This window comes from Misgurnus anguillicaudatus, chromosome 18, assembly GCF_027580225.2.
Source record: "Misgurnus anguillicaudatus chromosome 18, ASM2758022v2, whole genome shotgun sequence".
Lineage (NCBI taxonomy): Eukaryota > Metazoa > Chordata > Actinopteri > Cypriniformes > Cobitidae > Misgurnus > Misgurnus anguillicaudatus.
Window position 1 is genome coordinate 31417042 of NC_073354.2, and position 288358 is coordinate 31705399.

Below are 288358 nucleotides of genomic sequence, written 5' to 3' on the forward strand. Positions count from 1 at the left end.
TTTAAATATAAACCTCAGCTCTCTGGGTTTGAGCACAGCATCCTGGTCTTAAGAAGAGCTGTGTCTGTCAGAGCCGTGTCTGATCATTCTCTCACCATGCATGAAGCTGCTGTCTTCTGTTCATCAATCTTGTTGGCAGAATACTTAAAAAACAATGCTATAATGCCAGGACTTTGGAAAACAAAGGCAATGTTGAATTATTAAAGTCCTGAGTTTTGTTTATTTTGCAATCATGTTTCCGGAAATCCTTGGCCAGGAAAACTGGTTTTGCTTTATATGTATAGTTTATATTCAGCTTATATTCTGTAATAAGAAGATGTAACTATGGCAACATATGTTTTTACATTCCTTTAACTCGTCTAAGTTATGCAATTTCAACTTTATTATAAGTTAAGTTACAGCAACTCATAGCCAAGATTTAAAAAAGTAAGTTGACCTGTAACTAGTCAATTTGATTATACTTTATACTTCATTATTTAGTAAAGCATAAATAAAAGCACAATAAAATGTATTTTCATTAAAGTTAAATAGTCACTTTGTTGTTTAAAAATCTATGCCAAATTAAAAGTACAAAAGGGTTCATTAATAATTGCAGTTTGACAACCGTCTACCTTATACAAGTATTCTCATAATAACTGTTTTAACTACATCCTTACCTATTCATATGGATTCTTATGTCATATGATCCTCGTTAAATGAACAATGACAGTTTGAACAAGAGATTACCCCTCTGTACTTTAAGTCCGGAAGACACGCCCACAACCAACTAGCGCATGGCGGCGCAACGCGGTTGGCCAAGGCGCGCTGTCAATCACACATCTCCGCCATTCCTTCCGCTCCATAATCCGTCCACCAGCGAGACTTTACACAGATGTGTGCGAGGCGTGCACAGTTGAAACGTTGGGACATCGTGCGCGTAGTGGGATCAACTTCTTTCAAGGGATCTGTAGTGTCCTATTCACACAGCTTGAGTTCGATGTATGCCTTATTGTAAGGAATAGAGATCAAGGTTTTCGGAGACTTACTTTAGTTTAGTATTTAACGCGTATTGAGGGGGTTTAAAACGAAAGAAAATGCCTGTACCGTCTCTTCTGCCTTTCACGACTACCCCGAATAGGAAGTCTGTCAGCCCGACCTCCTTCAGGCTTACGGAGAAATTCATTTTGCTTTTAGTTTTCAGCGGTTTCATCACCCTGTGTTTCGGAGCTATTTTCTTTTTACCGGATTCCTCTAAGCTCCTCAGCGGAGTTTTCTTCCGCTCGTCCTCGGTGGAGGCTGAGACGCGCACAGGTACGGTCAGTGACACGAGCACCGGGACGGGCAAGGATGAGAAGATACTGGCCAAGATTAGGAAAGATCACGAAAAGGCGTTGATCGAGGCCAAGGACACTCTACAGAAACTACCAGGCGAAATCAAGGAGGACATCGAGAGCGATAAAAAGAAAGTTGCCCTTAACGGACAGGTGAGGGGCGGAAAAGCTGACGGTTTGCCCCACGTTCAGTACGTTCGGCCGCCTGGAGCAACAGGGCACGAGCCGTCAGACCCTGATGCTAAAGAAAAAAGAGCCAAGATTAAAGAGGTATGTTTCTTATTTGTATTAATTTACTCCTCCTGCGTATCATTTTGCCGGATCCTCTGAGGTAATCGTGTTGTGAAAATAACTTTTTTAACGTAATGTTTTACGAACGTCAGGATTGTCACAAGTGTACAAAAAAGACATTGGTGTTATGTTGGCATGGTGTCGTTGTTTAAATGTACTGACTGAAGAATTGGTTCAGTTTCAAACGCATTTGTTCTACAAAGAAAATGTAAATAGGAGACGCAGACATGATGAGCAGTTGTGGAACCTGACAGGCCGGTTGATTGACACGTAACTCCTGTCAGTCAGAAATGAGCGCGTGCCAATTCATTCTTCCCCCGCCTGTAGCGAGCTGCAGTTTGTGCTGTCGTTGAGAGTAGCCTAGTGTGTCTTTATTTTAGTCAAAGTATTAAGTATAATCAATAATTTTCTAAGTGAGTAACTTACGTTACCCCTTTGCCTTGTTCAGTCAGTATTTCTGCTGTTTTAGTCAGTATTTTGTTATTTATCAGTATTTAATTTTCTGTCATGCTGCGTGTTCCCAGTTTTTACCAATAATAAATAGCAGTATGTGTATTCAGGTCAGTATTTGCTATAAGTCAGTACTATATTCAGTATTCAGTCAGTATTCCTGGTGTTTAAGTTAGTATGTTACCCTGTCTGTCTTGTTCAGTCTGTATTCTTGCTGTTTTAGTCAGTATTTCTTATTTTAAAAATATTTCATTTTATGTTAGGCATGCCACTGCGTCAGTAATTTAGTCATTACTTATCTGTCTTGTTCAGTCAATATTCCTTGTGTTTTTGTCAGTATTTCATGTTTTTAACAAAAAAACCAAAAATGTTTTTAATAGCGACATGTGTATTCAGGACAGTATCTCTTGTTTTTTACTCAATATTTCATTTTATTCTGGGCATGCCACTGCGTCAGTATTTTAGTCAGTGCTCATCTGTCTTGTTCAGTCAATATTCCTGGTGTTTGTGTCAGTATTTCCTGTTTTTAACCTTTTTTTGAATAGTGATATATATATTCAGGTCAGTATTTGCTAGTGTTGTAGTCAAGACCCCCTAAACCGAGTCCAAGTCATGACCAAGACAGGCCAAGACCGAGACAAGACCAAGACATTAAAGGGTCGAGACCAAGTCAAGACCAAGACAGGCCAAGACCAAGTCAAGACCAAAACCAGTGCAAGTCACTGCATTAAAACACTAAAATGTGTAAAACAATTAAAATGTGGAATATGCATATGATTAGGCACTTCTTGTCTGTGTGTGTGTGTGTTCGTGTGTGTGCGCGTGTGTATATGCCATCAGAGAAGTTGATAAAATAATCAAAGGCATTGCAGATATGTGGGAATTTATCTTTGTTTATAAGCAAATAAAAGTGAACAAAGACTAAAGAGCTGAAATCAACATTTATTCTGAACTGCCTTTCCATGGCTTGTCATCCACTTAACACAATGCAGGTGTTTTTAATAATAAGATTAGAAAAATTGTCAGTGGGAGAAACTTAAACAATGCTTAAACAATGCCAACATCATATGCCAAACCTGAATAAACTGCATAAAATTAATGATAAATAATACATTTGTGATGTGCCCATCAGTTGTGGTCTTAACATACAATTTCGAGTCCTCTTTGTCTGAGACCGAGACGAGACAAAGTAAAAATGCGGTCGATTCCAAGACGAGACCAAGACCTTTAAAAAGTGGTCTTGAGACCGGTCTCGAGAACTACAACACTAGTATTTGCTATCAGCCAATAATCAGTATTTAGTCTATTCTGAGTATGTTACCCCTTCCTTGTTCAGTCAGTATTTTTGCTTTTTAGTCAGTATTTCTTGTTTTTTTTACTCAATATTTCATTTTATTTTAGGCATGCCACTGCATCAGTATTTTAGTCAGCACACATCTGTCTTGTTCAGTCAATATTTCTGGTGTTTTTGTCAGTATTTCCTGTTTTTAACCAATATTAAATAGCGATATATGTATTCAGGTCAGTATTTGCTATATGACCCAATATTATAAACAGTATTTAGTCAGTATTCTAAGTATGTTACTCCTCTCTCTTGTTCAGTCAGTATTTCTGCTGTTTTAGTCAGTATTACTTGTCTTTTTATCAATATTTTATTTTATGTTAGGCATGCTTAAGTCAGTATTTCTGTTGAGTCAGTATTTTAGTCAGTACTTATCTGTCTTGTTCAGTCAATATTCAGTCAGTATTTCTGAATATATACCCTTCTGTCTTGTTCAGTCGTATTCCTGCTGTTTTAGTCCGTATTTCTTTATCAGTGTTTCATTTTATGTAGTCATGTTTACGTCAGTACTTTTCTCCCTTGTTCAGTCAATATTCCAGATACTTTTGTCAGTTTTTAAACTAATATTTATTTGGCATTACACATCTTTAAGTCAGTGTTTAAGTCATGATACCTGGTTGAGTTAGAGGTTTCTACATGAGGCCGCCATCTCGGTGTACATGCATCACGTTAATTTACTTTCCTGCTTTTCAATTTATCAGTTTTTAAATCAACTCTTCCTCATGCATGGCAAACTATTCATTTTCAGTCTCAGTTCAGTTTCTAACAAGATACAAATCAAGGTCCATCTCAAAGGCCCATTAGGCAATAATACCTGAGCCTGAACAATATTTTTTATACAGTTACGGCATTAGGGCGAAGCGGAGTGCCTGCAACCCCATCTGGCCACAACTAGGCTACATTCCCGAACTTGTGTTACAATATTGTGGAGCTTTTGCTCAGTTGTAGTGTTACTTAAAAAAAAATTGAATACAGCTTTGTTAAACAGATGACTAGCCGTATATGATTTTAACAGTCTGTCAAACAGGTTGTCCTGCTCCAGTGATTGAGTCAGTGTTGGTCCGGACTTTCTGGTCAGGATGCTTAAATAAACAGAGCATTCTTTCAAAGTTTTAAATGGACTTAAGACCCACAGTGTTTACACTTTTCAGGGAGTATTGAATTACACATTGCCTTTAGCTGTTGGCTTTTAAAAAAGCAAGCATTTCTGTCATTTCTTGTTTTTTTGGTTATGAAGTGTGTCAGGCCACAATAACCCCCAGTATGACTGTAATATGGGCTTGGCATTGGTTTGATTTAATTAAATATGCTATTGATTGAGACTCAGTATTACCTAATTTAAATCAATAATGTCCTTATTAAAGATGAAATGAAAACTGACAGCATAGCAATAGGTTACATTTTTATTGAAGTTGTAATGACCTTGCATCCTTGTTTTTCATATGACCAAATAGCGCCTGGCTTGTGTGTTTTTCTAAACCATGCGTTACTTACTATGTTGCAGCTACAGTTATTTGCATAAAGATCCGGTGTCTATGTCCCTGTGGTGTCCTTCAAATTTACATCATGCTTTTCATGCCCCTGTTTTATGCTTCTAGTCTTTCTTTTCACATGCCATAATGCAGATCAATAGTTAGACTCATCTTAAGTATGGATGCACCGATATGAAAATTTTGGGTGATACTGATAACCGATAACTCTTTATATTTGGAGGTCGATAACTGATATAGGCAGATAAATATTCATATTATTTTCACAATGAAAAACTCCCAGACTGCGGACATCTTGTCTTTGCGCTAGACTAGCATAGTCTTCTTAAGCTCGCAACACGTGTCATCTTCGTGCTATGTCACAGGAAGTACCAATCAAAACTCCACAAGGCCAGCAATGAGCAAGTGAGTGGTTCAACAAACCAAAATAATCCATCATTTATCGGCTTTCATTTATCGGCCTAATTTTGCTATCATACCGATAACCGATAAGATTTAAAATAAGCAGTTATCGGCTGATAACGATATGTCGGCCGATATATCGTGCATCCCTAATCTTAAGATCTCAGAAGCCACGGCACCCTTCGAACTCATCAGAAACATCAATCTCAGATTCCCAGTAGTTCACCAGAAGTGACAAAGTGCTAATGCCAGGATTAAAATGTTACAGAGTCAAGTAGACATTAGTCCATGTGGATGCCTCCGCATTCCCCTTTTAAGAGCATTGGTATGCTTGCCGGTCTAACAAGCCTCTCATATCTTAGGCTTAATTCAGCAGCTCAGCATGAGAGGAGTGATAATTTACCCTTGAGTGGCCGGGCTTCATCCATTGACCACTGGCATGAGGGAAATAAACAGTCACAGCTGGATCCTGTGGGGTCTCTTTTGTGAACATGGCAGTGAGCACTCTGTCTCAGTCTGTCAGACCATCTGACCTTTGAGCACTCGAGTTGCCTTAGAAAAGAAATTGATTTCAAGGCTGTGGTGTGACATTTTTTATGCTTTTATAACTGAAAGCTATAAACACCTGAAATGGATAGACCACACTGACATTTAAAATGTGGCTTTTGCCTCTTAACTGTTTTTTTAAAGCATAATCAAGGCTAGGTTGATGTAATTAAAGGGTTACTCTGCCCCCAAAATGAAAACTTACTCCACTTATTTACTCACTCCAATGTCATCAAAGATGTTTATGTCATTCATTGGTCAGCAAAACACAGAGTTATATTAAATAGCATCCTGACTCTTCCTTGCTTTATAACGGCATTGAGATCAACATTTCAGTGCATCTGTCCATCATTAAAGTAATCCATAGTCTAGTGGGTTAATAAATGTTGTATGAATAAATCGATTTGTGAGGGGAAAAAGCATATTTTGAGCTTTGAGGGATAGTTACAACACACGTAATGTAAACAGACAATAACAACTCTAGATATGGCGTCGTGTAAAATCGCATTGGTTCTCACTAGGGATGGGCATCTATGTCATTTTTTTTTCATTTCGATTAATCCATTGGTTTGAAAAACGAGTACTCTATGGGGCAATCAAAGGGGTGGGGCATACGGGTAAAATTTCATAAAATTAAGCAGCTTTAAGTCTTTTGCTATCATTTAAGCGATTAGCTGTGTCATGTACTCCTGTCGGTCAAGATGTTATGTTCCTATGGCTCTCTTTTATCTCTTGACATTTGATGTTTAAATATGAGATTATATGAGGGAACGTTTGACGGCGCTGTACATTTTGCACCTGACTGACTGTATTTTCGTCTTCCCAAAGTGAATCAGAAAAGTGAATGCATCCACCGCTAACCAGATATCCAAATGTCGCCATAACAACGAAAATAAATAAATAAACTCACACGGTCATCGTTTTCGTGATCGATCGTCGATGTCACGTTCGAGTACTCTGCCAATCGATTACTCGTGCCCATCCCTAGTTCTCACGATTGTGCATGCTGCCATATTTGCCATATTTTACTTTGAGTAGTTTTTGTCTGTTGTATAAATGCTAAAAAGGTATGGTTAACTTTTAGTTTATGTTAGCTAATGCTTTAGCCCAGTGGTTCTCAAACTCGGGGCCGCGAGATGGTTCCAGGGGTGCCCCAGTTTTATGACATTTTATAAAATGCATTAATTTATCATAAATTCTGTGTAATAAAACCTCAGAAAAATAAGGCTACTAACCAACAGCACTAAATTAATGTTTTGTTTAATTTAAATTATTAGTTTTCAGAATATTTTATGTCTTAATTTTTCTTTGGGGCCCACGTAGGGATGCACCATACACAAGGGGGGAGCATGACCGAAAAGTTTGAGGACCACTGCTTTAGCCAATATTAAAGTCACAATAAAATGGAAGTAGCAATTGTCTTATTTTCCCAATCGTGACGTATATCCGAGTAAAACGGCTTCTTAAATGAAAAATAAAGGTAGGGTTTTGATTTAAATTCGTCCATCGAGAATTGGTTGGAAGTTGGGTCATGTTGCTATTTGCTAATTGCTGTGATCTTTTCCTGGGCTCCTCGCTCACTTGCCATACCCAATTACTAGACGTAAAGAGAGGTCATTTTGACTTTTTGAAAAATAAAGAAGCTCACAGATAAGTCATTAAAAAAATATTAAAAGTTTTTGTTTTTAATTTCATTGTGACTTTAACAATCACAACCATATTGTAGAGTGTTGCCTTTTTACCAATACTCATCGTAGGCATAGTAGGGTGGAAAGTATCAAACATAATTTAAGCATCACAAATATCCCTTTCTTTCTGAAGCAGTCCACTGTTTCATTCCATGCATTGCATTTTTGCAGGGTGGCAATTTTAGGAAATTCTCAAAAGACACATTGCACACCTATCTGGGCTCTGAGCTTCTCTCATTCATTATAGATGACTGGGCTCTCCATTCACCCAGACCTCATTCCACTTATTATTAATTATGCACAACTCAAGCTAATAAGAATAATGACTTTTCATCAAGATGATCACAGGCTTTCACTGGGTGGGCAAAGTAGTAAAAACATTCAATTATGCAAATTAAACATCTATACGGTTAAAAAGAGTGCAGGGTATGATTGATTTTGTGGTCATTTGAAAGAATAGAAAGTCTTTAGTTTAGAGATTTCTACTTTCACAAAGTAAAACTATAATTCTCTGTAAAAATGTGGCACAAAATGTTTTTCTTCTTGCGTGGTTTTGTATTGTATAACTAATTTGATTTATGATTTTAGTTACCTATAAGAGTGTGGTACTCACAGTTCTGTTTAACAAATATTGCTTTATTTATATCTATTCTGCATATTATGAGTTAATAAATAAAAAAGAAAAAACTATTGGCTTCTGCTATAAGACCATCAAGCATTTTTTCAGCTTTCTTTGTGAAAAATATGCTTATTCATACAGCACGTCTCTTTTGCATGCAATTGTTTTCTCCCTTTGGTCATGGCTCTTATTTCAGGTTTGTTTTTTGGTATATCATTTAGTGACTTCTCGGGAAAGCCGAAGTGCTGGGATGCTAAATAATTCAGTGTTGTTTCTTTTATTTTCCTGCTTGTAAATAAGGCATGGTCTTGGTGGTAAAATCTAATGGAGAGGGGAGCGTTTGCTGCTTTACGTTCTCGCACGACACCACGGCTCCTTGACTTCCACCTTCACCCTTTTACAGCTACAGCTGTGATTCACAGTGGGTGTCTGGAGACCGAAGCCCGTCCTCAATTTTTTTGGGTCAATCTCGCTTTAGCCAGAAGCAGCTTGACTGACCTAAGGTACTGAAAAATGTAATGGATGCCTCCAGGCAATAGCACAGCTGCTGCAGGCATGGTTAGTCCCCAGCCAGTCTCGTCCTTTTCTCTGTAATTTTTCATTTCTGCTATTGTGATTGTTAGAATATGTTATTCAGTGGCCTGAATGTCCCCATTTAAGGGTGGATGGCCATTACATTAAGGTGTTTCTGACAACAGATGGAAACTTTAGAGAAGTGAAGAATATCAAATTAAGCGCAAGTATCACATTGTTAACCCCCGGTGGTGGGCACACACATTTCATTTTTGTTTTTCTCACACTAAAAACTGATTTAAGTTAACAGATTATATTGCATTTAGAATGGCTTGGATAATAACACATGGGAGTTTCAATCACTGCGCTTTCAGGGAAAATTAAGACACTTGTACTGTAGTTGTGATTGCTTAGTTTTCAAGTAATTGAATACTCGGTTTAGGAGTAATTGAATACTCTAAAAAAAAATAGTCCAGTGCTGATTAGATGAGCAATCAGCATCAGTCCTGACAGATGCATTGATCAGGAGATTTAAAGAACTTGTGTGTGTGTTTGTTGCCGGTAAAGACTGATGTGACAAAGGACGTCATTGCCTTATTTTTTGGTACATGAACTTGACTTTGTTAGAAGCATCTGCATTATCCTTGCCCCGCCCTGACCCAACCCACTCAGCTATAGTGTATTGTTGGCAGCATAAGGTGTATCTGAATGTACTCGGGAATGTAATATTTTAATCCTTTGATACTTACATTTTTCATCATGCTGTAATTGTGAATATATTTACAATTAAAAAATCAAGGTGAATAATCGGCAATTATGATTTTATATTAATTGTGCAGCCCTACTGCAGTCTGTAAAACACATAATGCATGATGCTGCCTCTTATTCTGTATTGGAAAGGAGGATCAAATCGATTAGACTTCCACAAGGTCTTCATTAGCGTGCCAGATGTCATTCTACTGTTTTCCTTCACTAATATAAAGTGCTGTGGTGGTTTTGAATTGCTCTAATACAAAAACTGTTGAGAATAGAAAAGGGAATGTCTTGTCCTGTATCTAGTACAGATGTTAAATCAGTGACAGCTGACAATGATGCATTTCATTGTAAAGGGACTGTGTTTGTTTCATACTGGTAAAACTATCATTAGATCTGCTGAGCACTGATGGGGTCTAAGGTTAAAAGCCTGTGGATTTTTATAAAACTTTCAGACTGCTTTCTGTTTTTCCTCCCTGAAGTCAAAGGGATAAAGCAAAAATATTGATTTTTCCCCTTCAGCGAGTCCGAAAGAGTTTTTGTTCTTTGTGGGTCAGAGATTCTTAAACTGGAGGTAAACCTTAAACATTGGGAATTTATGACAACATGCCAGGTTTGTCAGTGGTGTAAATGTCAGAATTGAAAACCTACCTTAGATATTTGTATATTTCTTTTTGCAAGTATTTGTTTTTTATTTGCACACATTGAGTGAGAGAATAACCGAGCTTCTGACTGTCCACATAGAGATTTATGATTGTTAGTAACGGGTGAATTGTGAAACATACAGTAGTAAACCCTTTTGACAAAGTTTAATAATGCGGGACATCATGAGCACAGTATGCAAAGGTTTTTTTCTTTTACAGTATATTAAAATAACAGCAAGCCTTAGGGCTGCACGATTCTGGGTAAAATGTGAATCATGATAGGAAAGGAGATCACGATTCTCCCTCTCTCTTTTTTACAAAAACATTTATTGCACTCAAGTAAAAAATGTGCTACACAGGAATTTAATTTATTATAAAGTGTCTTAAAAGTCTTTTTTCCTTATTTTAGATTAGTAACTTAAAATTTGCTAGCTGTTAAACATAAACTGGCCAACCTTAAAACTTTCAAAACACAAACCTTTAAAACACTAAACGATGATAAAGAGGCCAAGGAAATTCCTCTGGACATTTCTCAATCGTATGAAAGTCGAGAGAGGACATGCACTATTATTATTTTTGCTTGCTTGTTTTCTCGTGATAATCCAAATGTCATAATGTAATTTCTTGTCCATAATATTTAGTGTATTTTGAAGTGGACTGCTAATGCATAAGTTGGGGTCTTCGCCGTAACCATGTATCTAATGTGTAGCCGATAGACCTAATAAATAAATAAAGTTGGACGGTTCATGTTCGTGAATTTAGGGACCATCGCTAAAGTAATACTGTACATGTTTCTATCTTCCATAGTATTTAACAGTTTATTTAAATATAAAAAATATGTGTGCATTATAGCTGACAACCACATAAACACGTTGGTTTTGTGACTGTTTGTCCATTATATTTAAATGATGTTAAAATTAGAAACATGTATATTATTGAGTAACTTAAAGACGGTCCCTAAATTCACCACTGTAAAATTGTAAATATTGACAAATCTATTTCAGCTTGAGTGAATCTGATCCAAGTAAAATCTAATTTGTTTATCCATGCTATTAGCAAAATATGATTTTGCTCTTTACAAACAAAACAACATTTTCTATCGAGTACACGTAAGCTTTAATCACATCTCAATAATACAACTTTTGTTATGTCGAGATCACGAGAAAACAACTTTTGTTATGTCGAGATCACGAGAAAACAACTTTTGTTATGTCGAGATCACGAGAAAACAACTTTTATGATGTCGAGATCACGAGAAATCAAGCAAGCAAAAATAATAAAAGTGCATGGCCTCTCTCGGCTTCCGTACAATTGGAAGGCTGGGGTCGATTATGCAGACTGCTTACGTCATCAAGACTGGCTTATTTCAGAACATTATCAATTATAAAGTTGACTATTATTCTCAGTTAATCGTAATTTGATGTAATATGTTTATGACTTGCAAATGTAATGTTTAGTTAACGTCAATAAACCAGGGTTGATGATGTATGCAGCCTGCACAATCGACCCCTCAAAGGCTGCAGCCTTCGGATTGAGAAACGTCCAGAGGTACCCCCTTTTTCGGAACCAATGTTGTTGCATCATCACTCTCTATGTCGCCACCAGAATTTTACCCAATGACACTCGTTTTTTCACTCTTTTGTGTGAAAATTGCCGCTTCAAATCCACCAAGTAAACCGACTGTGTTTAGCTTCATGCAAGAGACAGAGTAACAACGCAAATAAGAAACGAGAGAGTAGAGAAATGATCAAGTCTGATTGGTGAATATATAGGCTTTGGTTTTACACAGTGTAAGGATGAGCAAGTTTGACTGATATAGCATCTTGGATTGTAGTAATGTAAATACGTGAACATGTGAATGCAGCATCTGAACAGTGAACACATGGAAATACTGTATGCAAGTGAATCGCTGTCATTTAGAAAGGTCGCATTTATGTATGAATTAAGATTCGTGGTTCTTTTTTCGATTTCATTATGCAGCCCTAGCAAGCCTCTAGTCTAGACTTTAGAGTTTATACCATAAAGGTTGGCATTGCCAGAGTCATGGGTTAAATTTCCTAGGAATGCATGGACTGATAAAATGAATACCTTGAATGCACTGTATCACTTTAGATAGTTTGATCGTTTGCAGGTCAGTGTGATCTTGCTGACAGCATACAAAGTTCACCTTTAATCAACAAAGCTGTCTGCAGTGCACAGTAAATAGCTTACTTGTGTCTAGTTGTGTTTTCTTGTTTCTTAAAGTGCACCTATTTCATTGCTAAAAAACAATGTCATTTTGTGTATTTGGTATAATTCAATGTGTTTGCGTGGTTAAAACACATTATTTTCCACATACTGTAAATTTTTGTAGCTCCAGATTTCACTCTCTTCCTGAAACGCACAGATTTGAAAAGGTCTGTGTCCCAATCTTGGCCAGCTAATCTGTATATTGTGATTGGCTTGAATACCTCTGAAATCAGCTGGAAACATGACGCTCCTTACCTTACTGATGTTTGACAGATTTAGTTGCTAAGTAAAGAATAATTGATGATGGGCTGTTTAATAATAAGAAAATAATGCACACCCTAGGTAGTTATGCCGTTAAACCGTGGGTGTGCATTATTTTCAAATAATTCAAAGGGCCGCAATCAATTATTCCTCTTATACCACAGTTACCAAAAATATTGCTCTGGTGCCTATTTTTAAGACATTTTACAGATTAGGTGTGCGGTTATTGAAAAATAATTAACAACCACAGAACATTTCTCAATTAGAATAAAGCATTCAACAGCCCTGTGGTATAACAGGAGTTAACTTACACACTGAAAGTCCAAAGCGGGAGAATTTATGATAATGTCAGTCTTGTCTGCTTCAACAATCCCAGGAAGTAAACTGTTGCATACAATCCGTGTTTGTGTTGTAGTCCAAGAAAAGAGATTTACATCGGAAACGATAACTCGCGTCATCGTTTACTTTGGGGTTTGTACCTTTTGAATATCGTTTACATGTACACACTTACACACCAAAGGAAATTAAAAAATGTGAATCAGACAATAGATACTCTTTAAAGAGTACGTGTACACCTGTGTATCTCTTAAGGGGGAGTATAGTTCAATTTTTTAAGTAACGCCAGCGTACACACAAACACACACACACACACACACACACACACACACACAAACACACAGCTTAATAGGGTTGCCGCGGTGACGTAATTTTCCCACCGGTTAATCAGCGCGTCACAAACCCGGTGAAACCGGTGTCACCGTGTGGGAGGGGCTTAAAAATGCGCATGCAGACGTGCACATTTTACTTTCACTTTTGAATTAGGCAACTGTTTAAATGCAGTGCTTGCGTACGCTGCGTTAAATTGCGTATGAATTTGCATGCAATGCGAGTGCAACAGCTGGTTTACTTAAGTGCTTGAGTCAATGTGCAGGTAATTCTCAAAGAGCCAGTCCCGAGCAGAGCAACCGGCTACTTCTCCATAAAGCGCTGCTTGAATGATGGGTTTCTTATTTTTCTTGATGATAAACACAACAACAAAACGATCTCGCTTATATTAAACATCATATATGTATATTATAACAAAAACGAGTAAGCACGCGGCTTCTGCCTTCGTCTGGTCAGTCAGCTCGCCTCGCAAACTCTGACAGGAATAAATGAAATCTGACACCTGCTGCTCTGTGACGTGACCCGCGTTCAGCTTCGCTGAATTCAGGCACCAGACACATTCAGTTTGCTCTCTCTAACGAAACTAAATGATTAAATTACACGAAAATATCAAAACGACGGTTAAAGACGGTGTCGCGGTGGGCAAGTGATCTAACCGGTGAGAGGCTAAAGCACCGGTTATCACCGTTTCACCGACTATCGCGGCAAGCCTACAGCTTAATTAATTTGACTCAAAAACACGTACTTAGGTGTTTAATGCATGCAATATTTGTCCTGGCCTACAGGGGTCCATAAGGAGCATGCAAGCAGTTAAGTAGGGCTGCGTCCGAAAACTCTAAATTGCTGCCTTCTGAGGCAGCTTTCCAAGGCAGCAACGCATCAAGGCATGTCCGAATTCAATGTTTGGTTTACTTCCTGTCTCCTGAGATACCTATGTGTGGACGTACATTAAGAATGTGATTGGTCGAGTCCGGTCGAGTTCGAAAAAATAAAATGGCGGCCAAGGACGCGACTGGACCACCAATTTAGTGTAAATAAAGGTAGGTTTTCAATTTTTACACCTTTTAATTGCATTTCTAGCGAGAAATTAGTATTGTAGTTTTCAAATATGTGATTAGTTATCACAAAGGCGCTCTCTGTTTAAATTTCAAACACGCTGCCTTTGAAGTGTGTCCGAAAGTCTTTCTCTGAGCTACCTTCATGCCTCCGAAGTCATTTCCTCATGAGGCAGCGAGGCAATGAGTCACTGCCTTAAGTTTTCGGACGCAGCATAGGTCTAACGCAGTGACGCCACAAGTCAGGGTACTTCCTGACCTCTTTGCACAATTTCTCATATATGGCCTACATTCACGATGTAGCTTGCATGTATTTCGCTTTGTTGCCACCTTGAGGATCAACTAATAACTGTAAGAAAATTAAATGTGCATGTGCTAACCTGCTTAAGGTTACAATAATCCGGCAGTTAGCATACTTCATGTGAAATTTGCGTCACAGGCACTTTACGCTGACCCTTGTGTACACATAAAATGTGAACTATACTGTGGCCTGTAGGTGGTGGTTATTTGGAGTTTAAAAAGTATAAAAGTTCTTCAAAGAAGAATTTAGCAAAATTTGTATTCCTTTTTTCTGGTTAGCTCTGCACAGCATGCTTTTTTCAGGCGTAAATCTATCTTTTATCTAACAATTTGAAAAATCGTATTGAAAGCTTGAGGAGGATGCACCTCGATGCGCGCCATTGGCCAGCCGCCACATTTCCAAACTCATTCAGAGTGCCAGGCAAATGGCTGTAACTTAACTCTGCCTCCCTGTTTTCAGCTGTGGGACTGGGTTGTCTCTGGAGAGTGAGTTTTGGCAGTTGATCAATAGGTCTGTGTGCCTGACAGAGAAACGGAGAGCATGTGTGGTAGCGTAAGTGAGGGTCCTGCCAGACTGGCCGCAGCTTCAGTGCCAGAGAGGCACATGCCCATCCACTTGATCTGCACCTGTTTTCTGGCATCTGCAGGTGCTTTTCGTGTGATCGGGATGGGCTGAGTTATGGTTTCACAGCATTTGTTTTAGTGTAATGTGTGGTGTCTTTTGCCTTCAGGGAATTTGCTTATGCACACACACAAAATACACACTGGGTCATTGCCTTTAGAGCTGTATTTGGCAGTCAGTGATTGGCTATCAGCATCATTTTGCTGATAAAGTGTAGCAGGAATGTGGTGCAAACTCCCAAATTTGCTCCAATAACCAGCACACAGGCCAGAAACTGTATCTTTATATGCTACCTTGGCAATGGAAGTTAAAGTAATACTCCACTTTTACAAAAAATCCTGATCATTTACTCACCCCCATGTCATCCAAGATCTTCATGTCTTTCTTTGTATAGTCGAGAAGAAATTACTTTTTTGAAGAAAACATTTTCTCCATATAGTGGACCTTGACAGTTTTCAGTTACATATTTTTTTTAACACAATCTTCAGACAGACCTATCTCAGTACATGAAAAAGCATCCAGTACATTACCTTTCAGAAATCTAGCCTGGACTGATCTTCAGGCTGGGAACTGAAAAAAATCCATCATACTCCCCTCTCTCATCTTTCTCTTCATTAATCCCATGGAGATACTTGCTTGGCTCCCTTTACAACCACACTGCTGTAATATAACCTCTAAAGGATCCTATTAAGGTGATCACCTTACCCATACTCCCCTGTCTCAAGTAATTGATTTTAGAAAAATGGCATCTAAATAATGCTCATCTCAGGTTTGTACTGAAGCACATGTGTTCTCCTTGCCATGTTACACGACCAATACATATCTTGGATGCTCGGGATCACAGATAAATTATAGTTAGTCAGATTAAATTCTGCAGTAAAATATCTCATGCAGTGGTTCTCAAACTTTTTGAACTGTGCCCCCCCCCTTTGTGTAGGGTGCATCCCTTTGCAACCCATCCAAAGATAATGCTAAATATTTAAAATAATCTCAAACTTAAAATTTGAATTAAACAAAACATATTAAATGATACAGTGTAGGGATGCATAACAATTAATCACGATTAATCTATAGCAGAATAAAAGTTTTTGTTTACATCATATATGTGTTAAACTGTGTATAATAATTATGAATATATAAATATGCACACATGCATGTACAATTTTAAGAAAAAATATATTTATATATTAAGTATTTATGTTTATATGTAATCTAAATTATACATAAATATACAAATGTATATACACATGTAAACATTTTTTAAATATATACATGCATGTGTGTGCATTTATTTATACAAAGTTATTATACACAGTTCACACACATATATGATGTAAACAAAACTTTTATTCTGTTATAGATTAATCGCGATTAATCGTTATGCATCCCTAATACAGTGTAATGCTGTTGGTTGGTAATAATGTATTTTATAAAATGTCCTAAAACTAGGTCCCCCTTGGCACCATCTCCCACCCCCCAAGGGGGACCTGCCCGCCAGTTTGGCACAACCACTGTCTTATTGTGACTTCTTTTGGTCCTCTCATATAACCTTTAATGCTTTAAAGCCCTCCCTCATTGCACTTTCCTTAAATGAGTACTGGTCCCCATTGACTTGATCATTTTAATTTTTATCCCTGCTATGAAAAGTCAATAGGCCCTATTTTTTGGGTGGACTGCTCTTTTAAGGATTTAACGTTGCATTGTCACCATTACAAAAAAGTTCAGCACTATTTTAAAAGTAATTGCCAAAGTGATCTTTTTTTAATGTTAGACCTAGAAAATAGTCCCTGAACTGCCAACAGATTCTTGATTATGCAAAAATGCTGCAAAAGCTTATGTGATCCTGTATAGCTCATTGGTAGAGCATTGCATTAACAGCACAACTGGTACTGGGTTTGAACATGGGAAACACACATACTAATAAAAAATGTATACTTTGCACTGTAAGTTGCTTTGGATAAAAGCATCTGACATGCGCTTGAATATAAAATAATATATGGTTATAGTTATCACCTGACATCAGCTACGTGTGTTTATGTTTTATATGAGCTGTATTACTGTTAAGTGAGACATTTACAACATAATTTTTTATGTGTTCTTATAATTGGACTTCTCGTACTGAGTGACAGCCAAAGAGCAATGTTTTCTCTTTAACTGCTGTAAATATAGACATCTAAATGGACTTCAGTCTGATCATTAGATGCCTGTTGACTGAATGGCGCAAGCGCTTTACTAGCTCAACCTCTACGCATGTCATATCATATGAGACAGCATTTCATTTTCCATATCAGTTCAACGTGGCACTTGCTTTAGAAACGGCCAGCATGTAAATTAAACATTTTCTCGCTGTCACCATGTCGGACAAGATGTTATCATAATTGTGCTTTCATATCTTTAAGGTCTGCTTTTTAAGTGCATTTACATCCAAACAACCTGCTATTTTCAGTATTATATTTTTTGGGCTTTAGAGAAGTGAAATTACAGGCGGGGCAGATTCATAACTGTTAATTATGCCATCATGCCTGTTCAAAGACCTTCAGCCTTAGATTCAGCTGCTAAAAACACCAAGCAGTTAAAGGAATATTCAACTTTTATAAAGTCTGATAATTTACTCACCCCCATGTCATCCGAGATGTTTATGTCTTTCTTTGTTCAGTCGAGAAGAAATTAAAGATTCCAGGATTTTTCTACATATAGTGGACCTTGACAGATTCAATGCAGTTTAAAATTGCAGTTTTAGTTCAGCTTCAAAGGGCTCTAAATGATCTCAACAGAGGCATAAGGGTCTTATCTAGCAAAACAATCATCGCTTTTGCAAAAAAAGTACTTTTAAACCACAACTGCTTGTCTTGCACTAGCCGTGTGATGCGCCAGCGTGACCTTACGCATTACTAGGGCTGGGTACCGAACGTCGATACTTTTATGGTATCGAACGAAAAACTCTGATACTTTGGGTATCGAAAAATGATTTATCTTTCGGTGCCAAATTTCGATTCCAAAAGCCAAGCGGCTGTGTGAGCCTGTACTTGCGTGTAAGGACCTAAAGCGCCGGCGATTGGCTGTCCACCACGTGACGGGGAGGATTTCTGAATATTTGCAGTCAAACTCGCAGTCACCCAACACAAGTGTAGAAAGGATGCAATATGAGAAATATACAGAAAGGCTTTGTGACAGTTGTCTTACCAATAGAGTTAGCGCAAGTATGGCCGTGTTGTCTCCGTGAAAGGCACGTCAACCAAAACGGCGCTTCTACTAAAGTGACGAGTGGTTTCTGTGTCTCTGCTTGTTTTACTCGCGCCTGGTTCCGCATGGCAATACTCCGCGCGCGCGTCTCCCACAACAGTCTCGACAAGGTGTTTAAACTTGACCCACGTGCGCAGCTTCGCGTCGTGCCTAACAACGCCTTTCAGCCGTTACTTATTCACGATACAGAACAGCCTCTCGTACCTTATTGCTTACTTAAAACATATGGTATCGGAAAAAGTATCGTAAGGAACCGGTATAGAAACCGATGTATCGAAATTGGCACCGGATCGAAAGATTTTAAACAATACCCAGCCCTACGCATTACATAAACACGTCGAAAGGTCACGCGTTACATGTGCGAAATGCACACTTGCGGACCATTTAAAAACAATAAACTGACATAGAAACATTCATTAGTATCGATCAACTTACCACGATGTCGGAACGGTAAACTTTCTTCAAACTTTAGGCATGATAAATAATACCTAAGGCCACGCTGGCGCATCACAATGCTAGAACAAGACGAGAAGTTGTGGTTAAAAAGTTTTTTTAATTTTTTAAAAAACTTTTCTTTTGCGAAAATGACGATCGTTTCGCTAGATAAGACCCTTATGCGTCAGTTGGACTCGTTTAGAGCCTCTATATGGAGAAAAATCCTCAAATGTTTTCTTTAAAAAACATAATTTCTTCTTGACTGAACAAAGAAAGACATAAACGTCTTGGATGACATGGGGGTGAGTAAATTATCAGATTTTATTATGATAGACATCTTTTTTTGTGATGCAACAAAGTCACATGTATAGTAAACCTTGAGTAAAAACAATGATTTGATTGTGCAGCCGACCCAGAGAGAAGTACTAGTACACCTTTGCCTGAGGTTGTAATTCGTAATGATGTCTCCTTGTTAAACAGGTATTACCAGACCATGAAGTTTTACAGCTGTCTGTGCTTTTTGCCTTTAGGTCAACTGGTATCATGCTAATTTGTGTCTTCCTTTTTTTCAGGAGGTCACGTACATGGCTTTCTGCGCGCTTGCTCACACATGCGTATCTTTGTCTTTCAATTTGTTTATAACTGAACATTTAGTCAACATTTACCTCATTTTCATTTCATCCTTTAACCTAACATAAGCCTCACCTGTAAAGGTCACCTGAGTATCGGGATACAATCCGATAAATCCTTTGTTAATTAAAATATGGCAAAAAGCTAGTACAGTATCCTTTATGAAATGACAGTTTCCTCAGGCTGTTGCTTAATCCCAATGTACTATTCTTTCCTAGGATTAAGGTGTGATTATCATAGTACTGTGAAAAAAGTATGCTAAAGGTGCCAGGATTACAAAGAAATAGTGGAATTTTATTGTTTGTATTTGTGTATGTTACTTGGGGGTCTAATACAGCCAACCTGCTGTATGGACGAGGGGCTCATTTATAAGTTGTATGGCATATTTCATAATACTTTCATATGGGCTTCCACAGCAGTTTTACAAACCTTACAATGACCCAGCTAACAATCACAACTACAAGCTACGTACTAAGATTACAATTACATGCAAACAATATGCAACAAATGTGGCTGTCATATCGGGATGCAATTTAATGGTATGCTTTTATGACCAATGGTATTCTCGTTTGGTGCACATTCAGAAGTATGTACTTCACGTGTTTTTAGTGTAGAACAGAAGTATGTTAAAGAATAGTTCACCCAAAAATGAAAATTCTGTTATCATTTTCTCATCCTCATGTTGTTCTAAATCTGTATGAATTTCTTTTTTTTCTGATGAACACAAAGTAAGATATTTTGATGGTAACCATTCAGGGTTTCCCGCAGAAAATGTGTTGGTTAAGGTGGTAGGGTTGGGCGGGTGATTAGGGCCGGGGGGCGTGGCAATCAAAGGGGCTGGGCGTACGCGGCATGATGAAATTATAATATTTTTATTTAAAACACTCAAATAAAACTTAATTTTGAAGAAACTATGACAGACAATGAACACATACTAGATTATTAATGAAATAAATGTTTTTGACAGATACCTCTAACTGGAATAGCTGCGTGATGAAGTGAAACTAAAGGGTTAATAAACACAAACTGAAGCAGATTTTGGCGAAGGATGATAGATACTGCAAAAATTGTTAAAACTGATTATTTCCCACTATTAATAACATTATCTTAAAGGAATGTAACTACTGTAGCATGTAAATAATGCACATAAATAATGTGAGCAAGAGCGCTCAACAATTATATCTAATAAACAGGCACATGAAACCTAAATAGCAGGTTGCTCAAACTACAAAATCACCAGCTAACTTAATTTAAATTTGCAAGAACTACTAATAAAATAACACGCTTCAATAAACCCAAAACATACAGTAAGTTCTCACGGACACGTGTTTTATTAACTGGCTATCCTCCAGACATGACGGACCACGTCTTTATCTCATTTCATCCTTGTGGCGGGCGTTCACGCTTGCGGTGTGAAGCGCGTCCGCGATATTCTCCGAGATGTTTTATCAACTGGCTAGTTATCCTCCAGACAGTGACGGTCCGTACCACGTGTTTCTCTTTTCGGATGTGTGAAGGCGTGCCCGCATGCCTTTTGTGCAGCGAAACCACCTAGTTAAGGCGGTAGGGTTTCCCAGCTTAGGTGGGCTGCCTGAACTGCAAAGTGCTGCGGGAAACCCTGCCATTGACTTCCATAGTAGGAGAAATAAATTTGATGGAATTCAATGGTTACCATCAACTGTGCGCTTACAATCATTTATCAAAATATCTTCTTTATCATTTATCACAATACTTCCATTATTTGTTTTCCTACTATGGAAGTCAATGGTAACAGCAGTTGTGTGCTTACCATCATTTATCAAAATATCTTCTTTTGTGTTCATCAAAATAATAAGTAATAATAATGACGGCGAGTAAATGTTGACAGAATTGTAATTTTTTGGTGAACTATCCCTTTAACTGGGATTTAGCTTGCGTATGTGGCAGATGAGAGTTTTGTTTATTTAAATCATCCTTGTTAGTGTGTTGTTTTACTGCAGAATTTTCCCAAAAGGTCTACCATACGTTATGCAAAAACAATGTCAACATGACATAATAAGGTTATCAGTTGCTCAAATATTTCTCTCAAGCAATTTCATCAAAGTAAACAGTTTAAAAGTTATAAGAGGAAGCTGGGTGTTTCCTGTTAAAAAATGCGTTCAACTTCCAAAAAAGCTTATCCCATCCTTCCTTCTGTGTGAACTCTGGTGCTGACTGTGCCGTTATAGACGGTCATTTCAAAATTGCCTTGTCATCTACTTATGAGTGCACTCACTTGAATACTAAACCTGAAGAGCACTGTACACACTCTGTCTTGTTCTCTGCATGCACTTCGATAAACTGCATCAGTTAAAGTGAATGTTTCATTCAGATAACCTCATGGCAAAGACTGCTTGATAAACACATAAACAGTGTATGGAATTAATGCCGTCTTTAAGTCATGTTGTATTTATGAGGGAACTCCACATAAACACCACAAAAATGTCTTATACAACTTGTATAACACATATTGATTGTACAATTTAAAATGTTAATGAAGGGCAGTTATAAGGTTTGCCAGAAAATAAAACTCATTTAGGTGATTTATGAGTTGAAGAGCTTGTTTAACTACGTGTAATATCACCACATGGCAAAACAAAAATGATAATCAATAACACAATTATTGCACTTTTTGTTCTTTTTGCTTTATTGCAACATTGCTGAACATTTTTCTGTCACTCTCCAATATATTTTTTTGTATTTTTGTAATTGCAAGACACATTTAGAAATGCACACTTCATTTATATTTTGGTCATTTTTAGCTGAATAGTTTAGGGATGCACCGAATGTTATTTGGCCAAAAATAGCCAAAATGTTCGGCCAAACAAGTTAAAAGACCGAGGGTGAGGTCTTTGATGACATCATTGAATAGCAACCAGCGCAGAATGAGAGGCGCGGAAATGCAGCAAAACATGTTGGTGAAAGCATTTTAAAGTGTTAGAAAAAAGACGCAAAAACATACAGTGCTACAAGTTTTATTTATCATTTAAAATCAAGACATACCGAACACCATGCAGCGTATGAGAAAGACACAGTGATGACGATCCTGGAACGAGAGACTTTAGCTCTTCATCTGATGCGGTATGTGTAGAAAACTTCCTAGATCCATTAAAGTTCTACAATGACAAACAATCCTTTATTAAACGAGAAATAAAACGTTTATTAACAAAAGCATTTTGTTAGACTGCTTTGTCATGCTCCAGTCAAACTTGCCGCCGTCTCCCTCTCTTCCTGTGCTTGTGCTTGACCGTGCATGCAGCCGCGCATCCGCTGCTCAACACACAGTGCTGCATAAGCGTCTTTTTTGCAAGTTTTTTAAGGCATGAATGAGTAATGAATAGGTTATTTGCTTTTAAAACCATGCAGAAAACATGATCGCGCCGCCTTCCTCCTCTTTAAAGCGCGTGGACGCTACAAAAAGTCTGTCGTTGCAAAGTAACCTAAGCATTGCTTGACGTTTTGACGAGCAGCCACCTGCGGAAAAGAATTTGCGCATATGAACACACATGTTTGTAAAAAAAAGAACGTATCTGATCCTCGTTTACATTTTTATTTAAAAATATATGTATGCATTAAATATAAGCCTATATGCATCAATGCACGCATTCACATACAAAAATTATTACTTGTACAGCAGCCTTTGCCGGATATATGACAAAACACTTCAGCTTATATAAATCTCAAATCATATGTTTGAGAACTACTCCTAACATTTTCACCTCACCAGGTAGGAGGACTACTTCAACAGGAATAAATTATATAATGACGAAAATAGTAAATCATTTTACATTTAAAATATTTTGACAGTGATTAATAAACACAAATGGAATTGTCTAAGTATTGTGCATTATTTTTTTATATGGAACCGGGAATCGTTAGAACTGGAACCGGAATCGGAACCGGACATTTTCTTATGATACCCAACCCTAATTGTTTGGTTGTTCGGTGTTCGGTATTCGGTATTCAGCTTCGGATATCCCTAGAATAGTTTCATAAAGAACCTTTAACATCTGAAAAAATATTTGTGAAATATAAAGGTATGAAAGAAATGGTTCTTCTAAGAACCTTTGGATGGTTCTTTTAGGAACCAACATTTTTTTCTTCTATGACATTGCTGTGAAGAACCTTTTAGGAACTTTTATTTTTAAGATTGTATTCACCCATGAAGAGGATCTGTTATCTTATGGGGGAAAGCAAAAATGAACCGTTACATGAGCTTCAATAAATGTTTCCTGTACAGTACACTACTCTGGTAGTTTTCAGTAGATTAGTCTCACAGCAGTACGCCGGGACCCTGAGGTCGAGAAAACCGTCAAATTTAAACAGGAAGTTCCTTCTCAGTTTGTATACCCAAAACAACTTAGGGAAAACACCTTTTTGTTGACTCAACTAGTTTCAGAATCAGATTGGTTTTTGTCTGCTTTTACTTTATCATTTATATTTCTTTTTTGTTTGAATCCATTTTTTGGGGGGGGGAATACCAGTGTTCTTTCTACCTCTCTACGGCTGCCAAGGCCACACGTGGAATGAGTAATATGGTTCATGAGCTGAGCGCTTTCAGAGTTTTGTTTGAAGGATGGAGGTACTACCGTATGCTACCCGTTGCGCATTGCTTCTCCCTGACCCATTATCCCTCAGTATGTCTTTCGTAGAGAGTGAATACTAATATCTCTCCTGGGCTATTGAGACCCCAGTGGATGCGTTTGATAAGTTACACCATGCAATGAATGGAGGTGCGTCGCCTTCATTGATTTCTGTCAGTTGATTTTAAACACGGCTCCAGTAGGGCAGTAAACAACCAATTGTAAATGAGAGTAAAGCTGAGTGCATGCTGGGAACAGATTGTGCGTGTTGAGAGAGGGGATGAAGATCTTACCATACGATAAGCTGCTAAAGAATCTGTGACTATGTAAGAATGTACAACCGGGCAGAGAAACAGAAAGACTCAAGTTTGTAATCCTAATTCTCTGAGTAGCAGGCGCACAATCCCTCTTATACTCTATTTTTTCACAGCGGTGGTTGTAATTAGGTAACAAAATCGTTCTGGATTTTAAAAGGAGAGATAATGTAAATGACCAAATAGTTTTTCTTGGATTAAGTGCATGTTGTTATGAAAATGCTTTGAATGAAGCAATGGATATGTGTACGACTCTGGCACCTGACACCGAATGGTTTTACTAGCTGTGACTTGCAAGTCAAATGAGTTGCTTTGAAATGTTACACTCAAGAACAGATGACATAGTGTAAGAGTTGCTTTGCTTAAGGTAATATGACAAAATCTGGCTTAATGCCATGATGAAGCTACTTAGATTTTTGTGATAAAACAATTTGGCAGTTTTGATCATGTGAGTGAATTCAATTTATAATTGCAGGTACATTTGGTGTCTAAATATTTTTTCCTGCTTTTTTCAAATGGTTATAATTTTAATATTTTGGTACTGATTGGATGGCATGGATCCCAAAATGTCACAGGCCTTAACAATATAATGTTTTTAAAAGTCTCTAATAGCTAAAAATCATGATTTTTTATGTTTGAATCATACTTGACACTGACTGTTAAAGCCTTGGGTGTGGTGTTTTTTATGCATATGCGAGCGTAGGCGCACAGTCAAGCGTACAGCCTTCCAAAGCAAACGTGCGCTTAAGTTCTATGCATGCATGTTCGACCTACGCATACAGTGTTGCTGGAGAGAGTAAGAGATTGAGGTGTGACAGAGTGAAAGATTGGGAGTGGGTGCGACAGAGTGAGAGATTGGGAGTGGGTGTGACAGAGTGAGAGAGGGTGTGAGAAAGTGTGACAGAGTGAGAGTGTGTGTGACAGAGTGAGAGTTGGTATGACAGAGTGAGAGTGGGTGTGAAAGATTGGGAGTGGGTGTGACAGAGTGAGAGAGGGTGTGAGAAAGTGTGACAGAGTGAGAGTGGGTGTGACAGAGTGAGAGTTGGTATGACAGAGTGAGAGTGGGTGTGACAGAGTGAAAGTGGGTGTGAAAGATTGGGAATGGGTGTGACAGAGATAGAGTGTGCGTAAGAAAATGAGAGATTGAAAGTGGGTGTGAAAGAGTGAGAGTGGGTGTGAAAGAGTGAGAGTGGGTGTGAAAGAGTGAGAGTGGGTGTGAAAGAGTGAGTGGGCGTGGGCGTGAGAGTGTGAAATGGGGTGTGAGAGATTGGGACTGGATGTGACAGAGTGAGAGATTGGGAGTGGGTGTGACAGAGTGAGAGAGAGTGTGAGAAAGTGAGAGATTAAGAGTGTGTGTGGGAGACTGGGTGTGAGAGATTGGGAGTGGGTGTGAGAGAGGGTGTGAAAAGTGAGAGATTGAGAGAGGGCGTGAGAAAGTGAGAGATTGGGAGTGGGTGCGACAGAGTGAGAGAGGGTGTGAGAAAGTGTGAGATTGAGAGTGGGTGTGACAGAGTGAGAGTGGGTGTGACAGAGTGAAAGTGGGTGTGAAAGATTGGGAATGGGTGTGACAGAGTGAGAGTGTGTGTGAGAAAATGAGAGATTGAGAGTGGGTGTGAAAGAGTGAGTGTGGGTGGGAAAGAGTGAGTGTGGGTGGGAAAGAGTGAGTGTGGGTGGGAAAGAGTGAGTGGGCGTGGGCGTGAGAGAGTGAAATAGGGTGTAAAAGATTGGGAATGGGTGTGACAGAGTGAGAGTGTGTGTGAGAAAATGAGAGATTGAGAGTGGGTGTGAAAGAGTGAGTGTGGGTGGGAAAGAGTGAGTGTGGGTGTGAAAGAGTGAGTGGGCGTGGGCGTGAGAGAGTGAAATAGGGTGTGAGAGATTGGGACTGGATGTGACAGAGTGAGAGAGGGTGTGAGAATTTGAGAGATTGGGTGTGGGTGTGAGAGAGTGAGAGTGTGTGAGAAAGTGAAATATTGAGAGTGGGTGTGAGAAAGTGAGAGATTGAGAGAGAGTGGGTGTGAGAGAGTGAAAGAGGATGTGAGAGATTGAGAATGGGTGTGAAAGAGTAAGAGTGGGTGTGAAAGAGTGAGTGGGCGTGGGCGTGAGAGAGTGAAATGGGGTGTGAGAGATTGGGAGTGGATGTGACAGAGTGAGAGGAGGGTGTGAGAAAGTGAGAGATTAAGAGTGTGTGTGGGAGAGTGGGTGTGAGAGATTGGGAGTGGGTGTGAGAGAGGGTGTGAAAAGTGAGAGATTGAGAGAGGATGTATAAGATTGGGAGTGGGTGTGACAGAGTGAGAAAGGTGTGAGAAAGTGAAATATTAAAGAGTGGGTGTGAGAAAGTGAGAGATTGAGAGAGAGTGGGTGTGGGAGAGTGAAAGAGGATGTGAGAGATTGGGAGTGGGTGTGACAGAGTGAGAAAGGGTGTGAGAAAGTGAAAGATTGAGAGTGGGTGTGACAGAGTGAGAGATTGGCAGTGGGTGTGACAGAGTGAGAGAGGGTGTGAGAAAGTGAGAGATTAAGAGTGTGTGTGGGACAGTGAGAGTGGGTGTGAGAGATTGGGAGTGGGTGTGAGAGAGGGTGTGAAAAGTGAGAGATTGAGAGAGGGCGTGAGAAAGTGAGAGATTGGGAGTGGGTGTGAGAGAGGTTGTGAAAAGTGAGAAATTGAGAGTGGGTGTGAGAGAGTCAAAGTGGGTGTAGAGATTGGGAGTGGGTGTGACAGAGTGAGAGTGGGTGTGAGAGAGTGAAAGATTGAGAGTGGGTGTGAGAAAGTGAGAAATTGAGAGTGTGTGAGAGAGAGTGAAAGATTGAGAGTGGGTGTGAGAAAGTGAGAGATTGAGAGTGTGTGAGAGAGAGTGAAAAGGGTGTGAGAGATTGGGTGTGACCGAGTGAAAGATTGAGAGAGTGTGTGAGAGTGGGTGTGAGAGAGCAAGAAAGTGTGAGAAAGTGAGAGATTGAAAGTGGATGTGACAGAGTAAAAGATTGAGAGAGTGTGTGAGAGAGTGTGAGAAAGTGATAGATTAATAGAGGGTGTGAGAAAGTGAGAGAGTGAGTGTGAGAGTGGGTATGAGAGAGTGAGAGTGAGGGAGGGTGTGAGAGAGTGAGAGATTGGGAGTGGATGTGACAGAGAGGTGTGAGAGAGTGAGAGAGGGTGTGAGAGTTGGTGTGAAAGAGTGAGAGTGGGTGTGAGAGAGTAAGTGTAAGAGAGTGAGAGAGTAAGTGTAAGAGGGTAAGAGATTGAGAGTGGGAGTGAGAGAGGGAGTGTAAAAGAGTGGGAGATTAAGAGTGGGTCTGAAGGGGATTGCACACCGGCCGCGCAGCTCAGCGCCGCGCAGCGCTGTGCAGCGCGGCGCCGTTCTAAAAAAATTGAACACATTGTTTTCTATGAGTATACGCACACCGGCGCCGCCATGTGGCGCCTGTCCACGCCGCCCAGCTGTGACTCAGGAAGTTGTTCAAATCCCTGTCGCGCCACACAGCGCCACTCACATAGTTTAACATTACATAACATCATATGTGTCCCAAATCATTAACAAGTAACATTGGCTGCTAACGTATATTTTGCATTTTGAAGTAGATGCTATCTGACGAAGCTCGCGCTATTTAATGTGCACTTCCGGTTTACAATACCTCCGAGTTCTCCTAGGCGTGACGCGACGCGGCGCTGAGCTGCGCGGCCGGTGTGCGATCCCCTTGAGAGTGGGTGTAAGAAAGTGAGATATTGAGAGAGAGAGAGAGAGAGAGAGAGAGAGAGAGTGATGGTGTTTCTCTGTGTATGACTGCCAGCATACTACATACTTTCAACACTATTACTGCCTTGGTTTGCAGCAACAAAAGTGACACAGTTTTAATTTGGACAACAGGAACTAATGATTTACAGCTATATAATACACTCTTTACAGATAATAATGATATTGTTATGGCCTTTAACATCATGTGATCCAAACAATGAGTACCAAATTATTAAAATAATAAAAAATATAAAAAAGTAGAAAACATAACAGACATCAAATGTACCTGCAATTATATAATCACCAATATGCACTTTTGAGAAAGCCGGTGTCTTATTTTTTTTAGGTTTCAGTGTTTTTTGCCTTCGGCAAATTAACATTAACAAGCTTCAATACCTGGTATTGATTTAAATTGTTTTAAAAACAAACTCGCAATGCATTCATGCATAGCAAAGCAAAGCAAAGCAAAGCAAAGCACTATTCCTGGGAAACTGCAGAGCTGTCAGTGTTAGTACTGAGAACCACCATAGTCCCATGACTTGTTGTTTTGAAGGCTTAAACTACTACTTTTCTGCTTCAGCAGGGGAACAAGCTCAGTCAGACTGCATTTCTCCCTCATGGTGTAAAGAAAAGTGAAGCGTTACAATGAGAATTGAAGAGTCTGGTAAGAGGGGCGCAGGGGTAATGCAGAAGGGCCTGGATTTTAAGAGTTTGGAGGCAGCTGTTTTATAAGAAACAGAAAGCACTTGAGCAGAAGAGCGTAGAATCAACATGTACAAGGAAAAAGTGAGACAGATTTGATCAATATCAGTGTAAAAGTTACGATGTAGAGAGATTTCTGGAAGGGTGTGAGTCTAGTGAATTTAACCAGGTGGTAATATGCAAAGACAGCTGTGGTTTCAGTTTTATCTTCTATGCATCTGCGCGCTTTCAGATTGCAGGATTCTGTCTTTCATTTCAACTTTTATAGGGTCCCAATTGCAAATGGCCTTTTTGCTGCCATTTTATTTTCCAAGATCACACAGTCCATTTCCCGTTTCTCGAGACCTTTCAGATCTCTTCTTGGATGCTATGCCAACCACATTTCCTTGTAATTTCCCTCTAGACAGAAACCCGAGTTAAAGTTCCCACAGGAAATGCCCAACACAATGCCCAAGCTCACATTTTTAGGAAAACATTTTAAGTTTCATTCATTATGCTATTTTAAAATACATGACTATTGTCTTAAAATGTTTTCCTTAACATTAATGTTTTGGAGATTGGGCTTACATTGGGCTTACACCAAAGAGAGCATAAAATGATGCCCCTCTCTGTTTTAGAAAAGTAAAGTTGTGCAGGCCCGTGTGAAAGGAAGACAGTATCTTGATAAACTTGCCTCTGCTTGCGTTTCAGCCTCTAAAGGTTGTCTGAGGTTCTGTGTACTGTTTGCTCTAACCTGACTGTTTGGGCACCGCCACTGCAGTAATCACGTGTGGGCCTTAACCTTGTTGCTCGTTGACGTCACCGGCGCCCGCTACCAACTCAGAGATGGAAAAAGGACTGCAGACAGATGGCAGGCACATTAACACATGATAGGATTATGCTAGACATATTAGAATTTGCAGGTATTAAAATCCTCTTTGAAAGCAATTTATGTAAAGCAGTGTTTGGCTAAAATAAATTCCTGTCGTTTTTAAGCCGGACAAGACCAAAGGCAAAAGCTTGCTGTATAGTGAGGGAGTTAGGAAAGACGCGATTGACTTTAGTGTGTTGCTGGTCCAACTAAAACCATTATCATGAGTTCACTCACATTTGTCAATTAAATAATTTTAAATGGACAGGGAAAATAAAGTGATGGAAACTACAGTGCAACATATTAACGTGACCATCGACAGTACTCTTTTCAATTCATGTATAAAGTGAGTAATCTAGTTGTTTGGGGGAGTTATTTATGCTACAGTTGTTAATGAGTTGTTGGTATTTACTTGTTGGTTACTTGTTTGAGATCAGTGGATTTAGAGCACATGCTTTCTGTGGTTAAAAAAGGATTGGTTTAGGATTGGCTTTACCACTGGCAACCCGTCAGTGGGAAAACCCTCAAATGTGAAATAAAAAAAAAGTGTTTACAAACTTAGTCTGTGTAGGGCCCTATGAAATGCATTTTATTTTTTACCAAATTCCGTTTTATTTATTTTCAATTCTGTTTTCAGCTTTCATTTTTCTGGATTCTGCTTTTAATGGTTAAATTAAATTTCAGTAATTAAAAAGCGTATCTTAAACGAATAGCGTATCTTAAACTGAAATATTAAACGAATACAATTTTACAACAATTAATTGAAAATATTATTTAAAGCAACACTATGTAGTTTTTTTACCTTTAAATAATCTCTCTAAAATTATTTCAGTGATAGAACAACTTTTAACTGGACAAATTGTACTGTTGCTGCAACCTGAGCAGCCTCCTAGCTGCTACAAGCACACTCTGAAAGTGGCAGTGGAGGGTAGAAAACACAGCCCCGCCCCTCCCCTCCCCCTGCCTGCAGAAGAGTGTCTGATACCAGACACTGTTGCGCGTTTCAACCACATGGGGGAGCTGTAAGTCAATTTTACATGGAAACTACATAGTGTTGCTTTAAAATTACTTGTACTGTAGGCCAATGTATTTTGGCTGTCATTGGTAACCGCAATGTACTACAGCCAAGCTTCTGATAATCAAACAAATGTTTAGTGTTTTGTTTATATCATAAGACTATAATTATCTTGTTTTAATTTTCAAGCATCTGTATTAAATGTAAGTTTAAAAGCACTGTTTTTAATATACCAATAAATATCCAGCTGTTTTTGTCCACTTAAACAAGAAAGAAAATGTAGTTCAGTGATCACATGTGTGTTGACTGCCTGTTCCAATGCTCCTGTGTGTTGTTTGAGGAACAGGGGCGCCGTTAGGGGGGGTTCAGAGTATGCCAGGCATATGGGCCCATGAGTACGCTAGGGGCCCCACCGTCAGCACTTTTCTATTTTTTTAATTGTACATGTTTAGTTATTAACACTGTAGTAAAATGTAAAGTAAATTAATATAAAACTACTGTAAATGACTTTGTGTTAAGTACAATTGAGACACTTTTAAAAAACAGCGTGCAAACATGACCAAGTAGATGCAATTACATATTTGGCGGTTCTGGTGGTTTTTAATTTGATTGTGCGGGTATGGATTTGGGTGGGTAGGCAACATTTTGGTTTGGGACAGTTTGGTGGGTTTGCTATGCAAAGTTACCACAAATAATCGACAGCCCTACAGTTTGCCATTTCAAGGTAAGATCTCACATGCCACTAAAAAGCGTTCATGCTGATCCTCAAACTTTATGTTTTATGAAAAATATTTGTGTTAATACAAAAGGACAGCAAGGGCTTATTTAAGGAAATATTAGCATAGCGACCGCTAACAACTATTGCATTTCTAAGACGGAAAATAACTTAAAGGAGCATTTCACCCGTAGAAACATTAATCTTTATTGGAAGTGTGTCATATTTGTAGTTAAAATGTAATATACATTTCGAATTTGGTGCCTATTTGACTGAGAAAAGGGGTGTTTGTAGTCTCACCCCCTCAACAAAGATATTGGACTTCCTTCTTTCAATGATGCAATATGATGATTTTTACATCATTGAAAGAATGAAGTGCAACACTGAAATCTGTATTTCTCCTGTCTCAGGGGAAACTGAGGGAATGATGCATGACCATTCAAAAACATGACTGGGGTTCTAACTATACAAAGCTTAATGCAAATGGGTGAAGTGTCCCTTTAATAGGCGTAGTTAAAAATATTATTTTCTAAATAAACAACCCCAAACATGAAATAGGAGAATTGTCTAAGCCATCATTGAGTTAAATTTTAAATCAGTAAGAGCTGAATTTAATGTGACAGCGCATCATTTTCAAAGTGAAAGTGATTTATTTTTATTCAGGTTTGCAACGGAGGTTTCGCCCAAAATAGTAAACTTAGTGCAGCTATTATAAAGGCTATATCAGATTGTTTTTAACATGTATCCTAATAGAGAATGTCTGTTTTATATTTATGTTTGAGTATTGTTGTGCTTAAATATTGTTATAATGTTCTTAATTGTTTCAATTTAATTAGATTAGACTGTAATTTTAAACGCCATATATTGTAATGGATTGAAGGCTAATATGACGGTACAAATGGAGTGAGTCATAAGACATAATTTTCGAGTTTAAATTAAGTTTTGTTGGCTTCAAATGTTTGCTTAAAATGAATTTCGTTTAATATAATTTGTCTCTTAATTTTAATCAATGTTTTTTTGATAAGTGTTGTGAATATTAAAGAAAAAGAACATTAAAAAAGAACACCGTGCATCTCATTACCTAACAAATATAAACTACTGCAATATGCTACCAAATGCCAAAACATGCAGTATTATCTTTGTAATGATATAGCTGCTGTTGGATGTGCAAAATCATGAATCATATTATGAAGTATATCACTTTAATCGCTTTTCAAAAAACAGCCTTCAGTGCACAGAAATTAAATTTGCATGTCCATGTTCATCAGCAGCACATTTGATTGCCGCATGCTTTTGACTTTTAAAAATCAACGTTATATTTAAAACTTTAGCCGATTGTGCTTTTTGCAATTTCTGTGTCACTGGTGAAGGGCGTGTGCGGGAGAAGCGCACACTAAAGATCAACGTAATATTAATTTTTTAATACTTTTGGAGGACGGAACACATACCACACACAGAGAGAACAGCGACATAAAGAGAGTGTTTTTCTGACGAATACAGTCAGTTCCTAACAAAAATTTTAAATGGACTATAAGATCATCAATATAAACCCTGAAAAATGAACTAGGCTAAACCTAATTGTACACATTCCGCTTCTAAAACTGCGCAGAAAACTCGACTGCCGCGACTTTCCAAGCGCCTTCCATAGATTTCCATAGGTTCAGAAATGCATCTCCATGCACTATTATTCTTTTAGTGATCTATTTAAAATCAGTTACGTGGATGTTTTCTGCCTTTCCAGATTAAAATGGTAGGCTATTCGTTTTTCGAATAAATTTATTTATTTTTTGCTTCATGGATTTACTTTTAGTTGCAAATGCGACCGGTAAAATTACATAAACGCACTCAACTGAGTAATTTTATAGCTACACATTATGGTTTGAAGATCAAACAATCATCTAAAGGAAGGGGCCCAAAACTCTGTCTTGCATACCCCCCTTGAAACTGTTCATTGCGCCCCTGTTGAGGAACATACTGTATACAAGCTATATGCGGCTTTCAAACAGTTTGCGGTGTGTGCTACGAAACACATTCATTTTAATGGCTTTTGCAGCGCGAGGACGGTTTGTTGTTGTTGTTGCTGCTGCTTCGACCAAAGCACGAGTGCAGTGGTCAAAGTTCGAATTAGTTTTTTTTGCGCAGTGGTCAAAGTTCAAAATACTTTTGTGCTGCGCTCGCCGCTGGGTGTCACAGATGGCATCACAAAAGTTGAACTTTGACTACTGCGCTCGTGTTTTGGTCGACGCAACAACAAATCGCCCTCTTGCGATGCAAGCCATTGAAACGAGTCGATTTCATACCGTCGGCTTTGTTTTCTTGTTGTTTATTCTAAACTTTGTTTGCAGTGGTGGATCCGCTATTTTTTTCATCTATCCTGAATTTGTAATGACTGATTTCAAAATTTGCCAATTCCGTGTTGTAAAATCCAAACCAAACTGCGCCCGAGCACGTTTGACCCTCAAAGCCTGGTTCCTTTGAGTACGTAGTGTGATCGCATCGTACCGTTCCTGGTTGCTGTTTGGTTAATCACATCCTGGCCCTGTTGCAGAGTGCGGTTCAAAAGGTGAAATGTAAGTTGAGTGACTTCATCTGATTTCATAAATACCTTGATGCACGCAGCACGGTTGCTTGAACGTCTCAGCGGCACAAGCGATATAGCGACCAAGCAATATGATAGACATGGCATGAGGGCTGTGTGTGTGTCATCGCGTCCTAAACGACTCAAAATACGACTCTAAGTAGTTTTTACAAACATACCTTACAAAACCATTACTAGTTTCGTAAGGCATTAGCACTGATATGTTTTAAGATCGTACGTTAAGACCGCACAAACAAAGCCTTAAGACTTAAGCCCTGTCTGGGGCACCGCCCCTGTATGTTTATTTTTGCATTCCAACAGAGAAATGTATATTATGTACAATTTAGACTGCAAGCTAAAAATATAAGCTAAAATGTGAGGTTGTAGATTCTTCAGCAGCGCCTTGATGCTACCTGATAACAGTTTAGAAAGTTCTGGTAATGGCCAGGATGGGTACCTGCAAAACTTGCAGGCTTTGTCCTCTGCTTATCTGTAACCTGAACCTCTCAGCAAAAGACTTCGTTACTACTTCTTTATCTTTTCTTTTTCAATCAGTGTGTTTGGTGTTGAGTTGCTATCTTTGAAAGCAAAGAGAGTTATATGATTAGGATACACTTAAAGTTAGGCTAGCAGTCGATAAACTGATCTAATTTCACCGGAGCCAGTTGGCTGATACTCGAAGACTGCCGCGGCTGCAAATTACTCTATTTAGACCTGAGGAGTGTGTGAGGAGCTTTATTCCCCCATTTTTTGGGCTGTCTAATGCTCCCTGGGGATAACAGCCAGTCTGTTTCTCTTGACCTGCTAACTGGCACCCAAGAGGAGAGCGAGTGCTGTGGCCTTAAAGCTCTTTTAGGTTTACAAATGAACTGGCGATGGATTATTTAACACACAAATTACTGTAAATATTTCATCCTTTATGTGTCTGCAGGATCATCATCATCATCTTGTCACAGTGAATAATGACTTCTGTTTTATTTCTGCTTATCTTTGTTTTCTTCACACTGCACACATCATTAGCTAATACTGCAGTCATTTTCTTTTTCTTTGTCCACTTAAAGGAAAAAAAAAACGTTTTAAGTAAACAAAAAGACAATTAAAGCAGTCTGCTTTGTCTGTGGCCAAATTGAGTCTGTTAAAAACTTGAAAGCTTTCCAACTAGAGTGATTTCTCCAATGTCAAAGCCATTTACCAAGTTTCCTGTTGGCTTGTTTCCTTTAGTACATGTTTTTTTGAGAGCAGTGTCTTTATACAGTGTTAAGAGACATAGTGGTGTACATGTGGAAATTTTAGCTTGACTTGTGGTCTCCTTTGAAAAAAGCTATACTGTATTATGCATATGCAGGTGTGGTCTCTACCGAATATGCAGCACACTAATATATCGGTTTCATATCCCAGTTTGATGTACCAGCTTGAGACCGTTATAAGTGTGCCATTTATAGGTTAACTTCCCTGTTGTATAAACATTGCGTCACTGTCAAAGCATTTGCACTGCAAAAAATGACTTTCTTCCTTAGTGTTTTTGTCTTGTTTTCAGTACAAATATAAAATAAAAATGTAAAGTAAGATGCATTTTTTGATATCCAAAATTACCTAAGAAAATAAGTTTAGTTTTTAGACAAAAACATGATGGGGCGGTTTCCCAAACAGGGTTTATATTAATCCAGTACTAGGCCTTAGTTATTTTAAGACATTTCAGTAGTTTTTTATAAACATACCTTACAAAAAATTACTGATTACATGTTTAAATATGTCAGTGCAAAGTGTTTTCAAAATGAAAGCAACTCAATCATGCATTTTAGTCTGTGACTAAGCCCTGTCCGGGACCCCCCCCATATTTAATGAATTTGTGCTTAAAACAAGCAAAAAAAAATCTGCCAATGGTGTAAGAAAAAAACCTTGAACTTTTTTCTTTAACACCTAATTCAAGAAAAATGTGCTTTCCCCATTGACATATATATATATATATATACAAAAAATACTAAGTAAGAAAGTCATTTTTTTGCAGTATGCTCTTTGACATGATAATATCTGGCTAAGTTTGGGGTATGATTTGTTTTTTGAATGACCAGTTTTGGAAACCTGTATAACTTGTCAAAACATTCCTTGAGCTATTGATGACATTTTGGATGACAGTAGATTTTCTTTTGTGTATTACAGAAATATTGATTACAGTTTCAGGGGCTGGGGTCTTTATTATTTAAAGGGATAGTTTACGCAAATGAAACTTCTGTCATTATTTACTTAACTTTATGTTGTTCTAAACATTTTTTGATAAATGATGGTAACCACTCATTTGACGGTACCCATTAACTTCCATAGTAGGAAAAACAAATACTATGGAAGTCAATGGTACCATCAACATCATTCATTTGTAAAAAATATCTTCTTTTTTATTTAATAGGGATGGCACGGTACATCCGAATCGTTCGGTTTGCTTGTCTCGGTTTGGAGCGTATGTGTGTCGCACGGTTTGACGCATGCGCAATGTAGCCTCGTGCCCGTATGTTACCTGAAGCCTTGTATACTTTTGTCTGGCTCCACAGTTCGGGCGTCCGCGTCCGTTTGGGGAGGTTTTTATACTCAACGCACAGACTGGGTGCAGGCGTGATGAGACGTCATACTCAGCTAGATTTGCCTGGAACTCGTGCTTTTTGGGATGCGGAGCTGCGCACAAAGTTACAAAATCTGACGTGCACACCGTCAAGCCAAATGGAGTCTCGACCACTCAACGTGCACTACCGCCCACTCCGCTTTGACATCATTTTTGCCGCGCACACCTTCGCGCTCGTGTGGACTCGTTCGAGTATAAACAATGCTTAATGCTACACTGAAGTTGGCAGTATGATAAATGCAAGTTAATTCTTCAGTTAAATCTTTGTGTGCTAAAAGGCACATACATTCCTGTAGAGATAGCAATACACGTTCTCCTTTTTTGGCCAAGTAAATGAAAAGTCATCAGTGTCTTCTCTCTTGCTGTATCAAAATCTCACCTAGCTTTCCTCAGAGATGGTCCCAATAATGTGCTCAATGTCAAGTCAAATTCAGTTTGTGCATGATTACATGATATAACAGTTTTGTTAATACTATATCCCAAATTGTGGATAATTAAGCTATATATCATATACTGAAGTACATTTCTGGAGTGTTAACGATTAAAAGAAAAAACAACAACAGGAACTGTACAGAACCGCAAGAATCCCTAAGCCATTGTTTTTTTAATCATTTTTCAGTTTCCTGTGTTCACATCTTCCTTCTGCATCCAAGTTCTGTGTCAGATGTTTTTACTTTGTAATCTTCCTCTCAGAATGAATCAAAAATCACAAGTGTAACACTATCTTTTGTCATTCTCTCTTCAGATGATGCAATTTTCTTGGGACAATTACAAGCGCTACGCCTGGGGCTCCAACGAACTGCGTCCTGTCTCAAAGCAGGGCCACTCCAGCAATCTGTTTGGTGAGTATGAATCCGAAGTGTCTCTCTGACCATGAAACTATGATTCATGCACGTACAGCAGCCGTCGGCTCCACATCTCTTACCAACAGTAAATTGGTAAGCAGTCAGAACTGTCAATCAGTGCAGCGCAGGTGTTTGGGTGACCTCCATCAAAAGGCTTTAAATTTCTCTCCGGTCAGACTTAACAAGCTCAGTCTGGGTTTGTGGTTTTTCTGCTTTCAAGTGTGCAAACAGAGATTTCTGGTGAAAATGTTGGACTGCATCGGCTGATAGCATGGCCGCATGGCATAAAACCGTTTTTTACACAACCTTGATCCTCGGCGGTGGTGTTGAAGCATTAATGTAGCTTCCTTCCCTCTGAAGGAATGTTCTTGCGTTGCATGTCACCTTCTTGACACACGTCTATTTTAAAGCTGATAAGCACAGGTTGTGAGTGGGCATGCTAATCTGGAAATAAAGCATTTATGAAGGACAGTCCATCTTTCTGCGAGGTTTGTGATATGCATAAATAACTCTGAGGAGGCAGCAATTGTTTTCACACTGGTATGTGTTCATGCTACAGTATATGCCATATGTGTGTATGTACACCTTTAACTCATTTCATGAATTAAACAATAAAGTTTAATTTAAAGCTCATATAACACACGCTGTTTCTGCTTAGCTCGTGTTAATCTTGAGTAGCTACAGAGTAGTATTACATCCTTCATATATCCAAGTCTTTAGTTTTGTCATATTTATAAAAGACAGATCAGCTTTACTGATTCTTTCCAAATAAGCCAGAGTTTATGGAGGCATACAGTGGGTAGAGCAAGTTATAAGCAAGCAACACGCACAAAACATTATCCGTTGTTTCGACGATAATCAGACATATGGCCGATGGTGGGCCTTCATGACGATAGTTGGCATATTTGCCCATTATAGTTATAAATTATTATTATTATGCTATTATTAGTATTATTATCATTGTGGGGATTTTAATGTGACACTCTTGAGACACATATGCACTTTGTTTGCTTTTCTTCACATGAGAAAACTTGTGGGTTTCTCTTTGCATGAGAAAGCATGTAATGCACACGGCTCCTCGCACCTGAACTCGTAATACGCATGTCACAGACTCTTCCTCGACCTGAGCTTGTAATACGCATGGCTTTGACATTTCCTTGCATTAGAGAGGTTGTTAGGCGCGCATGGGTTTAAAACCAGCAAGTGTGTTGTTCCCCCTCCCTGGCAACAAGATATTTCAGAGTGCCTGGGCATCAATGAAACACTTGGATTAATGGTATCAGATTTAAGAAGGTTGCGCTTATGATAGTGCTGCCAGCTGCCCTTAGAGTAAATTGGCTTCTTTTTTGTCCACCAATCCAGCTGCTTGTCATACATGAGTAAAAAATTAACAATTAAACAAATGAGTAAACTATTGCCCCGCCCCCCAATACTGTCGTGTATCGGCGATTTACAGGCTGACAATTGGACGATCTCACCTATTATGGATAACGTATGATTCACTACATGTTCGTGTTGCTTACATTATATGCATGTACACCAACAAAACAGACATTTGATGCAGTTTTACTTATCGCCTGTGACTCATGACCCATTTGAGACCGCCCAATTTCAATGAAATTCAGTGTTAAACAAACACACATACAAAACTCTGCTGCTACCCCTGATAAACAAACTATATCTGTTGTATCCATAATTCTGGGGTGTTTGGGAAGCTAAGAAAGCTTAAATTTCCTTCACAACCAACAATACACTTCTTTGGTGACTTTAATTTAGTGTCAGCTCTTGGTTGGTGTGTGCGTGCGCCATTTCGGTTAAAGTGCCCATAAAAGGACTTCCACTGTACTTTCTGCACTGAAATTGCCTAACTGACACTTTACCTAAGTTTAGCATAAGGAATCCAACTCCTAAACAGTTTTAATAAGTCAGAATGCATGAAATAGCTTTAACCCCCCTTTAATAATAATAATAATAATAATAATAATAATATATTATACTGTAGTGAGTAGATAGCAGATTTCGACAGTTTCTGTCTTTTATAAAATTGAGTTCTCTAAATCTTGAAACTCATTCTTATACTAGTGGAGGTAAAAGATCAGGTTAAAGACATTTGTTTTATGATTTCATCAGATTTACTGTTGTATAGTAAGTTCCACATAGTCAATTGCGCTCAACTGTATAGATTGGCTGATGATTTACAGTGCAGACCCACATAATTTAGCTTGGAAAGTGCCAGTAGAATATACACAGTATTAATTTATTTGCCATAAAGACCTGTCAAAAAGTGTGAAGTACATTAGGCCCGTCACAGCCGCTCTTCTGCAGTAAAGACAGGGCTGTCAGTAGGAACTATGTTTAGGTCCTCTATGGTATTGCCTCATAATCTAGCCCACTCATAAAACTTTCGCCCTGGCCCCATGAGTTTCAGCAATGGCCCTGGCTACAATCGCACGCATACACATTTTGAAAATCTTCTGTGTCAGTCAATGCCAGACGGCTCTTGCACACGCTATTACCTCCAGACCTTTTTTCGGGCCATCCGTTTCCAGGCAGTTTTGAGTGCTCGTCAATTTCTCGAATAGTAAATGTGCCCTCACGGGCACATATAGCTACAACAGAGATCGTTGAAAACATGCTGGGCCAAGGCTACGTTTTGTCAGGCAGGGTTAATCATTATAAATTTAGAGCTTGGGTTAATGGTACGCTGGTCCTAAATAAAAGATGTCCTGGAATATGCTGGTCAGGGTTTTGTACCTGACCATGCAGCTGGAAAAAGCTTGTTTTGTGCTTGAAATGTAAGCAGATGAAATCGTTGGAACACACACTTTGATAAAAGTCCTTACTGGAAGTCTACTGTAGATTACCAGGGCGGTCTCAAACAGCCACAAGGCTTCAGCTTACAGAGAAAGACGAGGCTGCGGTGCTTTTTTCCACAGATGCTCTAAGAAGCACATCATGAACCATATGGAAGTGCTTAGTCAAGGCATTATGCCTGCCTGGTGTATTGCGGATGTGCAATTATTGCCATGTGTTTTTTTTTATGTAGTCTGTGCCATGCTAGATGATCTATTGTTTCCTCAAGGTGTGCAGAGGTCTATCATGCTGTATGCAAACTCGTATATAAGTGCATTAAATCTTGTGCGGTATACTGCAAATTTTCTAATGAATTAAGTTCAACCAACTGTGAAAAAATTATTAAGCTCAGAATCTGTGGAATGGAAAGTGTTTGAGTATTTCACACACAGTCAGCAACTGGCATTTAAATTCACATTGTAGAACAGTATATAATGAATACAAGGACAATAGGGGGAGGATCAATAATTTATTGATTTTTGATTAAGAGTATCGTCTGTAGATTTAGTCAGTTTCAGCACAAATATAAGTATTGTTTTGTTTTACAGTGTTTCTTATTTGTTTTGACCTTTTTGGAAATCAAATATTCTCTGAATGGTACTTTTACTCTAAAAATGCTCAGTTATTTTTAATGCTAGATTAAATTAACCCAGAAAATGTTTATATTTGACCTAACAATGGGGTAAAACCCAGCATTTTGGGTTGACAACCCAGTGGGTTGGGTTCGTCCCGTTTTGACTCAACTCTGGGAGCTGAGCCCAACCATTGGGTCAAATTAACACCGAAAATGTTTATATTTGATCCAATCATTGTATTAAAAAAACATCATTTTGGGTTGACAACCCAGTTGGTTGGGTTCGTCCCTTTTTGACCCAACGCTGGGAGCTGAGCCCAACCATTGGGTCAAATTAACGCCGAAAATGTTTATATTTGATCCAATCATTGTATAAAAAAAATCATTTTGGGTTGACAACCCAGTGGTTTGGGTTCATCCCTTTTTGACCCAACGCTGGGAGCTGAGCCCAACCATTGGGTCAAATTAACGTCGAAAATTTTTATATTTGATCCAATCATTGTATAAAAAAACATCATTTTGGGTTGACAACCCAGTGGTTTGGGTTCATCCCTTTTTGACCCAACGCTGGGAGCTGAGCCCAACCATTGGGTCAAATTAACGTCGAAAATTTTTATATTTGATCCAATCATTGTAGAAAAAAAATCATTTTGGGTTGACAACCCAGTGGTTTGGGTTCATCCCTTTTTTACCCAACGCTGGGAGCTGAGCCCAACCATTGGGTCAAATTAACGCCGAAAATTTGCCCAAATCAACCCAGAATTTTGAGTTGAAACAACCCAGCAATTGGCTAGGTTTGTCTCTTTTTGACCTAGTGCTTGTTTGAAAATAACCCAGCATTTTTAGAGTGTAAGCACAGTTACATTGGAGTTTTCATTCAGTGCTCAGTGTAGCTCAGTGGTAGAGCATTGCATTAGCAATTCAAAAGGTCATGGGTTTGAACCCAGGGAACACACAAACTGATAAAAATACCTTGTATTGTCTACCTTGTCTACTGTAAGTAGCTTTGGATAAAATGTAAGTGCCTGTACCAAGCGTGCCCCACAAGCCCCAGGTGACTGGTCCCAGTATAGGTCATAAACCCGCCTCCCCATGTTATTTAATGGGACTTGAGACCAACTAAACAATTTAGTTACATTTCAATTATCTTTTTTTCCGAAGCTGGTTTCTGTCATTTACTGTAGCTTTTATTAAGTTGATGTAAATTCAAGTGTTTGTTTTTAAAATAAGTTTGTTTTAGTTAGTTATTTAATGCTATAAAAACTGTGGTGTCACGTGATGATTGACAGCTGTGATATGCGCATTCTGCGAGAGCGGGGCCTTGCTTCCTGCTCACTACTGCGCAGGACTGGTCCCGAAATCGCTACTGCGCAGACACAAGACCCAAGATGTCAGTACCGTATTGGGACACTGACGGCTTCAGTTTTCACCAATGGAACAGAGCGAACGGGCGTCGTCCATCTTTTTTTACAGTCTATGGCTTGTACACTGTAAAAATTTCTTGTTGCACTTACATTTTTAAGTTTAATTTAATTTAATTTCAACTTTATTGACTAGTGAGGAGTTGCTAAAAATAAAAGTAGAATTAGCTTAAGTTATTTCAACTTTATTTTGATAATTTATAGCAACTCCCCACTAGTCGAGAAAGTTGAGACTAGAGAGAAATAAATATTTCAAATTGATTAAACTTAAAAATTTAAGTCCAACAAGGGATTTTTTTACAGTGTATGTGCAAAAGAAACTAAGCAAAGTTTGGTATAGGATGAACAGTATGTAGTTCCTGTACATCCACACTTCTTTTCCTCTAATAAAACGCACAGGGAAATAGTTCTTCTCATTCTGTCTTTCTCTCCAAAATGTCCACCAATGTCCAGTTGTGATTTGGAAATAATCGTATCCCAGGTGACCTTGTGATCTCTGGTGTCCTGTGATTGTCCATAGCCTGAGATGTGCAATAAAAAAAAAAAATCACAATCTTTTGAAAGTGCAGAAGAACATCGATAAGTGGTAGAAGAGGGAGAGAGAAAACACAAGCGAACACACGAGTCCGGCTCTAAGCCCTTGTGTGCTCATTTAGCACAGTGGCTGTTGAACCATGATGTACTGTCAGTATATAGCTGCACTTGTATTAATGACCCAACAAAAAGTTGCGCACTAATCAGTGTTATGGTGCCGAAAACGTGGCTTTCGGAGGTGCTGGAAATGTAGTTTTAAGGCAACTAATACAATTGTTTGTTGAAGGCCTTGAAAACCATACATTTTCTGCTTTTCTGTTTCTAGCTTGGGATGCTCATCCAGTGTTTGCAGAGTTTGGCCTTTAACAGAGTTGAGCCAAAGGCTTTATTGAGTCTTTTTCCCCACAACCACTTTGGCAGAATGGTGATCTGGATTTGATAGACAATGGTTTACGATGGGGGTTTTGTTTGTGTTGGCACAGGCCGGTGTCCAGTGTCACAGCAGGCTGTAGTGTTATCCGGCTGTTTGGCGATGTGCTTACACACAGCTTCTCACATAGCCAGAGAGTCTTCTTGATTTTGTCATCTGCAGTTTAATCTTATTTATGATAAGATGCATTATGTTTTAGAGTCACAGAACAGTTCTAGAGAGTTTATGGATGAAGCCTGTCGTATATTCCTTTCATTATAGTAGTGCCATTAGAAAGGCTAAGTTGTAGATTAGTAGTGGATTAAACTTGATAAAATGTTTAAATAATCTTGCAGGCAATCTGTCCTATACAAAAACTATATATATATATATATATATATATATATATATATATATATATATATATATATATATATATATGTATATGTATATGTATATGTATATGTATATGTATATGTATATGTATATGTATATGTATATGTATATGTATATGTATTTATATAAAATTAACTAAGACGCGATTAGGCATCCTGCGGCACGGTAGGGGTTTAGGCTAATCCAGGACTAGGCCTTATTTATATTAGGTCATTTTTGACAAACATACCTTACAAAAAACACAACAGGTGTGCATGTTGAGACAAAACAATGTCACTGATATATGTCAAAAATGAATCAGGATAAGGTGTTTTTAAATTAAATCAAAATTGCATTTTAGTCTGGGACTAGGATAAGCCCTGTCCGGGAAACCGCCCCATAATCAATGAATATTGACAGATTTTTCATTCCTTAAAGTGACCTGCTAAAGAATATTCTCATGTTTACGTGCCAGTATCCTTTAGCTCAGAACATTCAAAACATTCAGGATTGTACCACCTTGCTGGTACTGCCAATGTCACTTTCAAATAGCTTTGGAGGTCAACCTTCATTTCCATAATTCCGTTTCCAGAAAGCTTCCTTTCAGTGCCAAAATGAGCAACCATCTGTCACACACGCCGTGTTGAGATGATCTCCACACGTGATGTTACCATCAGACATTACTGTTTGTTCCTTGTTTGTTTGTTTATCCTGGAAATTACAATTTAAAAAATGCTTTTGCAGGGCCAGTTATGGGTCTCATGGACTGCATTGATTAATCCATAACATGCACTGAGATGGAAGACCGTTCAATATCTGATTGTACATTCAACACTAGATTGTTATCATGTTCGATCCACAAGCTTCTCAAGGGGTATAATGTTGTTGAGATTGAGTCTGTGTTGAAAGATCAAGCAGATGTTTTTTTCTTTGAAATAGATTGGTATGGCCTTACCTGAGATCACAACATGATCTCTAAGGGCTCGGCAGAGATTTGTAGTCATGGATAGCTTTATCTCAAGTCATTGAGCGTCCAGTTTGTAATTTACCAGTGTAATTGCAATTGATAAGACCTTTGTATAGTGCCCAAGAGTCTCTTCTATTACTGTGTAGTGGACATTCCTGTAGATAAGTCTGTATGAACTGCTCCTGGTTTGGGTCAGCATACAAGGCGGAGAAAGATCAATAGTATTGCAATATTTAACTTGACAATCCTCTGTTTGAATAGGAATAGATTTTTTGTCTAAAAACTATGTGTTAAAAGTGTTTCCTTTGCCATTCTCAAGGCGTTGTAACGAGAGGGCACACATATTCACTGTCAGTGTAGGTTTTGTTGGTTTTGCCTAAAGAAAGAAAAGGTTGGTTTGCATCGTCTATGCATAAAATACAGACTGCATTTGTTTAGTGTTTGCATGCATCTGCTTTCAACTTTAGACATGTTGCATTGTAGACTTCTTGATTTCAGCATGACGTGATGGAGGTGATTGTTTGATATTTTTTGGTTTTTATTAGTGATGCACCATTACAAAATTTTGTGCCAGTACAGATATTTGATTACTTAAAGGTGGAGTGCACAATATCTGAAAAACGATTTGGAAAATGGAGTCAGGACAACTACCAAAACACACTTGTAGCCAATCAGCAGTAAGGTGCGTGTCTACTAAAGGACATTTTTGTCTGAGTTGCATATGTGTGGGGCGGGTCTATCAACAGAAGGTCTAGTCTCTATTGGGGTAGGGGCGTGTTTGTTTAGGTGATTTGAAATGTCAACATTGGCTTTCAGAGATCATGGACCCTGCCTTTAAAATAGGGTTTCATGAAATTGCAAAGGGGTCCATGAGTAGATGAAAAAGAAATGAGTACAAATAAATGAATAAAATGTAAATAAGTAATGTAAAATTTAAATAAAACACTGACAAAATATTTATTTTAGTTTTGTCTAATCTGCATGTCATGTGACCATTACACAACTCTACAATATATCAGAAAACTGAGAAATGGACCTGTATACGTTTAATCTACCAATAACAGGAAATTATCTAGTGATAAGGTCCAATAACAGGTAATAATGTCAATAACTATTAGGTCGGTATGAGATTTTGGCGGTATGATAACCTTAAAATACCACCGTTTCACGGTGTTGTAGTATTGCCATTGCAACACTAAAATGTGTTATTTTCAAATGTCTGCATATACAAACAACTTTTCAACTGGACACAATAAATTGTATTTTTAAGCAACATACAACATGTATGCCAGGCAAAAATAAGGCCTTAAATTATAATATTCTTTCAAAAAAATTATAATAATTATAAAATTAAAATGTATTAATATTAAAGGACAAGTTCGGTATTTTACACTTAAAGCCCTGTTTTCAGATTGTTTATGATGAAATATGATGCTGGCCGAGAATTTTCGGGTGTTTCTTGTCTCACCTCCCACCTCTATAATGGCTCTATAGGTGCACAGAAATAATCCTTCCTAAAATGCATTCAACTTTCATTTACAAAGACGTGAAACTCACCGAGTGGTCAGGGGTGTTCGCTGATATGCTCACACAAAAATCGCTGCAAAAGACGCATTCCAACAGGTTTTATTGTAGTTTTTGTCCAACTCCATTGACTTTTATTAGATGTGCTGTGAGGTACGGTATTACTCCGTGCTGGGAGCTTTGTTTGTATTCTTGCAATTGGCAAAGGCGGATTATCGCCACCCACTGGGCTGGAGTGTCTATTATTCAAGCTCTCAGCGGAAGAATGTACGGGTGTGAGGCGTTTGGAAAAATAGGTCCACAAGTTTACAACACCTGTTGGAAAGTATCTTTTGCAGCGATTTTTGTGTTAGCATATCAGTCAACACCACTCGGTGAGTTTCACGTCTTTTTAAACGAAAGTTTAATGCATTTTAGGACGGATTGTTCCAGTGCACCTATACACCCATTGTAGAGGTGGGAGGTGAAACAACAAACACCCGAAAATTCTCGGGGCAGCCGCATATGTCGAAATTTCAGTCAAAACCGTTCTATTTCATCATAAACAATCTGAAAACAGGGCTTTAAGTGTAAAATACCAAACTTGTCCTTTAATAATATCAAATGTAAACATCAAATCCATTGCCTGAATTAATTATTTAACTTAATTTTGTGTAAACACAACTTGAAAACGGTATCACATAAAATCTTTGTGGTTTTGAAACCTTGGCTCTTTAAAACCTCTGTATACCTTGAAACCAGTAACCAGCCCATGCCTAATAACTATGTAAAATACTTTTGATACAAGTTTAAAATGGATGAAAAATAAATGTTTTTGAAGTTAAACATGCAATACAGATTATAGGCTGATATATCAGTGCATCCATATTTTTTAATAAGTACTGTAAGTGTACTGTAAAGCAATGCTCATAAATTATTTACTGTGCTGATACTCATAACCGGCCTACTCAAGTTGACATGCAACTAAATGTTTTGGATGTGGTTTAGTTTTGCCACAAGAAAAATGAAACCCTAAAAGTTTTTTTTAGGTGAAGCAATGATGGCATGTGGTGAAAGTTGCATGAGCAAGCATCTCTTATATTGTCTATAGATTTATAGCTATAGAAATCATAAACTGTTATGTATATCTTTGGCCTAAACAGTTAAGAGTTTAAAAAGTGCTGGACTTGTTGTTGAATGGAATGCATCATTGCATACAGCAGAATATATATTTTTTAAGTCATTCGAAATTTAAGACATAGTCCTCTTCTTTGAAAACAATATAATGAGGTCACAGTTCTCATGTTTTTGCAGGCACACCCTGTTTTTGTCTTTGAGAGTTTTTCAGGGTGTAGCTTTTGTCTCTCTGGTCCAACAGCGCATCATATTTTATCAGAGGTTTTGAAGTTCTCATTCTCTCATGAGCTTTAGATTACAACCATGTGTAATTCTTCTTAAGATGTTTGAATTCAAGCAAGTGTTATCTGTCAATAACATACTTTCACTCTCGGGTGCACTTGAGCGAGCTCATTTACAAATCCCATTTTGCTACGATCTGATGAACGTTTTAAAAACATACACGTAGACCACGTAAATACACCATTCAGACGGTGTCTGCTCTCCAGTATTTCAGAAAAGCGTGGGTCACACTCATCTCAGTCTGTTTCCCTGACGTTAAAAAGGTTTTGCCTGCAGTAAGCTCTGATTTTGATTCAAAGAGAAAGGTTGTAAGGTAGAATAATGGCTTTAAACAGAAGCAGAGTTGAAAAGGCCACGTCAAACCATTAAACTGGAACTTTAACGACAAGCCATTTAAGAAGCATGAAGTCTGTTTTGCTTAAAGAAAGCTGAAGCCGTAGGAAACCAGAGGGAGGGCACTTTGCACGTTTTATGATGTGTTTTTTTTTTCTTGCCAGCACATCCTGTTTCCTTTTCCTGTTTCTCGTAACACCTCGTTGTCATTCTCTTCCACTTATGGATTGGAGAAGAGAGGGGGCATGACATTCCTGTTGCCCACACATGTTTTAAACCAAACCAAAGCTTTTTCTAATTTTTCTCAAGACAGATTGTTGTTAGTGAGATTCACGCTTTTATAAACAAGCTTTGGAAATGTACCCAAAGTGTTATTTTTCTGTCAACTACCATTGCTGTTGTTAGAATGGTTTAAATGTTTGGCATATTGGCATTTCCTTGGCATGTTTACGTCTTCCTCTTTCTTTGAGTTTCACCCAAAACCTCATGTTAAATAACTAGTGCATTAACTTCCCTCTTTTTGCTTGAAGTCTGTGTTTTTGTTGCAGTAATCTATAAACCCCCATTTTAAAGCACTTACAGACTTACCTTCATTTACTAATTTGCAGATCATTACTTATTTCCAGCTTAAACTTTTATTGAGCCATAAACCGTTAGTGTTATTTGTTCTGTGATTTGTTAGACATATTTCTAATTGTTGTTATTAGTATCATTACTGGCTGGTGGTTATATAACAGTACTTAAACATAAAATTATTTTCAGTGTGAGGTCTACAGCATATGAAAAAGCACATGTAACAAAAGCACTAAAACACAATTATTATTATCGTGTGTATACCAGAATATAAGACGACTCTTAAAATAAGACGACCACCCCATTTTACTGACTTTTTGTGTGTGTGTGTGTGGGGGGGGTGGGTTTGTGGAAAAAATCTGGTTTTCAACAGAAAATAATTTGATTTGAAAATTCAAGTGATAATTCATTGGAAAAACATTTTAACACCAATTAATTAAATATATGGATTAATTTGTCACAAATTTGTCAATGAATGAGTTCAGAAATGAATGAATGATTGACAAAAATGAATAACCTTTCCACAAAAATGCAATAATTATGTAGGCCCATGTATGTATGTAACTGCGGTATTGTGAAGATAGATAGAAAATAACCATCTGCTTTTTATCAAACACATATATCCAATGTTGGCGCCCTCTACTGTTTCCCCCTGCTTCCTTTCCGCCGTGATTTTGTCTATATCGCGAATATAAGACGACCCCACATTTTTCAGCCTTATTTTAGGACAAAAACCTTGTCTTATATTCGGGTATATACGGTAATGATCATATTAGGGCTTGGACCATATGATGATATTATCATATACCACTGACGATCTACGGTATATCGACACTCGCTGCGTTCGCTTTACTTTTTTCAACATCCGCAGCACCGCGAGAGTACTGCTCTGCATGCTTTCAAATGAGTCTTGCGGATCTTCAATGTTATACAGAAGTCCGTGTGGCGAAACATGCAATATTATTGTATATTGCGATCTTTTTATATTCGAATATTGTTTTTTCCCCCCATCCCCATGGCCATTTTTGCCTTTATTTGACAGTGATTAGGGAGAGGACAGGAAAGTACAGGGAAGAAAGAGGGGTATGGGATCGGCAGATGACCACGAGCCGGAATCGAACTCGGGTCACCGGAAGTGCGAAAGCACCACATGTCGGAGCTCTGCCCGCTAAACCACCGGCTCCGATGGTATTTTTTTTACACATCGCCCGCCCCTAGAATTGGCATGAGTACCCGTGTACTTAACTCTTTCCCGCCATTGACGAATTATCTCGTCAATTAAAAAAAAAACATTTGCATGAAAAAATTTGTTCCTAATGAGTTTTTATGGTAATGTATAACACCCAATTATCCACTAGATGGCTTATTGACTAACCCAATTGATAAAAAACTGAAGCAAACAATATTTATTAATTTTACACTCCGTGTATGTATGTTTTTGATAATCATTTTGAATCTGAGATCTAACAAAATTCTTTCACAAATATGCAATTATTTCATTTTTTTGCTAAAAAATTTTATTTTTGAAGAAAAATACCCATTTTTAAGAGTTTATAAGCAGAGAAAAAATATAGATAGGATATAAATAAAAAAAAATCCTGTTTTGCTTGTTTGTTTATTGTTTGTTTGAAAGCAGAGGGTCTGTTCTTTCATTTGATATATTTGTAAGTTTATATATTTTTAGAAGAACATTTTTCGTTCCATAGTGGTCATAGTTTCTTCCATGTTAATTTTGTAACACATATTCAATATTTTTATTTTTAATTTAATGCATACACCCCATCTCCCATATGCCCCACCCCATATGCTACACCTCTGACTACTTGTTTTTCAGACTTATGGAGTACTCCATATAAAGAAATTCTAATACAGTTACTATTATTGATTTATTGCATCATTTCTTTTGGCTTTAACTAAGCAAATCTTGAAAGGCATGTGAATGCTCCGTAGGCGGTGTTTGATTTAGGATGTTGCATACAAACATTACTCATAATAATTTTTGTCATGTTGTGTCTTGCACATCAGCAAACAGAGCAAGGACTGTTAGATGAGCAACACAGCTGGTTGGCAGCGTTGCATTTCTTGAAGAGAGTTGCTTGCAGTGCCAGACTTCAATAATTAAAGTACAAAAGGCAGTGGCGTCAACCTGCTGCGTTTGTAATCAGTACAAATGTAAAATCCACTAGTGAATGACTAGAAAAATGTGCCGTTACCATATGCTCATTGTTTCTTTTTCTGTTTCAAGTTTGTGTGTCATAACATTAGCACCTTAATTTACTGCATTAGTTTTCCTTTTTTCACGCTGTCTGTGAATGTGGCCTAAATGGTGAGTTTTCGTAAACGAGTAATTTTTAAATGAATTAAATTAAAAATGTAATTTTCAATGTAATACGTAGCATCAAATTAGAAATAGTCAGATTCATGGCTGAGTGACTAGACTGTAAAAATTATGTCAAATTAACATATTTTATGTTACTTTAACTTAAAAAATTAAGTTAAACAATTTCAACTTGTTTTTAAAGGTTATGTCAACTTATAACAAGTTAAAGCTTAAAATAGTAGGTTAAATTGACTTGCAAACCAAGTTGTTTTATTTTTTTTATAGTGTAGAGCACATGCAACCAACACATTAAATCCTGGTGCTTGTCCAAATCCAATTTTTGCCCTCTCTCTTTATTGAAACCATATTCCCTTTTATCGTTTACAGCTTTTTTGTGCTTGTCACAGCTTTTACAGGTCAAAGACCAAAGCTACTGACACTTTCCTGGCAATATTTTTCTGCTGGCCTTCACATTTTACTTGTCCTGCCTATTTTTGTTAAATGCGTTTTTGCAACATATTTAGCAACATATTTTCGTCTTAAATGCTTGGACCTTTTAGCAAAATATTAGTCATTCGATTAGATGATGTTACTTTGTAACATTTAAAGGAGCTGTATGTAACATTGATTTGAACTTGGTACCACAGTCTAAATTCAAAATATTGTAGATCAGGGATGGGCAACTGGTGGCCCGAGGGCCGCACACGGCCCGGGGTAAATTTTAATACGGCCCGCGGGACCACATTATACTTAATCAAATACTTTTAAAATAATGATTTTTGTATTAGGACGTAAATACTCCCAACAAGGAGGGGGCGCTAGGTCCCGCGGATCGTCACAATAAGCATAGGCCTGTGTTTAGGCTTATGTGAAGAAGAGGTCGAGGTCCGACTCGAGATCCGATCAGGTTGGGTTTCAAGTTTCACGCGTGCCTCGGACAAGGGTCGGGTACAATAATCGGGTCTCGGGTTATTTAAAATGAATGTGTTTTTGCCGAATGGACCCGAGAAGCCCTGAACTGTCGTATGTGTGTGTCAATGTCCTTTTCAAACCTCCCCTGTTTGCCAAGAGCGCTTGCGACATTGTGTGGCTGGCAATAGGTTAATTTTTGTTGAGACAGACATGTCAGATATTTTTAAATGTACTTTTTAGCGGTTACCTTGGTGTCATCGTCATATAAACAAATGGAGCAGCTCTCCAAATTTGTTACGAGGCCACCGGGGCAGCAGACTGCACAAACGTCAGTTTACATTCGGGTCCAGTCGGGTTAAAAATAATGCCACTGGTTTGGGTGACGGGTCGTACTTGGGCCAGAATTGCTCTCAGATTTGAAAGGTGAAATACATTGTTATTAAAATTTTTTATATATATTTTGTTTTGAATTTATGTATTTTTATTTCAAATAATTTTGATCTCTTAGGGTGGGATAAGAAACTCCTCTATACTAATTTAAAAGTGCCTTGTTTGTTACAGATGTTAAAGCAATGCATTTAAGAAGTTTTATCTGAAATGCTTGTCCACTGAAAATAAAGTTATAATTTATAGTTTATAAGTTTTATAGTTAAAATCTTTAAAGACAGGTCAATTGTATATTGTGTTTTTTTAATAAAGGAAATTAAGAATGATGTTAATTGTGCGTGTGGTTCTGGCCCCCTTGGTATAAAGGAGGGTTGCCAGACACATACAGGAGCGCAACTGATGATGGAAATCATATGTTTATATGCTTTTTTATGTTTGCCATGTTTTTAGTTGTCTGCAAATTACAAACCCACTTGTGTGGAATTTTATGACTCAATCTGCGGCTCATTTTGGCAGTTGAGTCAATCAGAGGTCGCATTTATGGCCCATCGTGGTCTCATTTAAACAACCGTGATAACTGGCAACCGACCTGTCGAAATACACTTTTGGGTAAATAGGCAGTGGGCATGATCACACAGATCAAAAACTGGTCAGAAAATAATTGACTACAGCAGTGTTTTTCAGAGAAACAGAACTTAATATCTTCAAATATTTTATGTTTTTTATTGAGTACAGTCAAAAACCTAGCTTTTTTTAAATCAGTACATTTCAACAATAATGCTCAACACATGTCATAAATTCAAATGTTTGCAGGGCATTAAACACGTTTTTTTAAAAGGTTCCAAGATATAGTAATATTTGAATGTGCTGTTATTAAGTTATATTTTATCTGAACTGCCTATGATCAAACCAAAGAGTTATTAAGCGTCTGGGTTCCAGTTACACAGGATGTTGAGTTATCTGCTTACGCTGGAAGTGGTCTAAAAATTATGCAAAGTCTCTTTATCTGAATCTAGGTTTACATTTGAGCGTTAACTTACAAGGTTTGTATTTGCGGCCCGGTTTTGTTTGCTCTCTGCAGAGTTTTTTTCTTCCAGGCAGGGCATCGGTGACAATATCTCTGAGGCTCTGAAGTGTTTATCATAAAGCCATCGGTACATTAAGCTGCCGCTGTGTTCTTCTAATCCTAAAGGTAAACCCACAGGAAATCTTCTAAAATGATTTGTTGTCATACTTATCCACAGGAAGTCTCAAAGGAGCCACCATTGTGGATGCACTGGACACGCTCTACATCATGGAGATGTATGACGAATTCGAGGCTGCTACAGAGTGGGTGGAGAGGAACCTGGATTTTAACATGGTAAGACCGTCTCAGGCTAAAATGATTTTAATGATTGCATAATAAAATGGATTCAATCAGAATAATGACTTTTTGATGAGGCTTTTATACATGAATTTATGAATGTGAATTGTGTTCAGGTCATCTTGAGCTTTTCTGGGTGGGTGAAGATCTCTTATCATTACTGCTTGTTGATCAGCCAGTAGGGCTCTGACTCATGTTACTGCGTAATCAGACTTTTTACATCTGCCAACAAAACCACTCTCCAAGGTTCATATATATCTCTACAGATTTCCTTTTTCTTATTCCAGTTGTTTGTACTAAATTTTATTTCCACACTCTCTACCACTAATCTTTCATTCATGACACCGAGTTCATGAATTACAGTTCATTATAGTTCAGTCCAGATGTTTTTTGTTTGAAGTTTTTTTCATGATGTAAAAGCGTTATTTCATAAGAATCATCATTTTCTTCAATTTATGAGAAAGTACAAGATCTTAATGTATTATCAAAACATGAAGTCATGTTCAAGGAGCATTTATTGAAAGTAACCTTTAAGGGATGCATAACGATTAATCGCGATTAATCTATAGCAGAATAAAAGTTTTTGTTTACATCATATATGTGTGTAAACTGTGTATAATAATTATGTATATATAAATATGCACACATACATGTACAATTTCTTAAATATATACATGGATGTGTGTGCAACAAAGTTATTATACACAGTTCACACACATATATGATGTAAACAAAAACTTTTATTCTGCTATCGATTAATCGCGATTAATTGTTATGCATCTCTATAACCTTTGCAACTTTGTCATATGCAAGACGGATGAATGCATAAATGCAAAGATGCCTTTTGGATCAGGAACTTGGCCTGCCTAGTTATAATGAGGCATTGGAAACGTAAGCAATAAGGTACGAGAGGCTATGCTGTATCGTGAATAAGTAACGGCTGAAGGGCGTTGTTAGGCACGACGCGAAGCGGAGCAAATACAAACCTTATTGCTTTTATAAAACGGTTACCACACAATATTAAAGTATAAAAAAAATATTAGTGCAACTTTCATGCAGTTAAATCTATAAAAGCATTCCTTCCGCTAGAAAAAATAGTCCCTGACTGCGAACAACAACATGAAAGCTCAAAAAACAACAACAAACTGTTCTCAGACTTTGTCTCATTATATGTTTATGTGTTGCTAAGGGTGTTGCTAAGGGCGCAGTGATATTAAATAGAACCGTTGGGTGAAGCGGTCATAGCAGTGTTTTATCGTGAGTAAAGCACACCTATTGACCAATCAGAATCAAGGATTGGAACTAAATGTTTTATAATAGGGTTGTAATTAAATCGGACAGTTCATTGAACACGGTACGGTATCAATTATCTCCGTGAGCGATGCAATGTTTGCCGGTACATCAAACATTTCTTCGATGCAATTATGATTTCATTCAATTAATTTGTCGATACTTTAATATTATAAGCCTATTTAAGCAGTTAGATTTTAATAACTCACGAATGCAACAAAAATATATAACTTGAACGTTTAATTAAACTCTTAAAAAAAAGCACAATCTTTGTCCCAATTGGGACATTTACATCAACAAACTAAGAAAAAAATAAACTTTTTTTTAAAATAAAGAAAAAGTCACAAAATCAAGCTTATGATGGCAACCTGTTTGTTTGTCCAATCCATTGTCCAAATACAAAATATTTTCAAACCCACGACTTTTGGTTGAGCTGCTACAACCACATTGTTGCCGCATTGCATTCACTTGCTGACACTAGCTTATGAAAATAAACGAAAATGTGCGCTTTGGCGGCGATGCGTAGATGGATGTTACATCAAGGAATGAGCAAGTGGAAAGTGTCAAAATTAAGGTACCTCATATCAATATTTTATGTGTGGCATTGATGCATCATATCATTAGAAATTGTATCTATGCATCGATCCATATCAATGTATTGTTACAGCCCTATTAGATACTATTATCTCTGAACAACTTAACCATTTTAGTGGCCCTCAGGGTAAAATGTTATTTAAAGCTATAATATGTAAGATTTTTGTAATATAATTTTCAAAAACCACTTGCACAGTGTGATATATGTCATGGAGTTGTGTACTTACATTATCCCAAAAGTTACCAAAGATTTGTAAGTCCAGAAAAATATATTAAATTATGACTCGTCGCTTGTCTCCCTAGTAATTTTTGCCCTTTTAGTGACTTTACATCTGTGCTATCCTCCTTTCCGGTTGTAAAAACTATGGCAACACGAGGGTCAAATGCGGAAGTGGTGGTTGGGGAGCGTGCACACCAATTTGTTTAAACGGCAGGCAGGCGCCGACTGTGGGCGCTTGCCAGCGTTTTTTTGTTTATCAGTCGTTGAACGATGGGCTGGTTGGTTGTTGTGATATTTGTCATACCCCTCCTCCTCTGGGATTGGATGGCTGCGTGACATTGACAAGCTGAGCATTTAACCCACAGTTGAAAATTTTTCAGGCGGTCAGCACACTTTTGAAAAGCGTGGCGGTTCCATTGGAAAACATATGCCAGCCGCTGGCATAAATGCCTTGGTGTACACTCCCCCTTATATAGCATCTAACATGCAGCTGTTATGCCTTGCAGCTAATTCCTTAAGATTGCATAAAATAATGTAATTAAGCGTACAGGTAAAAACATGAATTTATTTTCTTACCTATGATTAACAAATTCCCTTTATTTTTGGAAGGTAAAAACAACATCTCGAATCATTCCACTCTCCTTCATAACGTTATTAAGCTTCGCCTTTGTTATTGTGTTATTGTGAAAAATCCTACATGTTGTGAATTTAAAACATTTCGGATATACCCTTTTTTTATGAAAGTGCTGTTAATATAATCACAACAAATCATGGCACATGGTAAAATTTATTAACTACATTGTTTAAACCAAGTTGAAACAACCCATTAAATGTGTTTATATAGAAGTCTGCTACAGACAGTAAGGTGTGAGTATATCAGCTGCAATTATCAGTTTTATAACTACTTTAAAGGCAATTCTCCTCTGAAATCTGATTTATCATAAAGATAAACAGCAGCACATTGCGAGAGGAAGTCATTAGTCTATGAAGAGTTTCAGATCGCTCCACAAATGGCTAAACGAAGTTGATGAACAAATTAAGGCTTAATGCATGCACGATAAAGTACTTTTTTCTTCCTCTCTTTGATGTTATATTAGTTTTCTGTATGAAGTTATTTTCATTGCACATTGTACGTGGCTTTATCATTAGTTAACAATCGGAAATCCTCATACGTCCTACTATTTTGTTTTAAAGCAAAAAGTTGAACCATATAGGGCCCAATGCTTTAATGAAGAGTGTTAAACAACTTTTAATTGAAAGGCTTTTCTTTCTACCCTCAAGCAATTCTTACAATGAAAGAGCTCATGGAAATCCCACGTGAATCAGTTATTAATATTCAGCCGTCTCTGGAATGCTAAACAACTCATGTGTGATGTTCAAAATCTTCTTTCTCAGCAGAGAAATGTTTGACATTGTAAATTTAGTCATGCATTCTTTGTTTGACCCTTGCTGTCATCAAGTTATCTTTGAGCAGCTAAGAGGTGTTAGCCACTCGAGTAAAAAGTTATCGGTAAATCAAGCCTATGTTATTGTCTACACTTTCATTCAAAGTGCCGATTCATAAACCTGTTTGGCAACAGGTTTATTTAAAAAAATAAGATTAATCCTTGCTTGAGGTTTGGCAAGCCCAATATGTTAGCATCTTCGTCCAACTTTTTGGTTTTCCGGTCATTCCTTTTTTTAGAAGAAACTTCTTAGAGGAAACTTCTTCGAATCCCTATTAGCACACTCTGTTGTTTTACCACCAACAAATTGCTTTAGTGAGAAATCCGACTCTGACTCAGAAGAGCTTTAGCTTTATCAACAGCCCCAATCTCTTTTCTTTTTTATGCTGCGGGTTTGTTTTATTCCTGTAAGAAGCCAGCAACATTGAAGGTCAGATTGACCAAATGCTGTAAAAAACAGCTATGCTGCAGTGACCACAAATCCCTGGACACGACCCGAGTGAGATAACCTTTCAGAACTCATACAGATAGAGACATCATACCGCTTGCGGATCGAAGAGTCTCATCAGAAGCGTATAAATAGAAATTTTCTCCTCTTTATATAAAAAAGCTTAGCAGACAGACGCATACCATTAGACACAGAAGCCAAGAGGCTCATTGCCCAATGACTACTTTACTAATGGTGCTGCTGGTTATTCATCGGCACAGTGTGGCATGTTGCTTTCATCCATTTCATTTCTACGTATTGCAGAATTTGGGACAGATTTACTAAAAGGGGCAAATTAGCGTCCGATTGCAATTTCTATAAAGCGCAGATGGGAGTGGTAATATCTGCGGGTTATTTACTAACAAAGCGCAAATTAAATAACACAGGCGCAATGGCTGATTTCCACAATGACCAACGCAGTCTTCTAATGGTTCATTCACACCAGCCGCGGTAGAGGCGACAAAAACTCGCTAATCGAGCGTACTTGGACTCTTGAACATTTTGAGTTTACTCGCTTCATCCGCGCGTGAAATTCTAGTCATTCGAGACAGTCACGTGGAATTTCGCGTCATGGGAGGGGCTTCTGCGACTCTGGTGAGACTCCGCTAGCTTCCTGTAATCATGTGACTACTACAGCAAGGTCCTGATTGGTTAACGCGGCGCGAATTTCAATTGCGCATTCCCGCAGCAATGTTCAATTCGCACGGATCGCGCCATCCACGCATTCTGCGCCATTTGCACCGCGCCTACCGGGCGTAACGTGCCGCGGGATGCCTAATCGCGTCTTTGCATTGACTTAACATGTAAATCATCCGCGCTTGCCACCTCTACCGCGTCTGGTGTGAACCCTGCATAAGAGCAACGCAAATCAGTTCAGGGTCACAGATTTTGAGTTCAGCACCACGGACATCGCAGTGGAAAATTCAGGGTGTGATCCCAGCCAACGTAGCCATTCGTTCAGACACTAAATAGAACTGGAAGACAAAAAATAAAGGTTTACAAGAAGTTTTGAAACGTCTGGTATTATGTGTCTTCTTCTAATGACTCCTCTTTTATTTACTTTAGCAAACAAAAAATAACATGGCTTGGCAAACAATATTTTTCAATAATATGTTCCTCTTATCACGCGTTCTATGCTCTCTGATGCCTCTTTTTTTGGCAATAATTACAGCCATTACAAGTGCACAGTAATTTAAGACAGTTTTTTTCAGCGTGAAATAATGGCGCAATTCAGTCGTAACACACGTGCAAACATTAGTAAATCGTGTTGCGTGAACCATTCAAATAATCTCCTCCCAAAAATGTTGCATCTGAAAGGGAAACTCCTAGAAATGCATATGCAATAATAACAGTCGCAAAAATAACTAGACCACACTTTTTCGGTGCTAATGATTCACTGTGGGTCTTTAGTAAATCCAGACATCATTATTTATCGCTAAAATGATGGTTTGCACCCTTTGTGTCATAAACTGTATTCTCATCCGTTGCAGATACACTGTAAGCCCATGCAGGTTGATTGAACTTAAAAAAATTATGGAAACTCGTTGCCCTAAAAAAGTTAATTTTGCCTGGTTGAAATAACAATTAATTTTAAGTTTAATGTACTTAATGTTTAAATTTTTTCAAATATTCCTGCACTCTTAACCAAGATTAGATGACATTACTAGAAATGTGTGAGGAAACCCGTTGCATATAACTTTAGTTTTTATCACTTTATATTACTTTTGATGTTATAAATGGTATTATAACAAAAATTAATGACTGACTTTAAGTCAAACATTGAATAAACGTGATTCTCCACAGAAAGACACAAAACATTTGTTTTGACATACATTGTCAGTACTGTAGAGAGAAATACAATAAAATGTTCTGAACAGTGTTCATGTATGGAAACACTGATCACCTGAACGGTGACTTCACAAAATTATCATTTACAACAAAACAACATCAATAATATAAGAGCTTGAACCTATATGACATTATATTAGCAAATATTTGAGTAGTGAAAGTTCTTATCAGTTTTAAATTTGTGAAAAGCAGAAAATAATCAAAATATTCAGGCGCAAAGGATTATGGGTATTCCTCACAACATGAACTAATAATTTTAAGTTCATTTTACTTGAATGTTTTAGTTTAATAGATTTTGTAAGGTTAACTGTTAATTCAACTAAACTTTTTAAACAGAAAATATTAATGATGTTTCCTTGATTGTTTGAGTAAAGACAATTTCTGGGTTAACAGTGTATGGATCTAAAATAGCCACATAATCCTCTGCAAGTGTTATTTTAACTCATTAATATCAGTGATTCACATACATTTATTTTTATACTCAAGGCCTTTTCAACTCTATAATAATTGCAGAGTTCTGATTTCACATTGACGTTTTACATATTCATGTATGCATGAGAAACATTTCATGACTCAAAATGAAATTCTGAAGCATCTTGGGTTTTGGCAGATTGTTCAGGGGTGTTTTTGACCCACTTTTGTTTTACACACATCAGTCAAACTGACTGCAGAGCACAGGGACTTTACCAGGTTTTTCTGTTTAACGCAGTGGGATATTCAGCCTGAACTACCAAGGAACAGGCCGTGTTTACCAGAGCTTTATTCTTCCTTTTTATTCAGCTTCCCTTTTTTAATTTGACATTTACAAGGAAGCCTTTGTCATGGTCTTTTAGTACTGACAGATCTCTCAAAGACCAACAAAAGGGTCAAAGCATCACTTTGGAAACACCTGGCGCCCTGTTGCAGTTGGAACCGTTTAAGCAATTGAGAGGAGGCTATCCATAACGGCCCTAACCACCTCCAGACAGCAGCCATTTATCTTTCCCAAAGTGCCCGATCTGGTCCCAAACCGGATGTTTACCAGTGTGATGCAAACGTTTCTCTGCTGCGCCGTCCACGCAACTTTAGGAAATTGTTTGGATGGTAAATGATAATAATCATCCGTACTAAGCGATAAGTGGACCGTTAGGGTTTTGTTGCCTGGAGACGAAGCAGAGATGTAAATATTTCACCTCATAAACCATTAGGCAAGACCACAGATGTCTTGCTGTGGTCAGGCTGTTTAATGGTATATGACAAAGCCTAAATGAGACTAGCGGTTTTTAACCCACAGTGTGCACAGTGCCAGATTGCCAAATATGAAATATGAATGTAAACTGTACCAACTAAAATAGCTGTTCTGGGAACTTTGTGGTCTAGTTAAAGGGATAGTTCACCAAAATATGAAAATTCTGTCATCATTTAATCACACTAATGCTGTTCAAAACCTGTGTGAGTTTCTTTATTCTGTTGAACACAAACTGTGATATTTTGATTAATGATGGTAAGCACACAGTTGACAGTACCCATTGACTTCAATAGTATTTGTTATTCCGCTTATGGAAGTCAATGGATACCACCAACTGTGTGCTTACCATAATTGATCAAAATATCTTCTTTATCATTTATCAAAATATCATCTTTTTTTATTCAGCTGAATAAAGGAACTCATTTTGGGTAAACTATCTTTTAAAGTATATCCAAATGTTTGTAATGTTTCTTATTACATATTCATTAACATAAAGGGGCTGTTTCCCGGACAGGGTTTAGACTAGTCCTAGACTGAAATAAATGTTAAAGCTGTTCAAACTGAAAACAACTTGCACTGACATATCTTAAAATACATCAATGCCATTTGTTTGCCTTAAAATGCACACAAGTAATGTTTTGAGTAAGGCATGTTTGATAAAACTAGTTAAATTTCCTAATTAAACTAAGGCCTAGTCCTGGCTTTAGCTAATCCCTGTCCGGGAAACCACCCCAATATGTTAAAGGGGACATATCATGAAAATCGTACTTTTCCATGCTATAATTGGGTCCCCAGTGCTTCTATCAACCATGAAAATGTGAAAAAGAACAACCTAGTAACTTAGTTATGTGAAAAAATAGGTAATTGCAATGTGGCTCCCTTTGTGATGTCAGAAGGGGATATTTATAATAATACCTCTCACTAATCTGCACCATCCAACCACGGCACTGCCATTGAGTGCAGAGAGAGAGAAAGAAAGAGAGAGAGAAAGAGAGAGAGACAGAGAAAGAGATGAATTGACAGCACACTTAAATTTCAACAAACCACCATTATGGCGATCAGTGTTTGCATTTCATTAGCTCATGTGGGTGATTCTCACGAAATCCAGATTTAGAAGGTGTCCATGAAATTTTTTTTTGCAAAAAAGCCCTTGAAGCAAAAAAATAATTCCTATAAAATTATTTACATTTTTTAGATTATCAATAAAAAAATTATCATTACCGCAACATGATATTACATTAAATATATGCATTTACAAACTCATGTTTCGGTAATGAGAACTAAAAAGTTCTCTAGGTACTATGAGAAACAAAATTTTAACTTTTATCTGGAGAGAAAAAATAATAACTGCTTACTTGGGAGCCAGCTTGAGTGTCACAGTCAAATTTTGTCATTTCCAAAACATTTTGTATGAAAATTGTTGCGGAGGATGAGAAAATGGGTCTTGGACACATTTATATTTCTTATTATTGTCACTACATTTACCAATTATCACAAAATACCACATGTTTCTTTACTGTAAATGTTTATAATATAACATGCACTGAAGCTTTTAATTTTTTTGAGTTTTTTATTATAAATATTTCCATGTCAAAGAACCCAAATCCAGTCATGGACACGTTGCGGTAATGAAAAATGTCCCCTTAAATGTGGAAAAAACAACAAAACTGTTTTTATGATGTCATTTGAAATCATGTGCAAAATAGTACATGAAGAGATGTTTGTAACTGTATGCTTCTTACTTTGATAGCATTTACTTTTACAATCAAAATGTTTCATGACACCTCACAAGTCTAATTTCGCGAGAATCAACCATTTGCATTTAATGGACACACCCAAAAATGGCACATTTTTGCTCACACCTACGAAGTGTCAATTTTAACATGCTGTAATAAATGATCTGTGGGGTATTTTGAGCTAAGCCTTCACATATGTACTCTGTGGACACCAAAGCATTATTTTACATCTAAAAAAAAGTATTGTGAAATGTCCCCTCTAAAAACAGGGCACGGTGGGTAATATCAGGTAATTATTCTTCTTGTCAGCTAAATATGACCTAAAGGTACAATATAACTTCTAAGAGATTTACTACTAAAATATTTACTTTTTTTTGTACTACACTGTCAGAAAAATTGTCAAAAATGGTCCCAAGCTGTAACCGGGGTAATACCCCTTTTAAAAGGTCCTAATGTGTAACATTTATGTAAAGATATGTATACATTAGGTACCATTATGTACCTTTGAGGTACTCATATGTACCTCTGAGGTACAAAAGGGTACTTTTTGAAAGGGTACCACCCTAGTGACAACTACAGTATACTTCTTTTATAATTCTTCATGTTTGTGTTCAAATAACATGTTATGAAAAACCCAAAACCCAAATCAACAGAAAACATCTAGACATTTTACATGAACGTGAGCTTGTTTTTACCTTTCCTCAATCCCAGCTAAGATGAGAATACAGCCCTGTTGTATTATTTTTCTTGTATTTGGTGTGTGTGTGTACATGGGGGGATGTTTTTAGTAATACCCATACTTTATTCTGTTTTTACAGTCTGTGGTTCAAGGTAAGCCAGCTGCAGTATTTTTATGAGCTGAAATATTCATGTCCTCTTTTGTTTTCTCGTTTCTTTTTTATTCTCTCAGAATGCAGAAATCTCAGTCTTTGAAGTGAACATCCGTTTCGTCGGAGGGCTGCTGTCCGCTTATTATCTCTCAGGCAAAGAGGTACGTAAACATTGCATGTAGATACAGACACTCTTCAATACTCCGCCACAATCAATGTGTGCTTTTTGCCAAAGCATTTGATATGCAAGTTACCTTCAGGCGGCCTGTCAATTATAGTCGGCGTGCATTTGTTCTCAGGTCCTTCACATGTTTAAAGACTGTTTTTCACAATCTGTGTGTGTGCGTCTGTTGAAAATCGGTGACATTTAAAGTTGGCAGGGCACAACACACATCTCAAGAGAGACAAGAAGGCCTCAGGTCCTTCTCCCGGTGGTCCGGCTGTTTGCCCGGACATCGAGCCAAATCAAACAAACACACACGCACACACTCTCCGCCTTCCCACTTAGAGTTCATTCCAGGGCCCTGCATATCCAAAAAGGTCTGTGTGCACTCTGATAAATTGAAAGCCTTTTGAAACCAAAAGATGCTGGATACCGGACTGTGACCTGAAGCGCACACGCCAAGGCAATTCCAAGCGTTCATTGAATCAGGCTAATGCAGAACTTCGCTCATATTTCCAATCTGCCCTCTTGTAAATTAGATTTTCCCAGCAGCATATGGCTGAATGCGAAGGATCTGATTCAAATAGAAAGAGTGGCATTTTCCGCTGATACTCGGGGCTTTATCCATGCAGCCGCCAGCAAATGCGCTCTTAGTGATAATGCAGGCTCTCATTTGCGCGGTGCTGAACAGAGATTCGTCCGGAGGGGGAACAGGAGCATTGTGTGAGTCTCATCAGGCCTGTACTTGCGTGGCATCATCATAGTGTCTTTGGTGATGTAAGGCAGGCCCTTCAGCTGAACATCTGTCTTTCATCTCCAGACTGACCTTTTCTTTGACTAACACAGAATAGCTGTAGTAGTGCTACAGAATTCCCTTTGTGTCATCCCTATAGGTGACATGAGTTCATACCATGTAACTTTTTAGAAGCGATTTCCTTAAAATAATAATGTATGCAATATATTTGAGGAAGTTTTCTTTTAGAAGTGACTGATCTGTTGTTTGTTCCTTAAAACAATATTTCACTTTCATAAAAACATTGACAATTTACTCATCCCCATTTCATCCAAGATGTTTATTTCTCTCTTTATTCAGTCGAGAAAAAATTAAGTTTTTTGGAGAATTTTTTGTACTGTGTATAATAATTGTGTATATAATTTTTTTATATATTTTATTTATATTTAATCTATAATTTTATATTTAATCTATAAATATATATATTTTTTAAGATTATATATTTTAAGATTTTTTATAGATATATATATGTATATATATGTATATGTGTATGTATATATATGTATATATGTGTGTGTGTGTGTGTGTGTGTGTGTGTGTGTGTGTGTGTGTGTCTATATATATATTAATATATATATATTTATACAACAGTTCTTTCTGGTTCTCGAATCTGATTGGCTAAGAGCTATGCGATATTGTACTGATTACGGCACAGTAACCGCTTCACCTTTCGTATCATTCCGCCACCTAGTGAATGGAGGTCCTAGACAGGCTCTTATTAGTCTTATTAGTTCACTAGCTCATAAATCAGTCGGTGAATCCCAATCGGAAGTTATTATTCCGTTAAAGATCAGCGCTCTTGGATGTTACGTTAAACTTAATGGGATTAATGTCTTGTCACATCGTGTGGACACTTGGAAAGAGGAATGTAAACACTCGGTTTTTCTTCTGGAGCTATATCTCTTATCAGAATGCGAAAACACCGTGGAACTGCAGGTAAGCACCGCAGCTTTTAAATATGGACATTGATCATTTATTTAATTGCGATGTGACTATTAAAACATGTTATGAGAATATCGCCACTGTTATATTTATAAGCAGCATGCAAAAACATCTCTCTGACACTTATAAAAAACATTTTTATATAGTACTGACAAGAACGAAGTCTAATAATAACCGAGTGCTCGTATCGCGTTAAGATGAAATGGTAAACCAATAGGAACATTATAGAAGTATAGTTTTATTAACTTTTACCTTGCGCCAAAACAATAACAACACAAAAGACACTAAATATGAATAAGAAAACAAGTAATAGTTTCATTATGACACCAAATACTGCTGATTTGATCTCATTTTGACCATCAAAAACTCATCTCACTAAGCAAACGTTCAAACAGGCGCTATCTTTACTAATCGACTGTAGATTTAAATATAATAAATATATATTCTCGACTACAACTAATCTTAAAACTACACTTTGTGACCAAGAAACGTTAATATAAAGAAACGCCTATCCGTCCATTGAGTTATTATGAGATTCAAAGCAGCCGAAAGTTTTACCTGTCATTCTGGTAGCCCTCAAATCCGTGGCGGAAGAAGTAGTTCTCAAACAAAGAGGCTTTTAAAATAACTCCGTTGTTGTTTTTTAGTTTTTGTTTTTCAAACGTGTGCCGTCGAACTGTTGTATAAAAGCAATATCGCTCTTGGAATCGTGTGATATAGCTCTATATCATCACGGCTGTGATTAGGCCAGAGGCACGAGGCCGTGCCTCTGGCCTAATCACAGCCGTGATGATATATATATATCAGTTCAATATACGTCTCTATACACGATAAGCGTCTGGTCCGAACTTTACTTCCGGTTTTTGTTTGTTTAATGGTCTGACTAGTTGCTGAAATTTTACTGGAAGTTACGTGCTGACCACGAAAGCCGCTTGTTTATCTTGTTACTGCTGAAACCCTCTATATGACTTTTGTAGTGTTACGGCACAGCATGTGTCTTGTATCATTTACCTTTATGCATTTTGCAGACGCTTTTATCCAAAGCAACTTACAGTGCATTGCAAAATATACATTTTTTATGAGTACATTATGAGCATGACGCACAGTCCTGTTTCATCACCGCGCAGTTACTTTGAAAGCACAACATACCCAGTCGTTGAATACCATGTGGGCAGCACGCAGTTCAAGACTCAAGCACTTGACTGATGAAAGTCCTTCAGTGTGATAATCTCAAAGACTCAGGATAATGAGACGCCCTCCTACCTACCTTCATAATAATGTGTGCCCTGAACTGAGAAATGTTGATTAGAAAAGATGAGCTTCAGGTAGCCCCGTCACATTGTTAAGCCACAGCAGGAGATCTTTGTGAATGTGTCTGGCCTAAATTCTTACCGCGCTTTGAAAAATGTAATCTTTTGGAGAGCGATCCCATTATAGGATTCCACTAAAGTCATCGCTGGAGGACACAGTATACGTGTATTTTTTTCTTATTCCTCAGACATGTTTGGGCTTTTTAGGAGAATTTAGAGCTGTCAACTCAGATGGACCGCTACCTTTCGAAATCACGCGTGCCTAGAACGCAAAACACATATCATAGTTTAGCTGGTGGACGTGGTGCTAAAATGAAAAAGATGTTGATTACTTCTCTGCCCGCTAAGGACTTCAGCATCTTGGCTGGCCCTCAAAGCAACACTCTGCCCTTTGATGAATCTTTCATCGTCTTGAGAGACGGCCTTCATGCAAATACGGCACACGCTACTCAGCGCGACGATCAGAAACCAACGACGTTTGCTGTGATTTAGACCTGCTGTGGTTTCACTCCCCTCCACGATGAAAGGATTAATATCAGGCTGATTTATTTGTGCATTATTTACGCCCGGGCGGGTTTCCATCACTGACATGAACAGCCTGGGACAGAGCCACCTGTCAGAACATAGCACTTAACTCTTTAATGGATGCATTGATTTTTTTCTTTCTTCGGTTTGTGCTATTACTCATTTTACATAAATCCCACATGTAGGGTTGTGTGCTGTATACATGCAGAGACTGTAGATTTATTTTCTTGCCACAGATCAGCAGCATAAATGCTTATTTTTAGCTTTATTGCATGAGTCATGATCATTCAACCTGAACATTTATGGTAAAGCAGCAGTTCACTTATAAAAGAAATGTAGTTTTAAGTGTTATTTTCTCAGTGTGCAAGGGAATTTGGCATTACTTTATCAGAATTCGAGTAAAACAAGCCCATTTCCTCCAAATTACATTTTTAATGCTCAGTTTTTGTTTTGAACATAAAGTTATTCTGTGACAGATTTATGTAAAGAGTGCTAAAAGACCCTTTTTTGCATTTAGTGAGCTTTTTAATATTGCGTTTATGGAGGATTTGTCTTTGTAGAGCTCTCTAAAGCCTCATGAAGTCATTAAATGATTATGTGCACAGCTGGATTTTCAGACCTGAAGACGGCTACACAACGGGTGGCTGCTTTCAAACTGTTACAGCACTTTATCTTTAATATTTGAACTAAAATCACACATGCAATTCTCCAGTTTAACATACAATGCAATACTACAGATGCACATTTGGGGTGCAATTATTGCATGAGTTCTTGGAAAAAAATGTTTTGTTTTTGCACATGTCAGATGGTTTTCCTTGTTTTCTTTTGTTATTGCTCTTTTGTTGAAATTTGCAAGAATGGCTTGTGAATGAATGGTTAAGTTTTGAAGAAGCCTTAAAGGATAGTCTACTCATTTTCAATATTAAAATATGTTATTACCTTAACTAAGAATTGTTGATACATCCCTCTATCATCTGTGTGCGTGCACGTAAGCGCTGGAGCGCGCTGCGACGCTTCGATAGCATTTAGCTTAGCCCCATTCATTCAATGGTACCATTTAGAGATAAAGTTAGAAGTGACCAAACACATCAACGTTTTTCCTATTTAAGACGAGTAGTTATACGAGCAAGTTTGGTGGTACAAAATAAAACGTAGCGCTTTTCTAAGCGGATTTAAAAGAGGAACTATATTTTATGGCGTAATAGCACTTTTGGGAGTACTTATAACTACTCGTCTTAAATAGGAAAAACGTTGATGTGTTTGGTCACTTCTAACTTTATCTCTAAATGGTACCATTGAATGAATGGGGCTAAGCTAAATGCTATCGAAGTGTCGCAGCGCGCTCCAGCGCTTACGTGCACGCACACAGATGATAGAGGGATGTATCAACAATTCTTAGTTAAGGTAATAACATATTTTAATATTGAAAATGAGTAGACTATTCCTTTAATAATGGCTTTCAAGTTCGAGTGAGCTTCATTGCCATGTAAAGACATGACATAGGACCAAAATGCAACACATTTAAAGGGATAGTTCACCCAAAAAATGAAAATTCTGTCATCATTTTCTCATCCTCATGTTGTTTTAAATCTGAATTAATTTCTTTTTTCTGATGAACACAAAAGAAGATATTTTATTAAATGATGGTAAGCACACAGCTGAATTGACTTCCATAGTAGAAAAAACAAATACAGTTTGAATTCAATGGGTACCATCAACTGTGTGCTTACCATCATTTATCAAAATATCTTTATAATTTATCACAATACTTCCATAATATTTGTTTTTCTATAATGGAAGTCAGTGGTTCCAATCAGCTGTCTGCTTACCATCATTTATCAAAATACCTTCTTCTTTTTCAATATATGTTTATCAGAAAAAATAAATTAATTCAGATTAAGAACAACATGATGATGAAAAAATGATGACTATCCCTTTAACATACAAACTTACTCTTATCTAACTACCCGAAAGAAGTCATCTAAAGGCGGGGATACATTGCATGATTTTTGGCTGTCCCAAACGAAAGATTGTCATTGTGTCATCGTCGCGATTTCTGTGATCCTGGCTCTTCATCGGTGGTCCTATGTCGTACAGTGAGAGAGGTTTCCTAGTATTGCAACCAAAAGTAATGATCTTATAGGAGTACAAATTCCTGCAGTGTATCCCGGGCTTAACTATACATATATCGTACATACATAATTTGCTTTAAACAAACATTAATTAGCATGTAAAACACAGTGCATAGGGAATTACAATGCAGAAAGGGAATATATGTGGACAAAAACGGTGCAAAATGATATAAAGGACTTTAATATATAAATATAATAGGCAGGCTTTGGTGTATGTACACTAACCTAAAGGATTATTAGGAAAACCATACTAATACTGTGTTTGACCCCCTTTCGCCTTCAGAACTGCCTTAAGTCTATGTGGCATTGATTCAAGAAGGTGCTAAAAGCATTTTTTTGAAATGTTGGCCCATATTGATAGGATAGCATCTTGCAGTTGATGGAGATTTGTGGGATGCACATCCAGGGCACGAAGGTCCCGTTCCACCACATCCCAAAGATTGGGTTGAGATCTGGTGACTGTGGGGGCCATTTTAGTACAATGTACTCATTATCATGTATAAGAAACCAATTTGAAATGATTCGAGCTTTGTGACATGGTGCATTATCCTGCTGGAAGTAGCCATTAGAGGATGGATACATGGTGGTCATAAAGGGATGGACATGGTCAGAAACAATGCTCAGGTAGGCCATGGCATTTAAACGATGTTCAATTGGCACTAAGGGGCCTAAAGTGTGCCAAGAAAACATCCCCCACACTATTACACCATTGCATTAATGAGAAATAAAAACAGGTGTTCCTAATAATCCTTTAGGTGAGTGTATATGTAAGCATATATTTGTAGCAGCAAAAAATGTAAAGTGTCTTGTGCACATGGAGAGTACTTTATACACACTATTGCACATACAAATGTTAAACTGTTCTTTTACAAGTTCTTGAAAGTTTAATATAGGCATTGTTTTTCAGCAGAACTGTGTATTTAATCCGTCAAGGGGTTTAGAGTTTGTTTTTAGGGGGCCTAACATTTGATAAAATGTAAATATTATTTCTCTGCTAAAATGAGGAATAAAATGAAAAATGTGTAGGTCTTCTTATTAGATTTTGGGTTTACAGTGAAACGCTACAACAAAGCCGACTACCTTATTGTTTGTCGCTGCCTAGCAAGCTCCAAACATTGGCAATCTGATTAAAGCTGCTTACGAGACATAATTGGATGAATTTTGAAGTTCTCTGCGGGCAGGGCAGAGCGGGATAAATGATGCCATCATTAATAATGATCAGAACATCTGCTTCAACATAACTGTGGCCCAGACCTTCATATACAGTGCATGTCTTTGACGGAGTCTATACATTTTGGTGCGGATGTTTTTCTGAGAGGTTTTCTTCATTACCAAATATATTACAGCTCATTAACAGTCATCGGGCCGGTAGTTCATTATTTTTCCCCAGAAATGATTAAAAATGCATTTGACTTGTTTACAGTGAGGCAGAGGAAATTAATCATTCTAACACCAAGTCCAAAGTCATTCGTTTTTGTCAAATACATGCTTCATGCTTTTTCGTCCATTAAACAATGCTGAAGTCGCCGCATACATCTTTAATGGCGGCATGCTGTGCCGAGTGACACGGCTATTGTGTACCGTTCGCATAACGCAAGTGCCATTCTCCCCAACAATGAATCGTCTACGAGTTGCTTAATGCGGCATTTTCAATTACGTTAATTTGCCCATTTCTCGGTTTTAGATTGTTTGCAGCACTGTTTTTAGCGTGATGGAAGTCATATGGCGATTAACACAACGCCTGTTGCCAGCTGTGTCGAGCAGCTCGGATAATTTGACTGCAACGAGCAGAGGAATGAAACTTTAGGGAGTTTTGCATGAAAGCTACATTATTCAGTTGATCGTGAATGCATAATTTTTCTCTTGCTCGAAGCTAACTGACTTGCTTTGCGCTCATTCCTGCGAATACCCCAGACGCCCGGTGCACCTGCTATTAGCAAAAGATCTTCCCTCCTCTGATAGAGCATGACAAGCAATTTCCTCTGTACAATATGGGGCCCTGCAACATGTTGGCTTACAAAACGAGGACAGTTTACTTTATTTTCAGCTTCTGGCTGGGACCAGTACGCGTAAACTCTGTAGTTATTTTGTGCACGCCACATATGGGAAATAAACAGAACTTGAACCAAAAATCTTGGAAGTCTTGTGAAGGCAGCTTGTGGGCTCAGACAGCCTCTGAGATTAATCTCAGAAACGTATGCGCAGGTGATAAGTGGCAATAAGTGCATGCATTCTGCTCTGTGATCTTGATGCGTCTTTCCACAGGCCACGGTGCATTAGATGTAAAAGTGCAAAAAGCTCCAGCTGTCAATTATTTTCCTCTCATTTTCAACTACACCTCTACTAGAGCTCTCATTTTCCCATAATGCACCTCTCTTCTTTTTAAGCTTATTCAGATAGAATAGAGATGCAGTTCAAAGTGAGATCATTTTCTACTGAAAGATCTTTGTTCTTTGTGAAGCACTACATAGTCAGACTTGCACCCGAACATGATTGACATGTAGGAAAATTGTCTGTTGTCTAGGCTTGTAAAGATAATTGATTGTTGATCCATGTGTTTTTGGTGACATCTTGTACCTGTTCGCCTTTCTTTGTGATCCGGCATGGCAAGCAGTGCCTCAGTGGCAAGCGATATGGAAACGTTATTGTATTTTATTCTGATATTACTCATGCTGACGTTTTCAATATTACAAATATAATAGCTTACAATAAAACCGCAAACAATAGAAACTACATTATATTTCATCACATTTTTGTTTATTTTGTATGAACTGGATGACTGTATAGGCCTACTTTGTTGTGCATGTGCACTGTAAAAAAGTTGGAGTTAATTCAACTTAAAAACATTAAAATATTTAACATATTTTGAGTTAAAGGTACATATTTTTAAGTTGAATTAATTAAATGAACAATATGTAAGAAATTTATCTCAATTAATCATAAAATGGCCCTGATATGTCACGGTAGACATTAAGAAATCATTTTCATTTCCAATACTTATATCACATAACAACAGTGGCAGCCCTCAACTGATGTTTATGTTGTCATGTTGTGTCATTGGCCACTCAGTTGTGTGATTGCAGTACCAGTTTTAGCCACTAAATTGCAGTGACACGTTTTGGCCACAAACCTTCATACTGTTCCTTTCATTTTAAATGAGGACATATCATGAAAATCTGACTTTTTCCATCAACCCTGCATCTCTTAGCCTGGCTAACACCAGACCAGTCTCATAGAGAATGAGACGTGGTCTGGGAACCACATGCTCATTTTCTCGTATTTGAGGCGTGGTTTGTGAATGTCCAGAGCCGTTTATTAGGGGCTACGAATGTCTATCAAATGCGTCTGTACGTAGCTCATAGCCAATCGTTTCAATTATGCCAGATGACGTATGTAGAGCGACATAAATTCAAGCGTCAACAACTTTTATCGGGAACTAAACCGGTAGCTGTATATTGATATTAAAAAACAACACAACTTAGTCGCACTGTGACAACCACAGTACAGGCGTAATGACAATATGATATTAATAAATACCACTTACCATTTATAAGTTAAATGGACTTTGTTGACGACAATGCCTAGCAGGTTGGTCCTATAAAACTCCGTGGCTATCATGTCTTGCCATATCCAAACATCCTTCTTGGATATGAATTTGTTTAACGCCAAAAGTTGCTCTTTTTTTTTTAAATAAACTTGCATTCAAAACTACTTCGAACACTATCTAAGGCTGCATCGAAAAGTAACTTTGCGTCTGCTGTGTGGGATAAACAAAACTGCTTTGGTGTGTTGCATAGACGTCGTCATCGTCTTGCTGCCCCCTCCCCATTCTGTGATTGGTTCCCTATTTCAGGGGAAAAATTGGTCCATGGTTTCCATGCTAAACTTGCAGCGTGAATAAATTTTCGTGAAAGGCATCATGGGAAAACCCAGGCTAGCAATCTCTGCAAGCATGTGAAAAATAGGTAATTGAAAAGCTCCCCCTGTGATGTCAGTAGGGGATAATACCGCCCCTAATCTGCACTATCCAACCACGACATGGCCATTTAGTGTAGAGATCAGCTCATTTGCATTTAAAAGGACACACCCAAAACAGCACATTTTTGCTCACATCTACAAAATAAGAATTTTAACATGTTATCTATAAGGTATTTTGAGCTAGAACTTCATATATGTACTCTGGAGACACCAAAGATTTATTTCACATCTTTAAAAAGTCTTGTGAAATATCCCCTTTAAGGCAGGTAACTTACTTTTTTTAAAGTTGAACCAACAAATCTTTTTATACATTGTGTACATGTAGCACATTCAGCTGCTATTGTAGCAGAAGTGTGTGAATTCAGGAGTACCGAGATCCACTTGAGACTTGCATTTTAATCAGGTAATGACCCTGTATGTTGAAGTGTTTCACCCTTATAATGGCCTGTTTGTGTTATTAATGTTATGAGCTTGGTCAAGCAGTTAATCAGCATTATAACTGTTCCTGTGCAAACTAAGCCAATTGAATTAGTTTTTCATACATTAACAAATATTACTCTCTGCTCGCCCTCTCGTGTGTCCTTTTCATTCCCAACGGGGCCAGATTTTCATGCTGTTAAAAGCTAGGTCAATTTATCTACGTTGCCCCCTGAGTAAGTTTCTTTAAATTCAGCGTGGTGGGTTCAGAATTGCAAAACAGGGCCATACATAAAGAAAATTACGTTTCTTTAACAGTGAATAGCTTCCGAGTGCTGTGAAAACATATTAGACTCATAACTGTATGACAGGAACAGTATATATTTTATGAATTATGCCGTTAAGAACAAGCCTAGCCTAGCAGGAGGAGAAGAAAGCAAAGCTAAGGGAAACCTCAGGAGGAATCTGCTCTCAGACTTTGTGTTTCTATCAGTTTCTGGTACATTTGCAGCGAGAGGCAGAGCTATCAACGCTGAGAGGCGAGCTGCAGTACAGAAGATGAAGAACAGTATGCAAACCTCCATGGGTTTTATCAGATGCTGCTGCATGGTGTTTTCCAAAAGGCTGTCAGCAGTAGGACTTCCTATAGTAATTATAGGTTCAATGTCATTGTTAATTAGCATTGATTTAAATTATGCTTTTTAAATTTTCCAGTATGCAGATTGATTTATTGTGCCATTGCTGTTATTAGTCATTTGCAGATTTTTGAGGCAACAATTAACATAGTTTGCATTTCATAGTTTAGTCTGGAAATTCTTCTAGGGCTTTTCACACTGCGCTTATCCTAGGGTTAATTTCATTCTAAACCCCACATTTTACCAGGAGTCAGAAAACCCTGCTCCGAAATGCTATTAATTGATGCTTCGCAACAGACAGCCAAATTAAAACTGAAGAGTTGCGAGTTGTGCAGTGTTGGAGGTAATGCATTACAAGTAACGCACATTACGTAATAATATTACTTTTCTGAAGTAACGAGTAAAGTAACGCATTACTTTATAAATGTACACATTAATATTTGAGTTACTTTTTTAAAAAAGTAATGCGAGTTACTTTTCAGTTTAATTAATTCCATTTAAAAATTAAATAATGTACTGAATTAAACTGAACACATTAACATAGAATTACGCACTCTGTGGCTTGAGCGGGAACAGTTTACTTCAGAAACGGAGATGGCAGGTCAGAGCTTGACATTTTTGCGATCATAAAAACACCTGCAAGGCCTGAAAGAGATAAAGCCTCAGCCAAGTAAGAAAAAGTAACGCAAAAGTAACAAAAGCATTACTTTCCATGAAAAGTAACTAAGTAACGCAATTAGTTACTTTTTTGGGGAGTAACTTAATATTGTAATGCATTACTTTTAAAAGTAACTTTCCCCAACACTGGAGTTGTGTATAGACGGTTTCATCGGATACACGCGCATTGTCACGGTTACGCACCTAAAGTGAACTTCCTGTCTGTACTTTTTTGTCTAATTGCTAAACTGATATCTGAAACAAATACCTTGTCAAAATAAAATGTTTAGGGTTTAAGGGCTCTATCATGGCAGCGCAATGCGCGAAGCAAGTTTCTTTTGCTAGTTTCAACGCGCCACAATTATCATTTTCACGTTTAGCACCACGTTGTTTAAATAGCAAATGCATTTGCACCCAATTTTGCGCCCATGGGCGTTCTGGTCTGAAAACAAGGTGTGCTCAGATGGATTGTTGGCGCGTTGCTATTTTGAGGCAACTAAAATAGACTACGCCATTGACCAACTAAAACCTGGACTAAAGTCAATGGCACAATATGGTACAATGGTACAATTTTTGTTATTTAATGAGCGCGTTTATCTTCTGTTTGTTACATATAAAGTGTTTTTAGAGTACAAACCTTTTCTTGCATATTTGTAAATTACTTTGTGAGATAACACAGATTATGTAGGCTATCCATTCATTTACAGCAATTAAAAGCCTGCTAATTTTACTTACATGACTGAAAGAAAACAACTATTAAAGGTTTTAATACGAAAAAATAACATAACAGTTTTAATACAAATGAAAACAACGCCATTTTTTTAAATATCAATCTTAAACTGGTGATCTTCTTCCTCCACTTATTTTTCAGTCTACAAATTCTGTCATCTAAATAGGGAATCGGCATGGCGCCAGCGCAACTGGCTTTTAAAGGGATTTTTATTGCATGTTACGCCCAAAACACACTCATTACTCATTACGCGAATAGGAACAACTCCTTTTTATTCTGTGTGCTTGGCGCCCAAACCATTTTCCCATCGTGAAATTAGCAAAAGTGGAATCGGACACGCCTGTTTAGACCGTGCGCCATGCGCTTTAGACAATGCGCTTAGATCGTTAAAATAGGGCCCAAGGAATGCACAGTGTGAAACGTCAGATTATACCTAGGGTTGTTTTAACCTCTGGTTAAGTATAAACAGTGTGAAACGTGAAACAGATTAACCAGGATTCCTTTCACTCGTGGTTTAGAACGGTTTAACTATTTCAAGTGTGAAAAAGCGTTGCAAGTGATAAAATAATGGCAGACAGATCCCACAATATGAAATGTTTGCATTTTGTCAGAATATTTTTAAACAAATATGAAGTAATATGAAATAGAAATAAGAAAGTGCTGTCAATATCCACTTCGCCTGATTTTGTTTTAAATATATCTACAAATATATCTCTTTGTTTACAACAAAAATATATTTTGATATATTCCAGGGCTCTTCTACAGCCAAAGCACAAGAAGTGTACAAACTGTTCATTTAAATTTGTATTAGAGCCCGACCGATAAAGGATTTTGAAGGCCGATACCGATACAAATGTTTGTTGGTTTTAAAAACCGATAAGCCGATATATCGGCCGATAATTTTTTTTTCAATTTGTATTGAGTATTGTATCAAGCATTGTTTCAGATACTGAACATGTTTTATGCTGCTTCACATTCTTGAGATTGTGTAAGAATGAATGTTTTTGTAAGAGAGTGCTTGTGTTGTTTATTGGCTAGAAACCCTGTTTATTTTAACAACCATCTATGGCCGAAAATACATTTACACCAAACCTGTGATACTGATGGCCAAATCAAAACCTTTTTCTGACCCGATTAGCCCCTATTAATGTAAACTGTGCTAAATAAAAGCTTGCTCCGGGGAAAAGCGCAGTCATTACTTCATATTACCCAGTAATCAGAGGAAAACTTTATTGACTGATACCAGAGAAAGAGAAACGCTGGAGCTCTCTAAATAACTACAAGGAGAATTAGAAACGCTGCGTGTGTCCGTGCTTGAAAACCAAAAATCCATTACACTGACAAATAGAGCTGCTTTCAGCGAAGGAAATGAAGTCCTGCTTCATCTGCATGCTTTAATTATTCCAAGCAGTGTATATGAAAAACCAGTCCTTCATTTACCCTTTCCACAAATGCCTTGTCCGTCAAACGGCTTGACCTCTGTGTCTTCACACTGATAAGGGCAAAATTTGCATTGGCGAATCTGCTCTCACATCTGGCCCCTTCAGTTTTTATACAGGCTTCACAATTTAGACTCATTTCTATTGACTTAATGACTTAAAAACTGATGAAGTTATTGCCAATTTATTTCACATTCCTAATTTTATGTGATTAGGCACCACCGTGAGGGGTAAAATTGGTTTGTGTGACAGTCTAATGTGCTTGAAATAGCGTATTGTTATCCTGTTTCAGCTCCGCCGGCGGCAGTATTGGGGTTTAAGGTCAGACGGTTGGAGGAATCTGACTCATTTCACTAGACGAAGCTGAAACAAGCTTTACTAAGCTGCAATTTCACACTATAGCACCACCGTCACAAACCCAGTTGGAAATATGGAGCCATATGCATAACGTATTTTTTAATTGTTGATATTTTGGAGACGTGTTTCAAAGGTTTTTTCGGTGATTGGTTTTTAATGTTGCATGAATCCAACAACCTGTTGGCATCTGAGCGCTCAACGCACCCCACCGCTCCACAGGTGGCTATCTGGAGGGGGTTTGCGAGGTGAAGGGTTCGCTTGGCCTGTCTCTCCTGGCCCTGCAGGTGTCTGATTGGACATGAGCCTGTGCTCATCGAGGCGGCCAGATCTCTAATTCGAACATGCTGCATCTGGCCCGCGTGCGCTACGAGATCACTTTATTGTTTTTATCTGCCTCTTATCGCATTTTATACGTGACTCATTGCTTAGCCGATTTTCCCCTCGGGGTCTACGCTCTTGCCAGGGCGCTGTTGTGTTTTTGTCGGTGACAACTGAAATATTTTCCGCCAGATTCGACCCCATTTGTTACAGCATTCCCCCTAGACATGTTCAACAAAGCAAGTCTAACAGCTATTATGCCATTACTGTCTTAGATTTCCATGTCAACAACACATACCAATATATGGTAACCTTTTATTTAAATCATCGATGAGGGTCCAAATTTAGTTCTTCCCGTCTCTGGCATTTTCCGCTGCTTTAGCTCTGGCCATTTAGCCCTAAACTCACATAATTGGATTACTGAGCCCTGGCCGTTAGAAGCCACTAGCATAATCTTCTGCTTTAATAGTCCGTGATATTTTCAGATGCGCCATGCCGTATTTAGGTTAAGCACGCTTACTGTTGCAATCTGTTTGTTACAACCACATCCGAAACCAAACCAATCTTGGTGTTAAAGGTTTATCGTGCAATGTTTTTATACATTCCCGTAGCTCCCTGTGTTGTATCTCACTTGACGTTTTGCACCATGGGATATTCTGACAGGGTGAAAATTGGTTTATGTAGTGGGATGACATGTCACTGGAAGTTTTTGAAGGATTATCACAGCTTGAGCAGTCTAGGAAACAGATCTTTATAGGTTTCTTGGCAGGTTCTTAGCGGTACGGTAGCGTTAAAGCTTTGGAATGAGTGTTTTATATTGTGATTCATTGAATAATTCCTCACTTTTATTTCCAGGATTCTTCACTTGATCGACGTTTGCATCGTTTTACCTGCCAAATGTTTTGTTTGACAAGGCAAGTAAGGCTGTTTTGTTAGTTACAGTCGATTGAGTGCTGTAGTTTTAACAGCATGTCACATGAGAACATAAATGTCATTTCAGCCAACGAGCCAGATTTCAGTTTCTAGTTTGGGAAATGCAGTCTGTTATGTGTAACTATTTGCGTTTAGCAGTGTAATGGGGGGATGTTTTTTATCCGTATGCATTATTATTCACTGTGAGGATGTCTTGATATTAAAACTAGGACTCGTATCATATAGATCAGATCAGGGTCCCTATCTTTTTCCCTTGGGGCCCTCGCTACGAACATATATGGCAATCTGTGCCCCCCCAACCCTCTACATCCATCTTTTCTTATGAGTTTGCCGTACATTGACAATCTTGTTGAAATGGAGCGAGCAATACTGAAATAATTACTTTACATAAGAGAATATTTGACCTTATATTGATATTGTGAGTCTATGATTTAAAAAATATTTTATATAACACTATTTGTGAACATGTTATGCATATATTGCACAGAAAAATAGCATTTTAGAGGTCATTGTTATAAAGTATAAATATTCTTTGTTTTTAATTATAATTCTGATAAATATTCTGCTAACCAGTGGCGGCCCATGACTGCTCATTCGATGGGCGCAAATTTAAAATAAGTGTTCGGAGTGTCATGTGTGCTTGTGTTTTCAAAATATGTGTTTTTTGTGTCATGTGAACCATGTGCATTACGTGTTTTGTCAAAATAAGTGCCTGCTGCATATGCGTTTATGATAAAAGAGACGCTCACGTTCACAAAATACATGCAAGACACTCCCTTAAAGGAGACATTTCACAAGATTTTTTTAAGATGTCAAATAAATCTTTGCTGTCTCCAGAGTGCATATGTGAAGTTTTAGCTCAAAATACTATATAGTAGGGCCGGGACTCGATTAAAAAAATTAATCTAATTAATTAGAGGCTTTTTACATGGATTTTTATGAATAATGACTGAATACATAAGCTTAAAGGAACATGCCCACATTTTGGGAATTTAGCTTATTCACCGTATCCCCCAGAGTTAGATAAGTCCATACATACCTTTCTCATCTCCGTGCGTGCTGTAACTCTGTCTGATGCAGCCACCGCTAGCTTAGCTTAGCACAAAGACTGGAAGTGGGTGGCTTTAGCTAGCATACTGCTCCCAATAAGTGACAAAATAACGCGATCATTTTCCTATTTATGTGTTGTGATTTGTATAGTCAAACCGTGTACAAATAACAAGGTGATATGAGACACAGCGATCTTTTAACAGTATACATACTGAGAACTATATTCTCTGAAGACGAAGCACTGCCGCATGGGCGGAGTGATTTGCACAATTCTGACCGAACTCTCTGCTCCTCACCAGGGGCTTCTCGTGTGCTGCGAGCAGATCACTCCGCCCATGCGGCAGTGCTTCGTCTTCAGAGAATATAGTTCTCAGTATGTATACTGTTAAAAGATCGCTGTGTCTCATATCACCTTGTTATTTGTACACGGTTTGACTATACAAATCACCAGTGTTGGGGTAGTTACTCAAAAAATGTAATTAGTTACTAGTTACTAGTTACTTCTTAAAATTGTAATGAGATTACTTTACTAGTTACTGCATTTGAAAAGTAACTTCACTACTTATTACTTTACTTTACTTTTTTTTACTTTTTCTTAATTTACCACATAGATACATGGACATGTTTAGGCGGGGTCGGCTGATGATGAGTAACTACTTTAAATGACCGGCCAGGGCTCTAGACTAACTTTTTGCACTGGTTGCACTGGTGCGCCTAACATTTTTTCTTAGGTGCACCAGCACAAAAGTTAGGTGCACCCTAATTTTTGACCCCATCGGATTTATAGTTCGCCCAAAAATTAAAATTCTGTATAATTTATTTGAAAATCAGGTTTGTAACTCTCATGTTGTTGCAGGCCTGTGTAGGTGTCTTTGTTCTGGTGAACATGAATGAAAGTGTTTTGAGGAATGTTTGTAACCAAACCATTCATGAGCCCCATTCACTTCCATAGTATTATTTTTTCCTACTATAGAAGTGAATGGGGCTCATGCTTGGTTTGGTTACAAACATTCCTCAAAATATTTTCATTCATGTTCACCAGAACAAAGACATTTATACAGGTTTGTAACAAAATGAGGGAGAGTTAATGATGACAGAATTTTTTATTTTTGGGTGAACTGTCCCTTTAACACCGCAAGTTTAGCGCCCATGGTGGTTTCATACAGAATATAAACATGTAGGCTATTTTATAATTTTCATGTTGTCATTCCATTTTCCTTATACGAGTCATGCACAGTCCTGTTTGATAACCCACATCCGCGCGATTAAAATAACAGTTGACCCATTATCCGACATCAGCATCAATTTATTTCATACCCGTTTTACATAAAGACTGCGACCGGCCGCACCACAAATCGTGATGTAAGTAGAAACCTTTAAAGATCTTCATGCAGAACATTGACAGAAATAAGCACACGACCATGCTTGTTCAAATATATTATCATTTAATGTGAAACTTTGTGAGGGTCGGCTGATTGACAGCTGAGCGGTCAGCAGTGTTTGAACACTCATAAGCGCTGCGCTTATATTTATTATTACCTTATAAATTGATGATATGATTGCAGTGATTCCAAAGGGATGTCCAAAAAAACTCAAGTAGAATGTTAAATGCTTAAAGTTTAATGTCTCTTTCACGCTGCCCTGTGTAAACCCACGCGGGTGATGGCATGAAACGCGTGAGGAGCTTGCATTTTGCATTACCTTAAATTACCTTAAATTATGGTCATACAAATAAAAGTAAAACAACATTCAAAACTGTAATGTGTAAATTTATTTATGTAAAGTTACACTCGCAATAATAACAAAACATTGTGCTTTTTTAAATAGGTAAAAAGTGTTTTGTGCTGCATTGGTTTGGGAGCACGTCACACAAAAAATAAACTCATATAGGCTATAGGCTGCTTTCGAATTCGTTTTGTTAATTTGCTAATTATTTAAGGGAAACACATTTCATATAGGCTTATTTATTTTATTATTTTTTCACCAAAGAAAGACGTAATCATCACATTCTATTCATTGTAATGCTTTTTGCGCATAAACTAAACCCTTGGGGGAATTATTTATAAATGAATCAACAACGCAATTCAAGGAATTAACTTATTTCTCTATTTAAGACAGTCTGGCAGGGCGGTAACAGCGATTCATCAAACACCGAAAAGTTTATAGGATTAGATTTGGAAGTAAGATTATGAAGAAAACAGCGGTCCTGACTCCTGGCTTTTTTCTATAAATTGAGCGCACGCGACATTGCTGTTCGGGTTACGTTCAAATAATTTCTTTAAAAGAATTATGCTATGACTCGATTGAGGTTCATTACCTAATTCCGTCTTCGAGTTCGGACCTCTCGATCCCTGACCGGTAAATTAAGCAGGATCTTTCGCCACAAGTGTTGTATTGCCATGCTGGGCTTACAAATGCTCAGACAGGTTGCTCATCGCGTTGTCAGCAGTTGAAAGACACTTGTCGTGTGGGCATAGTGTGCATTTCACACGAATATTTTTGTCCTTTCGAGCAATACGCTGAAAGTAATGTGAATATCGCCCCAGTGGCTGAAACCCTCCGTCTTCATTTCCCGCTCCCCTTTGCACCAGCAGCTACGTCAAATCAATCTCTATGGCAACGGCACACGTACAGGGACACGCATGCACGCACCACTTAAACAGACAGAACTTTACACCCAGGCAAACACTGCTTGGGTAACGCAGGAAAGCGCGTTCCTATAGTCTAGTAAAGTAGTGTAGTTACCAATATTATTAGTGTAATGCGTTACTTTACTTCGTTACCCAAAAAAGTAATGTAGTTACTGTAATCCGTTACTTTGTAACTCGTTACCCCCAACACTGCAAATCACAACACATAAATAGGAAAATGATCGCGTTATTTTGTCACTTATTGGGAGCAGTATGCTAGCTATAGCCACCCACTTCCAGTCTTTGTGCTAAGCTAAGCTAGCGGGGGCTGCGTCAGACAGAGTTACAGCACGCACGGAGATGAGAGAGGTATGTATGGACTTATCTAACTCTGGGGGATACGGTGAATAAGCTAAATTCCCAAAATGTGGGCGTGTTCCTTTAACAAAATATTGTTTATTTTTGTTCAACCAAGTCGTTGTACCCGGAGTCAGGCTAATGTCCACGCTAGCTGCTGTATGTTTTGCATTGAGATGATACTTGAGGCTCGATGTGCTGCGGTGATATGTGAATTCCTTGTTGCATATCTTACACACAACCATGCTCTTATCGACGCTTACCAGTGATGCGCGGGTCAATGTATAAACAACCCGCCCGCAACTCGGACCGCAAAGAAATATATATATATATATATATATATATATATATATATATATATATATATATATATTATACCCGACCCGCTTCCTGGCCCGCATTTCTTAAAGTAGTAAAAAGTGTTTTTTAAATCAAAATCAATGTTTTTATTCATAAATACTGTATATCCTCGTTGGTGTCAGATGACCTCTGCCAGTGAAATTTCTGCTCTTTACTTACATTGAACGGGTAAGTCCAAGGAGGCTTCCATGTCGTTCTGAAAATACTGATAAACTATAATAGCCGAGAGGGACTAAAAGCACTAACCTGCCAACGCGTTTCCACAGCGCGTTTTCAATTAGAACACGTGAACCAGCTGAAATGGACAAGGAGACCTACGGCTACCGTAGTTGCAACACGCATTTGGAAAAGCGAGGCGCTAGAGAGCACTGTTCGTTTGAATGCAAAATACAATTTAGATGGGGTAAATCCTACTTATTGTCCCTTTAACAGTAAACTCTGTTTATGCATGAGATTATGCGAGTATCTGGCAAACATGAGCGTCTCTTTTATCATAAACCCTTTAGATGCGTCTGCAGCAGGCACTTATTTTGACAAGATACGTGATGCACACAGGTTCACTCAACGCGCAGAACACACATTTCGAAATTACAAACCACACACATGACGGGCTACATACATGTTGTGATTAACTTCGCATAAAGCGCTCTCGAAAAAAGAAGTCACTGGCCGCCACTGCTGCTAACCGTGCTTTGCAAAATACAGTGAAGAGACTTCACATTTATTTTTTGATGTCAAGCTGAAATGCATTAATAATTTACTCAGAGGTCTGTATTTGGTGAATTCGTAGAGATTTAAAAATAAAAAAGCACAGCTTGTCCTGAAATAGATCAAATTTCTGCCACTAACTTTTTTCTCGGAGAAGCACAAATACTTTGCCCAAAGGTCTGCATAAATCAATGGCATGGCGCCTGATAAATTTATGCACAGCCGTAAATCTTTATTTATTTTTTCAGACGTTGATATATTTGAATAACTGCTTCAGTTCCCACATGACCCGTAGTCAGTTATTGGTTCTTTAAAGGTTAAAATCTCTCCAGCTGTAGCATGCTAGCAAGAATAAAGAGGTCTGGGAGTTTTTGTATGACAGCATGTTGTGTTGTTGCTCTCATTTACAGCTCAATACAATGGCAATCTCTATTGACCTTCTCCCTTGAAAGGTCACTTTTATTAGCAGATTTATATCAGATTTTGTATTACAAGAGACAGGCTGTTGTGTATAAAAATGAATGGGAGAATTTATATTGGCAAATAGGCAGCTGTAGTCCCGCCTTACAGTTAAATAAGCAAATTGGCTTATTGTTTCCTGATTCAACTGATTAATACATTTTTTACATGATTATAGCTGCATGCAGAATAAGTCAAAATTTACTCATGTTCAAGGGAAACTCTAGGTTTTTTCATGGCAGGTACTTCCAAAGTTTAACTATGAATGGTTTTATTATGGATGGTTAGTATAAGAAGACCATCAGTGATAGTTGGTGGCTTTGAGGGCATGTAGGTCTTCGGCAGATCTTTCTCTTTGTCATGTTAACATTTAAGCCTGACGACAGTGTGTGTGAGAGAGAAAAAGAGAGAGAGGCATGGAGGAAAAGGAAAGTGTGACGATGACATGTCTTTTCACAGAGTGTTTTGACAGGTGTACGCAAAGCAATCCTTCTTTCTTTCCTGGTTCTCTGTGACTGCTCCTATCTGATCGCTGTGGTTTCAGACCTCTTTATCGTCTGGTGAGAGCCATGCAAGTGTGCCTTTTGTGGAAGTCTTGAGTAAAGGTCAGCAAATAAAGTACTTGATAGTATCTTTTGTCCTGTTGCGATTGTGTGCTTTATCTCAGTCAGGTACTGTAATGCAATAAAAGCATCACTTACTGTATATAGTAGATAGTAGGGTCAGATATACCAAAAGTTTGGCTTCAGTACCTAGCTTGCTATCAATATTCAATCGATACCCTTGGCAACTAATGTACAGGGTGGGCCATCCAACGCCATTTCAATTAGCATTGTCAATAGTGTCAATGCTTTTTGTTTTTAATAGTTTTTGTGTGCATGTATATGTGTATGCGTATGTAAAACGCACAGCCTTAACAGCATTTCTTTCGATTGTCAGTAGCCTGTGAAATTACACACCACAAATCCTGTTCTTTCTTTAAAATAGCGTGGGATGACGTTCAGGGTCAATACGGCTCTACGTTCTCATAGTTCCCATGATCAGTTTTGCTATATCAGTAAGCACAGGTGCATCCCACTGGCCCATTTCATCACAATGCTAAAAGCCTTCTCTCCATCTATCTTTCTTCTCTGTCATCTCATGCCATCCATCTCATCTTTTCTGCCTGCTCCTCATTTCCATTTGAATGGCAACGATATGGCCACACTGTTTATCATTCTCAAACATGCCATTAACAACCAAACGTTGAGGCGAGAGAGATAGCTGCATATTATTCTGGCACATTTTCGCTTGTTTTCATAATTAGGCTTGTAACAAAAAGACAGTCCCACCAGGATTTTGTGACTTTTTTGGTGATTTTTGTGATCAAAATTACAGGGTTTTTTTTTATCAGAAATTTGTGAGAATTTATTTTATTTTTCTAACTGGGATACCATAAATGCTTAAAGGGACACTCCACTTTTTTGGAAAATATGCTCATTTTCAAGCTCCCCTAGAGTTAAACGTTTGATTTTTACCGTTTTGGAATCCATTCAGCTGATCTCCAGGACTGGCGGTACCACTTTTAGCATGGCTTAGCATAATCCATTGAATCTGATTAGACCATTAGCATCTCGCTAAATAATAACCAAAGAGTTTCGATATTTCTCCTAATTAAAACATGACTCTTATGTAGTTACATCTTGTACTAAGACTGACGGAAAATTAAAAGTAGCGATTTTCTAGGCCGATATGGCTAGGAACTATTCTCTGAATCTGGCGTAATTCCAGGTGCAATGATATTACGCAGCGCCTGAAAATAGTTTCCTTGAAAACTTTTAATAGCAGAGGACGATTTTCGGCTGCTGCGTAATATCATTGCGCCTCCTGCAGCCATGTTACGGCAGCAAAGTCCTTGATTATTACGCCAGAATAAGAGTTGTGACTTTCTAGACCGATATGGCTAGGAACTAGTCTCTGATTCTGGCGTAATTCCAGGTGCAATGATATTACGCAGCGCATGAAAATAGTCCCCTTGGAAACTTTTAATAGCAGAGGACGATTTTCGGCTGCTGCGTAATATCATTGCGCCTCCTGCAGCCATGTTACGGCAGCAAAGTCCTTGATTATTACGCCAGAATGAAAGTTGTGATTTTCTAGACCAATATGGCTAGGAACTATACTTTCATTCTGCCGTAATTTTAAATAGGAAAAATATTGAAACTCTTTGGTTATTTTTAGCGTGATGCTAATGGTCTAATCAGATTTAATGGATTATGCTAAGCTATGCTAAAAGTGGTACCGCCAGACCCAGAGATCAGCTGAGTGGATTTCAAAACGGTAAAAATCAAATATTTAGGAGAGCTGGAAAATGAGCATATTTAAAAAAAGTGTCCCTTTAATATTAAATTAGTAAGTTCTCTGGTACATAATCAAGTAAATAGAGAAACAAATAAAAATAGGACAAATAAGTACAAAGTATAAATACATACAAACAGCTGTCATTTATAAAATATATACAGTAATTCATGGACACAATAACCACATATCCAAAACTACATTTTCCCTAAACTTTGCTTTATATAACCATCTTTGTGTACCTATTTACGCCGTATGGACATTTGGCCTGTGTGTATGTGTCCGTTCAAGTGCAAAGCCTGAAAGGAGAAAGGAGTGCGATCCTTGCACGCTGACAGGTGGCATACGCACGTGTGCCAGAGTCCTGCGTGTACCCTATTTGATTTAACGGGTGGATTATTTATTAATGTGTCATTTGCCGTGTGGATGCGGCTGTGGAATCAAAAGGCACGGGCGGGACTGCAGGTCTAAAACCCAAGACCATTTCGACTCGATTCCATACACGCTGATAGACAGCTGTTTTCAAACGGCCCTGTGCTTATTTGTGTTCACGGTCTGTCTGAAGACTGATAAAGGTTTTTTAATTAGAGCGCAATGTGCGGGTTTGAGTCAAACGAGTTAATGCTTCCGCCGGTTAACGGGGTGTTCTGTTAATGATGAGTTTGTCCCGTGAAGACTCTGAATTGGGTGTTCATGAAATTAACTATGGGGTGCAGGGTTGCTACCCTATATAACGGGGTGCGTGCTAAAAGGAGATGTGCATGTGCGTTAGTAAAATAAAGTGAAATAAAACCCCATCTACACCGTATCATGAAAGAATACTAGAACATTTTTATTTATTTTTATGAGATATTTTTGCAATTATTTTGCGCAAAATTAGAAATTATGCAAGATCGCAAAAAAAATCGTAATTTTGGGACTGAATAAATGTTCTTCTTTGTTTAGTTTTTTTTTAAAGTGGACATTTCTGCACATAGAGGCATCAGTGTCTTATGAAAAATTGAACAGGTTGATCCACCACTAATATATTCCACTTTTTATTCCACCTCGCTGCCCATTCATCTGGTCGTGTTATAAGCACAATGGCGTTGTGTTAGCATATATCTGTCCTGTTAAAAGATGCCTGCTCAGCCTTGCGGAAATCAATTTATTCCTCAGTTGTCTATCACATGACTGTACATGTGACGCAGAATTAATTCATTATAGGCATACGAACAACCCACCAGAAGCACATTAATCTCAATGGATCTGTTTCTGGTTTATTAGACTGAAACTCAGAAGAAGAGATGCTTTAAATTCGCTCAGCACTAGATCTAAGAGATTGCAGAAACATATTTTTGTGTTGTATGTACTTTGCACAAACCAGATGTGAGCAGTCTTCTTCGTTTAGCACTGCAGCCAAAAGGAAGCCATCACAGACATTGCGGCTTTCGGCAGGAGCTCTGGGTGTAATTTACGGGCCGCATTCATAAAAGAGTTCGTTCGCTCAGGTTTTCAGATCCAACCTTGGGGAAATATCATGGACTTCATTATTCATTTAGTGTAGTGCTGAGAAAAGGTTCTCTCTGTACATATCTTTAATACATCACTTTTACAATGTTTTCCCTTAAGATGAAAAAGATATTGCGTTAAGAGAGGCGAGCTGCTTTTCATCACATTCGTATAAGCCTGTCTCTGAGAACATTACTCCTTCTGCAGTGATGATGGAGAAGATCAAAGCCCAACAGTTCGCTGCACGCTGCTATCAGTTTTGTTCTGGCTGGGCTGCCCTTGTCAATTCTGCTGGACTATTGGTCGACCAACATGGGTTTGTCAATAGCAACATTCAGATAGACAGACAGGTAGCCGATGGCTTATATATTTGTGAAGTTAATGCTTTTCTACATTCCCTAATAAAAAAAACTCCTAAAACCATCTGGTTTAAGTTGGTATTCCAGCTTGACCAGCTTAAAAAGTGGCCAAAACACATTTAGGCCAGGTTGCTAAACCAGCTAAGACCAGGCTGGGAGTTGACTTTAGCTGTTTTTTGCTGTGTAGTACACAGTAGGGGTGGCACGGTATATGAAAAAACATCCGAACCGTGTGTGTGGCACGGTTCGACGCATGCGAAATGTAGCCGCATGCCTGTATGTTACCTGCAGCCTTATATACTTTCGTCTGGCTCCACAGCGCGAGCGTCCGGTCCGTTTGGGGAGGTGTTTATACTCGACGCGCAGACTGGGTGCCGGCCCGATGAGACGTCATGCTCGGCCAGATTCGCCTGGACCTTGTGCTTCTTGGGTTGCAGAGCCCCGTGCAAAGTTTCAAATTTGACATGCAAACCCCTAAGTGAAAGGGGTCTTGCGCACTCTACGCGCATTTCCGCCCACTTAGCGCTGACGTCATTGGCCCTGTCCCAAATGGCACACTCATGACTTGTGGTCCTCTTCAGAGTCCACACTTTGATGACATCATCTAGTGCAGACTTTAGGGACCCTTGATGCGAGTCCTTGTTGGTGCACCGGAGTCATATTTTGGGACAAACTCGAGCGTCATGCCGGAAATGGGTAGAGAAGTTGCCCATCAGTGTGAACTCTTTCCTTCCGATTGGTCTGATTGCTCTTTCGCAAGAACTTCTGGGTTGGTAAAGTGCGCGAGCCTGCTGCATCAAGGGGGCAAAGGAGGCGCTGATGAGCACACTTCAAAGCGTAAAAATGACAGATGGGACACCCTACGGACTCGTAGAATAAGCGAGCACACGCAATTTAAGGCCACAAGACCGAAAGTCAACATAAAGTGCGCCATTTGCGACATTTTTGCCCTGTAAATTTCTGGAGTGAAAACGATTTAAAGAAAAAAACAACAAGAACCGTACAGAACCAAAAATCGTGACACTAAAACCATAATACGAACCGAACCGTGGGCTTTGTGAACCGTGCCACCCCTAATATACAGTATGTGCTATATGTTTTTCTTATTGGACATGACAGTGTATTTAGCGTTACTAAAAATGGATAATTGGTCAAGTAGGCACAATATATCAACTAATGGGTATAATCTCACCAGGTTCTATCACTATAATGGACATACTTATCCGTCCTCCTTCTCACCCTTGGTGTATTACTCATATTAAATGGCTACAAGAATGTGAGCTTATTAAGTCATAGAGGTCATGATTTATCTTTAAAATGACACATGCAGCTTTAACGTGTACTTTTATCAAGTTGTGACGAACGCTGATGGCCGCTAATGTTCTGCTAATGAGATGACAATGACATAAGCTCTGTCCTCCAACAGATCACTCAACGTCCAGCGGGACATTGTGTCAAAGGGCTCTGAATGGAATAGTGGGAAACGCTGTTTCTTATTGGTTGTGTTTTCCTCTCATCCGTCTTGGTCGTGCATATACAAGCCGTCGAAGTCAAAGGCTCTGCCTCATGGGCCGTAGCTGCTGTGCTCTGCTGACTTAAGATAAATATGTAGAAGTGTGCAGAGTAATTGCTTTCAGGTGCCTCGTTCAAAAGTGTCTCCCGCTTACTCTATAGCTTGATCTACTGCACCGGACCTTAAGTAATCGTAAATTATGTTCACAGCTGTGGGGCTGGCGTTTAGCATTTTAAAGCTTTTAAGAAATAAAATGAATTTCTTTTTAATAAACTGTTCATACACTGTAAAAATATTTGCTGCCTTAAATTTTTTGTAAGTTGACATGACTTCTATATCTGAGTTGATTTAACTAAAAAATTTAAGGCAGCAAAGAATTTTTTACAGTGTAGTCATGTTTTAGTTAAAGATTTTAATTATTAATGCATAGTTATGTTCTGCCTGTCTACCTGCTGTTAGACCTGAAAGATATCAAGTAAAGTCTTCAGGTCAGGTTTTAGTGAAAATCAATATTTCATGCAGTGCAGCGCTGGTTTGCAGCGACAAAGAGGGATTTTTATTTATTTATTTCTCTTTTCGTTTCGACAGCTTATAACCCCATCAGAGCCCTGGCTTGTGAATTTGTGTAAAATTTAAGTATTATTAATCATGATCTAATAAATAATCTTGCATAAACCACATTTCTATCCCTTATTTGTGATTTATAGAATAAATGCCAAACAAATTTATAAGGTTTCTTTATTTTGTTAGTTTGTCACAGAGACCCCGTTCACTTTAAAACGTTCGGGCAGTGCCGGTCTAAGTTGCTTGAAGACATGATGTCACAGATCCATGTCGCTCTTTCGCCATATTGGATTGAACAGAAAACCAAAAAAGGTCACACATTTTGTCCGAACTTCACGAAACTGGACGTACATGATCCTTGGACCAAGCCTCACAAAAGTTACTAGAAGGATTTTTGATTTTCGGAAGCGTTTGCCCATCACAGCCCAAAAGACACCCGTGGCGTAGTCGCCAAACAGCAAGTAGTTCATATCTAAGGAACTCTTTCACATATTAAAACCAAACTTTGCACATGAACTTGGGACTTCAATGTGAGGATGTCCAAGATAAAAAAGCATTGCAGTAACATGTCTATATTATGAAAGTTTTTTTTTTCTAAATAAAATAAAATGTGTCCACAAAACCATTCATAAGTTTTCCATTGGTATATGGTTTGTTATGATAGGTCAATATTTGGTAACTATTTGAAAATCTGGAATCTGAGGGTGCAAAAAATCTAAATATTGAGAAAATCGCCTTTAAAGGGGACATATCTTGAAATCTGACTTTCTCCATATTTAAGTGATATAATTGGGTCCCCAGTGCTTCTATCAACCTAGAAAATGTGAATAAGATTAACCCAGTTAGTTAGTTTTGGTGAACCATTCACTGCAAGCATGTGAAAAAATAGGTAATTGAAATTTGGCTCCCCTTGTGATGTCAGAAGGGGATGATACCGCCCCTTAATCTGCACTATCCAACCACAGCACTGCCATGTAGTGCAGAGATCAGCTCATTTAAATTTAAAAGGACACATCCAAAACGACACATTTTTGCTTACACCTAATAAGTGGCAATTTTAACATATTATTATCTATATGGTATTTTGAACTAAAACTTCACATATGTACTCTGGGGACACAACAGTTTTATTTGACATCTTTAAAAAAGTCTTGTGAAATCTCCCCTTTAAAGTGGCCCAAATGAAGTCCTTAGCAACATATATTACTAATGGAAAATACATTTTTTTATATATATTTATGGTAGGAAACTTACAAAATATCTTAAATGAACTTAATCTATTTTTGGTTATCATTTTGACCCATACAATGTATTTTTGGCTATTGCTATAGATATACCCGTTTTGTGGTCCAGGGTCACATTTAGAGAAGAATAATCGAATTGAAAGAATAAATAGAGCAGAACAACAAAAAGAGTAAGTGTAGAGTGGTTTTAAACATTTCATGGCATGAAAATGCAATAAATTACTTTAATTTGCTAAAAGGAGTTTAGCTGGGCTTGTAGGCTTTGTGATTTTCATTAGGTAATGCAGGTTGACCTTGTTTTGGTCGGTCCGTTTTACCTGGGATTGATCCGATAATAGCTTCTCTTTCACAGCCATTAATCTTTTAGACCTAATTCGGGCCTCCACAAGTGTCTGTGAAAAATTCACTCCGTTTAATGAAGTATTCCGATCATTACTCTCATTTTGTAATAGTGCCGTGCTTCAGTGAACTTACAGAAATCACAAGGACAGCCTCACTGTCTGCTTTGCTTGCACAGCACTAACTAATGTTAATGATAGACTTTACATTAGCATATTTTCAACATTTTTTCGTCTGTAGTCCACATTGCTCTGTGGGTTAGTGTGAAAGGTCCAGCTTGCTCTCAACAGCTCTGCCTGGTCCGTTCCCCATAGTCATCACCCTAATCTGGGTAAAGGCCTATGAGGTTCTCCAGTCACCATCTACTGACAAGGCAATATATCTTATTTAGTGGATATTCAGCATTTAGCCAACACCTGCATTGTGTCTGGCACATGTTCCTACACACTTGTACACCACTCTGTGTGATGAAAAGAGGACATTTTTGAGTTACCTACAAATTTCCTAGCTGTTTTATTTCCTCTATAAGTATCTAAATAATTGTGTGTGCGTGTGCGCGCGTGTGTAATATGTATAACTTAATCAGTCAGAGAACATTATGTACTTCACTAATCAATTATACTCAGTCAGTATTATGCACGCGGTTTAGGTCACTTCTCGTTGATTAATTGGCCGACTGTTTTTGATGTATAGAACTGATGTTGCAAGTTAACTTCTTTAAAACTTCCCATAAAAACATGGCATTGGCTGCCTTGATAGTAAAACACAACCAGACAATTTGCCAAAGTCCTGAGTTGCCCATCAATGAATTCACTTGGGCAGGTATGTGGCTCTCCTTGTGTTTGAAGTGCCAAGGACAAGCCCACAAACTTCATCTTGGCTGTCTAAGCGCTGGGGAAAACACTACAGAGCTATGCATACTTGGAGGTGTTGACTTTCTTGTTAATATGCACACCGAATGACGTATGTGGAGATGAGAGCGTCCTTGTTAAGAGCTCCAGACTGTGAGATCTGTAACACGTTTTAATATGATGTCTTGCTGGATCTGCATCCAGGTTACTGCAAAAGTGCATGCATACGCTTCTGTGTTCATCTTTCATAGTTAACTCTTTTAATATATGAAGCAATTAATTTAAATAATTATTCATAAATCTGTGCTGCATAAATTGATCTTTTTACTGGCACGTACATTTGGATGTCAACTTTATTAAAGGAATAGTCTACTCATTTTCAATATTAAAATATGTTATTACCTTAACTAAGAATTGTTGATACATCCCTCTATCATCTGTGTGCGTGCACGTAAGCGCTGGAGCGCGCTGCAACGCTTCGATAGCATTTAGCTTAGCCCCATTCATTCAATGGTACCATTTAGAGATAAAGTTAGAAGTGACCAAACACATCAACGTTTTTCCTATTTAAGATGAGTAGTTATACGAGCAAGTTTGGTGGTACAAAATAAAATGTAGCGCTTTTCTAAGCGGATTTAAAAGAGGAACTATATTTTATGGCGTAATAGCACTTTTGGGAGTACTTCGACTCGGCGCAGTAACACCCTCCCTCTCCCATTATGAGAGTGAGAAGGGGAGCGGACTTTTCAGGCGAGTCGAAGTACTCCCAAAAGTGCTGGTGCGCCATAAAATATAGTTCCTCTTTTGAATCCGCTTGGAAAAGCGCTGCGTTTTGTTTTGTGCCACCAAACTTGCTCGTATAACTACTCGTCTTAAAAACGTTGATGTGTTTGGTCACTTCTAACTTTATCTCTAAATGATACCATTGAATGAATGGGGCTAAGCTAAATGCTATCGAAGCGTTGCAGCGCGCTCCAGCGCTTACCTGCACGCACACAGATGATAGAGGGATGTATCAACAATTCTTAGTTAAGGTAATAACATATTTTAATATTGAAAATGAGTAGACTATTCCTTTAACATTTGTCCCACGTTTAAATTTCAGACTTATTTAGCAGCTTGGTCTGCCTTGATCTTTGCCACTACGTAATTCAGTCTTATTAGTAATCATTAACATGTTTAAATCTTAAAAGTACAGAAGCAAACTTTTTTGTAATATGTAAAAAAATGTTGTTGGTCATGCAATAGTTCACTTAAATGATGCAAGATGCTACGAAAGCCTTACTTAACCCTTTATGGGGCAAGTGACCATATTTAGTCACTTCCGCACATATTCAAAGTGCCCTCCCCCTGTCTTTATTTGAAGTAATAGAGTAATGTAGTTTTCTCTCAGCCAAAGATGAAAAATATTGTTAATTTTTTTTTAAAGAATGTCCTGTAACATCCCCCATTAGCTTTCTGAGGTTAAAAATGAGAATTTCCAAAGATTTCAATGAGTGCCCTATAAAGGGTTAAACTGAAGGCATGTCCCTGGTCATGCATTTCTTCGCCAGAGCGTTTGGCTTAATTCGATAGCATCTCTTCACCCGACGGAAATGCATCATATTTGCTGGTCCAGGGATTTGTAGCATCCCCCGTCGGTTTAAAATGTCAAAGGAGTAAAAATGAAAGGCCAGGTAGCAGACAGAAGATGACAGGCAGGCAGCAGGTTTACAGCAGGACGTGTATACTGTGTGCCCTCATCTTATCTGCTGTTATCAGCTGCCTCCAGGATCCTGCCCTCGGCAGAATATCAATGCTTCTATGTCTGTCAGCTGACTCTATAGACCATGCAAATATGAATGATAAAATAAATATGGCGAGTTTATGGAGAGGCAGGAGTTGCCAGAGGTTACACGGTTCTCTGGTGCGGTGTACTGCTGAGTTTAAACTAACCTAACCTTTTTCTTTCCCTCTCTCTTTTCTCTCTCTCTCTTTAGGTGTTTAGAAAGAAAGCTGTTGAACTGGGAGAGAAGCTGTTGCCAGCTTTTAAGACACCAACTGGCATCCCTTGGGCTCTCCTCAATCTAAAGAGGTCAGTGACGCGCAAACAAACATGTTTTTACAGGGATGTCTTTAGTCATTGAGGACAGATCTCTGCACTGTTTCTACACTGTCAGGAAAAAAGGTTTAAACTGTACCTTTTCTGTCACTGGGGTGGTTCCCTCAAAGGTTCATTTTTGTACTTTTATGTGTATACAACACATTGAAATCTTGTCGCTTTTGGGGTACAATATTATACCTTTAGGAACTATTGTGTACGTTTAAGAAACAAGTTTGTACTAGTTAAATGTACAAAATATTTAACTGCACCTTTAAGCATACAGAATAGGTCTTTAAGGTACAGTAATGTACCCAAAAAGGTACAACGGTGTATTATGTTTTGTATACCTGTCAAGGTACAAAATGAAACCTTAGGGTACCACCACATCAGCAGAAAATGTACAGTTTTGTTCCTTTTTTTCTGACAGTGTAAATCTTGAAAATATGCTCATTTTCCAGCTCCCCTAGAGTTAAACATTTGATTTTTACCGTTTTGGAATCCATTCAGCTAATCTCAGGGGTCTGGCAGTACCACTTTTAGCATAGCTTAGCATAATCTATTGAATCTGATTAGACCATTAGCATCGCGCTCAAAAATAACCAAATCGTATTGTACCAAATCGTTAACGATTAACATAACGCATATTTTGGATCTTGAAATAGACTCTGATTAGTTCACATTATTTAACGTGCGCGTGCGGTGTGTGATATGCAAGTTGTCTTATACGTGACGCCGCGCAGTGCTTCTTGCCCAGTGTACGACACCCTTGAAGCACCCGGCTAGCCTTTCAAGGTATGTGCAAGCAAATACAAAAATGTAATGACAGTCAATGCTAATGTGAATCCTGGTTGGATAAGGATTTAAAGTTGGATATGAAGATGAAATCTGACGCATTTAGCTTCAGTGTTAAAACTGTTAAAATAATTGCTGTCTGTGGTTTTATATGGGCTATTATTGCAATAATTTTTTTTTATAATATGGGAAAAAAGAACTATAAATTAGTTCATTTTTGGAACTGTGAACTAGTTTAAAATTTTGAAGTACGAACCATGAACTGAACTAGTTCATTTTAAAATTTATGAACTGAACTTTGGACTAGTTCATGTAGAAAGTGAACTTTCCCAACACTGGATGGGGCTACAATGAAAAACACATAATACTAATTTAGTGTAAAAAATTCATGGGCAAAAAAGCCAAATAATATCATGGCATCGTAGAGATATACCTGACTATATCAATATCATTGTCTTTCGGCACAACCCTATTTTGTAATCTCTATAATGATGCAAGAGTGCCACAGAGATGTTGATTTCTGATTTCAGCAGTGCATGTATGGTCTTGCTCGTAAGGTGTGAATGTGTCTATGTAATGTACTGTGTGTGTTTGTGTAGATGAATACCTGTTTAATTTCATGCACTTACAAAAGGGCTGCCGAATATATTGGTTCTGTGATAGAAAGACATCTACCCAGAACTTTTCTCTTATGAAATTCAGCACAGAGATTTGAGCCGAGCAACTTGTCAGAGCCAGCTCTTACCTGACACACTACCCAACACTTGTCTTTTTACAGCCTGGCGAAGACGACGCAAAATGAGTGGGAAGGACATAGCACAGAATAGAAATGTAATTCAGTATTTATCAGAGCTCTTCCTATTAGGTTTAGCGTATCCCTCTTTAAATTGGCGTACAATAGGATTGAAGCTCTCCATCGATTGCTGTAAATAGAGCAGGGGAGAATTCACCATTTTGTAACGAGGAACGGCTAATAACACAGCCACACGGCAAACTGTCTTCAGTTCCTGTCAGTAAAAATAGCTTCCCACCATATCTGCACTTAGCACAAGTGCTCCCATCACCTCTGGTGAAGCAGTATTCCTCTAGATGTGGGTCACTAGCTACATCATTAATTCTGTCCACGCCGCTAATGTTGTTATTTTCAAGCTATTGTTCGCTTTGGCTCGACCAACTGGTGCCACAGAATGTCTAATTCATGTCGTGGCCCCTTTTCAGGCTATACAGTATGTGATTATGTAACTGTGTTCATCTGTTGTTATGTAGTATCTTAATGCTTCTACACAAGACGTTTATGGTTGAAAGCATTCCGGCTATCTTAATTTTGTAGTAGAAGGGTGTGTTTTCCACTTTATATGGGTTTATTATGCTATATGTGACATCAAGTAATTGAGGAGAGGACAAACCTCAGATGTTCTCAAGCTAATGCACTATCATCGATTCCCATCATACGCGCGAATGAAGCGAGTGAACGCAAATCGTAAGAATCGAAACTCAAAGACAATACAAAGATGCAAATAGACGCAAATTTGTGCCGGGTAACGCAAATCTCACGAATTAAGCAATGTGATTGCCGAAATCCCGCACTACTTGCACTTTAAAAAGTAATACCTAAATCTAACTTATAAAAATTGAGGCAAGTGGCTGCATTTGATGTTTTAAGTTGAGTCACTTGTAGCCTTTTTAAGTATAATAAACACTGTAATATTACTTAATACAAACGCAACAAAATTAAGTTGAGTTAACTAATAGTTCTAGTATTACTCAGTTTAATTTACTTTGCTTGGTACAGGTAACTTTTTTATGGTTTGTTGTTGTTTCCATAAACATTGATTTAGACTTTATCTTTCTGTGAGATGAGGGCACGAATTGTTTACTCAATCAACGCGCCCACCCAGTTTAGTTTTGGGCAGCATGGTAACTAAAAAACTCAAAGATGAAACAAAAACTCTTCTAAATCTCAAAGATAAATGAACATTAAACACTAAAAAGTCTTTCTTTTTTGTTAAAAACACATAAAATAGTGTTTAAATTTAAATTTCACTGTCCAAATGCAGTCGCATGCAAAGCTTGCTGGGAACTACGAGTCTACTGCCTAGTTAGCTATGTTTACTAAAACATTCATGAAGTTTCAACATAAAATTATTAAGTTAATTTCCTTCTTACAAATTTAAGTGAATTATACATGATAAAATGAAGCTGAATTTACTCAATAAAGTGTTCATTTGAATTACTCAAATTATTCATCTTTTTATGATATTTTAACTCAAATTTTGATTAAAAAAATATATTTTTTTAACAGTTTACTCGTTTTATCTTTGTTAAATCTACTAAGGCACAGAAACACTAATTTAATAAAAAGTTAAAGTTTGATTTATTTAAAAATGTACTTTAATTGGTAACACTTTTCTCACAAAATCTTCTCATTTTTAGGTGTAAAAATTACTCCAATTGGTAACACCCAATACTCCTATAAGATTTGACACCTTAAAGCTTTTTCAACCTCAATTTTTAACTTAAAATGAGAAAATTTAATTTGAATTTTTTTTTTCACAATTAAAGTAATTTTTTTTAAGTTAATCAAACTTTCACTTTTTATAATGCAAACAGCATCCTCCATGCAAGTAATTTTTTTTTAACAAGCATGAAATTCGCATTTCCCTTGGTCATGCAAGCCAGTCAGCGGTGAGTATATTGAAACTTATATGTTTAAGTGAAAAATTAAGTAAATGAAACATTTAAGTTGAAATAAACTTAACTTAAACATTATTTTAGATGTTACCAATTGAAGAATTTTTTGATCCAACTTTTCACTTTTTACATAGTGCAAAAAAGTTTGGGTAAAAATGATGTCAAATCAACATATACTTTTTGTTACTTTAACTTAACAAATTAAGTTTAACAATTTCAACTTGTTTTTATAAGTTATGTGAAGTTATCACAAGTCAAAGCTTAAAATAGTAGGTTGAATTGACTTGAAAACCAAGTTGTTTTAACTTCATGCTGCATTTTTTTGCAGTTTCTGTTTTTCATAAATATGTAAATGCGAAATGGTTGATATGGTAGCATAGTCACTAGTGATTTAAGTTAATTGGAAAAGCTCACCCATAAAGTAATAAAACATTAGGTAGCTGAAGCTTTTAAACACTCAGTGACAAGCTGTTGTTTTGTCGGAAGGGTCCTCGGTGGTGCTATCGTGCTTGATTTAGCCTTGCGTGTTAAAAGCTCCAGAGAAGAGATCATAATCATATTCAGTGTCTGATGAGAGCATGAATCACAGCGATCTAGTTTCTGTGGTATGAATTTATATTCTCCTCTGAATCTTTTTAATCGCTTAAATTTTAGATCATCTCATATAGTAGAAAATGATACGTTGCTGGGTAGTTATGAAACCCACGTAAGGCCTTTAATAGGAAGAAATGATAAACACCCCATGAATCTAAATTAGAGCAGTATATTTAGACAGATTCATCTAAACATCAGACTACTTTATGGACTCGCCGATGCGGGTATTAACCCACTTGCTGTTGGAGCCAGCCTCCAGCCAACCAAGATTTGAATTTGTGTGACTTATTTGGGCTTTATTATTTTTGCCGTCTGTCTGCTCGGGTCCCCAGAGTTCCAGGCAGAAAATTAGAGGAGAAATAAGACAGAAGAGGCCTAATTTTACAGGCAACCTTGACCCAGATTTGGCTAGAGCAGGACTTGAGAATCCTTGAGGATGACTTTTCTTTTACACTTTGCATCTCTTTGTAGCTCAACGGGTAAAGCATGCCACTACATTTATTTAGGTTATAGGTTTGATTCCCATTAAAAACATGAATTTATCAAATGCATAAAAGTAAGTGTAATTTAAATTTGGTGATCATAAAAGCAAATCTCTACATGTGCATACCGTTTGTGCATTGTAATTGTCGCATAAAATTACAATTTTACATTTGGTGCTTTGAAGTACACAAAGTAATGTTCAAATGTGTTTAAGCTTCTTGGTTCTTGCATGCAGCGTTTTCATTTGTTCTTCTTCTGTCGTGCTTTAAAGGATTGTTACTGTTGTTTAATCCCTGATTACTTCATTTTTATCTCTTAAACAGAGCCATTCATGAGCCAATTTAAACAGAATGTAAGCGTAATGAGCTTTTGAAGACATCTAAACATTTTTTTTCTCATTTTTTCTTTGGAGAAAAAATGTTTCTTGAGAGAATAGACCATGTCATTTGATAGAAATGTTGAAAAGTTGTTATACACATACCATTTTTAAAGAAAATCAAGTCACTTAAAGGGATACTCCAGCCAATCAAAATAACCTCAAAATACCTCATGCAATCCGAGATACATATGTCTATCATCCTTCAGATGAGCCCTTTTTTGAGTTATTTGAAGTGCCCTTGCTCCTCCAAGCTTTATAACGGTAGAAAACATGGATCGGGGAACAACTTTTGACTGTAAACCCCCCAAAAATTGCTTTCATCCTTCACAGAAGTAATCCACATGGCTCCAATGGGTTAATAAAAGTCTACTTCGGGTAATTGATGCAATTGTGTAAGAAAAAATATCCATATTTCAAACTTTATAAACTGTAACTAGGGCTGTCAAAAGATTAATCACGATTAATCGCATGCAAAATTAAAGTTTGTTTTTTCATAATATATGTGTGCAGTGCACTGTTTGTAATTATTTTGTATATATAAATACACACACACACTTGCATGTATGTTTTAAGAAACATTTATTTAGATTTTGATATATTTTATTTTATATATAGACGGCTTCAGCAGTAACAGCATAAACCAGCGGCTTTCCTGGTTCACACATAACTTCCGGTAAACTCCACTAAGAATAAATAACAACAAAGTACTTTAAACGTAGTTTATTTATATAACAAGCAAAATAAACAACACATTGATTACCTAGGAAACCAAAACATTTGTTATTTTCGACGAGGTATGTGTTTTCATTTTAGCAACTAGTCAGACCATTTAAAAAAACTGAAACCGGAAGTAAAGTTTGGACCAGACGAGTATTGCGTCACCGCTCGTGCGTCCGATTAAACGTCTATAAATTAAAAAATATATACTTAAATTACATGTCTTTTTATTTTCTTAAATGTATGTGTGTGTATGTATATATAAACATAATAATTACACACAATACACACGCAAATATATTATGCAAACACAAACTTTTATTTTGTATGTGATTAATGGCAGTAAATCTTTTGGCAGCCCTAGTAATAACTAGCTTCCGGTAAAGGCGCCATCTTGGACTCCTAAGAGTTTTAGCGTAGTGAGCGCTTGTTGCCATGGGTACGCTGCGCAGTGACTCTTGTGAATCACGTGACTTTTATTTTGTATGCGATTAATCGCGCTAACTTTTTTGACAGCCCTAGTTATAACTAGCTTCCAGTAAAGGTGCCATCTTGGACTCGCAAGAGTTTTAGCGTAGTGAGCAATTGTTGCCATGGGTACGCTGTGCAGTGACTCTTGTGAATCACGTGACTTTTATTTTGTATGCGATTAATCGCGTTAACTTTTTTGACAGCCCTAGTTATAACTAGCTTCCGGTAAAGGTGCCATCTTGGACTCGCAAGAGTTTTAGCGTAGTGAGCGCTTGTTGCCATGGGTACGCTGTGCAGTGACTCTTGTGAATCACGTGACTTTTATTTTGTATGCGATTAATCGCGATAACTTTTTGACAGCCTTAGTTATAACTAGCTTCCGGTAAAGGTGCAATCTTGGACTCGCAAGAGTTTTAGCGTAGTGAGCGCTTGTTGCCATGGGTACGCTGTGCAGTGACTCTTGTGAATCACGTGACTTTTATTTTGTATGCGATTAATAGCGATAACTTTTTGACAGCCTTAGTTATAACTAGCTTCCGGTAAAGGTGCCATCTTCGACTCGCAAGAGTTTTAGAGTAGTGAGCACTTGTTGCCATGGGACTCTGCGCAGTGACTCTCGTGAATCACGTGACTTTTATTTTTTATGCAAATAATCGCACTAACTTTTTTGACAGCCCTAGTTATAACTAGCTTCCGGTAAAGGTGCCATCTTGGACTCGCAAGAGTTTTAGCGTAGTGAGCGCTTGTTGCCATGGGTACGCTGCGCAGTGACTCTTGTAAATCACGTGACTTTAATTTTGTATGCGATTAATCGCGATTACTTTTTTGACAGCCTTAGTTATAACTAGCTTCCGGTAAAGGTGCCGTCTTGGACTCGCAAGAGTTTTAGCGTAGTGAGCGCTTGTTGCCATGGGTACGCTGCACAGTGACTCTTGTGAATCGTGTGAGTCCAAGATGACAATGCCACTGGAAGCTAGTATCATAGTTTATGAAGTTTAAAATATGGATATTTTCTTACGATATTGCATCGATTACTTGCAAAGACCTTTATTAACCCATTGGAGCCGTGTGGATTACTTCTCTGAAGGCTAAATGCACTTTTTTGGGGTTTAAAGTCAGAAGTTGTTTCCTGACCTCTGTTTTCTCCCACAATAAGCTTGGCCAAGCAAAAACATTTACTTGAATAACTCCAAATAGGTTCGTCTGAAGGATGATGGACATGTGTTTCTTGGATTGCTTGCGGGTGAGTAAATCATGGTGTAATTTTGATATTTGGCTGGAGAATCCTTTTAAATCTTGATATAGGATGTATATACAATTTTTAAAGGATTGAGTCATCTTTAAAACCATTTTTCATCAAGCTTATATATTTAAACTTATATAACTTCCACGCTGCTTAATAGTTGTATAGGCTGCACCAAACTTTATAAAACATAGTCTGTGAATACTCTAAATAAGTACAGGATGTCTGTTGACTAATTAAAAATAAGCTTTTTGGATCAATTTAAGTAAATGTCACATTTTTGCAAATTACTAGCCAAGTTTTGTTCGATTAACATATTAGAGATTTTATTTCCTAATTTAAGTCGAACCATAAGAAAGGTGTTCATTGTTCACACCATTATCCAGTACCTGCCCCCTTACGCTTCCCTTAACACCCACAGCTTTTTGCTAACTATTCAAGAGGAAAAGATTCCCTCATGCATAAACATAAGTGCTTCATTACATGTTTTTCTTATTCCCCTTGCTTAAAGTCAAGCAGCCTAAAGCATTTCTCTATTTTTATTTTTACATCCTCCTCGAAGTGACTTTATTCAGACATGCCCAGTAAAAGTGTAATAAAGTTTCTCTACTTTCCCGTACTACTTTTAATGTGTGACTACTGACCCTGTTGCTTTCTAACTTCCTTTACTTTAGCAAAATGGTTCTCATAGGCATTTCTTTCATGTCTTATGTGTTTACACACCCTTCTTATTTATTTTTATGAGAACTTAAAAGACAGAATAAGGATTACCGTAACCAAATTACCAAGCTAACAGTCTGACATCACTTTAATTCTGTGTAACCTCCTTTGTTTCAATTAAACTGAAGATGTTTACATAGTCTAGAGAAAACTGAAGTCATTAGAAAACAAGCCAGTCAAGGGTGTACTTATGTATGCAATTTTATGTTTAAATTGGATGGGACGAAATGTGGCAATAAATGACCAAAACACCTTAGCAACAACCACATCACAATGCCCTAGCAACCGCCTCCCGCACTAGCATCTTGGCAGCAAGTTTTGCATGGTTAGGCACCATTCAGGTTTTGTTTAGAAAATGTAAGTTTATTTACTTTGACAATGCAATTTGACGTAGCCACAGTACATGCAACACAGAGACACGGATGATATAAGCGTGCATACATCAATAGGCAGCGCTCAAGCAAACTTCCAAGCGTGAATCAACACTGATTTTCTATTGAGGTGGGTAAATTTGCCTTTCACGTAATGCATTCGCTTGATAAAAGGCAAGACGGTAATTGCTTGATGGTTGCACCTCGCTGAGATGTTCAGCATTGGTTCAAAATGTAAGCTTAATAACCGAGTTTAGTATAGGCGTCATGCTGCGTGCTGTTCTGCCATCATTTCCCTCTCTAGATAATTGACGTCCTCTAAATGGCATTTCACAATTGTTCACGTTTATTTCAGTTACTCATCTATTACAGACATGCGTCGGGTTATATAACAGACATATTTATGCCTGATAGATATATGCGTTTGATAGGGATTGATGAGGCTGGAGCTTTTAAATGTACGCCTAAAACAAGCAAGAGAGGGAGTTCAGATCATCATAAGACATTACTCTCTTCTCTCCCACCTAGCCTGATCAATTTTTAGACAAAATACATGATGATGGAAAACTGTGATTTAATTGAGCTTTGCATTAAGTGGATGTCACAGAATAAGAAACGGCATAAACATTTTTTACTAATCTTCGTTTTATTGTGACAAACGGCCCAGTCGATGCTGAGCCCGGGGCGTAAAAACTATAGCTGAGTTATCGATTCAAAAGGCTTGGAGGAGAAAGCTGTTAGGAATGTGTGTGCGATGTGATTGGCCGAATTACAAGGGTCATTTTGCTTTTTGTCATGGCTGGAGTGACCAAAATATAGAGGGCAATGCTATTTTTAAATAATATAGGACTGCCTAGTGAGTTTTCTCACATCATTTCGGATCAATATCAGTGTTTTGTGATGTAAGATTGCTTTATAGATCTTTGTTATGTAAAACATGTTATGTGTAGCCCCACATACATTTTACATTGTGAATATGAGAGACCGTGAGAGCGTCACTGATAAAGCCTGACTGTTTTATCAGCCTGAGGATACATGAGCCTTGGTAGAGTTCGTATTTCACTTCAGCACTTGTTAATTATTCAGGCTAATGGTATTTTCGCAGAGATCTGTCAGATAATTTGTTATGTATCCCATACTGGTCATTATTAAGCATCTGTCTGGGTTTCTACAGCACACAATGCACACATTTCTAAAACAAGAGTCAAAGGATGGCTGCTCGCCCACACTGCTAACTTAAAGGGATAGTTCACCCAAAAAAATAAACATTTGTAATCAAGCAAGATTTTTTTGTTTGTAATAAATAAGCTTTCCATTGATGTATGGTTTGTTAGGATAGAGCCATATTTGGCTCGATATCGACTATTTGAAAATCTGGAATCTGAGGGTGCAAAGTATTGAAAAATTAGCCTTTGAAGTTGTCCAAATGAAGTCCTTAGCAACACAAATTGCTAATGATGAATAAATATCGATATACCTATGGTAGGAAATGTACAAAATATCTTCATGGAAAATGATTTGCACTTAACTCTTTCCCCGCCATTGAGTTAACTCGTCAATTAAAGCTCATATAACACACGCTGTTTCTGCATTTCTAATGTAAATCTGGAGTACCTATAGAGTAGTATTACATCCTTTATATCTCTAGTCTTTAGTTTAATCAGATTATTAAAAAAAAGATTTACTTTACCAATTCCTTCCGATAACGTACGAATACATGAAGAAGGAGGAGTTACTACCGCGGGAGGAGCGAGTTCGAGTCATGCAACACTATACAACACTGTTTAACTTATGATTCACTACATGTTCCTGTCATTTATATAATATGCACGCACCTATTTCCAACATAACACAGAAGTCTTACTTACCGCATGCAACTCATGATCCGGTTGGGACTTTTCAATGAAATCCAGTGCATCAAACACACACGCAAAACTCCGCTGCTACCCCACATAATAAACTATATCCATAGTTTCCATAAGGCTGGCTTTCTTTTCCTTGCACCCCAAAACACATTTCTTCTTTCGTGCCATTGTTGAGTTTTGAAATTAAACAAAGCTGTGTCGTGTGATGTGATGTTTGTAAGTTCTAGCGTCTCCTGCTGATTGACGAGTCGGAGGGGTTTTCCAGGGGAAGTGCCCATTAAAATAATTGCTACGTATAGAAACCCTTGAAACGTCAGCTGGACCCGTAATCGAAAAAACTTTCCGAAACTTGTACGAACCCTGGTGAAGTGCATTCGGCACAGAAATACTCTGTAACACGCAACTGTTTTTTTTGACACTTTGCCTACGTTTAGCATGAGGAAACAACTCTATAACTGTGTTAATAAGTCAGAATGCATGAAATACCATTGAACCACACCCCTTTAAGAGAAAATGCTTCCCTGCCAATGATGGATTTTTACGACAATCTGTATTTCTGCTATTATCCACCGGGAGGTGCTCTAACCCAACGTATAAAACCCAAAAGCAACCTTTTAGGACAAACCGTAAGAACTCCGTGTATGTTTTGATCATCACTCTGAATCTGATCTCTAACAAAAGTCCATCACAAACATGCAATTATCTCAGCTTTTTGCTTAGAAATTTTTATTTTTGAAGAAACCCATATTTGAGAGGTGATAAAAAGAAACCAAATGAAGGTAGGATAAAACTTGTATTTTGTTTGAAAGCAGAGGGTTTGTTTTTTCATTTGAGATATATATAATTTTTTTTTCTGGAAGGCATTAAACTTTTGCGAAAATCATAAAAATGCTGGTGCTGGCTGGCAACTAAAAAAAAAACTTTTAAAAGAGTTAATATCCTTATGTTTTTTTTCCATAAAAAATAATTTTGACACATAACATGTATTGTTGTCTTTTGCTACAAATATATCTCTGCTTATGACGGTTTTATGGTCCATGGTCACATATTACATGTAAAAACCATTAAAATAATTGTCCTGCTTTTTTCATTAACTAGCTTGTTGAAAACATTTATTCATCAGTTATTTCCTATTTTCTTATACCATTACATGATCTCTGAAAAGTTTTTAGAATCAATATGAAGAGGTCCAGTAAAAATATTTTATAAATAGGAAATATTTACAAGCATATGCAATTCAATAATACACTATAAATGATATGCCAGTGTGTTCAGATCAAAGAAAAAGACTATTCAAGAGTTCTTGGTCCTTTGAATGTGTTTATTCTGTTGTTTTGCTTGGCATCCTCTACCTCTCCATTTTCTTAAATTTGTGTTAGGTGATTTAATCATCTGTGTAATGAAAAACAAATTGGTTTGGCACATTATCATCCTCAGTCATGCTTCTGTTTTTAGCGCGATTTCTCTTTCTCACCTCGGACCAGACTTGTGTTTCAAGCAGAGGTTTGTAGAGATCAATGCGGTGTAAAATGTGATGACATTGGTAGTAACTCTCAGAGGTGTTTGCAAATGTTTCCGGTTGTGCGAAGGCCTTTGTTTAATATCTAGTTTTTATGATATGAAGCATTTGGTGTCCTTCAGGCATACCATCATGTGTCCGATTGTTTGTCCTCCAGTTGCATCATAACACATAGAAATACGATTGTTAAATGTCGATAATGATGCTTTTGTTGGATTCCTTTTTATCCTCATTATCATGGCTAATTTACTTTCTTAATGACATTAAAATCTTTCCCAGTCTGTTTTGTACAATAAAGCTTTTAAAAGTTAAGTGGAGGGTGTAGTTCTTTTAAAGCTGTGATTTCGTGCCATAACCGAGAAGTAATTCATCTTAATAATTGGCGTAGACACAGAGGGCCACACAGGGCAGATCTGCAGGCGGGTGATCTGTATGTAGTAACAGCTGGCCATAAGACGTGGCTCACCAGTGACCTGTGCAAACTTCCAGAGTTTATATCAGGTTGTCAACTTTTAGTTGAGGTCAATGTCAATGAAAGTCAACAACGACACTCTATATAAGCAAACATGAGGAGTAGATAAAATAAGGTCATGGATTTAAAAGTGGCACCCATGTAAGAGATTTCATCTGATTAAATTAACAGTGGACTGTAATGAATCATAAGTCCAACAGTAAAAAAATAAAAGTTAGACTGTAAAATGTTATTTAACCCATGAAGTTACGGGGTCCACTCCTTCAAGTCCAAAAAAATGTGCATCCATTTTTCACAAAATAAATCCAAACGGCTCCACGCCGTAATCCGCACCGTTTTGTTGTAGAAATATCCATATTTAAAATTTTATAAATGAAAATAACTAGCTTCCGGTAACTCTGCCATCTCTGTATTAGACTCCTCTGTATTCAGGAAAGACTATCAGCGTAGTGTTTGCACTTTTCATAGTAGCGTATGACAAGTTCGGAGGGCAGGGGCATAGAGCAGCACCAAAGAACCCTCCATAAACTGCGTAAGCTCTCATCTTGAATGCGGACGCGACTAAGATGGCGGCGATCCCGGAAGCTAGTTATATTAGTTTATAAAGTTTTAAATATGGATATTTCTTCAACAAAATGGCGCGGATTACCCTCAGAAGGCCTTTGTTTAAAAATCATGGGTTTTATATCATTTTTGGCCGAACTATCCCTTTAATGCTTTATAATTTTCTAAGCATTTTGAGCAATGATGTTATAGATATAGCGATACTCCAGCCAAAATGACCCCATGATTTACTCATCCTTAAAGGAATAGTCTACTCATTTTCAATATTAAAATATGTTTTTACCTTAACTAAGAATTGTTGATACATCCCTCTGTCATCTGTGTGCTTGCACGTAAGCGCTGGAGCGCGCTGCGACACTTCGATAGCATTTAGCTTAGCCCCATTCATTCAATGGTATCAAACAGAAATAAAGTTAGAAGTGACCAAATACATCAACGTTTTTCCTATTTAAGACGAGTAGTTATACGAGCAAGTTTGGTGGTACAAAATAAAACGTAGCGCTTTTCTAAGCGGGTTTAAAAGAGGAACTATATTGTATGGCGTAATAGCACTTTTGGGAGTACTTCGACTCTGCCCAGTAACACCCTCCCTCTCCCATTATGAGTGGGAGAAGGGGAGCGGACTTTTCAGGCGAGTCGAAGTACTCCCAAAAGTGCCATTACGCCATACAATATAGTTCCTCTTTTAAATCCGCTTAGAAAAGCGCTACGTTTTATTTTGTACCACCAAACTTGCTCGTATAACTACTCGTCTTAAATAGGAAAAACGTTGATGTGTTTGGTCACCTCCAACTCCATCTCTGCTTGATACAACCGAACGAATGGGGCCAAGCCAAATGCCATCGAAGTGTCACAGCGCTTACGTGCACGCACACAGATGACAGAGGGATGCATCCACAATTCCCAGTCAAGGCAACAACATAGTTTAATATTGAAAATGAGTAGACTATTCCTTTAAGCAATCCGAGATGCATGTCATCATCTTTCACACAAACACATTTGGAGTTATTTTAGTAAATGTCCTTGCTCTTCCAAGTTTTACAATGGTAGAAAACAGGGATCAGGCAACAACTTTTGACTTTAAACCTCAAAAAAGTGCATTTATTCTGCACAGAAGTAATCCACATGGCTCTAAGGGGTTAATAAAGGTCTTCTGAGGGTAATTGGTGCGATTTGTAAGAACAAACTATTATAGTTTATAAAGTTTGAAAAAATGGATATTCGTCTTACAAAATCACACTGATTACCCTCAGAAGACCTTTATTAACCCCTTAGAGTCGTTTGGAGTACTTTTGAGGGCTTGGTGCACTTTTTTGGTATTTAGTTGTCAGAAGTTGTTGCCTAATCCCTCTTTTCTACCATTATAAAGCTTGGAAGAGCAAGGACATTTACTAAAATAACTCAATGTGTTCGTCTAAAGGTTGTAGGACATATGTTTGTTGTATTGCTTGAGGCTGAGTACATCATGGGGTAGTTTTGATATTTCGCTGGAGTATCGGTTTAACATTCAATTTCCACATCCATAGTAATGTCAGCAGAAGAGAAGAGAAAAGGCCTGAAAGGTTATTTTGATGTATTATGAAAGTAAAAGTTGTCTTTAAAAATGTGTGCATTCATCAGTCACAATAAAATCTTCATGAGAAAAGGAAGTGGGGTCAATTGTGAATTCATGTTATCTATGACGGTTGTGTTGAATTATGAGTTATTGAAATGATACTGACCATCATAAACATTCCCCTCTCTGTCTTGTTCTCTCTCTCTCTCTCTCTCAATCAGTGGGATAGGCAGAAACTGGCCATGGGCGTCAGGAGGAAGCAGTATCCTCGCAGAATACGGGACGTTGCATTTGGAGTTCATGCACCTCAGCGCTCTTTCCGGGAAACCCGACTTTGCTGAGAAGGTTAGTGCCAGTTCATGCATGACGCCTCCGTGGTGCATTAAAGACTTTTTCCACGCTGAACTACATCTGAACTGCAAGTCTCACATACTCTTACAACAATGACCACAGACATCCAGTTTGACCTCCATTCAAAACCCAAGCAGTAACATTGATGCTGGTTTTGATGCGGTTCTCAGATCTTGATTCTTGTGCAATGAATCTGCTGACCTGACCCGCAATACAGACACAAGACAAATGACACTATTACTCCCTGAATGAGGCTGTACAAACTGTGAAAGTGACCTAGTCTATAGATTTATGAGGCCTGTCTCCACAAGGAAGACATCAGCCGTATCAAAAAGACCATATTTACTGCGTTTGTAATAGCGAGCACCTGATGTGTTTTGCCATGCCGTAATAATTTATGTGATGACACAGCGTTACGTATCTTGTCTTTGCAGGTAATGAATATTAGGAAGGTGCTGAATCGCCTGGATAAACCTCAAGGCTTGTACCCCAATTACCTGAACCCGAACAGTGGACAGTGGGGTCAACGTAAGTTAAAAACACAAAACAGATGCATACACACACCCCTTCATGAAACTGGGTCTAAACAGTAACATGTTCTGATTTAGTCAAACGAAATGCACCAATCAAATTATTTGTTAGTCATTAAACGCCATGCAGTATAAAGGATTTATTTGCAGCACCTCACTATCCACTCCTCAACAAGTGCACAACTGCTGAAATAGTTGTATAGTTTTGCCATGGCACTGAAGATTTAGCAGCTTGCAGAAACAAAAACATACAATATTCTCCAATTTTCCCTTAAATGGCCAATTGAATGTGTCAGGATTACAATGATTTAACTTAACTATATTTTCCATCAAATGTCCAGCAAAATGCTTTCTCTATGTTAAATTGATTTACAAGTGCTTTACTTACACATAGAGGACTCTAAATATTACACCCTCGCTAGATTGGACTCCAAATCGAAGATAGTATTAACCTTAAAAGCAGCCTGAAAGTTGCCATCAAGGAAAACATGATAGCGAATGTAACTGAGAATTACTGTGTCTAAACTACACGCCATGTGCGCGAGTACTCTCGTCTTATCGCTTGTAAACAATGCCTGTTTCTTAATCCAAAGCCTGCGGAGGTCGCATATGCAGGCTGCATACGGTGCAAGTCATAAACATATTACATGATAGTAAATGTAAATGAGAATAAATAACTGACTTGTCAGAAATGATATCTTGATGCAGCCGGAGTTCCATTGCTTTTCTGAGGTAAAGATGAACTCTCCCTTATTCTTCCTCACTGTCCAGACATAACTGAAGATCTTCCTCATGTGTGTGAATGTTTAATATCCAAAAACACAGTAAAGTCTTTAAATCTGATAAAACTTTATGCTTTGTTTGACATTGTTTGAACTCGTCGCCTATTCATTTCCAAATTACAGATAATGAGGTCAGCCCGGAAAAACTGTACTTCTCTTTACTTTCATTCATACCGAGCCCCAAAGGGGACATTGGAGTAAAAAAATCTAAAGTTTAGTTTCATGTGCTCACGCGAAACCTTTATGTGCAGATTTTTTTTTAAGTTTAGTTTTTGTGTGCGCACCACAAGTTTCACGTAGGCAGGCGAAAGTTTCACATGAGCACGCAAAACTAAACATGGTAGTTTCACGTGCACGCACGAAAGTTTCACGTGCACACACGAAAGTTTCACGTGCCCACGCTAAACTAAACTCTATTTTACTTTTGAGTTAAATCACTGTTCAACTTAGTCAATCTTTGTTTTCACTGTAGCAAACGGAAATACCTAGGATGCAGTTTTTTTCACCTAACGAGAGGGGTTCTAGTTGACCAATCGCAATGCTTGCGGTCCGCTTAGAACTGACGTGCTGTTAAAAATTTGGCGGGGTGCACGTCAGGCTACACAGAGCTATGCAGAGGCTACGGATAACCTATGGCGTAGCTACGGCGTAGACCTTACGCACGACTATAAATTGGACTAGAGAATTCTGAAAAGCGCCCTGTTCATTTTCTTTATCTGACAAAAGCACAAAGATTTGTTGTTAATGTGAATGTACACAAATAAAAGTAGACCCTTCACAGTTTCAAATTATGTCCAACACATAAGTGTATGATTATTAAAGGGGACAGAGAATGAAAAACCTTTTTTATCTTGTCTTTGTTGAATAATGGTAGTCTACCCGCATTCACGAACATACAAAAGTGGTACACATGCTAAACATCTCAGTCTCATAGAAATTCCTCTTTTAGAAATGTCAGCCAGAAAACGGCCCAATCTGAAAAATTGATGCTTATGACATCACAGGCATCTAACTGCCCCTCCACTTTAAAATAATTGGCTACATTTTTTGAGTGGCAGCAAAGTCAGCCAATAAGTAATGAGATTGCAAGTTAAGCCAGTAGGGGGAGCCAAATAGGTGCAAAACCACTTGTTTAAAATCCCCCACCCTAATAGAGCTATCTGAGAGAGGTTTTTAGGAAGCTTCTAAGGCATTACAGACCCAAACAAAAAGATTTTGTCTACATGTCACATCACAGAACAAGGATAAATACTCTGTTCAATCATTCTATGTCACCTTTAATGAAACGCGTTTTTGGCCTAGGCTGTGCGTAGACTGATGACCACCTCCGCAAAATTGTAACAATACGTTCATTCTACGTGGACTAGAATCCCTCCCATCAGGTAAAAAAAAATCTGCGTCACATTTCTTCATGGGCATTTCCTCTTGCGACGGTAAGACAAAGATGGCTCAAGTTGAAGAGTGATTTAACTCAAACTGCAACAAAAGTCACTGTCTATCTACCTTCATCACTGCCAGTACTCTCAAACAAGCTGCTTCCTATTCGTTTGTGGGTTTACTTGCCAAGCTGCTTCTTCTTTGGCTGTTGCAATGCTACTGTGGGTTACACACGTGGATACTGCCTACTTGCATGTCGACGTAGATGATGACGCAGAAGTATATATAAAAACCAACTCGTAGCTTACACTGTAGGACCTACGCACAACTATAATGAGCCTTAAGAGTTTGTGTTTGTTTGATACGCCAATAAGCTTATTGAGTTGCATGCAGCAGGTCAGCAGGTGGAAGCAAAGTTTATGAATTGCAAACACACACACAACACGTATTAGTTTGTTCTGTCTGTAACACTTCAAGCAGAGACCCAAAGTGCCTGTTAAGAAACGAAATATCAGGGCACATTTTCCTATTAGGGTCTTAAATGAAACAATTTACTTGGCTTTTGGATAACTGCTTGAATTGAGTTTCCAGATGAATCATTTCACATTGTGCAAGGTCACACTACGCTCGTGTAACCTTCGTTGGTCCACATTGCATCTGAGACAGAAACAGCTGGTATCTCTAAAATAAAAATGATACGCTTCTCACTACGCCACACACATCATTTTTCATCATCCATTCAGGGTTAATTATGCAACAGACTCCGCATATTCATCCTTAAGTAACATGTATGTCGAAAAGAGGCATCTGAAGCCTGTTCCTTCCTCTGAGGGATTTATTGGCTTTTTAGTCTGAGAAGAAGCGCCGTCTCAACTTCATGGTCAGCGATGACGTAGACGCTTCGGCGCTGATGATGAAAAGCCACAGGAGAACAAAGACACCGCTGTGCACGTTCTGACAGACAAACACGGTCAGAGAGCGAAAAAGGAAAGGCTTTTGAGCTGTCAGAATGTAATGGTCTGAAACGAGGTTTCTTTATGTGCATTGAAGCAGGTCTTTCTTTTTTCGCTTTGACAAAAGTCATTTGTTTTAAACATAAGCACAAATGATCTGAGATGGCAGCCGGCCACAGGGAGACGAGATGGTAACATGCGTTTAAAAATAGCTTTCAGTTGTGCTTCACACAAGTAGCCAAGAACAGTCCTGAAGGGCTTTCCATATGGGTCAGTTGTCTTTTTTAGGGTCGGGTAGCTTGTAACTTAAGGTTTGACCTTAATGAAACATCAATCTTTCATATTCCTCCATCTACCCTCCTTTAATCTTCCCATTCTTTTATCCTCATCCATCAAATTTTTGTTGCAGTGTCAGGAATTTTCAGTGTGTTTCAAAGCCATCTGTCTTTTTCGTATATCCTCCCTCTGTCTGCTGTCTATATAGGTTAGGGTGACCATACATGCCATTCTTCCCGGACGCATCCTGGCCAGGATTTCGGTGCGTCTTACGGAAGTCGTATTTGTTGACTGCATACGCCATTCAGTTAAAAACATAAGACATACAATCGTAGTTTCATTCTTACCTTAAAATGTAACTGTTGCTTTTCTGTAATAATAATAATAATCCTCTATGACATATGCGGTCGACAAATACGACTTCCGGAAGACGCACCCCAAATCCTGGCCAGGATGCGTCCGGGAAGAATGGCATGTATGGCCACCCTAATATAGGTAGATATGAAGAGCTCAGATGCAAAAGCCGCTAAAAGCCACCTTTATCAAAAATGAGTTGATGATATTAATCAAATGCTCTTGACACGTATTATACGTTTCAAATACAATTAATACCGAATCCATAAACTCTTTCCCCGCCAGCATTTAAAAAAAAAGTTGCCAGCCAAAGCCAGCATTTTTAATGATTTTCACAAAAGTTTAATGCCTTCCAGAAATGTTCTTCTTTAAATATATAAACAAACAATATATCAAATGAAAGAACAGACCCTCTGCTCTAAAAAAATTTTTTTTTAATCCTACCTTCATTAGTTCTCTTTTATCACCTCTCAAATATGGGTAGGTTTCTTCAAAAACACCCAATTTTGAGCAAAAAGCTGAGATAGTTCAATTTTTTCTGAAGGACTTTTGATAGAGATCAGATACAGAGCGATCTTTAAAACATACACAGAGTTCTTTCATGTTCCGGTTTGTATAAGTTGGGGAAGTGTGCCGCTGGTGGATAATAGCAATATTAAGGAAAGCCGGAAATTCATGTCATTGGCAGAGAAGTGTTTTCTCTTAATTGAAGAGTTATCTCGTCACATTTGAACTTGGGTCCCTTGTGAGGACTTGGACCTGAATCTCGACGAGTTATCTCGTCAATGTTGGCGAAAGAGTTAAGAGCCTGATAAAATAATACTCATTTACAAGAAAACATTTTGAATGCACTTAGAGGGTTTTGCATCTGAGCTCTTCATATGTTTATCAAATACTTTCACTTCAAATTCACTTAATCCGAAATACAGAAATACCAGTTTGTTGGCAAAATCTGTTACAGGACACGTCGTTTTTCCGGCAAAGTCCTTAAAGTGCACAGAAGACGAATAAGATATGACCTTGGGTCACATTTAAACTTGGGTCCCTTGTGAGGACTTGGAACTGAATACAACACGAATTGGACAGCCACTTTCATTACAGCGCCCCCTAATGCGTGGTTCACTTCATTTTTTCCTTTTGAATTCTGATTTACATAATAATCCAACTCCCTTAAGGTTAAACATTTGGTTTTTACCGTTTTGGAATCCATTCAGCTGATCTCCGGGTCTGGCGGTACCACTTTTAGCATAGCTTAGCAATCCATTGAATCTGATTAGACCATTAGCATCGTGCAAAAAATAACCAAAGAGTTTCAAAATTTTTCCTATTTGAAACTTGACTCTTCTGTAGTTACATCGTGTACTAAGACCGACGGAAAATTAAAAGTTGTGATTTTCTAGGCAGATATGATTAGGAACTATACTCTCATTCTGGCGTAATAATCAAGGACTTTGCTGCCGTAACATGGCTGCAGGAGGCGCAATAATATTACGTTGCAGCCGAAAATAGTCCCCTGATATTGAAAGAAACGAAGGGGACTATTTCTGACTGCTGTGTAATATAATAACTCTAATAAAATGTACACGAAAACATGTCAGATGCACTTGGAGGGTTTTGCAGAAGATATGAAGCTGTGGTCAGTGGGTTCAAGGATTTACCTGATGCAGAAGATTTTGTGTAGATGTACTAAGAGGCTTCATGATCTCTAAAGTCTGCTGGGTTATAAACAACGCTGGGCCAGCATGTTTCAACCAACAGCACAGCAAGAACTGACAAAGACAGCGGCTGCTTCCTGCTGTCAGGCTTTTACCAGCAGAACACCTTGCACCTCCTTTTCAACAAAGAAAGACTCTTACCACTGGCGCAGGACAGTTTGAACTTTATAACCCCATTTACACCTGCTGTCCACGACCTTCTTTGGTAAAACAAAAGTGATCAATGCTAAATAAAGTGCGAAAATGCATCCACCTTATTTTCGAATGCAGAAATAAGTGTGTGACGTATTTCCCTTCATTGTGCGAGACGTCCGTTTCAATAGCCAGCCGGTAGAAAACAGTGTCGTGGGAGCACGCATTAAACATGATCAAAAACGGTTATGGTAAATATTTAGTGCACCTGCCATGTATGAACCAGTGTGAGGATGAAATTAAAAAGTGGCCCGATATATCATGTGAAGATATAAGTAATTTCGTGTTGTTGCTCGGGGTTGACCGGTCTTCAGTGCGCAAATATAAAAGCACAGAGACATACCAGTATCCATGGGAAAGTCAGTTGAGTGTTTGTACATGGAATAGACAAAAACTTTTCAGGCGATGGTTTAAAATGTCACAACTGTCCCTCTGGTGTGAGTTTTTTTAAACTGCAATTTTTAATTGACTTGTTTGAGTTTTTATGGCGACACATCAAGCAGCATCTTTCTCATTCAACACATTGTAAGTTATTTGAACAAAACATAATAAACATATTAAACTATTACATGTATTCAGTTATTTATTTTATTTAAAACATAACAAAAGTACACACAAACACATTACGAACTATTATAAACATTAACTAATAAAGCAGTTTATGTCGTATATATTCTGTACTGTAATCACATTTAGTGGCAGAATAAATACATCAGCTCAAGCATATTTTTATCAGCATAATATTAGATGTTTTTAAACAATTATTGTATTTATTGTTCACTGGCAGTGTCTATGCAAGGTTTTACTGGATGGATATGTGGATACAGATCATGGGTGCACCTGCGCCACATACACATTCAGTTGGTTTAAACAAATGTTTGTAGAGATTTACTGTGTTTGTATCAGCTATTATTGCAACCCCTAACTGCACAAATTATGCCGGTCTTACTGGATTTCATAATAAACATTAAAAAGCAAGTCAAAACGGCACAATTGTGTCCCTCACAATACGACTACCATACGCTTTAGCGGCTCACCGGAAGTCTTACACAAAGGAGCTCAAATTTACAAATTTAAGGTGGATATGACTTTTATCTTTCAGACAAACACAATTCAGAGTTATATTATAAATGTCCTGGCTCTTTCAAGCTTTATAATGGTAGTAAATGATGCTACTGATTTTAAAGCCCAAAAAGTGCATCCATCCTTCACAGAGTAATCCACACGGCTAACTAGTTATTATAGTTAAGTTTTATTGTTTTTATTACAAAAAGGCCCGTATTAACCCCTTGGAGACATGTGGATTATTTCTGTAAAGGATGGAAGGACTTTTTCGGGTGTCAAAATCAGTAACACCATTTACTACAATTATAAAGCTTGGAACAGCAAATATTTCTAATATAACTCCGATTGTGTTATTCTGAAAGATGATAGTCATATACATCTCGGATGGCTTGATGGTGAGTAAATCATTGGGTAATTTTCATTTTCGGGTGAACTATCCCTTTAACAATAATCGTCATTCAGACATTTGGCTCTGTGGTAATAGGCGAGATTGGTTTACAAAAGGACACCTTTAAACGTTTGTTTTTCCATTTTGCACATCCACTGTAAATAGCGTTTTGTGTGGAGCTCGGAAGTGTGCTTTTACGGTTGTCTGCACTTTGGCTCGATTTATCTTGACAAATCTATCACACAAACAAGGGCTTAATGAGGTATAAATATTCATGAAGTCTGATCATCAATCAGACAATCACACAACTGCTCCCACATCCACAGATTCTCATCTCTCACACACAGTGAAGTGGACAGCGCTGGATGACCTCAACGTTTGGGTGGGCAACCTGGAAATGCGCAAATACACACACGTTCGTTTCTCTTTATGCAGTCGGACACTTCGGTGAAAAGATTTCTTAAAGAATGCATAACGGATGTTTGTATTAGCTCACACAGGTTGTAGATCAAAACCCAAAAGCCAAGATCAATGATACGAAAATGATTTGAGGTGTCATTAATAAACAGTTCTCAGATAAATTATGCACAAACCTGAATGATTGTGCAAATCAAATATCAAAGTTCAACATCTCAGTACTGAATTTAACAGGGCTCATTATTTATCCACCATAAAACAGTATGTGTGGACATAATTTATGTTATTATGTTTAATGGAGTCCTTGAATCCATAGTGCTGGCACACACAAGAAAAGCAACGTTTTTCAACAGACTCATTTTTGCTGTGTTGCAGATCACGTCTCAGTTGGAGGCTTGGGGGACAGTTTTTACGAGTACCTGCTCAAGGCTTGGCTTATGTCAGACAGAATCGATGAAGAGGGGAAGAAACTCTACTATGATGCCCTGCAGGTAAAGTTCACCATTACAGACAGAGAAAAAGCCCGGAGAACGCTACAATCTGCTAGTGGTATGATCAAATGGGCAGACAGCTGCTGACTAAACTAACAAGATGCCTTCTAGCTTTATTTGTGTCAGCAAGAAACTGAGGAAACGGTCCGTGTGCTTAAGCCTGAGGTATGCTTTGCTTCCCTACCTGCTGATGTATCTTGAATTTTAGGAACTTAAATAAGTATTCTGAAACGCAAACAGTTTTGGAGCATGTTAACATATCACAATTAATCATTTAATTCAACAGAGATTAAAAAAAAGTTAATACTTTGAGCAAATTTACATTTGGTAGAGTTGTCACTCATTCATGTGTTTTGCATGGATGCTGAATGCCATATTTAAATGCGAAGTATAGTCAATTTTTTTACCTATACACGAGGGTCCACGTACAGTGCGTGACGCAATGTTCGCCATCAGAAGATACATTGTAAGTGTAGGTCCCACATGCGCGTGCACGAGTAGTCAGTCAGTCCTTCCAGAAAAACGCAGTTTTTTTGTGATTGTTGCGGGCAAAAATCCTCGATTTTGCGGCACATTTTCGTAAAAATTGCGATGGAATATGCGGGATATTTATGCGATGGAATTGCGGGAATTTGCGAAAATTGCGGAGCTTGCAAAAACTGCGGAAACTTGCAAAAGCTGCAATGATGTTTACGTCACATAATCACGTCACTTTTTGCCACGAAAATGCGGAGATTATGAAATCATGCATGCCCCGCATATTTTGTGCGCGGAAATATGTAATTAATGCGGCGAAAGAGCGGCGTATTTGGGAAAAATACTGCCCCGCATAAATATGCGGACTTTGGCTGATTATGCAATATATCGTGCGATCACACAATCGCATTTTTCTGTTTAGTATATAGGCCACGAAAGGTATTGCAATTTGTCGCAATGCGCATGTGTCGAACGTTAGCGCATGTGGATGAGTCAAATGAACTATGCTTTGCAAGGCTGTGTGTTTGTTTGGCCGTGTACACTCGCATGTGTGTATAAAACAGACTATAGACGGTTTCAGCATCAACAACATAAACAAACAGCTTTTGTGGAATAAACACAACTTCTGGTAGATCACATAAAACTGATAACAACAGGGTCTTTATTTCTGATAACAAGGGAAATAAATGACAAGTAAATTACCTTAGTTTTTTAAATCAAATCTAATGCGTATCAACTATTACCGTGCGGCGTTCACACCAGATGCAGTAGAGGCGGCAAAAACGCGCTCTTCGCGTGTAGTTGGACGCTTGAACATTTTGGGGCGGTTTCCGGACAGGGAAATATAACTAGTTTTAACAAACATGCCTTACTAAAAACATTACCTGTGTGCATTTTAAGGCAAAACAAAGGGCCCTGATGTATTATAAGATATGTCATTGCAAGTTGTTTTCAGTTTGGACAGCTCTTAAAAATGTTTTAGTCTAGGACTAGTCTAATCCCTGTCCGGGAAACCGCCCCTTTGAGTTTACTCGCTTCACGCGTGTGAAATTATAGTCATTTGAGACATTCACGCGGAAATTCGCAAGATGGGAGGGGCTTCTGCGACTCTGCTCACTTCCTGTAATCACGTCACTACTAGAGCAGGCTCCTAATTGGTTAATGCCGCGCATTTTTCTGCCAAAGTTCTGATTTTTCAACTTCCACGTTTCCCGCGGCAACGCTCAATTCGTGTCAATGAGGCGGATTCACGTCTGCCGCGCTAAATGTCTCATTCGGGCTGCGAGACCCTACAGATGCCCGTAAACGCGTCTTTACATTGACTTAACATTGAAATCACTCGCGCTTGACGCGAGCTCTACCGTGGCTGGTGTGAACGCAGCATTAAAGCAACACCAAAGAGTTTTTTTACCTTAAAATAACGTTTCCAAAAAAGTTTCAGTGGTTCATCCACTCAAAACAGGGTGAATGGCACTTTCACATTCGCTTTGCAGCCCTCTATCAGCCAAAACCGCACTAAAGAAGTTTCCAACCGTTGGGTAGTGGTCCTGTAGTTCGAGTGAAAACTACAAAAACTTGCTCTACGGCAGACCTACAATCCAATCAGAGCCAGCTATGCTGCAGTATTTACGACAGTGGTAATGAACAAATACGCTTCTAACCTGTAGGGGGAGCAAAGAACAAAAAGCCTTCAGTGTTGCTTTAAACTGAGCTAATAATGTATACAATGTTAGCTACAGATCCTTGAATTCTTTACTGGCTGCCAAACTTCTCCAAACAGATGTGATCCATGCTCGTCGTCTTCCCTCGTCTTAAAGGTGCAGTGTGTAATTTTTAGAAAGATCTTTTGGCAGAAATGCTAAATAATATACAAAACTATATTTTCAGGGGTGTATAAAGACCTTTCATAATGAACCGTTATGTGTTTATTACCTTAAAATGAGACGTATTTATCTACATACACGAGGGGCCCCTTACATGGAAGTCGCCATTTTGTGGCACCATGTTTCTACAGAAGCCCAAACTTTTGTTGTCTCTGATGATGACATGTTTGTCCGGTGGCGGTTACCATAGCTTCTCTGAGAGGTGAGCAGTGGACTGAGCCATTGTTTGCAATTCGCAACCTCACCACTAGATGCAGCTAAAATTTACACACTGCACCTTTAAGCAAACCTAAAAAAAATTTTTTTGAGAGATAAGTTTAGTCAGACCGATTCAGGTGCCTAACTGCGACAACGCGTGTGGGTCCGATGAACCGTCTACACCTAGGACTTACCCAAGCCTGCAGGTTCCTGCTATTGCTCAAGTGTAAGGGGGTTCACAATTCTGTTTCTAATACAAATTTCCTTTGTTTTCTGGTTGTATGTCAATAAAGAGGCTGAGAACGAATTAAATATGGTCACTTTACCATTGTAAAAACAACAAATTGAATTGTGGCCTAAAACGTTTGCGCAGTACTGTATAATATCAATATAATAAATAGATTGATTTTTTCTAGCGCATTTTACATTAATTTCTTCTTCCTGTATTCAGTAAGCTTTATTCAGCCTGTACACTGCGTCTCTGACACTCCTGCTCTAGTTGGAATAAATGCCATATTTGATTTCACGCGAACAAAAATAAAGTCATGAGGGACGGAAGTACAGTCTGTACCTCGATGATCAGATCATCTTCTCCGTTCTTCTTTAAAGAAACTCTTCTGAGAACACTTAACTGTTCTTCTGTACTAACAGTAGAAACAGCTGTACTATACTCTCACACTTCTCGTGTTACGTTTTAAATAGATTGGTTATGATAAAAGTATTCCTCATTGGAATTCTAAAAGAAAGCATCTTCTAAAAGCATAACTGACAATGTTAAGGTTCATTGTTGCTGATTTTATTTTAAAAAAAAAGAACACGTCGGCATTACATATTGTGCAGGCTGAACTTCTGTACCACCCGGCTCATTTTCATTTACATCAAATGAAATATTACGTCTACTCTGACTCGGCCTGTTTAATGGAATAACAGAAGTGTTTGTTCTGCATGATTGTATGTAGAAGGATCTTTTTTATTCCAAGTATAGCTATCCCAAGGTCAATATTGAAATGTTTGCACTGCAAATTTTGTTTCTCTTGCTAAGCTTGAATATCAAGTAATGTGTTTTTTTGCAGCGATTTGGCCTGTGAATTGGATTTCCTCGTAGTATCCACTTTATTTTCTGTAAAAAGTAAAGTGTGTGTGTGTGTGTGTGTCCTGCCACCAGTATTCTGCTACAGCTCCCTTTGATAGCTTTAGAAAGCTGCTGTAGACCGATTGTTACAGACCATGAACTCAATCCTCAATTTCATTAGAGAGGACCAGCTCAACCTGCCTTAGATAATGTTGTCCCTCTGGTCGCCTGTCTGGGAGTTTCCCTGGAGTGTCTCTGTCTCTCAAATACGCATGGCCAATCATCCAAATAAAGAAAAGTTTGGGTCACCTTTAGGAGAATGCGGTATATTCTCGTTCTATTTCTATTTTGGTCCAAAAAGATTTACAATACAGCATCAAATAAAAAATATAGTGCAGGGGTTCTCAAAGTTTATTCAAAGGTCCAAATCTGAATTCCTCGTCATTTTCATAGGTCTGGAAAAACTACACAAATTGTCAAGCATGGTAATAAGTTTATGTAAATAATTTGTTTATATAACAAATCAACACAAATAGTTTGGAAAAAAGTATTTTCTATTAAAGTACATTTATAACAAGTGTATTTTGCATTTAAAGTAAACATGAAATACGAAGTATGAAGTATGCCAAAAGTAACCAGGTGCAAAATACAGAGCAACCTAATTAGAGAAGTGGCACAGTTTGTTTTCCATCAGATGCATAAACCGTGGCAAAAAAGGTGTGGTTGGCAGAAGGGATGCACCTATAAATCGGCCGATGATGCTTGCTATGCTTCTCAATGAATTACAATGAAATGCCGCTACATCCAAAAGCCAGAGGGCGCTCTCAAGGGGATCGCACACCAGCCACGCCGTTCTAAAAAAATGTAACACATTGTTTTCTATGAGTGTACGCACACCGGCGCCGCCAGGTGGCGCCTGTCCGCGCCGCCCAGCTGTGACTCAGGAAGTTGCTCAAATCCCTGTCCCGCCACACAGCGCCACTCACATAGTTTAACATTAAATTACATCATATTTGTCCCAAATCATTAACGATTAACATTGGCAGCTAACGTATATTTTGCATTTTGAAGTAGACACTATCTGACGAAGCTGTGCTTTAAAAGTGGATATTTGTTATTTCTATTGTCAAAAATGACAATCGTTTTGCTAGATAAGACCCTTATGCCTCGTTTGGGATTGTTTATAGTCCTTTGAAACTCCGTTGAAAAAAACTGTTACGTGTTGAGTTAAGTATTAAATGTTGGGTTCTATTAAAGTCCATTAAAATTAGAAAAAATCTGCAATGTTTTCTTCAAAAAACATAATTTCTTCTGGACTGAACAAAGAAAGACATCAACATTTTGGATGACATGGTGGTGAGTAAATTATCTAAATTTTTTCTTTTTAAGAAAATGGAATATTCCTTTAAACCTTTTCAGGTATTTTCATGATATTAAAGAATATGTATAATAATTATGTTTGACGGGTGTTGCTTTTTCAAGTGCATGTTATAAACGACTCAAACTAACAGCGATTTCAGATCGATAAGGACTTAATGATCAAGAGCCGTAGTACATGAAGTTGATTTGATTATAATTTAAATGAATGAGTTATAACCACTGATCTATATAAATGACTGGATTGCGCATAGAACGCTTGACGTAACTGCGTGAGGTGAAGCCAGCGCAGAGTTCGAGCCGCCATCTTGGTATACCCAACCGGCAGAGAGCGTCATTGACTTCCATTCAAAATCATGATCAAAATTTACCCCATTTACAGCGTATCAGTTACACAAGGTTAAGTTTTAGGACATGTGTACGTTAAGTATTTGTTAATTCTGGTGTTATTTGCAATGTTTATGTTTTAATCGGGCAGGATAATGGATTTACAAAAAACCGTTAAGGTGAGTGTGTCTGTTGCATTTGTTAATGACAGGGGTATAAATAAAGTTTTTTTTGACATTCAGCTACACGGTGACGGTCAGCGTTATTTCTCTAAATAAGTTTTGGTAACTTGTAAGTTTAGATAACATAATTACAAAACTAGCAAATTATTGCATGCACATACGGTACAAAGCATGATTATTTATTTAGAATTCAGAATGATCACGTTTATTGTCATTAATACTAAATATGCTGCGGTCTGTCTGCTGATCTGATACTGTAATGAAGATGAATGTATAATAACTGTTTAAAACGCAAAATGTACAACTTTCAGTAAATAACTATTTACATGCTTTGGACGTTTGTGTTGTAATAATGTACAGGGTAACTTCACATATAAAAACGAAGACGAGTAAAGTGATGTTTTATCATTAAAATCTGACAACGTCCATTGATTTAATAGAACGTTTGGGTATACCAACATGGCGGCGCGGTGGCTTCACAAGTGTGACGTCATGCGCAATCCAGTCATTCATATAGATCAGTGGTTATAACCACCCCCCCCCCCCCCATGGGTATCATGAAGGACAAAATTAGCTATGTAGACCAAAATCACTTTTTGGACCAGGCAGTAAACATACATTTCTTCTGTAAAGTAGAATAGATATATCACTATGGCGATTGACTCGATTTTGGAGCAAGCCTCTAGCAGCCCGTTAATTAATTGCATTTTAAGTCACTTCCGTATTGTCTTCTTCAGAGAGATTGAAAGGTTGCCCTTCAGGATGCTACTTAAAATTTGGCACCAGTGTTGCGAAGTTCCCAAGGAATTTGCAAAAATTAGCCGATGGTGTAGTGGACAGTGCTCTGACATGGTTTAAATCCCAGTTTGAGGTCCTTTGCTGTTCCTGTACCCTCTCTCTATCGTCTACTTTCAAGTACCCTCCTTACATACGGTCTATCAAATCAAGGCAAATTATTATTAATATTATCACAAATATTATGTTTTTCTTTTCATATTATTATTATTATTATTATTATTGCTGTAATTATCAAAGAGATATTGAATAGTATTGGTATGATATTTTATTTTGTACATTATTATAACACTAAATATACATAATTAAAATACATAAATATAACTAAATCTATTACCCAACATATACCACCTTTGATTTTAATGCACCACATGCTGATTTTAATGGACCGCACCTTTATTTTAATGCACCACCTTAGCTTAGGCATATTTACATATACAATTAGTAATTAAAAAAAATCCCCCTTTTCCGGGGGAAGTGCCCATATAAAGAAGTGATGCATATAGAAAACCCCTGAAACGTCAGTTGGACCCGTAATCGGAAAAAAACGTTCTGAAACTTGTACGAACCCTGGCGAAGTGCATTCAGCACAGAAATACTCTGTAACACGGCCAAATGCTTTTTTGACACTTTGCCTACGTTTAGCACGAGGAAACAACTCTATAACCGTGTTAATAAGTCAGAATGCTTGAAATACCATTGAACCCCCCCCCCTCCCCCTTAAGATAATATTATGGGCATTAGAAAATATTCCTGTAATCATACCCATATTTAGAATTATTATTGCTATTACTATCATTATTGTACATACTATTATTACATAATATACATATTATTATTACGTAAATATCTATATTTTTATCAGTTTTATTTTTTGCTTCTTATCATTGCTTCATAACAATATCTTCATCACAATTGCTGTTTTGTTTTTGTTTTGTGCTCCGTTTAATTGTATGTTGTATGTTTTGCACTTATAATAAATAATTAAGGCAAAAATAGCCAAAAAATAGAAAAATGAGAGTCAAGCGTGCAGTTTTGTTCTTTGTGTACGGTTTGCCTTTGATATATGTGATGATGAGCGTTCCAGTTTTCCATTCAAATGCACACGGACTCATTTTTACAGACGGCTAACAATCTCATTTCTCATGTGTGATGGTTCTGTAAACACAGCTCTGGCACACAGCTGTGACCCTGATATCTGTTCTGATCTTCATAACCCATGGCCTTAAATTGTTTGCATGACGTTTCTGATGGCATTATATCACTCTGAAGCATTGAATGCCCCCTTTGTAACAGACAAACAAAACAAATCCGAGCAAGGACAAAGTTCTTTTCAACCCACACAGTATGAGTAAGCACAGAGTGGGAAAACTGATGTTAAAAACATTTAAAGAGACTTGTAGTTCAAAAACGTAACAAGTAATTTCGATTTTTCTTTGTTTGCAGGCAATTGAGAAAAATTTGATCCGCAAGTCGAGTGGAGGGCTGACGTATATCGCAGAATGGAAGGGCGGGCTTTTGGAGCATAAGATGGGTCACCTGACATGTTTCGCTGGTGGCATGATAGCTTTAGGGGCGGACGGAGCCCCTGATGAAAAGACGGGTCACCAGATGGAACTGGCTGCTGAGATCGCCCGCACGTGTCACGAGTCTTACGCCCGAACCAGTAAGTGAGACATCTGCCGTAAGAAACTCCATATAGTATGACCCTGGACCACAAAACCAGTCATAAGTAGCACGGGTATATTTGTCAACAATACATCTGTATGGGTCAAAATTATGTTTTCATGCCAAAAATCATTAGGATATTAAGTAAAGATCATGTTCAATTAAGACATTTTGTAAATTTCTTACTGTAAATATATCAAAAATGTATTTATTATTCATAATATGTCTTGCTAAGGACTTATATGGACAACTTTAAATGTGAACTTCAGATTCCAGATTTTTAAATAGTTGTATCTCGACCAAATGCCCTCTAACCTTACAATCCATAAATCAATGGAAAGCTTATTTATCCAGTTCAAAAAAATGTACCCTAATGACTGGTTTTGTGGTCCAAACATTCAAACATTTCCAAGACTTTTTGTGTTCTGGTTATGCTCAGCTAGAAAATGCTCATTGAGGGCAATCTTTATATAAATAATTTATAAATATTCTTATTCAATATCACTGAATGTCTGTGACCTTAAAATAAAATTATTTATTAAGTTTAAAGTCAAAAGTAGGCTTCATTTTTATTTTTGAACGGTGGCATATGACCCACATATTCACTAAAGATGCACCTGTTTAGGTATTTGCTAAACTCACATTTATGAATACGTTTTTAATTTAAAATTAACGTGTTAATAAAGCGTTAACGCAAATTCATTTTAACGCCACTCATTTTATTAACGTGCGTATATCTGTTTGACTTTTGGTCTAGCCCATAGTTGAAGAGATTGAGACGCAGCCTTATGTGGTGTTCACAGCAGCCGCGGCAGAGGCGTCAAAAACGCGCTATTCGCGCATATTGGACGCTTGAACGTTTTGAGTTTACTCGCTTCAGCTTCATTCACGCGTGAAATTTTAGTCATTGGAGACATTCACGCAAAAAAATCGTGTCATGGGAGGGGGTTTTGCTTGCCCCCTTTTATCACGTCACTACTAGAGCAAGCTCCTGATTGGTTAATGCAACACGTATATCTACCAACGTTCAGATTTTTCAATTGCGCGTAACTTCCGCATAATTCGCACCACGCCATTCGCGCGTCACGTGCCACAGGATGCCTATTCGTGTCTTGGCATTTACTTAACATGCTCTAAATGGCCGTTGAACATATAAAATGATCTTTATTTGTACATTTTCTTAGAGTTGTACCGTTCTAAATACAAAAAGGATGGTTGTTCATCCACTTGCGCGTCTGAAACTTTGGATTCGCTTTTAAAGCATGCAGGAATTAGAAAAGAGAGTGCAGGACTTGCTTGATGTTAAAAGTCTTTAAGAGAGATAAGAGAGAGTTCGGGACCTGATTCATGTTAAAAGAGTTATCAAGAGCGACAAGACTCAAAAACGATTTTCCTCACGCTGACTGACACATCTGAAGCGTGTGCACACAGACGCGCGAGTGAATGTTTGATTAACTGTTGGGGGAAAATATCTGATGTAACATTATATTAAATCCTTGCATTACAGCAGATCTTAAAGTCTGTTTAAATAAAAAAAATATATATTCATATTAGGGATGCACCGATATGGAAATTTTGGCCGATACCGATAACTGATAACTCTTTATATTTGGGGGCCGATAACCGATATATATATATATATATATATATATATATATATATCGATGTATATAACCGATATATAGGCCGATAAATATTCATATTAATTTCACAACGAAAAACTCCCAGACCGCGGACATCTTGTCTTTGCGCTAGACTAGCATACTCTTCTTAAGCCCGCAACACATGTCATCTTCGTGCTATGCAACAGAAAGCACCAATCAAAAATCCACATGGCCAACAATGAGCAAGTGAAGTGCTTCAACAAACCAAAATAATCTATCATTTATCGGCTTTCATTTATCGGCCTAATTTTGCTATCAGACCGATAACCGATAATATTAAAAATAAGCAGTTAGGGTTAGGCCGATATATCGTTCATCCCTAATTGATATTGATTTTTGACCTCATCTGTTCCAAATCTATTCGTTTTACTAGTGATTTTAAGATGATGTTAAGATTTTTCTCAAAATTAACCTTGCTGACTTTGTCGACTTCAAACATGTTGCGATTTATCGCAAATTAACTCATGACAGTGATGCGCATGTTGATCCGAAATGAGCGGGTGCCTGCAGTCACCTGTGGTTACAAGTCATCCAAAAATATTTTTTATGATATTCGGGGTCGCAGTCGGTCGGGTCATTTGAAATAAAGATGCCAGTTAACTATTTTAAACAATTACTACTTTTAAAAAATGCGGGCCAGAGAGCGGGTCGGGTAGACTATTTTTTTTGTCTTTATACACAAGTCAATCTGTTCTGTCAATAATGCAGTCACATGTCCAGTGTAGATGATCCTTAAATCCAGTGCTGTTAACCTTGTGCACTCGCAAATCCCCCTGTCAAACACACATACACACACACAGAGACATACACAGCATTCACCAGCCTGTTTATAGCACATAGTAGGTGTTTTTTTATCAGAATCAGATTATTGTACAGATTATGCCGCAATCCCTTATCCACATCCAGATAGCGTTTCTGTTCTGTCGTAATCTTTTAATCCAGTGTTAACATGTAAGTCTCAGTGATGATTTTGCCATCATGTCTGTTTCAGGTACGAAGCTGGGACCGGAGGCCTTCCGCTTCGATGGGGGCGTGGAGGCCATCGCCACGCGGCAAAACGAGAAATATTTCATTCTGAGGCCGGAGGTCATCGAGACGTACATGTACATGTGGAGGTTCACCCACGACCCCAAATACAGGCAGTGGGGCTGGGAAGCCGTACAGGTGAGGGCACTCGGTCGAAGTCAAAACAATTATTATGTAATGTTTTCTACGTTGTGCAAAGGCTGGTAAACATGTCAACACATTCAGCAAGGGATTTAGGCCAGACACAGTGAGTCATAGTGAGGGTTTATCCCTGCCCTCAGACGTCCCCACACTTCAGCACAGCAGGATTAGAGACAATACAGACGGCTCGGATCTCAGAGCTATGTAATTGTATCATAATGACTTCAGATTGCCAATGTGATGTGTCTGGCTCCCTCAGGCGTGTGTGTCTCTCTCTCTCTCCCTCTTTCTCTTTGTGTATCTGTGCAAGATGTTCCTCTTTTAGTAAATGTGCTTGCTCAACATTTGCAGAATAAAATGCTTAATAATTATTTCTCCGCAAAAATAACTGTATTGTTATTCTGAACTTTTTTGGCTTTCTGTATTCTTCCCACCCCCTAAATAACAATAATTCACAAAGTAGTTCATTTTTACTGTGCATTATTTGCACTTTCAATAGTGATGTGAGATAGGGGTAGAAAAAAGAAAATCTTTTAAAGTATTGACATATTTTACCTCACAATACTATATTGATGTTCTCAAACCAGGAGTCTTTGTAGCTAAAAAATTTTTCACAGAAAATATTTGGAGGGGAAATTTTGCCAAAATACTTTCGTTTGAAATCCTTACTCTTAAGTATTGAATAGACATGTATAACTGAAGTTCATGCATCTTGCTTTAGGGGAGACGTGCTATTACAGTTCTAAGCGATCAGCCAGATGACCCAATCCCATTTCTCTGTCTTACCCCTTATCCCTACACCTTAGTTTTGCACGTTCACGAGAGAGAAAGGGCTATCCCAATTGGGCCTTAATCTCACGTGAACGTGCAAACTAAGGGTTAGGGGTAAGGGATAAGACAGAGAAATGGGATTGGGCCTTACACTAGTGTTGGGCGATATGCCCTATTTTCAGCTCGTCCTATCGTCAACCTGTGAGATCGGCGATACACAATATTATCGGGGGGCGGGGGAGTAGTTTACTCATTTTTTTATTTGTTAATTTTTACTCATTATAACAAGTCACTTGATGGGTGGACAAAAAAAAAAACAAGACCGTGACACCGTCATGACCGCAACCTTCTTAAAACTGATGCTATTAAAGCGAGCGCGTCATTAAAACCCTATCATGATTACTTAGTAACTGTAAAAACATGCATCTGCGCACGCACACACACGTGCGCGCACATACAAACTATTCAATGCATTTATTTAGTGCTGTTGCAGAAGACTACACGTGTCAAGCAGTGGTGCTCTCATGAGGTGCCTTTTTAAACGCATCGGTCCAGCGGAACGCAATCATATTTTAAACACAATCATATATTAAACACGAGGAACGTGTTGCTACAACTCATTGAAATGCATATCATAAACAGGATTAATACCTAGTGATCTGACTTCGGAGAGAGTGCAGCTCTCTGCACGTACGCGAGAGTGAGATGCTAATATGCAGCGGGTCATATTTTAAACAAAAAGTAAAGTTTGCATGCATCAGCTCGCATGAAACGCATTAAACTGAACAAAGACATAAGGATTACTACTTTAGTTTATGTTTAGACTGCGGACAGACGCGAGAGCGCGTGCATGTGAGACAGAGAGAAGCGCAGCTGCTCATGACGCGGCGCGCTGGATGGAGACCAAGACGCGCGCATTAAGTGCAGGTACGTGCAAGAAGGAATTCTCTCTTTACAAGCTCTCCACGTAAAGTGAAGCCCACAAACCCTCATGTGAGGAAAAGCATGCATTGTCGGTGGTAATATAAAACTGCATTGTCGGTGTTAATATAAAACTATGATGATAATAATAATAATAATAACCATTCACCAACTATCGTCTTGACTATCGCCATGAAAGCCTGCCATTGGCGATATGTCTGAAGATCGTCGATACACGATACTATCGTCTATCGGCACAACCCTACCTTACACTGTTACAAAAGGTTCTTAACATTGATGCCATAGAAGAACCTTTTTTTGGTTCCTCAAACAACGTTTTGTAAAACAGAAAGGTTCTTCAGATGTTTTAAAGGATAGTTCACCCAAAAATGAAAAGAATGTCATTAATGACTCACTCATGTTGTTCCAAACTTGTAAGACCTCCGTTCATCTTCGGTACACATTTTAAGATGTTTTATATTTAGTCCGAGAGCTTGTTGACCCTTCATTGAAAATCTACGTACGGTATACTGTCCATGTCCAGAAAGGTAACAAAAACTTCATCAAAGTAGTCCATGTGACATCAGTGGGTCAGTTAGAATGTGTTAAAGCATCAAAAATACATTTTGGTCCAAAAATAAAAAAAATCAGACTTTATTTAGCATTGTCTTCTCTTCCGCATCTGTTGTGAAGCGCATGCCTGAGACGTGTTATCCTCAGACGTGTTTTCAAAACTTACAGCATTGTAAACAAAGCCTGGGCAAACACAAAAAAACAGCTGGGGCGCACCAGATAACACGTCAGCCGCGTCGTATCTCATCCGCGTCACTGCAGTTACTTGACTTTAGTCTCGCGCATGCACTTTACAAAAGATGTTAAAAAGAGAAGACAATGCTGAATAAAGACATAATTTTTGTTATGTTTTGGACCAAAATGTATTTTAGATGCTTCAACACATTTTAACTAACCCACTGATGTCACATGGACTACTTTGATGATGTTTTTATTACCTTTCTGGACATGGACAGTATACCGTACGTAGATTTGAAGTACGTAGAAGTGTCAACAAGCTCTCGGACTAAATATAAAACATCTTAAACTGTGTTTCGAAGATGAACGCAGGTCTTATGAGTTTGGAACGACATGAGGGTGAGATATTAATGACATTATTTCATTTTTGGGTAAACTATCCCTTCTTTATGGTCACATGTTCCTCCATGCTCACTTATGTTCAAAGTGAAATTATACTGAAGTCATTTTACATTTGTTCAAAATTTCACCTGGTATTGATAGACCACACTTACTACAGCTAAAATGTATCTCTGTCTCAAACATTATCTTTAAAAATTAAGTTTTTCTGAAAAATGGTACTTTCGTCCTTGCCAGAGCCGGCGCCAGACCATAACTGACAGGGGGGCACGCGACTTCCAACGGGGAGGCACGCAATTAGCAACAATAACTTGCAAAAACAAGGCATTAAAACAACAAATACAGTGCAAACACACACTTATACAACTGTTACAGACTGTCAGCTCATTATGACTCGTTACAGACTGTCGCTGGGCTCGCGCGGCGCAAGCCATTGAAATGAATGGGTTTCATAGCGCAGCCCAGCGCACATCGCGTCCTAAGTTAAAGCCGTTATGAAAGTCGCTTTACCATAATCAAGTCGCAATGCTGTTAACAATCTATAGCCACACTTCACATTTAAGCTTACGTAAATTAAAACAACGCTAACTACTTACCTTTAAAAAAGCTGAAGCCAGCGTGTACGAACATTAAACTTCCTAAAAACAGTGTCCTGTAGATTTGAAAATTCCACCTCAACCTCTAATCTCCGAGTTTGAGCCAATCGTTGTTTACATGAAGTCAGATGAAGCAGGCGGTGCTGGTTCGTTCTAAATGTTCTAATATCCATATTTTACACGATCCATAAAATGCCGCAAAAAAACACGTTGCTAGTATCAAGTCACAAATATGCTAAAGCCTAATGACGCATGAGACCCGGCAATACAACCAATCAGAGAAACTAGTCTATTTTATTAAATAAAACCTATATCAACTATATTTTCCTCATTTTATTACATTAAAAGTCATGAAACATTCAATGTTTAATTTATTTTAATTATTCTTGATATATATTAAATTAATCAAAAACTGTGTAGGGGGGCACAACAACCTGTTTGGGGGGGCACGGCCCGCGAATGCCCCCCCTTGACGCCGGCCCTGGTCCTTGCTCTCCCCTAGTGTGTGGATTGTACTACTACACATAAATACCCCAATTTAGTGCCTTATTTAGCTATAGTAAGTAAAACATTTAGTAAATATTTATGTTTTTATCCGATTAGTCGATTAATCGGAAAATAATTGCTCGATTAATCGATTATGACAAATAAAACCGTTAGTTGCAGACCTATATTCAGCCAAAAATGGTTCTTCTGTGGCATCATGAGGTCATCTTAAAATATTTTGAGACATCATTGCTAATTTTTTCTTTCTCATTTTCGTCTTGTCTCTGCTAAATGAAATATGTGACAGAAAATAAAGTTGTTTGTGTGAGTCTGACCAAGTTTATGTTTGTGTCCCAGGCTCTGGAGAAGCACTGTAGGGTGGAAGCAGGTTACAGCGGAGTGCGTGATGTCTACGCCAGTACTCCCAGTCATGATGACGTACAGCAGAGTTTCTACCTGGCTGAGACACTCAAGTAAGTACTACATGCGCTGATGGCTCAATGACCTCTGAAATTGTCAAGTTCAAGCCACTCCTAGCGTAGGTATAGCAAAGCTGTTGTTTCCTACAGATTACTAACAAAAACGTAGATTATTAAAGAACGCAGTATCTGCAGTACCTGTCACTTTAAGGGCTAATAAATATCATGAGTCTGATATAAAATCAGTGGAAGTCTATGACCTCACTAATATAGTAAAACAAACATGTGTGTGTTATGCTTGTCAGTACCTCTCTATCTTAACACTAAAGTGTAGAAGTTTGATGAACAAGAGACGTTTGACATGTTCACAAATCACAACACATATTGTAAAGGCAGATGATGACTTTATGGTGAAAAGCAACTCTATATACACCTACATGTTGTGGACAAAAGTAAACTGTCTCTTCTCAGAGTAATGCCAGTGTTTCCTCTGTGTATTTTTAGAGATTATGGGCTCATTAGTTTCCTCTCCGTGTTTGTGAGCTAAATGTCGCCATTATGTGCTTAACAATGTCGACGTTTTTTTTTTCATCAAACCCAGATTTATATTTAGTTTCTGTGTGACAGACATTTTTAGTTTAGTGGGATGTTTTTATATCATTTTTCTCAGCAGGCTGCTAAAGCATTAAGTTGTTGTGTTTTCACCTTTTGCCCTGTGTTTAAAATTAGCCCTTAGTACAGCTTTACATCTTTTTTATGGAGTTTTTACTTGTGTTTTATAGAGCCAGATTTTTGACTGGGCTGAAATTCATGTAGATTGTGGTCTAGGCAATAAAAACTGGTTATTCCATGCTATAACTGTAAAATCAAAAGAGAATATGAAGAGTTTGGTTCCAAAACGTGATAAACGCCATTTAAAAAAAATAGTTACTGGCAAAATCAGTATTGTATCAGGTCAGTATTTAAAAGTAAATTCTTAATTTCACGCAAAATACAATATCCGCCATGTTATTCTGTCATCTTTTTTAGATTTTTCCCAAAACACAATAAACGCCACTCCTCCTTTTCTGCAGAATGCAAAAAATCCACTCAACCAATCACACCGCACAATTCCACGCATTGTAAACAACAGTGGCGGTGCGGAATAAGCACAGAATCCTAGTTTTCCTCATCTTGTACTTCGTGATCAACTAACAAACAAAAACAAAATAATACTTTTGATGACATTGATAAACCTGTGGTGGTTTTCTTTGACGGGAAAGAAACGTAAGCCATCAACATCTAATAATTTACGCTAGAGGCACTCAGGAGACGAAAAATTGCTGGTTGCTTGTTCTCCCGACAGCATCAAGCTTCTGTCATGCTAACACATTGACCCCAGGGGATCTTATGAAAAACTTTACATTATTTTACTCGAAGCCAACAAAAATCGAGCAGGACCAAAAGATTTTATAGCTGATCGCTGTTATAAAAAATTCAGCGACGATGTCCCAAGGATGACAGCAGCAATTACAGTGTTGGTAATATGACAAAGTAAGTGTTTTGATTAATGCCATTAATGTTTATTTTTAATCAGTGTATATCACTAATCAACTAAATGAATATAACATGGCAAAGATCAATGCACATGTATACATTGATTCAATAGATTTATAGCATTTTGAAAAAAAACTCGTCATAGATTTATTGCATTTTGCAGGAAAAATAATCAGTTCTTATAATAAATCTTTGAAAATAAAATTAAGGATTTGAATTTTTCATGTTTTTATACCTAAAGATGCTATGTGAAAGTTTGTAACAGAAAAAAGTGGTTGCCATCTTGTCACTTTCTTGGTATAGAAAACACGTTTTTACCGAAATTAGTCCAAATGGATTTATTGCGTTTTGAAACCAAATTCTTCATATGCAGTGGTATACTTAGTAGTGTATACTTATTATTAGGGATGCTTAAAAAAAGCCGCACTCCTTAAAAATGGTCTCTAATTGTGGCCGCATTCAGGAGCCCTATGATGACAAAAGTAAATAGAAAGATCGGTTCATGTGATCGGCAAATTTAGCGAGTACCAATCGAGTCATTTAATGCGGTGATCGACCGATACCGATCTGTGGCTGATCGCTCGGAGCATCTCTACTTATTAGTGTGCATGTAGCTTTATTGGTAGGGCATTGCATTAGCAGCGCAAAGGTCAAAGGGTTTGATTCCCATAAAACATGCTTCCTGATATATAGTGCTCCGACAACGTGGACACGATTTAGGCCACCAGAGTTAGATTCCCGGCTCAAGGTTCTTTGCCGATCTTGTACCTCTCCACCCTGTGCTTTTCTATATAGGCCAAAAGTTTGATGTTATGAACTTCAGACATTGTGGTGTCAAGTGTCTGGTTCTAGTTGGGAAGATTTTAATTTTAACAGACTGACTTTTTGCCATTTTTAGACAGCAGATTGTCAGGTTAGACAAAGAATGCATTAGGCAGTCTATGAATGGTCTGTTGGCTTTACAAGACGAAGATTTGGTTCAGTTCAGTTTTGCATTTTCGCAAAACACCATTACAGTAAAAACATAATAGTGCATGAGAGACTCATTTGTTTGTGCCTGTAAGATTTAGGCGTATCTCTCTAAATGTTGTGAATAGAGCCCATGTCTCTGTCAGACATGTCTTCAGCATCAAGGTAAAGTGGCTGGGATAAACAGAAGATAAACTCTTTCATGAAGGCACCTGCTGTTCAACATTCATCTTCAGAGATACAGATGAATGAACCAAATGAATAAGGGAAGAGAGCGAAGATAATATACACCATCAGGTTTCAAAAAGAAGAATTACGGGGGTTGTAATGGAGTTTCTGGTTTCTCTTCTCGATAGTCTGATCCTTTTTGATTGTGGTTTAAAAGGAGTTTCATCCTACCACGCCAAAGAGCACTTCTCCATTTCTACTGTCTTTAATACTGGAGGAGTGCTTGCCCTTTTTGGCTGGGTGTATCATAACACGCCCAATCCGGCACAGAAAGGGCCATTTCTATGATAGCAAACACATCCAGCAATCCAGCTCGAAGTTTTTCCCACATTCTTATTCTGGTTGTCTTTCCCAGGCTGTTTTTCCTTCGGGCCTGTGTCCGCCCTCTTGCACAATGTAGTGCGTATTAAGTAATGAATCTTCCAGAGAACGAGACTGTTTGGCAGGGTGCGGTATAATAAGATCCTGTTTGTAGAAATGGGTTTTTAACACTCATTCCGGTCCACTACGTCTTGACTGCTCCACACACCTACGGTAATGAACTAATGCAAATGACTGCACATGTATTTACATTGGTACATTTGGAAGATACATGCAAAAGCATTTACAGGGTTGCATAGTCTTATGGTAAAGGCCCAGGGTTGATCACAAGAAGGTTGCTGGTCGGTCTCAAGGATTATGCCGTGAGCCATTGCCATTACACCCACTACTGTGTTTGTAGATATTGTCTCTCACATTGCATAGAAAGCACATAAACACATTAAGCTTCAAAATGAGGGTATTTAAAGGAAAACACCACCGTTTTTTATATTTTATGTTCTTACCTCAACTTAGATTAATGAATACATACCTATCTTTTTTCAATACGTGCACTTAATCTTTGTACAGTGCCTTGTGAATGTGTTAGCATTTAGCCTAGCCCCATTCATTCCTTAGGATCCAAACAGGGATGAATTTAGAAGCCACCAAACCCTTTCATGTTTTCCCTATTTAAAGACTGTTACATGAGTAGTTACACTGGTAAGTATGGTAGCACAAAATAAAACTTTTGTTTGGAGCCATAGGAATGAATGGGGCTAGGCTAAATGCTAACACATTCACAAAGCGCTGTAAAAAGATTAAAAGTGCACGCATTGAAAAAGATATGTATGTATTAATTCATCTAAGTTGAGGTAAGAACATAGTAAAATTTCCTTTAAGGCTGGTTGCCACACAAACAGGACACGAGATTCATTCTTGAGTAGGGGTGGCACGGTTCACAAAACCCTCGGTTCGGTTCGTATCACGGTTTTATGGTCACGGTTCTCGGTTCAGTACGGTTCTTGTTGTTATTTTTCTTTTAATTTTTAAACACTCCAGAAATTTATTATCTTATTAATGTATTAATTCTCCATAATTTAGGATACAGTATTAAAAACGTTATATCATGTAATCATGCACAAACTGAATTTGACTTTAAGCACATTATTGGGACCATCTCTGAGGCAAGCCAGGCGAGATTTTGATACAGCAAGAGGGAAGACATTGATGATTTCAACATGCTTTTCATTTATTTGACAAAAAAATAGAATGTGTATTGCCATCTACATCAATGCTTCTCAATTATTTTCTGTCACGCCCCCCCTAGGATGAAGTAAACATTTTGCACCCCCCCCCCCCAACTCTCTGCCGCGACTAGATATAAATAGTATAATTTATCTATAAAATGACACATCTGCAAAACATTGTATCCTTATTAACATTAAAGAAAACACAAAAAAAAGAAATATCGATCAACTTACAGCAAAGAATAACTTTATTAACATTGTTTTTTTAGTCTGTAACAGAAAAGACTTAAAATGCATCAATTTGCCTGAAAAAAAATCAACCCATGTTCAAAGTATAATATTTTTTGACCGTCTGATACTGAAAAATGTTATTAAATATAATCAATAAATAATAATAAAAACTCAAGCGGCTTATCAGTGTGATTGGGGTTTAATGTCTTTAAATGACAGTGCAAAAAAATAACTTCCTGAAAAAGTATTTTTCCCCAGGGTCTCGCACGCCCCCCCCTGGTGTCGCTTCGAGCCCCCCCTGGGGGTCCCGCCCCACTATTTGAGAAGCACTGATCTACATGAACTTATGTGCCTTTTTAGCACACAAAGATAACTTGCATTTATCAAACTGCAAACTTCAGTGTAGCTCTTAGATTTATCACTGAGAAGCTGCTTTAATACTGCAGAGAGTATATGTAGACGAGAGAGAAACATAACGTTTACACCTGTAATATTTAAATCCGTCTCTTGTGTCCACTTTTGACCACTTCTGTCCTGATTATTTTAATGAAATAAGATTGCACAACTTTCACACGCTAGCAAAATGAAACTACGCGGAAATCAGCCGCTTTCGTTTTATCAATGAAAGGCTAAAAATAGCGCTGTTCACCGTGTGTTTGCGGCAGAAGTCAGAAAAGACGTGAAACAGTGTGTTCAGTACCTCAGATTAGATAAATGGACGGAGAGAAGGCGGTCTCCTGTGGCTGTCGAACACATTCAAACCATAGACTGCAGTTCTATCTATTGTTTTATTTCCGCTGTCATCATAGGTAGCATGAAATAAAAAATGTTTCCACACACCAAACTTATACCACGCTGGCGCATCCTCCAACTCCGTGCAGACTTCCATCCCACTTGCCATTTCTACAGGTAACATGACCTGCAGCACTGCTGCACCACCAGTTACCTCTTCTTTCGTGCGATTCGCGAAAGGGAAACACGCTATCTGAGGTCACATACAGGGCACGAAGCTACATACATTGCGCATGCCATGAACCGTCGAACTGTGTGACGCACACACGCTCCGAACCGAGACAAGCGAACCGAACGGTTTGGATTTTTTCCGTGAACCGTGCCACCCCTATTCTCGAGACATACAAAAAAGTGTGACCACAAAACCTACCGGGTGCACCATGCAGTAAAGTCCTTTGCTCACAGACACAATGGGTGATCTTTGTAGGAATCAAGGTACCTTGTGGGTACAAGCGGTGATCCATAACCACTACATTACAGCATCACCCGCAACATATAAATCACACTAGGGTTTTAGGTTTCTAGGGTACAATGTTTTTAAATGTCTGGCTGGTGTTATGCTCCAGTTTCACCTCCTCTCTTGAAAACAGTTACCTGTGTATCTGTCATTAAATGAGACTAAGCCGTAAATCTGCTTAATCTCATTTATAAGCGCTGTTTGTTTTCCTGCTGCTTTCTATTCTGTACTTGATTAATAAACAGCAGCAGAGCATTAATGGGGATAGTTCACCCAAAAATGAAAAATCTTTCATCATTTACTCACCCTTATGTTGTTATAAACCTGTAGAAATTTCTGAACACAAAAGAAGATATTTTGATAACTTTACATTTTTTGTTTCTCCTGCTATGGAAGTCAATGTATGCCGTTCATTTTTGGGTGAACTATCTCTTTACCCATTTATCTGCCTGGCTAGTGGCTAAACCAAGGGGCAACCTTCCGATCTCCAAAGCCAACGCGGAAGTGACTTAAACTGCAATTCATCGACTGGATTAAAATGTCCTTTACAGCAGAAATAAATGTGTTTTTGGTCTATATAGCTAATTTTGAGCTTTATGACAACTGTGAGGGGGGTGCATTTTTTGTAACTCATCCAATTAAATTATATTAAGCCTTAAAATTCTGCATTATTAGGGGCGTGGCCACTTGAGTGACGGGTAAACTGCCACTGCTATCACTACAGTCGAGCTAGGCGGGCGTGGTTTCAGCAACCAGCCACTTCGGCTGCACCCATGTCCCACCTCTTTACCCATTTTCGGTTATCCGCAAATGAGGCAAGATGCAATGCCAAGATGGCAGGCCCCGCCATCTATTGGCTTCAAAAAAAGCTCTTCACAAACCTATGGGTGAAGTCACAGACACTACGTCCATATTTTTAGAGTCTATATGCTAAACTGATCTCTGAAAAAAATACCTTGTCAAAAATAAAATGTTTTGGTTTGCTTAAGTCGAGGGGAGACGATGAGCATGGATCACAACTGTGCGGAGAGATTTGGCAGCCAAGCAAGAATTCAAGGACCTGTAGTTAACACTAATTTTACACATTTACGTTACCTTTTAGTTGACAAGAAGTTGTAAAGTTACTTATATTTGGTAAAGTGAAATAGTAAAAAGTGTTACAGACGATCATACCGGCTAAGTCCAGATAAAGACTCCAGGAGCGTTTCATCCGGTGGACACGGATGATTCAGCTTTAAATATTTCTAAAGTTCTGAGGTCAACAGCTTTCATTTTCAAAGGGCAACATCGGCAAATCTGCACCGTATGAATCTTCAGCCAGTGTCTGTCCCCTGTGTAGTACAGTTAGAAAGAGTATTATCAAGGTCACAACTTCATCAGAAAATGGGCGTCAGCATCGCTGCCTCCTGCAAAGTTTATAGTCAGTCATTTTTAATAAGTGTCACCCGGCTTTCCAGATAAAAATGCATCTTCTAAGCGTGTTCGTGGTTTGTTGTTGCTAGCTTCGTGTTGTGATTTATGGTCTTTTTTTCTGTTTTTAGCCATGGTTTTGGCCACTTTTAACACAAGTTGCTTTTTCAGCCAAAGGAACCTAAATATTTAGGCCTTTTGTTGTTTTAAATTTTAATCCCTTATTTATGTTGTTGGCTTGGCAATTTTTTTCTTAGCAGAAATAACAGAATTTAGGAGGTGGGAGATGTATTTGTATTTGGTTACGTAAATATTCAGATTTTAATTGTTGTGTTTATTTATACTTTATAATGTTTCACTTAATCAGGCATTAATCTAGATGATTAGCAGTGTGTGTTATTGATGTTGCTTATACTAATAATTATGTTTTATATTAATAACTGTTTGTTGTTAAAAAGTGGCTCTTGTTTTTGCGTGATGGACTATAAAAATCTCTTAGACTACACTGTAGAAAAGGAAAGTTAGATTAACTTTAAAAAAATACTTCAATTGGTAAAAAAAAAATTCTCAACCTAATTTTTTTCACTTTACTTCTTTCCCCATTAGCGTTTTAATCTCATTAATTAAGAGAAAACATTTGCATAAAAAGTGTTCCTGATTAATTTTTATGTTAAACTGTAATACCGAGATTATCCACTAGCTGGTGCACTTACCCAATTTATGATAAAACTGAAGCCAAAACGTTATTTACTAATTTTAAACTCTGTGAATTATTATTATTATTTATTTGATAATCATTCTGAATCTGATCTCAAACTAAATTTCTTCACAAAAATGCAATTATTTCAGCTTTTTGCTAAAAAATTTTTTTTTTGTTTATTGTTTGTTTAAAAGCAGAGGGTCTGTTCTTTCATTTGATATATTTGTATGTTTATATTTTTTATAAGAAAATTTTCCTGGAAGGGATTATTGTGAAACTCACAAAAAATGCTGGCAGGCAACTTTTCAAAAAATGGCTGGCGGGGAATGAGTTAAAAAAGTTGCCAGCCAGTGGCAGCATTTTTTATGATTTTCACAGAAGTTTAATGCCTTCCAGGAAAAGTTATTCTTTAAATATATAAACATGGAATATATCAAATGAAAAAAACAGACCCTCTGTTTAATCCTATCTTCATCTGTTCTCTTTTTATGACCTCTCAAATATGGTTTATTAAAAAAGATAAAAAAATTGAACAAAAAGCTGAGATAATTGCATTTTTGTAAAGGACTTTTGCTAGAGATTAGATTCAGAGAGATGATCAAAACATACATGGAGTTTTTACTGATTTTGGATCAGTGGATTTTTCAATGTTTCATAAGCTGGTTAAGAGCAACATAGTGGATAAAAGATAACTCGTCAATGGCAGGAAAGAGTTAATTGAAAAGCTTACATTTTTTAGGTGTTACCAATATAAAGTGAAAAAATGTATTTGAAAAAACTACCTATTTTAAATATTACCAATTTTTTAAGTAGATCCAACTTTTACTTTTTATGTAATTGACTGTGTATATGTACTCTAGGGAGCAGAATAATATAGTAACTTTGGTTTGGTTACTTTTTAATCATTTAAGATTCATATATAAAGTTTAGCTTTACTATATCATTCATTAATACCAAAACTGCTCACATGGGAATGTATGAATTTGTACAGAGTAAATTGTAGAAAAACTTTGAAAAAAATATTGACCTTCCCCCTATACCCTGCCCATAAACCCAATCATAGCAAACCAACCCATTCCCATGAAATGTGTATAAATAGCACGCAGTTGAAAGTCGTGCAATACATCCAAATTCCAATTTTGCCATTTTATTTATTGGTTTTCTTTTTGTTGTTGTTTTTTAAATCATTGTAGCTTTGGTTTGGGGTTAGATTTGGGATTTGTTTGGGAATATATTTAATATACAAGTTTCTTCATGTTTTGTCTATTTTTAAACCATGGTCGCTTGGAGTTAGAATTGGGGTTTGGGTTAGGATGTCATTTTATTAAACAAAAACTTGGTCTGAAGTATTATATGCATGCAAAATTGGAATTTGGCGTATGTATTGCGCAACTTTTCAACTGTGTGCTATTTATACGCATTTCGTGAGAATGGGCTGAGCAAACAATAGCTGTTGTTTCACTGTCTAGGTTAACTATAGATCTGATATAGTCCGGCTATTAGTAACCCAGTTCTAGCCAAAATAAACTAGAATTTGGTAAGGAGTCGTTTTTGCCAAAATATGAATATTTGCCAAAAAGATGTCTTATATTCCATCGTGTAAGCAAAGTCAATAGTGATTACAAAGTATTTGGTTTCATTTATTTTATTTAATCTATTAAATTTTCACTTGCGGCCCAAATTGTGCCTTGTTTTAGCCAAGACATCTGGGCTGTGTTTGGACTGTGAACGTGATATCACCAAGTAAGATGTGATCCTGGATCAACACCATTGTTGGTCCTGGATCAACATTTTCATTAACCAATCAGATTGCAGGATTAGGATTAGTGTGTAGATTTAGGTTTAGGATTGGGTTAGGGGCTTTTAAGAAATACTCCTCAAACTACTATTTCATACTATTTTAAGGGTTTAAAAATGTTTAGGGTTTGAGTTAAGGGTAGGTTGGGGTATCTTTGACTAAAACGTTGATCCAGGATCAACAAAAAATGTTGATCCAGGATCACACATGGTGAAATCACGGCGACCGTGTTTGGACAGCTATTAGAACAAATAAGTGCTTGCTTGGATGTCACTGGGGCGAAAGTAGACAAATGCACACAAATTGCACAAAAAAGACAAATTTAATCTGGTAAATGTATATGAATTAGCCACCTCAAAACATGTACTGTTTAAAAGGTCACATGATTGTATTTTAATATCATAATAGTCAGGAGATGATGATTGGACATTTTTTTCATGTACATGAGATCTCTATGATTTAACTACATCATAAAAGCCCTTCAAAACTCACTCTTTCTTTTTTTTTTTTGTTACAGGTATCTTTATCTGCTTTTCTCTGATGATGACCATTTGCCCTTCGATCACTGGGTGTTCAACACGGAGGCTCACCCTCTTCCTGTCATTAAGAAACAGAGCCCAGAGTTAGCCAATCATCTCAAGTAAACCCAAACCTACCTGGCTTTAAAAAACGTGACTTCCTAGACATGCTTTGACATTGGGCGAGAGATATGGACTCAATATCCCACCGTGGCTGGAGACGTCCTGGAGCTTCTCGTCTGTTTTTACAACCCTCAATCCTGAAGCTCTCACCCCTGGCTGATTGTCCTCCGCTATCTCAAACGATGGGATTCTGCATGCCGCCACCGTCCTCTCTCTGTCCCCGATGCTTTGGTCACGTCTCTGAGCTACAGAGACCGGAAGGATCGTATCTCCTCTGTGAGGAGGCCGAATGTTTTCCATCGGACCGTCCCTCTCACACACTTTTTTAAAAAGCCATAGCGAATTCAAGCTTCATCATCGTTTTTTTTGTTTTGTTTTTACATCCTGTGTGTTTACTGGAACAAGGACGCTCCCTTAACTTTCCTGTCGTTACGTAATTCGCTGTCTCCTTTTTTTTTATTGTTTTTTCGGGGTGTGTTTGTTTGGTTGGGTGTTCAGGCTCGATGACGGACGGCAAGGTAGCGAAACGAACTCAACTAGTGCCTTTTAGTCTTACCGATAAATGTTACATATTTCTTTTTGCCGTCTGCATTTGTTTTGTGTCTTGAGGATTTTATCCTCCTAGGACATTAAAGAGATGACCAGAACCACTCGCACCATCATTCTGGATGTGAAAAGCAATCGTGTACGCATCACTCACTGATTCCTCTACATTTATAAGTTGTTCCTCTTTTCTTTTCTATCTTGCTTTGTAACATCACTGAAAAAAATGTGTACAAATGTGTTTTGTTTACTCAGTCATTGAAAGCAGAGACTTTTCTCCTACATATTATGTAAAATATACTACTTTGTGTTAATTTATTACTTGACATTTTTGTCTTTTCAGTGCAGAGGGCAGGGAACAGTGACGATGTTGTTTCGATCGTTCTTATCCTCTAGGACAGATAGGAAGATGCGAGCGAGCAGCATCAGTCAAAGGGCAGGGTGAATATTAGTTTGAATGTACCACCAAATGTGAATCGAACATATTTTGGCTAGTTGTTGTGATTTATGATTTTATCTGTTTAATGTTCGTTTTTAATATGAAAGCACAAAAACATGATTCAGTATATTTGGGTTCTCCCTGAAGAGAGGAATAGAGATATAAGTGTAGGATAAAATGTGTAGGATGGCACACATGAGGAATTTTGATGCAAGGAAAACAAAGCGGACCACTACACTGGATGCACACCAAATAAGCAAGAAGCTCATGATAGGAAAACATGTGGATGTGTCACGTTGGTGCATATGTATATTTACATCACATATAATCTATACATACACTACATTTATTACAGAATAAATGACTGCATTCCACTTTATGAAAGAACAGACCCATTTTAAGATCATTAATTGACGTTTGTATGGAAAGACCTAATTGACTTTGCTTCAGTGTGATCGGTTGTTGCGGACTAACATGTCTTTTTGCTTCGATGTGATTGGTCGGTTTCAGAGAAATTTCTTTTTACTTCAATGTGATTAGTTTGTTATGAAGTGACGTGTCTTGTTACTTCAGTGTGATTGGGTGTTGCGGAGTGACATGTCTTTTTTTGCTTCAGTGCGATTGGTCGGTTGCAAAGTAACGTCTTTTTGATTCAGTGTGATTGGTTGTTGGGGAGTAATATGTCTTTTTGCTTCAGTGTGATTGGTCGGTTGTGGATTGATGTGTCTTTTTGCTTCACTGTGATTGGTCGGTTGCAGAGTAACGTCTTTTTATTTCAGTGTGATTGGTTGTTGCGGAGTAATATGTCTTTTTGCTTCAGTGTGATTGGTCGGTTGTGGATTGATGTGATTGGTTGTTGTGAAGTGTCATGCCTTTTTGCTTCATTGCGATTGGTCGATTGCAAAGTGACATGTCTTTTTGATTCTATGTGATTGATCATTTGCAGAGTAAAGTCTTTTTACTTCAGTGTGATTGGTTGTTGCGGAGTGACATGTCTTTTTTAGCTTTAGTGTGATTGGTCGGTTGCAAAGTAACGTCTTTTTGATTCAGTGTGATTGGTTGTTGGGGAGTAATGTCTTTTTGCTTCAGTGTGATTGGTCGGTTGTGGATTGATGTGTCTTTTTGCTTCACTGTGATTGGTCGGTTGCAGATTAACGTTTTTTTATTCTGTGTGATTGGTTGTTGCGGAGTAATATGTCTTTTTGCTTCAGTGTGATTGGCCGGTTGTGGATTGATGTGTCTTTCTGCTTCACTGCAATTGGTCGATTGCAGAGTGACATGTCTTTTTGCTTCACTGTGATTGGTGGTTGCAAAGTGACATGTCTTTTTGATTCAAATGTGATTGATCGGTTGCAGAGTAACGTCTTTTTACTTCAGTGTGATTGGTTGTTGCAGAGTGACATGTCTTTTTGCTTCACTGTGATTGGTGGTTGCAAAGTGACATGTCTTTTTGATTCAAATGTGATTGATCGGTTGCAGAGTAACGTCTTTTTACTTCAGTGTGATTGGTTGTTGCAGAGTGATATGTCTTTTTGCTTCAGTGTGATTGGTCGATTGTGGATTGATGTGTCTTTTTGCTTCAGTGTGATTGGTCGGTTGCAAAGTAACAGGTCTTTTTGATCAATGTGATTGGTTGTTGCGGAGTGATGTCTTTTTTTGCTTTTGTGTGATTGGTCGGTTGCAGAGTAACATCTTTTAACTTCAATTTGATTGGTTGTTGCAAAGTGACATGTCTTTTTGATTCAGTGTGTTTGCTTGTTGCAGAGTGATATGTTATTTTGCTTGAACGCGATTGGATGTTGCAAAGCAAAATGTCTTTATGATTCAGTGTGATTGGTTGTTGTGGTGTGACTGTCTTTTTGCGTCAATGTGATTGTCTTGTTACTTTAGTGTGATTGGTTGCTGCGGAGTGACATGTCTTTTTATGCTTTAGTGCAATTGGTCGGTTGCAGAGTAACGTCTTTTTGCGCCGCAGCTGGTCGATTGCAGAGTGACGTGTCTTTTTGATTCAGTGTGATTGGTTTTTGCAGAGTGATTATGATATTTTGCTTGAATGCGATTGGATGTTGCAAAGCAAAATGTCTTTATGATTCAGTGTGATTGGTTGTTGCGGAGTAACATGTTTTTTTGCTTCAATATGATTGTCTTGTTACTTTAGTGTGATTAGTTGCTGCGGAGTGACATGTCTTTTTATGCTTTAGTGCGATTTGTCGGTTGTAGAGTAACGTCTTTTGCTTCGCTGTGATTGGTCGTTTGCAAAGTGACATGTCTTTTTGATTCAGTGTGATTGGTCGGTTGCAAGGTAACAGGTCTTTTTGATTAAATGTGATTGGTTGATTGTAGAGTAACATTTACTTCACTGTAATTGGGTTGTTGCAGAGTGATATGTCATTTTGCTTAAATGTGATTGGATGTTGGAAAGTGATGTGTCTTTTTGATTCAGTGTGATTGGTCGGTTGCAAAGTAAAATCTTTTTTTTTAGTGTGATGGATCTGTTGTGGACTAATATGTCTTTTTGCTTTGGTGCGAATGGTTCGGTTGCGGAGTGATCCTGCTGCTATTGTATGCTAATTTGATTGGTCGGTTGAGGAGTAGCGTCTTTTTACTTCAGTGTGATTGGTTGTGGCAGAGTCATATGTCCTTTTGCTTCAGTGCGATTGTATGTTGCAAAGCGACATATCTTTTTGCTAGTGTGATTGATCAGTCAATTTTTTTACATTAATGTGATTGGTTGTTGCGGGGTAACATGTCTTTTTTTAGAGTGACTGGTCGATTGCGGAGTGAGGCTGCTGCTATTGTATGCCACACCATGTTCGTCGTTCCCATGGTGACGTGTGACTCTTTTAGGCAGTGTTTCTCAAATATTCACTTCCGGGTAAAAGTAAACCAACCTGCCTAACCAGTATGTAAGTAGGTGTGGCTCTTTAGCTTTAACCAATGGTGATCCCTTTCATGGATGATGTATTATCCTGGTGGATCTAGTGATATTCTACATAAAACATTAGGAAATACCTCGTAGAGATTCTCTTTTGACATGGTATTTTTCTGGTAGGCTACCGAACAGCATATTATTAAAGTTACGAACCGTAAGAAATAAAAGTAACGTCAGCCTGGAGCTTGGGGGAGACCTGTCATGCAAAAAAATAACACTGTGACACACTGTAGATAATACATCACATTCACTGTATTCACCATACAGAGACTCTAAATGACATTTAGCAGTGACGCAGTTTGGACTAGCGCTTGGTGCCGTCTCTTTAGTTTAAGTGATTCATCAAGCTGTGAGTTTGCATCGTAGCGGTAAGAATCCACAACGGCTCTTAGGAGGCAGACGTTTCCTTGCAGACTAGATGATGTGCTTTTCAGATATCTGGTTTAAAATTTGTTGTTGTGTTGATGATAGCCAATGCCTTTTTCGTTTGTGATTCTCGTTGTTTGTTATTTCTTCAAGAGAGACAACCTCAGAAACGTAACTGTACAATATTGCTGATAATCATTCCATTGCACATAGTCTTGATTTTATTTTTCTTTAATATATATGCAATTAATTTTGTGGGAAATTGTTGTTTGGTTTTATTTCTTGGTTTTAATTGTACATAATTCATTCTGGCAAAATGTCAGCCATCATTTATATAAATCTTAATGATCTTATGTAATAAATTATATTAAAGAGCAGAAAAGGTTTTTGATAAACTATATTTGTTACACTTCAATTGTGAATAAAACAATCTTTTAATATAACGCTGAGTTAAGCGTGTCTTCTCTCTCTCTCTCTCTGAAGTGTAATGGTCATCACTGGATTGCAACCACGATGAAGTAAGATAGACTCCAAATGTACAAAAGGTTTGTCTACCGCACGGGTATATTTGTATAGCCAAAAAAAAAAAATGTATGGGTCAAAATTAATGTTTTCTTATGCCAAAAATCATTAGGATTAATTAATTATCCATTCCCCGCCAGCCATTTTTTGAAAAATTGGCCGTCAGCATTTTTTGTGATTTTCAAAAAAAATTCACAAAATACTTACCAGAAAAGTTCTTCTAAAAATATATAAACATACAAATATATCAAATGAAAGAACAGAACCTCTGCTTTCAAACAAACAATAAACTTTTTTTGCAAAAAGCTGAAATAATTGCATTTTTGTAAAGGAATTTTGTTAGAGATCAGATTCAGAACGATTATCAAAACATACCTAGAGTTTACAATTAGTAAATAATGTTTTGGCTTCAGTTTTTTCATAAATTAAGTAAGTGCATTCCATATCATCTAGTGGATAATCGCGGTATTGCAGATAAAAAAATTCTTCAGAAACACGTTTTTTATGCCAATGTTTTCTCCTAATTTATCAAAAATGTATTATTAGTAATATGTGTTGCTAAGGCCTGTGTGTAATATGTTTGGACAACTTTAAAAGTGATTTTTTTTTTGCACCCTCAGGTTCCAGATTTTTTAAATAGTTTTATCTCGAAACAAATATTGTCTTATCTTAACAAACATTCATCAAAGCTTATTTATTCAGGTTTCAGATGCTGTATAAATTTCAATTTCCAAAAATGTACCCTTATTACTGGGTTTGTGACATTTGTAAATGAATGTGAATAAATTTGTACAGTGCTGTTGTCACTCCCAAAAATAACCATCAAACTCTTTATGTATATAACAGGAGTAAGAATGTACATGTGGCATAGATGCACCGTTTCATTCTGGTTCCTCTGTTTGTCTGTCTGATTGAGTGTTGTGTGTTTACTGATTTTTTCTTAAGTGTCAGGATAACAAACACAGCAAACGTTTGTTTAAAAACACACAGAGACAGACAGACAGACAATAAAGAGACATCATTATAGTTACAGTAACATAAACTGATATTCTGCAGCTCTGAACTCCTTCATGCCAGTTGAATATTTTCTTTATTGCAGTTTGGGAAGTTTTGTTTACTGCTATATTATATAGAGAAGTGGATATAAAGAAGCTATAATGGATTCCAAAATAGACCAAGATAATCGAAAATGTTTCAAAACACTGAATAAATAAAGAAGTGGACGAATACGATGAGAGAAAATGTGCGTTATCAGTTTAAAAGCGAGAAAGTTAAAGAGAAATGGAAGACAGTAGCCTGAGGCTGTAGAAAGCCTGATATACAGTAGACAACAGTAAAAAAAAATAAAAAGGGAATAAAAAAGATGTAAGCATTTCTAACAATGTGCATTCCTCTCATCCAAACTTTAACCATTTGCTCAGTATTTTCATGGCAGAATAGCCATTAGTCTTAAAGACATCTTTATATGATATATTTATTACACAATGCTGGGTAAATATTGGACAGAACACACTGCTGGGTTAAAGGGACACTTCACTTTTTTTAAATATGCAAATTTTCCAGCTCCCCTAGAATTAAACATTTTATTTTTACTGTTTTGGAATCCATTCAGCTGATCTCCGGGTCTGGCGCTACCAATTTTAGCATAGCTTAGCATAATCCATTGAATCTGATTAGACCATTAGCATCACGCTAAAAAACAACCAAAGAGCATCAATATTTTCTAGGCAGATATGGCTAGGAACTATACTTTCATTCTGGCGTAATAATCAAGGACTTTGCTGTCGTAACATGGCTGCAGCAGGCGCAATGATATTACGTAGCGCCCGAAAATAGTCCCACGCTATTGAAAGATACTAAGGGGACTATTTTTCGGCTGCTGCGTTATATCATTGCGCCTGCTGCAGCCATGTTACAGCAGCAAAGTCATTGATTATTACGCCAGAATGAGAGTATAGTTCCTGGCCATATTGGCTAAAAAATCGCAACTTTTGATTTTCTGTTGATCTACGATGTAACTGCAGAAGAGTCAAGTTTTAAATGGGAAAAATATTGAAACGCTTTGGTTATGCTAATGGACTTATCAGCAATGTGTTCTGTCCAATATTTACCCAGCCTGGGTTAATAACAACCCATCAGTTTTTGTAGCATATATGATGTTCATGTCAAAAAGACATTTGGGAATTTGAAAGCACTTTAATTGCAAGCTGCTTCACAAACTAAACACACATTAAAGGATTACTTCATTTTCTTAAAAAAATCCAGATAATTTACTCACCCCCATGTCATCCAAACTGTTGATGTCTTTCTTTGTTTAGTCGAGAAGAAATTATGTTTTTTGAGGCAAAGATTCCAGAATTTTTCTCATTTTAATGGATTTTAATGGACCCCAACACTTAAGAGTATTAATGCAGTTTAAAATTGCAGTTTCAAAGGACTCTAAATGATCCCAAGCAAGGCATAAGGGTCTTATCTAGCGAAGTGATTGTCATTTTTGACAAGAAAAAATAAAAATATGCACTTTTAAACCACAACTTCTCGTCTTCCTCTGGTCCTGTGACGCGCCAGCGCGACCTCAAGTAATACATCATCACGTCAAGAGGTCACGGAGAACGTATGCGAAACTACGCCCCAGTGTTTACAAGTGTGGAGAAAGAGGACTTTTCTGACGTTGTTGTATGTGGAATGATACTAAATAATGTCTTCATGTCAGTTTTTTGTTAAAATGGTCTGCAAATGTGCGTTTCATATATGTAACAAGTGACCTTTCCACGGCATTACGCAATTACGTGAGGTCGCGCTGGCACGTCACAGGACCAGAGATAGATGAGAAGTTGTGGTTTAAAAGTGCATATTTTTTATTTTTCTTGTCAAAAATGACAATCGTTTCGCTAGATAAGACCCTTATGCCTCGTTTGAGATCATTTAAAGTTCTTTGAAACTGCAATTTTAAACTACATTAAAACTAATAAGTGTTGGGGTCCATTAAAATGAGAAAAATCCAGAATGTTTTCCTCAAAAAACATAATTTCTTCTCGACTGAACAAAGAAAGACTGGATGACATGAAGGTAAGCAAATGATCTGGATTTTTTTTAAATGGACTAATCCTTTAAGTCTCCTATGCTAATTATTTCTTATTTTAAGTGGTTAGTTTCAGTACTTCATTCTGATTGGTCAATATTTGTGGCTTATTTATGATATAACACAGCTATGGCCGCTGCACCTAACAATTATGTGTATTTTAAATATTGTGGTTTTATTTCATGAAAGTTGTGTTAAAACATGTTTTGCTCTAGTATTTGTATTGTGTGGTAACCGTTTTATAAAAGCAATAAGGTACTCGAGGCTAGTGCTGTAGTGATGAGGTCAAGGCTGAACAATATGAAAGATGCTATTTTTTGCGACTCAATATTTGGTTATTGGAAGAACCCAACCTGTTGGATTATAATTTTATACCGGGTTATTTTGGATACCAAGAGGTTTGTTCCTTTTTGACCCAACGCTGGGTTGAACATAACCCAGCACTTTTTAGAGCCTCTTGCCTATCAACGCCCTTTAGCCGTGATTCATTCACAATTCAGTACATTACTGCTTACCTACATGCACATTAATGTATTTTATTATTGCCTTTTTGTGTGGGTGACTTTAGCTGTCGCTGGGCAAAAAACAAACAAACAAAGAACTCATCACGTGGGTACATCAAATTATAGCGACAGTTTATGTGAGCAGCCCGGGACCTGAGGTGAGAGCGATCAGGGTCACAGCTGCGTGCCAGCGCCGCATATTTACTGTACGCAAACAAACACAGGAAATGACAATCTAATGTTTCTTTCATTACATTTCTCACCTGCGGAGGATTCTGAATGGGAAGTATTGTTCTCGCCTTTGACACAGCAAGGACGAATGATACAGCACCACATGGTGTTGTTTCCTTTGCCATGTCTGTCACACACACACACACACACACACACACACACACTTGTGTACTAAATGTACTTGTATGGACCTCCCATAGATTTTTGTTTTGTATCGTAGATTTTGTTTTTCATTTAGCGTCAGAAACTGTATGTGTTTTTACCATTAGCCCTTTCACATATGCAGTACTGGTAAATTGCAGTTAACAGGTCATGTGTGAACTGTGAACAGAACCTTTCCGTTAAATCAGTGCTGCCAATTTACCAGTAAGAGAGGTTGTAAGATTACCAGTAATTTACCGGTAAGCGCTATGTGTGAACGAAAAATATACATTGGTCGAATCAGTGCCCAGAATCCAGCACTAAACAAAAGACAATTGAAAAAACCGTGTGGCATTCGCCTGCTAAAAGGATGGACGCTGGAAAAGCAGAAGGTGGATTTTTCAGATGAATCTTCTGTTGAATTACACCACAGTCGCCTCAAATATTGCAGGAGACCTACTGGAGCCCGCATGGATCCGAGATCCACCCAGAAAACAGTGAAGTTTGGTGGTGGAAAAAACATGGTCTATTACATCCAGTATGGGGGTGTGCGAGAGATCTACAGGGTGGAAGGCAACATCAATAGTCTAAAATACCAAGAAATCTTATTTACCTCTTATATTCCCAACCATAAAAGAGGCCAAATTCTGCAGCAGGATGGTGCTCCATCGCATACTTACATCTCCACATGAAAGTTCCTCAAGGCGAAGATCAAGATGCTCCAGGATTGGCCAGTCCAGTCACCAGACATGAACATCATTGAGCATATGTGGGGTAGGATGAAAGAGGAAGCATGGAAGACAAAACCAAAGATTATTGATGAAATCTGGGAGGCATGCAAGACTGCTTTCTTTGCTATTCCTGATGACTTCATCAATACATTGTATGAATCCTTGCCAAACCGCATGGATGCAGTCCTTCAGGCTCATGGAAGTCATACAAGATATTTAATTTGGATCTCACAGCACCACTAATTAATTTGCTGAAATATTTTTGTATTTGCAGTAAATTTGTTCAATTTCTGTATATGCGACAAAACTTTTGTCTTGCCAAAATTTGACCTCTCTGTCTTGATTAAATGATAAAAAAAATGTTAAACTAATTCATTTCAGTGCATTAAACATCATTTGGGAGGGTTGTAGCTTTTCATATGAGCTATTTCTAACACCAATTGATGAATTAAAAGTCAAGTTAATAGCAGGTGTTTCTACAAAATAGATAAGCGACAAGACTTTTGTCAGGGAGTGTAGGTGTCCTAATCGGTGTTATTTTGAGATGTCACAAATATGATCTGAAATGCATTTAACATACCATCTCGTATTACAAAAATGTGTAAACTTGTACTCATCTTTCATACAAAGTTGGTTTCAAATGTATTACAAGTGTTACCTAAATACATTTTTAAATGACATTTTAGCATATTTCATATTAATGTACTAAAGAACAAAAAAATGAGGCTATATTAAGTACAGAATTAGTGCATGAAAATAGAGCACTTTAAGTAGATTAACTTTTAACTTGAGCTTACTGTACACATACAGTATTGCAGAACATTTAGTGATGATTATTTAATAAACTATTACATTAATTTCAGGAACCATCTAGTAGTTTTCTTAGTTTCACATAACTAAAGCTTCTTGTTGCAAAGCTGTTGGAGTTTTTGACTGAATCAATAATTTAGCACGAATTTGGCTTTATTCCCCAATATTACCTATCATTGTCTTTGATCAAAGGCAATGATTTCGTCCAGGAATCCTAAAATGCTTTAAAAATGGGTTATATCTACCGCATTCATCAGATCTTGCTCATCCAACTTCCACTCCATTAAATCCATGCTAGTAACGAACGTGCTTGCAGCGGGATAATATCATTTAACCAGAAACAACTTTTCATTTCTTTCTGATTGCCTTGTAGGATGCATTAATAGGTGGGTACGAGTTCATGAGGCGCTGCAAGAAAGGACAAGTGGATGACATCAGAGTAACGCGAGAGCGATTTAAAAATCAGCCTCCTACGCAAGATTTCTCGCGATACTCTGATGTCATCTGCTTGTCAGTTCTCGCGGTGCTGCGTAAAGTTGAGCACACTTAAAAAAACTCGAACTGTCCTGCGTATGCCTGCGCCTCGTCCATTAATTGTATATAGCAGGACAATTTATCTCTTACTTCTCAGCGTGAGAAATACAAGGTGTGGCCTGTGAGCGTGTGAACTGACTGAAATGCGTGAGACTTGAGAGCCCAGCCTGTATATTAAACATTTACTAAAACAAATATTTATTTTAGGTATTGGGTACATTAAAACAGAACCCATCTCTAATTTTCAAATGCATACAATTATGTTAAATACAGTACAATTTTGACGCAAGATTAAAAACGTATGCTGAAAAAAGTCAGAACAGTCGCATTTCTTGATCAAAAAGGATGAGGTTATTTCATAAAAAAAACTATTTGTGGCCTTTGAGAATCGATTTTGAATCGACCACGTTAAAAAAAAACATCAACCGAAAATCTATTTTTTGCCCAGCCGTAGTATTTACTGGCAGGGCTCCAGACTGCCCCCAAATGGTGGCATTTTGCCACCAAAATTTGAGTGTGTGCCACTGAATTTTACATCAAGTCGCACATGTGCGACAAGTAAATTTGACCTTTTTTTTGTGATGTGACACTGAATTTGAAACAGCACATTGTACTTTCTGCATCTATCATCTAAGTATTTATTAGGAAATTTGTAGAAATGCGATTATTTGGTTAGCATGTTGTATTTACGGTGTGTGCTCCTAAATTTTTTGGTTGCGCCCCTAAAATTTTCAGTTGGGGGCCACTGTGCTCCTAGTGAAAAAAGTTAGTCTGGAGCCCTGACTGATAAATTCATTCTGGTAAGTTCATGGTGATTTACCGGAATTACTGTATGAAAGAGGCTAATGTCAGATGGGGAGTGTTTGAAAACAACACTCATTTTTCCCATTCTGTTTGGTGACACTACTGACCACCAAATCCCTACTTTGCAGACAGATATTTTATTTTAAGACGAAAGAAAATGCCTATATAATATTACCCTTTTAAGAAAGTATTGTGAAACCGGTACACGCGATACAATCTGTCATCTAAAAGTCATTGATGTGCAGGTGCAAAATAAAGGTGGTTTGATTCGGTTTCATCTACTGTGTGAAGATAGAGCTTATTCCAGTATAATAATTCATCTTATACTGTTCATAATATAATTCTAAAGATAATACTTTACCATAGTGCAGCAGTTAGACTCATTAAAGGAGGTTTTATAAACCAAAGATTAACTTGCATGTGGCCTTATGGGAATGTAGCTCGGGTATGTAAATATGCCCAACTAAAAAGTTTTGCTATAATGCCATGAGCTCTTATAACTAGTTTATCTTCAAACTATGAAAGTATTTATACTGTCTAGGGACTGAATGATGGCATAAGCAAAAATAAAACCGAAAGATAAGAGACCTGACAGAGCGGCTGTGCTGGTAATCGATTATCAGCGGGAAGACGTCTGCTGTCTTTGACCTGCTGTGTGTTTCTCTGGACTGTGTTTATGAAGAGTCAGACTGTAGGAGGAAACATCAGTCACCTTCTGATACTGACCGCCACTACACAGATCTCACTTTCAGATCATCTGTATTCACTGCAGTAAAAGCGTCTGAACTAAAGCCACATTAAAAACATCTTAGAAAAAGATAAAGAGGAAGTTAGTTATAAATGCATGATGTTTATGAAGATGCTCGATCATCCAATCAATGTGCTGAAATTTGCTACAGAATGTTTACAGATCTGTCATGTCTGTGTGTGTGTGTGTGTGTGTGTGTGTGTGTGTGATTGAGCATTTCTTTTCTATATTGCATTTGTGCTCTAGTACCAGGCCTACTTTTGTGTGTTGAAATGCATTTTTTTTTTTGACAAATAAAAAGGTTTTTTGCATTTCCCATTCATTATTAATAGGGGTCATTTTTACCCCCAAAGGTCTGTTTAAGTGAAAAAAATGTACACCTCCCTAGAACGACGAATCAAGCCCAGTTTTTTTATATTAATATTGACAGATCTGGGAAAGTCACAAAATCTTATTCCGCTGAAATGAAGGGAATCATGTTTTTAACTAAAGAAAAGTGGCTTGGGTGTAAGATTGACCCCAAGGGTCTTGTTAGGGTTAACTCGGTAAATGTTAATATTTGCTCCAACAATGGGTTAAAACAACCCTGCATTTTGGGTTGAAGCAATCCAGTATACACTGTAAAAAATAGCTGTAATTATGTAGCTGGTTGCCAGTAACTTACTGTAGAAGATAAAGACTGAAAATGTTTAATGTTTATTTCACTTTGAACAAACTATTGCCAGTAAATAACATAAATGTAAAATCTACAGTAAGTTACTGGCAGCTAGTTGCCAGTAATACTCAATAATACTGTAATTTCTACAGATTTTTTTTACAGTGCAGCTAAGTGGTTTGTCTCAACGCTGGGTCAAGCATCGTTAGAGGGTATACTTGCGAGTTTATTTCTGAATAATGTTTTGTTTCCATACAGGTAAATACATCAAAACTAGTGGTACACTGTAAAAAAAATCCGTAGAAATTACAATGTTATTGCAGCTGGGTTGCCGGTAATTTACCGTGGATTTAAATTTATGTTATTTAGTGGCAAGAGTTTGTTTAAAGTTAAATAAATTTTAAATAATAACAAGTCTTTATCTTTACAGAATAAAACTATACAATAACAGCATCATGCAAAACATTCTGGGAACCAGAAATCATCATCAACCTTTTTCTGTTTTTTGCTTCAGATCTGGTTTCCCAGAATGTTTTGCTTGATGCTGTTTTTATAGTTTTATCCTGTAAAGACAAAGACTTGTAAATGTTTAATGTTCATTTAACTTTGAACAAAATGTTGCCAGTAAAAAAACATAAATTTAAATCTACGGTAAGTTACCGGCAACCCAGCTGCAATTTCTACGAATTTTTTTTACTGTGTAGAGACCGAGGGGCAACCTTCCGATCTCTCTGATGAAGCCAATACGGAAGTGATTTAAACTGTAATTCATCGACTGGCCGCTAGAGACTGTCTCCAAAAGAGAGTCAATTCCCATAGACCTCCATGTTAAAATGCCCAACTTTAGAGCAGAAAATAATGTTTACAGCCTGGTACAAAAACTGTTTTGGGTCTGTATAGCTAATTTTGCCCTTCATGACAACTGTGAGGCGGGTGATTTTTTTGTAACTCATTCTTTTAAATTATATTAAGCCAAGTTCTGCATAATTAAGGGCGTGGCCACTTGAGTGACGGTTGGACAACCACTTCTGTCACTTGAGTCGAGCTAGGTGGTTGTGGTTTCAGCAGCCAGCCAACTCAGCTTCACCCATCTCCCGCCTCTTACCCATTTTCAGATATCTGTGAGTGATGCTACTATTTCAAAAACGATCCTCAGAAACCTATGGGTGATGTCATGGACACTAGGTACATCATTTTTTTACAGACAAAAATATATTGGACAGTTTCCCAATTTGCCCCAAGTTTGTTTTAACATGCCACAACATCATCAAAGCTAAAACTTAGGTATAAACATTTCTGTGGCACAGTAATGTCAATTGAGCAAAATTAAACCCACAAAAAGAAGGGGGGGGGGTGTGAAATGATATTACAGAGATTACAGAAGAAACACCTTCCTCCTTTCACTCTAGTCTGGTGTGCAAACCCTGAGCTTTATAAGCTCCAAACACAAGGACAGCTGCTGGTAATAATCATTACACTGATGTAATTGGTACAGAGGGAGAGGCGTGTCTGAAACTAACTAGACATTGATCAGTCCCTCACTATTCACTGCTACTACTCACACTGATCTGAAATCAGTTCGGGACACAACACTGCGGGAACCTGCCGTTAAAAGCTGATTACAGGCTTTTTAGGCCACATTAACACTGCCCGTGTGACTCAATTCAGATCTTTTTCTCTCAAGTGGCACAGATCGGATATGACCCACGGATGTGTAAGTAGGAAAAAAGTGCATAAAATCCGATATTCTCCGATCGGTTTCAGGCGTTATTCATATGTTGAAATAAATTGAATGTGAATCAGATACATGCATTTGCATCCGCAAAGTAAGTGGACAGATTGGATATTCCCATCTCAAGCAGTGTAGCCAGATTGGAAATGTCCAAGGAATGTACCAGAAGTTTAAAATATGGTATTATGGAAGAAAATTAAGTCAAATGTGCAGAATACATCTAGACAAACAACTTTTGACAGCCTGAAGATTTTCCAAGTAGATAAATAACTAAGGTGTACCTTAGTGGGAGGGTCAAAACAACTGACTATACTGACCTACGTGCCGTGGCAAGAACATTAACTTGTCAAAGAGAGAGTCATTCTTAAAAATTATTGGCCGAGCAAAAGGCTATAGGGAACAGCGCCTGCCAAAACCACATGAAATCTCACCGAATGAGTGCTGTTTTTATTCTAATCCTAACCCCAAACCTTCCTACCCAGTCTCATGTAGATGCATATAAATAGCACGAAGTGTGAAAGTCGTGCAATTCATACGCCAAATTCCAATTTGGCATGCATAGGTTACGCCAGTCCTTCCCATTAACTTTTTTTTGTTGTTTTATTCATTGGTTTCTCATTTTTTTCTGTTTTTTTTAACAATTTTCGCTTGGGTTTAGGGCTAGATTTGAGATTTGCTAAAGGAGATTATTTAATATACAAGTTTTTCCATGTTTTTGTTTATTTTTAAGTCATGGTCGCTTGGAGTTGGGGTTAGAATTGGGGTTTGTGTTAGGATGTCATTTTTATGTAACAAAAAGTTGTTCTAACCCTAAACGCAATCGACAATGGTAAAAATAGCAAAAAAATAAAGAAACCAATAAATAAAACAAAAAATAAAAAAGAACTATTATTTATGTACAACATTTTAAAAACGTTATCCTTACATTTATGAAATAATCTTAGTTTCTGAGACATACTTATCTATTCAATTCAATTCAATTCAATTTTATTTATATAGCGCTTTTCACAATTTGGTAATTGTATCAAAGCAGCTTTACATTAATAGAAGCAGTGAAAAGCACAGAAAATCGACAGATAGCACAACATAATACACGATAGCACAAGCAGCCAAATTTGCTGCGGCTATAAATCAACAGTAAAGCGAATGTATTACTAATGTAACGTATAGAAGTTAAGCCCAAGAAGGCTGCCTCCCCGGACTTCTTAGCCAGGGAAGTAAAAAAAGTCCTAGGAGGGAAAAACCCTTGGGAGATATTTTACATATATATATATATATATTTGAAAATAATGCATATATATATATTTGAAAATAATGCAGACTGCGCTTCGCGCCGTGCCACATTATCCCCCTAGGCAGGGACGTGCACAGACATTTTGAGGGGCAGGGGCTCAAGTGAAATAAAGGGCACCTTTCATAATTATGTATATTTTTTTTCTTTTTTTTTTAAACAAAAAGTATATATAAACACAATTCTGACTTTTTATTATTAAAAAAGTTAATTCATTTTATCTTCCTCAAACTCACGCAATTGTTTAATTTTCAAAAGATGTCTACAAAATAATCAGTTGTTCACACAGACACCATGGTCTCCTTAGTAGTCTAGGTTTATAGAGCAGCAAAGGAAGCCATTACACAATGTGCATGTTTTGAAAACATTAAATTACACATTAATTACAAATTTGTTAAAATGCTAAAAACAAAGTTGTGACTGCTGAGTTAGCGCTACATGCCAATAAATGCTATATCATATGCTAGCGTTTAGCTGATTAGTTGTTAGTTGTTACTCAAAATGTATTTTTGTCTGATAAGGGCTCAGAATATAAGGTCTGTTTACTAATGTGAGCTTCTGGCATGAGCCTCAGAGCAATCAGAGCAGAGCTCAACATTATTATTCATGACCCTTTCAAATAGAGCAAAAATAGACCATTTAATTAAAATGACAAATTCTAGGGTTGTAAATAGACATGTAAAAACGTTTCTGGATAATTTTTGCACTTAATAGAGCAACATACCTTCTATGTAATTGTCAAAGAACAATTTAACATTATGACAACACATCCTATGGCACCTTTAATCATAAGTTTCATATTTATTAGGGTTACACATGTCAGAAACAACAAATATAGATTAGGCCTATTTTATTTGTATTTTATATTTTACTTTTTTGTGATGTCAGTGAAAATTCAGACTGGGCAAGTAAAATACTGAACCATCAGATTTCTTCCCAATCTACTCCAGCACTCCAGTATAACACATTATACTTATTTAACAGACATTACAAAAAACGCAGACAAAAAAGCTTACTACTGCAGTTAGCAATTATTTTATTGTTTGTGCTTTATTATGAGCAGTCTGTTTAAACTACATACGGTTACAAGTTTGCAACTCTTCAGGTTAATATGGGATTGCCATGTCCCTGAATCGTTATGTGTAACAACGTGTCCCATATTTTGTGCATAAAACTGTTAATATAATATTTTTTCTTCCTCACACACTTACCGGTAGCTGCCTGCATAATCATGCACACGATCGCGTCTCGTTCAGGCTGAGCTTTGGCGCTTGAAGCGCGAATGATGCAGCACGAGTGTAGACAACCCAATCATAAAGCGCAGTAAGTTAGAGAGGCGGGACTAAGGAAAGGTAAAGCCAATCATATTAGCGATGTGAATTTTGGAGGCGGGACTCATCTGTTAACCGTTTGTGTGCCACAAATAGCGCTATTTTTCTTTATATAAGAGTTTAAATCTCATTTAAATGATTCCTGAATAAATTCATGTTAAATTAAATAAGCAACAAGTAAAAAACACAAGAAACAGACAGACATCAGTTGTTATATGAATAAAGATCATATTATTATTTTTTTAAAAGGAGCACCCCAGAAAAAAAGGGCACTTTCTCTCCAGGAATAAAAAGGGCAGGTGCTCAAGCCCCCTTTGATGTCTATGTGTGCACGTGCCTGCCCCTAGGTGTGCATTTGTTTCAAAAATAATGCAACTGGGACTGTCCTGTTTTCAATTTTACGTATAGTTTACATGCACGTGTATTTCGGTCAGTAATGGTGTGTTGCCACAAGAGTTCTTGTTTCCTTGTTTAAAATAATCTTAATGTTTATCATCATAATCTGTATCCACAGTAAGGTAAACATTATCGAAGTTTCCTTCTCTGCTGGAATAAAACAAGAAAAGCCAACTTACAGTAGTGAACCGCAGTATCTGTTTTTAATCCGAAACCATGATGTTTAAACAGCGTCAACCAGCCTGAGCAAGATGATCTGTCAGGTCCACCAGCATTTAAACCTCTGCAGATAAAAATTAGAAGTAAACTTAGATGTTGACATTAGATGTTTGTTTGATCAACCCCGCAGTCAATTTCATATTTTGCAGAACTGAAGTTTTTAAACACATTGGAGAAAGTAATTAAAAGTTAGTGCTGAGTGTAAGATCTTCAGTCACTCGAGTGCACACAAGCAATGATTTCTCATATTAACGCATTTGTTTCTGAGCTTTGCTTTATAGAGAATGTCTGATGAGAATTTGTTTCATTTTCTCCTAAAGGTCAGTGGAAATATAAAGTATTTTGGTAACACTTGTATTGCTTTATTAGGAAATTTATTAGCTAACATGGCTAATAATTGATCAGGGATATTTGATACAGAAGACATCACTGTGCTTATTCAGTCACACACCTTTAGAAAAGTCAATAAGATGTTTCATATAAAAGAATGTATAATTGCATTTTGTTTTTGTAGCACTCATAAAGAGATAATTGCATATATTTCACAAGTCATAAATCCTGTTCTTCATTTTGCTTTATCATCTCAACATCATGTTTTGCCTCCTCAGGTAATAATATTTGTTTGTGACAGCTCTGAACTTTCTGGTTTCTTCTGGACATTGCTGTCAACTACTTTTGACAAAAAGCCTCCAGGTTACGTTCTTAATTTCCCATCCTTCTCTGCTCAACTTCTGCCCCACAGCGGCTATATGATGGTAAGATTGAACTTGAATGCTCAGGACAATTGAAATATAACTATCACACAAGGTCAGAAAAAATGGTCAAAAAATTGGCCCAAGCTGTCACTGGGGTAGTAGCCTTTAAAAAAAGGTCCTAATATATACCATTTGGGTATAGATATACATTTGGAACCAACATGTACCTTTGAGATATTTATATGTAATGTGTACTTTTTACTCCAGTGACAGCTATGGGGGCCATTTATTGATCTTTTTTCTGCATTATGGATGCTTGAGTAAACAGCACACAATATTACAGACCAAGCGTATTTAAAATTTTGAAAAGGTTGTAAGCATCTGTTGCAATTTCTTAAATAAATAACCAAAATTAACTTTTTTAAAATGCATGTTATGGGTGCAAAAACAAAGGTAAACAGGGTTCTTTAAAGGTGCAATGTGTACATTTTAGCACCATGTAGTGGTGAGGTTGTGAATTGCAACCAAAAGCTCAATCCACTGCTCACCCTTCGCTTTTGAAACACATAGAGAAGCTACAGTAGCCGCCACCAGAAAAACATGTCATCGTCGGAGACAACTTAGTAAAAAAGTTTGTCTGTTAAGGGCTTCTGTAGAAACATGGTGGCACAAAATGGTGACTTCCACATAAGGGGACCCTCTGTGCATGTAGATAAAAATGTCTGATTCTAAGGTAATAAAAACATAACTGTTCATTTTAAAAAGGTCTTTATACACCCATGATAATATAGTTTTGTAAATTATTTTGCATTTCTGTCAAGAGATCCTTCTAAAAATTACACACTGCACCTTTAAGGGCAATGTTAACATATGAGAGATACAGGGTAATATACGGTGAGTGAGTTTGAGACCGGTTTCACTTTTCATTTTGATTTCCAAAACGCCTCTGAGCTGTCATGCTTCAGCTATCTGATGGCTTTTCTAAAGACTGAAGAATAAATGAGCTCTGATGAATATGCTTGTATTTCAAGTGCGACTAATCACATGAGCCAATTTGCTTTAGACATGGTCAGATAGATGGCCATCAACTTCATTATGATTTAGGTTTTATAGATGCAACCAACATGGAGCCTGGATGAAAAATGCATTATGAGTAAATCTCTGATGTTTATTTTAAAGCAGAGGGATTTGAATACAGAAGATGAATGGTTCTGATGAAACAAAATGTCTGAAGTTTTTGGTTGGACAAAAAGCATAAATGGATGTAGATGAAGGACTAGCAAGTGAAATTTGTATGTTACTGTATTATTACTTTTTCTGTAAACTAGACTGGATTTGTTTGCAATGTTTAACTGCTAGTTTGCCTTCCTTTAGTATGTCAAAATGTTCATATAGGTTGTTTAAAATCCCCACCAATGGTCAGCTCTCCAAACACTGCAGACACATGGGCATACATGGACTGCTGGGTAAATAATGAGTCAGTAAATCACAGCCTGGTTGGCAAAAAATAAAAGCACAGATGGATTTACACTAAAACGAGAAAGTTGGGTTAACTTAAAAAATTAAAATAACTGAAAAAAAATAATAACTTAAATGTTCTCATTTTAATTACACAAAAAAAAAATGATTTATTGAATTTAATCAAATTTTTTTAAGGTAAGTGGTTGCAATCAATTTATTTAAACTACATTTAAAAAAAAATATTAGTAAAGTAAAATAAAAAATATAACTTTTGTTTAAATGTAGCTTAAATAAAATGATTGCAACCAAAAATTGATTAAATTCAATGAATAATTTTTTTCAGTGTAGGTAAAATTAAGTAATTTTTTAAAGTATGTTTACCTTAACATTTTTACTTAAAGTTAGAAAGTTTTTAAAGTTTTTAAAGTTTTTTTTTCTTAAATTAAGTGTTAATTTTTGAGCGCCATATTTTAAAGGAACAGTATGTAGGATTGTGGCCAAAACTGGTATTGCAATAACAAAACTTGTGGCTAAAACTGGTACTGCAATCACACAACTGGTGGCCAATACACAAAATGACAACATAAACATCAGTAGAGAGCTGCAACTCCACTTTTTAAATGACAATATCCTGGCCAGACCACTGTTGTCAGTGATATAAGTATTTGAAATGAAAATGTTTTCTAAATGTCTAGTGACATATCATTGATTAGTTGATATAAATTTCTTACATACTGTTCCTTTAAAGATCTAAGCACATGGTCTAAAGCGCACGGTGCACAGTCTAAAAAGGTGTGTCCAAATCCACTTTTGCTAGTTTAACAATGGGAAAAATGGTCTATGCGCCTGGTGCACAGTCTAAAAGGGTTTCTATTCTCGTAATGAGTAATGGGTGTGTTTTGGGCGTAACGTTTAATAAACCAATGAGAGTCTCTTCTCTCATTCCCTTTAAAAGCAAGTTGTGCTCACGCCAAGCCGGATTGCTTATTTACATTTCCGTTTGTAAACGGAAAAAACTGTAAGCAGAGCAACCAAAAAAAAGAAGTCTAATTTTTAGACCAAAAATATAAAATTTAAGTGATTTTGTGCATAAAACAAGCAAAAATCTTTTTTTTAATGCACAAAATCAAATGGAATATTCAATTTTCTTAAAAGAAAAACCCAGATAATTTACTCACCACATTGGCATCCAAAATGTTGATGTCTTTCTTTGTTCAGTTGAGAAGAAATTATGTTTTTTGAGGAAAACATTGCAGGATTTTTCTAATTTTAATGGACTTTAATAGACACCAACAATTAACACTTAACTCAACACGTAAGAGTAACAGGACTATAAACAATCCCAAATGAGGCATAAGGGTCTTATCTAGCGAAACGATTGTCATTTTTGACAAGAAAAATAAAAAATATGCTCTTTTAAACCACAACTTTTCATCGAGGTCCGGTCCAGCGCGACCTAACGTAAATGCGTAGTGATGTAGGGAGGTCACATGTTACATATATAAAACGCACATTTGCGGACCATTGTAAACAATAAACTGACACAAAGACATTAATTAGTATCAGTTGACATACAACAACGTAGGAACGGTCCTCTTTCAACACACTTGTAAACACTGGGGCGGAGTTTCGCGTTCTTCCTCTGTGACCTCTTGACGTCATGACGTATTGCGTGGGGTTACGCTGGCGCATCACGACCGGATCTAGACGAGAAGATGTGCTTTAAAAGTGTATATTTGTTATTTTTATTGTCAAAAATGACAATCGTTTTGCTAGATAAGACCCTTATGCCTCGTTTGGGATTGTTTATAGTCCTTTGAAACTCCGTTGAAAAATCTGTTACGTGTTGAGTAAAGTGTTAATTGTTGGTGTCTATTAAAGTCCATTAAAATTAGAAAAATCCTGCAATGTTTTCCTCAGAAGCATAGTTTCTTCTCGACTGAGCAGGGAGGGACATCAACGTTTTGGATGAGATGGTGGTGAGTAAATTATCTGGATTTTTCTTTTAAGAAAATTGAATATTCCTTTAAATTTTATATTTTTGTCCATGAGACTCAAAAATAATCTTTTACATTTTAATCCTTTAATTTTTAATATACACTTCTACAACAATCTACACTAAAATGATATTAATATTAGGGAAAACAAAACAATATTCATTCTTAAACCAAGATTTACAAGAAAAGCAAAACTGCATGAGATGATTATATTTGTTTTGTAGCAAATATCTTCTGAAATACATTTGTTTTTCTTATTCCATTTTCAACCATTTTTTTCTTGTCTTAAGCATTAATCTCACAAAATTTTGTTTGGTTTATGCCTAAAACAGTAAGATAAAATATTGCCAAAAGGTAAAAAATAAGATTAATTCAAGAAATTTTCTCCAAAAACAAATAGCAATCGTAAAAAACATTTATATAAATTACATTTATTTTTCTTATCCCATAATCAAATAGGTTTTTCTTGTTTTAAGCATAGACCTTACAAAATGTTATTAGGTTTATGCTTAAAACAGGATGGAAAAAATTGGATTAAGCAAAATAAGCTTAATATAGTCTCTAAAAACAAGTCTAAATAGCTTCAGCAAATTTCCTTATCAAGTACATTTAGCTTGCTTTAAGGAAGTTTAGATATTGTTACTGGAAAACAAGACGCTGGACAATAAAATCTTTGCCTTATATCCTGTTTGCATCAGGTAAATGTACTGATGTGTTGGACAGATAGAGACTTAAACATCATCCCCCGCGGCTTCCCGACCACTTACCGCCAGTCTCAACCAGCAGATACACTACTGACCCTGAGACAAGAGAGAGGTTGTGATGTATTTTCAATTCTTTTCCTCTCTAATTTCCTTTAATTCACATTACATGATTCAATCAGCTTTGTAATGGAAAGCAAATTGGTTTGGCACAGCCTGCATGCGTGTTCGTGTAAATACAGAGGCATTGTTATGCTTGGCTGTCCTTTTTTTTATGGGAGCTCACTCTTTATTTTTTGATGCATTATGTATCATGTACTTTGCATTTTCAAATGAGCATCAACTTAGCATTTTTATCCATGTTTTGCATGTGTGTCTCTTTTTGGATCTCACACGCACCAAATGACTATCAAGACCGTTTCGCCCAGTTCTCAGAAATAGTTACACTCCGTTTATAGTTAGAAAAATGTCGCCCTTTCCGACTAAGCTTTAAAAAGCCAAGTGATATTAGCTGGTCATTGGAGGTCTGTGATTATCTACCATTACTGCACAGACAAGCAGTAATTTGTCTTGGTAATTGGCACAGGCACAAAGCCCCAATCATGGCAACCTGCTAGGTTATGTTCCCATGGTAATTACAGTCGGACAGGACACTTGGCATCCCGCTGGTCTCAATTTTAAAATCAGAGATCATCTTAAGTCGACTTTTTCACATTAAGGTATCAATATGGCCACTAGCAGAAGCCTTTCGAAACTCACAGTAGGGTACAATATATAATTATCTTTAATTAATGACAAAAAATTTGTATTGTAAGAAAGGATTGTGATATATGGGAAATTTTTAAGGACACTTCACACAACTTGTGCTATATAATACAATGAGTCGAGAAGAAGCTTAAGTAATCAGCGGTTTATCTGAGAGTACGGAAGACTGAATCAGTCGAGACAGGTGAGGGCAAACAGGGCTTCTGACCCATCTAAAGGCTGCATGAAGTTACTAAACTCATCAACTTGATGATGATAAAATGAGCTTTTCAATTAGATGCTTGCTTTGGCCTCTTCAGAAAGGTCACCAGGCTGCTTGGCTTTCACAGACGTGAGTTTAAACTCCTCGTTCATTATTCAGCGAGCAGAGAGAATGACATTAACCGCTATTGTGAGAAACGGCGATGAGGAAAGATTTTTTTTGCTAAAGGTTAATTCTAACTAGAATTCAACCAATCAGATATCAGGGGAGAGATGCAGCTTGTGTCCAACAGGCGGTTTGGAGAACAAATGAACATTTATTCACAATAAACTCACATGTACACACCCGATATCAATGAAGAAGCTCTGTAAGCGTAGAGACTGACTATTTTAACCTCTTATGATAGCAGCTTCTCTTGTTATTATTCTTGGCGCGGCTGAAGTTTCTTTCACAAAATGACTGAAATGACTTTGATTTGAGATGGCAGCCGGCTGGAGGCAGAGGGTGCGATTACACGGTCCTGCATTAAAATCACCAGCCTCTCCTTGAACCTGAACACGTCCTCGTGTAAGGTCACAGTGATCTTGTGAGGGTCCGTGCACGCAGGATAGCTGTGTGACGGCTCCACGAAGCTCAGAGCTGGAGGGTGGATACGATTTAAGGATCCACAGGTGTAGATTAAATTAATGCACAGCAAGTGGGAGGAAAAGTTCATATATGATGGCTACATACATCTGGTTTTAAAAACTAATATAATGGTGCTTAACAAGATGCACAAAACTTTTTTTTACAAAAATATTAATGCAGATCCATTAGATAGACAGACAGATACAATGGATGAATGGACGGACGGATGGACACAGTAGACAGAGAAACAGATACAGCAGACAGACAGACACGATGGATAAATAGATGGATGATGGACAGATGGTCAGATATAGTAGATAGAAGGACAAATAAAACAGATAGATAGAAACAACAGACAGACAGACAGACAAATACAACAGATGGATAGACAGACAGACATACAGACAGATAGATAGAGACATTGACAGACAGACAGAAATACAGACAGATATATAGACTGACAGACAGACAGACATACAGATAGATACGCAGGCAAACAAACAACCCCCCCACACACACACAGGTAGAAAGGCAGACAGACAGGCAGACAGACACGCAGGCAGACAGACACGCAGGCAGACAGACACGCAGGCAGACAGACACGCAGACAGACAGATACGCAGACAGACAGATACGCAGACAGACACGCAGACAGACAGATACGCAGACAGACAGATACGCAGACAGACACGCAGACAGACAGATACGCAGACAGACAGATACGCAGACACACACACAGGCAGAAAGACAGACAGACAGATATATAGACTGATAGATAGACAGACAGACTGACAGACAGACAGACAGACAGACAGACAGAAAGGTAGGTAGGTAGGTAGGTAGGTAGGTAGAAGGCAGGCAGATAGACATACTGAAGGTGGATGGACAGACAGACAGACAGGCAAACAGACAAATAAATAGACAGACAGACAGACAGACAGACAGACAGACAAATACAACAAATGGGAAGACAAACATATAGATAGACAGGCAGGAAAACAGACAGACAGATGGACAGACAGAAAGACAAATAGATGGATGGATAGACAAATAAATAGATAAATAGATAAACAGACAGAAAGACAGATAAATACAACAGATGGAAAGACAGACATACATACAGACAGATAAATTAGATAAACAGACAGACAGACAGACAAGCAGGCAGACAAACAAACAAACAAACAGAAAAATAGATGGACGGAGAGACAAATAGGCAGACAGACAGACAAATACAACAAATGGGAAGACAGACAGACATACAGATAGATAGGCAGGCAAACAGACAGACAAACAAATAGATGGATGGATAGACAAATATTTAGATATACAGATGGATGGATGGATGGATGGATGCATGGATGGATGAATAGATAGATAAAAACAAAAACTACAAAAAATCTACTATTTAAATAATATTTATTTTTAATGTCCTTTCTAATGTTTATATAAATAGAAATTCACAAAGTGTATCTCAAAAGTAGTGATGTGAGCAGTTGGCCACATCATAGACTGTAAAAAAGATGGACGACGCCTGTTAGCTATCTTCCATTGGTGAAAAGTGAAGCCGCCAGTTGCCCGATATGGCGCTGACATCTTGGGTCTTGAGTCTGCGCAATAGCGATTTCGGGACCAGTCCTGCGCAGTAGTGAGCAGGAAGGGAAGGCGAAGTCAAAACCCCGCCCTCGCTCTCGTAGAATGCGCATATCACACGATATCACAGCTGTCAATCATGACGTGACACCACCGTTTTTATATCATTAAACACAAACCTATTTTAAAAACAAACATTTGAATTTACATCAGCGTGATAAAAACTACAGTAAATGACAGAAACCAGCTTCGGAAACAAGATAATTGAAGTGTAATTAATTTTTTTAGTTGGTCTCAAGTACCATTGAATAACATGGGGAGGCGGGCTTTATGACCTATACTGGGACCGGTCAATGGGGGGCGATCGAGACGTTTTGGCTTCACTTTTCAGGGCTTGTGCGGCACGCTTGGGCCACATCCAGTAAATTGAATGTTCCTCTGCTGGTCAAAATTATTTATTTCATAAACTGTAATTCTTTTATGTTTTTTTTCTAAACACCAAATGGCTGAATTCAACACATAACATCTAGATTAATATCTAAAAACAAATTCAAATTTAGATCAAAATTTATGTGAATTTTTCATAAAAAATTTACATTTTACAGGCAAGCTAATGGTGTAGTTGAGGAATTTAGTGGTTAACAGGTACAAAAAATACTTCAGATCTTCAGGTCATTTTTATCCCCGCGGATCAATATGTATACAAGAAAATCTGGGCTTTTGAGGGTTAATTTAACCCAATGGCGTGGGTTTGTCCCTTTTTGACCCAATACTGGTGTACTGTACAACAACAAGCCATGGTTTCCCAATATAAAACCAATAAGATGTTTAATATTTTCTAGCTGAAATACAAGCACTATGCTGGAAATGAGCCTTTTTATTTGGCTGTATTGGTGCCTAATTTTATTGGGGTCGAAAGTTTCTCACATCTTTAAGTAATCAAAGATTCACATTCAAAACAAACAAATAAAATAAGACTGATATTGCCCTTTATTTGTGAATTGAATTTTAAAATAATTCCATAAATGCTTCTATCAATTATATTAATATTTAAGTACTGAAGTGTGAATTGAACCCTAACCAACGAATAAATACAACTATATGCAGTATGACCAAATGTACTATATGTGGACACCCAATCTCTGCCTTTTAATTTCAAACTACTAACTGCATTGATAGAGGCACCTATACAGCTTTTTTTCTTCAGTCTTTCTACGAGATGTTGAAATGCAACTGTGAGGATTTGCTGATGTCACGGGGTGACGACTTTTCAGGGCGGAACCAAAAGTTGAAGAAGTTTGGTTCCGCCCGGATGTTTCCGCCCCGACCGGAAAAATAGAAACACCGGACATCCGGCGGCTCCGCGAAGGTTGTAATCAGCCGATTGGGCACAGCTGTGCCTAGTTAAAGAGATCGCCGGGTAATTGGATAACTGGAGTGCAAAGAGGAGTATAAAGAGCACAGTTAGATGACAGTTGGCAGTCTAGTGTGTGCTGAGGAACGGAGCTGTGCTCATTGTTAGACGTGGTGGCTGGCTATATTTCTCTCTCCCCCCCCCCTCTTGTTGCAGTTACGGTGGACCGGCTGGATTTAATGAATAACCCTACGGGCAGAAAGGAACTCTGGTCCAACTAGTATTTTGGAAGGAGTAAAGCGGGAAGAGATTTGACCTCGTTGCACAACGTAAACAAAGGCTATCCGCTGTGAGTATGCCCGTTGGTGTAGCATAACTGGCAGAAATTTACATTGTGTGATCGTTGGAGTCCTCCAGGACTAGGAAGGCGGCCCTACCCCTATAATTAGCGCGGTGGGCGAGCCGCTAGAAGCATACGTCCATACAGCCACAGCAACGCGACTTTGGTCTGGTCGTGTTTGCCATCGCCTCTATGTTAGCCCCAAGCGCAGTGGAGGACATCGGGCGTTTCCCTTGTGGTGTTGCACTTACAGTGTGGTGAGTGAGACTTTACAAATCATAAGCTTTTTCACGTTAGAGTGGTGCTGTGTATTTGCTGTGGGTTGCTGTGTGTCTTGTCAGAGAAGCCCCGCACCATCCATTCTCTCCACTGGGCGGAGGACGGAGGGGCCAACGACCTCAGACCTTATTGCCACCATACGCTGTGCGCTGTTTTCAGAGTACGAAGAGACGCAGACCAAGAGCTTTCAAGGACTGTGAGTAAAATACTGGAAGCATTCGTGGTGTAAGCTTACCTGTGTTTGTATTTATCGCAGAGTCGGAGGCGAAAGGGTCCGCCGCCCCCGTGGTCTCTACGAAAAGGCGCCCCTATCCGGGATTCGATCGGCCTACGGGCAGTGGGGATAGGGCAGCGCTCGACCCGGCGAGGTGGTGTGTGACCTTCGCCCCCCTGCTGACCTACAGAGGAAACCGGGAACCTGATACCTACCCAGACAGCTGTAAGCAGCGGAGCCGGTGAGAAACATTCAAAGTTCAGTAACAGTGTTTCTGTGCCCTAGCGATCACCTGTGGAGAGAGAGAGGAAAACGAGAGTGAATCATTGAAGAACCGACTGTGAACGTGATACTTACCCAGGAAGCTGTAAGCAGCGGAGCCGGTGAGAAACATTCAAAGTTCAGTAACAGTGTTTCTGTGCCCTAGCGATCACCTGTGGAGAGAGAGAGGAAAACGAGAGTGAATCATTGAAGAACAGACTGTGAACGTGATACCTACCCAGAAAGCTGTAAGCAGCGGAGCCGGTGAGAAACATTCAAAGTTCAGTAACAGTGTTTCTGTGCCCTAGCGATCACCTGTGGAGAGAGAGAGGAAAAACGAGAGTGAATCATTGAAGAACCAACTGTGAACGTGATACTTACCCAGAAAGCTGTAAGCAGCGGAGCCGGTGAGAAACATTCAAAGTTCAGTAACAGTGTTTCTGTGCCCTAGCGATCACCTGTGGAGAGAGAGAGGAAAACGAGAGTGAATCATTGAAGAACAGACTGTGAACGTGATACCTACCCAGAAAGCTGTAAGCAGCGGAGCCGGTGAGAAACATTCAAAGTTCAGTAACAGTGTTTCTGTGCCCTAGCGATCACCGGTGGAGAGAGAGAGGAAAAACGAGAGTGAATCATTGAAGAACCAACTGTGAACGTGATACTTACCCAGAAAGCTGTAAGCAGCGGAGCCGGTGAGAAACATTCAAAGTTCAGTAACAGTGTTTCTGTGCCCTAGCGATCACCTGTGGAGAGAGAGAGGAAAACGAGAGTGAATCATTGAAGAACCGACTGTGAACGTGATACTTACCCAGAAAGCTGTAAGCAGCGGAGCCGGTGAGAAACATTCAAAGTTCAGTAACAGTGTTTCTGTGCCCTAGCGATCACCTGTGGAGAGAGAGAGGAAAAACGAGAGTGAATCATTGAAGAACAGACTGTGAACGTGATACCTACCCAGAAAGCTGTAAGCAGCGGAGCCGGTGAGAAACATTCGAAGTTCAGTAACAGTGTCTTGTGTCCTAGCGACCACCTGTGGAGAGAGAAAGGAAAACGAGAGTGAGTCATTGAAGAACAGACTGTGAACGTGATACCTACCCAGAAAGCTGTAAGCAGCGGAGCCGGTGAGAAACATTCGTAGTCCAGTAACAGTGTCTTTGTTGTCCTAGTGGTCGCCTGTGGAGAGAGAGGAAGGCGAGAGTGAACAATTGGGCACGGACAGTGGGGAAAACCTCTACCAGTCACACCAAAATTGTCTGCCTCCAGGAGAGAAGAAGGAGGGCGCCACGGCTAGCAGGGTCCAGGCGGGAGCCTGACGCTTCCCTCTTTCCCCGTTGATGGTGGTTGGCACCCCTGTTGCTCTTGTCCCTGTCTGCCCGTGGCTGTAGTCCCCCTGGAGGGAGGAGAAGAAGCCTATTAGTTTTAAATTTCCCTTTCCCCAACTTTCCCAGTCCTTTTAAGTATTTAAATTCAATAAAGCTTGTTTTAAATTTTACTCACCTGTTTCCGTGTTTGTCTGGTCATTGGGTCGGCTTTGGGGACCTCCTCGAGGTGGGAGTTAAAAAGGGGCGTGGCTTAGTCAAACACAGCCAGCCCCTAGTGGTGACAGATTTTGGCGTAGTCGGCAGGATCCCACCTCGAGTTGAGTAACCAAGGTCACCCAATGACTGACAACGCGGGGCCGGCAGTCCCACCCCGTGCCACACCTGTTATCATGGGCAGCCCATGGGTCCAGAGATATGGAGGAGCAGAGTCGGAGGTACGCCTGACCGAATGGAAGGCCCAACTGGAGTACTTGGCCGACTTGCAGGGCCTTAGCGCCGCCCAGCGGCTCCAGTTTGTGTTGAACTCCCTAGAAGGAGAAGCACGGCGAGAGGTACAAGCCGCCCCCGAAGCAATTAGAGCCACCGCCCAGACTGTGTTCCAGTTCCTTGCTGAACAATATGGTGACCATACCCCCGTAGCTGTCCTCCGTTCACAATTTTTAAATTGTAAGCAAGGCCCCCGACAACCTATCAGAGCTTTTGCCCTCAGGCTGCGAGAGCAGTTCACTCGCCTGCAAGCCCGACGAGACCATGGGCTAGGAGACGGAGAGGCTTTGTTACGCGACCAGTTCCTCCTGGGGATGAAAGAGGGCCCCGTGAGACAAAGTCTGAGGGTCCAGTTTCGGAGGGACCCCGGGCTTACCTTCGAAGATCTAAAGAAGGAGGCGCTGGCCCTGGAGGGTGATGAGGTCGAAGTAACCGAAACCCCTGTATGTGCAGCTGTAAGTGGAAACACAGCAGCGCCACCTGAACACGCAGATTGGAAGCAAGCCCTGAGGGTAGAGTTGTTGAAAGATGTCCGAGAGCAGATGTCGGAACTATCTAAGACCCTCTTGGGAGAACTTCGCCAAAGTAGGGCGCGAGAGGAACCGAGGCCGGCACCCCGAGAGCGAGTTTACTCTGAGAGGGGCCGAGAGCCACCGGGACGCCCGAATCGTTTGAACCGGCCCCGCTTCGCGTGGGATGACCAAGGGCGGCCAATCTGCAATCGTTGTGGAGAACCAGGGCATTATAGCCGCCAGTGTGGGCCTCGCAGGGCATCGGAGGGGGGTTTTTAAGACGACCGGCCACAGTGGGTCGTGTGGCCGGGACCCCTAGAGAAGACCCTGGAAGACGTGATAATTCTAGAGACCAGATGGTTGGGCACAGCCCAATGGCGGAGGTGAAGGTATGTGGCAAGACAGTACAGTGCCTAGTAGATACGGGCTCTCAAGTGACATTGTTTGCGGAAAGTCTCTCGCAGGAAGTATTTGGGAAGCAGAGAACCCAAGGAGGGGAGGCCCCCTGGCTGACGTTGCGGGGCGCCAACGGCCTAGAGATCCCTTATATTGGCTACCGGCTGACGGACTTAGAAGTTCATGGGGTGTTGGTTCCCCAAAAAGGAGTGATTATCGTGGAGGACAGATGTTTGGGTGTCCATCGAGCCCTATTAGGTATGAACGTCCTCTCCGAATGTTGGGAGGAGTTTTTTCGGGCTAAGCCCGGCCCTAGGATCTCCCCTGTCGAGAGGCCCCTATGGGAGCAAGTAGTAGCCGACTGTCGTCGGGTCCAGATGACCCAGGTCCGCAGAGGCCGGGAAGAGGTAGGAAGAGTGATGTGTCGCTTTGCTCTGTCCATCCCCCCTAGGAGTGAGGCCATGGTGTGGGTGAGAGTAGCCCCCCGAGGAGTTGGCCCCGAAGAATGGGTATTGGTTGAACCTCACGCCGATTGCCCCCAAGTGGAAGTAGCACGAGGCCTAGCGGCGGTCCGCCGGGGGAGGGTCCCTGTGAAGGTCCGAAATGACCACCCCTACCCAGTACACTTACACCGACACCAGCGGCTGGCCCGATTAACGGGGGTTGCGCCCCATCAGGTGAGGGAGGAGAGAGATGTTAGTTTCCGTCAGGTGTGCCCCACTGTCATCGAGGTGGCCCTGACACAGATGGAAGCCCCTTCGAACAACGGGGGGAGGGACGTGCCGGGGCACTTGGCAGGTGAGTCCCTGCAAGGGGAAGAGTTGGAACAGGCGCAGACACAAAGACTCCAAGCCCTCCTTCAGAAATGGCAACATGTGTTTGCAAGACACGAGGAGGATTATGGGTGCACTACGGTGGTGGAACATCATATACCGACAGGAGATGCAGGACCCAGTAGAGAGAGGTACCGGCCGATCCCACCCACCTTGTATACAGAGGTACGCTCACTATTGCAGGGTATGCTGGAGCGAGGCGTCGTCCGGGAAAGCAGTAGCCCATGGGCAGCCCCTATCGTACTTGTGCAGAAAAAGTCAGGAGCTTGGAGGTTTTGTGTGGACTATCGGAAGCTTAACCTGGTGACCAAGAAAGACGCTTTTCCCCTACCCCGGATTGAAGACTCCCTTGCCGGTCTCACACGGTCCGCTTGGTACTCCACTCTGGATCTGGCCAGTGGATATTGGCAGGTGCCAGTGGCCGAGGCCAATAGAGAGAAGACCGCCTTTACAACCCCGTTCGGATTATTCGAGTGGGAACGGATGCCTTTCGGGCTCTGTAACGCTCCAGCCACGTTCCAACGCCTCATGCAGTGCTGTCTTGGAGGTCAGTTAATGGAGTCAGTCTTGGTATATTTGGATGATGTAATTGTGTATTCCCCAGATTTCGATTCCCACCTCCGACACCTCGAAGAGGTTTTCCAGGCGATGGAGAAATATGGGCTGAAGTTGCAACCCGACAAATGCCATCTGTTGAGGCGGGAAGTCCAGTTCCTGGGCCACGTGGTCAGCGCTGCTGGGGTGGCCGTAGACCCTGGGAAGGTCTCCGCGGTAAGAGAGTGGAGTGCACCCAAGACTGTGAGGCAAGTACGGTCATTTCTAGGGTTTGTGGGATACTACAGACGGTTCATAAAAGATTTTTCAAAGATTGCCAAGCCAATTAACCAGCTACTGGTTGGCACAGGGCGAAACCGGGGACGGGGGTCACCCCCTATTGATTGGGATGAGTTCTGTGAGGGGGCATTTCAGAGATTGAAACAGGAATTGTTACAGGCCCCTATCTTGGCCTATGCAGACTTTACCCAACCATTTCTCTTGTATACAGACGCTAGCAACCTGGGGCTGGGAGCAGTCTTGGCCCAACGACAAGCGGGTACGGAACGGGTGATCGCCTACGCAAGCCGAAGCCTCCACCCAGCGGAGAGGAACGATGCGAACTACAGCTCATTCAAACTGGAACTGCTGGCCCTGAAGTGGGCCCTGAGTGAGAAGTTCAAGGACTACCTCTGGGGTGCTAAGGTAACGGTGATTACAGACAATAATCCTCTGGTACATTTACAGACAGCGAAGTTGGGGGCTGTGGAGCAGCGCTGGGTGGCACAACTTGCCAATTTCGATTACCAACTGCAGTATCGGCCCGGGCGGGAGCACACGAACGCGGATGTCTTGTCCCGATTGCCAGAGGTGGACAGCCCCGGTTGCTGTGATGGCCAAGAAGAGGAAAGCCAGAGGGAAGGCTATCTGATAGGGGTCGTGGAAGCACCAGGAGGCCAGCAGGAGGCGGTACCCGGGAGCTGGGGTTGGGACCCCTGCCGGTGGAAGGAAAGACAGGCCCAGGATCAGGATTTATGGCAGGTGAAGATGTGGGTGGAGCAAGGCCGGCGGCCAACGTCGTCCGAGAGGCTGACCCAGACAGAGACGGGAAGAAGACTGCTGGGACAGTGGGACAAGCTGGAGATACAGGAAGGGGTGCTTTGCCGAAAAGTTAGTGATCCGAAGCTGGACGAGGAGGTGCGCCAGATCGTGGTGCCCGCCGACCAAACAGCAGCCCTGGTGTCTGCCTACCATGACCAGCTGGGGCACCAGGGACAAGAACGGACAGTATCGCTGCTGCGCAGGTTCTTCTACTGGCCGGGGCTGGAAGCATCAGTACGTAGCTTGGTCCAAGCTTGCCCCAGGTGTATGTTGTTCAAATCTCGACGAGAGGCCCGAGCGCCGATGATACCCATATGTGCCAAAGCCCCCCTTCACATCATGGCGATGGATTTCCTGACACTGGGCCGGCCACAGGACCGCTATCCGAACATCTTAGTAATCACCGACCTGTTTACGAAGTATGCATGGGCAGTCCCCACCCTCGATCAGACGGCAAGTACCACCGCAACGGCTTTATGGCGGCACGTCTTCCAAACGTTCGGATGTCCAGAGTTCTTACACTCAGACCAAGGGGCCAATTTCGAATCAAAGGTGATCCGGGAATTATGCCAGCTGTATGGGTGCACGAAGACCCATACGACGTCATATCACCCTCAAGGAAACGGCTGTTGCGAGAGGTTTAATCAAACCCTGTTGGGGCTCTTAGGGACCTTGGATCAACGGAAGCAGAGCGATTGGGTGAGTGCTCTACCGAACCTCTTACAAGCTTATAATAACAGCATTCATAGTACGACGGGGTATGCCCCCACTTATCTGATGTTCGGTAGGCATGTGCGGATGCCGACGGACCTGGTCCTGGGAGCGGCCGCGGGCCAGGAGGAAGGAAGCGTGACGGAATGTGTGGGGCGCCACCACCAACGGCTGCACTTTGCCTACGAGCAGGTATCCCAGAAGATACGGGCCACAGGAGAAAAGAACAAGCGGTTGTATGACCGGACGGCCCGGGAAGCCCCCTTGTTACCAGGAGAGAGAGTCTTGGTACGAGACAACCGGCGGCAAGGCAAAGGAAAGTTGAGCGACCGTTGGGAGGCCACCCCGTACGTAGTCTGCAGGCAGCAGAGACCGGGACAGCCGGTGTATACCATCCGGCCGGAAGGAAAGGCTGGCCCGGAACGGGTGGTACACCGAAACATGATTCGCCCTTGTCCAAATTATCCCGAGGTCACGGAGGAGGTAGTTGCGGAGCCGGCACCGACGGCCCCCTGGATGGAAGGATGGGCTGTGGTACCAGGCTTACCTGTGGTGGCGCCACCCCCGGCCGCCCCAGGAGAGCCAGAACTAGCACCTGAGCCAGTTGAACCCCCGGCCGCCCAGAGGCAGCCAGGACCAGCACCAGAGCCAGCCGAACCCCCGGCCGCCCAAAGACAACCTGAGGTTGTGCCCGAGCCCGCCGAACCTGACTCCCCTGTAAGGCGCTCCCAACGGGAGAATCGCGGCCGGCCCCCTTCCCGCTATGGTGAGTGGACTACTCGAAGGCATTCCAGGGACTAGAATGCATTGGCGGGGGAGGATGTCACGGGGTGACGACTTTTCAGGGCGGAACCAAAAGTTGAAGAAGTTTGGTTCCGCCCGGATGTTTCCGCCCCGACCGGAAAAATAGAAACACCGGACATCCGGCGGCTCCGCGAAGGTTGTAATCAGCCGATTGGGCACAGCTGTGCCTAGTTAAAGAGATCGCCGGGTAATTGGATAACTGGAGTGCAAAGAGGAGTATAAAAAGCACAGTTAGATGACAGTAGGCAGTCTAGTGTGTGCTGAGGAACGGAGCTGTGCTCATTGTTAGACGTGGCGGCTGGCTATATTTCTCTCACTCCCCCCCCTCACTTGTTGCAGTTACGGTGGACCGGCTGGATTTAAAGAATAACCCTACGGGTAGAAAGGAACTCTGGCCCAACTAGTATTTTGGAAGGAGTAAATCGGGAAGAGATTTGACCTCGTTGCACAACGTAAACAAAGGCTATCCGCTGTGAGTATGCCCGTTGGTGTAGCATAACTGGCAGAAATTTACATTGTGTGATCGTTGGAGTCCTCCAGGACTAGGAAGGCGGCCCTACCCCTATAATTAGCGCGGTGGGCGAGCCGCTAGAAGCATACGTCCATACAGCCACAGCAACGCGAGTTTGGTCTGGTCGTGTTTGCCATCGCCTCTATGTTAGCCCCAAGCGCAGTGGAGGACATGGGGCGTTTCCCTTGTGGTGTTGCACTTACAGTGTGGTGAGTGAGACTTTACAAATCATAAGCTTTTTCACGTTAGAGTGGTGCTGTGTATTTGCTGTGGGTTGCTGTGTGTCTTGTCAGAGAAGCCCCGCACCATCCATTCTCTCCACTGGGCGGAGGACGGAGGGGCCAACGACCTCAGACCTTATTGCCACCATACGCTGTGCGCTGTTTTCAGAGTACGAAGAGACGCAGACCAAGAGCTGTCAAGGACTGTGAGTAAAATACTAGAAGCATTCGTGGTGTAAGCTTACCTGTGTTTGTATTTGTCGCAGAGTCGGAGGCGAAAGGGTCTGCCGCCCCCGTGGTCTCTACGAAAGGGCGCCCCTATCCGGGATTCGATCGGCCTACGGGCAGTGGGGATAGGGCAGCGCTCGACCCGGCGAGGTAGTGTGTGACCTTCGCCCCCCTGCTGATCTACAGAGGAAACCGGGAACGTGATACCTACCCAGACAGCTGTAAGCAGCGGAGCCGGTGAGAAACATTCAAAGTTCAGTAACAGTGTTTCTGTGCCCTAGCGATCACCTGTGGAGAGAGAGAGGAAAACGAGAGTGAATCATTGAAGAACCGACTGTGAACGTGATACTTACCCAGGAAGCTGTAAGCAGCGGAGCCGGTGAGAAACATTCAAAGTTCAGTAACAGTGCTTCTGTGCCCTAGCGATCACCTGTGGAGAGAGAGAGGAAAACGAGAGTAAATCATTGAAGAACAGACTGTGAACGTGATACCTACCCAGAAAGCTGTAAGCAGCGGAGCCGGTGAGAAACATTCAAAGTTCAGTAACAGTGTTTCTGTGCCCTAGCGATCACCTGTGGAGAGAGAGAGGAAAAACGAGAGTGAATCATTGAAGAACCAACTGTGAACGTGATACTTACCCAGAAAGCTGTAAGCAGCGGAGCCGGTGAGAAACATTCAAAGTTCAGTAACAGTGTTTCTGTGCCCTAGCGATCACCTGTGGAGAGAGAGAGGAAAACGAGAGTGAATCATTGAAGAACCGACTGTGAACGTGATACTTACCCAGAAAGCTGTAAGCAGCGGAGCCGGTGAGAAACAATCACAGTTCACTAAGTGTGTTTCTGTGCCTTAGAGATCACGTGTGGAGAGAGAGGAAAACGAGAGTGAATCATTGAAGAACAGACTGTGAACGTGATACCTACCCAGAAAGCTGTAAGCAGCGGAGCCGGTGAGAAACATTCGAAGTTCAGTAACAGTGTCTTGTGTCCTAGCGACCACCTGTGGAGAGAGAAAGGAAAACGAGAGTGAGTCATTGAAGAACAGACTGTGAACGTGATACCTACCCAGAAAGCTGTAAGCAGCGGAGCCGGTGAGAAACATTCGTAGTCCAGTAACAGTGTCTTTGTTGTCCTAGTGGTCGCCTGTGGAGAGAGAGGAAGGCGAGAGTGAACAATTGGGCACGGACAGTGGGGAAAACCTCTACCAGTCACACCAAAATTGTCTGCCTCCAGGAGAGAAGAAGGAGGGCGCCACGGCTAGCAGGGTCCAGGCGGGAGCCTGACGCTTCCCTCTTTCCCCGTTGATGGTGGTTGGCACCCCTGTTGCTCTTGTCCCTGTCTGCCCGTGGCTGTAGTCCCCCTGGAGGGAGGAGAAGAAGCCAATTAGTTTTAAATTTCCCTTTCCCCAACTTTCCCAGTCCTTTTAAGTATTTAAATTCAATCAAGCTTGTTTTAAATTTTACTCACCTGTTTCCGTGTTTGTCTGGTCATTGGGTCGGCTTTGGGGACCTCCTCGAGGTGGGAGTTAAGAAGGGGCGTGGCTTAGTCAAACACAGCCAGCCCCTAGTGGTGACACTACCATTCAGACAAATGAGCATCAGTCAGGTTATGGGGTCTGGCTCACAGTCGGCATTTCAATTAATCTCAAAGGTTTCCAGGAGGGTCCGGGTCACTCAAGTTCTTCCATGACAGACTCAGTAAATGATTTCTGAGACCTCTCTTGAGCACAGGGCCATCTCACAATGCCTTCATATGATGTAACATATAGATATGTTACTGGAGCTGAAGCTGTGTATGTTCCTTTGCCATATAGGGGTGGTTTCCCAGACAGGACTTGACTAAAATGCATGTTTGAGTTGATTTAACTTAAAAACACCTTGTCCTGTTGAATTTTAACATAAATTGGTGGCCTGTAGTGTATTTTTGTAAGGTATGTTTGTAAAAACTTCTTAAATGAACTAATATAAATTAGTCCTGGATTAACCTAATCCCTGTCTAGGAATCCGCCTCATAGTGTATCATATTTAAAAATGTGTAAAGCAAAGCATTAGTCTAAAGTAAATGAATGGTCACAATCTTCATCTTTAAAATTCAGAATCTCTCTCTGACGCATTTCTCTATCTCTCTTTGGGTCTCACACTAAAGAAATCTGCTGTATAATGAGATATGAATGAGCCCGCGTGATCCATATACATGCAGCAATAAAGCCAATACACATTTATGCAGGTCGAGAGGTTAACCAGTGAATAGCACTGAAAGTCATAAAAATGCCCCACATACTTAATATATGGAGGGATAATACTGCCATAGAGAATTTCTTATTTCAAATGTATTCTGTCATAACGTTTATTGTGTTTATGAAATCTTGTGCATTATTTATAGCTGCTTTTGTATTTGTTTGATTTTAAAGGAAGAAAGCAAAGTTGAAAAGCTCAGATGCAAAATGCTCTAGTTGCATCTGCCATGTTTTCTTGTAAATTGGCTTTTTTATCACTCTCCTTAACGGTATTTCAGAATGACCTGAGGGCAGGATTAAGCAAATTTGTAGCAAAAGTATAAGATAAACGTATAATACGTGCCGAGAGGTATTCAGATTGATGTTTTATTTTGATTCAATAATTATTTTTATTTGACACCCTTATGAAAATGCCAAATGTTACCATGATTTTACAGTAACAATGGCTTTTGGTTTTAACTTTTAAAAAGTTACCCGCCAGCATTTTTTGTGTTTTTTTTACAAAGTTTCACAACATGCCTTCCAGGAAAATTTTCTTCTGGAAATATATAAACATACAAATATATCAAATAAAAGAACAGACCCTCTGCTTCCAAACAAACAAGATGGAAAAAACTGTTTCATCCTATCTTTATTTTTTTCTCTGTTTATAAACTCTTAAATATGGGTATTTTTCTACAAAAACCCAACATTTTGAGCGAAAAACTGAAATAATTGGATTTTTGTGAAGGAATTTTGTTAGACATCAGATTGAGAATGATTATCAAAACATTAACGTGTTTACCATGGTGTTTTGGTGTATTGATTACTATTAGCAAACCATGGTTTTTACTACACTAACCATGATTTAACGATGATTTTTGAAAACCATGGTTGTCAAAACCATGGTTAGTTTTTTGGTTACCGTGATTTTACTACAGTAACCATGGCTTTTTGGTTTTAACTTTAAAAAAATTGCCTGACCTAATGTTTTGAAAGGAACGAAAGTTAAATGTTTCTCCGGAATCAACCAGCGAGGAACGTCTAAGCTATATTTCTATTGGTTGCTGCCGTTTTGCCACTCCTTGCAGCTGAACCACGTCATAGCTCATTACCATAAGTTGAGCTTCTTTCAACTTTCTGATTGATGCTCCGGTCGCTTAAAACGCCCATAACGTGACGCAGATTTGACGCTCCTTGCACCTTAGTGAAGCCAGCTTCCATGAAAAATGAATAACTTCCGGTAGCTTTGGAAGCTCAAGTCTGCGGCGTTGTGAACGTATACAGGTAAGCAATACGTTTCAGGGGCAGATATACTAAGCTTTAAAGCTGGAATGCGTAACTTTATTTGCTAAAAATAAACAAAAATCAGTTGTTGAGCAGGTACATAAACAATCAGTGTTCAAACCGTCTCCTTACCCTTACACATATTCAAAATGGTTAGCTTATAATAATGATGTAGGGTTGGATTTTGCAGGAAAGGTCTGATACTTTTAATACACATTAATATAAGTGCCTAAAGTTACCTGCAGTTTTATGTTTCAAACAGAGATGGCGATAGAGAGGCAAAAGTTACAAACTGCAGCTTTAATCAAATGAATTTGTGACAGATTTCATGTGCTATGCATTCAATCGATACTAAATATGATTTTTGTCTGCTGACAGTTTCAAGCAGTCTGATGCATTTTTGTGCTACTCATCTCCTCCTGCGATTCTCAGAAAAAATTAGGTTAATGTTAATATCAGTTTGATGTAGTAAAAACTGAAGATTCAGTAACATTAAAAGTGGGCCAAAGGTCTGATATTGAGTTTTTAGGTTTTTTAGGTCTTGCACTCATAAGAAGGTCCAACACAATCTATGGCAATCCATAAGTATTTTACCAGGTGGTTAATTCGTACATTCACTACATTTCTACGTTTTTGTATGACTTGCTTTCGCCCCTGTGAAGTTAGGGGCGGGGTTAGCATTGTGTGTTCATTATTGCTTTTTATAATAATCTTACATTTTTGTACGATTCACTTGCTACAAATTTATACAAATTAGCTCATAAAAAACACAAATTCCCATGAGGTACTATCTAGTTGGCGCTATTGCACCCCAAAGTCTACATGCAATCGCTACAAGTACTCTTTTGTTCCTATGACTATAAAATTGTTCAACTCCAGCAAGGAACACAGAAATGTTACGTAAATGTGATTGTTTTCTTTGTTAGGCAACTTCATATGTAAGCCTAAAACTAATTTTCGCTTACAACGAACAAATAAAGTATTTCCATTCATTCATGAAAAGCTGTCACTGGGCGGGACCCTTTCAAAATGTACACACATTTGTACATAAAGGGTACCTCACAGGTACATATTTGTTCCTAAATGGTATACCTTGTGACAGCTTTGTACCTTTTTTCTGAATGATTACTAGCACAGAGCCACAGTGATAACACTTCTTGTGTAAGTATTTTAACACCAAACACAAATGACACACTTCAGTTTTAATTATTTTTAATGATTACTCTATGACCATTGGACATGTGGGCAGTGGTTGTCATGGGATACAGCAACTCGAGCTGTCTTCGGTAAACATGCCACGATGGAAATCTATTCAGTCACCACCGCCAGATAAAATTAATTTGTTACGTACATCTAATTTATTACTCTCATCCACAGCCGTCTCCATGACGACCTGAGATTGAATTAATATCTGTTGACGGCTCAACTGCGCAAAAGCAGTGGAGTAAGGAGAGATAATGTGTGCTGCTGATCACAATGATAGCCTTGCACTTAGACAGGAAGGTTGTTCTTCGATGCGGTTAGTGAACTAGACAGAAGCGGGTGAGCTCCCTTATGAGGGCGAGTGAGTGACATGCAACTAATAATGACATTAATGAGAGACAGAAGGCCGGAGGCACAAACCTTGAAACAAAAACCTGAATGCTGAGAATGTGTTTGAAAGCTCTACTGAATGAATATGTGACATGGGTATTAAAACACAGTGCTAGATGAGCTGTGAGTATTCACACCAGCTCCTCCTTTGAACAGACAGCCGGGTCGTATCTCCATCACAAAAAAGGTTTATTTTGGGCTACACTATGTGTTGGGCTAGTCAGATTTCTAAAGATATAGAGCCATGGTGTTTTAATATCTGATAGTTTACCTATAATTTTCTCTGCATATTATGCATTCATTTATTCATTTAAACAAATGTAATATTTTTACATTCTCAGAAGAATTGGTATCTCAAAGATACATATACAGTTTAATCTTTGCCGCTGTACTCTGCTTCTTATGTTGTCCACTGATTTACTTGAACAATTGAATATTGGTACCACAAAGATGCATAGTACATTATTAGTACATAAAGGATATATATTAATACCTTAAAGATGCATATTGATACCTCAAATATGCATATTGATACCCTTAAAGATGCATATTGATACCTCAAAGGTGCATACTGGTACCTCAAAGATGCATACTGGTACTTCAAAGATGCATACTGGTACCTCAAAGATGCATACTGGTACCTCAAAGGTTCATACTGGTACCTCAAAGATGCATACTGGTACTTCAAAGATGCATACTGGTACCTCAAAGATGCATACTGGTACCTCAAAGATGCATACTGGTACCTCAAAAATGCATACTGGTACCTCAAAGGTTCATACTGGTACCTCAAAGATGCATACTGGTACCTCAAAGATGCATATTGGTACCTCGAAGATGCACACTGGTACCTCAAAGATGCACACTGGTACCTCGAAGATGCACACTGGTACCTCGAAGATGCATACTGGTACCTCGAAGATGCACACTGGTACCTCGAAGATGCATACTGGTACCTCGAAGATGCATACTGGTACCTCGAAGATGCATACTGGTACCTCAAAGATGCATACTGGTACCTCATAGATGCATATTGGTACCCCAAAGGTGCATACTGATACCTCAAAGGTGCATGCTGGTACATAAAAGATGCGTACTGGTACCCCAAAGATGCATACTGGTACCCCAAAGATGCATATTGGTAACTCAAAGATGCATATTGGTACCTCAAAGATGCATACTGGTACCTCAAAGATGTATACTGGTACCTCAAAGATGCATACTGGTACCTCAAAGGTTCATACTGGTACCTCAAAGATGCATACTGGTACCTCAAACATGCATATTGGTACCTCACAGATGTATATTGGTACCCTTAAAGATGAATATTGATACATCAAAGATGCACACTGGTACCTCAAAGATGCACACTGGTACCTCAAAGATGCACACTGGTACCTCAAAGATGCACACTGGTACCTCGAAGATGCATACTGGTACCTCGAAGATGCATACTGGTACCTCAAAGATGCATACTGGTACCTCATAGATGCATATTGGTACCCCAAAGGTGCATACTGATACCTCAAAGGTGCATGCTGGTACATTAAAGATGCGTACTGGTACCCCAAAGATGCATACTGGTACCCCAAAGATGCATATTGGTAACTCAAAGATGCATACTGGTACCTCAAAGATGCATACTGGTACCTCAAAGATGCATACTGCTACCTCAAAGATGCATATTGGTACTTCAAAGGTGCATACTGATACCTTAAAGGTGCATACTGATACCTCAAAGATGCATATTGCTACTTCAAAGATGCATACTGGTGCCTCAAAGATGCATATTGGTAACTCAAAGATGCATACTGGTACTTCAAAGATGCATACTGATACCTCAAAGATGCATATTGGTACCCCAAAGGTGCATACTGATACCTCAAAGGTGCATACTGATACCTTAAAGGTGCATACTGATACCTCAAAGATGCATATTGGTAACTCAAAGATGCATACTGGTACCTCAAAGGTGCATACTGATACCTTAAAGGTGCATACTGATACCTCAAAGATGCATATAGGTAACTCAAAGATGCATATTGCTACCTCAAAGATGCATACTGGTACCTCAAAGATGCATATTGGTACCCCAAAGGTGCATACTGATACCTCAAAGATGCACACTGGTACCTCAAAGGTGCATACTGATACCTCAAAGATGCACACTGGTACCTCAAAGATGCACACTGGTACCTCAATGATACATGTTGGTACTTCAAAGATGCATACTGGTACCTCAATGATACATGTTGGTACTTCAAAGATGCACATTGGTACGTCAAAGATGCATACTGGTACCTCAAAGATGCATACTGGCACCTCAAAGATGCATACTGGCACCTTAAAGATGCATACTGGCACCTCAAAGATGCACACTGGTACCTCAATGATACATGTTGGTACCTCAAAGATGCATATTGCTACTTCAAAGATGCATACTGGTACCTCAAAGATGCATATTGGTAACTCAAAGATGCATATTGGTACCTCAAAGATGCATACTGGTACCTCAAAGATGCATACTGGTACCTCAAAGATGCATACTGCTACCTCAAAGATGCATATTGGTACTCCAAAGGTGCATACTGATACCTCAAAGATGCATATTGGTAACTCAAAGATGCATATTGGTACCTCAAAGATGCATACTGGTACCTCAAAGATGCATACTGGTACCTCAAAGATGCATACTGATACCTCAAAGATGCATATTGGTAACTCAAAGATGCATACTGGTACCTCAAAGATGCATACTGGTACCTCAAAGATGCATACTGCTACCTCAAAGATGCATATTGGTACTCCAAAGGTGCATACTGATACCTCAAAGATGCATACTGATACCTCAAAGATGCATATTGGTAACTCAAAGATGCATATTGGTACCTCAAAGATGCATACTGGTACCTCAAAGATGCATACTGATACCTCAAAGATGCATATTGGTAACTCAAAGATGCATACTGGTACCTCAAAGATGAATACTGCTACCTCAAAGATGCATATTGGTACCTCAAAGATGCATACTGGTACCTCAAAGATGCATACTGGTGCCTCAAAGATGAATACTGCTACCTCAAAGATGCATATTGGTACTCCAAAGGTGCATACTGATACCTCAAAGATGCATATTGCTACTTAAAAGATGCATACTGGTGCCTCAAAGATGCATATTGGTAACTCAAAGATGCATACTGGTACCTCAAAGATGCATACTGGTACCTCAAAGATGCATACTGCTACCTCAAAGATGCATATTGGTACCCCAAAGGTGCATACTGATACCTCAAAGGTGCATACTGATACCTTAAAGGTGCATACTGATACCTCAAAGATGCATATTGGTAACTCAAAGATGCATACTGGTACCTCAAAGGTGCATACTGATACCTTAAAGGTGCATACTGATACCTCAAAGATGCATATAGGTAACTCAAAGATGCATATTGCTACCTCAAAGATGCATACTGGTACCTCATAGATGCATATTGGTACCTCAAAGTTGCATATTGGTACCCCAAAGGTGCATACTGATACCTCAAAGGTGCATACTGATACCTCAAAGGTGCATACTGATACCTCAAAGATGCACACTGATACCTCAAAGATGCACACTGGTACCTCAATGATACACGTTGGTACTTCAAAGATGCATACTGGTACCTCAATGATACATGTTGGTACTTCAAAGATGCACATTGGTACGTCAAAGATGCATACTGGTACCTCAAAGATGCATACTGGCACCTCAAAGATACATACTGGCACCTTAAAGATGCATACTGGCACCTCAAAGATGCACACTGGTACCTCAATGATACATGTTGGTACTTCAAAGATGCACATTGGTATGTCAAAGATGCATACTGGTACCTCAAAGATGCATACTGGCACCTCAAAGATGCATACTGGCACCTCAAAGGCAGATACCGGCACCTCAAAGATGAACACTGGTACCTCATAGACGCATACCGGCACTTTAAAGATGCGCATACCGGAACCACAAAGGTGCATACTGGTACCTCAAAGATGCATATTGGTACCCTTAAAGATGCATATTGGAACCCTTAAAGATGCATACTGGTGCCTCAAAGATGCATTTTTGTACCTCAATGATACATATTGATACATCAAAGATGCACATTGGTACCTCAAAGATACATATTTGTACCCCAAAGGTGCATAATGATACCTCAAAGGTGAATACTGATACCTTATTGATACTTCAAAGATGCACATTGGTACCTCAAAGATACATATTGGTACCTCAAAGATGCATACTGGTACATCAAAGGTGAATACTGGTACCCCAAAGATCCACACCGGTACCTCAAGGGCGCATACTGGCACCTCAAAGATGCATACCGGAACCGCAAAGGTGCATACCGGTACCTCAAAGATGCATGCGGCACCTCCAAGATGCATGCTGATACCTCAAAGATGCATACTGGTACATTATTGTTATTTAAAAGTATACTTAAAATTAAACACAAAAGTGTGCAGGTTCCCTTTGAGCATAGTACTAGTTCTTTGATGTTACTATACATAAAGCATACCTAACTTTAGTATACATATTTTGGTGAGGATTTGTAACATAATACTCTTATTCTGTTTATAAATGTGTGTTCATAGCACATGGTGGGCATAGCAGCTTCATGCTCAGTTGCAGTTCAACCTCATTGAAAAAAACAAATCTCATCAGTCATCCAGTCAATATTCACATTTATCTGCACCATATGGCCTGACATCAGCTGTCCAATCCTCCTTATCACTCACACAACGTTATATCCCTTTCATACTTACTGTATATCCTTTTTAGCTGACATTATTCTTCATTTTTCACCTGTTGTCATCCACTACGCCAAGCTCTCTTCCCACCCAGCTTATTAAACCATCCAGGTGCATAAACGTAGCACTTTATCTCAGCCATAATGTAAAAAATAACTCAAGCCAGTGACAGGAAAGACAATTCATCATTATTTTAAAAATCATGTCTTACTTTGTCAATGCTAAATCTTACCACTACAGATTTTGTTGGTGCCGTGACCCAAAACCTCAGATTGATGCTTGTCTAAAACAATACAAGATATTCAGTGTTTTATTTACTTTCAAAGAAACAGATATTGACAAGAGCAGGACACAAATAAATAATCGCCATTGTTAAGAGTGAGATTCAATCTTGTTTTATCACAGCAATAGTGTCCACTACATCCACTAGAACTGTCACTCTTAAACATCAGTGGTTTGGACGATCCGGACTTGGCAACGTCAGAGAGCCAATCGCGTTAAAGTAGAGCCAATCGGGTTTGTCAGCAAAGAAGCTGTGAAGCCCCCACAAAAGCCGCATGTAAATCGGACTCAGAGAGCAGGATTTACTCGCGTCTGTCTTATAATCCATCCAATGCGTCAGAGATGCAGTTCACCAGGCAAAAGTCCCCAGAGCTATGCTGTAAAATAAAAACGTCTGGAAGAACTCAAGGCTGTCTGAGACAAAGACAGTTGCTGTAAAATGTATGTATCAAAGTGAGAAATGGTATCAAGGTCATAAAAATGATAAAGATTTAAGGAAGGTAACTGGAGCAGACCAAATGATATGAACATTTTTCCATAGTGTTACTGGCTTTATAATATAATATTATGTTAACACTTTACAAATGGTGTGTATGTTAATATAAGTAAATGCATTAGCTGACATTAAAACAAAGAACAACATAGTTTCTCAGCATTTATTAACCTTGTAGTTATGCCAATACAATTGTTTATGTTAATTTATATTTTTATAATTTATTTAAACTTTTTGAAAGTTTTTAAATGTATTATTAAATGCAAAAATTAACATCAACTAAGATCAATAAATGCTTTTGAAGTGTTGTTCCTTGTTGTTCATGTAAGCTATTGCAATAACTAATGTTAACAAATACAAATATAACCTTATGGTTAATATTTAAAGATGTAAAAATATACAGTAGAGAATGTATGAATTTCTTTGCATTATATAACAAAATACAAAGGCTATTCATAAAAGTTAAAAAAAGAAATAAAACATTTAGGTGGGTTTGGATTGTTGGTTGGTTGGTTCGATGGGTAAAGATAGATATAGATGGTTGGTTGGTCGGCCGTTGGATGAATAGATAGAGATAGAGATAGTTTGAATAGTTATGCATTTCTTGCATTATATAACAACATTGAAAGGGTATTCATTTTTTTGCAAGAAAAAATAAAATAAAACATGTTGGTGGATGGGTGTATGGATGGTTGTTTGGATGGATGGATATAAATAGATATAGATGGTTGGTTGGTTGGTTAAAGATGAAGATGAGGGTGAGGATGAAGATAGAGATATATAGATGGTTGGTTGGTTGGTTGCTTGGATAAAGATGGATATAGATGGTTGGTTGATAGGTCGGTCGGTTGGATGAATAGATAGATAGTTTGAATAGTTATGCATTTCTTACATTATATAACATAGAAAGGCTATTCATTTTTTTTTGCAAAAAGAAATTTAAAAAGATATAAAACATGTAGGTGGGTGGGTGGATGGTTGGATGGATATAAATAGATATAGATGGTTGGTTGGTTGGTTGCTTGGTTGGTTGGATGGTTGGTTGGTTGGTTAAAGATAAAGATGGAGATGAGGGTGAGGATGAAGATATATATATATATATATAGATGGTTGGTTGGTTGGTTGGATAGAGATAGATATAGATGGTTGGTTGGTCGGTCGGGTGGATGGACGAATAGATAGAGATAGTTATGCATTTCTTGCATTATATAACCACATAGAAAGGCTATTCATTTTTTTGCAAGAAAAAATAAAAAATAAAACATGTAGGTTGGTTGGTTAAAGATAAAGATGGAGATAAGGGTGAGGATGAATATAGATATATAGATATAGATGGTTGGTTGGTTGAATAGATAGACATACTTTGAATCGTTATGAATTTCTTGCATTAAATAACTAAATAGAAAGGCTATTTATTTTTTAAAAGATAGAATTAAAAAAGAAATATAACATCTAGGTCGGTTGGTAGGTTATTGGATGGATGGTTGGTTGGATTGATGGATAGAGATAGAAGGTTGGTTGGTTTGATAGATAAAGATAAAGATAAGGGTGAGGATGAAGATAGATATAGATATATAAGAAATAATACATCTAGATCATTTAGTGGGTTATTGGATGGTTGGTTGGATGGTTGGTTGGTTGGATGGATGGATTGGAGATAGATGGTTGGTTGGTTGGCTGGTTAGATAAAGATACTGTATAGATGGTTGGTTGGTTGGTTGGTTGGTTGGTTGGTTGGTTGGTTGGTTGATTAGATAGATAGAGATAGCTTGAATAGTTATGCATTCCATTGCATTATATAACAAAAAAGAGAGAGAATTTTAGAGAAAGAATAAAAAACATTGGTGTGTGGGTGGGTAGATGTGTGGGTAAGTGGGTGGGAAAATGGATGGATGGATGGTTAGTGAAAAGATGGACGGACGGACGGACAGACAGACAGATAGATAGACATCTTTTAATAAATAAATAACTTATTTTGGATGCAAAAATATTAGCTTGTTTAGTCTTTTGTCCTCTGCGTTCAAAATGCTAGCAACTTTTTCCTCATTTCTCTTTAAAATGTTTAAAAAGTTTTTTAGTCTATAGTTTATATGCAACCCATGAAGTAATCCCATGAGGTGTACTTGATGCGATTGTATATGCAATTCTATGCAGTCTCCTGACAGAAATTAAAATTCCCTTCCCTGCTATTTACTTGGACTTTATACCGTACCGCTCTGAAGTGTTTCCCCTCATGCCAAAACTCAGCACCCACCAAACGTGTGTACTCGTCCTTGATGTTTCAACACAAGGTGAGCTGTTAACCTGGCCCGGTAAATTCACTCCCTGTTCTCTCGCCTGCCACTTAGTCTTCACATCAGATCTCTGCGTGCCGCCCCTGTTTCTCACCGCTGAAATCAATGTCGCCGCCGCCTCCAGCCCAATACTTTCATTAAACAAGTCACTTATGGCAACTTCCAGAGGTGATCGGTGATGTAATCTGAATACCCATGAGTTCGAAGTCTGCCATTACAGATTATAACACCATCAACACACGCACAATTGGGATTACGGGAAAGCGTGTCATCGCTTTGATCAATGTTTGTAATAAAACCTCTACGCCCCGAGTAAATAAACTTGGCTCTTAACGAAGTCATCAAATAAACTGTGTTCTGTGAAAATCTAATAAACTCGTATTTCATCCTCATGCATCATACTTAAACATCAACTCATACAAGCGCTCTGAATGAATGCATGAATATGAATGATGGTGATGAATCGTGATGAAGCAGAGATGTGACGGAGATCGGCTGATAATCGTAACATATATAATCGTATCGTATATATATTTATGAAAATAAGATTGTATGTATATGTATGAAAACATATGTAGGCGAAAAAACCCGTTTTCATTCTCCTCAGACGTCCTTAAATGTGTCACCAGGGAGAAAGAACGCAGTCATATCTGAATTGACGACTACAATCCTTCTTAAATGAACAATAAAATTGCTCTATTAAGCTTAAATGCCTCAAACTATTACAGTAAGTGTTGTTATTAAACCAGCGTACTTGGCGAACCATCTTTAACCCCGAATGCAGCAGTAAGCATCATTTGCGGCTACTTAAGCGCACCGCTGTTGCTCCGTATTTAAAAAACCTGCACAGTGGATCACACGCAGAACTACCAAGAGATGCTTTTGAAAAGGGCATTGCAAAGCAATTACCCCTCTCATTTGTAAGGATTTATCTGAAGTCAGCAAAGTTTAACTGCTGCAGGCAGGGATCTTTGGCTTTGCACTTTTCTCTTCGGGTATAACAAAAATGAAAAGTTCAAATGCCAAAGTCACACATTAGTGCCTTAACACAGCAAAGAATCATTTTTAATCCAGTTCAAGCGATGCAGTTCAATGCAAATTCTGATGGCAAGAGAGCGGTAGAAAAATAATGCTGTAAACTTGAGATCAGCAATAATACAACAAGCGTTCACATAATTACATATCTGACCAGCAAAGGTCACCTTACATTTAGTTTTAATTGCTCTTATTGATTTTCTTGTTTAGAGTGTTTGGAAGTGGCCGCCAAATGTAAAATATAGCAAAAATCTTACAGAGTAAAAAGTAAAAGCTGCTTTACTTAAAAAGCTTAATTCAGTTGGTAACACCTAAATTAATTTTAAAAAATTTACTTAAAATTTCAGGCATTTTAGGAATTACCAATTGAAGTATTTTTTTAAGATGATCCAACTTTTATTTTTTACAGTGTAGGTTACATCATGCTCATATTTTTTTACACAACTAGGCAGACAGTTACACTAAAACACATATATTGCTTCACAATGCAATAAACATTTTTGGCTTTATGGTTCAATGTACATTTATATTTATGCATTTAGCAGATTCATTTATCCAAAGCGGTCTCACTTTTCGTTCCATTGACTTTCATTAATTTGCATCAAATTTCACATTTCACTAAGTTTTAAAGTTCAAGGTCTGTAAACTTTGACCTGAGAATTTGTATCACGGGTGACCAATATGATCGACACGTCGCACATAACCTTTTCAGGAAATCCAAGGTGTAAGAATCAAATTGGAAACTGATTGTGGTTTTGGCTAGCTGGGATACAGCTAACGTAAATCTCGCCAGTTGGGTTTAGGGATAGGGATAGGATTAGGATGAAAACAGTGGTTGTGGCTAGATGTAATACAGCTACAGCCTAAATCCATGAAATGTTGGGTTTATGGTTAGGTTTGGGGAAAGGATTAGGACCAGCAACAAAAAGGTACAGTTTTAAACCTTTTTTTCTGACGGTGTGATGTGTCCCTTCAAGCCACAACCACTAATAGTAACGTTGTTGCACAATCTTGTCTTGTTCAACACTGCTTAGAAAGATTATAAAAATACATTTAAATTAAAGAAGCTGCCTGGATGACAGTGTCACTGCATACTGAAATAGATGGTATGTTTTATATTTTTATAAAAATACTTTTAAAAATAGTCTGTAAAGACAACAGCTTGATGCGTAATGATGTCATATTGGGTCTCCTAGGGGTCAGCATACGTATCCGGTGTCTGTCTGATGATGTCATATCCAGTTTCTTTTGGGTCTGCATACTGTACATATTCAGTTTCTGCGTGATGTCATATTGGGTCTCTTAGGGGCCTGCATACATAACCGGTTTCTGTGTGATGATGTCATATCCAGTGTCATAGGGTTCTGCATACATATCTGGATTCTGTGTGATGATGTCATATCCAGCGTCATAGGGGTCTGCATACGTATCCGGTTTCTGTCTGATGTCATATCCAGTTCCTTAAGGGTCTGGATACATATCCGGTTTCTGTGTGATGATGTCATATCCAGTTTCTTAGGGTTCTGCATACGTATCCGGTTTTTGTGTGATGATATCATATCCAGTTTCTTAGGGGTCTGCATACATATCCGGTTTCTGTGTGATGATGTCATATCCAGTTTCTTAGGGTTCTGCATATGTATTCGGTGTCTGCATGATAATGTCATATTGGGTCCTTAGGGGTCTGCATAAATATCTGGTTTCTGTCTTATGATGTCACATCCAATCTCTTAAGGGTCTGCATACGTATACGGTTTCTGTCTTATGATGTCATATCCAGTTTCTTAGGGGTCTGCATTCATATCCAGTTTCTGTGTGATGATGTCATATCCAGTTTCTTAGGGGTCTGCATATGTATCCGGTTTCTGTCTGATGAAATCAAAGTGAGTTTCTTAGGGGTCTGCATACGAATCCGGTGTCTGCGTGATGATGTCATATTGGATCTCTTAAGGGTCTGCATACGTATCCGGTGTCTGTGTGATGTCATATCCAGTTTCTTAGGGGTCTGCATATCTATCCGGTTTCTGTGTGATGTCATATTGGGTCTCTTAGGGGTCTGCATACATATCCGATTTCTGCTTGATGATGTCATATTCAGTTTCTAAGGAGTCTGCATACATATCCAGTTACTTTGTGATGATGTCATATCCAATTTCTTAAGGGTCTGCATACGTATCCGGTCTCTGCGTGATGATGTCATATCCAGTTTCTTAGAATTGTGCATATGTATCCGGTTTCTGTCTGATGATATCAAAGTGAGTTTCTTAAGGGTCTGCATACATATCCAGTTTCTGTGTGATGTCGTCAAATCCAGTTTCTTGGGGGTCTGCATATGCATCCAGTTTTTGTCTGATGATATCAAAGTGAGTTTCTTAGGGGTCTGCATACGTATCCGGTGTCTGCGTGATGTCATATCCAGCTTCTTAGGGTTCTGCATACGTATCCGGTATCTGTGTGATGATGTCTTATGCAGTTCCTTAAAGCAACACTAAAGACTTATTGCTCTTTGCTCCCCCTACAGGTTAGAAGCGTAATTGTTCATTACCACTGTCGTAAATACTGCAGCATAGCTGGCTCTGATTGGATTGTAGGTCTGCCGTAAAGCAAGTTTTTGTAGTTTTCACTCGAACTACAGGACCACTACCCGACGGTTGGAAACTTCTTTAGTGCGGTTTTGGCCGATAGAGGGCTGCAAAGGAAAGTGCCATTCACCCTGTTTTGAGTGGATGAACCACTGAAACTGTTTTGTAAACGTTATTTTAAGGTAAAAAAAAACTCTTTGGTGTTGCTTTAAGGGGTCTGCACACGTATCCGGTTTCTGCTTGATGATGTCATATCCAGTTTCTTAGGGGTCTGCATATGTATCCGGTGTCTGCATGATAATGTCAAATTGGGTCTCTTAGGGGTCTGCATACATATCCGGTTTCTGCTTGATGATGTCAAAGTGAGTTTCTTAGTGGTCTGCGTACGTATCCGGTGTCTGCGTGATGATGTCATATTGGGTCTACTCTGTATACGTATCTGGTGTCTGCGTGATAATGTCATATCCAGTTTCTTAGGGGTCTGCATATGTTTCCGGTGTCTGCGTGATGGGGTCATATCGGGTCTCATAGGGGTCTGCATACATATCCGGTTTCTGTGTGATAATGTCATATCTGGTTTCATAGGGGTCTGCATAGAACTGTTGCATGCTAAAAAGTCTAGTGAGACCATGCAACATTACAGTGTATTACAACTTAAGGTATACATTTTATCAGTGTCTGTGTATCTTTGGTTTGAACCCATGACCTTTTGCACTACTCACTACTCAATGCTCAATGTTTCACCAGTTGAGCTACAGTAACACTGAGAGGTACCTTAAAGTTCAATAAAGTTTTTTTGGTGGAAAAAATATTTTTTTAGACTTTAAAGGTCAGCAAAAATATTATTTTAAGACCCTTTGTCTGAACGGTTCATTGGGGAGACAAAATGGCATCGCTTTTAAGAAACTTTTGTAACACTTCTACTTTTAAGAGTGTAAAACTTAGTGGAATACTGTATGTATCATTTTACCATGCAGGACGAAATATTGCATTCAGAAATAAAAACAGATTTTTACATTGTATGAGGAAAATGTGATGGATTGCATGTGTAAAACATGACGCTGTGGGGTGTTGTGGATGGTGGCCATGCGGATGATTTCAGCCAAACACCTGTCCTTGGGGAAGATGCTGGCAAAAGTATACAATTTATTCTCACAGGCCATAAGAAAATGCTTCAAAATATGATTTTGTGTTCTGGTAAGCTACAGCCCGAAGCCTCATCCAGATCCACTGTGAAATGAATGAATCAGACTCCTCCAACTGTCTGTCCCAACAGCCTCATCTGACCTTAAACCCCAATACTGCCGCCAGAAGAGCTGAAACACGATAACAATACAACACATCAGACACAGAAGAGCGATCACAAAAAACCCCCAGTTTGTACTCATTGTAGCTGCGAAAAACATTTTCTTCTGTTTGAATAAACAGAAATGGGCTTAGACTGTAATATTTTTCATGTTGTGAATAATTTGGCATTGATGTGAGCCTACTGTACGTGTGCTCTTATTACATGGTCTTAGGGTCAATAAGCTTGATAACTGAGGTTTTGGAGACAGACATATATCCAAAAATCTGTCAAATCATCTTGGCAACACACTTTCACATTTTAGCACGAACGGCACACAATTTCTCATCAATAGAATCTATTTATTCATTTATTTATTTAGAAAGCTTTTTGAGGTCAGGTTTTATCTGATAAGTAGTTTATGGCAATCAGAGACTGCTGTGAAGTAATGAAATCGCCTCCAGCACCTGCAGCCCCTGCTGCTGTCAGATTCTATTTGTTTTCATTTAAACAGCAGCCAAGTCAAAAAAAGACAAGAGTTAATAACAGGCTAAATTTGGTTTCTAGGTCGTTTCTGGAGACGGCGGCCATAATTTTGCCTAGTCGGAAAACTGACGGGTCCTAACAGGTATAATATAAAGCCAATTCTGCATGAATAATTGTTTGATTTGCTCTATAAGTGCAACGTGTACGTGAGAGACCTGTTCTGATGAAACATAAATGCAATTTGAATACACATTTCAAATGAGGTGAATAGAGCGCGATCTTGACCATGTATGTGAACTTTAAGGGGCAGTTTCTCGGTTTTTTATCCTAGTCCCAGACTAAAATGCATGTTTAAGCTGCTTTAATTTCAAACCACCTTGTACTGATATATCTGAACATATATCAGTGCCATTGTTTTGTCTCAAGATGCACACCAGTATTGTTTTTGTAAGGTTTGTTTGTAAAAACTTTATAAATTTTTATAAAATAACTAACCCTAAAAATAGTAACCAATACTAGCTTAAATAGTAGCCAATTCTACTAAGGTCGTATTAGTACTGGACCACATATCTGTAGTGGCTGCAAAAAAATAAATTCCTTACAGATCCTTAAGAATGGCATTCTTCACTTCCCTAAATTTGGAATTGCTGTTTTGGAAATGTATGGTTTACCTGGCAGTTCATACTGTTTATCAAAGTTTTGCAGCATTTCTTTAAATGCGGTTTTCCACTCTATTAAATGGCATTGCACTGTATCGCGTTACACTGTCAGTTAAGGAATGCCATCTGATACGGTCTCGTTTATACAGGCGCTGCAGCTCCCCCTTGTGTTTCTAGAGAGATGTGCAATCATTGTGGTGATCTAAAATCATTGCAATGAGGTTAACACTCTGGGGTCGACTGCGGCGCGGGCGCCGCAAGCTCTTTATTTTTCATTCACTCCGCAAAGAGACTTAGATAACTCTGCTGATTTTGGACATACAGATATGATTTATACATCATTTAAAACGTTAAAGTGTCTAGTTTTACCAATCCCAATAAAAACAGAATGTTGTGCTTTTTGCTAAATTAAGAAAATAAACATGATGCGCGTTTTGTTCCATCTCCCTCAGTGAAGTCCTTTCTCAAACGCGTCAGAAAAATAAACTGTAACTTAACGAATACTTGTCATAAAAACAAAAGATAAATGTCTACATAATGCTTGGAATGTCAGCTTTTAAATGATGTAAGTGAGATCGAAAACATATATTGATATTCGGTGTAAACTGTATGAGAAGGAGGACAAGTACCGTCTCTCTCTTGTTACCTGATTATGTATAATGAGATGAGATCGCCACACCCCCGCACCATTGAAGTGAACGAGCAGAAACATCCATATGCATAACTCTGCCTCCTGCAGTCAATGGATACGCAATTCACAATCCAGTCTCTCCATTCCTTGTTGTTTCATCCGAATGCACCAAACACGACATCTAAATCCTTATTTACTTGCGTATGTGTGTCAGTATCTCCAGACGCGAGTGTTTTCTTTGTTCTTCTGTCAAACATTTCACGCGAGGGGAACACACATAAACAAACACACGAGTCAGGAAATTCGACGCGCTTTTTGGTATTCTTATAAAATACGCGATTGCAAACAATACAATCCTTATTTAGTTGCATCTAAGAGCATATCTCCGCACAGCAAGTTTATTAAACACAGGATCACTCGCGTGTGCACACATACTGCTTTCATGATCAACACGTGAGGTAATGGCGGCGGCTGTAAACAAACATTGATAAGTTTTTACACGCTTGTCCCTTGTTGTGTTTCTACTATAATGATTACAAAAACACAAATAAGAGTCCAGACAACGATAGGCAGTTTTTATTTTGAGCTGTTTACTGCACAAAAGTAAAACTCTCGCTGGCCAACCAAACACTACCCTGTGTTCATTTTTACGATGGCCAAAACAGTACCTTTACTATGATTACTATGGTTTTTAAAGGTATACTTGTGAAATTAATAGAAAATATTTCTATATATACACACATTATATATATATAATTTTTTGTTATAAATTCCCAAGTAAACCTTATCATGGTTTTACTACAGAGAAAGTTACATTCCTGTTGAACATCCCCACAAGGCTCATTATGTGGCTCATTATGCAACTCTTTGTTCCTCAGCTGTCAATCACTGATTATTCAGGAGCTTTCCCGCCTCCACGCATACAGCCTTTCCCAAGCAAAAGTGTCTTAGAAATTGTAAATCAATATATTGCTTTATGTGAATGAGTAGGCCGAATGATTTTCACATCATTTTGAAGAAAAAAAACCTCTATAGACTACTAGATCCTGTTTTGAAAAGTCTTGGGAAAACATGTTTAGAATGAGTTTTGTGGACTTGTATCAGTGACTTAAAAATGTAGCTTTTTCAAAAACAATGCATACACATTTTTCTCTCAAAAATACAAAAATGTACATATATGTTGATCATATAATATTGTAGCCCAGTTTGTGCTGAACGCAGTGTTATCAGAATTTTGCCATTTATATGTTTTTAAGCAACTGAAAAAAGCACAAATGTCAGTACATGTCAAAACTTTCCCAGGGCCCGAAAAACCCCTCAGACCCCAGAGGGTTAAACAATCGCAATGAGATGATTATTTAATAATTGTGACTAATGGAACATGATCTATGTGATCTAGATCTTTGGCATAAAAGAAAAAATCAATAATTTTGACCCAACCAATGTATTTTTGGCTTTCCTAAAAATATACTAGTGGTACTTTGTAGTAACATAAGTATAAATGTAATAGTATTACTATAATACCATGTATAATAGCGCACATGTATAGCTCAAGGTTAGAGTATTGCATTAGCAGTGCAAAAGGTCATAGGTTCACACCATAGACTGTAAAAAATATGGACGTAGTGTCCGTGACATCACCCATAGGTTTATGAAGATCGTTTTTGAAGCTTAAAGTATCGGCATCTTGGCTGCACGTCATCACTCGTGGATATTCGAAAATGGGTAAAGAGGCGGGACGTGCGTGAAGCTAAGATGGCTGATTGCTGAAACCATGCCCGCCTAGCTCGATTCTAGTGACAGCAGTGGCTGTTCATCCGTCAATCAAGTGGCCATGCCCTTAATTATGCAACACTTTAAGGCTTAATATAATTTAAACGGATGAGTTACAAAAAAATGTACCCCGCTTACAGTTGTCATGAAGGTCAAAAGAGCAAAATTCATCAACTGGCCCTAGAGGCAGTCTATGAAAATTGACTCCCTTTTGGAGCCTGCCTCTAGTGGCCAGTTGATGAATTGCAGTTTAAGTCACTTCCGTATTGGCTTCATCAGAAAGAACGGAAGGTTGCCCCTTGGTTCAAACCTAAAGGAACACACATGCTGTAGAAAAATGTATACCTGTAAGTATACACTGTATGCCATTTTGGATAAAAGCGTCTTGTAAATGCAAATGTCCTTTTTTCTAATAAAAGCAACAGGAAACAAATTGCATATGCCGCAGCCCATCTTCAGTAACTTCCATGCCGGTCTGTGTAGGTCACCCAAACTAATTTTGTGGCAGAAAAGTGGCTACGGTTACATGAATAATTTGAAAATGTTAATTATTTGTTTCATAAAAGATTAGTCCTACTGCCGCCCATGTCAACGCGCTAGCCATTGTGCGGCCTAATTGGAGGCGCAGAGGGGCTCCTCTGTTTACTGTAAAGATTTCCTGACAGAAACAAATGACTGCAGGCCCGGGGTGAAGATGATTAATTTCCTCTCCGACTCGCCGAAAATTAGCCGTTTCTCTTTTCTGTGCAAAACCAGTAATAAACAAACTAACAAGCTGTTGGCCTACTGTCTTCTAATGAGCTGCTAATGGAGAATCTGTGTATATGGTTATCAGAAGCCACCTGGTGAAAAGTCAGAGAAACAATCAATGGAGCAACGCTCAATAAAACTGTCTCATAATGAACAGAAACACGATATGCAAACACCGGTCAGATACTGTGAGCACAACGGTGCGTAATGAATCAAATGCTTTAAACTCCAAACTAGCACCAACTAGGGATGCGCTCGGGCACCTGAGTACCCTAAAAGTGATAAAACATAAAAATGCAATGTTTGGTGGCATTTTCATTCATAAGATGTAATTTGTTTCATCAGACAGTAAATTGCTTCAACCGCAAGCACAACTTGATGCAACATAGGATAGAGACCTTGAGATCGGGTATATTTTTAAAGAGCTATAACTCAAAAGTAGCTTGTGCCCGTGCATCCGAGCACAAAATTATTTACCTGTCAAGAGTACTCGAGTGCACGAAATGACCAGCTCTGGCTTTAACCAGTCTGCACAGCATGGAAATTAATAATTCTTCATGCATTTCCTTTTCCACCTAAAAGGAGATTGGAAATCGATTGCATGTTGAATACTGAGATGGATACAACTGTAGCTTACAAATGCCAAGGGCTCAAATACATACCCCATACAATAGCTCGAAAGCATTAAAGGAAAACACCACCGTTTTTCAATATTTTACTATGTTTTTACCTCAATTTAGACGAATTAATACATTCGTATCTTTATTCAATCCATGCACTTAATCTTTATACAGCGTGTTATGAATATGTTAGCATTTAGCCTAGCCCCATTCATTCCTATGGCTCCAAACAGGGATGAATTTAGAAGCCACCAAACACTTCCATGTTTTCCCTATTAAAAGATTGTTACACGAGTAAGTATGGTGGCACAAAATAAAACTTTTGTTTGGAGGCATAGGAATGAATGGGGCTAGGCTAAATGCTAACACATTAAAAAGGTGCTGTACAAATATTAAAAGTGCATGCATTGAGATAAGAAGTTGAGATAAGAACATTTAACCTTTAAGTATCCACTAAATATTACATACAAATTAATTATAAAAATTTACTTATTTGTCATACATCATTATCCCAGAAAGCAATTAAAAGACGTCTAACAGGCAGCCAAACGTCTAGGCTAAAACGAGGCAAAATTTGGCCTGTCTGTGAAAATTTAATAGATGTCTTACCATGGCCCAAAAATAAACTAATAAAAAAAACCTGTAATCACTGTTGACTTTTCTTACATAATGCAAGTTATTTTGTAACAAATTTTTTATTTTATTTTGGCTAAAGTAGATAACTGGACTATATAGTTAACATTGATGGTGAAATGATAGCTACACTATTGCTTGCTAAGATTGTAATATTATGAAAGAATAAAATGTATCTAGCTAGTTGTACCTTTTATATAACTAATACAGATTAGATTTAATATAAGATTTAATCATTTATTCCACACACACACACACACACACACACGTACATTTTACAAAAAGGGCCATTTGGTTACCACACTGCAGGGTTCGCCAGGCGCACACACACAAGCATACAGTCTATGTGTGTGTTAAAACAAAACTACGAATGGTACATAAACACACTAAAACCCATCTAATACATAATTATCTTGGCTTTCTAATCTAATCAATCTTAAATGAAAAGCAATTTCTCTCTTGGAACTCAAGGAAACATGCTGACAAAATGCAGGACCATGAGCAGAATAGATGATGAGCACAAAAGAAAGACGCAGGAAGCGCCGTCGTGCATTTATCATTTTGATAGAGTGTGTTAATTCTCCTCTAAGAGCCCACACAGCAGTAGAAATCATCCATATCTATACAAAAGCTTCACAAAGAAAAGAAACATGACCCGCACAAAAGACGTGTAGATATCAAACAATTAACCTGGAGATTTGTGTGCCGTTTTCATTTGCTCCATATTTGTAGTTATTTACATTTGTAATTTAGTATGTTCCTGAAGCTCAACTGGTGAGCGGTGCAGGTCATGGGTTCAATCCCAGGGTACACACATACACAAGTATAGTTTGAATGCTCTCAAAGTAGCTTTGGATAAAAGTGTAAATGTAATTACTTTTGTGCAATAAGAAACATTTTTTGAGGAGATGTGTATGATTGTCTTTTCTCTGCATTATGTTGAAAGAATAAGACACTGTGCATTACTGTGATTTTACCAATAAACACAACACAAAGTAAAGGGACTTTTTATATTAACTTTAAGTATGTAATTCACTTTTATTGTCACATTGACACAGTAAGAATAGCCAAAAAATTGTCCCAAGGTGTAAACATTTTGAACAACTGAGTTGTTGATGTAATGATTTTAGCTTAAAATGTGTAATATAGTAACATTAAAAAGCATCAGAATTAACACAATACTGTGTTCTACCTTGCAAAACAGGGCCAGAGTAGGACTCATTTTCAGCCCTGGAGTTTCATGCCTTAGACCGGCCCACTTTAGTTTAATATCACTAAATCCTCAGTAGTATATAACTCTGCAGTAGTGCATTGTTCTCTGCAGCCTTGCAATTCACTGTATTTTTCAATAATTTCATATTCCGTGCAAATGCAGTAAACAATTATAATTTTTGCCATAATCATGCAGACCTACCATAGGATCATAATATTACTAAATTAAACTTATTCAAAAACTAAAGGAAACAAATGTGTTTGTGTTTTCCCCTATATTTCTATTTCTAAAAAATTGTGAGTCTTGAGATTAACTGTTGGGTTGATAACGTTTGGAAACCCCTGATATACAATACACAAGCAAGATTTATTAAGTATGCATTGGAAACAAATGGAAGAAAGTCTTTTAGTACTTAGATCATGTCTATTGCTAAATAACGTAGGCTAAGGTAGGCCTACATTGTGTTAAAAAAAAGAAACATCATGGATATACTTTTGAAACTACTTTTTTCAAATAAACTGAGTTTTCCATCAAATAGATTTTTGTTCAATAAACGATGAATAATGACTATTCATAGAAAATTAATCTATGACTTGGATAAAAAAAATACGTTTTGTAAATTCTTTTCCTTTTAGAGGCCAGCCCATTTGTATTAAGACGCGCTCAAGTTTATTTAAAATATAATAGACGCGCGGCCGGCAAGCGCACTCAAAAGACGCGCTCAAGTTTATTTAAAATATAGACGCGTGGCCGGGGAGCGCACTCAAAAGACGCGCTCAAGTTTATTTAAAATATAGACGCGTGGCCGGGGAGCGCACTCAAAAGACGCGCTCAAGTTTATTTAAAATATAGAGGCGCGGCCGGCAAGCGCACTCAAAAGACGCGCTCAAGTTTATTTTAAATATAGATGCGCGGCCGGCAAGCGCACTCAAAAGACGCGCTCAAGTTTATTTAAAATATAATAGACGCGCGGCCGGCAAGCGCACTCAAAAGACGCTCTCAAGTTTATTTTAAATATAGACGCGCGGCCGGCAAGCGCACTCAAAAGACGCTCTCAAGTTTATTTTAAATATAGATGCGCGGCCGGCAAGCGCACTCAAAAGACGCGCTCAAGTTTATTTAAAATATAATAGACGCGCGGCCGGCAAGCGCACTCAAAAGACGCTCTCAAGTTTATTTTAAATATAGACGCGCGGCCGGCAAGCGCACTCAAAAGACGCGCTCAAGTTTATTTAAAATATAATAGACGCGCGGCCGGCAAGCGCACTCAAAAGACGCGCTCAAGTTTATTTAAAATATAGACGCGCGGCCGGCAAGCGCACTCAAAAGACGCGCTCAAGTTTATTTAAAATATAATAGACGCGCGGCCGGCAAGCACACTCAAAAGACGCGCTCAAGTTTATTTTAAATATAGACGCGCGGCCGGCAAGCGCACTCAATATAGACGCGTCTGAAACAAAACTCGTTTTCAAGTAAGCGCTTTGAAAACCAGAAGACAGCAGCACGTCCTGCGTTTCCCATGCGTTTTAGATGTCAATGAACCCTAATGCAAGAATTCTTCCAATAAGTGGTCGGGACTCGGGACACAATCAACTTGTGCATAAAGCGGCGGGGACATCTCTCACCCGCAAATACGCGTCATCCCGGTGGCATGACAACACCGGCCCTCTTGGCCAAAAAAAACAGACCGGCCCACCGGGAATCCTCCCGGTTCTCCCTATGGCCAATCCGGGCCTGTTGCAAAATGTGTGATTTCAGCATAAGAATTTATAATTGTAAATTTTATCTCATTTTCTGCTGAAATTCTCATTACCGCAATGTGTCCGGCTGTGTTTGAACATGCGTTATGTTGTAATTTAATCAAATTAACACAAAAATATTAAGAAAAAAAATAAATGGATGTTTTGCTAGACTACTTTAGATGACAGAAAAAATATTTACTGAATATTCATGTATAATAATAATGAAGAAAAATTTGGAAAATGATGTGTCCATGACTGATGTTCTCATCCTCCGCAACACTTGTTGAGAACAGTTTAAGCACACTTACAGAATTTTAATAAAGTTTGATTTTGAGTGACCAAGCACATGGACCAGTTACTTCAAGATGGCTACCAGGTAAGATCATTTTTTTACAGTTAATTTGAAATATTGTCTTGTCAGAATGCTTACACAACATTTTGATTATCATTACCACAACAGATGCTTATTAAATGTTAATTTAATTAATAGAAGCATAATACTTTGATTTTAAATGCATGTGCAGAATCTCCAAATTATGTTCTTTCAGGTTTGTCATGCATTTTGAAAATATGTCAGTGTTGATGTTTTCTGACTGTTGCGGTAATGAGATTTTTTAGGACTAATTTTTTAAATTATGTTACAAAAAGTGTTAAATGATAAGTAAAAGTTTTTAAATTAATGTTCCCATTTACTCCAGACTTTGTTTTTCAATGTCTGGTGGGAAAAAAAGTAAATTTAAGCAATTTTTACATTTTCATGCTTGACATTTTTAAAACCAAGTTTTCGTGAGAATCACCCAAAGATGGATAGCTCCTAAAGCATAGTTCATAAATGCACGGATAATTCGTTGTTTTGTCGCAAGTGTAAGACAATATTGACCTTCTAGTTGAAAAGGAGCCTCATATGAGATTCATTCATTCGCATTCGAAGATCGATTCTTTATGTCTGGCAAAGACGGCGAGCGGACACCATATCAGCCAAAGTCGTTCAAAACCTTTCTTTTTAGTAAACTCTGTGTACACAAACAATGTTTTCAATGCTCGCGTTAATGTGTAGAGATCCAGGTGATACTTCGAGCAAAGTTTCATGTTGTGTCGTGCCTTTTTAGTGTTGTAAAAATAGTGGTAGTTCGGTAGCAGCGGACAGCGGCTGAAAGAACGCATCAGGGATCGAGTAGGCATCACATCCTAAACGTTTTTTTTTTTTTTTAGTGTTTTTTCATGACAGTCGAGGTGCGAAATGTTGTCTTTCGTAGCCATTTCCTGTATCCATAAGAATCATAGACAGTAAAAGATAAGAAATACGTAATTCGTAGAAAGCTAGCAAATGCTTGTCAGTAGCCTACTGGTACTTGGTAGGTACTCAAGATGGCGGCAGTAAGCTGAAAAAAGGAAGGATGACGTAAAAGGTCACATGACTGATAATCATCTATAGGGAGGCACCAATGTTTCCAAACTGTGATCAAAAGGAACAAGTTTTTGAGACATGTGCGTGTGCGGGCATGTGTGGGGCACCCATGACAAAAAAAAGTGGAATGTGCGACCTGGTTTTTACTGCTCATTTGCAAGGCGCGTCAAACGTTATATGCGCTAAGTTAATTTACCGATGGGTTAACGCAGCCCCATGTGAAGTCAACACATGTCACATCTCACTAAGAACCCATATTTTTGACCCATAATGGGTAAATATTGGACAGACTTCAAATATGGTCACCCTAGGGCACTACTTTGTGTTAATCCGGGTCAAAATTTTATAATAAAGCAATGAAAAACAATCCTTTATAGTGCATCAATTCTCATAGCAGTGCAGTTTAAAGAGCACCTATTTCATTGCTAAAAAACAACGTTATTTTGTGTATTTGGTATAATAGAATGTGTTTGTGTGGTTTATGGTTAAAAAACACAGTATTTTCCACATACTGTAAATTTTTGTAGCTCCAGATTTCACTATCTTTCTGAAATGCACGGATTTGAAAAGCTCTGTGTCCCTGATTAGCCAGTTAATCTGTACATTATGATTGGCCTAAATACCTCTGACATCAGTCGGAAATGTGACGCTCTTTACCATGTTTGAAAGATTTGTTTACTGACAGGAGTTAACTTACAGGCTGTGAGTCCAAAGCAGGAGGAATTATGATAATGTCAGTCTTGTCTATCACCAATCCTAGGAAGTAAACTGTTGCCTACAATCCGTGTGTTTGTTGTAGTCCAAGAAAAGAGATTTACATTGGAGACGATAACTCGCGTCATTGTTTACTTTGGGGTTTGTACCTTTTGCATATCGTTAACATGTACTAATACACACTTATACACCAAAGGAAATTTAAAAACGTGAATCGGACAATAGGTGCTCTTTAAAAACCCAACCTGATCTCACAGAAAAAATTACAACAATGTGAGTTGTACAAAAACCTACGATTACCCGGATAAATCACAAATGAAACCCCAACCCTAACCCCAGCATGACAGGGGTGAAAGCAGATCTTACTAAAATGACAAATGAGATATTTATATAAATTCATAGGAATTACCTACTTCATTAAAAATTTATGAAAGAGATGTGTTGATATACACTCTAACTTTATAACGTAATGGTATGTAAATTATTAATTAAAATTATATCTTTAGTTTTCAAGTTAATTAACTAAACTGTAAGCTAAACTACACATCACATTAGTAAAGATTTTGTCACCTCTGTGTGGGCATATCAGCTGTTTCACAGCACACAATGTGAATTTATCTGATTCGATCAAGCTTGAATTACAGTAGCAATACATTTTTTTGGCTCTCTGCAGAGACAAACAACTTGCGCCAGGTCATCTGATCAAGCAGTCGGGATGGAAAGGTTAAAGATCGATTCCATCAAAAGCACAGCCAGCAGAAAAACAGCACCGGGTCAAATGTGATGTGAAAGGTAATAAAATCTCTTCTATGAACACGTCACTATAATCCAGTAACACCATAAACCAATGTTTGTTCTGGTCCTGGTCCTTGAGAGGATATAAAAATTTCTACTGTAGCAAACTTACTCCCTGCCCACGTATATGCCTTGCCAGCAGTTATGTTAAATATATTATGGTGCAAAAATCGATATGTGATCCATCTACGAGTTAAGTGCTGGTGTCTATAATATGTCTCAATCCGAGACTGCCCATGTCAGTGATTGTAAATAACATTGGACTTGATCCACTATAGTCCATCAGAAGAAAACAAGGCCAAGACTTAAATTTAACCGAGAACCGTTACTTCTAAATGTTGAATGTCATTGTCTCTATGTCTCAGACAATATTGATAAAACTTAAAGTTATGTTAACTTTCTATCCCACCACATCCCGTTTAAATACTTTTGCGTATTTCTCCCGTATTTTAATATTTCAATAAAAATCCCACTTTCCGTATTTGATGTTTGCTACATTCACCTCTGGTAAAGCAGATGGCTGTATATCTGTAACATTTCACTTAAACAACACCCGCCCTGTCCCAAATGGCGCCCTTCACATGGACTTTTGGTCCCGTGGCCTTAAATTGCGTGTGCTTGCTTAGTCTACAAGTCAGTTGGGTGTCTTATCTGTCATTTTTACACTCCGAAGTGTGCTCATTAGCGCCCCCTTTGCACACTTGATGCGGTCTTCGGCGAAGCTCGCACTGCTTCAGGCTCCGAAACAATCAGACTACGGATGGGAGGAATTCACACTGATGGACAACTCCTTTTTCTGCGTGACGCTCGAGTCTGTCCCAAAATACAACTCCGGTGCACCCTTGTGGACTCGCGTTAAGGGTCCCTAAAGTCTGCACTACATGATTTCATCAAAGTGTGGACTCAAGTCCGGAGTGTGCTATTTGGGACAGGGTGGAGGACGACGAGCTGCGCACAAAGCTAAAACAGCCACAGGCACTTAGCGTGCACATCCGTCTTTTTTTATAAGTTTGTGTGTTAAGGCTAACACAGGGTTAATTGTAGCACAGCTGTTTTACACAGGGCCAAGCGATTTGTGCTTTTGGTCTTTTTCTCTTGTAGAGTCAAAAGACGATTGACTGTGAATTTGTGAAGTTTTGATGTGGTTTTTTTTAAAGGGGCAATGTGGGACTTTTAGCGGCATCGAGTGTGAATTGTAACCAACGGCTCAGTCCACAGCTCACTCCTCCCACGTAGAGAAGCTACGGTAGCTGCCACAGGACAAACATGTTATTGTTTGAGACAACATAGTGACAAAACGCGCTCTATAGTGCAGTTTGTCCGTTTAGGGCACGATGGTGCGAAATGGTAACTTAATGCAGCATTTTTGTCAAATAAACATATTTTTATGCCACTTTAAAGGGTTAGTTCATCAAAAAATGAAAATAATGTCATTAATGACCCTCGTAAGACCTCCGTTCATCTTCGGAACACAGTTTAACCTGATAAGGAACACTGTGCCGTACACGGTACACCCCCTCCCTTGCACGTGAGGCTGCATTACGTCATTGTAACTTTGAAACATTAAATCTTCAAAATATACGGTCATGCGGCACGTCGTTGTAAAGCTTAGACTTTCGGGATTCCATTAAGCGCACATACAAAGCATAATATGATTTTTAGCAGTCATAAAACTGTAATCTAGTTGTTAGTTACCTGAACCGGGCGGCGCGGATTTAGGATATTTACTTACCTTCAAAAACTTCCCTTTATCCGCTTCGGTGAAATTGTCCAAAACAAATTGTTCATAAATCCCCAAAAGTCCAAGGAAATGTAATATCCAAGCCTTTAATCCAAAGCGATTTGTTCATCTCACAATCTTGACGTTTCTGACCGAATTACGATATAAATAGTGTATACAATTAGTTCACTAACGGACATTCGTTCGAATCTCACTTTTCATTCACGATTTATAATGAATACATTCAAATGTCATGTTTATTGTGCAACGTCTGAGGAACAAATACGCCCCCCTTGTGGAATTTCTGCCGTTCCATAAGGAGCTATGATGTTTTATATTTAGTCCGTGACCCTCCATTGAAAATCTATGTGCGGTATACTGTCCATGTCCAGAAAGGTAATAAAACATCATCAAAGTAGTCCATGTCACATCAGTGGGTCAGTTAGAATTTTTTGAAGCATCGAAAATATACATTTTGGTCCAAAAATACGTGTTATCTGGTGCGCCTGAGCTTCGTTTACAGTCTGAGGGATTAGGACATCTGCAACATGCACACTTTCGCACCATTTTGAAAAATATAGCAATACCAAAATACAAACAATGTAGAATAGCTTGAATACAGCTTGCGTCTTCCTCAGACTGTACACAAAGCTCGGGCGCACCAGATAACACGTCAGTAGCATTGTATGTCAGCAGCGTCACTGCAGTGTGGTAAAGGCAGATTCACAACAGACCCAGAAGAGAAGACAATGCTTAATAAAGTTGTAATTTTTGGACAAAAATGTATTTTCAATGCTTCAACTAATTTTAACTGACCCACTGATGTCACATGGACTACTTTAATGATGTTTTTATTACCTTTCTGGACATGGACAGTATACCGTATTTTCAATGGAGCGTCAGAAAGCTCTCGGACTAAATCTAAAACATCTTAAACTGTGTTCCAAAGATGAACGAAGGTCTTACGGGTTTGGAACGACATGAGGGTGAGCCATTAATGACAACATTTTTATTTTTGGATGAACTAACCCTTTAACTTAGAAAAATTAAGTTAAACAACCTCAACTAGTTTTATAAGTTATGTCAACTACACTCTCAGAAATAAAGGTACAAAAGTTGTCACTGGGACAGTACCCTTTCAAAAAGGTACACCTTTGTACTCAAAGAGTGCATATTAGTACTTTGAACTGCCAAAATGTACCTTTAAAGGTACATATTTGTACCTAAATGGTACATATTAGGACCTTTTTTAAAGGGTACTGCCCCAGTGACAGCTTCGTACCTTTATTTTTGACAGTGTATTCAAAGGTCAAAACTTAAAATAGAATGTTGAATTGGCTTGCAAAACCAAGTTGTATGTAAGGGGACCTACACCTGCGGTGTATAAAAACGGCCCATTCTTAGGTAATAAAAACAATACGGTTCATTTTGTAAGGTCTTTATAAACCCCTAATAATACAGTAATGTATATTATATTACATTTCTGTCAAGAAATCCTTCTAAAAGTAACATATCGCACCTGTAAGATATTGGACAAAGAGTGTTTTGGAGGCATGAATGTAAATTTCTTCATCATATCTTTTACAATTTATGAGATGTGTGTGTAAGTCATCAAATCCAACCTTATATGAACTTAATCACTGTCATCTAAAACATAGCACCATTTTGAAACATGTCAAAAACTCCTTGTAACTAATAGCTTATTTTTTAAACAACGGGTTTGTTTTACAACTAAGCCTCAAGCATAAAATGATATTAAAATGAAAACAATTATCAAAATGAAGACTAACTGTTTATACAATATCAAGGGAAATAATAGACAATAATGATTTTTTTTCTTAATTGTGCGGCCCTTTCAAAAATGTATTTATATGCATTGATGCATAATAGAAGGATGGTTAGATGAAGGATCATGCATGGATGGATGCCAGATATATAAACAATATCCACCTCTTACAGTTTTTCTCCATTGGTTTGGCTCATTTCTTGAAACAGAAATTACATTCTCAAAACAACATGGACAAACCTCCAAACCACGTGGCAAGTGTTCACAACAGAATTGAATTTCTCATTCATTTCATCAAATTGCAAATATCTAAGTACATGTCTCAATAGCTCAGTACATCTTTGCAACTGATTAAGTACAGTTAGCCTACATTTAGCAGAATTTCCAAGTGAATAGATCTTGTTGATCTAAACTGATTGGTTGATTCTCAGTCTAATGGTTGTTTACTCCAAAATGTGTCAGCGTTATTTCATTGTATAAGTCATCACATGCACTATAGTCTGTTCAATTGGCAAAATGAGTCAAGAACATAATACCATGAATAACATATATGAATGCTTTGAACATTTGATAAATTTATTACAGCAATTGACAGTCAGGGAAAACTAAAACTTGACTAACAAAGTAGGAGTTTACGCTTTTGTAGAGAATAATGGCATTGGAAGGAAACGAGGCCCCTCACATCCTCGTGTTTGTGGATGAAGCTGGCTTCAACCTGGCCAAGGGCCGAAGACGTGGCCATAAAATTATTGCCCACCGGGCCATGGTGGATGTCCGAGGCCAGTGAGGGGGCAATATTACTATGTTTGATGCCATATCTGAGAATGGTGTGGCCACTCACATCCCCAGTCTTGGCCCATACTATACACAGATGCTCCTCATCTTCTTGGACCGCCTTCAGTTTGATTTGATCCCTCAAAATGAGAAAGGTCTCGTCGGGCCTCACCTACCACAATATGTCATTGTATGGGACAATGTGAATTTCTACCGTGGCCTGCTAATCAGGGACTGGTTCACTACTCATCCAAGGATGGTCATGGTGTTCCTACCACCTTACTCTCCTTTCCTCAATCCTATTGAGTTTTTCTCCTCTGGGAGGTGGAGATATATGAGCATAGGGCTCAAAATCAAAGGTCCCTGCTCCATGATGAACGCTGCATGTTAGGATATTACAGGAGATCAGTGTAGGGGATGGTTGCGACATGCAAGCTGTTTTGTTCCCTCGTTGCATTGCAAGGGAGAATATACACTGTGATGTGGATGAGAATCTGTGGCCAGACAGACAGCAGCGTGTGGATGGTCAGGAGGGTGAGGATGGTGGCCAGGAGAGGAAGGGTGAGGACAGCGACCAGTGAAGAAATGTTAGTTCTGAAACTCCCGCATTATTTACAGCACTGTAGGCTGCATATAATTTTCATTGTTTTTTGTGTTTATATTAGAGTATATTATGCTTTATATATTTTCTTTTTGGTCTGGTGTATGGAAGTTACTTTGTGTGTGAATAAAAGTGGTTACAATTTCCTTGGCAGTGTGAGTGCAATGTGTGGTGTCAAACCTTGGAGGCTACTCTTACCCTAAAATCCTATTTTTTTTTTTCAGTTTTATACACAATTGTATTCTGTTAGCTAGACAAAAAACAGTACAGTAACCATTGTCAATGAAGGACTGGGCTAAGACTGAAATGTGGACATAAGGTATATTTCAATGGTCCTCTGCCATAGTGACAAAACATCTAAACATTTTGACTTGCAGTGCTTACACAATGCCAAAGAGATAAAGCATTTTGGGGGCATTGACTGTTTAAATGAGAAGGAAATTTAGTTTTGACACATGAGTGAACGGTTTTGGGAGAGGTATGAGCTTTTGCAGGTGAACCATGGTGTTGTGCCGAACCATCCAAGTTATTTTGACAAAAGCGCCAAGAGTGTTGAGAACGTCCAGTCTGTTTCAAGAAATGAGCCAAAGCAAGGATAAGGATATTTGCCATTTTTGTGGCACTGACGCTTTATATGAAAAAGGAATTTATTTTTGAAGCATGAAGCATGAACAGTTTTGGGAAATATATGAGCTTTTGCAAGTGAGCTATAGTGTTGAGCTGAACTGTAAGACTGTTTTGCCAAATGATCTTAGAGTTTTGAGAATGTAATTTCTGTTTCAAGAAATGAGCCAAACCAATGGAGAAAAACTGTAATAAATAAAAACACTTCACAGCATCACACACTGTAGTGTTAGCCAAATTTGACTCAGTTTGGCACTCAGGAGTGTTAATTTTGGACCATGCCTTATATTTACTTAAAATCCTCATACTGTACATGTATTTACTAACTCATACACAATGGGAAAAGCAACAGCCTAACATGCTTTTCATAGCTCAGGACATATCCTGTGAAGAAGCAGGGAGACAGGGAGTGAAGACGTACAATAACTGGCAATGAGACTGTTGCACACGGGCCACATGAATGCTGAATGAAAAACAATACGGTGTGCTTTGTGCCAGTGGGCACTTGGGACTGGAACAGCCTGCCAGTATGGCCGCTTTACAACAAAACCTCCTGAAAAGAGGCCACACACCTCATCAAAGTGGTAACAAAGACATTATTAGCAGTATCCCGATGTATGTCGTATGTCCAACAAGTTCCTAAGAAAGAATTTGTAAATAAAAAAAGTATGAATCAAATTTGTTGACATTTTTGAGTGAACTACACAAGTTTTATAATAAGGTCATCATATCCATCTTGCGATTGAGAGCCTTTCATAGATCGGATACTAATATGGCAAATGAAAATGTCATTATTTGAATAATTTCCACAAATAGCTTTCATTGTGAATAAATGTGCCGGGTTTCATCATTTCAAAACTCAACAGAATTTTAATAACTTGGTAATCATTTGTCTCTGAAGCAAGATGATTAAATTTTAATTTTTGTCATATTCTACGGTTTTCCCCTGAAGCTATAAATGGTAAAAAAAAAACTTTAGATAGAAAGCCTATATAGAGTACTTTGTAAAAGTTGACAGCAGAAAATCATTTTAATCCCTTTAAACATAAAAGTAAATCTGTGAGAAAGAAAACAATTGAAAAATAATTATTATTTGGTTGAAAAATTGGGAGAATTCCACCAGGCTGTGTTTTTGAGAAAACATCTTTTTTTTAAATGCAAGTGAATTTTATAATTTATTCCAGTAATTTACAGCTCAGTTACTCATTAAAGGCTAAATGGGATGGGGAAATAAGAAAATCAAATACTCATTTTACAAAACAACCACAAATTTACCAGGAATGATGGATCATTTTCATTCGTCTATGATTTTCTGGCCTTAGAGAAAGATCTGAAATGCAGAAAACTGCACCCGACTGAACCTCTGAAAAACCCAGTAATGATTGTGAACATTTTAATGTTTGTCATATTTCAAGACTGCCAGTGTAATTTCATCTGTAAGTTTTCCTGAGATGCGAGCATGTTCCTGTTAAAATAAACTCATGATTAAGCTGAAAGGATACTGTTGACTATCAATTATGACAAACCTATCAATCAAGCGTTTCCAAACTAAAGAGAAACTAAATTAAATAGAGTCCTCCTGTCTTATATGATAAATCAGACATCTAGACTAGAGTCAAAGCTGCCTGTCATCTCAAAATGTTTACTTGCCATTAGTTGCGTTTCCATTACCCTTTAAATTACGCAAATTGACTTTGTGAATGGAAAATACGGCTAATGGAAACACGTCAATTTCCCAAAATTTCCCATATATCACAAAAACGTTTTTATGCTCGCATGAGGTGGTTTTTAGGCAATTCAGAAGAGGCGTATTTCGCAAAAACAGCAATGGAAACAGTTTATTCGCATTTTCAGGTTTAACATGAAGATTACTCTTCTCCCAAATATAACAGACTTTCCATGCCAGTAATGTTTGGATAACACTCCTACATCTTTTTTGATTTCACAAGACTTTTTTAAGATGTAAAATAAATCTTTGGTGTCCCCAGAGTATGTACGAGTAAATCTTAGCTCAAAATACCATATAGATAATTTATTATAGCATGTAAAAGTTGTCACTTTGTAGGTGTGAGCAAAAATGTTTTTGCGTGTGTCCTTTAAAGTGCAAATGAGCTGGTCTCTGCACTAAAAGCCAGTGCAGTGGTTGGATAGTGCAGATAAAGGGGCGGTATTATCCCCTTCTGACATCACAAATTTCAATAACCAATTTTTTCCAGCCTGATCTCACTGTTAATACATAGTATTTACACGTATCTTTAAAAAACAAAAAACATATTTTTTGTACGTTTAAATAGATGCTAAAACGTATAATGTAGACGTATTTACAACATTAAAACGTAGCATTATTACGTTTTTACAGCTAAAAACCGTAAAACATTTATGTATCTTTATGGACCATAAAGATTGCTGTATAATTTTCCTTTAACCATTTTAGCGACATGTTACCACCTTAACCCTCCCCCAAACCCTACCCTAAACCCAAACCTTACCCTAAACCCAAACCCTTTTTATACAAAATGTTTAAATACGTAATGAATTCTTTTTATATGATACAACGTAATGGACAGAAATGTTTAGGAACATTTTAGTAACAATATGGCATTCAAAATAAAGCAATAAACCCCGAGAAGCAGTGGGTTACCAGTGCACTTTACAACAGCCAATGGGCGTTGTTAGGCACGACGCGAAGCGGAGTGCCTAAAACCCCCCTAGCTGTTATAAAATGCACTGGTAACCCAACGCTTCGAGTGGTTTATTGCGTTTATAAAACGGTTACTTCATATGCATAACGTTAGCGGGATTTTATCAAATAAAACCCAAATAAGTTGTAATTATTTTAGTACAAATATTGCTCTTCCGCCAAACAAAGTAGTTCCTCAGAATCAAGTGTGACTGAAACAGAGCGCAGTTCCCAAACAACACAGACGCAGCAAAGACACAATGACAATATGATTTAAGACTGTGGTGTTTATGTTATAAATCACCATTCATCTAATTTATACATTAACATTTATATTAATGTATAAATTAGATGCAACCAGGGGCGGACTGGCCATCTGGCACACCGGGCAGTTTCCCGGTGGGCCGACGTACTTTTTGGGCCGCTACATCTCGTACTATCTTTGTCTGAGCAGCCCAGTTAGCGTCTTTTTTTTCTAGACAGACCGGCCCACTGACATTTAAGCAGCAGCCCATTGGTTATTTTTTTTATGACATTAAGCTGGCCCAATGACTGCCCAGCCCAGTCATCGTCCTTCTTTTCCTAGATAGACCGGCCCACTCAGCAGCAGCCCATTGGTTATTTTTGATTGACATTAGGCTGGCCCAATCACCGCTTTGGTCTCTGTGCAAGCGAGTGTGCATCGTTGGTCAGTTCACGTGTCAAAATGGAGAGAGAGAGAGATGGTGAAAAACGCAAGGGAGGCACAGAAAAACTGCGCGACAAAAAGAAGCAGGCTATTCAGGCAGACGCTGCAAAATGTGTTAAAATAACACAAATGTTTTCTGGGGCAGCAGGACCTTCAACTCGCGTGGCTGGTGATAATAATGATGGTGGTGGCGGTGGTGTCTTGTTTTAGGATTCATAAGTGTGGATTACTAAACAAAACAAAACTAAACTAATAAATAGCATGTTCTAGAAGTGTTTGTTGTGTCAACTCTCACTCTTTTCTTACTGCTATTAATTGGGTTTAGTGCTTTTATGGAATTGGAGTTGCTATTGCTATACATATTTAAAGGCGTACAAAGATGGGTGATATTTGTAATTATACACTGCAAAAAAAGATTTTCAAGAAAAAAATATCTAAAAATGCTTAAAATAAGATGCTTTTTCTTAATGAGCAAAATGACCCAAGAAAATAAGTCTAGTTTTTACAACAAAAATTTTAAATGTAAGTGATTTTGTGCATAAAACAAGCAAAAAAATCTGCCAATGGGCTAAGCAAATTTTTCTTGCATTTTTTTGCATTTAGTGTTAAATGTTCAAGATTTTTTTGCTTACCCCATTGGCAGATTTTTTTGCTTGTTTTATGCACCAAATCACTTAAATTTGATATTTTTGGTCTAAAAACTAGACTTATTTTCTTGGGTCATTTTGTTCATCAAGAAAAAGCATCTTAATTTAAGAATTCTTAGATATTTTTACTGAAAACTTTTTTTGCAGCCTATGTAGTGTGGGCCGGTTTGGGCCAAAATGCCAGGGCCTAATTTATGTCCCAGTCCAGCCCTGGATGCAACTGTTGAAGTGATGATCAAATATGCTTGGAAGCATGCTGAACTCTTTCCCTGTCAGCGTTTTTTTTTTAAGTTGCCACCCAGTTAAAAACATAAGATATCAAATGAAAGAACAGACCATCCGCTTTGAAACAAAAACAAACAAAAAAACATTTCGTCCTACCTTTATTTGTTCTCTTATCACCTCTCAAATTTTTGTATTAAAAGCGGAGATAATTCCATTTTTGTGAAGAACTTTAGTAAGAGATCAGATTCAGACGGAGCCATGAACAGTACTACACGGTGTTTTCAGAGAATGCGTAAGTGTTTAAGTTGGGTAAGATCGACCCCCAGTGGATAATAGCGGACGTATGAACTTGAGTTATAAAATCCTCAGAAAACGTATTATATTTATAGACGAGATGACTCAACAATATTTATTGACATTTATCTGGATATCGCCATTAATTGTGCAATTGTAGACATATTAAAAATATGATTAATTAATGTTGTGTTTATTTTCATTAATCAGTACGCAGCAACAGTGGCTCAGTGGTACTTATGTAATGTGGTCTGAACCGTGAGGTTACCGGTGTATTTTATCACGGCTTAGAACGCGTTTCAACCAATCAGAATCAAGAACCAGAACTGCCCGTTTTATAAGATATTTTAAGCCACCACAGTCCTACGCAAAACAGTTTATTAAAATCATTTAACGTTACTGTTACAAAAAGCATAACAGACAACTGCATTTTGCAGACGCCTTTTCTAAAGTGAATTAAGTGCATTTAATCTATGCATTTTATCAGTATATGTGTTTTCTAAGGATTGAACCCATGACCTTAATGCGCTGCTAATGCAATGCTCTATAGCGAGTTACAGGAACACTGTAATGTAATATGTATTTAACACTTTAGGAAATTACACTTCCTCTCATTCTTTTTTACTTAATATTAGTTGGGGCGTGGCCAAGTCAATGCAAATATGTAATGCAAGTAAAGTCATGATTGAAAGGAATTCTGATATGTGGATCAGAGCCTTACACAAGAAATATTTATAAAGGCAGATTTTTTAGATGTTGTGCATTAGAGTAGACTTAATACATGAATGAAGTGGAATTCATGTATGCCAGCAAATGACTGTGCATCTGAACATGAGATTAATCTAATTGCATACAAGGGGTCAGATAAAGCCTCTTAAGTAACTTGAGCCTTAAGAGCTCTACAGACTGAACCCTGAGAGGCTGTTAAATGGGGAGGTTTGTGTCTATCATTTTTATTGGTTGTGAGCGTTATATTACAATGCAGGATGTGAAGGCACAGTCTGGCATGAGGAAAAAGCCTTTTGTGTTGCTTAAAGGGACACTCCACTCTTTGTGAAAATAGGCTCATTTTTCAGCTCCCCTAGAGTTAAACATTTTATTTTTACTGTTTTGGATCTCCGCATCTGGGGGTACCACTTTTAGCATATCCTAGCATAATCCATTGAAACTGATTAAACCATTAGCATCGCCTAATTAGCATCAGTTTGCTGCTGTAACATGGCTGGTATTACGCAGCGCCGAAAATAGTCCCCTTGGTTACTTTCAATAGCAGGGGACTATTTTCAGGCGCTGCGTAATATCATTGCTCCTGCTGCAGCCATGTTACGACAGTAATGTCCTTTATTATTATGCCAAAATGAGAGCATAGTTCCTAGCCATATCGGCCTAGAAAATCGCAACTTCTATTTTCCCGTTGGTCTTAGTACACAATGTAATTACAGAAGAGTCAAGTTTTAAATAGGAAAAATATCATAACACTTTGGTTATTTTTGAGCATGATGCTAATGGTCTAATCAGATTCAATGGATTGTGCTAAGCTATGCTAAAAGTGGTACCACCAGACGCGGAGATCAGCCTGATTGAATTCCAAATCGGTAAAAACAGCAAATATCTAACTCGAAAATGAGCATATTTTCAAAAAAAGTGGAGTGTTCCTTTACTATCCTAATGATTTTTGATATAAAATCAACTATCGTATAACAACTATTCAATGTATTGTTGGCTATTGTTCAAAATATAAAAATGCTACTTATAACTGGTTATGTGGTTCAGGGTCACATATATCATTGAATATAATTACAGTGGCTTTGTATTTGGCCATTCTGAACATGGTATTGCAACTTTCTGTATTATAAAGTCAACATACAGTACACAACCTATACATGTTTACATGTTGTAGTATCTTTACCTAGTATCTTTTCTGCTTTACATTCGTATTATCTCTATTCTGACACATTTTACCCGCTGGTTAAATGACTGACTTTAACCAATCCACTGCACACAATTTCTTGGTTGCTATCTGGAATAGTACTTTAGCATTACAAGCTAAAAATATAATGTTGCTTTGAATGACAGCCTGTATCAGAACACCAATCAGAGCCAACGATGGACCCTCCAATCAAATCAATGCCTAAATGCGGACAAAATCTGCATTCGTGAAAGCGGCAGAGGTCAGCGGGAACCACCAGCAAAATCAAGACATGTGCACACCTGGTTAAGAGGACCATTATAATCTTAAAGATGCAACCTTCGGTATGATCTGTAAAACTTGTTATATGGGATTAGACTGAGTGCCGTCAAAAAGTCATGCAAGCCTGTTAGTCACAGACTGAATAAACTCTTTACCAGAGCTCTTAAGATTCATCCAGAAAGTACTTTTGAGCATATACAGTGCAGAAAATCTCTTCTGCTTTATTTTTCTTCTGTAGTTTAAAAGGTTATCTTTCAAGATAACTCTTTTTTTGAGTTCATTACAACACAGCTGTGGTATTTGGTTGACAGTGAGTCTGGAGTTCAATATAACATGCAGTATCTTTCTTTCACCAAATAATTGGTTGTTCTGCAGACGTACGTAATACAATATGAAGCTCAACGCAAGGCACATGGAAAGAGAAAGGTCTAGATCTTATCTGATTGGTTCGAATCCTTGTTATTTTGTCAAATTGCAAACGTAATATCACTTTTAATTTAGATGCTTTATCTGTCAGTGTGGCTAACTAATACAATACCAAGATTACTTTTTAATTAAACATACCTGAAATGCAATAAGATTAAATGACAGATTGAACATCAATGTGCTCTAACAAATTCAACATTTTAAAATCAAATTATTTTATGTTCCAGATGAGAGATTAAAATGAATGTTTGATAAAGTTGAATCAAAGTATGTGAAGCAAAAGACATTAGATTAAAAGTTGGTTAATACCCTTCTAGCTTTATAAATGAGAATTTTCTGTAATGTGAATTTGAATTGACAGCTTATATGAGTTGGTGCTGAATGTGGTCCCACAGCAGATAATACTAAAGATGAGTTCTGGTGAAGCTCGTGAACGTCAGTGCATTAGCTTGAAGTAAATTGTTGTTATATTTCTGTTTAATTTCATTGCTGTATTTCAATATTAATAAGGAGATTTGTGTTTATAGCAGAACTTAAAGAGGTTTGCTTTGTGCAAGTTATTTATCTTATGCAACGTTCCAGACAACTCGGATTTAGGATATTACCCACCTTAACCCTGAAATTGTGTTTTTAACCCTTTAAATGTTCTAATGTTACTTTAAGGGAACATTTTACAAGACTTTTTAAAGATGTCAAATAAATCTTTGGTGTTTCCAGGGTACATATGTGAAGTTTTAGCTCAAAATAGCATATAGATAATTTATTATAACATGTTAACACTGCTACTTTGTAAGTGTGAGCAAAAATGTGCCGTTTTGAGTGTGTCCTTTAAAATGCAAATGAGCTGATCTCTGCACTAAATGGTAGTGCCGTGGTTGGATAGTGCAGATTAAGGGGCGGTATTATCCCATTCTGACATCACAAGGGGAGCCAAATTTCAATTGCCTAATTTTTCACATGCTTGCAGAGAATGGTTTACCAAAACTAAGTACTGGGTTGATATTTTTTTTACATTTTCTAGTCTGATAGAAGCACCCGGGACCCAATTATAGCACTTAAACATGGAAAAATCAGATTTCCATTATATGTCCCCTTTAATGTTATGATTTTATTTCCAGCTTAAAGGTGGGAAACAGCTTAAATCTGTCTTGAATGAAGCATGAGTCCATGAATAAATAAATCATCTAGTTTATGTCAAAGTGTTGCAGGTGTATTGATCCGCTGGTACAACAGAAAAGAGAATGCCCACGATTGTTCATACTGTAGTTGCTATGTTTTTCCTGTATTTTATTTCCATTTTTTTATTATGTCACATTTATACTCAATTTAATAGACCATTTGTGTGGAAATGGAAGTTGTAGAAGCTGTAATCACCACAAAGGCTTTTCTACAAAGTATTAAATAAAGTGTGTTCAATACTTATTCCCTGTGTCATTTCACTTTATTTATTATGACTCAACTTGCATACTTAAATGTTCTGATTTCTTTGTATGAATTTAATATTTGGCTTAATGGCTACATGTGGTGGAAATTTCTGAAATCCCCTTTCTGATAAAAATGCTTATGTGTCATATACTTATTTTCCACACTGTATCCTATATTTCTCGTTGGCCTTCATTTTATCGGTTCAAGTTATTTAATTCTGAGTTTAGTCAAAACTGGTTTATTGACGTCATTCAACCAGGAAGTAGAGGGCTGTAATCCAAATTGGCTGTTCGCTGTAGGCTTTGAAAGGACAATTCTGTTAAAGAAAATATATTGCCTGGCTTTGAGCTTTATCATTTTACAGGTATTATTTATGCTATAACAGCAACATTACACACTAACTAAAGTTTGAAAAATGGGATCAGGAAGAACGTGACCTTTAATATCTGATGAAAGACGATTTTCAATGACTGAGGTTTGTGTTGTCAACAGTGCCACCTGCAGACGGAACAGATAATGTACTGTATAACAACTCGACACATGACGACGACATAAATTAAAAATTTTCAATCCTTAAAAGAACAGGGGCTTTTACAAAACATTAGGGCTTAAGCCTCCAAAGCCCCCCTCGCAATGCCACTGGTTAGAAACTCTTATCCCATTATAAATAGGATTAGAATATGAATGATATTAGACAAAAGGTCATTATTCTTTTGTTAATTCATCAATCTCTCTCCTAAATTCTACCATTTTCACATTCATTTTACAGTTGACCTCAGGTTATGCCATTGAGGGATGGATTTTTCGCCGTCAGCTACGCTGACTCATCACATTTCATTTGGCCACTTAAACTTTCCTGCACTTTCTTTCCAGCTCTCCTGCCCAGACCAATCACAGTCCCGAGGATTTTAAATGGTCCAATAGTTCTAATATTTAGCTCCTGCACGTGATGTGCAGCTTGGCCTTTTCGCATTATGAAGCTGAACAGAAATGGACGGAGGGAGACGGGCCAAAACTCAGCCCAAAACTCTGCAGTAATATTTAATTTCAGTGATGGAAGCGCATTCCATTAAAGTGCATCTTTGTGACCTCAAGCTATGTGCGTCTTCATAAAGTGAAGCTTTTAGGGACCGGTGGTATTGAGAGTGGTGTTGTTGGCTCAGAGAGTGGGCTTGTGCATTAATGCCAACATCATGACTCAGAGTCCTATTGGCTGATTAACAAGCAGAGATGCTAAAAGCTCACAACCGCACCGGAAAAGCGAAGGTCGACTCGTTCTGTCTGCACTCGCCCAAAGAGCCATTACTAACCGTCAGCTTTTTTATTGTACAATGACGGTTAAAATAAGCAAGTGCGATTCTTCTGGAAGTTAAGGTTGAGTGTTATCTCGCTACGTTTCAGTATATGCCCGTATTGTGGAGAGTCCAGATATTGATAGTCCTTTCTGAACCTCCTCAATGGTTTGGGATAACATATGTGAGCCAACTCCCTTAGATATTGTGAGAATGCATTATTTAACAGTTTTGGCTGAAATCCTTCATTCTCTCCATGTCTTTGTAAAGCCCCCATAGACCAGGTTTGTATAAGCCCACAGAGAGTCTGGCCAGATAAAAGACCCCAATTACGTTATTTTGTGAAGCCAGACCGACAGATTAATTGAGGTTTCACAGTCACAGAACAAATGAACAATTGGGAGATGCATCAGTAATTTTACCCAAAGTGGTTGTTTTGGTTTTTGTCCATAGGTTTAATTGCGTGTCAGATAAAATATTGCTTCTGATTAATTTAGAGACACAATAAATTCACTGCCAGGTCTTCCCCTGCTAGACAACAATATAAGGACCTTATTACATCGTAATCGAATGTATCAGAAAGAAAAAGACTAAAGATTTTCAAAAAATGGTCTTCAATCTACAGAGCCCCTAAGGGAACATTGAGCAAAAATTACATAAAGTTTAGTTTTGCATGTGCACGTGAAACTATCGTGTGTGCACGTGAAACTATTGCGTGCGCACGTGAAACTATCGTGTTTAGTTTCGCGTGCGCACGTGATAGTTTCATGTGCGCATGCGATAGTTTCCCTCAGTCAATTTTAAGAATATAAAAGTTATTTTCACAAAATGGTCTTTAATCTACGGAGCCCCTAAGGGGACAATGAGCAAAAATTAAATAAAGTTTAGTTTCGCGTGCGCACGTGAAGCTATTGCATGCCCATGTGAAACTATTGCGTTTAGTTTTGCGTGCGAAAGTGATAGTTTCATGTGCGCATGCGATAGTTTCCCTCAGTCAATTTTAAGAATATAAAAGTTATTTTCACAAAATGGTCTTCAATCAACGGAGCCCCTAAGGGGACAATGAGCAAAAATTAAATAAAGTTTAGTTTCGCGTGCGCACGTGAAGCTATTGCATGCCCATGAGAAACTATTGCGTGCGCGTGAAACTATTGCGTGCGCATGTGTAACCATCGCGCTCGCACGTGAAACTATCGGTTTAGTTTCGCGTGCGCACGTGATAGTTTCATTCAGTCAATATTAAGAATATAATAGTTATTTTCACAAAATGGTCTTCAATCTACGGAGCCCCTAAGGGGACAATAAGCAAAAACTTAATAAAGTTTAGTTTCTCGTGCGCACGTAAAACTATTTACCCAGCGCAATGTGGTGCAATGCACGACGCAAGTGTTTTTTGCTCATTTCAGTCCAACGCAGTAACCTTTTTTACGTCCAGCGTCACGTTGTTTAAATAGCAAATCCATTTGCACCCATTTGTGCGCCTATGGGCGTGCTGGTCTGAAAACGAGGTGTGTTCAGGCGCATTGTTGGCGCGTTGCTATTTTGAGGCAACAAAAATACACTACACCATTGATCAACTAAAACGTGATCTAAGGTCTAAAGTCAATGGCGCAATGTTGTTTTTGTTATTTAATGAGCGCATTAGTAATATGCGCCTTTAAACGGAACACGATGCGCGTTTGCTTAATACACACATGAACAAATGTTTTTAAACATAAAAATTAAAGGATTAAAATGTAAAAGATTATTATTGAGGCTCTTGGACATGAATAACGATCAATTGAAAGACGTTACAAGGCGTTTTTTTATGCTACCCCACGGATTTATTGTATTTGATGACTTTGTATATGGTGAGATGAGAACCTTTTTTAAATAATGCTTTTCAAAACACGGCGCTGTGTGAGTGCTGAAATGTTATGGCTCTTCACACATTTGTAAAATATTTATTTCCTGTTTGTTACAAATTTTAAAAAGAACCAAAGGTTTTAATACAAAAATAACAATTTCAATACAACGCAAATAAAAACAACACAATTTACTAACATCAATCTTAAACTGGTGGTCTTCTTCATCCGCTTAGTTTTTAAGTTTTCAAGTTCCCCAATGTAAATACTGTTGGGAATCGGCATGGCGTGAGCGCAACTGGCTTTAAAGGGGATAAGAGATGAGACTCTCGTTGGTTTATTGCACATTACGCCCAAAAAACACCTATTACTCATTTCAAAAATAGAAACACCCTTTTAGACTGTGTGCTAGGCGCACAAACCATTTTTCCAGTCACTAAATTAGCAAAAGTGTATTTGGGCACACCCTTTTTGATCATTAAAATAGAGCCCGTAGTGTTACATAATCAAGGCTGAGAAAATACCATGTTTGTGTATGTTTATATATTAACCAGGCTTTGAAAAAAATGTCGCTGCTGATGTTTTTTATTTCATTTGAATTACTCTGAACAGACTGTTAAGAGGCATAATACAAAATAATACAGTAAATAAAAGCTAAAGGAAGTAACACATGCCATTAAGGTTCAATTCGGCAGATGGTGATGGTGAAAACATTTACGAAGTGCACTGCATTATGTGCAAGAAGTATGAAATGTATGCATTCGATTACAAGCAGCAGGAGGGTGCGATATCTTCTGAGCTTTAATTATATGAAATAGAGAAAGCAGCCAGCTGTTCTTATGGGAAGGCCCAGTAATTGTACCTCCGTCTGAGAACAAGAACACTGGGATAAAGCAGATGAGCTGTCAGCTGGGAATTAATGTTTAGTCTATAGCACAACTGCAATATGAATAGTGAAATTCATTTTTATAAGATACCAAAACCATCAGGTGCAAAACACACAAAAATGACAATGCACTGTTTAATGTATATTTTTTAAACTTTTATTTTAAATATTTATAATATTTATATAAAGGCTTAATATAAATGGTATGTATTCATGAAATAAAGAATCTGTGTTATTAATAGTATAGGTAGCTCATTTTTAGTTTCTGCAGTGCAAAAATGTTAAACATTTTCCACTTGCTTTTTAAAGTTATGTCAACTTTTTAAATAGTTGTATCTCAGCCAAATATTGTCCAATCCTAATCACTGGATGTATGTATAATTAATGTGTAAATCTGACCCTTATGACTGGTTTTGTGGTCCAGAATCACATTTGAGACGGTATCTGCTTAACATTGATTCAATTGGCTGGACAGGGTGAGAGTTTAGTGTTGTCTGCAGACCTGTGGGGTTTATAGTCTAGGTGAGAGCAAACAGCTCATAAATCATTCCATGTGACTGGAGGAAGGTTTTAATGAAAGGGTCCTGGCACAGTCCTTGGTTAGTCAACCATAGCCCCCAAATCTCTCGTCATCATGCTATGGATTTAGACCTCTCTCATGCACTCTAACCTGAGATCAGACCACATCACCCGGAGAATGAGAAGACCACGGGGAGGAAAGCGTCCTGCATACTTATTACTGCAGAGGACGCGGTGAGTTGAACTCATGGCCACAAAACTTGCAGAAGATGTGAGCACACAAATAAACTGAATCAGAGCTTTGAATGAAGGTCACTGACTGAGCAACGGGATATCATGATGATACATTTATGATTATCTGATTTAAACATAAGTTGTTTTGTTTTTGTTGTGATTGAAAAGCAGCGTGAAGGGCCATTTCAATTTACTGTGATGCAAGACATTTGTAATGACAGCGATTTTCTGGCAAAATAAGTGATCATTGTGGGCATGTCCAAAAAACAGCGAAAAAATGATTAATTGTCGAACAAAATTATGTCTTATTGTGGACGTGTCCAATGACGGCAAGAAAATGATTTGTTGTCAAACAGAATGATCTCTTATTGTGAGCGTGTCCAATGACGGCAAACAGAATGATATCTTATTGTGGGCGTGTCCAATAATAGTTGCATGAAAACATAACGTTGTCTGAATAAAATGAAGTCTTATTGTGGGCGTGTCCAATGACTGCAGGAAAATGATTCGTCGTCTGAATAGAATGATGTCTTATTGTGGGCGTGTCCAATGACTGCAGGAAAATGATTCGTCGTCTGAATAGAATGATGTCTTATTGTGGGCGTCTCCAATGACTGCAGGAAAAATGATTCGTCGTCTGAATAGAATGATGCCTTATTGTGGGCGTGTCCAATGACGGCACACAGAAAGATGTATTATTGTGGGCGTGTCCAATGACGGCACACAGAAAAATGTATTATTGTGGGCGTGTCCAATGATGGCAAGAAAATGATTCTTGTCGAACAGAATGATGTCTTATTGTGGGCGTGTCCAATGACGGCAAGAAAATGATTCGTTGTCGAACAGAATGGTGTCTTATTGTGGGCGTGTCCAATAACGGCATGAAAATGATTTGTTGTGCGAACAGAATGATGTTTTATTGTGGCCGTCTCCAATAAAGGCAAGAAAATGATTCGTTGGCCGAACAAAATGATGTCTTATTGTGTGCATGTCCAATAACGGCAAGAAAATTATTTGTTGTCTGAATAAAATGGTGTCTTATTGTGGGCGTGTCCAATAACAGCATGAAAATGATTTATTGTTCGAACAGAATGGTGTCTTATTGTGGGTGTGCCCAGTAACAGCATGAAAATGATTCGTTGCCTGAATAGAATGATGGGCGTGTCCAATAACGTCAAGAAAATTATTTGTTGTCTGAATAGAATGGTGTCTTATTGTGGGCGTGTCCAATAACGGCAAGAAAATTATTTGTTGTCTGGATAGAATGGTGTCTTATTGTGGGCGTGTCCAATAACGGCAAGAAAATTATTTGTTGTCTGAATAGAATGGTGTCTTATTGTGGGCGTGTCCAATAAGGGCATGAAAATTATTTGTCGTTTGAATACAATGATGTCTTAGTGTGGACGTGTCCAATAACAGCATGAAAATTATTCGTCGTCTGAATAGAATGATGTCTTATTGTGGGCGTGTCCAATAAGGGCATTAAAAAGATTAGTCGTCTGAATAAAATGATGTCTTATTGTGGGCGTGTCCAATAACGGTATGAAAATTATTCGTTGTCCGAACAGAATGGTGTCTTATTGTGGGCGTGTTCAATAATGAGAAGAAAACTGATTTGTGGCCTAATAGACTGATGTCCTATTGTGGGCGTGTCCAATAACGGCATGAAAATGGTTTGTCGTCTGAATACAATGATGTCTTAGTGTGGGCGTGTCCAATAACAGCATGAAAATTATTAGTCGTCTGAATAGAATGATGTCTTATTGTGGGCGTGTCCAATAAGAGCATTAAAATGATTAGTCGTCTGAATAAAATTATGTCTTATTGTGGGCGTGTCCAAAACGGCAAGAAAATTATTCGTTGTTTGACCAGAATGATTTCTGATTGTGGGCGTGTCCAATAACAGCATGAAAATGATTTGTTGTCTGAATAGAATGATGTCTTATTGTGGGCGTGTCTGACAATGGCATGAAAATGATTCGTTGTGCGAACAGAATGATTTCTGATTGTGGGTGTGTCCAAAACGGCAAGAAAATGATTAGTTGTTTGACCAGAATGATTTCTGATTGTTGGCGTGTCCAATAACGGCATGAAAATCATTCGTCGTCTCAATAGAATGATGTCTTATTGTGGGTGTGTCCAAAATGGCAAGAAAATTATTAATTGTTTGACCAGAATGATGTCTTATTGTGGGCGTGTCCAATAATAATAAGAAAACTTATTCGGTGTCCAAACAGAATGATGTCTTATTGTGGGCGTGTCCAATGCCCACAAAAGAATCATTGGTTGTCCGAACAAACATTGAGGGCGTGTCCAGTGAAAGGAAGATAACTGATTCCCTGTCCGAATAGAATGATGTCTTATTGCGGGTGTATCTAATGACAGCAAGAAAATTATTTGTTGTTTGAACAGAATTATGTCTTATTGTGGGCTTGTCCAATGACGGCAAGAAAATGATTTGTTGTCCGATAAGAATGATGTTTTGCAACCAACAGTGCAGTGATCTGGCAACCTTGAGGAACAGGTTGAGTGATGCTTCATCTTGTTGGGTTTGAATGTAGATAAATCAGTGTCAATTATAAGATAAAAAGCAATAAAACATATCCTTTAATTGAAAAGGACACAAAGGTGGAAATCACAGGGCTTTCTTGGAAAAAGACTAGTTCCTCTAGTAAACTTTGTTTGCAGCTGTATGATGTATAGTCACTTATACAATACTGTCTGTACCTGTCTGACAGGCAGCAACCCATTTCAGCTCAAGAAAAAAAAATATTACCAGCAGAGAACTTTTCAAAGAAAAGTAGTTGAACTGACTCTGTTTTCAACCACACCATCCAGTTTATGCAACAAATAACCCTCTCGATATGGTAGTTCACTGCATTTGTGAGGTGTCTCTGCCATAGCTTGTAGAAAAAGTTGCATTGAAGTACTTTTCTACCACAGCTCTGAAGGTGCAAGAAATACTGTCCTCGAGGGATACGTTTTGACAGCTAGAAACGTCTCTCATTTTTATTTCACAGTTATATGCGTATGTAAGAGTCAGATACCCTAGAGAGATGCAAACATCAGCTAAGGAAAATGACCTCTAGTTTTTCATCGCTGATAAGTAGATTCAGCAAGTATGCTTATCCTCTGAGATTGTTTGCAAGACTGCAGACCTGTTTGATGATTAATGTGCCTTAAAACTAACTTGCAGAATCGGTCAAATAAGAGTCAGCTCACAGTATCCCAGAGGATCATGGGATACTGATCATGGCTATGCGCATGTATTGCCTGATATATAGAATCCTTGTCAAATTGTAGCTCAAAATGAGCAAGAACGTTGTTTCCAGCTTGTTGTTTGGTTGTGTTTATAGGACTGTGGCCAGAACCCTGTTGCACATCAGCGGTAGTGACAGCACATCAAAGAACTCCTGGGACGGACTCAATCTTTTCGGGTCCCCGTTTCTCCTGATTCTGAACAGTTGTGGTGTTTTTTTACCTGAGGGCGAACAAGCACCTTTTTCTGTAAAGCTTGGTGATTGCATTTGAAGCAGAAATTCGGTCACGCTCTGTAAGAAGTTGCAGGTAAGCACGTCTCAAGAAAACTCATGGGGACAAGAGGCAAAACTGCTATGAAAGATGAACAGCGGAGGACATTCACACCTACTTTATTCCTCATATGTATTTGGTGGTCACCACCCTCTGGGCATCATCGAGTGCTAGTTTGATTTGTAATTGCGTTTTTAGGCCAGAGATGAAACTAGCTGAGAGACGTCTTCTCTCCAAGGTGCCCAGATGGTCCCAGTTTCACAGGTGTCTCTGTGTCCCGCTAACTCACTAAAACATGTAAATATGATCTGGTCTCAGCTGTTGGGCACACTGGCGTAAGATTAAGTGCGAACAAAATCCAGCAATTGAGAATAAATCCATTTTTAACCAACTGAAAGAAGAGTGAAGGTTTTCTAAAAGATTTAGTGAAGTTTATTCTTTGCATTTAAAAATGCAACACATGTTCACAGAACAAGTTGTTGAGTTATATATTGGACAGAGTTATAAATAAACCTATGCTGTTATGTTTTTGATCAACCATTGCCTGAAACAACTGCTGGTTCTGTCCAATATTTAGCCAATAATGGGTTAAAACAACCCAATATTATATACTTGTAGTGTTACATTCAAACACTTCAATGTTACAATATTTGCAAAAAGGCATTTTATGGCTCTGAATTTTAATGTTGTTTTGCTTTCTTCTCGATTCTGTTACTGTGCATTGTTGTGTTATTTCTTTGCATTTTGCATCTGCAAAAGGGAAGAACTGAAGACGTATTTAACACTGAAAAATATCTTGCTAACATCAATTACTGATCGCTTGACACAGCTGTATCACTGCCAGTTCTGCCATTATGATATTGGACCTTCAAGACATCCATAATAAATTTAAATAATGTAAGATCCAGTGTTTAAAGCGACACCATTTTTCAACCTTCATAATAAATTTTCAAGACCCTTGTGATAGTACATCGACTTAAATAGGTTGAATGACATGTCTACCATAGCCTGACGGGGTCTGTATCGCTTTTACTCGTACTTTAAAACTTAGGGTTTCGGGTAGTAACCAGAGCACAAAAAAATACAAAATTCGACTGCTTTACGGCATATGTCACTTCCTCCACACAATTTTTTTTTAACGTGAATTTTGCTGGAGGCTACTTAAGGAGTGTAGAGAGCAATTTCTATTATGTGACTCTGTGGCACCGTGTTAGTGTCACGGACCTATGATACAGGTGACCCGGGTTTGATTCCCCCAAGGCATTTTTTTTATAAAAAATCACAATCTTGATTCATACATAAATGCGATCTTCTTTATAAATGACGGCGATTATCTTGCATATAGTTCCCTGTATTCAGATGCTGCATTCACGTGTTCACGTATTTACCTTTCTTTTACTGTCTATGGTATTTACATTACAATCCAGGATGCTATAGGAGTCAAACTTGCTCAAACTCACACAGTGTAAAACCAAACCCTATTCATTCACCAATCAGATCCGAGCGTTTCTCTCTTCTCTCTTCCTCATTTGCTGCGTTTTGCTGTCACTCGCGTGACGTATTACAAAGCGGCAGACCTAAACACATCGGTTTACTTGGATTTGGAGCGACAATTTTCACACAAAAGAGAGGAAAAACCAGCGCCATTGCGGAAAATCCTGGTGGCGAGGGAGAGAGAGACGATGCAACAATATTTGTTTCGAAAAAGGCAAGGAAATACTTCTGGTCATTTCTCAGTTGGAAGGCTGCAGCCTCCGCAGGTCAAATATGCAGGCTGCATACGTCATCAAACCTGGTTTATTAAGGTAAACTGAGCATTACATTCGCAGTCATAAGCATACTGCAACAATTTACGATTAACTAAGTACAATAGTCAACTTTATAATTGTTAATATTCTGAAATAAGACAGTTTTGATGATGTATGCAGCTTGGAAATACGACATCCGGAGGCTGCAACCTTCAGATTGAGAAATGGCTTCTGCCACGAGTTCCTCATCAGAAAGTTGTAACATGACTGCATTCCTCCCTGATGCCTCAAAATGTTGATCGTTTAGCGTTTTAAAGGTGTAGTTTTTAGTTTAGTTTTAAGGTTGACCAGTTCTTTTCCTTTGTGACAGTGCTGCGGCGCTTAAGGCCTCTAGGGGCGCTAGGCGTGAAAAATACATGTCTAGCGCCCCCTAGTGGCCAAAAAGATCTGCGGTGTGCCTTTAAGTTTGTGAAATGTATGTTTTATTTATTTGCCCTTATGGAAATTACCCATGGTTTTATACCAAATAGGGTTGCCACCTGTCCCGGTTTTACCGGGATTGTCCTTCTTTTTAATAACCTGTCCCGGGAAATTTATCAACTCTCCCGGGACACTGAATGTCCCGGTTTTCGAAAAGCTATGTAAATATGAAATTTAGCGCGCACGCGGCAGAGAGGGAGACCTTGCGTCTGTGTGTGTGTTTGCCTCATTTAGCGCATGTAAGACAGAGAGCATCCTGATTGGCCTGTTTCAGGACACCAACCAATCAATTGTCAGTGTGGGCGGGCTTTTATCTCTTCTCCCGAACCAAACTAATCAGTGTATCTAGAAACAGGAGCGCCATGGCAGAGGGAGAGTGCCCCAAAAGCGAAAATATAAGACACATTTTACACCAGACCACACGAAAGTGTATCCCTGTCTTAAAAGAGTTAAAATCTTGCATGGTGTAGAGTTTGTAACAGTGACTTCAGCTTTTCCCATGGCGGGTTAAATGATTGTAAAATACATGTTGAGGTGAGTTCAACAAGTTTAATTTCATGTGCATATTTGCTAGTTGCTATTTAGACGTGTTTAAAGTTGCAATGGAATATAAATAAAAACAGTTTACATAAATAGTATAAGCAGCTTTAATAAATTGTAAACCTGATTTACATATTTTAACATAATGACCAAATAATTGGGTAACACTTTACAATAAGGTTCATTAGTTAACACATGAACTAATAATAAACTGCACTTATAGCATAAAGCATTTTTTTATCTTTGTTAATGTTAATAATACATTTATTTAAATCTTGTTAACATTAGTTAATGCACTGTGAACTAACATGAATAAACCATGAACAGCTGTATTTTTATTTACTAACGTTATCAAAGATGAACAAATACAGTAACAAATGTACTGCTCATGGTTAGTTCATGTTAGTTAATACATTAACTAATGTTAACAAATAAGAATTGAAAAAAAGAGAATTGTAAAGTGTTGCCAATAATTGCATAGGCCTATAGAAAGATTATGCTATGGGGGGGGGGGGGGGCTTGTGAGCAAACCAATTGGCCGGGTCATCGATATGTCCCGGTTTTTTATCAGACATGGGTGGCAACCCTAATACCAAACCAAGTAAAAAAAAGGTTAAGAGAGTGAAAGTACCACAAAGTTACGATGGTTGTGCTACAAAAATCATGAATAAACCCATTATTTTTCAACCCAGCGTTGGGTCAAAAAGGGACCAACCCAATCTGTTGGCTTGTTATTTTACACATGCTGGGTTGTTAAACCCATTGTTGGGTCTAATATAAACATTTCTGGTCTGGTGTAGAGATTTTGAGGAGCCCAATTTGCTTCTATAGTAGGAAAAATAATACTTTAGAAGTGAATGGGGCTCATGAACAGTTTGTTTACAAACACTCCTCAAAATTTTCATTTTTGGGTGACCTATCCCTTTAAAGGGCCAATATTATGCCCGTTTTTACAAAATATAATATATGTTTCAAGTGGGGTTAGAATGTGTCTGTAAAGTTTCAGCTCAAAATACCCCACAGATCATTTGTTATATCATGTCCAAAACGCCCCTATTGGGTGGAAGCAAAAAAAGGGCTGTTTTCATGTGTGTACTTTTAACTCTTTCCCCACCATTGACGAGTTCATTCGTCAATTAAAGGACAAGTTCGGTATTTTACACTTAAAAAAAGTGTAAAATCTTGAAAGCATCTTTTGCAGCGATTTTTGTGTGAGCATATCAGTGAACACCCCTGACCACTTGGTGAGTTTCACGTCTTTGTAAACGAAAGTTTAATGCATTTTAGGAAGGATTGTTTCTGTGCACCTATACAGCCATTGTTGATACAAGAAACACCCGAAGCATCATATGTCCAAATTTCATATGTCAAAAGCGTTCTATTTCATCATAAACCATCTGAAAACAGGGCTTTAAATGTAAAATACCGAACTTGTCCTTTAAGAGAAAACGCTTCCCTGCCAATGACAAGTATTTCCACCAATCCGCAATACCGCTATTATCCAACAGGTAGATTCCGGCAATCAGTAACTTATACAACCTGGAATCAATGCCTTACGTGAAAGAGTAAGAACTCTGTGTATGTTTTGAGGATCGCTCTGAATCTGATCTCTATCAAAAGTCCTTCACAAAAATTTGATAATCTCAGCTTTTTGCTAAAATGTTGTGTTTTTGAAGAAACCTACCCATATTTGGAAGGTGATAAGAAGAGAACTACTGTAATCAAGGTAGGATGAAACAGGGTTTTTGCAGAGGGTCTTTTCTTTTATTTGACATATTGTATGTTTATATATTTAAAGAAAAAAAATTCTGGAAGGCATTAAACTTTTGTGAAAATCATAAAAAATGCTGGCGCTGACTGGCAACTTTAAAAAAAAAAAATTGGAGGGGAAAGAGTTGAATGCAAATGAGTTTCTGCTTAGTGCAACATGCTAACAAACACATTTACACAGAGCTTTTGGGTAAAGTTAACCAGTCATTCAGTGGATGTGGGTGGGGATCTGCAAGTGTGACATCACATTAACAAGAGAATCAAAGCAGGATGTCTAATGAGACGGCTCTTGTTTAATGAGGATAAAAAAGGAGTGGGTGGATATTTTTAATGTAGGGTGGTTGTGTTCACAAGCTGCCAACACACATTTATGTCCAAACACCTTGTAAAAGTGAATTTTGCATAATATGTGTCCTTTAATGTAAGGGTGATAAAAATGACTTATACATTAATTTCTTTGTTAAAAATATTATATGTCTGCTTACATGTTAACATGTTTTTGGTGCAATTAAATACGTAAATTAAACTCCATGCATGCTGAACAAGAAATTGTCTGGGCAGCTCTGCTTTTGTGGGACGTTTAAGGTGAAGTGCAATTTCGACACTACAATAGTAACCAAACTGAACTGCAACAGTATAAAAGTTTTCAAACATGTCTCTGCTATTGGATGAAGGTACCTTTTTTAATATGATTCTCTCAGTCGTGTTTTTCTCATGCTTCTCAACATCTCATTCCCTCTCATCTGTGGGGAAATCTGTTCTTCAATGCACTCCAAACCTGAACAATAACAGAATTTTCTTTCTCACCAGGAGAATTGCTGCTTTTGAAGTCACACTTCAGTTCAAAATGATTCGGTTCACATCAAAGGATACCAGATTTAATTTTTCCCACTAAGGTAATATGGGGGGGGGGGGTGCATGACTGATATTGCTTGTACTGTAAATGGTGTACATGCTACTGGTTTGTTTATCTTCTTTGTTAGCTATACAGTAACTCGAAAACAAATAGAAAAGCAAAAAATAAAAAAATAAAATATTTTCTCATGGTATAATTCACAGCGATCACACAAATTCTTTTGAAGGTGCATGAGCTCTTTAGCTCTTTTGACCTTAAACGTGTTTTATATTTCTGAAGTGATTAAACTTTGTAAAGTAATGGATGCATCGCACAGAAAATCGATTTTGAAAGTGGCTACATTTGAACTAATATATGAGAGGTGAACTGAGTTAAATGAAATTATTTTTAGCCCTGATGATGAGAGATTGATTTTGGAATAAATTCACAGTAGATTTCTTACGGTTGTAAAAATGATGGACTGCAGCAAACATCCATTACCGTACAACACGTCGACGTGTGTTTAAGTTCCTATTGACTTTATCGATTAGCACTGTTTATACAAATATTTATAAGAATTAAATATATTGTACGATTGTTATAATATATAAAACTTGTGACTGCGCCTTTTATTAAAGTGTCCAAATGAAATCTCAACCACAACAGTTGTGACTGCTATCTACATGGATGATTTTTGTGTGGGTTTTTGCACACACACAGATGTGACAGTCAATGTGTGGGCTCCATCTGTCTGTTAACTGAAGTCCACATCTGGCATTGTCAAAACTCAAAAAAGCATAACAATCCAAAAAATAGCTTCCTTCCATCTGTTTCACCAGGTATATACAGCTTTACCCGGCAGACATCAGGTCATGTTTTATTCAATACCAACAGCATATTAACCAAAACCCCTTATTAAAAAGACGTGCACATTCCAGCGTTTCCTAAAACCTGCAAATGTTTACTTGTGGCTCTTCACTGCCTGCGTCTGTCCAAAGATCAATAGAGGAAAATCTCATAATCCTTTAGAGGGAAGGTGGTATTAAACTGAACCATCACCATTTAGGGCTGCAGCTATATGGTTGCATTATAACCAGAATGGAAACTTAAAGTGATTGATTTAAAGGGGTCACATAATGCAATGTCATGTTTTCCTTTGTCGTGTTAAAAGCTGTTTGTACATGTAGAAGATCTATAAAGTCGCAAAGATTAAAGGCTCAAAGCCTAAAAGTGAAAACTCATCCATCAGCGTTCCCACGGGTCCTTGAAATCTTTGAAAGTTTGTTAAACTGGGTGGGGGGGGGGTTCAAGGCCCTGGAAAGTAAAAAAAAAATACATAGATACAGGTCATTTAAAGTGCTTGAATCTATTTTATGCAAGACGTTTTCTGGAAAAAAAATCCATATTATTCTCTGTGTAGTGTAGGATAATATCATAAAAATTCAAGACTTTTTAAGCACACATGCTAAACTGTTCACTTTAAATGCTTATATCTTCTGTATGCAAATGTTGATTCATACCAAAATGCTTTTTTGCATAATTGTGTGTGACACATGAAAACATCTCGGGTTACGTATGTAACTGAAGTTCCCTGAGAAGGGAACGAGACGCTGCGTCTCCTTTGCCATACTTCCTGCGTCCCTGTAATGCCGTCTTTGGCAATATTTCAGATAGTTATATACTTCTTGGCTCCCATGTCACCCTCTCTTTGGATGAATTTGATATACACATTCAGACGCACTTACCCCTGGAGGCGTCCCCAAAGTGTCATTGCAGTGGCGCAGCGCTAGTTCCCTCGAAAGAGAACTGTAACAATGTATCTTAAAAGGTAACATGATGTAACCTTGCTGTCACTTGGATTGTGTCCCCACATTTGGTCCTTGAATTTGAGGGTATTGGACCTGGAAAGTCCTTGAAAGGTCCTTGAATTTAAAGTTAACTAAGGTCACTGATCCATGCCTTCCTAAAACGGCTCATTCAAACACGCCCCTACGTTACTGTGTGATAAAATTTGCATAACAAGACTCAAGTGTATACACAAAGAAAGAAGGCATAACTTTTAGGGGGTGTGCACACCAAAGCTTTTAAATGCGGCTAAAAATGCCCACTACCAGCCTTTTTCAAGCTTTCAAATGCTTTGGTGTGCACGCCCCCTTATTCTTGCTATTGTTTGTTGCCATACTTATTTAGGAAATAAGCAAAATAACATTTTTAAATGCATGATTGCATTAGGTGATTTGATTGGCAACAGGCGCACATGTGACCTTACTAGCTCCTCCCCCAGCATCCTTCTTGGTACGCGAAAAAAATAAAATGCCATTAGGAGTGATGCACTTCAGGCACTTCCCAGACTAAATTGTACGTTTAATTATATTTGGGCTCTAAATGGCCCAGATCAACCCTGAGGATAAAATAAAGTGATGATAAATGTACCGAGCACTAAGGGACTTTCTCTAGACTTTAACTATGCATAAGAAACAAGAGAGGGCTGCTTAATCTTTTATGAACTACAGTCTCCAGCTTCACCTTTGACCCCGGCTTTTCATACTTGCAAGGACACATCTAAAAAGATGGGAAACGGGAGACTTCAAACCAGACAGAGAGATCTTTGTTCAGGGAATTCAGAGTTACACAGGCCAGAGGTTTCTGAGTACCTAAACTAGAAGAGCACTTTTGTGTCTATAACTTTAATAATTTATTTAACATTCCATCTACCGAGATGCTTTGCTCTGATTGGTTCATAAGGGCAGTGTAGATAGCATGTATGTCCACATAGCCTATTCTAGCCAAGAACTGCCCACCTGTGCAGAAAGATGTTGTTTGATGGACATATAAAGGGTGTAGTCACAAATAACTTTGTTTTTGCATGGTAATGTGATATATATATATATTATCAGTGGCGGCCTCTGACTGCTCATCCGAGAGACGCTCACGTTCACAAAATACACGCAGAACACTCCCTTAACAGTAAACTCTGATTACGCATGAGATTATGCGAGTACATCATAAACACTTTAGACGTGTCTGCAGCAGGCACTTATTTTGACAAGACACGTGATTCCCAAAGGATCACACAACGCACAGAACACATACATGTTGTGACGAACTTCGCATTCTGCACCCTCGAAAAAAGAAGTTACCGGCTGCCACTGTTATACCCAAAGACTAACAAGACATTGGAGTTCTGTTACTTAGAATGGGGAAAGTGCAGTGCTTAACAGAGATGGGCACTCGAGTCAGTGACTCGGACTCGAGTCGCACTCGAGTCGCATTTTTAAGGACTTCAGACTCGACTTCAGACTCGAACTGAAATGACTTCAGACTTGACTCGACTCGACATAAAAGACTCGTGAATATTTTAAAATCAACTCGAGTCTTTTATCCTTAACTACTGATTTCATTAAAAGGATTATGTGTGTTTTTTTGTGTGTATGCTGTACTGCAGTAAACGGGATCGGACCGGACCCTTATTATAGAATTCAATGACGTGCGGCGCGTAAAATCTGAAATGTGATAAGAGTCTCATAAAGATGGCGGGACCGGCAGTGCCATATGTTCTATCGTTCGGTTTTTTAAATGTTTTAGACGGCATTTCTGGAAGGACAGCCACATGCAAAGAATGTGGAAAAAACCATAAAGGATACTGGGACAACAACTTCGAACTTTATTAGACACCTGAGAACACACCCACAAAGGTTAGTCACGTTAACTCTGCTCGCCCCATTTGGTTTCCATCACCATAATTTTATGCTCATTTTGAAGTATTGCATCAAAAACGATTGATGGAAATGCCAAATTTCGAATAAAAATCCCTTAATGCGCAAAAAAGTTTACACGCTCGCTTGAGATGGTTTTTGATTTATGACAAAAAGAGTAAATGCGAGTAAAGGGAGATGGAAACGCATTTGTTGAATTAACTCTGATGTAGCGAACATTAAATGTGACTGACCATCTACTGTAGCTGTTTCCGCTGGAGTTGTCTTTACCATATATGGGTCTTGGAGTCGTCGTAATATCCTTGTTGCTAGTGCCTTCGTCAAAAAAATGCGCATTCCTTCTTCTGTTTACTGTACAGGCAAGCATTAAGTTTAGGTAATTACAAGCTGCACGGCTAATACATTAATAACTTGCTCCATTGTGATTACATGCAGTTATGTCTCAATTTACCACACGAACCTTGTTTTGTTTACTGCTGGTTACTAGGTTACCAACACCACCATCATTCGCTCGCTCGCTCGCGAGAGAGAGAGAGAGAGAGAGAGAGAGAGAGAGAGAGAGAGAGAGAGAGAGAGAGAGAGAGAGAGAGAGAGAGATATTACAACCCGCACGAGGATGTAGGCGTCCTAAAGCATTCTTTATTTACATTAATTCAGTTACTGTTAGTTTAAAATGTATTTACCTCAAACAACTATTCATCATTAAATGGGGTCAAGAGATTTAGTTTTGACCATTATTTTATTATAAAAATCCTATAGTGAAAATAATGTCTTCATTCTTGTCAGGAGTTATAAAAATGTAAAATAGAGTACACATACCTATAATCTGAAATAAGACTCTCATCGCAGTCATTGAGAAAAAATACTATGGTCGTCATGAAAGCACTCGACAAAACAACGTCCATCAGGGGTTTTAATTCATGTCAAAGTGTGCATATTTGGAGTATTAATTCAATTATGTTTACTTCAAATTTCTGAGGCCAGTTTTATTTAGTTTTTATACAAATATGTCATGTATGTTTTGTGGAGTTATTAAAAATGTATTATTTAAGCTCTTTATAACAACTACTGTCATTATGACAGCAATTAATTTTGACTTCTTAATAAAGTTCCATGATATTGCTTTCAAATTAGACCAAACTTATGCTTTAAGTGCAAAGGCTTCATAAACGGTATCTATTTTATTTTGGCAATGTGATTTCTTTTTCATGTTATTCTCTTGTTGTGCAAACCCTCTTAAAAGCTTACACCGTTTAGTGTAAAAAATCGGTTTAATCTCAAGGTAAAGTTTGATTAGTTTTAACTAAATAAAAGTGTACTTTTACATGTGTTTTACATGTATATTATGTACTGATAACTTTTGTCTAAATAAAAAAGGGTATTTACAGAATTTTTAAATGGACCTTTTTTCCCCTCGGCAATGCATGAAATGACTCGAGACTCGACTCGGACTCGTGACAAAAGACTCCAGACTCGACTCGGACTTCAGTGATAAAGACTCCAGACTTGACTCGGACTCCAGCTGAAAGACTTCAGACTCGACTCAGACTTCAGATGAGAGACTCGTGAACATCTCTGGTGCTTAATATTATCTGTATCTTAGTGTGCAACAGATCTTCTATGCCTAGGGTGATTATACTTGCCATTATTTCGGGAAGAGTCCTGGCTAGGATTTTGGGTCTGTCTTCCGAAAATCATATTGTCGACCGCCTACGTCATCGAAGTTTATTATTTTAAAATTTTCTATTAAAGCAATCTTTACATTTCACGGTGAGAAGGAAACTACAATGAACCAAATACGACTTCTGAAAGACGCACCCAAAATCCTGGCTAGGATGCATTCTGGAAAAATGGCACGTATGGTCACCCAACCTATGCCACAAGTATAGCAACACCTAGATCTTGACTAAATGTCCGATAGTCGAAGAAAAGGTATATCCCATTTTATTAGATTATAATCTATTCATGGGGACAATAAAACTTGCAATATCTTATATTCTATATACTAAATATTTAATACTTTTCCTATTTTCTGCACTGCAAAAAAAAATTTCAAGAATTTTTTTTGTATTTTTGTCTTGTTTTCAGTAAGAATATATCTAAAAATTCTTAAATTAAGATGCTTTTTCTTGATGAGCAAAAACGACCCAAAAAAATAAGTCTAGTTTTTAGACCAAATATAAATATCAAATTAAAGCGATTTTGTGCATAAAACAAGCAGAAAAATCTGCCAATGGGGTAAGCAAAAAATCTTAAACATTTTTCTTAAACACCAAATTCAAGGAAAATTTGCTTACCCCATTGGCAGATTTTTTGCTTGCTTTGTGCACAAAATCACTTAAATTTGATATTTATATTTGGTCTAAAACTAGACTCATCAACAAAAAGCATCTTAATTTAAGAATTTTTAGATATTTTTACTGAAAACAAGACAAAAATATTAAGAATGTTTTTTCTTGAAAATCATTTTTTTGCAGTGTTTGGTTTAACCCTGCTGAAAAAAAACAGCATAATTCCCATGCTGGTCCATGCTGGTTTGGTTCTGGTTTAGCTGGTGGTCACCAGGATACCAACACCAAAATACAACATATGCTGGTCTTGCTGGTATGACCAGCATGGGATGCTGGTGCTGGTATGCTGATGACCACCAGCTAAACCAGCTCCGAACCAGCATGGGAATAATGCTGGTGGTAACCAGCACCAAAACGCAACATATGCTGGTCTTGCTGGTATTCTGTTTTTTCAGCAGGGACTTTCATAGCTGCTTTGAAACAATGCAACATTGTAAAATAGCACTATACAAATATAAATTTGCCTTGATCTTTATGTGGTCAACACAGTGAGGCATCTTAATGACGCTGAACAAATAGCATAATTGCTTGAGTTTATTTCTGGTCAGGGAAAAGAAGACAAGCAGGAAGTGATGGCGGTCTACAAAATGTACATTTCCCTTTTAATTAAACTCCAGTGCCCCCCCCCCACACACACATACACACACGCACACGCACACGCATACACATTAGTCAAACATGCAAGCGGATATTAAATGACATTTGAGTGCTTTTCATCTTTAACTTTTTCATCAAATATTAAAAGGGAACATTTCAGATGAGCTATTGTGTACAAAGCAGAATTGTTTCATTTAACTATTTTAGTGTTTTTCAAAGAGGGATTAATCAAAGAAAAGTATCAATTAATGCAATTAATAATGAAACACTGGTTTCATTTATAATTCATTCCTGCAGATTAAAAGAAAAACACAAACTAGAATCACAGTTGTTTAACTGGGATATTTTTCGATTAATTCTACGTGGGATTACTCATTGATGTGAAGTTGTAAGAGAAATCAGGTGTCTGTTTTGTGACATGTGGGGAGTAAAGATATGGAAGAGGAAAAAAGTGCGGTAAAACCAAATGCTATTGTTTCATTTTGTTTCCTGCACCAAAGGATATCGTTCAAAGAAAAGTATATACTCTTTCCTGGCTTCTGAACATAATGACGCAGAGAACAAAGACGGTTAATTGAAAATTTTCAATGCTAATGCCGGGAACACCAAAGGATTACAGCAAGTATGAATCATCTCATTATTTTTATCAGTTTAAAGTCAACATAAATAAAATTAAGCTCAACTGTTACTGTGAATAATTTATTGTGCATACTGTTTCAAAGGTAATTTGTTAGTCGTTATTATCTTTAATGAAATTTCATAGCACGCACTTCTACTAAAACTTTTCATCCACTGTATATTAAAATCTGACAGCTTGGGGAGAAAAGTTGCCCAACATTTTTTTATCCAGTCCATATAAATAGCACGCAGTGTGAAAAGTGGTGCAATACATACGCCAAATTCCCCAGTGCTTCCTGTTCACTTAATACAGCGCATCTTTTTGTGTGGTTTTATGGTTTCTCTTTTTTCTGCTTTTTTACCATTGTCACTTGGGTTTAAACTACTTTTTGTTGCATAACATGACATCCTAACCAAAACCCCAATTCTAACCCCAATTTCAGGTGACATGGTTTAAAAATAGACAACAACATTGAGAAACCTATATATTAAATGACATCCTAAAGCAATCCCAAATCTAACCCCAAATGGTTTATTAACAATGGTTTAAAAAACAGAAAAATATCTAGAAACCAATAAAATGGCATGCATGAAAATATGTGCCGTATAAGTGAACGGGAAGGACTGGCGTATCATATGCACGCAAAATAGGAATTTGCCGTATGTATTACACAACTTTTTACATTACATGCTATTTATATGCATTTTATGAAAACTGGCTGGAAAAAAATGCTGGGCAACTTTTCTCCCCAAGCTGTCAGATTTACGCAAATCATGAGAACGTGTTGGTTTTATCCCCCTTACCTAAATGAATGTAGAAAATAAAGAGGGAAAGAATTCCGGTTTTATGCTGGGTACACACCAAAAGATAATCGGGCTGATTTTGGGCCGATTTCTCCCCTTCTGAAAATCCTAGCTATGTCCCGATTATCTAGATGGAGATTATCTTATCAGGTTTTCCTCTTGGTATGAGGTGTGATAAGAGTTTCCGAACCTGGGAACAACGCCAGAGGCACCCCGATCATGAATCGTAAATATTAAACATGTTTAATATTTACAATCAGAACTCCTGATGTGGGTAGAAAACCCATAGGACAAACACGTGCACGCTTTTGAGATTATCATATGAAACTAAACAATATCCAATCAGAAAGCGAGATGATGGAAGGAGGAAGCAGTCATGGCGCAGCACAAAGTGAAGTTGATGCAAAGTGCAAACTCGTACAGATCATGTTCCCGCTGTCTCCACGACTTCACCCAAACCCTTTTTTCTCCTTGAATTTTCTGTGAAAATCATTTTAAACACTATCATTGAAATTTCTTCCTGTATATCGTCCGCCATGCTTATTCTGAAGTTGCGCGAAATTTTGCAAGATTTCCTGTGTTCACAGTTGACATCATGGCACACCACACACTATAGGAGCAAAAAGGTTCAATCTAGGATTTTTTTCATCTTTGTGGTCTATCACATTTTGAAAATCTTATAAGATCTGAAAAATCTTTTGGTGTGTACCCAGCATTAGATTGTCATGACTGGATAACAGGATATGTGAAGTGAGGACGCAAGTGCAGAGTTTGACTGAATAAATAACATTTAATAAATAAACGGGAAACAAAACCGGGAATCAAAATAACAGCAGGTAGGTAAAACACAGGAACAGATAACGTGGAACAGAATACAAAACATGGTAGCAAAGACAATGATCCGCCATGAGTGTGACACAAACACGGGTATAAATACACACAGATAATGACACACAGGTGGAATGAATCAGGTGATAATTAACAAATGTCCAGGTGATGACAATATGGAACAAACACAAAACATGACACGGATCCACCGTGACATTACCCCCCCCCCCCCTTTAAAAAGTGGCTTCCAGACACCACAAAACAAAAGTCTGGGAGGACGACTCAGGGGGAGGGACGGAGGGTAGGAGACGACGGCGGGTTCGGCCAAGCTGGAGACAGGACGAAACCTGACGTCACCAGCATGGCCAATGCAGGAACGGTCTCTGGTGCATGGACCATCATGGGAACCGACTTTGAAAGTTCAACCATGGCAGGAACTGACTCCGAAAGTTCAACCATCGTGGGAACAACACAGAAAATTCTACCAACACAGGAACCGACCCAGAAGATTCGACCATCCTGGGAGTCGACTCAGAAGATTCGACCCATAGGGAACCGACTTAGGCGACTCATCCCTCACGGGAACCGACGAGGATTCAACAGGCCCAGGAATGAACTCCTTCCGTCTCGGGGGGGAAACGGCCTCGTAGACCACAGCGACCATCCCGGGGAATAAATCGGGCATGGGCGCGGCTGATCCCAGAACCGCATCGAGCACGGCGGCGCTCCTTCCAAGAATCGACCCCGAAGATTCGACCGGCCGAGGAACCATGACCACAGACTCGGGCCTCCCAGGACCCGGCTCATGTGTTGCGACAACCACCCCGGGGAATGAATCGAGCGTGGCTGCCACTAACTTGAGCCGAGCCTGGCGACCCGATTTTTTGCTCTCCGCTGACTCCAGTAGGTGTCGGGACACAGCGGACAGCGCATCCCAACTTCCATTAGTCCCCCTTAAAAAAAGTCTTGGGGAAGCTCCCCTCTGCAAACTCGTTGCGTCCTTTACTGGCCGGATCATTCTGTCATGACTGGATAACAGGATATGTGAAGTGAGGACGCAATAGCAGAGTTTGACTGAATAAATAACATTTAATAAATAAACGGGAAACAAAACATGGGAGTCAAAATAACAGCAGGTAGGTAAAACACAGGAACAGATAACGTGGAACAGAGTACAAAACATGGTAGCAAAAACAATGATCCGGCCATGAGTATGTATAAATACACACAGATAATGACACACAGGTGGAATGAATCAGGTGATAATTAACAAATGTCCAGGTGATGACAATATGGAACAGACACAAAACATGACACGGATCCACCTTGACATAGATGTTCTCTAACCCAAACCAAACCAACGTTGAACATTGCAATCAGTTTACCCCCAGTTGACCATGAATGTTTATTGAAATGATTGAAATAATTTTTATTCTGCTTCAGTTTTGAATACACCAGATAAAATGTTTTCCTTTGACTATAAAAAATAACATTTATGTATAATACAATATATACAGTACAATATCTCATACTTTTTAACCCTTTCTCTCTACCTACAACACTATCTGGGCTCAATTATTGTAACATCTGGTAAAATAACGGTCTCTTTCCAAACAATTTCCAGATTGATGAAACCCATGTACTTTGTTTTACCATTGTAGATCATTTTTAATTTAGAAATAGAATAACAGAACTAAACATGTTTCTCATTGTTTCCCGTTGACTTTAAGTCCAGTAAAACTCCACCCAAGATCTTCCAATACATATTTTTCAGTATCGCTTGTGATTGCAAAGGAAAAGCAAAGATATTTACTGCCTTGTTAGATTCTTTTCCTGTTCTGATAGAGTTAGAGACATAAAGCACCATGGATCTAACAGCTGGCATGGAGCCGTATTGATTAACAGCTTTGACATTGTACCAATCTTTGAATCTTTGAAATGAGACACTCAGGGCTACTGCAGGTGTATGAATCATAGTTTCACACCCAGAGACTCGGGCCAGATAAACTCACTAAATGGATCACTGGACTGAACTCAATCTGGAGACGGGCCCGGCCGGGTGAATTACAGTCATCCAGCGTAAACTGTATCATCTTCAGAGGGGACAAAGAAATTGCTCAAGTATCTACAAGAGTTGAAATCTCTTAAATAAGAAGAGATCCAAGAATTTTTTGAAAAGCTGGACTTCAAAAATGTCCTTTTAGGGGCATTGCCTGTGGGACAGTGATTAAAGGCCGAAGTATAGTAAATTTTTTTATTGTTTACCACCCCTCAACACACGCTCACACACACACAAACACACACTAGAGAAAAACATTGCCTGTCTAGACAACCCATCCTCACCCCATGTTGTCAATATTTGACGACACTTGACCATTCGTCAATATGTGACGGGGAGGGTATACCTTTCGCGTCATTTTTTGACGAACTGGGGACTTCAATACTATTACGTCCGTTGCATTCTCTTTCCTATTTTCTTACCATTTTCGCGTCGGTTTAGGGTTAGATTTACATAATGACATCCCTACCCAAACCTAACTCTAACCCCAACGCCAGGTGACAACTGTTTAATTTCGCGTACACTGTTTAATTTTGCGTAATCTAACCCTAAACCGACGCGAAAATGGTAAGAAAATAGGAAAGAGAATGCAACGGACGTAATAGTATTGAAGTCCCCAGAAAAGGTATACCCTCCCCGTCACATATTGACGAATGGTCAAGTGTTGTCAAATATTGATGACATGGGGTGAGGATGTGTTGGTCTAGAGGACATACTACTCGCTTCAGTGAGATTAATTATAGTAACGCGCGGCATTTTAATGTCAGTAACGGCGTTATAACGGGGGAAACAGTAATTTCTTTGATTACCCGTTACTGAAAAAAATAACAGTGTTAGTAACGCCGTTTATTTATAATGCCGTTATTACCATCACTGTTCATGCCAATCACAACGTACAGATTAGCTGGCCAATCAGGGACACAGAGCTTTTCAAATCCATGCGTTTTAGGAAGAGAGTAAAATCTGAAGCTACAAAAATGTATGGTATGTGCAAATAATGTGTTTTTATCCATAAACCACGCGAACACATTGTATTATACTTAATACAAAATAAAATTGTTTTTAGCAATGAAATAGGTGCTCTTTAAAAAAAATGGCTCTGGTCTGGGTGCACAATTTGACAAGCAAGAAATCAAACTTTAAAATTAATGCTTATCAAGTTTCAAAGAGCAGACAGAAAACAATGCATGTTTTAGGCAAACAAAACATTCAAGCAACCATTTCCTTTCTTTCATTGTTCGCAATAGCGACAGCAACCATGCAGTACTACAGAAATATCTGGGTGCGTATACTGTAATAAAACCAAATGCCCGTTAAATGATGGATTTGGAGTTGTCAGATCAGTTTTCAGAACTCTTCCTGTTTACCTGTTACCCTGTAGTTCCTCTATAGATCTGTTGCAATCTCACATCCATTACTCCAAGCACCTGACAGTTTATGGCTCATGGACTTCAAATAACCGCTTGTTTTTTTTCAACACCTAGGCACTTTTTTCCAGAACCCGGTGGGTCACCAAAGGCCACATATGCATTCAATTCTAATTACAAAATGCATAGGATGCTATAGGAAGAAAGTGCAAGTGAAAAATTAAGCCATAAAGACACCAGCTTCTGGTTACTATTAAGCTTTATCAGGTCTGCAGTCTGATCTTTGGATGAAAAGGTGTAGAGTCTGAAAGCAGGCACCATATTGATTTTGGTTCAGCCCCAGGCATGTTTGCAATACAAAATAGGTTGCACTGCATTGTTCTTCCCCATAGACAATTGTGCATGAAGGTTACCTTGGAAATTTGTCACTTAGTTTAGACACACCTTTAAACATCCAAAACAACTTTCAGTATAATTCATACTTTAACAGTATATAACAGTAAGGGATTATTATGTGATTTGCTAAAGCGCAAGATGATGATAGTGTAAAAGGCTCTTATCGGTTTTCTGAGTTACTCAAATTTCAAGATCATTTGTGTTTTTATTAGCTTACATTACCTCTTTAAACTTGAATATAAGTGCTATGGGCATCCTGGCCTAACTTGTTTTCGATCTACATGCACTTATAATACTGATTTCATTTAGCATCTGATTTATTCATTTGACTGTTTTCTTCCTTGTTCTGTCAAAGTTAATATATAGGCACAACTCGGGAGAATGTGTAAAGTATCAAAGTAGATATCAAAGATTTATAGACAAGATTATAGTATTTTCTTTGCTCTCTTGTGTCAGGTTGTACGCTCTTACACAGAACCTTAAGAAGCTTGATGTTATTTAAGCTCTTTCTCCCAACATACCCAAACTGTTCCCAGAGTGCCTTACTTTCCATTTCAACCTATTGTTGAGTGTAAGCTTAATGTTACTACTGGAACTAATGCGGGCTGTCTTGTTCCAGTAAATGCATGTTGCATTATGCATGATGGGCCAGATGGTTTTGTGTGTGCTTAAAGATGTTGTTGACCCATCAACAGCTTTGAAGGCAATGAACTGTGCACAACTACAAATGGTGATGGTGCAACACAGTGGTTAAAGCTTTGGCGGGTAACTAAAAGTTTGTAATTTAATTTCCCAATTTAACACAAGCACATAACACTTAAGGAATGACTTAATGATTTTGTTTTTGTTAGAGCCCTCAAATAAAATAGACACATTGAGAATATTTATTCTCATTATTTGTTCATTGTGTAGGATATTATTTCATCTATATTAAATCATTATTTTTTACCAGTAACATTATCTACATTTAAATTATAATATTAAGGATAAAATGCAAAAAAAAAATGAAAACAGCTTTGTTTTGGGCATTTAACTGAGCAGGACTCTTAATGCAAATATGACACGATGATGCCATGAATATGCAAATTAACGCGTGATGCCATCTAGCGACTTTCCAAGTAGGCTTCAGTTCTTAGCATTGAAAATAGTTGGCAACACTGCGATTGTGTGTGTTTTTGGGCGAATTTCAGGTATACTCATAGTAACATGAATCTTTGCATTAGATAATATATATGTACAATTTTATTATGTACTGTCGGTGCCGCCGTCGGTGTATGAATGTGTGAATGAATGGGTGAATGTAAGGCAATATGTGAAGCGCTTTGGATGGCCATTGGTCTACGAAAGCACTATATAAATGCAGTCCATTTACCATTTTAAATCTGCATCCTGCATCGACAAAGACCTTGAATGCAACACCTGTATATGGGTATTTCTCAGATTAGGGGCCAAATTGGGTTGCTGCAATTTCGAAAATTAAAATTACAAATTTGACTAATTGGTATACATCAAATTATCAGTCCTTAAAGGAGTATTCCATTTTCTTAAAAGAAAAATCCAGATAATTTACTCACCACCATGTCATCCAACATGTTGATGTCTTTCTTTGCTCAGTCGAGAAGAAATTATGTTTTTTGAGGAAAACATTGCAGGATTTTTCTTATTTTAATGGACTTTAATAGACACCAACAATTAATACTTAACTCAACACTTAACAGTTTTTTTCAACGGAGTTTCAAAGGACTATAAACGATCCCAAACGAGGCATAAGTGTCTTATCTAGCGAAACGATTGTCATTTTTGACAAGAAAAATAACAAATATACACTTTTAAAGCACAACTTCTCGTCTAGATCCGGTCGTGATGCGCCAGCGTGACCCCACGCAATATGTCATGACGTCAAGAGGTCACAGAGGACGAACGCGAAACTCCGCCCCAGTGTTTACAAGTGTTGAGAAAGAGGACCGTTCTGACGTTGTTGTATGTCAACTGATACTAATTAATGTCTTTGTGTCAGTTTATTGTTTACAATGGTCGCATTTACGTTAGGTCGCGCTGGACCGGACCAAGACGAAAAGTTGTGGTTTAAAGAGCATATTTTTTATTTTTCTTGTCAAAAATGACAATCGTTTGCTAGATAAGACCCTTATGCCTCGTTTGGGATCGTTTAGAGTCCTTTCAAACTCCGTTGAAAAAATCTGTTATGTGTTGAGTTAAGTGTAGGTGTCCATTAAAGTCCATTAAAATGAGAAAAATCCTGGAATGTTTTTCTCAAAAAACATAATTTCTTCTCGACTGAACAAAGAAAGACATCAACATTTTGGATTACATGGTGGTGAGTAAATTATCTGGATTTTTCTTTTAAGAAAATGGAATGTTCCTTTAAGTCAGGAACGACGTTATGAGCTTGGTTGAGACAATAAGATATGGGAATTTATTATATTTTTGCCATTTTCTTAACTATGTCAAGTAAATGTGTCTTTACCATCACATCATCGAATATATGTAAAAATAATAAAACTGAATGATAAATCAGTGCTTGTAAAACATGTTGTGGTTTCACATGGAATCTAATTTATCTTGAACTTAAAGAGATTTTTACTTGCAAGATGAATTATAGTCATTTACGCATCTAAATTTCTGATTCATCAATCTACCCTTGGAATATAAGCTCATTTAAAGGTGCAGTGTGTACATTTTTGCGGCATCTAGTGGTGAGGTTGCAAGTTGCAACCAACGGCTCAGTCCACTGCTCACCTCTTGCTTTTGAAACACATAGAGAAGCTACGGTAGCCGCCACTGGACAAACATGTCATCGCTGGAGACAACTTAGTAAAAAAGTTTGTTCGTTACGGGCTTCTGTAGAAACATGGCTGCACAAAATGGCGACTTCCATGTAAGGGGACCCTCTGTGTATTTAGATAAAACGTCTGATTCTAAGGCCATAAACACATAACGGTTCATTATGAAAGGTCTTTATACACCCCTGATAATTTAGTTTTGTGTATTATTTTGCATTTCTGGCAAGAGATCCTTCTAAAAATAACACACTGCACCTTTAAGTGAATGCCATGTATCAAAACTTTTAAAAGTGATCATTAAGACTGTCCAACATTGTCAGAAATGTATAATTGTAGGATGCTTTTGTAATTTATACATAATTTATTGGCAAAAATATGTATGGTGCTGGTAATGACTGTGCTGGTAATGACATTTTTTTTTAAAAAACTAGCCCTACTAGCTAAGATGATGACTAAGCAAGCGTAGCTTGCTTTCTACATGTAATGTACACCATTTTAACTATTAAAGTGAAAAAATATTTCAAAAATGTTTAAAAATACAGAAATACAACACATATGGTAATGACGCATAAGTGTACATGCCCAACACAAAGAATAAAGGTAGAAATTACACAAAATAAAGTACAAAATGCATCTATATGCTTAATCTGTGCATGTAGTTTATTAGTTCAAATAACATTTAATTCATATTTTTTTATTAATTTGTGATAAATAATGTTTGAAATATGGCACGACATGTGAAAACTCTGGTGAAGGACAACACTAAAACACTGATATTCTACCACAAAACACCAATAAAATGTGATAAAATTATTAGTAAGAGCAGCCATAAAAAAGTCTAGGCTTGTTTTTGTTTATCCAAATTAATGGTGCTCAAATTTATTAGATTTGATTAGTTTTTACTAGAATTACACCATGGGGACATAAATAGGCCCGAATTCTGGGAAATACCCACATGCCGCTTGTGAAGGGAAAGACATTTTAAAATCAAACCCATGTACTTGTCGCTGATTTTGGTGTGTGGTTTGTATCTGTAACAGTTATGCAAATCAGTAATGTAATCTTTTGAAAACCGTACATAAAACATAAAGGGCTCTATCTTACACCCGGCGCAATGCAGCGCAATGCGCGACGCAAGTGTTTTTCGCTAGTTTCCACCCTGCGCAATTATAATTTTCACGTTTAGGGCCACGTTGTTTAAATAGCAAATGCATTTGCGCCCCCTTTTTCGCCCATGGGTGTTCTGTTCTAAAAACGAGGTGTTTTCAGGCGCATTGTTGGCGCGTTGCTAATTTGAGGCAACTAAAATAGACTACGCCATTGACCAACAAAAACCTGGTCTAAAGTCTAAAGTCAATGGCGCAGTATGTGTTTTGTTATTTAAAGAGTGCATTAGTAATATGCGCCTATAAACGGGAGGACAACGTGGGTTTGCTTATCACAGACAATGCGCTTGGATCGTTAAAATAGGGCCCTAAAAGTACTAATATAACAATGGCTTCACACTTAATAATATTATTGATAGATGACTCAACATTGTGTGTAATGTTGTGTATGTGTAGTTGACAAATAATGACTTTGACCCTTCATTTTATATTATTCGGTTTGGTTGTATTTAAAGGAATAGTCTATCCTTTTTCCATATTAAACTATGTTATTACCTTAACTAAGAAGAGTTGATACATACCTCTATCATCTTAGTGCGTGCACGTAAGCGCTGTGGCGCGTGGCGACACTTTGATAGCATTTAGCTTAGCCCCATTCATTCAATGGTACCAAACAGAGATAAAGTTAGATGTGACCAAACACGTCAACGTTTTTCGTTTTAAGACGAGTAGTTATACGAGCAAGTATGGTGGCACAAAATAAAAAAACTTATTTTGATTTATTCCACTGATTCGAGTCCTTTGAATCATTTCGCTGTTTTGTTTGGTGGTCGTTTCTACAAGATTCTTTCTTGATCAATTGTTATACTCTACTTTTTACACTAAAGACTTTCAGACGATTTGCTAATTTAATTAAAATAAAGCGGATTGATAAATTAAATGATTTTTTCACATTAGCCTATAGGCAAAAACAAAATATGTTAGGCTTCCCTCTACTGGCAGTGTGGAGAGTCATGAAACCATGAACTGAGGAGGTGCTGCATATCGCACCATATGATTATAATCTTTCATTCTGCTCCTGACATTGAACACTCAGCGGTGGCTCATTTTATCACTTACATCTACATGCAAATAACTAGCAGAGGACCTGAACAGGAGAGACGAGGATTTATAAATTAATCATTTTTCTGACACTGCCAGGACCTTCTCGGGCTAAAACTAGAGATGAAGAGGGTGCAGAATTCAAAAATTCAGTAGGTACAAATCATGCAAACAGCAAGGGAAAAGCTATGAGGATAATTTTATTTTGAGGCTGAAATGCTTTGTACATGCGCTCGATCTCTGGTTTAAATTTCCTACTGGTTCAAGGCAGCAGCAGTCAGATCAAGATTCATAATAAATTATGCAACACTGTTGTAAACTCACTGCGTAAACAACCAAACATTGTGAAATAGCTGACCGTTGAAGTTCAAAGGCAGCAGCAGGATAGAAAATGATGCTTTGGCTACTGCGTGTTTACAAGGAGGGTAATTAGCGGGGCCGCTGCACAAGAAAAAAACGCCTGTTTGATTCGAGTCTCGAGAAAACCCATTGTGCAGAAAACAAAGAAGTGTGTGAATGTCCATGAAATAACAACAGAGAGCGCCATAATGAGATTCAACAGAACAAAGCACTTGAGGCTAAAACAAGGCGGTGAGGAGGGTGGACCTGGGTCTGAACAGAATCCTGATGTTGTTAGTGGTCTCATGAAAATTTATTCTGGAGGACTATTAGTCATCCAACGATAATCAACTTTTTGATGATGATAAAGAATTTATACATTGATGTAAAAATGCATATGTCACTAAATAGTTTCAGAAGGCATTTAAAATCAACTGACTTGCTTTATTATTACGGATATGGAATATGGATTTTCACTGTGCAGGTTGTCCTAGAAGGAAGTCGAGCTGCATGCAAATATCAACTGCAGGAAAATCCTAAAAACAAATCTTGTTAAATTTATGGTAATAAATTGACACCCCTGCTTGTTTAAAAACCACCGCAATGACATTTTAGGCATTATAAGATGTTATATCAATACCTTATATGGATATATTATACAGTCCATAAGGGTGTATACACTCACTTTCAAAAATAAGCTGTCACTGGGTTGTTACCCTTTGAAAATGTACAGCTTTATACAGAGGCGCGGGAAGATATTTTCGGTAGGGGGTGCGGGGGGGGGGGGGGTATAGAATAGAGTTATAGAATTCTAATGTTGTTCACAAGCTCTGTATTCTGCAGACCACTCTACCTATGTCTTCTTTTAAAAAAATCACTCGCCCATCCCATCCATAGCTGAGCTGACGGGGCATACAAACATAGCCTATTGCAACATAGTAGAGATTCTCTGCCCAGGACGTTATTTTCCGCTACTATCCTTGGGCCGGGCCGATATAAGCATATTTTTAATCATTACTTTAGAAAGCTATGCCATAATCAGAAATATTATATATATATATACTATATTTAGGCCAAAGTAACAAATGTCTCCAAAAAGTTACACAAATTACAAATTACAAAATGATTTGTAAAAGTTACAAAATGCAACGCGAGTCAGGTGCGGAGTCACCTCTGGCACGCATCACGCACCGGGCATGCTGTGCGGTATGGTGGAGCTTAAGTGCAACATGGAGTTTGAAGATGTAAAGAAAAAAGAAAAACAGGAGAATTAACTTTGAGCAAGTTTGGAGGAAAGTCGGAGGTATGGAACCAGTTTATGTACACATATGCATTCTCACTGGTCCCAGTAGTACGCCTTTTTGTTGTCCTTTGGTTAAGTTTTTAATATTTCTAAACTCTAACATAATAACTTTATTGACATTACTCGAGTTAAGGTGATTATAGTGGACCTTTCAATTCACGGGTTTCATTTAATTCTATTTTTACACGTAAATGTAATATTTGTGTCTTTAAGTTTTGTTTCACTTTGCCATGCGTCCTGCGGTGTAAAAATAAGACATTTTTCGACTTTAAAATTCCAAAATCATGTCCTAAATTGTCGGAATATATTCCAAATGGATTCATTTGAATTTATAGACGTTTAACATTAAAATCGATGCATGGGAATAATTTATATAATTTTTTTGAAATACCTTTTAATTTCGCATGTTCCTTATTGCACTGTAAAAAAGAATACGCTGAATTTACTAAAAAATATAGTGCCTCATTTTTGCGTCCCCCTTTGTAAGCAAGTTTCACATGGACATTTTTAGTTTGCAATGCTTAAATTTATTGGTTGGTATCACATGGAATTTAAAGCAATTTGAGCTAAAAAAAAATTAGTCTGTAGATCTTAAATTTATTGGTTGGTGAGACAAAATATTTTAAGGCATTTTACCACTGTATTTTAAGTTATGTCTACCATTAAAGTCTTGTTTATACCATTACAACTTATCATTTACATCTAATTAATAATACATTAACTATAAGAAGACACAGGACAATAAAAATAAAAGTTTTTTTTTTATTTGTAGAACTTTTTTAAATACAACATCTATTGTTTTGAACATTTTTGATGAAGTTAAAAAAATCATAGAAACAAGGCTGTAAAAAATAAAACACTGGATTTACTTAAAAATCTGGTGAATTATTTTTGCATCCCTTTTTTAAAGGAAGTTTTACATTAAATTTTAAGCAATTGCATAAATTGCTTAACATTCCATGTGAAACTTCATTTAAAAAGTGGATGCAAACAACATCCACTAAAAAAGGCTGGATTAACTTAAAAATATAGTGCATAATATGTTGCTACAAGGCATAAAAATTCATAAAAAATTAAACAAGACATTTCATAACAATGAATCAGCATGTAATGTCTATTGTTGTATGCCGTATGTTGCTAACAGGGCAAGACATTCATTTGAAAATAAGTAAACAACAAGTAAATGTTGTAACAATAACATTAATTAACATGCTACTAAATTTGTGTTGTACACGTGTGTCTGAGTGTGGTGTATGAATGTGTTTAGAAAATTAACTCAACACTCAGTCCACTTTTCAATGTTAAAATACTCTGAGACAGCTCTGCACTGTCCAAGTGCAGCAGTATTTTTTTTAAAGAATTTAAAAGTGTACCCAAGTCTTAAGATCAAGACAATATATTCGGCCAAACAAGGAAATGCACGCTTTGGTGAGACTGGACAATCCTCACAGAACCTGAACACCATTCCAGAACTATTTCAGCCTCAAATGGAGTGTCATCCGGCGCGCCCCCTCCGGCGAAAAACCAAAGAGATTAAAGTTACGTAAAAATTAAATCTGATTTATAAGATACACATATAACATTGGGGTTGCACTAAAAGCCTGAAATGAATGCTGCTTATTTATTTTATTGCTTTTCTAAACATGCAGTAAATATGGTTTTTGATTAGCTGCATAGTTATTTTGAAGGAAAGCACTGCAACCTCAATGTTGCCACTGTCTCACCATAACAACCATAGTTTAACGATGATACGGTAATCAATCCTGTAAAAAACAATACTTTCTCTTTCCTATTTCATTTATTATAATAGTGACCATCTATTTCAAACACAAGAAATCTGCATTAAACGTCACTTTATAAAAGAAATATGTACTTATTTCACGTAATGTGCGGAAGCCTTCCCACATCTAGTTTAATTTGCTGTTCTCATAGCGGATAAATAAGGACAAAGATTCCTGTTAGAGAATCAGTCAATGGAGAAGTAATTCCTCAAACTTCTAACTTATTTATTATAATTAAGCAGCCAAGCAATGATAGCCATATACATTGGTAGTATTATGGAGAGTAATGATGAATTACGTTGTGGTCTGTAAAATAAATAAATGAATAAATCTGTATACATTCACTTCAGCAGTTAAGTTTCAGTTATGTGATTAAAACAGCCACGTAAACATTACACATAACTATTAGTTTAGTTAAGTAAATGAACAGTATATAACATGAACTCAAATAGTTATTAAATATAGTGCGAAGCACACGGTTGCACGTGAGCATCAACGTGTACAATGCTAACATGGCTAATATACATATCAGATTACTGCGATCGCGTCGCGATCGTCATTTGCATATATAAACACTGGCATAACTTCAAACATTCACAATAGCAGGCAGAAGGTGCTAAAGACGTAACAATATGCGTGATTACTCACATATTTGACATGAACGATATCAGAGAGCTCAGCTGTCTGTCACAGCTCTCAGGTCAGTGGCAACTGTTTAATGGTCCGTCGGAAACAAACTATAAAGGCAACGAAGTTCCCTTCCATGAACGGACTTTATGACACTTTACATTTAAATGTAGAATGTAATTTTACTTACCTTAATTCCTGAAGAGGTCTTAACAGTAACATCACCGTTTAAAATGGCTGCTGCGCAGGCTCCTGATCTGCATCACGTGACTCTTGACTTTGCTCAAAATTGCTTATAGTGTTAACAATTTTTATAAGTTAACCAAAAGCTCAGTATATTTAGTAATGATTATAGACATAATTCAAGTAATTTGCAAAACTTAAATTAATGAGAAAAATCTTTACATTTATTTTAGCTATATTTGCTAAGGACAGGAATCAATTTTACTTAAATTTATTAGTAAAATCTGCTTGTTTTTTTAAGCTATATTTGCTGAGAATTAAAATCATTTTACAGTGTTAAAAATGATTAGCTCGATTTACTAAAAAATATGGTGCATCATTTTTGCGTCCCTCTTTTTAAGCAAGTTTCACATGGAATTTTAAGCAATTGCTTAATTTTTTTTTTAGCCTAAACTGCTTAAAATTCCATGTAAAGCTTACTTTAAAAATTGCAAATGCTTAAACTGCTTTAAATTCCATGTAAAACTTACTTTAAAAAGTGGGTGCAAAGATTGTGCACTACATATTATTATTTTTTAGTAAATCCAGCGTATTCGTTTTTTCAGTGTGTACATATATAATTTAGTTCCTTTTACGTCGTTTTAATCATTTAATTCAACCGTTTATACTTTCATTAAATAAAGCACATGTTCTGTAACATTTACAAGTGCGTTAAACACCGCAAAACAATTTGGCTATATTTTTAAATATTTTTGAAAAGATGACGAACTAGAAAATCGTTTACTGAACCTAGCTTAGCTTGGACGCATTTTTCCATCGGAATATGTTTAAAATATCAAAATAATGGGCCAACATATTTTGATTAAAATATATTCTAAAACCATGCTAAATTATTTTAAGAGTAGTAGACCTTCTCATATAGGCCAACCACACTCCACAGTTCATTCTTGTTCGTTTTATAAGTGTTTTATTGTTGCATGCACTTTTTACGCATGCAAACTAAAATGTTATTTATATAGTGCGACAATTGTAAATCAATGCGAATCATTGTAAAAATGTATTAGCAAGCCTTAATAACTAGTCCTCGGGAATTTTGCTTTGTGTGATTGAAAAAAATCCAAAATTATCTTTTGAGACATTGCGAAGCTGATAGATAAACTCATTCGGCGTTCAGTATGTGGCTGTGAGTGTGCGTGCTTGTGTGTTATGCTTATGCCTATTACAGCATATCGGCTGAATGCAATCACGTCTTCAAGACAGAATCTGATAGAATCTGGCTAATACACACTGAAATAAATTAAATAATTTTAAATTACTAAAATTATCCCTCTCTTCATCACACACCCAAAACATGGCATACAAAATGTCTTTGTACAGAAACAAACCAAATCAAGAGATATTTATAAGATATAATTTTACTGTCATCGCAGTTTTAAATCTCTGCCACCAGGGGGTGCTGCAGCACCCCCAGCACCCCCACTTCCCGCGCCCCTGGCTTTATACCTAAAGAGTGCAAGGTACTGTTTCTATACCATTAGGACTTCCGAATCGACCCAGTCCCCTTCTATACCTTTTTTTCTGACAGTTTACAGTACTGTGCATTATCTGATTACATGGTTATATATGGGTCAATGATGAGATGTTAATTATTTTGTGTCCGTATGGATAGATTAAATGTAAAAGGGTTAAATTTTCAAAATACATTTGCTAATTACTTGCATATATTCTCTTTTTTCAGGACCAAGTCTAAAATTTCTGGTTTTATTTCATTTTGAAAGAATATTTGGGGGATACTTGCAAAAAATGTCAATGTGGTGTAACTAGTATTTTTTTAAATTAAAATATAAATATAATCATTGAAAAAAGTGGAATAAAATATAATCATGTAGTTTAGTGTAATATGTTTTTTTTTACATGAATTTTTACATCATTTGTCAAAGACTTTTAAGAAAACAGAGCTGTTTTCAGCATATGTTAGGACAAATATTAGAAAAAAAGCATAAAAATTTACATTTAGAAATAACTAATAAATTATATTTTTTAGATGATTATGCTTTCATGCCATCAAGGTGGATAAAATATTTAATATTTCTCATTATTTGGCACAATTGCTGTTACACCATTTGACATTTTCTGGTCCATTCAGTCTTAACTTTCATTGAAATGGTGCAAATGTAATTTTTTTTATTGCATAAAATTAACATAAATAGAATATTTGCATTGAAATAAACCTGATGCATGCTTTTAAAACAATTTTTTTTATTAATTTCTCATTTTGCCAAACTGTTTTTGTCACTGACCAGGCATTTGTGGCCTAATGGTTTTGTATCCATAATATTGCCGGTTCATGTCTCACAGAGGGCAGGTTGCGACTGAAGTGCCCTTGTGCAAGACACATTTCCCCCAATTGCTTTCTGGGGGTTTGTGTGTGTTGACAAACTGCATTGTGTTCACTAATCACTGGGATGGGTTAAATGCAAAGGTCAAATTTCATCTCTTTCACTTCCTGTGTGTTTTAGGTGCCGTTCGCATGTTTTCCTTGGGTTTACTCTGGGTACCACGGTCTAAAAACAGGTAGATGAGGTGAATATACAATCCCAAATTGTCCTTTTCTAACTTTATCAACTTGTGTATGGATTAACTTGTGTGGATTAATCACCATTCTCGCCATTACTATAGCCATAGATGCTGGAATGAAATACATAAATATTTACAACGCATATAGAATAATACTAAATAATATATTAGGAACTGTTTTCATTAGCTTTAAAGGTATAGTTCACCTTAAAATGAAAATTTTGTCATAATTTACTCATCCTCATGTTGTTCTTAACCTGTATGAATTTCTTTTTTCTGATGAACACAAAAGAAGATATTTTGAGAAATGATGGTGTAAACACAGCAGATAGTTACAATTGACTTCCATAGTAGGATATTGACTTCCATAGTAATATGGAAGTATTGTGATAAGTGATAAAGAAAATATTTTGATAAATGATGGTAAGCACACAGTTGACGGTGCCCATTAAATTCCATCATATTTTTTATTCCTACTATGTAAGTCAATGGTCACTATCTGCTGTGTGTTTACCATCATTTCTTCAAATATCTTCTTTTGTGTTCATCAGAAAAAAATAAATTAATATCGGTTTAGAACAACATGAGGATGAGAAAATGATGACAGAATTTTCATTTTAAGGTGAACTATCTCTTTAAGACCAATGCATGTAACGTGTGTGCAGTTGTGTATGATTTCATGAAATGCACACTCTGGGTTATTTGAGTAAAAATTGCTGGGTTATTTGGGTCAAAAAGGAACAAACGTTACATTAACCCAGAATTTTTTTTTGATTTGACCCAGCATTTCGTTTTAAAACAACCCAGTAACTTACATTATTGAAAATAACTCTTTAATAACTTTTTACCTTTGCCCCATAACATATTATAATTTAATAGATTTAGCACGCATTTAAAATTCTTTTTAATAGCTTTGTTACTGAATCTTGAGTAACAGGTTGGACAGAATATAAAATATGCGGTTTAATTAGACAGTCAGAGATATGTAATGAGATTTTACACTATTTGTTTTATAGGTTCTGGATGGCGGAAGTTCATAATGCCTAATTTTATTGCACATTGTTCACTCTTATTAATGTTGTATGAAAATATAGCTTGAAAGATGGGAATTTAATTAGGGCATAAATATTTTTAATCGCCTATTTGTCAGACGGGATGCGACCATGTGGACTTGCTGAGAACCTCGGGCGTTGTGCTATAATTAACACACGGCTGAACAGCCTCAAAATCATGTGGTATCTTTTTTTTGCATAGAGGTTTTCAGTTATTTCCAGACATTTCTATACTGTTTAAAAGAGTGTTAAAGCAATTTGTGCTCCTGCTTTTGCTCAAGTATACAAAATTTCTATTTTTTGATCATTTGATTATCCTTTATTTGAAGTTTGTATATGCTGTATATGTACTGTATTATAACTTAAAGTTAATCAACCATTGCATGTTAATGAGAGTGTTTCCAGCGTATGGCGAATGCAGAAGGGCAGGCAAAACTCAGTTATCTTTTGGCTAATATAATTTTTTTTTTAAACATTTTAATTTAATTTTAAATTTTTGTTTCCTAACTGGCGTTTTGCTCTCTCCGTTTCCACGTTCGTCATCATGCCACTACGTCTAGTACGCTACGTCCTACGTTATACAAAGCCCGTGTCAGGGCGTTTACACCGGCGGCCGGTGTATGTTTTCAATTTTTTCCAATGGAAATGCTGTGCTTTTCAAAAACCTTTTGCCCTCTGCGGTTTTTTTTTTCAACTTTGGGTGAAACACTCAGCACGCCAATATCACTTTTTACTCTGCAGTCCAATCACAGTGGAGGAGGGATGGGACAAATACCCCAACAACCAACCGGCGCATTGTACAATGACTGATAAACAGAACAGAAGTATCATAGCAACCAAAGCGCCCAGCTGAAAATACACTGGCGAGTGCCCACAGTTGGCATCTGCCTGGCATTTTCAGCCACATTTACCCCCTGTAGATTTTTAAGTTGTCTGAAAGACCAGTTACTGTAACCTGTGATTTTATTCTTGAAATTTTGTGACTTTCTCATTTATGGCCATGAACATACATGCAAAGTTAGGATACACTGATGTTTTGAAATGTACGCAAATCATTTTGTAACGATTTTGATGTTCGTGTGTCAATTTGACCCAAAAATTTTTTTTTTTTATTGCGTGTATATGTTGGTGCTTTACTACCCTGGAAAGGGAAAATGCAGCTTTTCCTCACTATTTTCAGTACTTATAAAGACGTCTTCAGATCCAGAAAAGTAAAAGTGAACTATAATTTATATTTTCAATGTATATGAATGTATACTATGTAAAGCAGATGAATTCAGACCCACAGAAAATCCAGAGCTGAATACAGGTGATGCCAGTTATGCCCCACAAACATGACACCAAAACAAGCACAATTTTTGTAAAATGCACGAAGCCAGAAGTCGGCCAGCCACATCTCTTGAAACATTCAAAAAAAAAAAAAAAAAAACTAAAAACTCATCTTTTCCAAAAATACTTGACAAATTGATATTGACTGCATTTCCATTTCTCCTATCTTAACTCTTTCCCCGCAATTAACGAGTTATCTCGTCAATTAAGAGAAAACGTGCAAGAGAAAACGTGCTCCTTTTTATGTTAATTTGTAATACCGTGATTATCCACTAGATGGCGCACCAAATTACCCAATTTATAAAAAACAGAAGCAAAAAAAATATTTTAAACTCTGTGTATGTTTTGATAATTGTTCTGAATCTGATCTCTAACAAAATTCCTTTACAAAAATGCAATTATTTCAGCTTTTTGCTAATAAAATATATTTTTAAGAAAAATAACCATATTTAAGAGTTTATAAGCAGAGTAAAAATGAAGAGTTTCGTTGCAAAACGAGATAAATCCATTTTTTTTACATTTTTGTCAAAACATGTTTATTATGTTATCATGTTATTATTTTGTTTCATGGTGCTACTTAGCTGTATTTTTTAAGTTATGAAGGTTTAAATCAAAACAAACCAATTGCAGTTGAATTGATATTAATTGGAATGCACAACCAAAAAACGAGATTTCTGAACAATTAAAAAAACGGATTTATCTCGTTTTGCAACGAAACTCTTCAAATATAGATAGTATGAAATGTTTTTTTTCTCTCTTTTTGTTTGTTTGAAAGCAAAGGTTCTGTTCTTTAATTTGATATATTTGTATGTTTATATATTTTTAGAAGAAAATTTTCCTGGAAGGCATTTTGTGAGTCTTTACAGAATAAGATTATAACAGCCTCATGCAAAGCATTCTGGGAACCAGAATTCCTCATGAACCTTTTTCTGTTTTTTTGCTCAGATTTTGGTTCCCAGGATGCTTTGCATGAAGCTGTTACTTGTTAACGTTTAATGTTTATTTACCTTTAAACAAACTGTTAAATAAATGTAAATCTACAGTAAGTTACTGGCAAACGGCTGCCAGTGATACTGTAATTTCTACAGCATTTTGTTTACAGTGTATGTATATTTCAGTACAATATTTTACAGTATATTTCAATAGTCTAAACAAGACTCATAAACCTAGCAAGCATCATTTACACCATTGCCTTACAAATCAATGAGGTGACACCACAGAGAATGAGCTCTTTAGGTTAAATGATGAGAAACCGATGGATTTCACAGCAGATCTCTGTGGACCTGATGACCGCAGGTAAATTGTCACCACAGGCCTAATGAAGAGAAGTTCATTGATAGCTAAGGAGAACGAAGGACTTTCGTAGCTTCTCACTCAGTAAATGTAGGTCAGACTCTACTGTGGGAATCTCTTTAAACTCAAAACCGGCCATAATCAGGTCACAATGCAATTTCTCTTTAATCAAATGCTGTATGATGTGACTGACCTGGCCATTCGTGGCTATATTTATCACCTACATCAAAATATGGGGCGCTCACAGTTGATACCCCTGAGTAAGTACTCGACTTTGTTAAGTCGTTTTGCTTATTTATGTTCGAGGTATGACCAGATGCTCGAATATCCCTGAAGAATATTTTGGACCTTAAATAGAAAATTACAAAGTTGGTTAAGTGAACCACATTCGGCCAGAGTAAACCGGGGACGTTTTTATTTGCCGTGCCACTTCCCTTGCAATAAATTATGTAGCACCTCAGAGCAAACTGAAATGAGAAGGACGACTTGGGAAATCAACCCTAGATTGTTCAACTCGGTGAAACCTACTGTTTAAGTGTAGACGAGTGAATTGTATTACAGGGCTGTGAGATATATTGAAATTGTTGAAATATTACTGATGTGCACATCGCAATGGTTTGCAATAAATAAGGAATTTAGTACATCAAAAAGTTATGTATTGTTTAGTGAAAGTTTGGGTTTATGCAGATAGCAAAGAGACAGATTGATGCTTTCCTTGCATGTAAATTGGTTATATAATTTTCAGTTTTTAAATATATTTTATTATTACCTAAATTGATTTTACAAACTTTATCAAGCATTATTGTACCACATTATGTAGCAATTATTGCATCTATCACATTTTTCTTCAATATCGTGCATCCCTAGATGCTTACAGGTACTGTGTGTAGTATTACAAAATCTGTCTTGTAAATTGTCATGGATAAAAGTAACTTGTTCGCAATAAGCTTTAAAACTTTGGTCTTTGTTGAAAGAAGAATGTGTAATGTATATTTTACAGTCAGAGCAAAGGCAGTTCATCTTTGCCATCTCAATTGTTTCATATTTCATATCTACTGTATATTAGCATCTCTGTTGTTTATCTACTGAAGCATACACTATATGTATTTTCTTCTGTTTTGCTACTTCTACTGTTAAAAAATGACCTGTCTTGGTTTATGACAAAAACGTTTGGGGGGTAGTAAAATAAGAAAACTGTCAAAAGTTCTGTTACTCCTGTAGTTTATATGACAGCAGTAGTGAGTTACTGCACTGCCTTAAGCTTCAATCTGAGATTGGTACTCGGACAGACTTTCCATCTTTATACAGAATTATTTCAAACAGTTTTCTGTAAAGAAATGGATTGAAAACCAATCTCCAATATTTTTTAAATACCTGTATGCTTTTGTAGTATATGCAAATATGCAAGTACAAAAAACAAAACAACATGAAAGGAATAGTTCACCCAAAAGTCTTCATTTATTCATCCTCATGTTTTCGAAACCTGAATGAGTTTCTTTATTTTGTTGAACACAAATGAAGATATTTTGATAAATGATGGTAAGCACACAGTTGATGGTACACATTGACTTCCATGGTATTTGTTTTTTCCAACAATGGAATTCAGTGGTACCTTCAACTGTGTGCTTACTATCAATTCACAAATGATGGATCTTTTGTGTTCAAGAGAAGATAGAAACTCGTACAGGTTTAGAACGACATGAGGGCGAGTAAATGATGACAGAATTTTCATTTTCGGGTTGACTATCTGCTTTAAAAGGTACTCCAACTATGAAGACTTATATGTTTCAATACTTTATATCTGCCTTCAGCTACTAAAATTCATTGATAGAAACACATTGAATATTTTCATTACTTAAAGGGGTCATATTATGAAATTTTTTAAAGATGTAAAATAAGTCTTTGGTGTCCCCAGAGTGCGTATGTGAAGTTTTAGCTTAAAATACCATATAGATAATTTATTACAGCATGTTAAAATTGCCACTTTATAGGTGAACAAAAATGTGCCGTTTTTGGGTGTGTCGTTTTAAAATGCAAATGAGCTGATGAAACACAAACACTGATTGCCATAATTTTGTTTTGATGAAATTGAAACTCACTTGTGCTGTCAATTTCTCTCTCTCTCTTCTTGAGAGAGTCTCTTTTCATGTTGTCTAGGTTGATAAACGCACTAGGGACTCAATTATAGCACTTAACACTTACCCTGCCCTTGAAGAGTTAACTCATTAGTTAAGAGAAAACCTGCCAATGACGAGTTTTTCCGGCACTCTGAATTTCCACTATTATCCACCAGGTGGTGATCTTACCCAACTTATTAAACCCCTGAAGTATTCTCTTAGAGCAAACATTTCAAACTCCTTGTATGTTTTGAGGATCGCTCTGAATCTGATCTCAATCAAAAGGCCTTCACAAAAATGGAATTATCTCAGCTTTTTGCTCAAAAATTGGTACCATATTGGTAACCCATATTTGAGAGGTGATAAAAATAAAACTAATGAAGGTATGATAAACAGTGGCGGCTCGTGACTGCTCATACGAGGGGCGCAAATTCAAAATATGTGTTCGGAGTGTCATGTTTGTTGCTTGTGTTTTCAAAATATGTGTTTGTTGCGTCATGTGAACCATGTGCATCACGTGTTTTGTCAAAATAAGTGCTCGCTGCACACAAGTCAAAACCGTTTATGATAAAAGAGACGCTCATGTTCACAAAATACACGCTCACACTCCCTTAACAGTAAACTCTGATTACACATGAGATTATGCGAGTATCTGACAAACGCGGGCGTCTCTTTTATCATAAACCCTTTAGATGCGTCTGCAGCAGGCACTTGTGAAAAAGCAGGAGAACCCTTTCTGATTTTTTTTTTAATTTTCTGCCATATTTTTCTTTTAGTAAATAAACAGCAGCGTCTCGCGAGGATCGTCATACTCACCCTGAGTAGAAACCGTGAAAAACACAACACCGGTTTCAATTAGAAGTGCAGAGATTGGAAAAACACAGTAAAAAACACTCTTTATGCAAAAATGGGCTTGTGTGGTGGTATCTAGCAGGCCAATTTAAACTTGGTCTACATTGTATGCATTAAATTACACACCATTTCTTTTAAGAAGCTCAAGGGTAATGTATAGTTTCACTGCTTTGATAGTCGTGCTAGAGAAGAGATTGAATTTGTGAATACTCAACAGATAAATGGCAGCTGTTATGAAATAGTGAAGGAAATGACTCGTAGTATATTTATACGTTTTAGTTATAAGAAACAGGTTTAATTTTTGCTAACCATTTAAAGCTAATACACCAAATTTGAGGTCAAGAGCGAGTCATTTACATTTATGTGTATTTGACAGATGCCTTTATCCAAAGCGACTTACAGTGCATTCAAGGTGCATTTATCAGTATGAAATTACCATACATACAGAAAATCCAGAATACTAATAATAAGGCAATGTTTTTTCACGTATGTAATCTGAATTTGTCTGGGGTCTTTAGGTCACACTTATCATAATCATAAGTCTCAGCACACAGACTGAATCAAGTTCTTAAGTGTTCTTAGGCAAAGGGCTGGATTTCAAACAGAAACAGAACCTGAAAAAATCTACTTCCTGTCTAGACATCAGTCTGAGGAAAGATCAGGGAAATAAATGTTGACAGACCTGCATTGTGTCATTGGAGCCAAGGGAGATGAACATCCCCCTGTGGCTGTTTGTTCTTGTCTCGGCTCTGATCGCTGAGATTAGATCCTGTCACCAATGTTTATGTTATATTTTCTTGTCAGAACCGAGTTTGACATCTGCACAGAACAGAGGTCATGGACATTAACACAGCAGCAGTGCCATCTCTTTGAAAGGGTGCAAATAGATATTTTGTCTATATGCGTTGTTTGATCAATCAATAGTTAAAGTGGTAAAACTTTATAATAGGGTTGTAATTGTTAGCATTACACTGCAAAAAATGATTTTCAAGAAAAAAAATCTTTTTAAAATATCTAAAAATTCTTAAATTAAGATGCTTTTTCTTGATGAGCAAAACAATAAAATAAGTCTAGTTTTTAGACCAAAAATATCAAAATTAAAGCGACACCATGTAGTTTTTCAACCTTCATAATACATTTTCAAGACCCTTGTGATAGTACATAGACTGTAATTAGGTTGAATGACATGTCTACCATAGCCTGACATGGTCTGTATCGCTTTTACTCGTACTTTAAAACTTAGGTTTTCATGTAGTAACCAGAGCACAAAACAAACTACAAAATGCGACTGCTTTACGGCATATGTCACTTCCTCCACACATTTTTTTACAACGTGAATTTTGCTGGAGGCTATTTAAGGAGTGTAGAGAGCAACTTCTGTTATGTGACTCTGTGGCACCGTGTTAGTGTCATGGACATATGACATGGGCGACCTGTGTTTGATTCCCCTTTAAGGTAATTTTTTTTATAAACTCACGACATTGATTCATACATAAATGCGATCTTCTTTATAAATGACAGCGATTATCTTGCATATAGTTCCCTGTATTCAGATGCTGCATTCACATGTTCACGTATTTACCTTTCTTATACTGTGTCTATGGTATTTATATTACAATCCAGGATGCTATAGCAGTCAAACTTGCTCAAACTCACACAGTGTAAAACCAAACCCTATTCATTTACCAATCCCTATTCATTCACCAATCAGATCCGAGCGTTTCTCTCTTCTATCTTCCTCATTTGCTGCGTTTTGCTGTCACTTGCGTGACGTATTACAAAGCGGCAGACCTAAACACATCGGTTTACTTGGATTTGGAGCGACAATTTTCACACAAAAGAGAGGAAAAACGAGCGCCATTGCGGAAAATCCTGGTGGCGAGGGAGAGGGACGATGCAACAATATTTGTTTCGAAAAAGGCAAGGAAATACTTCTGGTCCTTTCTCAATTGGAAGGCTGCAGCCTCCGGAGGTCAAATATGCAGGCTACATACGTCATTAAACCTGGTTTATTAAGGTAAACTGAGCATTACATTCGCAAGTCATAAGCATACTGCAACAATTTACGATTAACTAAGTATAATAGTCAACTTTATAATTGTTAAGTTTAAAGTTTATAATTGTTTAGTTTTAAGTTTTAAGGTTGGCCAGTTCTTTTCCTTTGCGACAGTGCTGCGGCGCTTGTGGCCTCTAGGGGGGGCTAGGCGTGAAAAATACATGTCTAGCGCCCCCTAGTGGCCGAAAAGTTCCGTTGTGTGCCTTTAAGTTATTTTGCGCATAAAAGAAGCAAAATAATCTGCCAATGGGGTAAGCTATTTTTTCTTGAATTTTTCTTAAATTTAGTGTTTAAGAAAATTTTTCAATTTTTTTTTGCTTATCCCATTGGCAAAAATTCGTACTACAAAACTGTTGCATTAACTAAGCGAGGTGTGAAGCTAGGTCGTACGTGACTTTGCTTACAAATTGCCGTGAAATTGTGCTCTCACAACAACCACACTGTTATCTTAAAAAGGCTCTTTATTCACTCTTTTTTCATATGGATCCAAACCGTTAATAGTTCCGATTTTGTCCACATACGGTCCCTGGCTTCCCTATTTAACATATCCTCGTAAATTCAACGTCCTTTTCGGGATTTTAACATCTTTTTTCTTTCTTTTCATTCTCCCAACTATGCTGCTTCTCTTCATTCGACTTGCTGTATGTTTACATTCGCGAAGCCATCAACATGGCTGCCACGTCCCAGAATGCAACAATCTAACTTCTTTGGAATATAATCAAATTGTAGTTCGGGGTTTCTCTGACGACTGTTGTTACAGCCAATTGTAATCTTGTTGTGAACCTTTTTTTGTTTTATTGATCTTCCTCTGGTAGTTGTGGCTGCTGTGACCATTGACTAAAGCAGGGAGCGCAGCTGTGACCGGACACAAAAATGGTGGCGACAAAACACAGTGACCCCTACTGAAAAATCCAGCTAAGACCAGAATAAACTGGTGAGCTGGTTTTAGCTGGTCCCCAGCTTGGTTTTAGCTGGTTTTGCTGGTGTAGGAAGCTGGTTTTGATGGTGTAGCAAGCTGGTGTAGCTGTGTTTTGGTCACATTTTAAGCTGGTCTAGCTGGACTTAGCTGGTCATGCTGGAATACCAGCTGGCCCACCAGCATGACCAGCTTGACATTATGTTTCTGTGAAAGTTTGAGATAAATGTTAATGGATATGAGCACTAAAGCTTGAAAGGACTTTAATTGCAATTGTATAGGGGTCGCAGCATCTTTGTTTTGCTCCAGTGAGTGCAGTCTGTGAGCTGTAAAGTTTCTTAAAAGCCTTCCTCAGAAGAAATGGCGCCAGACATTGTAAACAGGAAAACGAAATAATAATTAGAAAGTTTCAGATTTTTAAAACTACCGTTCAGCATCTTGACACAGAAACACACTTAATGGGATAGTTCACCCAAATATAAAAAATTTGGCATCATTTTCTCAAGCATAGACTTTAAAAAAAGATGGACGAAGCCTGTTCGCTCTCTTTATTGGTGAAAAGTGAAGCCGCCAGTATCCCGATACGGTGCTGACATCTTGGGTCTTGAGTCTGCGTAGTAGTGATTTTGGGACCAGTCATGCGCAGTAGTGAGCAGGAAGTAAAGCCACGGAATCAAGCCCCCCCCCTCGCTCTCGCAGAATGTGCAGATCACAGCTGTCAATCATGAAGTCACACCACTGTTTTTATAGCATTAAATAACTAACTAAAAACAAACTTATTTTAAAAACAAACACTTGAATTTATGTCAGCATGATAAAAACTACAGTTAATGACAGAAACGGATTTAAAAGAGGAACTATATTTTATGGCGTAATAGCACTTTTGGGAGTACTTCGACTCGGCGCAGTAACACCCTCCCTCTCCCATTATGAGAGTGAGAAGGGGAGCGGACTTTTTTAGGCGAGTCGAAGTACTCCCAAAAGTGCTATTACGCCATAAAATATAGTTCCTCTTTTAAATCCGCTTAGAAAAGCGCTACGTTTTATTTTGTACCACCAAACTTGCTCGTATAACTACTCGTCTTAAATAGGAAAAACGTTGATGTGTTTGGTCACTTCTAACTTTATCTCTGATTGGCACCATTGAATGAATGGGGCCAAGCCAAATCCTATCGAAGCGTCGCAGTGCGCTCCAGCGCTTACGTGCACGCACACAGATGATAGAGGGATGTATCAACAATTCTTAGTTAAGGTAATAACATATTTTAATATTGAAAATGAGTAGACTATTCATTTAACATGGAGATGTTTGATCTGCAGCAAGCACACATGTGCTGTTAAAAGAGCTTTTACAGTAGCTGACAAAGTTTCTCCGGTCATCACTTATTTATGCTTCTGTGTTTCAAAACCCACAAGACTTTCTGTCTGCCCCTTTACCTCACAAGGACATTGAACGGTGATCACAGCTGTCAAGCAAGATTTTTAAGGTAATTTCAGTAATTTGCGGTTCTTACCTCACAGAAAAAAGAAAATTATACAGGTTTGGAAAGAAATTATAGTAAGAAATATGATGGGAAAATTTTCATTTCAGAATAAAGTTTTCCTGTAAGTTGAAAATACTGTAGCAAATTCTGAATAAATTATCTCTGCAGTATTGATACAGCCTTCATAGCTATGCAGCAAGGGATCTTGAATGTTTTATTTAAAATACCTTTGATTATACAGAGAACCTCTTCTCATCAAGAACTTTAAAATATTCCTGTAACGATAGAGACAATATACCAAGATTTTACTATCAGGAACCATAAATGCCATTCAGCTGAAAACTGTTTTTCTATAGCCTAGTGAAGCATCTTTATTTTTAATGAAGTTTATTTAACTAAGTTCGGGAGGAGCATAGTCATGTGATCCAACCAATCAGCGTGAAGAGGTGCCTATAAATAGCAGTCCCTCACCTCTGTCCCGTGACAGTTTTTTGCAGCATCCCTCCTCCACCCTATCACCTCCTTTTATCTAGTTTCATTTATCCCAGTTAAAGAGGAGGGAGTACTCTGGGTTTGGGCTAAAATTCCGAGCTCAGAGCCCTCCCGCCGGACAACACACCAAATATGATTTATCGAATTCCCTATCGATTACATGTTAATGCGAACTATGATGCAACTGCTCTCAGAAAGAAATCTTCTAGGAACAAAAATGTTCCTGCACAGCATCTATTAACAGATTAAAAAAAATAAACTGCTTTGAGATTAAAGAAATTAGTACAACTGAAAACCACAAGACTTGCCTGTTTGCTTCTATAATGAATCTTTAACATGCACACAACCTTTCTGTTTCACAAAACAGGTCTTTGTAGTAGATAAAGTTTCATTAGATTATAAAAAGGATTTGACAGCATGGTTCTTTCGGGAACCAAAAATGGTTCTTCTATGGCATCCCTGTAAAAAGTTTTATTATACCTTTATTTTTTAAAAAGTGTAACTAAAATGAGCCGTGATTATACAAGACATTATTCCAAAACAATTATCCCTGTAGGATTTTCCTGGCAGAAAATGTGCATACTAAATTTATTCTGCATGTATGGCATGACTAATTTATTCTTTGCTTATTAAATGGACACTGTATTCATAGAGCAAGCATTGGACTAGAACTAAAATAAATCTGGACTAATGAACTAATCACAGCACAAAGTCATGTTCTTAAAGTGACAGTTCATCTAAAAATGATCATTCTGTCATTTGCTCAATCTTTCAAACTCTATGGGTTTTCTTTCTTCTGTAAAGCAGTGAGAATATTCAGCAGAATGTTGACACTATTGTTTATAATGCAAGCTCCACACATGATGAATAACAGCATAAATGTTTTTTACAGACATAAATTTGTGATAGATTTGTCTGACAATAAAACTAAAATTTAGATTGTTTAATTTATTGTTCAATGTATTGTTCTCCTCTGCCACATAAAATATTTATTATCCAGTCGAGTAGACAAACAAAAAAAAACTGATTTGTAAGAAAAACAGGTTTATAACTATATACTTGATTTATTTACAATATACAAATAGTTTTATCTTGTTTTAGGAATAAACTTCACTAAATTGTATGTATTTAAACAAAACTGAATATATTTTGTTTTGTCAAGGATGTTCAGATATACACTCCCTGACAAAAGTCTTGTCGCTTATCTATTTTGTAGAAACACCTGCTATTAACCTGACTTTTAATTAATCAATCGGTGTTAGAAATAGCTCAAAAGCTAAAACCCTCCCAAATGATGTTTAATGCACTGAAATGAATTAGTTTTTACTAAAATATTTTTTATCATTTAATCAAGAGAGAGAGGTTACACAGCTTTACCAAGCTGTGAATATCAGAATACTTTTTGACAGTTATAGACAGACTATATTTTATGGCGTAATAGCACTTTTGGGAGTACTTCGACTCGCCTGAAAAGTCCGCTCCCCTTCTCACTCTCATAATGGGAGAGGGAGGGTGTTACTGCGCCTCTTTTAAATCCGCTTAGAAAAGCGCTACGTTTTATTTTGTACCACCAAACTTGCTCGTATAACTACTCGTCTTAAATAGGAAAAACGTTGATGTGTTTGGTCACTTCTAACTTTATCTCTAAATGGTACCATTGAATGAATGGTGCTAAGCTAAATGCTATCGAAGCGTCGCAGCGCACTCCAGCGCTTACGTGCACGCACACAGATGATAGAGGGATGTATCAACAATTCTTAGTTAAGGTAATAACATATTTTAATATTGAAAATGAGTAGACTATTCCTTTAAGTAAAGATCATGTCCATGAAGATATTTTGTAAATTTCCTACCATAAATATATAAAAAATGTATTTATCATTAGCAATATGTGCTGCTGAGGACTTTTTAATGGACTTTAATTACGCTTTTCTCAATAGTTTATTTTTTGTTGTATCTCTTTGTTGTATGTCCTATCCTAACAAACCATACATCAATGAAAAGCTTATTCATCAGCTTTCAGATGATTCATAGATCTCAGATTAAAAAAATATATTTTATGACCTGTGTCTTTAAATACAGTTTTATTTACTACTGTAGATGAAGTCTTGGCACTATATTTTGTCTGGTATTCCTAAGACTCTATACAAAGCCCCCCCTCCTATCTCTCGCCCTCTCTTTCTTCCTTTCTCCCATTCACTGACCTCTTGTCTTACACTCTCAGGCTTAAAAATGGTCAGTCAAAAGCAGCATAGTTTGAAAACCTAAATAAAACACTCAGAGGAATAATGTCGGTGATAAAGTCAGAAAAGAGATGAAAACCAGACTTGTTTTGCTGCAGGCCTCTTGTATGGATCACTTCACTGCTTTTGTGAGACTGCCTTCTTGGACACGGTGCCTGTTGGTTTAGTTGTAGACAACTCTATATGCCAGCCGTTAGCTCTCAATGGAAGTCTACTGAATAACACATACTCAGCAGGATCGACTCAAAAAACATTTACAAAGTAATCCTCCAGGATCTCTGTCAGCAAAAACACATCAAGGTCGCCTTGCGTCAACAAATTGACTTGTATATGAAAAGAAAACTTTGAACATTGACCCAAAAGTATTGTTGGACTTCTGCCGGCACGTCATGCAAACACATTTACTCATCTGATTATCCAATGAAATGATAAATTTCCCTTTAATCATTTGAGTAATAGACTGCCGTTCTGTCATCTTTAATGTCGTGCAAGCATGTGGTTAAGAAATCAATTAGCATTTGCTGCCTAAGCACAGCGCAAAGTTTAATTATGGATAATATCAATCCGTCACATAAATGCCCCATTCGAATGAGTACTTTACAACTAAATGTTACCCCAAAGGGTCATTTATGGGAAACTTTACAGGCAAGTGCAATGATGTGGTGTTGGACGATGCTCTTGGGGGCGATGCTAATTTGTGCAGGAAGTATGGGGATTCTATTGTGCAGGTGTGGATGTTCTTCCAGAATCTTCTTCAGAAGATGGGGTACCAGTGGAGTTGCAGTGGGCCGCTCAATGGCCTGTCAAGAAAAGGAATTTATTATTAATATATTTATTTGTTCATAATTTGGTTGGTTTGGTCATTTTCCTTGACTCTTTATAGTTTCAGGTTGACATTATAGAAGCTGTATAGAATGAGAAAATAGTTGTCCAATGAAAAGCAAAGAGCGTTTTTCTTTATTTACTTCCTGCTCTGTCATTTCAGGTGTAATAAAGCAAAAAATCTCAGATTTTAAACATTGTTGTTATTAAATTATCAGCCATTAAACCGTCAATGTTCTTACAATGTTCAAACCAAACCTTTTTTTAGATACAGCGGGAAAATAAGTATTTGACACATCAGCAATTTCATCAGTAAGGGGATTTCCAAGTGGGCCACTGACACAAAACTCCCACCAGATGCAGCCATCAAGCCAAACATCGAATTCACACAAAGAAATCAGAACATTCAAGTATACAAGTTGAGTCATAATAAATAAAGTGAAATGTGCAAGAATTTTGTGTCAATAGCCCACTTAGAAATCCCCTTACTGATAAAAATGCTTATGTGTCAAATACTTATTTTCCCCGCTGTAGCTGCACTGTGAGTTCAAACTTAGTCAACATATTGAATGTAAAGCTAGGGCCACACCAAAATATTTTTTTAGATTTTCAACTGACGATTTAACAGTTTTGTTCCTACAGTATAGTTTGTGGAGTGGCCATGACAGTACACCACGCACACTCAGATTAACTTTACAAACAATGCAAGTCTCCACTGTGAACACAGGAAATCTCACGGAGATCATGCGAAGTCTCTAGTAGCCAAACGTGACAAAATGACGAGTAACAGAAATGGCATTAATACAATGGACTGCTTTTTTACATATCTGATCTCCATCTTACTTTGGACTGTTCCTGGTGTGCCATGCCTGTAGTTGTTATTGTTTCATCTTTCATCAGCTCGCTTTCTGATTGGGTATAATTTCGCATGACATCTACAGCGTGCATGCACGTTTGACCTCGGGGTTCCCCCACACAACAGGATTTCTGATTGTTTTGCGTTAATTTGCGTTTATAGCAAAAGTAAAATGTTGGATCAACTTAAAAGAGTACTTCAATTGGTAACACTAAAAAAATGAATTCAATTAAAATTTTTCACGTAAACTGAAATTTCAAGTTAATTTTTTAAGTGTTACCAATTTACTAGAATACATTTTTTTAATTTTCACGTTTTACAGTATACTGTACAGTTTTCAAATGTGAACAAACATGGACTAAAGAGTAACACGTGTTTCAGAACGTCCCCATTCAAGTGGATAGGACTTTAATCTTGCATGACTGAAATAACTGCCCGAAGGTGTTGCAAAGATTTTGGTTAGTTTTAGCATGCGTACAGCTGTACAATGTATTAAACTGTAGCTTGTAAAAAGAAAAAATTAGATCAACTTAGAATATTTCAATTGGTAACACTTAAAAAAAATAACCTATAGTGAAATTTTACGTGTTACCAATGGAAGTAATATTTTAAAGTCAGTTTTAATAAAAATCAAGCCCTGTAGTTGATAAAGCATTTTCATATTATTGTTGCAACGAACCTTCCTCTCGGGAAACAATACGGCTTTGTCCCATCCACAATAAAGATTTCATTATGCTAAACTGTTTTAATATATTCCTCTTTCTAGCTATAAAAGATGCCAACCTTAAAACAAAAGTGTTTATTTATGACATTTAAATATGCATAACCTAATAAAAAGACTGATATTTAAATAAAAAGTTGCATCCATAAACATTCTGCTAAAACACTATGAACGAAGAACAGCAAGTTATAGCTACACAAGTTCATACTGTACACTATTCAACTCAATTCAGTACATATTTTTCCAAAGCCTAACCCTATGACAAGGAAAAACTTCATATGAAGCGTATTAACTAAACCTTCAAACCCTCATAGACATAATCAGGAGATAATCCAGCAACACAAGACCAGACATCAGCTGTCATGCATGCTGTCACCACAAGGCATAAAGCCAATTACATAAAAGTCCACAGTGCACATATTTTCAGACGTGAGATTCTGGGCATGTCATCTTTCATTATTTAGACTTCCCAAGGCTGTTCATCGGAGTAATATTTAATGTTTGCCGAAACTGAATTGAAAACACGTGCATTAAAAGATTTCTGTTTTCAGTCCATTGGACTTTTGGGAGTTTTTGCAAGACTGGACAAAGCAACAAACAAAGCCATTAATTGGTTAATTGCTGTTTGTGACTGAGGTGCCCAACTAAGAGGCAATCCATTTCACAGATCTATTTGGACTCGACTCCAGATTCATTAAAGGGCGTACATCTGACAATTGCAGGGCCTTGATGAGAGATTGTATCACTGTCATCCTGAAGATTAAAGTGTTTATCTGATCCTTTTAGAGATGTTGTTGCTACAAGGCTAAGATGCGTGTGGGAGTTCTCTACCTGTCCATCTGGGAAATCAGGAGGCGGTTAGTCCACTCTTTCTACTGCCAAAATGTCTTTGTAAACTGCTCCAAATTAGGTGAATGCAAATTTATTGAACACATTGTAAACCCTAGTGAGCTGCCTATAGATGTCATACAAAAAAATATTTTTTTGAAAAGGCTCTTAAAGCAACACTAAAGAGTTTTTGCTCTTTGCTCCCCCTAAAGGTTAGAAGTGTAATTGTCCATTACCACTGTCGTAAATACTGCAGCATATGGCTCTGATTGGATTGTAGGTCTGCCGTAAAGCAAGTTTTTGTAGTTTTCACTCGAGCTACAGGACCGCAACACGACGGTTCGAAACTTCTTTAGTGTGATTTTGGCCAATAGAGGGCTGAAAAGCGAATGTGAAAGTGCCGTTCACCCTGTTTCGAGTGGATGAACGACTGAAACTTTCTTGGAAACTTTATTTTAAGGTAAAAAAAACTCTTTAATGTTGCTTTAACAGCTATGCCATAGGACAGGGGTTTTAAAACTTTTTGTCAGCCGAACCCACTTGACCTAATGTTTTTACTTGAAGAACCACCCAAATATTTCAATAATTTAATAGCACATTATTACCAAAACCCTAAGGTGACATTGGAGTAAAAAAAATCTAAAGTTTAGTTTCATGTGCTCATGTGAAACTTTCGCCTGCTCACGTGAAACTTTCATGTGCTCACACGAAACCTTTATGTGCAGAATTAAAAAAAAAAGTTTAGTTTCGCATCCTCACGTGAAACTTTCTTGTGCGCACCTAAAACCATCGCGTGCGCACGTGAATCTAACACGTGCGCACGTGAATCTATCGTGTCCACACGTGAAACTATATGGTGCGCACGTGAAACTAGTTTCACGTGCGCACCATATAGTTTCACGTGTGCACACAAAACTGAACTGTATTTAATTTTTGCTCCATGTCCTCTTAGGGCCTCCATACATTGTTTGCTTTAAAAACCTATATTTTTTTATTACTAGTATTTTACATGGTTATTGTTTTTGGACCAATTTTTGGATTCATTATTTAATTAAATTTTATTATTTATTTTTCGTCAATTCACAAACCCCCGCCAGGGTTTCGCAAACCATTCGTTCTGCTATAGCATTGTGTAGCATCCTTATTTATAGAAAATGTATAGAAAACATGCCGTGAGACAACAAATAGCTAAAACGGGTTTCTTGAACTAGAGCTTATGTGTCATTAGCCTCTTTCACACAGTAATTCTGGTAAATTACCATGAATTTACCAGAATGAATTTAACAGTAAATACAAAAATGTGCTGTTCACACACGCAGTGGCGTTCCGTTATTTTACCATTAAGACATCATTCACACATCAGTATCAAAATACCAGTAAATTCGTTGAGAAAGCGGAAGTACCTGTAGCACGCGGCGAGCTCAGTGTTGTATTTGTAAACAATCCACGTCGTTCATAACAACGGTCCGTATTTTGTTGTTTTCACGTCTGTGGTAAACAGTCGCGAAGTTGCTCATGACCAAACCGAAAATGCGTTTTTAACAACAGTACTGTTTGCACTTTAGGCTTCACAGAGGGCGTGCTAAGGACGTCGGCAATTCGGCGCGAAGCTGTTTTAAACAACTTTGGTGAAGAAATGTGGACGTAAACTTCAGGTGTGCTCAACTTTCAAGCAGCATGTGTGTGGAAACGTCAGTAAACACTGCGGGGGTAAACGCGTCATCTGTATTAAAACGCTATGATTGTCCCGAAGCTGTCAGCACGGTCTGACGTCGTCCGTTCTAAATGCCGGTAATCCTATAATTTTCGGTCACACACAGCGCTTACCGGTAAATGACTGGTAATCTTACAACCTGTCTTACTGGTAAATTGGGAGCACTGATTTACCGGAAAGGTTCTGTTCACACATGACATGTTAACGGCAATTTACCAGTAAATTACCAGTAAAGACTGTATGTGTGAAAGGGACTAATGTTGGTTAAATTTATAACAAAAACAATTAATAATAATAATTTTGGCATAAATGTAAACAATTTCAGCTTGGATGTAATAACCAAGTCTGACACAATCTGTCCAATCTGATGTGACAGTCTAAACCCTGAAGTGTGAAAATGTGACGGCAGGTTTCATATCTAAATTAATTTTGATTGACAGGTGAAATCAGACCAAATTAATTCTGACACAAATCTGCAGGTTTTGGTGGTAGGATTGCATTTGACATAAAATTAAGTTTGAAACTTTAGGGGTGGTGTCCCAAACAGGGATTATCTTAAAACAGGACTAGACCTTAGTTTAATTAGGAAATATAACTAGTTTTAACAAAAATGACTTAATAAAAACATTACTTTTGTGCATTTTGAGGCTAAACAAAGGGCACTGATGTATTTTAAGATATGTCAGTGCAACTTGTTTTCAGTTTGGACAGCTCTTACATTTATTTTAGTCTAGGACTACACTGAAAAAATTATTCATTTAATTTACAAATGTTTTTAAGGAAATTGGTTGCAATCAATTTATTTAAGCTACATTTAAACAAAATGAACATTGAAACAAAAATAAAATAAAAAACTTTTGTTTAAATGTAGCCTAAATAAACTGATTGCAACCACTTACCTTAAAAAATTGAGTAAATCGAATGAATCCTGAAACCACCCCATAAAGTTAGTAATAAACAATGATCTGCAGGATTGAACCGGTTTATGATGTTGTGCATGCTGCATGGACTGTCATATTGGACTTGACATGGCATTGGGGTGACCAGAATACACACAAACAGATGGCAGGTGTCCTGGTCTCCAGTCCTGGCCATCTCCAGCTGGAATTGCTGTTGACCAGTTAGTCATGTTTTTGCACCCCTGTCAAAGCAGTCCCTGATTTTGTTCATATACTTTCATGTATTTCTGCTCAAGATGCCATCTAGGTTGTGATGTGTGATGAGGCCTTCTCCTGTCCTGACACATGTCAATTTTTGTGATGTTCTTTGTGAGGAGAACCATAAGCCAGCGAAAAAGTGCCAGCATTCATCATAACAGCATTGATGCAGATGTTTATTTTGTGTATGCTTTTGAAGGCATAAGATTGCTCTTCTCTAGCTCTGCGTTTATATTGCAGCACAAAAATTGAATAGAAATGAAGTTACTGTATGTGTTTCTCATTGTTGTATGAGCTCGAGTACATTACATTGTAGAAAGAATACTAAAAGTGAAACTAGTATTATCTTGACAGGCACAGTGAAACCTTTGGTATGTCTCAGAAATTGAATTACACAAACAGTTTGCCGTTCCTGCTGGACAATATACAGTATATAAAATTATTTATATGCTGTTATCAAAATATCTTTTTTTCAATAACAAAAGATTTACGGTTAAGGGGAGATGTGCAGAGTCAGGATTAATATTATCATCCGCCATCTAATGCTTTAAAATTCGACACCATCTTTCTATACTCTGCCATCACATTTTAGCAGATGGTTAGAAAGAGATGTACTGTATAAACTCGGTTAGTATTGATATATGAGAATCAACATCAATTTCAACCCATCCCAAGTTAGTCTTCCCAGATGAAAAAAGTGAACTAAAATACAGTTTACTTAAAGGCAAACACCACCGTTTTTCAATATTTTACTATGTTCTTACCTCAATTAGACGAATTAATACATACCTATATTTTTTCAATGTGTCCACTTAATCTTTGTACAGGGTGTCGTGAATGTGTTCCCATTTAGCCTAGACCCATTCATTCCTTAGGATCCAAACAGGGATGAATTTAGGAGCCACCAAACACTTAATTTTTTCCCTATTTAAAGACACACCATGCAGTTATTTTACCTTAATATAACAGCTTCAAAGTCATTTCGATGGTAAACGACGTCATAGTATGGCGAATCATCCCCCTGTTGAAGCTCGGGAAGGACGCCGCTACCAGAACCAGCAATGGAAGCTTGAGAGAACCGCCCCTGACAAATCTCGCGAGAATCACGACTTGCTTTACGGCAACGACGTCACACACGTTAGGCTTGTTCGGCTTCGTGCGGCGCTGCAGGAACCGGCAGTCGGATGACGTAAAAGTACCGCGAGAATGATCCGAGACGGCGCTTTGGCGTCATCCGGCTGTCGGTTCCTGCAGCGCTGCATGAAGTCAAACAAGCCTGTAACAACAACTGCACGCGCGCATTTGAGACGTGATGCTCGATGAGGGAAACAGCTAAGAAAACCCGTTCGGAAGAGAGTAGAAAGCGAAAAAGAGAATCTGACCGAGTTAGGAACCGGACAAGAGTCCCACTCGGTCAGGTTTTTACTCGTTGGCGTGAGCTAATAGACAGCCCTGGATGCAAAAGGGATGCTGATCTGGCGATCTTGTTGATGGACAAGTAAGTAAATCTCTTATTTGTAAATTTGTTTGCGGTCTATGTTGTATGTGGTTGCGCTTGCTTGTAGTGTGTATTTTTTTACTAAGCTGTTCATTCATCCAGTGTTGATAATTACACCAGTAAAATAACTTCAACAAGGGTCTAGCTAGCTTACGATCATAAGAGCATTTAGCAAACTTGCTAACAAACACTTGTTTCTCTTACATGTTTTTTTTTTGGCCATCTAAACTCAAGTGTTGTGTTGTGATGTGTACGTAGTCATTTGTCTAATTTCGATTTCTTATGGCCAACGAATAACGGCCAATGTTATGAAATAATGCAACGTATACAATTAACTTTGTCAATGCATTTTGTAATGTTTACATTACAATTAAAAAACAAATGAAATTATACAGTAGACATAACGTTAGACTATAGACTGTTTACTTGTGATTAAGCTGCAATCTTGTAAAAACATAATTAGCCAGCAAACGCTGTAGGCTACTTTATTATTATATGCCTACTCTACACTTGGCATAAACTTCTTATTATCCTATTACCATCATCTGTAGTTTAGTAGACATGCAGTAGCCTAATATTTGTATGAAATTGTGAAACATTCCCTGGTCATTATCTTCGGAGTCCATCTCACGCCCAACACTATCCTTACAGGTACGTACAGAGTGGGCGTGCGAAATTACGACAGTTGCAAGTTTTCCCCAGTGACTCTAGGGGTCGCTGTTTGACAAAAACGTCAAACTGCATGGAATGCCTTTAAAGACTGTTACATGAGTAGTTACACGAGTAAGTATGGAGGCACAAAATAAAACTTGATTTTTTAAGCGGATAAAAAATGAGAACTATATTGTATGGCGGAAGAGCACTTCCCCCCTCGTCATTATAGGTTTGCCATGATTTCACAAAGTAAGATGTTATACCCTTAACTCAAACCCTAACCATTTGTTACCCCTCAAATCAGTGTAAAAAATAGTTAATCATAATTTTTTAAAAGCCCAGAACCCAATCCTAAAACTAGATTGAAAAATCTGTCAATTTCTCCAGAAAACAGCGTGAGGCGCACTTGAGAGTTTACATTTATTACAAATCTTTTGGATTAGTTTATTGCAAAATTGGGACAAATAATATTTTCGCCCACTAATTATGTACTTAATATACTAAAAATTCATCTTTTGTACTTCTTTAAATGTCCTTATCTAAGTGTACTTCACTGTGCTATTTTGAGACACCATGAATATGAACTAAAATGCACTTTTACTATTAAAAAATGTATTTAGTTAACACTTGTATTAAACTTGAACTCAACTTTCATAAAAAGATGGGTTCAAATTTACTACAAGTGCTACCTAAATACATTTTTTAAATACATTTTTAACACATTTTAGTTCATATTTATGGTCTCTCAAATTAGCACAGTGAAGTACACTTAGATAATCTTAAGAACATCTTAAAAGTACTAAAGATTAATTTTTAGTATATTAAGTACAAAATTAGTGTGCGAAAATAAAGCACTTTAAGTACACTATGGAAGTGTACTACTTTTTCACCTACTGTAAGTACAATTTTAGTAGATTCAAGTCTACTTTATTTTCATCTGGGATTACTTGTCCAGTCATTATGTATTCTGTATATGAAGATTCCCTAAACCCTTTCTTAACCTTTAGGTTTTGTCTTTGTCAAGGATTTTGCATTTGTTTTGCAACCAATTTATCGCAAATCTAAACCCTTTCAATATATAAACAATGCTCAATTTCTCTAAAGTGGTTTTCTTTAATGAATTGTTTGTATTAATTTTTTTTATCTAATTACATGTATTTTCTTTAAATAACTGTGGCCCAGAAATGTCCTCATGATTATTTATTACGTAGACCGCTTGAATGATTATGGTAATCGCAGTTGCTAATAATGATTAATTATACTCATTATGTAATCTTAGATTATGAATATGTATTCTTATTAGCCCGTCCAATATCAGTCCGTCTAAAAATAGACGTTCGGAAGCCCAAGGCATTTGGCAGAAGGCCTGAACTGAATTGAGTGAATGTTGAGAAACATTGAGTCTGGCACTGTAATCCGTCAATCTGAAAGTGGCAGAAGATGCGATGCGTTTATTAAAGTGGGGTTGTGCGAGTCGGTTCTGCACTGTCAGGTCAGCAATCTAAACTTATCAGTGATCAACTTGCTGGTTTGTTTTACTAATTGGTATTGAATCAGAGATGTGCATTTACAGCTCCTGCTGAATGGAAGGAATTATTGTTTGGGATCGATGTTTTTAGAAAATTAGTACTTACGAAGAGAAATTACTCTTGTGACCTCCCTTGGCCCTGCTGAAAAAACAGCATACCAGCAAGACCAGTAAATGTTGTGTTTTGGTGCTTGTTTGCTGGTGACCACCAGCTAAACCAGCACCAAACCGGCATGGACCAGCATGGGAATAATGTTGGTCTATGCTGTTTTTTCAGCAGGGGGGACAGTCCTAGTTTGTGTACTATAGTAAAAGTTGCATTTATAAAGCGCGCATACATAGATTTGATTGTAAAGTGTGCACATGCAATAATCCAATGCAAATTCCATGTGACATGGAAAATTGCTTAGCACCACGTCAGGGTTTGAGCAGATGTACGCACTTTTGCTTGTCCGATTGGCGGTATTTGGAAATAAAAGCCATTCTTGCTGCTCAAAAATGATTTAAACATTGACATGTGCTCTTTTATATGTCAATTATGGACGAATATTGGTAGCAAATTTCAATATAGAATGTAATATACAATATGGCAATGCAATATATAAAATGGCATTGCATTTCCCATGCTATATGTGCAATGTTTGGTGCAAAATTCAGATTCAATAATTTAATAATTTTGTACACAACAAAAAATAATTTTCAAGAAAAAAATTCTTAGTATTTTTGTCTTCACTGTAAAAAAAATCACAGTAATTATGCAGCTGGTTGCCAGTAGCTTACTGTAGAAGATAAAGGCTGAACGTTTTTTTAAATTCATTTAACTTTAAAAAAAACTGTTGCAAGTAAATAATATAAAAGTAAAATCTACAGTAAGTTACTGGGAGCTAGTTGCCAGTAATACCAGTTTTACTGTAATTTCTACAGATTTTTACAGTGTTGTTTTCAGTAAAAATATCAAAGAATTCTTAAATTAAGATGCTTTTCTTGATGAGCAAAACGACCCAAAAAATATGTCTAGTTTTTAAACCAAAAATATCAAATTTAAATGATTTTGTGCATAAAACAAGCAACAAAAAAATCTGGGGTAAGCAAAACAATCTTGAACATTTTTCATAAACACTTAATTCTAGAAAATTCAAAAAAAATGTGCTTACTCCATTGGCAGATTTTTTTGCTTGTTTTATGGACAAAATCACTTAAATTTTATATTTTTGGTCTAAAAACGAGACTTATTTTCTTGGTTCATTTTGCTCATCAAGAAAAAGCATCTTAATTTTAAGAATATTTAGATATTTTTACTGAAAACAAGACAAAAATACTAAGATTTTTTTATATATTTTTTTGCAGTGTACATTTGCAGTTACCAACAGTTCTATTTTAAATGCATTTTTAAGTTGTAAAATTAATTTAAATTGGAAATGTATTACCTGAACTGATTTAATGTGTTGGTAACACTATACAATAAGGTTCATTAACATAATGTATTAACTAACATGAACAAACCATAAGCAATACATTTGTTACAATATGTATTAATCTTTGTTAATGTTAGTTAATAGAAATAAAGCTTTTAATTGTTTGTTCATGTTAGTTCACCGTGCATTAACTAACCTTAACAAGATTTTAATAAACTATTAGTAATTGTTAAAATTAAGATTTACATAGCGTGCAATGGATGTAGCAAAATTTAATTGAAAATGCATTCCGAGTTGACCACACTCCCGACCTGTGAATCACTGCGTCAATTAATTTTTCAATCTCCATATACATTTTAAAAAATTGTTTATCAGAAACGGCAAATATACAACATTATTAAATTATTGAATTTGAATTTTGCACCAAACATTGCACATATAGCATTGAAAATTATAATTTAAATACAAAAATGAATTTCCATTTTATATATTGCATTGCCATATTGCATATTACATTCTAAATTGAAATTTGCTACAAATATGCTTCCATTGACATATAAAAGAGCACCTGTCAATGTTTACATTTTTTATTAAATTATGAATAAAAATAACCATTAAAGGTACCTTCATAATATCTGACGGGCATGATGGGAAACACTTGATATCCTATTTTAAAACATTTTAGAGTTGTGGACTCATATGAGCCCCTGTGCCATGTCGAACATATCCCAAACCCACAATGCACAGCTCAGTTTTAGAGCACAGCTGTCCAGTTACCCAGCAGATGTTTGCCTCGAGAGACCCTGAAGCCAGTCAGCTAGAAAACTCTTAGCAGGTGTCTGCCCGAACCGCTAGGTTTGTGTATGAATGTGTGAGACCTGAGGAAAGATTTCGATAAAGGACATCATGCAGGGAGACGCATTACTCCTCATACACCCTCGTGGCAACTGTCACCCTTGTACTTACAGGGCGTAATGGCTGTAAACAGCTCATTGTTTACCTCTTTTGTTTTCGTGGCTGTAGCGTAACTACCTGTTTAATGTAAAATCTGGGAATAGGCTTCATTGGGCACCCTCAGAGCCTGCTGAAAACCCATTTAAAATTTTTATGGAACTCATTTAAGAACGGCTCCTGCAGGCCATGGGCATCTTTGCATGAAAACTACATCCAGCCATGTGACAGCAGGCTTCTGTCTTCTGTTAATTGATTTACAAGCAGTCTGAGCTGAATATATAAATATGTGCACATATATTTACTTGACATTTGTACACATATTTCTTGCACAACCTCGTGTAAGACATCTATTAGTTGAATTTTTCATATTTATTGACCACCACTTTGGCATTTCTATTATAATAATCAATGAAAATGGAAATTGTTTGCTTTTTACTCTTCGTTTACATGATTGTAGCTTGTAATGATATTTTTATAATTGATTTTGGTTTTGCTTTCTGGACAAGTTAAGTCAATGCAATGAAATAATAAAAATAATTTGAATAGTAGTAAAATAAGCAAGTTTTTATTTACATTTATGCATTTGGAAGACAATTTTATCCCAAGCAAAATAAAGTGCATTCACACTAGACATTTTTTATTAGTATGTGTTTTCACAAGGAATCAAACCCGTGACCTTTGGGTTGCTAACACAGTGCTCTACCAATTTAGCTACCAGTTGAACCAGGTTTCAAATTTTGGTTTTGTTCTTATATGAAGGTCACATCAACCCTTGGGAAATATAGAATATATTCACTCTGATAGTGCCAAAAACGTATCTAGATTCCCATTGGATTTCTTTAAAAGTTAGAGGAAGTAGGAAGACAATGTATCTCCCAGATTATAGTTACAAGATTTATTGTCATGCTCTGGATGGCTGAGATTGCATGGATGTGCTTGTGAATAAAAGACCATGGAGACATTTAGGGCTCGTACAGGGTGTAGAGTATATAATACCTTAAAGGTCATGTGTTGGAAATACCTCCTCTTGAACCGGTCAAAGTATGAATTCATGTAAGGAACATTGTTATCTGTGTGTGATGAGTTCACCGGTCAAATAT

At 37.9% G+C, this 288358-nt stretch overlaps 1 protein-coding gene across 1 annotated transcript; it reads left to right on the forward strand.

Annotated features, from left to right (window-relative positions):
* The first annotated feature begins 861 nt into the window (after positions 1–861).
* Positions 862–148254, forward strand: man1a1 (mannosidase, alpha, class 1A, member 1). Its single transcript, XM_055187219.2, has 12 exons — positions 862–1580; positions 37349–37445; positions 53273–53388; positions 63150–63230; positions 94640–94734; positions 109401–109524; positions 109965–110058; positions 117955–118070; positions 125828–126047; positions 128705–128877; positions 133161–133276; positions 143408–148254. Exons 1-12 carry the CDS (start codon positions 1074–1076, stop codon positions 143532–143534), a joined length of 1866 nt encoding a protein of 621 aa, XP_055043194.1. The 5' UTR covers positions 862–1073; the 3' UTR covers positions 143535–148254.
* The last annotated feature ends 140104 nt before the right edge of the window (positions 148255–288358 follow it).

What these genes read in the sequence shown, in the direction of transcription:
- man1a1 (XM_055187219.2), top strand. Translation starts at nt 1,074, where the DNA reads ATGCCTGTACCGTCTCTTCTGCCTTTCACGACTACCCCGAATAGGAAG. An exon ending in GCTCTCCTCAATCTAAAGAG is followed by an intron (nt 94,735 to 109,400) that starts GTCAGTGACGCG and finishes TCTCTCAATCAG; the next exon opens with TGGGATAGGCAGAAACTGGC. An exon ending in TCTACTATGATGCCCTGCAG is followed by an intron (nt 118,071 to 125,827) that starts GTAAAGTTCACC and finishes CTTTGTTTGCAG; the next exon opens with GCAATTGAGAAAAATTTGAT.